Here is a 229,697-nt window from a genome sequence, read left to right as displayed (position 1 = left end):
TTTGTTATTTTATGCACATGTTGAGATACAGCAAGTGAGAAGACTGGTCTTTGACAATTACCAATAGTGTCCAGTGTCTTTAAGCGTTACGTTTTACGAGAAAAAAAAAGTGAAAAGCACAGAGCAATGTTGTAAGGAGAGTTGCGCAAGTACTTGTATTACGTTATGCTAAAATAATTTTCGTCTCCTGAGGGGAAATGATTAATTAAGTATGTACACCGGATTAACGCGACTTCTCTGAATGCATTGCTCTTTAGTGTTCACCCCTTTTCTCCCTGAAACTTAGGCCTAATCACATACATCTTCATTTGAGTAGGGATTCATATGATGGCAAAAAACTCGACCTTCAAAAGGTATCAAAAGAGTGATTACCAGACGTATATCTTCCTTTTAAAGACATGCTGTGTTTGATTTTGTAATAGCTTCTGACACGACACAATGACAAGACGATTTGTGCAAGTAGGAGGTGGCGCTATAAATACACAACCTTGATCCCAAGGATGCACTCCGTGGTTGGACAAGATGCACCCACCTGCCACATCCGGGGCAGGAGCTTCTTATAGCGGGGCTAAATATGGTGCTGCATCTCTCATTTCAATCAAAACTCGGACATTTATTTCTTTAAAGGCAATGAACACTACTAGTAACTACTCAAAATCATTTTTTTTTTGCATAAAAACTTACTTGGTAACGAGCAATGGAGAGCTGCTGATAGTATAAAACATTGTGAGAAACGGCTTCCTCTGAAGTAACCATATATTTTTTGTATAAAGAGGTGTTTTCTCACTCAAATATTGAAAGACTTCAGCTGAAGCCTCTTGTATAATTTGCAAGGGATCTGAAAGCACACAAATTTGGTTGTTTTTCCTTTCATTATTCTCTTGCAACTTCGATGACAATTTGGTAAAAATTTTCACATAGTGGTATGCATAATGTTGGGAAACACCAAGTAAGAATACTGGTCTTTGGCAATTATTAAAGGTGTTCAGTGCCTTTAAACAGCAGACTCTGTACGATCGTGTGTGCGGTTGTATGAACAACCTCCATTTACGCGTGACTTGCGCATAGAGAAACGACCAACATAACACAGTCAGACACAGAAGATGTGAGGACGAACTACGTGTGATATATCATAGAGAATTGAAGGAGATATCATGGTTTCCACAAACAGCAATCTGCTAATGAGCGTGGGTCATGTCTACTTGTAGCCCTTGCTCTTCGTTGTAGGTGAGTGTTATTTGATATTTAATTAATTATTTAGGTGGTGTTTTGGGATGTTACTTTGATTTCATCGTTTGAATCTCTTCTCTCCAAAGTATGGATTTCTGAGAGATGTTGCTCGTTTCACAAAGACCTGTTGTTATGAGTAGGCTACCTCTCATTAAGAAACATCCAGACTTATGTATAATATGGATTATTTTTACGAAGAGTTTTGTAAAATTTTTACTTTTTACTCTATTGCCCTTTATTTTGTTATTGTTTATAGCTTTACATGTACTTATACTTATAGCACTGTTAAGTGAACCTTTCAGCTACTGCTGCTGGTCATTTTGTGTTTAAACATATCAATAAGAAATATAAAAATAAATTATACATATTATTTTATCGGTTTGAAAAAGCAGCTTAAATTACACGACTGGTCTGTATAAACCATTCTACTAAAAGCAAAACTGCTCTATTGTGTTTTATCATGGAGGTAGTTTTATGCGCAGCAGTTTTGTTTTGTTATGCAACAATTTTTTAAAATTCAACCAGATGTTGTGTTAAGGATTCTACAAATTGTATGCATAATTTACTCAAAATATGGCCATGTGAACAAACATTGAGAAGACCGTGCTTGAAAACGCGATCGGTGAAAAATTCAGAGTGAATTAAAAAATAGTTATCGGTGCTAAATCCAGCCGTTAAATTCGTTAAAAAATCGCATGTTTACAGTATTAACAATGTTTTTTTCCCACAATTTTCTACTGACTTACACAACAGAATAAGCCAACATTAAATGTCTGCAAATTTTGCAGACATACTACAGGTTTGTTATTCAATTTGCTGCTTAAAGGCACTGGACACTTTGGTAATTGTCAAAGATAAGAACCCTCAGTTGGTTATCCCAACATATGCATAAATAAACAAACCTGTGAAAATTTGAACTCGATTGGTCATTAAAGTTGCAAAAAACAACCTTGCTGTACAAAATAGTGTGCTTTCAGACAGGATTAAAAGGCTTATGACCAGAAGTCTTTTATTATTTTAGTGAGACGTTACCTCTTTCTCAAAAAACTATACGTTACTTCAGAGGGAGCCGTTTCTCAAAATGTTTCAATCAACAGCTCTCCGTTGCTCATTACCAAGTAAGGTTTTATGCTATTATATATTTGGAGTAATATTATACAAACATGTACAGTGCCTGTAACAATGTCTGGTTGATCACCTAACCAGCCCTGCTCTACCATCTCTGTAAACATAATTTATTTGATATTTTGAATATTACAAGCATATTACAAAAATCAGAGTGGTTTGTTGTTATGACAGAGGAATACTGCCCGCAGACGTAAATTGTTATTATTTTGATTATGAAGATTGATTGGTCGATTGATTGATTGATTGATTCGGCTCAATCTTGCTCTTTTCATTCGATGCTTTTAACTGCTCGTCTTTAGAGATCCTGGATTACATTAGAGCGTACAACCACTATCCATCATGATCAGGATACGACAATGGAGTACGTGCGGGCAGAGACTGCTAGCCAAAGCCAATGGCTTAATTAACGGCTATGGATACAGCTCGGTGTCATTGAGCTCACAATTACCATGGCGTAACACCAACCATCGATCAACGCAACGTGCTTTAGCTGATAGATGTTAAATTTGCACCGGGGATAAAGAATATTAATTTTGGTTTTACCCTTACACCGATGTGTATACTCAGTACTTTCCTGAGTCATGTGAAAACAAAAAACCACACGGATATAACTCGGGTGGGATTCGAACCCACATCTGGGAATCAGCACAAAATGTTTATCGGATGGAGTTTTCTCTAAGTGTGTGCCAGTTCAAGGTAGAGTTTTTTTGTCAACGTAGTGCTGATTTATTTGCAACAAACAAAGTTTCAGCGAGAAAACAACAGGGTTATGCACACGAAGGACATTCATCTGCGCTTTGTGACAGCTGGAGTCGACCGCATCTGTGACCGCCTTTATAAATCTGAGAAAGGTCTCAGATTCAAATGTTTTGGGGTGAAACGTAAACAAAAACACTATTCTTTCGAAAGGATTTATTTCTTCTTCAAAATAGTTTACATTATAACACCCCTTGCAAGTATTCTGCCTGCTCATTAGTTTAGAGCGCGTCACATGACATGTCTTAGTTTTGCTAGACGACGGCCGTGTGATAGTGCGTCGGTTTGCCATGCGCTAGTCCGAAGACTAGCACACGGCGCCGTGCACTAGTCCGACAGACTAGCACACGGCGTGCAGTACCCAGACGTCCGTTGCGTGTACGAGGATGATAAATTAATAGTCTGTAACCATTTCGGATTGCACGACACTACATGCAACACAGTAAGTAAAAGTGTTTGCAATCTGTATTCGCGTCGTCCGTGGATTGTAGCATTCAGGTCTGTAACTTAATAATAAAAGTACAGTATTTAGAAATGTTTGGGGTGTTATAAAACAAATATTGACTGCTTTTACTCGTGCAATGGTTAAAAACTATGACTCCCTCGGTGATCCCCGGAGCGTTCTATTTTCCCTCGGCTTCGCCTCGGGAAAATAGAACGCTCCGGGGATCACCTCGGGATTCATAGTTTTAACCATAGCACTCGAAGCAGTCAATATTTGTATACTATCAACAGCTGCAGTGCTATTACCACTAGTTTTTATGGGCATTCGTTTTTGGAATACTTGCCAATGTAAGAAGCTACTTTTAAAGACCATGTGTGTTTTCTTATAGTACATTCTTCAATATGCACAGAGCCTCGTTCATAACTTGGGGTCCTCAAAAAAGTCTACAAATTACAGATTTTAGGGTAAATATTTTTGTAACTCGTGGTCTAGTGGTCAGACTCAAGGACTTGCAATCACAAGCTTGTGGGTTCGAATCCTACCAAGCTAACTGTGGTCCAGTGGTTAGACTGCAGTGACTTGCAATCACAAGGTTGTGTGTTCGAATCCTAACAAACCACGTGCTGATTGATACAAACAGCCGAATGTTATTTAACCATCCAATTAGTTGCCATCTGTGGAAAGCCAGTATCAATGACGATTTTGCTGACATGACATTTGCAGAGTCTGATAGATTATGAACAATCTAGCCGGATATTGGATTCTGCACTCATGTTGCCCTTGTAAAAAGCGCGGGCTAAATCATTAAGCGAACATCAGATGTAGCCGCAATTTGAGCCGACTCGTGTATAACGTTTCAATAAGCTCAGACACTTTCCCAGATGCTATCGGCTTCGGTGACTTGACTTTCATCTTCTTCTTCGAGTGGTGTCAGTTCAATGGTGACGACAGAATGGTCTCCAGATCTCCCAGTCCCTCTTGCATTTGGATATTTCTCCCGGGCTCGATTTCACAAAGCCTTTATATTTACTGTATATAAGATGAGTTGTCATTAGTATTACCATAGTGATTTGTACATCAGACTTTTAAGCATTGCAGTTCCGATCAATCTGTGGGCTCTTTGTAAAATCAGCCACTGCTGCCACAAGCTTAATATAGTGTCCCTTCTTGTAGTATGTCTAGGTTGGGTGACTTTTCTTTGGTTAATCTTGACTCATCTTTGACTTGGTTTGGTTATGGGCTCGAAGGCCTCTAGGTACCGGGCAACCTTGGTAGTCTAGTTGGTAAGACACATACTCTAGAATTACAAGGGTCGTGGGTTCGAATCCCACCCGAGTAACATGCCTGTGATATTGTTTTCACAAGACTCGGGAAAGTACTGAGTATACAGTGCTAACACACATCGGTTTATGGGTAGAAACCAAAATTAATAAGGCTCGAACGTGTTGGACAATTTCATTTTATCATCTCATAACTCTGACTGTGAAACTATAGGATTCTAAACTTATTATAGATAAGAACCCCACGGAGAGAAGACAAAAAGGAAGTTTCAGTTAGGATGTGGGAGGAAAACCCTACAGAACTATTCCAGGGAAAACCCACGCCTTCAGGTACGTAGGGACTGACAACCCACATAGTGCCCCCACCCTAGCGGGATTCGAACCGGGCCCGAGTGGATGGCAAGGAGAAAGATACCACTTCTTCTATTTCGAGTGGTGTCCTCGGTCAATGATGTTACGGCTGAGGTTTCTCCAGGTCTTCCTGTCCCACATGCATGTGGACACTACCCCAGCTGTCACAAATCCAGTGTCCTTTTTCAGCAGATCGACATAGGTCAGATGGCCTCGACCTCTTTGGGCTTGACCTTGCTTGGGCTCCCAGAGCACAAGCTTGCTGGCTGGAAGCTCAGGGTGGCGTTAGCAGTGCCCTGCAAACCCCACTCTTCTAGCGCAGATTTCCTCCCACTTCTAAATTTCTTCATTGTCTTCTCATCTTGTCTAGAATTATCATAGATGTAGTTGTAGATCACTTAAATCTGATATTTTATATCAGTCGGCAAAACATCCCATATGAGAGGAAATTTAACTTTAACCACGCAACCTTATCGGTTTGTGGGGTACTGCTTGTTATTTCTTAACAATTACCTTTTGGGGTCGATTGCTCCATTATATAAAAGACTCAACAAGGGCACTACAATATGCGCACACAATATTGCTCCCTTGTAGTGGCAACTAGTTCAGCACCCCAGGATTATGAAAAATGGCTAAAAAATATTCATGCGATGGCCTGAATCGCTGTATAATCCTGTTTCTTCGACTCGACCAAATTACACCCCCACAATCAGTGTGTTGGCTCTGCGTCCTAGCCTGGAATCACTTTAGTTTCATTGCGTCTATTGAGCACTAGCATTGAAACACCCTCATTACCCAGGCTAGACAATCACATCCCTTTTTCGAAAGCAAATATTACTTTATCATTGCAATAAATTAGTCAGTTGTGTTTTGCATGTGGCAAAGAGTGTTTGCATAATTGTGTTTGTTGTGATATATCCATCTCTTTTAATTGGTGATCACCTTAGCAACGGGTGCACGCTGTGGATCTTTTCCCCACTTTGGTGGAATAATGAGGCATCTCAGTCTATTATTAGCTCTTTAAGCCCTTCACAACCCCCCTCAAGAGTATTCCCATATTTATAGTCCCATGGAGAATCTAGCTATAAATAAACACAACAAATTTCTGATCGTTTATGCACTCAGTGTTATACTTTGTTTGATCAGGTAGGCTGTCATTGTTTGTTTGTGTTTTTTTGTTGGTTGCTTAAACTTGCTCGTGTTTTGAATAATAACACTCTAATCATTCCCGGGCAGAATTGACTCGGAACTGACCAATTTGTGGGTTAAATTGACCCACAAATTGCTTAACAGAGATTCTGCGTCAATATGGCTTATTTCTGGGTAATTTTGACATTAATTCCAGGTCGTACTGAGTCAGGCCCCACGGGGCACGGGATAAGGAGTCGTGTTGAATTGAAGAACTTTTTCTAAAACATTGTGAAATATTGTTTCCTCAATATTCTGTCCTATCTTGCAGCAGCTTCTTGAAGCAGTTCAAAACCTTTAAGAACTCTTTATAGCTTGATGTAAGAACCATGGGCTATGGATCAAGCAGGACTCGAACCCACACTTTATGCTGATCAGAAACACCAGGACTTGAGTCCGGTTTCGAACAACTCCAGTCAAAACTCTTTCATGTAGTATTTTAGAGGAAAACAACCAAGAACCAGGAACGCTTTCTAACATTTTGTGGTATATTTTCTCCTTTTTCGATAGTCTTTTGCAGCTTCTTGAGGCAGTTCACAACCTTCAAGAACTCTGTCTAGCTTGATGTAAGAGCCATGGGTTGCGGATCCAGCAGAGTCGATAACTCCAGGTTCTGCCAGACGTACGGGGAACCGAGTGAATTCGACACGTGCTCTTCGGTATTGTCGACGGCACGGGACAATAGAGGTGAACCAGACGGCAGGGAAGTCGTCAACTCGCCCGGTCAGTTGTTACTTTCAATTAGTTCGGTCCAGTGGCGTGACCAGTCATTTTAATTTGGGGGAGTGGGCAAAGACATCAAATGGAGAGGGGGTTTTAAATAAAACCAAGTTCATCTTAAAACATTTTTTTCCCAATCTTATTAGTAATTGGGGTGAGGGTATGGGCAAGGGTTGTTGGCGGGGGGGGGGGGGGGGAGGGGGCTCCATACCCCCTCTGGTTATGCCACTGGCTCCTTCAAATGTAACAATTTATTTAACCCATCTCTGCCATCACAGGTACCCATTTACCACTGGATCAAGAGAACCATTTAAAGACAAGTGTATCGCTCAAGAACACAAGTGTCAAGAACAGGATTTGAACCCACACCGACTCAGCCACGTGTCCTAAACCATTCGGCAACAACACGGACTGAAACACGGACTAATAAGTTTGGACTAAAAAATGCCTAAGTAAACTAACAATTTCTTGTGTTGTTTCCTCTACAGTTCCAAAGGAAGTTCTAAACGACTACAGTAATCGCATCTCAAACTTTGCTCCCAAGGATAGGTCGGGTTCCTTCTCAAGTCGTAGATCAGCTCCTCGAACCGCAGGCTCAACGCTTAAAATGTTAAAGCCAAACTCACGAGTCAAATCGGACTTTAACGAACTCACCGAGCCCGTGCAAGATGAAGACGCCGGGTCCAACGTGAGATCACGCGGCCCGGGGAGTCGCACGGGACGCGCTGAATCGCCTGTTGGCGAGACGGGGGATTTTCTGACTGCAAGATAGCTATGTGTGGAACCAAGCGGAAGCGACCTCTCAAGAAAAGCCTGGCTCAACCTTAACCGTATCAGAACTAGAGTTGGCCGTACACAATATTTCCTGCATAAAATTTGAGTTGATCTATCGCCAAACTGTGCCTGTGTAAAGATCCAAGCTATGGGTCCTATCATCGATGCTTGCCCTACCTACAAATCCACTCCCGTTGCTTCAGGACATGTTGAGGTCAATGATGAGACAATCAGTTTGATTAACGAGGATCTTCCTGTTTACACATGTAGATGATGTAGGCGTGCTCCTTAATATTCTTTATACGAACGAACGGGCCGTATTTTTCTCATTTTTAGGGACTAAAAATTGTCCAGTGACGGAAAACTGAGCTACCTGCTTTATGAATAGCAGAGAACAATCTCAGCCGTATTTATAAGAAACAATGTAAATAAACAATATTTCACTTAAAGGAAGCCGCACCACCAATGTTGGAGTATTTAATCGTAAATGTTTATCATTTTTAAGAAAGATCTTACCCTCAAGTTGTCGTCCCGAGATAAATCATCTCAGAATGTCGTCATATTTACTCCTATGACGTCGTCATCATGGAGTAAATTATCTCAGGATCTCAAGTTTTTTTTAAATTTTTTTTTTTAACAAAATTGTTAAATTTGTTAAATTATTTTATTGCCTAGGTTTTATTGCGAGTTGCTTTTGTATTTCACATAAGGTGCAATATAAATGCATGTTATTATTGTTATATTATTAATATTATTTACCAAAGGTTAAACCCACCGATTTGTTGGTACAGGGAAACATTTTTAAACACGAGGAGAAAAACAGTTACATGTATAATACTTGGAAACACAAAATGTCTCCATTGGGGAATTCTACAGACTTGGGTGCCCCACAAGGAACTTTGTATATACAAAGTCTATGGGAAGTTCTTAACTACAGGGACAAAGGGAAGAACTTAAAGCCATTGGACACTTTCGGTAAACAGTATTATCCAAGGCCCACACTTAGTGTAACACAACTTATATATAAAATAACAAACCTGTGAAAGTTTAGGCTCAATCGGTCATCGGAGTCGGGAGAAAATAACGGGGAAACCCACTCTTGTTTCCGCACGTTTCGCCGTGTCATGACATGTGTTTAAAACAAATCCGTAATTCTCGCTATCGAGAATTGATATTGTTTTAATGTTTTCTCAAAAAGTAAAGCATTTCATGGAATAATATTTCAAGAGAAGTCTTTCACCATTACCTTCTGTAAACCCTGTACATTTTTTGTAAATCTGTGAATTTTTTTTTACTGTACCGAAAGTTTTTAATGGCTTTAACGAAATAATGTCTCCATATGCTTTTTTCTTCGTGGCTTTTTTATTTAGAGAAAACTACCAGGCCCTTTTTGTTGTTAAATCGACGAGTGCCTAAAAAAAAACACTTTGGTAGAGTTCCGCCCTTTTTGTGGCAAATGTAAACAAAATAAATAGTATTTTGTTCATGTTGTTTGTTCACGAAAAAAAATGTAACAATTTGTAAACGTGCTATGTCTGTATTAAAGTATATTTTTATTGTTTATCTACCAGTTTGAAATCACATTACTGAGGATATTTTAAATTTAAAAAAATATAATTTTAGTTCTTTGTGAAAGAGTATTTTTTGTTAAAAGGAAATTGATACTATAGAGAATTTGGAATCCAGTGAGTTTGCTTTACACCCAACTAATATTTTTATTTTTTTATTTCGTGGGTCAAAGGTATCATACATTAGGAATGGTAAGGATACAAAACATCATTGTTAATTTGAGTCTGAAAGCTTACTGATAATGAAGTTCATACTAGAACCAATTTTGACTGTGAAATATTTCCCTCGGAATTGAAGTTGCTTTCAAGAACGCTGCAGCTGAACACCTAATACAGATGCAACAACTGATTTCGGTCAGGGTAGAGAAAAAAAGAAAACATATAAGACAAAAACAACTCAGGTATTGCTCTAAAATGTATTGTACAGGATAAGAACCAACTCATATATAAGTGACAATTCCAGCAAAACAGAAGCTAAATTCTTATTCTTATTATTATTTTTTATTTTTTATATATAAAATTTAAAAACAATTGAGTGTTTTAAAGGCAGTGGACACTATTGGTAATTACTAAAAATAATTATCAGCATAAAACCTTTCTTGGTGACGAGGAATGGGGAGAAGTTGATAGTATAAAACATTGTGAGAAACGGCTCCCTCTGAAGTGGCGTAGTTTTCAAGAAGTAATTTTCCACGAATTTGATTTTGAGACCTCAGATTTAGAATTTGAGGTCTCGAAATCAAGCATCTGAAAGCGCACAACTCCGTGTGACAAGGGTGTTTTTTTCTTTCATTACTATCTCGCAACGTCGACGACCAGTTAAGCTCAAATTTTCACAGGTTTGTTATTTTATGCATTTGTTGAGAAAGTGAGAAGACTGGTCTTTGACAATTACCAATAGTGTCCAGTGTCTTTAAGTGAAGCTATACTGACAGGTAGATTTCCTAATGAGTGTTTATCATGCCTTATGACTAGTAACTGCCTCAGGATATTCCCTTGGTAATGGGCCTCAGAAAAAAAGTGGTTGCCATGTGAATAAAGATGCATTTCTTGAATATGACTTCATTTCAGAGGGAAACATTTCACAGAAAAAAATGCTTCTAGTATTAAAGGGAATGTACACGTTTGGTAGTTACTCAAAACAAATATTAACTTAAAAACTGACTTGGTAACAAGCAATGGAGAGCTGTTGGTAGTATAAAACATTGTGTGAAACAACTCCCTCTGAAGCAACATGTTTTTGAGAAAGAGTTAATTTCTCACTAAAATAATAAAAGACTTCTAGCTAGAAGTCTTTTATTCTTATCTGAAACACACGATTTGTCTAACAAGGGTGTTTTTTCTTTCATCATTTTCTCGCATCTTCGATGACCGATTGAGCCCAAATTTTCACAGGCTTGTTATTTTATGCTTATGATGGGATACACCAAGTGAGAAGACTGGTCTTTGACAATTACCAAACGTGTACCTTCCCTTTAACTTCATTACTAGAAAGCTTTTAAGCTAATATTAATAAAACAATGTTTTATATTTTTATCAATCCTGTATAATACCTTCAATCAAAGAAACTTTTATTACACAATGAGTAGACACTCAAGCTTTCATTTAGCATGTCTTTAAAATCTGAAGCTAGTTAATTATAAACGATAGTTTCCTTTATTATCTTTCATCATCACCATGGCAACAGAGTACCCCGCGATGATGGAAATACAATCTGTTCTTCTAATTAAACTCATCCATCGTTGGTTATTTCCAAATTAATTCGTTTTTTTTTACACAATGCAGTTCATGAAACCTGATGGAAACTGATTGTTCGATATCACATCGCAGGCTGGTGTAGTTTATCTATACTTCAAAATTAGTGAACAATATTATTAGTAGTTTTTATTCGGCAGATTAACAGTCAGACAATAGGAGGGTTGGCCGGCCGTTTGTAGATGCATTCACCGCATGCAGGCTGGCACAGTTTAATACTATATTTTAAGAGGACTGGATGATATTGAATGGTCAGACAGTGGGAGGGTTGACTGTGTACTGTATAGATGTATTTACCACATGATATCATATCTACAGGCTGGAACAGTTGATCTATCATTAAAACACAGCGGATTGTATTGGAAGGTCAGACAGTGGTAGGATTGACTGTGTTCTGTGTGGCGCATCTACCACATGACTTACTGCAAGCTGGTGTAGTTAATCAGTGGATATTGTTAAACGGTCAGAGAGTAGGAGGGTTGACTGTGTACTGTGTAGATGCATTCACCATATGATATCATATTGCAGGCTTGCATAGTTTATCTATCATTCAAAACCATAGTGGATAACAGTGAAGTCAGACAGTATGAGGGTAAAGCTTACAGTTCCAGGGAACATTATTCAACTAGATGATGTCATGATGATGTCATCAGTCGTTATCTTCCATCTCAACCTCAATGTCGAGACTTGAGGAGGTGTCATCCTTTGTCATCATCATCTCTTCTTTAGGAGCAGTTGGTGTGACCAGTTCAGACATGTCAATACTGCCTCCTGCAAGAGAAACAAAGCGTCTTGTTTCAAGATGTGATGCATGCATCTTGGATTAGGGAAGGGTGCATTTATTTCAACCCACTAAGGGACCTTGTCAGAACGGTAGGAACAATCTTAGGGACCTTGTCAAAATTAGTCCAGGATGCCCAGCAGGACAAGGTTTTTACCAGCCATAAATTAACCTTGTTTAAAAGTGGGTGTTGGAGAATACATGGCCTACAAACCGCAGAGACTACTGGAAAACAGGAGTCTTCACATGACACTCAAGAAACCACTACACATACTTACCATCACTTGGTGATGTTTCTAAGATGTATTGTTCAATAGCTCTGGCCAGCATTGTTTCTGAGAAGACGTACCGTCTACCGACGCCCAAAGCCTGCACAGAAACAAAGTGATTTAGAAATTCGAAAAGAGGGTCAGAATTTTAAAATGAATAATTTTGCTTTACATATTTTGAAGTATTATTGTTTTTGGTCTCTGAGACATCTGCACTGAGATGGTTTAAAAACAAGAAAACAAATGATTTGTTTGTTTGTTTGTTTGTTTGTTTCAGTGATCTTCCCATCAAGGGAACTCGGCAAACTCCCTCACAGGGATATAAACACCAAGCTGGCAACAGCCAATCTCTCTCACACTAACATTGGTTTAACGTCTATGAATATTAATTGCACAAATCAAGAAATTGTGATTGTTGGTGTTGTAAACACACATGTTTGTGATGTCTCTGCGAAAAAAGCCTTGTGACGTCAAAATTAGCTTCGATTCGCTTTTTCAGCAGAAAGTATAAACTGAGCTTTACTGTTCTTATTTAGGGTTCATTAATCTGTCCTTACCTTGTGGAAGTAATCAATGGCCGTACTAAAGTCTCCCATTAGAGTATGAACATAACCAATAGCAGAGAATGAAGATGGACTGTGTGGACAGAGAACCAAAGCCTGCCGATGGTAATCCAACGATTGATCGTACTTTCTGTCATCACATCAAATCAAATTCAATCAAATATAATCAATAAGAAACTAATAAAATCAAGTGTATTGAAATAAATGATCTACAAAACTAGACTAATCATAACAAAGTAGCTCTAAATATAATTTAATTTAATTTAAATTAATCAAATCCCAGTAAAATTTATAAAAGAAATAATTTTTTTAAATGTAATCCCTCCAAGAATCAGAATTAGGTACTTCAGTTATATTAAATACTTCAGGAAGATCATGAGTTCCCATAGTCTGACAATGCTCAAAGCTTTCATGAAATACTCAAAAGTTTCAAATCCTACTAAACTCAGACAGATTGAACTTACTTGAGTTTCCTGCTGACGTGTCCGAGGTTATTGAGTAAAGGTTCCCACTTCTCAGGAAGATCATGAGTTCCCATAGTCTGAACGATACTCAAAGCTTTCATGAAGTACTTCTCCGCTTCATCCCAACTGCAAATGAAAAACAAAATAATAATCCTTAGGTTAACAGAACTTTCAAATTCCTTTTAAAGGATTTGGGTACACAAAACGCAATGTCCACAGATTTACATTAAACTTTGAAGATAACGATAGAAGAAAGTGTACCTTAAAATATTAGTTGCTGAGGAGCTGTAGCTTTTGAGAAATGAGTAAAACGGTGTCAAGAAAATAAGTTTTTACATGCTAAAATAATTTTCGTCTCATGATAACTGAGACGAAAATTATTTTCATGACATTGTTTTATACATTTCTCAAAAACTACAGCACCTCAGCAAGTAATATTTTCAGGGAAGCTTTCGACTATCATTATCTTCAAACTGTGTAAGTTTAGTGTAAATCTGTGAACATTGTGGTTTTTTTTTTAACCTAGACCCTTTAAATGTTTTCCCACTGCACAAGGCACTCACATACAATGGTCAACCTACACAATAACTCTGGCCCTCTAAACACAGTTCTATTTTCAGAGGAACCAGTCAGAGCAGTGCTAACTCTACACTGAAACCTTTAAATCCTTATCAAATAGACCCAGCATCTCAAACACTCTTCAGTCTCCTGATTCTTGATGATGACTAGAGCAAGCTAGTCGAAACATTTAGAGCAACAAAGAACTCGCTCTGCAGCAGTACAGTGAATAATGAGAAGACCCCTCGATCCAATAAAGCAAAAGTAGTAGTCCCAGCTATCTTCCACTTTAACAGACTTTCCCTAGGAAAACTTGAAAACCTACGTCTTATGAAGATTGTTTCGTTATAATTGATGAACTTACTCTCCGTTGTGGAATTCAACAACCCCCATCTCATGAAGGACAAACGGATCGCTTGGAGCAATCGCCAACGCCTGATCAAAAAACTTCTCCGCCAGTTTGAAGTTTTTGGTCAGTCCGTACTCCAGTCCCACAAACAGGAGCGGAAGATGACATCTGAATTTCATGAACAGGAAAAACAAAATCAATGATAAGAAGCAAACATGAAGTTTTAGAAAGCTTGAATGTAGAAGAAACAACCACAAGACCACAGCACCACAAACCTGTCTAATCCCCAGGGAGCTGAGAAAGATTAAAGAATCGTTATTGGCCCAATGACCAGGATAATTAAAGCGCATTGAAACGTTATTGTGAATGCCGTATATAAGAACCAGCTACTATTATTAAAATTAGGAGATTTATTGCGAAACGAACTTACCCTTTCATGAGCTGTGATGCAGTGAAGTAAGCCGCCATAGCCTGGTCATGTTCTCCCTCTGCAGCAAATGAGTGACCAAAGGCTAGCCAGGCTGGGCCATACAACCTGTCTAGTGTTGTTGCTTTACTACAGAGAAATACACACAGTTAAGTTTAACAAAATGTAGTTGTAAACTTTGAGACGTAAACGTTCCAAGTTATTTCTGAATACACAGGTCTGAAGAACCAGAGGTAGAAAAAGGAAGTAAAAATAAACAAGCTTGGGTCAGGTGAACTAGGCTGCTTGGCCTCGATTCGCCACACCATGAGGAAAAAACAAGTTTAAACAAAATAGTTCATGCCAAGAAAATGACTTCCAAACAATAAAATAACAGTAGAACATAAAATATTTAAAAAATAAACAATATCAATAAAAGGTAACTACATATTAAAGCCATTGGACCCTTTCGGTTCAGAAAAAAAAAAAAAAGTTCACAGATTTACAAATAACTTACAGGGTTTACAGAAGGCAATGGTGAAAGACTTCTCTTGAAATATTATTCCATGAAATGCTTTACTTTTTAAGAAAACAGCAAAACAACATAAATTCTCGTTAACGAGAATTACAGATTTATTTTAAACACATGTCATGACTTGGCGAAGCGCGCGGAAACAAGGGTGGGTTTTTCCGTTGTTTTCTCCCGACTCCGATGACCGATTGAGCCTAAGTTTTTACAGGTTTGTTACTTGATATAGAAGTTGTGGTACACAAAGTGTGGGCCTTGGACAACACTGCTTACCGAAAGGGTCCAATGGCTTTAAAGAATAATAATGGTTACCTGAAGAATCTTCGTGCTGAGTCATTCTTGCCGACTAAGTAATAATAACAGCCGACGGCAAACCATGAGATTGGCTTACTGGGGTATAAATCAACCAACTTGTGGGCCAGATAAAATAAATCTATCAAGAAAAGGGAGACATAAAGGGGGAAAATGTTTACAAAAATCCACAGAGCATATGGTTTACGAACAATCTTACTAGTTGCTTCTTATATAGCGCTTAAATCAGTCACTCAAACACACTCATTGCGCTTTTCCCTCGGCCCCAGCGCCCAGTCTATCCAGGACCGCTGGGATGGGCTAATCAGCTTGCACAGATTCTTGTTCAGGAAGTACGTCATGCGTGCAGTGCATAGAAATATGGTGCAGTGTGAGTGTGATGTATTATGGGACTGCGCATTATTAAACCAATGAGCGTGCATGATGCGTTTGCCCATCCCATTGCTTTGGTTAAAGCAAGGCGCTGGGGGCGAGCAAGGCGCTGGGGGCGAGCGAAATTGCGCTTCAGCATTCAGTTTTATCCGACAAGATATGCCGTCCTATGTTTTGAAGTATGAGACCTAATCCTTTACAAAGTGCTGTTGCACAATTTGCAGCCAATTAAACTAGGAACACTGGGGTGAACCCTTTCTCTTAACAATAAGTGCACTGTTTTTTTTAATGTGCATTAAACAACATACGGGTAAACGGCTTTATCTCCCATTATGAGGAACGCAGCAATAGTAGTTAAGTGTCATGACTGGGACTCGAACCCACACTCTGCTGATCAGAAACCCTACAACTTGAGTCCAGTGCTCTTATCCGCATGGCCACCGATCGGACTGTTCAGTTGGACCGCCCGTATAGGCGTAAGTTCCATTGGAACTTTCAAAGTACTAAATACTTAATGCACGAGCCACCCGTGCTAACTTACCGTTAGATTTCCGGAGCTCTACTAGTGTAGCGATGTGCAGGGGTAGACACGATCCATGATAGGGGTCTTTACTTAAAACTCTGCAAGAAAGAAAACAAACAATATCGTTACGAGAATGCTCCATTTAAGAAAGAAGCTAAAATTACACATCCTTTTCGTCTAACAACTAACACCTGTTATCTTCATGTAATTCCTTTTCCAAACAGTGGACTTAACAGGATCATACACAAACCAGTAGGTTTCCCAAGGCTTGTGAGCTACCGTTATGAACCGATCCGGCCTGTCAATCAAACTGTGCGCGTTCACCCATTTGACCAATAACAGCAATGATTGTGGTTAGACAAACTCGGTCATGCGTTCGCGTATATTTGGCACGCGCGGCAGAATCGTGCAGAATGTCATTGGGAGTGCTCGTACACGTGTCTTGCTCACGTGCGTGGTGGGCGGAGCTTAGTAGAAAGCCGGAACGGTCCATTAAAGACACTGGACACCTTTGGTATTTGTCAAAGACCAGTCTTCTCACTTGGTGCACCTCAACATATGCACAAAATTTGAACCTGTGAAAATTTGAGCTCAATTGGTCCTCGAAATTGCGAGATAATAATGGAAGAAAAAACACCCTTGTCACACAAGTTGTGTGCTTTCAGATGCTTGATTTCGAGACATCAAAATCAAATTCTGAGGTCTCGAAATCAAATTCAAATATATTAGTGGAAAATTACTTCTTTCTTGAAAACTACGTTACTTCAGAGGGAGCCACTTCTCACAATGTTTAATACTATCAACAGCTCTCCATTGATCGTTAACAAGTTAGTTTTTATGCTAACAGTGATTACCAATAGTGTCCAGTGCCTTTAAGTTCACTAATGAGGCATCCGTGGTTCCATTACCAATTATATGTAATAGTTAATAAAAGATAGATAGCTAGCACTCATTGCAGTTAAAGTAGGCACCACTGAAAACCTTTTAAGATAAATAAGCAACATTTTGAAAACTAACTGAACTCTTACTCTGATGTGATCTTGTGTGACGTCCTAAAGTCACAATTGTAGTAATGCCTCTCTGCTAGCGCTGTAACTACCTCCATGTTGTCCTTTAAAGGCTCAAGGCAAACGGGTAACGTGGATTCTGATGGCTTGTCATACTGAGTAGAAAAAAACCAAGTTGACATAGATGAAGAGTAGAAGCTATTATTATTATTATAAATGGTTGATCACACAAAACATGAACTCTGTCTGTGACTATTTTGTCAGCTCTACCTAGCCGTGTAATACATATATAACTCCACAAACCTTTTTTAGGATAGTCTCATATACACTTTTCACCACCTCCATTTCCGCAAGTCGACAATTCTTAGTCAGAGGAAGTGAATCTAACAAAGACCTCTCTGCAATGACAAAAAGAAAAAAATTATTAATTTGCAGCCAATCTTGAACTAAATGATTCCCTTCGATAAAAATACCTGCTAACCTTCGCTCCAAAAGGCCCATTTGCCTACAGATGATCTCAATGAAACAATCTCCTCCTCTTTTATAATAATAATATATAATAATAAGCGATATTTTCAAAGCACTTTATCACAGCCCGAAGATTCCTCAAAAGGCTTCCAACATTACTACCCCTGGTCACTGGGCCTTAATTCATTCCTTAAACTATCTCAGCTCCCTGGGGAGTATACAGCCGGTGCTGCGAGTTACCGCGCTCCAAGCTGATAAATCACACAAACCATCTCTGCCCTCGAAGGTACCCATTTTACCCCTAGGTGGAGAGAAGCAATGGTCAAGTGTCTTTCTCCAAGACATAAATGTCACAACTGGGATTCAAAACCACATCTTGATGAACCACCAAAACTTGAGTCCGATGCTTTATCCGCTCGGCCAAGACACCATGCCTCAAAATAACCCACGGCACCCCAAGCAAATGCAATTGAAATTGTTCGGCCAGGACATGCCCAGTCTCTGAAAGGCCCCTTGAGGCATAGAAAAGATTAGTCTTGGTTTCAAGACACTCCGGTGATGTAGTCATGAAAACCTAACCGCTATCTAAACCACTTGTCACTAGAGGGCGCTATCATGCCTGTAATTGCTATCATGCCTCGAAACGCTAACCCAAGACGTTCCTATGCTGATAGCGGATACAGGAATGATAGCTCCCTGTAGTGGCAAGTGGCTCATTGGGTGATAGTGGTTTAGATAACGGGTAGGTTCTCGAGACGACATCACTGGAGCGTCTTTGAAACAAGAAAAGATATTTGCACTGACCTTCACTAGCCGTCAACATCTGATGTTTGACCAACAACTCAAACGCTTCGAAGCAGTACGGGTCTTTCTGTAACGCCCTACGGTAGTTTTCAGCAGCCAGGACTCTGTTCTCCATGGCTTCGTAAATCTGACCTCGTAGTAAACATATTGAGCTCTCGACCTAGCGTAGGAACACAATGATTGGAGACCAACAAAAAATGTTAACTTCGCAACCAACTTGTCTGGACATAAACAACCGCTGTTGACTGCATTGTTTGATCACCCAAGTTTGAAGCACACATTCTTACACAACAGGAAGTTTTCATTCAAAGGCCAATTTTACCAACTAGCATATCGGGACGCTATGAAAGAATTGCATGCTGATAACGTGTCAATTTCAGCCAATAAAACAAACTTCTTCTTTTTTTCTTTTTTTAGAATTTCACAAAAATCATCGAGAGAAAACCATACTTTGAAGCTGTATTACATTTTGGAGTGGGATTCCTTCCGTGTCGCTGCTATCTGTGAATATGTCCTCATCTTTGTTTTTCCCCGGCGTCTTGACTGAGCTGTCCGACATCTCCAAGATGTTCAAAGCATCTTCCCATTCCTTGACGGCTGCCTACGAAGATAAAAGAAACAACCTCTTGAATCTTTCCCTTTCCTGATGTCTCTGACATAGCAATAAGTGTTTGGGTGTCTTTTTTTTATCAAAAAATATATTCATGCACCACCCAGGCAGCTCAGATCATCTGACACCAAACTTCTTAAGAATACACGAACACACCACTCATGGGGAACCCTGTCCTTCTTACACTCTGGCCATCACTATGGAATGAACTTCCTCCCAATCTCCGACAAGTCACTATATACCAGCTTCAAAACTCTTTTGAAAACATATTTTGGTGCATGAAATTTTCATCTATGTAACTTATTGCACTGTAGGCTCACTCACTATTGCAGGTGCCTGCACCAACAGTGTCCTTTAGACGACACGGTGCATTAAAAATGGACATTATTGTTATTATTGAATCACTAAAAAACTGCAATTTAAACTTACATGACATTTTGCCGTCAGGAACTGACACGCCTTGCTGGCCTGCAAAATATTAAGAACAAAATTGCAAACACTTTGTTATTAAGTCAGCTATAAAGTGAACAATCTCTTAGAAATATTTGCCTGATCAAAGTACCAAAGAGCTCACAAGGAAACCAGGGGCCGATTTCACAAAGATCTAAGATTGGTTCTAACTGCAAATCAATCAGAGTTGCTAAGTTAAACGTGATACATTACAATACAAATCACTATGGTAATTGCCATTGTTGCACCTGGTCATTGCCTTGGTGCCCCTAGAACTATTCCAATAGAAACGTTACAATTTCCTCACAGATGTAAGTTTTACTTAGGAGACAGTGCATTGGTACCCTTTCCCTTTCAAGCCCTAAGCATCAGGCCTGGGCCCAATTTCATAGAGCTGCTTAAGCACAAAATTTTGCTTAAGCAAAAAAATCCTTGCTTAGTAAAATCAGATTACCGGCCAAGACTCCATTCAATTGTTATGCTAAGTAAACAACAGCTAAATACCAGTCACAAGCAATGTAATGGCATGAAATTTTGGCCAGTAATATGTGTAAAACAAGCCAGCTATTTTCGTGCTTAAGCAATTTTTTTGCTTAAGCAGCTCTATGAAATTGGCCCCTGGGGTCTTGGTCTTGGTCTCAACCAGTAAATTTGTATACTAAACGTTTTTTAACCTTTTTCTCTAAATAAAAACAACTTTCCTTAGAAGGGAAGCATTTCTCAAATTGTTTTACACTGTCAACAGCTGCAGTGCCTCTTACACTGTAAGTTTTATAGTCATGAGTTTTTGTAGTGATTACCAAAGGTATACACTCCCTTTAAGTTCAGTATCAAGACCAGGGCCCAATTTCATAGAGCTGCTAAGCACAAAAATTTGCTTAGCATGAAATTTCTTCCTTGACAAAAATAGGATTTCCAACCAAATTTCCATTTGTTGGATATTGCTTGTTACTGGTATTCAGCTGTTGTTTGCTTATCCTGTAAATCATGTGGAAATTTAGTTGGTAATCCTGTTGTTATCAAGGCAAAAATTGCATGCTAAGCAAATTTTTGTGCTTAGCAGCTCTATGAAATTGGGCCCCGAGCTTGAGTCGAGTGCACTTGAACGCTCAGCCATGACACCCCAATGAATTACTTTTCTTCATTACTTGTATTGCCAAAGATTGATTCAGAAGCTGCTTTAATCTCAATTCTTCAAAAATCTACCGAACAAGATTTCACTAACCTTGTCTAGTTTCTTACTCTGAAGTAGATGAGCTGCCCGATGATATTGTCCCGTCAGATAAAGAGTCTGCGCTAACCAATAAACATCAACTACGTCCTCTACGAGTCCATGAGTGGAAATAGAAATTCATACAATTGTATTGGGTTGAAACAAACAAAAAACATGCTATCAACAGCCACTTTTTCACTTAAAGCCATTGGATCCTTTCGGTTCAGAAAGAAAAAAAAAATTCACAGATTTACAAATAACTTACAGGGTTTACAGAAGGCAATGGTGAAAGACTTCTCTTAAAATATTATTCCATGAAATGCTTTACTTTTTGAGAAAACAGCAAAACAATATAAATTCTCGTTAACGAGAATTACGGATTTATTTTAAACACATGTCATGACACTGCGAAACGCGCGGAAACAAGGGTGGGTTTTTCCGTTGTTTTCTCCCGACTCCGATGAACGATTGAGCCTAAATTTTCACAGGTTTATTATTTGATATAGAAGTTGTGGTACACAAAGTGTGGGCCTTGGACAACACTGTTGACCAAAAGGGTCCAATGGCTTTAAATATAAAAAATAAGATAATTATTTGAGTAATTTTTTTTAATATAAAAAACCGAGCCTGTTGTCTAAATTTTAGCAGTTCAAATCCGAAGTAAAAAAAATTGTTATTGTCCTGACGCTTTGAAGTTAGCCATTTTTCCTTGGTACCAAGGCAAGGGCATGGGGCAATGTATGTAGACAATTGTTTCTATTGACTCAGACTTTGTTGGAACATAAAGTCTCTGTCCTTACTCTATGGTTGGAAAAAGAAATTTTTTACTTTTAACTTTTAAATATGAAACAAACACCTACCGTCTGATAATGACACAAGTTTGTCCGCCCAGAAATGTGCACTTTCATATTGATGCTGAAGAAAGGGATTTTAAAAATGACAAATATATTCAGTTTAATTATTTCATTTACTTTATCTTTTTTGGTTGTTTTATTGAATTTCATTTTTTTTTTTTTAAGTAAAAAATAATTATTATTGAAAAAAAATCATAATGGAAATAAATTGAAAAATACACATTGCTCGAAAAACAACTGATCAAATGTTAAATTAGTCAAAAAGATTTTCAGAGTGTCACAACTATTTTTTTTTTTTGTCTTATAAAAATACACCTTGCCCCCCCCCCCCCCCCTTCCAATGTAAAAGAATTGTTGCATTTTGGGGAAAAAATAGACTGGTGCCACCAAGTGGGTTTATTTATTAACTGCACTGCCGTGCACGAAAGTGGGAACCATACTTTACAGAAAACTGCGATCAAAAAAAAAAGTAACTCACGATCGACTTTGGTGTTAGATTATTCAACTATTCAAGCAATTTTATGAACCAATATTCTCCAGATATTATCAGTATATTCTTAATAATAATTTATACTTACTTTATCGATGTAGGATTTCACTAAAGTTCGTAACTTGCAAACATCAAGTCCTTCCGTACCTTTTCTGTCATTCATTTTGATTATTCTTGCCCGCCATTACAATATGAACTATGACCTTTATAACAGCCAATCAGAATACACGTATTATATATGTGGGTAGGGTAGTTTGTTACAAGTATTTTCAGTGGCTATTCATCTAGAGGCCAATATTTTTCTGACATGCGCAAAGTTGTCAACAGCAACCATCAACAATATTCAATGCATGCAGTGCGAGCGAGATGAAATTTTGACGGGTAAGTTTTCTTTGTTAATTTTCTTGATAGAATTAAATCTGAAATATGCTTTATATGGTATCGATGATAAGAGCTCTACTAACTAATGATATAACAATTTAACGAATCATAAATGAGAAAAACAAGGGATTAAAAACACGAGCATGACAAAAGCCTTGTGTCTTGTGAATGTGAGGCCGGACTGTCAGCTGAATGACTGTTGTTGATGTGATGAGCCGTGAGGACGTGGAGGAGGACTCATTGTTGACTCAATGTTCTCATTGTTGAATAACTCAGAATGTACTGTCATTTCGGTCATGCTTTTATTAAATGTCTTTATGTTCAGTGCTTTGCCTTAATTTTTTTAATGTTTAATAAAGTTGAGGATTTAGTCGCTAGCACCTGCATTTACACTAATTTTAGTGCAATTGCAGATGCTAGCGTGCCATGTGTATAAGTACCAAAACCTTATTATAATTATAAATTTTATAAAAACATGCAAAGTCAGCTCTACTCTATACACTACAGTCATGACACTGACACTGACAGTCAGACAGAACAACAAAGTAAAATTACTTTCTCAAAAAATTATGTTTCTTCGGAGGGAGTCGTTCCTCACAATGTTTTGTATTATCAGCTCTCCACCAAGTTTGTAATATGCGAACACAATTATTTTGAGTAATAATATTAATACCAATAGTGTCCAGTGCCTTTAATTAAATGTGAATTCTAATGTTAATTTTGTTTTTGGGGGGTTGACAGTGACCAGAGTCCAGACAGCAGAGGCAACATGTCGGGCGTTGAAGAATTAGAACAACAAGCTCATCATCTTGTTGACCGTGTCATCGACAACTCCATCAAGAGAGTTATATCAGAGCTACACAGCGGGGATGAGTCAGACTTAGGACGTCCAGTGTCTGCTGTTAGAGACTACGATAGTTTATTATTTAGAGAGACAGAGGATCATGATATTCAAGACATTCATTGGATGACGATTGATCAATTCACGATCGAGAAAGGAGAGGCTAAGATTAATGAGTTTGTCAAGGTGAGTTGAATAGAGTTTGTTTGTTATTATTAGAATAAATAATGTGTAATTTTAGAAGATTTGTAATAATTACCATGACTTTTTACCTCCAGCAAAGTAAAACTAAATAGGTTACCAACCAGAATACCATAGTTACCATTGCTACGTCTGGTACCCGGTCATTTCTTGCATAGGCAAGAAAATTGCTAAGCAAAATTGTCTGCTAAACAGCTTTATGAAATTGGCCCTTGTATTAAACCTACACTCCGCTGCTGGTTAACTAGACTGCTGTGCCATGACATGCCACAAGTTTTACTGATATACTATCATCCAGGCCTAAAGCCCCATTCATACTTCCTGCGAATGCGAATGTGAAGCGAATTTGACGTGAATTTGATGTCACAACCCTCCTTTCACAGCGATATTTGCTGAGAATTTGTGACGTCAACATTCGCTTCGCATTCGCAGGAAGTATGAACCGGGCTTTATACTATACGGAGGCAACTTTGTCTCGTTGCCCTTGAAATGCTCGAATAGAAATTTACAATTTCCTCAGGAGAAAATGCTTTGGTGCCCTTGCTCTTTCAAATAGAAGCATAAAGACCTCATCATCTGATAACTTTTTCTTTCTTCCAACAGACGTGGGAATACCAAAACAGCTGGCTTTACTGCATCGATTTCCTAAGAGAAGAAGACGATAAATACAGCAAGAAGTATCGATATCAAGTGCGATGGAGTTTACCAACTAGAAGGAAACCCATCCCTAGAGCTGCTGCCTGTGTCTATTTCACCATTGAGGTCTCCAAGATTAAACCGGGGGTGAGAGAAATCATTTTAATAGCCACGATATTTTTCCTACCTTAGTCTGATTTCTGATTTATCTGGAAAAATTGTGAATATATAGCCTGAAACATAAGGTTGTGTCCGAAACGACGACTTCGGCAACAGCTAGATCAGCATGTCTACCAATGTTAAAACTAAAGCTGAAGTTTCCTGGAGGCAGAGGTCGCCCTCAGCTGTGCTGGATAGACAATGTCACAAAGTGGATTGGTAGGATAGTTGAGAAGAGCAGCAATTGAAAGAGAATAGGGCCCAATTTCATGGCTCTGCTTACCGTAAGCACAGAATTGGCGCTTACGGAAGCAGGGAATTTGTGTTTACGGCAAGCGTTTTTCACGAGTTAGCGCAAATTTTTACTTCTGGGCGTGCGTACTCCATGTTACTAGGCATTCTACGCTTACAAGCCTAGCGCAGAAATTCGGCGCTTGCACGCAATTGGGGAATCGTGATCGTAAGCGCAGAATTTGGCGGTAAGCAGAGCCATGTAATTGGGCCCAGGTGATTGCAGTGACTGCAGGAGTGCGCTCCAATACAATCAGGATGAGGCGGCCACGGATGCGTGTCTTTGCGAATGATGATGGTATCCAGTCCAACTTAACATAATGAAATGTTTTATTTTGTTTACCTTTTAGCACTATCCAATCGAAGTTTACTACGTGTTTGAGACCAATCAGTTGGTCCACAAGCCAGGTCTGTCTCGCTTCAGAGAGCGTTGGCTCAAAGATGTCATCGAGAGCAAGATCATGATGATGGAAACTGTGGACTTCTGAGATGTTTAGAAAATGAGACAGATAGACCCTTTGTATACGCCGCTGATTCTGCAGAAAGTTCCCTAATGATCCAGTCTTTCCAAGTTCTGATAAACAGTTTGAAAAATCTCCATTTGGTCGATTTCACAAAGATAGTCTTAACTTAGGACTAGTCCTAAGACTTATTAAAAACTTAAGGCTTGTCCTAACTCAAGATAAGGCTAGTCTTAAATCTTTGTGAAATCCACCCCTCGATTAGTAATTTGTATCATGACGTCACACTTTGCTTAGCATCTAAGAGCGATTTGCAGTTAAGATCAACCTTAGCTCTTGCAAAATGGAGCCCCAATTATGGAAACTTTATCCCTATTTTGTTGAATGTTTCTTAACTCTAAATGTATGAATCTATACCAACATTCAGAAGCATTTGTCTTTTTAAAGTTATGGTCGGTAATAACTCCAAACATTTATGACCATAAAAACTCCAAGCTATTTTCCTTCATCCCGCCCAGGTAGTACTAAATAAGCAGGCCGCTGCTTTTCAAAACTAAGTAGTCTACCGGATTCTGAAAAATTATTCTGCAGCAGTAGAATAAGTAGAAAGACCTTTTCTCAAAGACCAAATCTACACAGCAAAGAAGGTATATTCATGCAAAGTAGATAGTTTTCAGTGACTTCATGTGTATCAGATACACACGAATCACTAAAAACTAAATACATCGATGTCTCACCATGCAATGCCTCAAATCCCACAATACATATAAAAGTGTACTCTGTTAAAAGGCACAGTCGTTTTCTCAGCAAGTAGACACTGTGCAGCTGAAAATGCATTATGTTGACAACAAATCTTTGAGCCTACATTTAATGCCATTTGTTGAAAATAATGACAAACAGTAACACTACTATTCTCTGTTTGTCTGTTATTAAATTAACCTCTGGCGGCTCCAATAGACTTTAAATTCATTTTTACTAGATTTATGGTAGACTTTTAGACAATAAATCTTTTTGAAGAAATTTTGTATAATTTATTGAATACAAAGTTGTTAGAATTGTACATTTGTAAATATTACAATGCAATATTGGATTTTATCAATAAAAAAGGTTGCAAGAAAAAATGATTTAAATTTGTCCAATAATTGACTTGACTCGGGAGGGTGTTTTTGTGATTAAAATAGAAGAACTGACAATAAAACAGTTTTTGATCAAAGTAATGTTATCACATAATATTATCCCAAAATACAATTTGAACTATATTGAAGATTTAAAGTGAAAGATGTCAATGAGAGACACAATTATTTTAATGATGAAGGGAAGAACTCTGTTTAAAAATTACTAATGCAATTAAAACATTGCATTGATTCGCAACTATTGATTAGTTATATTATTTTATTGAATAAATTGGCAGTGATAGATTAATAAGTACAAAATAGTTATAAAAATTCTTTAAAAACGCTTCTTTGGCATTGTTATCAATCCACTTTAACAAAGAATATGGCCTTTGGTTAAAGTATTGAATTCCCGCTTACACTTTTGTTTCACACGTCAAAAAAATAAACCACAAAGGAAACTGACTGGGTAAATGTTTAAATAGTTTTGGGTTCAACAAAGACAAATTTACCAATGCAGGACTTGAACCTGGTACCTCCGGATTAAGCGCTCTACCAATTGAGCTATTATAGAAGTCTGTTGGCGGTCTTCCTGTTTTGTCAATATCTTTAAAGCCATTGGACACTTTCGGTAAACAGTATTGTTCAAGGCCCACACTTCGTGTATCACAACTTATATATAAAATAACAAACCTGTGAAAATTTTGGCTCAATTGGTCATCGGAGTCAGGAGAAAATAACGGGAAAACCCACCCTTGTTTCCGCATGTTTCGCCGTGTCATGACATGTGTGTAATTCTCGATGACGAGAATTGATATTGTTTTAATGTTTTCTCAAAAAGTAAAGCATTTCATGGAATCATATTTCAAGAGAAGTCTTTCACCATTACCTTCTGTAAACCCAGTAAGTTATTTGTAAATCTGTGAACTTTAAAAAAAATTCTGTTCCGAAAGTGTCCAATGGCTTTAAGGGCCATTGGTGCAGTTTGGCTTTCAGCATAGCCACACGGCCCTTCCATAAAAAACAGCCTGGTTAACTAAAAAAATTACACCTTTAAAAATCAGGTACAGAAATATGCCGTTTTGGTATAATTGGGACGAAAGTGTAAAAAAGAGGCAGAGACAGAACATGTTAAATTAAAAAGCATACATAGTATGCCTTTGAAACTTATAAAGTGCCCTCAACTTATCCTGAAATTATCTAATACAAAAATTGTTCAAGTGCGCTGTTTCTGGCCCATATGAACCAAGTAGTTTGTTAAAACCACACAGACAACTTATTCGCGTATCTCTTTCCATACTTTGCATTAGATTATTTATACAAGTTTTATCTTGAAGTATTCTTTAATATTCATAAGAATTATTTTAAGATGTTCAATGTTAAGATTAATTTCTTTCTTACAAATCCAAGTCATACTCTGGGTAAAATAGTCCAAGTTAGTTTTAAAAAGCATGTTAGACATGGCTATATTTGTAGAATATTAATAAGTTAATAAATATATATTTTCTTGGGTATTCAGTTACAAATATTGCAAAATTACAATATAAAAGTTAGAATTTTCTATACTAAAAAAGGTTAAAATGTCCATGCTAAGGTTTCTGTGAAAATATTTTACAAGTTTTTTTAAAAGTGTCTTAAACACCCCAGTCTCACTTAATTCTGATCAAGACATATTTAAGACTTGTGCACAAGCCGTTAAATTTTTGCCGCAGTAATGACTCCAAAATGACTGCTCTTGTAAGACTGCTGGCTCCCGACTACTCCCCCATTTATATTTACAGGGGTACGTAGTCGCTAGAGCAGAAGTCTTGCTGAAAACAGTAGTCTCACAACAGAATAATCCCACAAGAGATGGTAGGCCATCACCTTGACATACATTTAACGACTTCTCAACACGTCTATTCATATCTAGAAATTAACAGGAATCAAATTCATCAAAATATATTGTTTCCTTATTATTTTTTTTCCAGTTAAAGAACAGTTTAGGTATTGTCAGATAAGTTAGAAATGTTTGAATAACAGTTTTACAATAAAGATATATCTCTGTCCTATACCATGTTTATTTATAAAATGTGGAAGATTCCGTGCATTTTCCAAGCTTCACCCAGAAACATATCGCCAAATTGGTATTTCATGGTTTTTGCATAAACACTGGGTACTCAAAAACAGGTGTGATATTTGGTCCTTAGAAAACAAAATTACTTTTTTCTTTCCCCCTTTTTTTTAAGGGGTGACCTAAATGTTATTCTATACTTTTCCGGCTGTTTAATCACAGTTTTTCAGATTTTTCAAAGGTCCAAAATAAACTAAAAATCAGCCCTAGGTAGGAAGAATATCATGCCTGTGAAAATCTTTTCACAGCACAACCCTATTTAGGTCCAGTTTGTGTTTGTGTCTTGCTTTGCCTCGTCATAGTTTGTTGTAATTTCTTGAGGTTTTCTTTAGCATTGTGAGACTTTGGATCCAGCTCTAAGGCTGCTTGATAATGCTGCTGTGCTTTGCTGTATTTCCCCCATCTATGATACAACACTCCTAGGTTGCCATGGTAATTCGCCAGTCTAGGATTCAGATGAATGGCCTTCAGAAACATGGCCTCCGCTTCCTGAATTTGAAAAAAAAAAAAAAAAAATTTACTTTAAACTTTACACACAGAAACAAAACAACTGCCAAAATTAAAAACTAAAAAAAATGAACCACCATTATAGGGTTCGATAGTAAAGTTGATAAATCTTAATTTTCTTTTTTTGTTCAACCCCAATTTAATGAAAATTTACATCGTCAGTTTCCCTTGTGTTTTAATACTAGATGTTTTCTTTGTTCAACCCAATATCATATGTTCAAATCTTCTTAACCAAAGAAATTCTGACTTTCCCAAATAATTTACATATCCTCGAAAAATAAACCCTTTTGTATTTTATTTAAACTTTAACTATAAAGTAAACATACATTGCAAAATATTTTCTTAAATAAAACTGTCCGTCTTATTCACTGGTTAATTACTTTTTCATTATAGTTTGGACTCCAAATTAGACTTCTAATTATATTTTCTAAAAAAATAATCAACCAAAATAACCTCATAGCGTCCTTCCTTGCCGAGTACATTTCCCAATCCGTAATAGATTGATGGTTCGTCAGGTACATGTTTCATTGCCTCCTTAGCAACCAAGATGGCGGTCTCATGCTGGCCTACATACGACGACATCAAAACAAAACATTTATACACAATGAACCAACTGCAGACACAAATTCACTACAACTTCAAAGGCTATAATTCTATGACATCCAAAACAACCAAAAAACCACCATAATGAAAAGATTGTTAAGTACAGGGTCATAGATTGGTTATAGCCACAATTTGGCAATAAAAATACAGTTTAAAGGCACTGGGGTCACTTTCACAAAGAGTTAGGACTAGTCCTACCTAGGAGATAATAAAAACGTATGGCTAGTCCCAAGTTAGGACAAGTAACTCTTCCTAACGCGAGATAAGACTAGTCTTAACTCTTTGTGAAATCCACCCCAGGACATCTTTGGTAATTGTGAAAGGCCAGTATTCTCACTTGGTGTATCCCAACACTTGCATAAAATATAAAACCTGTGAAAATTACTCGGAGCAATTATTTTGAGTAACTACCAATAGTGTCCAACTTGCCTTTCATATTTCTGGTTTGATTCTTCACGAACAAAACTGAGCTCAAGATTGGTGGGGAGGAAGTGTGATTATTTAACCCAGGAACCTTTTTAAGATGAATGGAATAAAGGGTAGGTAACCATGATTGCTCGTTTGTTAGCGAGTGACTCTGACAGCGGGGATAAAATTTCAATAAATTGGAAAAGTAACTTTTCAAAACTTCAAACTGCAAAACAAAACCACCAGTCACAAAGTGGTTTTAAAAGAAAAATGTGTGGTTAAAAGAGTTGCAACAGTGAGTGCAGAAGGAAATAGCTTTGTGGTGAAAGGGAGCTTTGGAATATGAAACTTTTCACAGGATAATTGCCTTTTTCACCGGAGATTTTTAATATAGTCAGGTTCACAGTGTTAAGATTTAATATTTTGTTTTCAGAATCTGTATAAAATCACAAAATCAATATTTCCATTCTCCCGAGGTTTGCATGGCAGCCACTTTGATTTTTTCAAAATAGCCACCAAAATTTAAATATTTGGAAATATCATTGCATACAGATGACAAAAGGATCCTGATTTCAATCACAAAATCTACATTTTCTGCGGGCAATTAAAAACCTTCTTGTAACAGTAAAAATTACCCAAATAATGGCCATCTTGGATTTTTCCAAAATGTAAATAGACTTCATTGAACCCAGTGGTAAAAGTCACAACTGTCCAAACATACACTATTCAAACAAACTTCACTTCAAAGGAGTTTGGGACTTAAAGCTGATTACTTTTCGTCAGAAACTTGCTCTTTAGTGTTATTGCAGTCAGGACATTTGATAGAGAAAGAAGCACCATGGTAACATTTTATTATAGACCATCATCACAGAGCAGCCATCTTGTCTGACCTCCACCCAGGGCCTATTTTCATTTTAGCAGAAAAATCCTACAAGTGATCTGGCGTCCCTCTCGAAACGAAGGAGTGGGTTTCGCACAGAGCACCCGGGTGCCGGCCACAATAACAAAGTTCTTCACTTGGCAAAAAACTGAGTAAAGCACCAGTCACAGAAACTTATACTTTATGGCATTTTGACTGGAAACAATTGTCTGCTTAGTATGATTTTACTTTGCTTAGCAAGTTTTTGAGCATACAAGCTTTACTATGAAAGTGAGCTCAGGTCAGAGTAGCCAAACCGAGACTCGAGGAAGAATCAGTCGGGCACCTATGGGATATTATAACTGTAATTGCCATCATGGACACAGGGAACCAAACAAAGGTGGCTGCAGTATGATGAAAGGTCTAGGGCTGTGTCTGAATTCAAGGCTTTGGCTGTGGCTAATGGCTGAATCACTAAGGAGGCCTTTGTGCTGCAACAATTGTCAAGTTCGCACAAGGACTGTTGTTGACAATGGTTCGAGTAAGTTTGCCCGAACTCTGTCTAGTCGACTATAGTTGTTCTACGCTAGTCGACTATTTGGAACCAACCTACTGGGCATAGTTGTATTGGTGGTTATCAATAGGCGCTTTCATAGCACAGTGCAGAGTGGACCATCAGAAAATGATAGAGTACATTGAGCCATCAGTCCCATTGACAAGACATGACTAGAGTTTGCACTATAACTTCTGAGCACATGCCCAACATACATCAATAAACAACCACTATAGTTTATAACCATTGGACCTTCCGCAAACTTAGCGATAGCCGCTGCTGCCAACAGCTATATAGCCAGAACCAAAGTCGCTTGTTTATTGAGGCCCTGTCCGAAACGACGACTTTGGCTACAGCTATGGCTAGATCGCGCGCATCTGCCTATTCTTCAACACTGGCAGACGGGCTCTAGCCATTAGCTGTAGCCGAAATTGCCATTTTGGATACACGGCCTTAGGTTAGTTCTTACCAGCGCGGTCATGTAAAGTGGCAATGTTTGCCCAGGAGCTGGTGTGATCTGGCTGCAGTGAAGTGGCGTTATACCAAGCCAAGAGGGCGTCATCGTGGCGACCCAATTCAACATACTGCACAGCAAGCACAAAGTATGCGTTTGTTTGCAAGGTTGTGTGCAATGGTGGCCAAATAAAGTGAATATTGTTAGAGTTATCACACGGTTAATAAACGGTGTTGTTATCAAGGTTAGTTAGGAGAAAAATCACCATTTCAAGAACAAAACAAAACTGTAAATGTACGAGGTACAAGTTAAAGAGATTTTAGTCAATATGCAGGTGTAGTTTTTTAGTAAAACAGTTTAGTAAGAGATGATTTTATAATGGAAGAATGAAAAATGTCTTATAACAGAGTCTACTACATGTAAGTTGTAGTTTGCCTTTTTAGTTTTTGTTGTTAGATGATTTGGGAAGATTTGTAATCAGTACAAAATATATTATGCACAGCACTCCATGAAACACACTCATTTTAGGATCTTTCTTTTTTGACAGGGACAAGTAGAAACTGATGTCATGAAGATATGAAACCATATTGCTATGGAAACTCTGTATGGATGATTTGAACTAAATGAGACAATCTCAAATGTCAAACAGCACCATTGCTGTTCAAAAGGCAGTACACCATGGCTCAAAGTTGTATGATGTCAAAAACTTCTTTTGTTACACGGCTCGAGACAATTCGTAAATGCTTTTACTTTATTAGGTTATAAAGCAAATTAAAATATTCTATGCTATAATTTCATGCACAGTTGCTTTGCTATCTAATCTATTCTGATTTGATTTGATTGGAAGATCTAAAACATAGACATGCCAATTAGTCTACTTATCTAAATAAAAATGGACTCCTTGGGCTTTTTCCAAACCTTAGCTGAGACTTCGTCTCCAGGCTCCGAAAATTAATGATGGATCCCAAGCCAGAGCCAAACAGGCCCAGAAATAGAGATTTTTATATATGACATTTGAGATTTGGTTTTGCATTAACCAGACATTGGGATTCTAATAGAATGTTTGGCTGTGGACAACCAGTTTTCATATTTTTTTAAAATATTTTTTTGGTAACCTTAATTTGAATGTTTCCTATGAAAATGTATATAAAAAATGCTGCAGTGCAGTACTATGAGAAATAACGCAGGTCTTGAATTTCATCTTTGAGAGGGTAAGGTCTATTTTATTTTGCAAAGGGCACTTCCATTAAAAGTTCTTCAAGTGTATGGGTAGCTTTTGAAGGGGCACCAAGGTCATGCCTAGAGCAACAGAGTCTATGACCTCCGTGGCATCTTTGGTCTCTGTGTAATTCTGGGAATGAAAAAAAGCTTAAACAAAAAGCAGAGGGCATGTCATTCATTAATTTAAGTTGTTCTGAATCTCGAGTTGGATTGACTTTCAATCTATGGCATGACCTATTCACAGTTTGACCTTCGATCTTTGACATGACCTATCCCCAATGAGTGTGTTTTTTAACTTTCCAACACACCAAAGTCTCACCCAATGATTCTAAGTGGACCACGGCGTTACTCCAAGCCCTAGCATGGTCACTTTGGAATGATGTTGCATTCAGCCATGCCCTTAAAGCCTCGCTATCACGCTGGAGATCCAAGTACTACGAGGGCGCCATCATGCGTACGGCGAAGAGGAAGGAATATGAGAGAAAAATGAATGCGACAGACAAGGACCAAAACACAGACGATGAAACCTTGGCCACTCTGTTATCAATGATGCTGTACTTATTCCCCCAATTCCTGTGTCGAGTGTCACATAAGGCCCAGTAAAAAAAGAAACATGTTTAGCGTCCAGGTTTCTCAAAAAAAGGAAGGAGGAGGGGCTTTTTATTTTTTATTTCAAGATGGCCGCCATTCTTCTAAAAATGTCAAATATCCATTGTCTTTTCTACTGCTCAAACACACATACATAAATGAAACACTTTGGTCAAGACATTTAGACAAGACATTCAGATTGTTTTAGCTGAGATCGTTTAAAATAACCCTTTTTTCATAAAAAATATTTTAAAATCATTTTAAAAAAAAATCTAAAAAAATGTGCATACAAAAAATAAAATAAAAATAACAAAATGAGGCGGCCTGTAAAAAGGAAGCGGGCAGGGACGCTAAACATGTTTCAGTTTTTACTTGGCCTAATAAAGATCATTCAATTCACTGTGGTTTTGAATGAGAGATGCACTGTGGGGCATGCAAACATGTAGTGATTGCATCTACTCTATACACTGACAACCCTCCTACTGTTTGGCCATTCAATATTATCCACTGTGGTTTTGAATAACGGGTAAACTATGCCAGTCTGCAATAGATCTTAAGAATGCACCTATACACAACAGTACACAATGTTAGTTCTGCACACAGGCTGCACCATACAAAACCCTTGCAGTTGAATGGTTGCGTTGGTAACCTCACTGGAAAGTTAACCAAAAGAGTAGGACAGCTAAACCATAGTCAAACAGAGTTCCCAAATGTCCATGTACACAAAACAAGCAGGCACTCACGCAAACAAAACAAACAAACAAACAAACAACAACAAAATCAGTCAACAAAATGGAACAAACCTAACATCTTATTTCATGCACTTCATTTCAATTGATCTCAAACAAAAGTTTTTTGTTTCATCTGGAATTTCATCTTTGAGAAGGCATGGCCATTTGAAAATCTCAAAAGTGTATGGGAAGCTTTTTGAAGGGGCACCAAGGCAAAGACCAGGGCAACCATCGCCTCTGTGTAATTCTAGAGCTGCCCAAACAAATATCTCATGAAAGAAAAATTGTAATAATCATACTTTAAAGCAGGATTGTCAAATCAATTTTCTTTGGCTTAAAATTTCAAGGAATTGGGCAAAAGACTGTTTTATGTTCTGCCTCCTAAAAGTCTCCCTTAAGCTCAAATTGAATCATAGGATTTTTTCCCCAAATGTGTTTATATCTAAAATTTCGGGGGAAAAAAACATCAACTGAGGGTAAGAAATGAAACCAAGTGCTACAAGTGAAGTATTTGAAGCATGCTAGCAAAACTAAAAACTATCTCATGCAAACTGTATCATGCTACACTATAGTATGGCCATGCTGCTTTATCTTTATACTAAGAGGGAATTTGATTGGATGTGTGTGCATTATGACATCAGTTTTAAAGAATTTCAACCAATAACAAGACTTGTAATGTAATGGTGAAAATGATGAGTGGAACACAGAAGGTGAAGTCTCTTAAAAACAAAATGATGGGAAAAGAAGATTAGAATGAAAACATAAATTATCAATTCAAAATGTGTCAACAAGTGTTAACCAATTCACGTTGGATTTCTGAGAAATTGTTTGTGCCCAAAAACAATTTCATTTTTTTTGGAGCTTCTTTAAAAATTGTTTTCCTTTCAGAATATCATTGCCATAATGAACACTGACTTGACAACAAAGTTCTAAAATTTAGCTCTCAAGTCGTGACAAACCGTCTGCTGTAATTAGTCAGTCCAGAACAATTTAGCTCTTATACACGTCATCCAACATGAAGTGGTTAAGAAACGTTGATATTTACTGGTTCAACATTGAGTTGAAACAAATAGGAAAATTAAGCTTGGTCTGATCGTTTTGTTTTTTCAGTCACTGAAGTGGTTAAGAACCATTGAGATTAACTGGTTCCACATTGAGTTGAAACAAATAGGAAAATTAAACTTAGAATGATAATTTTTCAGTCACTGAAGTGGTTAAAAATCGTTAAGATTTACTTGTTTAACATTGAGTTAAAATTAAACTTGAAAGATGGGTCCAACCATCTTTTCAAAACGGATAGTTTTCCCCGAGAACCGTTTTAATAAAAATAGTAAATCAACTAAAGACAATATTCTGCCAATGCATCTTTCGATGTTCTCAAATACAACTGTGGAGCCTCCCCTTTTCTTTTATACTAGGCCACTCCCACATTAATTGTCCCTCAATCCATGATTTCTCATTAACCCGGAGGTCATTGGTTCAAATCCCGCTCTTGTCAATTTGTCTTTGTTCAACCCTAAATAAATTATATTTCAATCAACTCCTTTCTGCATTTGTCCTGTCGGTTCGTATTTTCACTGTCATCAAATGGACACCACTGAGTTTCCCTCTCTACAATTATTCAAACAGAACTCATATTTGGGCCACTTACCATGTTACCCAGATTAAAGTAACAATCTGCGTATCTATGACGATGGTATAACGCCGTCTGATAACTCTGCTCAGCTTGAGAGAACTTCTTGGTGGCCGCTTGAACGATGCCAAGATTCATCCACGCCGCAGCAAACTGGGGCCTGGTTGAGAAATCAGTAGAAACGCTAAACAACCCTCTTCTGTCTGAACATTGAATATCATCTACTGTGGTTTTGAATGATTGATAAATAAACTGAACTATAAGCCTGCAATATAATAATAACAATAATAATATCGAAGTCTTATATAGCGCACGTATCTACCAAACAAGGTACTCAAGGCGCTGAGTATATACAAACTTTCAGAATGATAGGTGATGAATTTTGAGACCCAATTAATTAGCATCTTATAAGGGTTTACAAGGTGCTACGGCGCATACAGCAGCCACAGCAAGGAACACTGGGACGAACCCCTTCTCTTTTCGAAAAGTGCACTGGGTTCTTTTACATGCGTTACACAACACATGGGACCAACGGCTTTACGTCCCATCCGAAGGACGATATATGATATCAAGTGGTGAATAAGTCTACGCAGTACAGTCAACCCTAACCAAATAATATCATCCTCAGTGGGGAGTTAAAACTAGCATTGAAATAAAATGTGTTTCTGACCTGATTCTCACAGCATGTTGGAGCAATTCCTCCGCCTCCTCGAGATGTCCTTGATCCTTCAGTAAATTGGCAAGATTATTCATGGATTGGTCGTACACTGGATTCAAGCTGGATTCAAAACACAAGTTCGGACAAATTTACTCACAGCTACTGAACTAACGAAGGCCTGGGGTTTCATCTTTGAAAGGACAAGGCCATTTTCACTTTGTAAAGGGCACTTCCATTGGAAAATCTTAAAGAAAATGGGAAACTTTTGAAGGGGCACCAAGGCAAAGACCAGGGCAACGGAGGCTATGGTCTGTGTGTAATTCCAGGCCTGCAAAGGATTGTTGCACAGTTTTGTTTGTTTAATTTTTGGGTTAGTTTTTGTTTACTGTAAGATAACCCCGAACAAGGCTTAAAGACACTCTTGGCACAGGGTTACAAGAAAAAAATTATTGATATGGAAGATGAAAATAACTCAGGGGAGCCTATCATTGAGTGTTGAGTGTTGTTCCTAGCAAGGAGCTGATCGATCATTATATCAAGATATTAAAACCATCCAGATTGTAGGATGGAGGGAAACATGCACCAGGCAAGGAGTTTCAAAGAGATGCAGTACGTGGAATAAAGCTATTGGAATGCCTCCTTGTTCTACATCTCAGCAAACCAAGTGATATAAATTAACACATTCTGATAGAGAAATAAGAAATTCAAAGTTGTTTTGTCCAAAAGGGTTTTCGATTTTGCTAGAAACTAAGAGAGTAGGACCTACCTTAGGGCTTGTCTGTAGTATGTTATTGCCTCGTCTATGCTGCCTCTGTCTGCTGCGTTCTTTCCAATGTTATAATGGACCTGAGAAGAATGACAAATCACACACACATGTTTATTATATTGGACCTACAGTTTGACATATCTTACACACTTGTGTGGAATGTTTGGTTCAAAAGTTAGGACCTTTTGAAATTAGATTTTGTCATAATCTGAAAAATAACCCAAACTGGGGAAACAGCCTGTTTAATAAAAACAGCAACTATTGATGACTAAGGGATGAACAAATAGAACATGTTTTATTCAACTTTACTTAAGAAAATGTGAAAATAAAGACCCTAAAGAAACATAAAACCACATAAACAAAAAATTTATAATCTTTTTTTTTTCACCCTCCCATCACTCAACAGCCCTGTACTGGAAAGTGGGTTGTGCGACAAGCGCCTCATTTTTTGTTGAGCCCGTCACGTATTACAACAGACCTGAACATACTGACCAGTCTATTAATGAGTTTAATTACCAACCTACCTTAGCATTTAGTGGGCAGACGTCTAACCCAGCCTTGTAGAGTCTTTCCTCTGTACTCCAGTCTTTGTTACGGCCGATACACCGACTCACATAGTACACCAGAACACCAACCACGACACACTTCATAACCTTGCAGATGAAGTAAAAACAAAAACAGGGTAACTGGAGAGAAAACTTTCAGGCTGAACAAGACATCATCTTCAGATAACAAAATAATTTAATGCTCACAAAGTTTATGTTTTCGGGTGAAAATGTGTGTCAAACTTCCTAAAAGTGTCCCGCTAAGTACCCCGAAAAATGGCTGCCAACTAGAAGGTTTTTGCGTTTTGACATCATGCATCCAGGTCAGACCCAAGTCAAGCAGGTCACTTGAGTTTGACCCGGGTGAGCCATGGCATCAAAGCTTCTCAAATGCACTAGCGGCAGACCTGAGTCAACCCGCAGAAGCTAATTGAACACATTGTCCGGAGTTGGCGAAATACAGAACTCTAAAAGTCTTCTGCAGGCGACAACAAAAAACATGCAAACATATTTACCGTTCTACCACCAGGCAGATGAGATGATAGTCTGTTGACCATTAGCGTCAGTAACATACAGAAGCCTAGACTAGGTAGGTACAAGACTCGTTCAGCGATGACAAAACCAACTCTAAAGAAGAGATTAGAGGCTGGCAAGAAAGGAATTATCAGCAGAGCCATCGCCATTGTCAAAACCCTGGAGAATGAGAGAGGGAAAAACAGAGGATGTCAAACAAATTTTTTGAAGATTTAGAGGGAACCAGACACAAGCAACTGACCTTACATTGCACCATGTACTAGGATTGGTAGTGCACCTTAAACACAGAACACCGATCATGAAAGAGTTGTTGTTAACCCCAGTGTTTCTGGTTCACATAGCAGTACCCTTGTTATCAGGTTTCCTCCAGGCTCGCGAGCTACAGTGATTAACCTCACTTATGAGGCATCCTTGGTTTCATTACAAGAAGTAATAACAACAGTAAACTAGAGTGTCTGACTAAAAACTAACTTTTTTGCAAAGCAATTGCAAGCAAAATAATGTCAGAAATTGAAAATATTAGTTGTCTTTGCTGTGTGGGATTTTTGGAGGTGCTTGACTGCAAATTGATTTTTTTAAAAATTAAGTATGGTCATGCTCAGAATTATATAAAATTATAATATTGTCTGACAAAGGGCATGATGCCTAAGATTTACTGTTTTAAGGTAATGTGCCACAGAGTCAAATTGTCAGTAAGAAAACATACCTTCTCCTCTGGCTTGGCGGATCCATAAAGCACTTGAAGATCAGACAACCCAAGAATACCCACAATGCAATAGGGACCAATACTCTCACATCATTGGCGGATTCTATCAATGACACACAGCCCATTGACCAATCAAAACAGAGCCAGTGAGGCACCATCAGGAGCCAGACATTGATGGAATAAATGAAGTTGTAGTTCACTATCTGTGATTAAGAATACACAAAATGTAGGAAACTAAATTAAATAAATGACAATAAACACAAGAATGTTTTCAATCAACAATTTTTGGTTACAGATTAGTTCATTCCTTCCAATCATTAAGTTTCCAAGAATCAGTTACTATTAGAAATATTGATAAAATATTTAGAACTAATTTGTGCAAAGAATCAATCTTCTTTATTAAAATCTCTTTTTGTTTGCAATGTAAAAACTTTAAAATGCAAAAAGTAATAGTAAATTGGCAGGTACAACCATGTGTAAAATCTCCTTGTATGTGGGACTGTGGCACTGAAAAGAGCTGGATTGGTTTTAACAATTAAAAGAGTATACAATTAACTCACCCTTGTTATAGCTCCTTCTGCAAACGAAGCCGGGTTGTCAAAATGCTGAAATGGTGGAGGACCACCCCCCATAATAAACAACCTTCCGATAAGAAGCCCAACTCCACAAAACCCCATTATACACAGTCTGGTTGCTAAGGAATGCAGCCATCTTGGATCTAGAGAATCGTCTTCTTTGGTCTGGTTTCTATGACGACTAAGATAATACTGGAAGATTTGAAGGACGTCTAATTTACAGTTGATGATGACATCGTAAATTATACAGACACCCTTTACAAGAAGACAGGAAACATAAAACCCGAAAAGATTATTAGACGTAAATAGACGTACATGTATTAGATGTAAATTAATTATGTGATTTTAATACATCTTAAATATTATTATTTTAAATAAGTATACCATATTGCAGCCTGGTAATTCAAAACCACAGTGGCATGTCATGGCCGAGCATGTCATGGTCTAAAGGATCCAGCAGCAGAGTGTGTTGTCAGCACCAGAGTGTAGGTTCGAATCCCAGTCATGACTTGTGCCCCCCCTCCCTTTAACAAGGCTCTAGTAATTGCTTCGTAAAAAGTTGGGAAGGTAGTGCATTCTGCTCTACCAGCCAGGCTCCTAGTGGAAGATACCCTTGCTTACATCCTGATGAAATAAGAAGGAGGTAACCCTTGTTGGCACTAGCCCCTAATGTAACATTTATTGTATCTTTCTTGATAATTTTGCCTATAAATCAGCAATTTGTTGACAAAAACTATCTTCGACCCTACCTTAATTGGTTAAACAATTTATTAGTAACAGCTAATTCCATTGTTACTTACAATAACAGTTATTCCTTGTTCTTTACAAAGCATTGAGGCCATACAGCACAGTAAACAATAAAACAATCTCAGCAGAGAATGGCCACATCCTCCTGAAATCGAAATCACAAAAGGGACGTCAGCGGATACATTCAGCAATTGTCAAAACATAATATAATAATAACAATAATTTATTGATTTCTATTGCGCCTTTTCCATTCAATTTTCAAGCGCAAAGCAATAAGGATTGCTACAAACATTGGTAAATTAAAAATTAATCTGTGAAAAACTTGGAAGCTAAACAATAAATGATTGCTTTATTCCATGTACTGTATCTCTTTGGAACTCGTTGCCCGGTGCTCGTTTCCCCTCATCTTACAATCTAGACGAAAGAGGAATATCCATTCTCAAGCTCTTATCTTAAGTGTTTTCTTCTAAGACCTTTACCAAGACTGGCTTTTAGCCTCATCTTGGGCTAACTTGCATAACTTTTTTTCATAATTAAAAACGACAAAAACAGTCAGATAACAATAAGAAAACAAATTAATCGGTAAAAGGCATTGTAAAAAGCATCCCTCACAGTTAAACCCGGTTCATAATTTCAGCGAATGTGAATATGAAGCAAATTTTTGACGACACAGGGCTGTTTCACAATGAATGTTTTGCAGAAGAAGCGGACAATTCATTGCGAATTTGTGGCGCCAAAATTTGTATCGCATTCGCAGGAAGTATGAACTGGGCTTCAGATTTCTAAATGGTATATCCAGAGAATACTTTATTGAACTTACCTTTTGTCAAAGCAGAAACGTAAAAATAAAAAGACTGAAAAAAAAATAATGCACATAACAGATCAGCTCTTCCAACAACACCTGCCACCTATTAAGAAATAAATGAAAAACACAATTGTCATTATTGTATCTCTCTTAAAATGAAAACCAGGACCCTTAAAAGCGTCTAGCGCTGTGACCCGTAGGCCTGAAGATACCTGTGGTGAGGATGATGAAAAATCGTTCAGTTTTTCAATGTGGGAGGAAAACCACAACTAGCATGACTAGGAGAAAACCCACGCAGACAGGTAGGGACTGAAAACCCAATCCACCATGTCCTAAAGCAAGGCTTCGGTCCAGTTCACAACCGTAGTCCATAAAGGAAAGGCTGCAATTTTTCTTATCAGTGAAATCAAGTTCATGTTCAACCTTAAATTCCATGGCAGACCTAATACTTCAAGGAGGCAATGAAGGCAATTGATTTCATGCTCCTGTTCATTGCCTTGGTGCCCTTGAAATGATCCAGTGGAAATCCTCCTAGGGTGCCCTTTGCCAAGGAGAAAATGCCTTGGTGCCCTGAAGTGCCCTTTCAAAAACAAAGTATACATATGCCTGTCATGGCCTGCATTTTGTAGGTTCCATTTTGTAAGTTCTTAGACAAATAGTTTTGAATTCCAACTACCTGCTTCAAAATACTTCGTTCTTAGGAAGGCAAATCAGTTAAAACCGGCGCCTTCGAATAAGTATACAAAGAAAGTGCACCTTACAAATGCTGTGTTTTATTATTATTATTAAAGGTCACTTACACTCTCAGTGTGAATAGGATGAGCTGTGAAGAACAAAGCACACAGGAGACTAGCTCTCGGAGAGGAGAACCCAAGCTGCCATCGGACATCATCCTCATCGTCGATGTCATCTTGAGACGGCTGATCGGCAAAGAGGATGGAGAAGATGACTAAGGATAAGACACTGATGACGGAGTGTAGGATGATGTTTGTCAGATGGAAACCCAACGGATGAAAACCACAACTGAGAAAATAGTTCAACCTGCATCAGAGAGAAGGAGTTACTCTTTTATCCTCAATTTTATTTTGGGGGATACTTTTACAAGAGAAATAGCCTATCAAGTAATGAACCACAAGGGAAACCGATTGGGTGAATTTGAACATGGTGTCCAAAAGGCAGATGGAAAGTATTTATGTAGGACAACCAGGGCCCGATTTCATGGCTCTGCTTACTGCAGAATTCTGCGCTTACGATCACCATTCTCTGCTTGCATGGAAAGTGCCAAATTTCTGCGCTAGCTGTGTAAGTCGCATCCCCTTAAGGTGATCCCTTTGCTGCCGCTTCCAAGGTTGTATCGGAAACTTAAGTGTGATCTCTTGCTATACGACAGTCACAGTTTGAATGGCCATGCAGAAAGGATAATCCATAATTGGAATACAAAAAAAATAAACATTTCCAAGAAGGAAATTGTTTTTCAAAATGTTGTACATTATCAATAGCTGTACAGTGCTTCTTAACAAGTAAGTTTTAGGCCATTAATTTTTGGAGTAACTACCATAGGTATTTCCTCCCTTTAAACATCGGAAATCATTTGACAAAGGTTAACAGAATTACCTAAATGTGAGAACAGTGAGCGGTCTGTAAGATTTATGACTATGATTCTTAGTAAGTCTCTCTCCCCAGAAATCATCATAAAACAGTTCCGCTATCGGCGTTTCCGGTTTCACGTCTTTGTTGCTAAGCACCGCTTCCATATCATCAAAGACAAAGTCACCATAGAGACTGTTGCCATAGCAAAGTAGAGACAAGATGGCTACCACACACGCCGCTTGTCTCAGCGATAGTTTAGGAACAGGAATATTCAGGTCCCAGTCATCTAAACTTGCTTCTTGAGACTTCTTCAAGATGTTATTCTGAGAGTCCACTCTTTCCGGAGGGTTGTGCCGGTGGACGCCATTTTTCCGAGATCTCAACCCTTGGGGACTCGGCTTTGACCGGTTGTGGTTCGTGGGTCTTTGATGAGAAGTGGCTGGGTTTGGCATGGCTCCGGGGATGCTCCGTGACTTCAGCCGTGGAGTTTGGTCAGGGTGCCGGCATAAACGCATCATCCTTAATGATTACACCATTGCTGTGTGTCATCCTGTAGGAAAAAAAAACACATTTATGAATCTTGTGAATTTACGGAACTAAACAACATATTTAAAAAAACAAAAGATTCTTAGTCTCTGGTTATGAAACCTGTGATGCCTCATAAGTGACAGGTTTCGTACAATGCAAGTAGCTCCCAGCCTTAGGAAATGTGTAAATAAGGATGCTTTGCTAATGCTATGTGAACCAGAAACACCGGGGTTAACTCCTAATTTTCCATGATGAGTGATCAGGGCCCAATTTCATAGCGCTGCTTAACAGTAAGCAATTTGCGTGCTTACTGTAGCAGAACAAATTTGCTTAAGCCTTAGCTTATTTCACAGGTTAGCAGAAAAATTGGGCGGCCATATTGCGTGTTTACTGTGGATTTGCATTGTGACGTCATTTTTTTGTGTGCGGTAAGCACCGGAAGGTTAGCATGCCTTTTCGTGTGCTTACAGTTAGCAGCGCTATGAAATAGAAATCGCACAGTAAGCAAAAAATCGGCTGCTAAGCAGTGCTTTGAATTGGGCCCAGGACTCAAAGCCAGACTATGCTGATCAAAAACACCAAAGCCTGAGTGCGATGCTCTTAACCGCTCTGCAACGACACACCAACTCAAAACTTCCAACTCTACAAAATCCATTTAGATCTTTCACCAAAATTGTCTTGCAAGGTTTAAAAAGAATTTACAACATTTTAGGAAGTTCTATTTACATACCAAAGTGTCCTTCACCACAAAACAGATTATCATCAGCCAACCACAAATTCTTATCAGATAGTTTTTTTAGACAGTAGCCAAGATCAATCCACAAGCACCTATCTCTGCCAAGTTCTTTGTAATCAACAGTCAACAGCAAAATGATCTCGGACTCTCGATTGGTGCAAGCTTAAGTACCGCTTACCTGCCCACTGCTTCAAGGTTGTACGAACAATAGGACAGCCACCATTTAAAGAACTACTGGTAAAGAAAACAACTTGAAATGCCCGTCTGCTTTGCTTAGGTAAACATAGACAGTGTCAGGGCGAATATTTTCTCCTCCGACAGCTATCACACACAATTCCTTGTCTTTGTGGTTAACCACACATCCAAAACGAGGTCCTCAAAAAAACTAGAAAATGGGTCTAAAGGTGGTGGTAAACAACATCAAAGTGTTTGACACGTAGAAATACTCACGTACAACTGGTTTACATAGGGGGGGGGGTTGTCAATTAGCCTCAGCATAACGGGGGTTCTTTGCTTTAGTGTTGAGCACGATTTTGAAAGACATAATAATAGCTGTTTGTTAGAGTGTACTTTGTGTAGCCTTGGACAGTGTTAAACAGATCTGCTGACTTATACAAAGGGATGAATGCAGCTCACTGCGGGGTCTGGTTATAAACATCTCTCAGTAGACTCTCCTTTCATTCAAGATTAAAGGGGTGGTATTACTCTGACCGAAACCTGAGATTCTATTCTTAGTATGAAGCTTTCAGAAGCTATAGTCAAGATTCCTTCAAAGTTCTACATCTAATCAAACCATGGGGATTAACTCCATGATCCAACTGCTAGTGTCAGAGTAATGGGTTCGTAGGGGAAGGGCCAGTACTCAGAGCACACAATAAAATTGCTCATCATACATGTCACAGGAGGGTCAGGCATATATAAATATTCCAAGTCCAAACAATTTGGTAGTAGTGATTTAGGAGATGATGGAATTGTAGGGTTAAGGCCACACTCGACCCAAACTGTCAAGTTTGTTAGGATTTACATAAAATACCCTGAGAATTAAGTTTCAATTCATTGACTGATATAGACCTAACCATGATTTTAATCGATAGTATAACATTTTTTAAAAACGTTTAAACTGGTATTAAATGTTGTTTTGGGTTTGATTGAACAAAGAAAAGTTTACTAAAGCAGCATTTGAACCAACCACTTCCAAATAAACAGCAATTCAAATTTGTCAACATCCATTTCTTGATTCCATCTTCAGAAGAAATCATTTAAAAGGATGCTTATTACTACCATTACCTTTTCTGTTAACAGATAGACTTTCTGAATTTTTTTACAGAAATTATTTTTGGGGTCATTTCCAAAGTACCTTTAAGGGACTCCTTAAACAACCTGACAGTTTAAGCACATGCTGTGATCAACAAAGACCTTTAACCACAGGAACTCCGCAAATAATAATACACAATACATAATATTTGTGGTGCTTTTTCTGTGGTTGTTATTGTGGCGGCGTTTGTTTATTCTTCGGCACTCTAACATTGGATTTCTAATTGAATGGCTATTGAATAATTTTTTAAGACCAATTGAATGGTTATTTTCCTAACAGCTGCAGGCCCAATTTCATAGCTACTTAAGCACAAAATACAGCTAAGCACAACAAAATTATGCTTACCGGAAAAAGGTTACCAGCCAAAATACCATGTCACTTTACTAAATGTAACTGGTATCCTGCTGACTTATTCTAGCAGTTTTAACGCACATGAAAAAAAAAAGTAGCTTTGTCGGACCCAGTGTTCTAAACAACATCATCGGCCATTTTCTGGAGTAAAACATTCGATTTAAGGCAGTTGACACTATTGGTAAAGACTAGCCTTCACAGTTGGTGTATCTCAACATATGCATAAAATAACAAACCTGTGAAAGTTTGAGCTCAATCGGTCTTCGAAACTTGCGAGATAATAATGAAAGAAAAAACACCATTGTCACACAAAGTTGTGTGCACTTATAGATGGTTGATTTTGAGACCTCAAATTCTAAATCTGAGGTCTCGAAATCAAATTCGTAGAAAAATCTTTCTCGCAACTATGTCACTTCAGAGGGAGTCGTTTCTCACAATGTTTTATACCACCAACCTCTCCCCATTACTCGTCACCAAGTAAGGTTTTATTATAATAATTATTTTGAGTAATTACCAATAGTATCCGCTGCCTTTAATAAAATGAAAACCATGCAATTTCGAGGCATTGAAAGAAACATCTTTCTAACCAATATATGTTTATGAATTTTATAATAAACGGTTTGAATAACTCTCCATATGGTGCCACCAACTTCATCAGTTCATAACCTTGTCACTAATTTTTACAAAAAGGGATATCTCATTGAGGTAAACAGGGGTCGAAATTAAGTGTATTTCCATGGTAGTCAGCAGGGCTAGTGACCAATAATTTTTAGTAGCCCTGATAAGATTTTGGTAGCCCGAAAGACACATTATGTCTCGCGTCACGGCTCAAACTTTACAATACACCAATAACATAGTTCTTTATTGTTTGTGATGATGATTTTTGCATTATTTTTCCACTAACCTGTCGGGCAATCAAACTGGAAAAATCAGTAGCCCGGCTGTAAATGTGGTAGTCCCGGGCTAGCGGGCTAGTGGCAATTTCGACCCCTGGGTAAATAAGATACTATACCCCCCTGTGCCAACCCCTTCCCCTGTCTGTAACCAAAATGGCCCACCATTCTTTGTCTAGCTAGCTTGCACTGGAAACTCAGCTCACTCTGCTGTGCACAATTCTTACCTCATTTTCCACCAAACACTTCAAAAAACACCAAACAAATGTCTCCCTTTCACTTTCAGCATTGGTTTTTTCCGCCAGATATCCACGTCTGAAACGTACCTTGACGAAAGGTTATCAAGTACCAAGGTCGGTGGAGCGATGAACAGATCGAGAAATACCAAAAGCAAGAGATTGTTCAGGCTCACTAATTGCACATGAGCAAACAAAAAGCTGCTTTCAAAATGAATGCTTTTGATGTAGCGCTGCTGCAAAGCACATGGAGCCTTTTCTGTGTGTGTTTGTGTAATACATTGTTTACATTCCGATTGCTGTGCGCACCGCGATATCAGTGTGTATGGTGGCCATGAAATGACATTTAGAAATTCATAATGTCTGCGCTCGAAATACCAATACGGAAGGCACTAAATACTTAGCTCCACAGCCGTTCGGCCCATCGGAGAATACCCGAGCGAGAATGACCTTATGACGTCATTTTGCATATGCTTGCATCTTTTAGACATGAAAATATTAACAACCAGGTCCTAGTGGTTAGTCCACTCTTATGTAACAACTCCCCAAACCTGCTGCTACAAATGTACTTGAATAAAGAGGTCTGAAGCAGTGCTTGCATCTTTTAAACATGAAAATATAAAGAACCAGGTCCCAGTTGTTAGTCCACTCTTATGTAACAACTCCCCAAACCTGCTGCTACAAATGTACTTGAATAAAGAGGTCGAAGCTGTACTTGCATCTTTTAGACATGAAATCATTAACAACCAGGTCCTAGTGGTTAGTACACTCTTATGTAACAACTCCCCAAACCTGCTGCGTGGGGGATCGTCGCGAACCGTGCCGGAATGTTCCGAGAGCACACGAAAAGTTCCGAACCGCTGCAGAGGTTAGTTTTTAGTGCCTTCCTCGAAATACATGGGCCTGCATGGTGCGCATGTACACGGACGGGTAGCCAACTTCGCTGCACTGCTACTCGCTGCAAAAAATAGCACAGCGGGACGGGAAGGGGAGGGGCAGAATGACTTAGCTTATTTAGTGGGGAGGTAAGAAAATTAAAAAAATAAAGAAATAAACAATCAGTGAAGCGGGCAAACATAAACAAGAGTAAAATATTGTGAAATGATCCACCTAATATACCATCAATTCAATTCAATCAACATTTATTTTCATATTTGGGAAAAGAGAGAATAGTCAACAAATGAAGTACAATTATATAAATTAAAAACAGTCAAGAGCTGGTCAAGAAAAAAAAAAAATTAATGGAAATGAAATAAAAATAATAACTATATTTGGATACGGAGAAACCAACAATGGGGGCTTTATGAGAGGCTTGTTCATCAGTGACAACACAAATTAATTTACAGCAAAAACAGAAGCAACAAACAAACAAAACATTTAAAATTTAACTCAAACTATCAATTATACTCACATTTAAAATCAATAAAATTTGAACTTTGGTCAGCGAAGTTGCAATAGAAAAATGAAAGAAAACCACCCTTGTTGCACTTTGTGTGCTTTCAGATGCCTAATAAAAAGGCTTCAGGCCTGAAGTCTTTTATTATTTGAGTGAGAAACGACTTCTCTGTCAAAAACTATACGTTACTTCAAAGGGAGTTGTTTCTCATGAATGTTTGTTTTACTATCCAACAGCCTCCATTGCTCGATAACATGCCAACAATGGGAGACTTTTGAACGCTAGGTGGCAGCAGACTTAACCGGTAAATTTCCAGTGTTAACGCACATGACAGAGAACAATGGATTTTACCCGGTAAGTCTGCTGCCACCAAGCGTCCCAAAAAGTCTCCCATTATTTTAAGTAATTAGTGCCAGTCTAGCTATTATACTACTTACTCTACTCATGGAGGTTCTACCTCTATGCTCCACTACTATACTAGACATCATCCATAAGGTTTCAAAAAAAATTATGACAGTAACACCTCATTGTGTAATATTTTTGTGGAAAATTTTGACAATGAATTATGATATATTTTAAAGAATTATGTTGAGTATCGTAAAGTAACATGACTTAATAATAGATTAGACCTTCCCCGGTGTGCTTGTTCAACTCATTTTTACTGTGGTCTTGTGACGAAGAAACACGTTGCCATGGATCGGTCGAGTTGGTCTTTGAAAAGCGTTTGCAATGGGTAGAAAGACGTTGTAAAATAGAATACAGTGATCCACAAAAACAAAAAAACGCCTCGAAATTGCACGGTTTTCTATTTACCTCTCTTCGACTAACACGGTCGGCCATTTATGGAAGTCAAATTTTTGACTCCCATAAAATGGCCGACCGTGTTAGTTCGCAAAGTAAAAGGAAATCACGCAATTTCGAGGCAAATTTGTGTGGATCATATTGTATTCTACTTTTAAAACATCCCAACAATTGCAAACATTCCAACAATTGCATTTTATAACAAGCGGTTATAAACGCTTTTTATAGACCAACTCATCGGATCCAAGGCAACGTGTTCCTTTAGAGAACTTCAACATAGCCATAGGTATGGTGGCCCTGAAGGGACATCGCACATCGCAAATATCTTTAGGCCAATACATACATTTTGAGCCTAAATGCACTTATATGTGACTGTGTCTATGATATCAAATTTGAACATTGAAAAGGTCTAGCTACGGGCTTTTACTCTACTAGACTAAGATAATTTCTACATCTTCCTCTTGGTTTTAAAGTGACTTGATCTAAGATGCCATATCCCTGTCCAGGTACAAGGTCAAAGGTGAACTTGTGGAGCAGTCTAGCGAGCAGTACACGAGCCTCAATCTATAAAAAGTAATAAATTAAAAAAAAATATAAAAAAACACATTTAATTTTCATTATTATAAGATGTGTAGTTGAACCCATTATGTGTTTTTGAACACAAAGGACACAATAATGTGTGGGTATCCTAGCCTAGCAATTAAGACCAACAGACTAAAACTATGATGTTTCTGTAGAGAGTGGGTCAGAGTCCCAGACGTGACACATGTGTCCTTAAATACACTTAACTATGATGCTGCGTCCTTCGGATAGGACGTAAAGCCGTTGGTCCCGTGTGTTGTTTAACGCACGTAAATGACCCATACATTGCACTTGTTATAAAGAGAAGGGGTTTGCCCGGTGTTCCTGGTTTGATTGACAGCATATTGTGCCCCAGTTGTAAACCACTACATGGTGCTAGAGGTAGGTCTCATAATTGAAACGCAAGTCCCACGTTGCATGAAAATACTTACTATTGTTCCAAGAGCGTCACTGAGTGGCGGATATGAGCGCTTTATTTTGAAGCCACTATTATTAATATTATTACATACTATTGTAAATTATGACCATATAGTTTATAGAATCAGTTTCTCACCAATGCAAACTGTTTACCGATACAGGAACGCGTTCCAGACGAAAAAGGAAAATACGTGTACTCCATTCTGAAAACAAAAAGATAAATTACATCACATATCGGCCTGCTCTTTTAAAATTTTGGCTCAATTAGTCAACAATGTTGCCAGAAGATAATGAAACAAAAAAAACACCCTTGCTGCACAACTTTCCGTACTTTCAGATGCATAATAAATGGCTTTAGGCCCACAGTTAATTAATATTTCCCCTTTCTCAAAAACTACGTTCTTCGGCGGGAGCCGTTATACTCGCAATGTTTTATACTTGATCAACAGCCCGTTGCTTGTTACACAAAGCAAGTTCCCCATTGCTCATTACCAAGTGTCTTTATTTAAAACAGGTAATTTAAACAAAACATACTCCTCTTACATGTTTGCACCAGCCATGAAGCGATCAGGATCAAACTTCATCGGGTCAGGAAAATACTCTTCCATTTTCGCCATATGCGAGGTCACCTTTAAGACCAAAGACAAAAACCAGCAGCTTTAGTAAATCAAATACTGTGCCCTCTTCCAAAAGGTGCCGCCCTCCTCCCAAAGGTGCCTTCTTCCCGAGTTGCCCTGTTCCCGATGTGTCCTATTCCTGATGTGCCCTCATCCTGAGGTGCCCTGTTCCCAGGGCATGCCCTCTTGCCAATGCGCCCTCTTCCCAGGGTATGCCCAATTCCCAAAGGAGCCATCTTTCAAAAGGTGCCCTCTTCCCAAGATGCCCTCTTCCTGAGGTGCCCTGTTCATGAAGTGGCCTATTTCCGATGTGCCCTCTCCCGGAAATGCCCTCTTATGTCCTCTCTTCCTAAAAAGTAACCCTTATCCCGGTCTGAATAGTATTAAATAGACCAAAATAAAATTCAGAAATGGTTTACTTTCGGTCTCTTTAAAGATGCCACCAATTATTAATTACCCCTACTACAGCTCCTTTTGGTATCTTGTAACCTTTGACCTCTATATCATGAGCGAGCTCACGTAAGGTGCCGCTGACTGGAGACCACAACCTCAGAGTTTCTTTCAAAACCTAAAAATATAAACAACAATCTCTATAAATATTTGAACGTCATGATACTTTAAAGGCAGTGAACACTATTGGTAATTGTCAAAGACCAGTCTTCTCACTTGCTGTATCTCAACATATGCCCAAAATTAGCGACCTGTGAAAATTTGAGCACAATCGGTCATCGAAATTGCGAGATAATAACAAAAAAAAAAACATCCTTGTCACACAAAGTTGTGTGCTTTCAGATGCTAGATTTCGAGACCTCAAATTCTAAAAATCTGAGGTCTCGAAATCAAATTCGTGGCAAATTACTTCTTTCTCGAAAACTACGTTAGTTCAGAGGGAGCCGTTTCTCACAATGTTTTATACTACCAACCTCTCTCCATTACTCGTTACCAAGTAAGGTTTTATGCCAATAATTATTTTGGGTAATTACCAATAGTGTCCACTGCCTTTAATCAAAGCCATTGGATGACCCAGAAGAACTGGTAGTTGGGGGCAAATCTTTTTAACAAGAAGTCCCCTCGACCCACTAAAGCTATTAAAGTCCCGGCCGATGTTTTGCCTTCCCTGCCAAGTAATTAAAAGCAGGACTTTTGAGAACATTGAAGTCTCCCGAGGTCCGAAAATCTACTCCACGGTGAATCACAAGATGCCGACAGGAAGACAAGTTCTCAAAAGAACATAATCTACCTGCATCAGATACACATAAATGCATGGTGTTACCGCAAACCAATATCATAAATCCCTTATTACTGTAAAAAAATTCTCAAGTTGAACTAACCTGCATCATGTACCCGAGTTTGCTAACATCAGAAGACTTAAGCTGGTCATTATCTCCCATTATGGCATCTACTTCAGTTCTCACTCTGAGGGATTAAACGTAATCATAAAACCAAGAGACTGTTTCTTTGAGTAAGGAGAAACTGTGGATAAGGCGACTTCAGATCAGGGCAAAATTTCATAGAGCTGCTGAGCACAAAAACTTGCTAACATGAAATTTCTTCCTTGATTTGTGGAAATCACAAAATCATGTCTCGCCCCTCTTTTAATGAAACCCATTCCTGAATAATATTGCTTAATACCTGTGCATAACTTCCGGATGGTTACCAAGTTCAAGCAAGCAGAAGCTAAGGAGATTGGCGGTAGTTTCCTGACCTAAAGCATTAAATACAAAAATATCATATTCCTAAATCATTCAATCTATCCATTAAACAAATCAATAAATCAATCAACAACAAAATCAATTCCAATATTGACCATAACTCATTTAATACATCAATTGGGGACTTTAAGACGCTTGGTGGCAGCATACTTACCAAGTAAAATCCATTGTTCTCGTTAAGGTTTGCATGCTCATAAAACTAGGGCCATTTCGAAACCATTGCTTCGGCTTGCGGCTCCGTCCTCTTGCCTGAAGCTCTGAGCGCGTACGCAAAGCACGCGCATTGTCTGAAGTCCCCCCCCCCATTGATCAACATAACGAAGACTCACCGGCAAAGAACAAAGTGACAAACTCATCCACAAGGTCCTCCATTTCGATTTCTTCTGCTCCATTTTGATAAGTTTCTCTCAAGATGTGAGTGAAGATATCATCATGTAACTCCTCATTGTTTCGTAGTTTCTGTAGTTTACCTTCGATGCACCTCCTCCCCGTCTCCCTGAGGAAGTTGATGGCATCTCGAATCTCTTGATGACTCTTACGAGCAGCTGGTAACATATTGTACTTGGTGAGGTAAACAAAAACAACATAAATGTAAATGCATAACTATACACAAAACAATTCCCAATTTTTATATTTTTTAAGCAAGTCGCCGGACACACACGGCCTGAAGGCCACTCTTGTCTAGGGGCCGTTGTCACCTACCCCGAGGGCTGAAACAGGGTTACCCTTTAACCCCTTTAAAATAATTTGTATAAGTAACATCTACGTTGTTTAGGGATTTGGGAAACGAACCTCTTAATTCATAATTATCAACAATCCAGATGAACTTATAAATGTTTTTTTTCTAGTCAGACTTTATGGAAACTCATATATTGCCCACCTTCTCTAGCGGTGAGTACAAATTTTCGGACACACCGTCCAAACTCCGTCCTACTGCTTTGTTGAACGGTGCATTCTCGTCTAAAGTCGAGTTCAGATCCATCCCAAAAGCCACCTGTTGGCAAATGTTGAAATAAATACTATAATCATGTTAAGTCATAAGCTTTATGAGTTTAGCCTTTAGAGGTACGAGCTCACACCCTTTGTGAAGAAAGTTTAAATATCATATTTACAAAAGCTTACAACAAAATTACGATACAATCGAACAATGCAATGACTCAGATACACAAGTAAATAACATCATGGCCTAATTAAAACATTTTGAGTCTATTTTTGAACAGCTGAAGTGTGTAAGCTTCCTGGATGCTGGAAAGAAAATTCCAGAGCCGAGGATCAGCGGCTTAAAAGGCACGATTTCCGGTACGCGACTTAGTTTGGGGGTGTGTGGACTAGTTGTGTCAAATGATTAGCGGGTGAGAAAGACATGTTGAAAGAAATTAAATCTTGGAGATAATGAAGGGGCCATAGAGTTGATGCAAAGGTAGACACTGACAAGATGTTTGAAATTTACGTTGGCTCCAAATGGTAGCCAATGAAGGCGACGTATCAACGGTGCGCTCGGACGGTCACGAGCAACAAGACAAGTTTGTCTTGCAGGCGAATTAGGTCGCCTCCATTGACACAACAAACACTGCATTTTCAACTATTATAATGTAAAACTAGTTAACAAAGCCTCCTTAAGTTAACACCGTCGTTTTTTACTTAAAAATATATGCGATTCTTATTTTGAGTGTATTACAAAATCTTACTTTGCCAATTACGTCGAGTGTTGTTCGGTCTAGTTCATCCAACATGGCGACCTCTGTCTTCCCATCAGCTTTATGGCTGAGTTTCTCAATAAGAAGATCTGCACTGGCATTAAACTGATCAACCAAAGTCACCAAATATCTGCAATTATTGTAATTTGATTCTCGTTATAGTCTACTGTAAGCTCATTAGATCTTCAAGCTCATTAGATCTTCGTCAAAAATGGTGCCATTCTAGGTGACATCGCCACTTTTGTATGAGGGGCCGTTAATGACTAAATGAGCAAACCCATATATATAAGAGCAAAACTATATGTATAAGAGCAAACCCATATATATATAAGAGCAAAACCATAAATATAGGAGCAAAACTATATATAAAGGAGCAAAACCATATATAAAGGAGCAAAACCATATATAAAGGAGCAAACCAATATATAAAGGAGCAAACCAATATATAAAGGAGCAAACCCTTATATAAAGGAGCAAACCCGTATATATAGGAGCAAACCCATATATATAGGAGCAAACCCATACATATAGGAGCAAACCCATATATATAGGAGCAAACCCATATATAAGAGCAAACCAATATATTTAAGAGCAAAATAATAAATATATAATGATCAAAACAAATATATAGAAGACCACCGAAAATATATAAAGGATCAACGGCAAATATATATAAAGGACCAAAAACCTGGTGACAAGTCTATACTTACTTTTGTTTGAACATTGGTGTGAACAATAGGTCTTCTATTCGGCATATGGGAAGGGACTGGTGGCAAGTCTATACTTACTTTTGTTTGAACATTGGCGTGAACATAGCTCTTCTCTTCCCATGTTTAATTGGATCTCTTTGTGATATTAAACCACCACCAAGAAATCGAGCCCCGAATACTTCCTTGAATGCACTGTAAGTCCTTGAAGGTTTCCTATGTGGGCTGTCGAAAGAGAGAAGCTCCTATGTGAAAACAAAGGAACAAGAAGCCCCTTGCATACGCCTCTCTTAATACTTATGCATGACGTCATAATTCTTACTCACAATGAGGCTATGGGCGCACGTTCCCCATCACTTGCCGTGGTTGCGCCCATCGCCTCGTTTTGAGTTTAGCATTGTGACGTACCTCATGCATAAATATTAAGAGAGGCGTATTGGCCACCATCTTTGATGAAACTTGCACGCGTGAAAGGCTGTCATTGGCTGAGAGTTGTTCGCAGTGCGTTCACGCGTGTAATTTTCCATTGTTTTACATCAAAGATGGTGGTCGATGACGTAAAAAGTAATACCATGTACTCTTGGCAGGAGCGTGTTTAGGCGACCATGACCAGAAACAAGCTTCTGACGTCAAATTCACTGACCGAAACAATTTCAGAGAGCTTCGCGAAAACGGGTCGGTAACCAGAAACAGTTCATGACGTAAGTACATCTCTTGAAAATGTATGTATAGCCGTCATTTTATTATCAAGGAATGGAACTTAGTCTTTGTAATTTTATCAACATTATTTAATTGTTATGCTTTTAAGTATTTCAATTTAAAAGAATTTCAGTACGTTTTCCGTTTAGAGCCCGCCATCTTAAAACCAAGCCTAACCGAGCCAACAAGTCGGTTACGGTTTGGTCGGAACAGCGGTTCAACCGAACACGGGAAAACGCTCGACCAATGACCAAAGCTCAAACATGTCTCTGGTTAGGGTCGCCAAAACGCGCTCCTGGTGTCGTTTATCATTGTCATTGTCATTGTCTTCGTCGTCATCGCTAACGCCGTCGTTGGTACCATGTCGCAACTTGGGCTAGTTCCGATTTACACCCTTTTCAGACAGGCGCTCTCGAGTCGCGCCGAACTAAATTCTGACCTATTAACATGAAAAGATCGACGTCTAAAACAGAAGGAGCTAAGCAGGGCCCAAATTCATAGAGCTGCTAAGCACAAAAATTTGTTTAGCATGAAATGTCTTCCTTGATAAAAACAAGATTACAAACCAAACTTTCACGTGATTTTCAGGATAAGCAAACAACAGCTGAATACCAGTAACAAGAAATATGCAACAAATGGAAATTTTGTTGGTAATCCTGTTTTTATCAAGGAATAAATTTCATGCTAAGCAAATTTTTGTGCTTAGCAGCTCTATGAAATTGGGCCCTGAATCCCAACCTAAGAGTTTGGGTTTCGGTTTACATGTTTTTATTTAGTACTAAGATTTTTTAGGGTTGATGTTTTACCTTGACTCCATCAGGATGAAGTACCGTCACACTATGCAACCAAAAGATGAACATCACGAACACCGGCCCGCATTCATTCGCCCTAAAAATTAAATGATTTCAATTGTTGTTTATTAAAGTCCCATAATATCTCCCACCACTCTTCAGTCTCCTGAAGATCACTAGAGCAAGCTAGTCGAAACGTTGAGACCAATTAAGAGCTCACTCCGCGGTAGGAAAGTTTGTAGCGAGAAGTCACCCTCGATCAAATAAAGCTAAAAGTAGTCCCGGCCGATTTTCTACCTTCCGCCAAGTTTCAGAACTGAGAGGTCTCCCAAATTCCGAAAATCTACTCTGCGGTAGTAGAATATAGCGCAAAACAAGTTCCCTACCTGGCAAGTAGGTATCCACACATGGTGTTAGTGCAACCCAAATTGATACCTTGCCATGCAATGCCTCAAATTCTACAATCCCATAATGATAAACTACAGATATATCAGAGTTGTAAATACAATATTGATTATTATTTTATTATACTCACATGTCAAGAAGCACTTCCACAATGGGTTGATCACGTTTCTTGTATTCTTGGAATCTTACCGCATGTCCAACAAAAAAACTGAACCAAAAGAATCCAGTATTAAAAAAATATTCGTACAAAGTGTACATAAATGTGTACTTGTTTATGCCTCTGAAGAAGCTCCGGTTTGGATCGAAAGCTAAAGGCCATCAATTTACATAAATAGTTGCTATCGGTTGAACAATTATTACTGTGCCGAAACGGTTACATAAGGCACTGGACACTATTGGTTATGGGATGTATTTAAAGGAGCACGTTGACTTGGATCGGTCGAGTTGGTCTTTGGAAAGTGTTTGTAACTGTTCGTTATAAAATGCTGCGGTTAGAAAGTTTATTTAAAAGTAGAATACGAAATTGTGTGGTTTTCCTTTTACTTTGCGAACTAACACGGTTGGCCATTTATGGGAGTCAAAAATTTGACTCTCGTACATGGTTAACTGTGTTAGTCGACGAGGTAAAGGAAAACCACGCAATTTCGAGTGATACTTGTGTGGATCATTGTATTTCATTTTTAAATCATCTTTCTAATCATATGCATTTTCTAACAAACAGTTACAAACACTTTTCAAAGACCAACTCGACCTATCCAAGACAACGTGTTCCTTTAACGGACATTGTGTGTCTCGTGTCAGTCTCAATGCAGATTGCTCTGACTTTTCCGTACCGATGGAAATGCATGTACATAATTATTTATTATTGATAAATATTGAGCTAAAATCAGATGAACATTGATGAACAGATTGTAATGTTTCTGTTACTTACCCGTCCATCTTTGGTGATGGAATATGAGCAAATCTACGATGCTGATAATGAATATACATCACCGCCACAAGAAATAAACATCCAAGAAGTGAGACCAGTAACAGACAACTGTAAACCAGCAAACATGCAACAGGTGTATTGCAAAGCTCGGTCGCCATTTTGCTTTAACAGGGCCCAAGTGGTCGCAACAGCAATGTTTTAGTTCTGCGAACTGTTCTTATATATATGCTCATGAATTGCACACATGATTCAATGCATACAATGATTAGATAATAGTCAGGTCTGCGAACGTCAGCTTCTACATGTATATGTTGGGCGCGATTTGTCAATCTGCGCGATCGGCGACCAATTGATCTTAATTTGATCGTTCAATAGCGCAGCGCGATCGGTTGATCGCGCAGATTGACCGATCGCGCCCAACATATATATTGGCAATAATTGAACACGTGGAGACTCGTTCGTTGCACAAAATGACAAAACTGTTTTCCAGTGTTTACCTGTGACGGGTTGGTCACGGGTTTAACCCGTCATTCTAGTTTATGTTGTCTGGTATTCAAGGCCAACACCGTGAAACCCCAACGTAGTGGTGTAGTGTGTTTTAATGTGCCATGTTCCCCTGCAGAGCCCAGACTATCGCCCTTAGTAACATGAGCTTTATTTGACCATGGAGCAAGCTAGTTTATTGCTCCATGATTTGACCATCCCACATAACTAACGGGGGTGGGAGGTAGTTCCGAGACATGTCTACTGGACATCTTTGGTAACTGTCAAAGATCTAACTTGGTGTATCAAAATATTATGAGTGCATAAAATAACAAATCGGTGAAAGTTTTGACTCAATTGGTAATCGAAGCTGCACGAAAAGAATGAAAGAAAAACACAATATTCAAATGTCTTCAAGGTTTCAGGCCTACGGGTATTTTATTAATCGAGCCAGAAATTACCTCTTTCACAAGAGCTACTTCAGAGTGAGCCTAACTATATATCGGATCAAACTCAACTAGCCTAATATTTTTTAAATTGGTGCTATAAAGCGTTTACTTCGGACAGAAAATGAAACCGAAAATTGAAATTGAAATCGAAAATGAAACTTTTCGTGAGAAGACGCCCTCCATAAAAATACACAAATTAAATCCTCAGAGCTTTGACTTCATTTTTTGTAGGTTGGGCCTTCCGAGAAGCTATAATTAATTTCTGCATGGCCTTTTTGGATCTTTAGACCTTGGTATAAATTCGATTCAGGTATGAGCTTCGTATTATATATTTTATTTTATGCAACAAGCAAAAAACATCATTTCTGACTTCATTTCAAAAGATAATAGAATGAGCGGAAGTTTCAAACTGCTGCCAAACCAACACTATAGACCTCATCGCAAATACCAATGCGCAAGCGCAGACTGTTGAATGAGGTGCATTGTGGGATATATATGAATCAAATTTGTAATCAGCTAGACCACAATGCACCTAATTCCAAGCTTTACGCGCGCGCCCCAGTATTTGCGAAAAGGTCTATGTAGTATGCAACTGTATACTGTAAACATTGTTACTGGCTCAAAGTTTTGACCCTATAGCTACGTGAGAAGAACTTTACTATGGTCTAGTTCCATACTTGGGATAATAAATCAGGCTTTCAGTTCATAAGGATGACAGTTTGTGCCGTCGCCACAACCATGGAGTTCTTCCTCCATACCCTTATATTCAGCGAACCATGAATGCACAATAACCTATTCAAAAGAAAATCTATGCTTTGTGGAAGGTATCAGACAGTTCAAAAATTGAACCAATTTCAGTTTTTTTTTATGTAACAGGCAAACTTTATTCATTTCTGACATCATCTATAAAAAGATGTAAGAAAACTATGTTTTGTGGAAGGTTATTAGAAAGCATAAATGGAACCAAGTTCATTTTTTTGGTAACAGGCAAACTTTATTCATTTCTGACTTCCACTACGAAGACGAAAGAAAACCTTTCTAGAATTAAGGTATCAGACTTCATGGAACCATTTTTATTTTATTTTTTTATTTTTTATGTACTAAGCAAACGAGGCCATTTCTGACTTCATTTAAAAAGATGATAGAAAATCTATGTTTGGAGTGTTGAGACAGCACAACAATGGAAACAAGTTTAGTGCCAATACCACAATTAAACAATTTCACCACACTTGTATTACTGTCTAGACTACGAATTATTTGTATGGAGTGTACTTAGTGTAATGAACCATTGCAAGTATTTATGCCTCACCGCAACATGGCCTTTTTTATTTCCTGAAACAGAATGTTTGTTTATATGATACAATATTTATGGAATAAAAGCTGTCCACGTGTATGTCTTAAAACGAAAACCCCGAAGAGAGTTCATAATCATCGGCACAGCGGCCGATATCACCAAACTCTACCAAACTTGAGATTAATCTTATGACTTCGGGGTGAATTTCAAGTCTGTGCAAGTCTCGCGCGCACCGGAGCGAGAAAACACGACAACTGAAGAACTTTATTTTTTTTATGAATAAAATCTTTGCTTTAATTTATTCTAAATGCCGAATCTAAACAACAAAAATACCCTTTAGAGCTTGTTTAAATTAGTTTTAGCTGCTGAAACAAATACACAATTATCGGCTAAAGTCTATGTATAGACAAAAGTAAAACTCTGGGACAAGGATGTTTGTTTGATCTTAAATTTTTTGAAAGTGCGCACTAACGTTTTGGTTGGCAAAATGAGGGAACATCGCGCTGTTTTGTACACGGCTAATGGGTGCGTGACGCAGACGCGATTGCGCGTCTGCTTAAGTGCACAACTCTATGGCGTTTGCCAACCAACAGGGTCTGTACGCATGCGTGAATGTAATTAGCATATTTCATGGGAAGGGTCCATTGTCAGAGACCTTCCCACAACATAATGCATAATACGAAAGCTGTGAACATTTTTTTCAATTGGTGATCGAAGTTGCAAGAGAATAATAATAATAATAAACACCCTTGTTGCAAATATTGTTGTGCTTTCAGATGCCTAAGTAAAAGGGCTTCAGGCCTGATGTCTTTATTATTTGACTGAGAAATTACCTCTTTCTCAAAATCCACATTCTTTCAGAGGGAGCCGTTTCTCACAATGTTTTGATGCTATCAACAGCTCTCCATTGATCGTTACCAAGTTAGCTTTCATGCTAACAATTATTTTGAGTAATTACCAATGAGTGTTCAGTGACCGTTAAGCAAAAGTGTAAAAGGTAAACAGACAACATCAAATGGTGGAAACTTCTGTTTCTTTAATGAACCAGATTTCGTTTCGTCTCCCAAAAAGAGTGACGGGACTGTCGTATCCACAATAATAACAAAATTTTTCTTTGTATTTGCAGTTTTCTTTCTCCAGAGCAGACCGAAGCTTGGCGATCTCCGCGAGAGCATCTTCTTCGTTAGAAAAACCACCATATTTGCTGGGGGAAAAAGTATCAAAACAGATTTATTTGGTTGTAATTTGTTCAGGGAGAAAGGCAATGTGAATATCATTTTGAGTAAGCGCCTATGAGTTGCCGAAAGTTCGTTAACGTTATTCATACATTTACTGTTTTGTATACGAGCATTTGGGTGGAAATAATGATGCAAGACTCTTAGGTAAGCAAGTATATTCAAACAATAATAATTTTCCCGCCAACAATCTCAAGTTTTGGTTAAGGGCCGACTGAAAACTTGCTAACAAAAATCGTCCAATGATATTGGGTAAAACTAGCGGAATCAACTTCCAAAGTGGTTATTGATTAATAGCAAATAACAATAAACCAATTTCGTTGGCTTTATGACTTACATGAAGTAAACATGGCCAACGACAATCAACCAATCACGTTGGCTTTAGAATGATGACGCATATGACGTAAACATTGCCAACAACAATAAGCCAACCACAAGGGCTTATAAGACTGACGTACCTGACGTAAACACGGCTCTTATGTGTATTCCTCATGGTTATAGTTTCGTCCGTGGGCGTGGGGACTTTTTCTCTGACCTCTTCTGGGATCATGAAACCCATTTTGATATCTTTCTTGAGTGATGTCCAGTTTCCCTCCTCGTCGCCAGGTTCATGAAATACCATCACAGGAGCAGTCATGGCTACTGTTACACCTTTAGGAATAAAATGACAACATCAAAGAGGAGATTTTACTTTACAGTTTCAAAGCCTGTCATCCTTGTGACGTAAGCGAACTGTAGCCTAGCCTTTTTTCACGGCCTTCGTGGCTTGGGGAGCCGGGATCCCCACAACTGGAACGGGAGACCACGCCACTCGATTGAAACTCTAACTCGTGCGCGTGGTCTCCCATTTTACAGTCGCTTGGCTGGCGGGTAACCTGTTTCTGTTGATCAATACTTTTAACAGTGTTTAGCAAAGTTATTGTTCAATACTGGCTTAAGTAAATTGAGCCCTGGAGAGTTGGAGACACGGGTCAAGTCTCCGACTCATAGGCCCTTTACGAAACCACGGTTTGGGTTTGGATTTGACTGCAGGCTCCGTCCTCTCGTCTGACGCCCTGAGCGCGTACGAAAAGCACGCGCAATATTATCAAAACAACTGCGGGGCCAACCTAGCCTGAGCCGAATCCGGAGCCGAGGCCGTAGATTCGAAAAGGGTCATAGGATTTGATACCTTCTTTATTTGCTCCTGTGATGTACTTGAAGAGCTTCCGGAAGCCCACTGAGGTAGCTGCCTTGATTGTTTCCCCAGTAGCCTCAGTCACTGCCCAGAGTGACTCATCATATTCTCGCTCCTCAAACCCCTAATAAAAAAAATTATAAAAAAACAAGCATAAATTGATGTGTTGTAAGTCAGCTGAATTGGACATCGCCATCACAATTTGTTTTTGTTAACCATTATTTGATGCGTAACGCAGTAGTCAGATCATGTGACCGAGTTTCAAAATGTTCAGATGGGGATACCACTATTAGGGCTGATAGCTCAGTTGGTAGAGCGCCGCGCACGTTAATCGTGAGGTTGCTGTAGATAATTATGAAGCCGTTTCTCACACTGTTTTACACTATCAACAGCTCCCCATTGCTCACAAGGAAGTTTTTATGCTAACAATTATTTTGGGTAATAATAACCAATAGTGTACAAGTGCCTTTAAGATGAGTAAGTGCTTTTTGAAGTTGTCACATTTAGTATCAATAGTCAGGTTTTTACACTTACCTCTTTGGTTTCAATAACCGTGTACTTCGGCGCTGGTGGGGTTGTGAATAACAGACTTGCAAATGTTTTAAACATCTTGCCGCTATGTCGTCTGTGGGTATATACGTCTGTTATCTGTTGGTAAACAAATCAAAGGTTTGTATTGCTGTTCGTTCTGGATCTTGTGTAAACTCGTTGTGGAACATGAAGTGAATTGGAACATGAAGGTAGAAATATTGGAACAACAAATTTGAAACCCATCAATATTTGTCGTGTTCCGTGCTGTCAATTTGGTTTGCGGAACACCATGTATGTATCTACATGCCATGTAGATTTTGTTCTTAGGAGAACTGTCTTGCTATATACTACCGCTCGGTCAAGTACTGAAACGATACACACATGGTCATACCGTATATTAATACCTCACCATGCAATGCCTCAAATCCCTTACGATAGTCACTGATACTTGTAAAAAACATAAATCAGATTATTGCTTCCATTCTCAGTTGTGGCACACTAGTTTGCACAGTCCGTTGTTTGCTAATTAACTTATTTTTTTTTTTCAGTAAGTTTTTTTTCACTCTAAATTTGTATAGCTGATGCAGAAAAGAAACGCACACACAATCGTAGCATATCTCACAGTAGACTAATGCACAAAATACATACAGGCCTTACTTGCTAAAATGTTTGTTCATGGCTTCATGCGATAATATTTGGACCCCGATAGTAATGCACTGGTCTTTAAAAACGACCACTTTATAGACGCCATTGTTTCCATGCAATTTGCCTAACTCAAATGAAAGTATGTGAACTTCTACATACCTATTTTATTTAGCTAAATTCGGACCACTGAGCATCCGAACTGTGAATAAAAGGTATTTGTTCGTAAATGCAAAAGTGGAAATTCAACAACCAACGAGTTACTCTTATGCCACACAAAACGTTAAACCGAAAAAAAATGTTTTACCTCAGAAACAATTTGCCCAGCTCACTTTTGGACAAACATCCGTTCTTTGTATTTGTTATTTCTCTGCAAAGCACATTATTTTAGTTCTATATTTAAAAGCAATGGACACCTTTGGTAATATTGTTAAAGACCAGTCTTTTCACGTGGTGTACCTCAGAATAAAAACAACATAACAAATCTGTAAAAATTTGAACTCAATTGGTCATCGACGTTGAGAGAGAACAATGAAAGAAAAAACACCCTTGTCGCACAAGTTGTGTGCTTTCAGATGCCTTGAATTCTCAATTAAAATATTTTTAGTGAGAAATTCTTTCTCGAAAACTACGTTACTTCAGAGGGAATCGTTTCAACCGTTGTTTTACACTATCAACAGCTCTCAATGGATTGTTACCAAGAAAGTTTTTTATGCTAACAATTATTTTGAGTAAGAACCAACAGTGTCCATTGCCTTTTAGTTGTTATGAATTGAAAACCAGATATTGGGTTTTTTATTACTTGTACTAAACAGCCGGAGTTTTTTTTCGTCTCAGCAAAACAAGTGCATAAATCTAATCTAATCTAATCTAATCTTATCTAGACTAATGTATTTCATAAACTCACATCACATTATTGCATGCTTACCTTCTGCTTGTGAGACTCACCACCAGCTCGGACTGCCTGTTAATGATGTAACGCCAAGTTTTGGGTACAGATAACATTTTGCAATTCCAGTTACGCAAATCGCGAACTTCAGACGACTTTTTGTCACGTGACTCGGTCATAATCCATCGAGATAAGCCCCAGTCGTGTATCATCGGATGATAAGAATGGTGACTTTAATCTGTACATTGTTAAAGCAGGGCACAGTTGTGTAGTGCTACAAAAAAGTAGGAGTCTATACAGCAATATTATGTATAGGATTTGAGGCATTGTAAAAGATATTGGTTTGCGGTAACACCGTGTAGATTATGTTCACTTTTGAGAGCTTCTTGCTTGCATAGAACTACAACACACAAAGTAGGACAGCAAATAATTTGGGATTTGAGGATGGAGAGCTTGTTTGCGGAAATTAACACCATCTCGTGTGTATCCAGGCATGTATATGCTTCGTTTTTGAAAGGGCTAGGGCACCAAGGCATGTTCTCCTTTGTAACGGGCATCCTATAAAAACAATTGTCAAGTTGTACTGCTTCAAGGTCATGACCCTGGGTCATGGAGGCAATCGCCTTCGTTGCCTAAGCCTCCGTGAAGTTTCAGGCCTGTATCTCTTGCCCGGTTCTTTTGACTGCGCTTGTATTCTACTACCTCGGAGTAGTTTTCGGCATTCGGGAGACTTCCTCATCAGTTCTGAAAAGCTGCTTATATTACTTACTACCTGAGCGGAAGGTAGACAATCGACGGGACTCAAGCTCGAGACTTCAGTTGAGGCAAATTAAGAACTCCTCCCACAAGCTGATTAATTCAGTTTTGCTATACTAGAACTCAGACCTACCAAGTCTCACGCATTAGGCGTGAGACTCACGCATTTGGGCTCTGACTCACGCTCACACGCACAGCAACCATTTTCTCACGCATTGGGGCCAGACCGGGAAAAAAATAAAAATTATTGTCATGCATTGCCAAATCGCGCTCGTGTGTACAAAAAACGCAATCTACAATGTTTGCACAATCTTCAGATTCCTTGCAGTTTATCAGAGTCATCATTTTTTTTGTACAAACTTTGTACAAACAGAGCACAAATATGCAGATTGCGCACGCTTTTGCTCTTCCAGCAGGTTCAACTAAAATTCGGCAGAGCGCAAAACAGGCTTATTGCGCACAAGTTTTTCCCGATTCGTTCTAGCAAAGTCGTTAAATGCGCTCCACTAGCGAAGACACAACAGGCAGAGGAAGTGAGCGGAGGATTTTGGACATCTTTTTTAGTCAATTTTTTTTTAGTTTGAAAGGAAATAATCGTAAAACAATCGTACCTCCACATTAACCATCAACATATTCTGTGTACCTCATGTTAGTTTTGATTATTCTGAAGAGGTTTTTGATGCATTTTGGAACACTTTTTTGTCCACGATTAAATTTCTGATTTTTTTTTTTTTTTTTTATAAAAAATAAAATAAAAAGTTGGGCGGCGATTTCGAAAAGCCTTCTAAAAGTGGCAAATTTTTTCGGGGAGGGGGAGGGGTTGAGCTCTGAAAAATCTCACGCATAGCTGGCCTCTGGACTTGGCATCTCTGGAATTGAGTATGGTTGTGTAGTTTCCCATTGACTTATGTATGGTTGTATAGTTTCCCATTGACTAGTGTATGGTTGTGTAGTTTCCCATTGACATGTGTATGGTTGTGTAGTTTCCCATCGACTTGTGTATGGTTGTGTAGTTTCCCATTGACTTGTGTATGGTTGTGTAGTTTCCCATAGACTTGTGTATGGTTGTGTAGTTTCCCATTGACTTGTGTATGGTTGTGTAGTTTCCCATTGACTTGTGTATAGTTGTGTAGTTTCCCATTGAGTTGTGTATGGTTGTGTAGTTTCCCATTGACTTGTGTATGGTTGTGTAGTTTACCAATGACTTGTGTATAGTTGTGTAGTTTCCCATTGACTTGTGTATGGTTGTGTAGTTTCCCATTGACTTGTGTATGGTTGTGTAGTTTCCCATTGACTTGTGTATGGTTGTGTAGTTTCCCATTGACTTGTGTATGGTTGTGTAGTTTCCCATTGACTTGTGTATGGTTGTGTAGTTTACCATTGACTTGTGTATGGTTGTATAGTTTCCCATTGACTTGTGTATGGTTGTGTAGTTTACCATTGACATGTGTATGGTTGTGTAGTTTCCCATTGACTTATGTATAGACTTGTGTATGGTTGTGTAATTTCCCATTGACTGGTGTATGGTTGTGTAGTTTCCCATTGACTTGTGTATGGTGTGTAGTTTCCCGTTGACTTGTGTATGGTTGGTAGTTTCCCATTGACTTGTGTATGGGTGTGTAGTTTCCCATTGACTTGTGTATGGTTGTGAAGTTTCCCATTGACATGTGTATGGTTGTGTAGTTTCCAAATGACTTGTGTATGGTTGTGTAGTCATTAACCATCAACATATTCTGTGTAACTCACGTTAGTTTTAATTACTCTGAAGAGTTTTTCGATGCATTTTGGCACACTTATTTGTCCACAATTAAATTTCAGATTTTTTTTTGTTATGAAAAGAAAAAAGGAAAAAAAAGTTGGGCGGCGATTTCGAAAGGCCTTCTAAACCTGGCAATTTTTTCGGGGGGGGGGGGGGGGGGTGAGCTTTGAAAATGTCACGCATAGCTGGCCTCTGGACTTGGCATCTCTGAGAACTGAGGGCCCACCAAAATACATAATGGGCATGTGTCATTATTACCTTTTGCAATTTAGTTTCCTGCTACTTTTGTTAGCAGAATTTAAACGCTACAGACCTTTTTCTCGCTGCCACCATCTTGTCCTGTTCCCCGAGTCCGTTAAGCAATTGTTCTGCACACACTAAAATTATCACTGTCGATTATGCTTTTCAATGGGAATACGTTTTCTTTTTTTCTAAATCGATTCAAAAAGGAGAATCCTTAAAAACAAACATCAGGACATTATTAGAGGATGGAAACTTTGATGTACAGAAAAAAACATATGGATGCTAGTATTCATTGTACAAAATTGAACCAGTCTATTTTTCCTTCCAGCCTCGGTTTGATTACATTTTAGTGCAGTGGGAGAAACTGTACAAGCATCAAACGATTTATTTTCAAGAGAGGGCGCACTGTACATAATGCGACAAGGCTCAGTGGATGAGGGTCATTGACACAAACGGTTATCAATAGAGCGCTCTAGTGATTGACACACGACGTGACCGCTTGACATCAACACTTTACCGACCACTGCTGCTCTGAGAAAATGCAGTTCAGAACATCACACAATTGTCTATACTATGTTTCAGTGTCATAGAGGGAAAATGATAATTTAGTAACTGTCCAGGAAGTAGTGTGTCTGTTGTGTACGTTCGCTTCGAGTCACAATTTGGCCTTCCTTGCCAATGGCGGTATAAACATCGTGGTAGTGGACTTCGTTCAAATGAATGACGCACTAACGGTCAAAAGGGCAAGGTTACATAGAGAATGGCAATGCCATCACATCGTACACGTTTAATGGACATTGGTAACATCTGACCGTAGCTAGCTGTTGTCGTTGGCTCGCCGGTGAAACTGAGAGTTTCGTCGGGTAACTGTTGCTGCTGCTGTTAAATATCAAAGATGAAAAGCGAAAGGTAAGGTTAGGTAGCCAACTGGGAAATTGACTCTCTTTCGACATGTTCGACAATCGACACGTGTTCAATACTGGAAAGAGAGCCATGTTGGCCTAATCTGGGGGGAGGGGCTAAAGGTGGGGTGTAAGACAATGGAGCTTTAATTAGACTAAGTATTGACTTGTGTTTGAGTGTTGTCATATCTCTCTAATTTTAATGAGAATTTCTTTGCATAAGTGTTTCACCGTCCATGCCTGTATCGTAGAATTGAAAACAAAGGTTGTGCTGAGATTATTTAGCCCTAATATTGCCATTTCTCTGAACTCCCGCTGAACTGTACTTAATGACTCGTCCTCAAACACTCGGGCCTTGAATTACTCCAAGGTCATGGCTGCTTCATCCTCTATTGCCCCTGATCTTGGCCTTTCGGGCCCTTTAGTTTCTCATAGATTTTCCAATGGAAGGTGCCCAAAGTCAAAATGAAAATGGCCAATTGCCCCTTTGAAAGATGAGATTCCAAGCCTATTTAGAGTATATTTATTAAGGCTGTTTAAATAAAAGTTGCCTTTTTTTTCTTCTTTCATTTTATAGCGAGGAAAGTCACAGGAAGTTAATGGGGATGGAGTTGGCTCCTCTTCACATTCCGTTCCATCGTCGTCTGGAGACCTTAGCCGTCATACAATGGTGGTTCTGCTTCATCTTAATGGGAGTCTTGGTTGTCTTCTTATCCATCTACTTCCTCTTCTCCAAGTACTACCCCTTAGTCCTCTTGGCATATCTCTGGGTCTACTACGACCGTGAGACACCTAGGAGAGGAGGGCGTCGAGTTCCGTGGATGAGACGCTGGAAGATTTGGACTCACATGAGGAACTTCTTCCCCGTGCATCTCATCAAGACGGCAGACTTGGACCCGGCGAAGAACCATCTTCTTGGGTTTCATCCGCATGGTATAATGAGCATGGGAGCTTTCGTTAATTTCGCGACGGAAGCAACCGGATTCAGTTTGAAGTATCCGGGGATTACTCCATACATCTTGACGCTGGCGGGCTGGTTCAAACTGCCGCTTGCACGAGACTACATTATGATGGGAGGTAACTAAAAACCAAAGATGTACTTTGCCATTAATAAGTTATTGTAACAGGTTCCTTAGTCTGCAAAGCATTTATATTGAAGAAGGTACCTCTATGCTTTGATGTCAGGGCCCAATTGCATGGCTCTGCTTACCACAGAGTTCTACGCTTAAGACATCCTATAATGGTGATTCTACAGCCGTAAGCACAGATTTCAGCGGTAAGCTGAACCATGAAATTGGGCCCAGTTCTGTGAAGTTTTGCATTGCTCTTGTATACTTAAAAAATATATTTTCCAAAATTCCTATTAAAAAGGAAATCCTAATAATGAATCAACATTTTTTTATCACTACTGCCCATCCAAACCACTCCCCCCATTTTTCATACAGGTGCATGTGATGTGAGCAAGGAGAGTGTTGATTGGTTGCTAGGGAAATCCGGTCCTGGCAACGCCGTTGTCATAGTAATCGGCGGGGCAACGGAATCTCTCGAGGCCCAGCCTCATGAGTATGTCGTTTATTTAAGCAAGAGGAAAGGATTTGTGAGAAAAGCTCTGCAGCATGGGTAGGTATTGCCTTTAGCCTAACTATTCAGAAATTTTGGTTTGAGACCATCCCTGCAATAAACTCAAGGTTGTTTCTATTTGGTTATTAACTGCTTTATATTAACAGTGTTTAGAATGTTAACCCAAGTCTAAGCGAGAGCTTTGTACCCTTTTTCTCACATGTATAACCTAAATTACATTTAGATTCTTGTGAGTGTGTGAATGCCACAAACCATTTGAGCTGGTGTTAAAGTGATAAACATGCTTATCATTGACAAGCTCGGCCAAGACACCCACCACAAGGCTTGGTGTCTTGGCTGAGCAGTCTAGCGCGGTTGACTTTATTAAAGGAACACATTGCCTTGGATCGGCCGAGTTGGTCTTTGAAAAGCGTTTGTAACCGTTTTTTATAAAATGCATATGGGTAGAAAGATGTTGTAAAAGTAGAATACAATGATCCACACAAACATGCCTCAAAATTGCACGGTTTTCTTTTTACCTCGTCGACTAAGACGGTCGGCCATTTATGGGAGTCAAAATTTTGACTCCCATAAATGGCCGACCGTGTTAGTTCGCACAGTAACAGGAAAATCACGCAATTTCGAGGCAAACATGTGTGCATCATTATATTCTACTTTTAAAACATCTTTCCAACCATATGCAATTTATAAAAAACGGTTACAAACGCTTTTTATTGACCAACTCGTTCGATCCAAGGCAACGTGTTCCTTTAAAAGCTTTGTAATTTACAGAATGTGGGTTTGAATCCTGGCCTGGTCAGTCGCGACACTTGTGCTCTTGAGCAAGGCACTTTATCATAATTGCTTCTCTTCAACGAGGAGTACAATGACCCAGGGAAAATACTGAATATACAGTGCTAACACACACCCATGTAAGGGTAAACTCAAGCTCTGTAATATACAGAATGTGGGTTCGAATCCTGGCCTGGTGATTCACAATACTTATGTCCATGAGTAAGGCACTTTATCTTAATTGCTTCTCTCCACCGAGGAGTACAATGACACAGTTAACACACACCAATGTAAGGGTAAACCAAACATTAATGTTCAGAAATATCTAACAATAATGTCCATATTTCCTTCTACTCATTTCAGAGCAAGTCTCGTTCCAGTTTACTCCTTTGGTGAGACGGATGTCTATGAGCAAGTTCCGAATCCTGACGGGTCCTCCCTAAGACGTCTTCAGAACTGGCTGACTAAGATGATTGGCTTTGCTCCTCCCGTTTTCCACGGGCGAGGCATCTTTAATTACTCAGTTGGATTGTTACCTTACAGGAAACCAATATACACAGTTGGTGAGTTTGAATAAAAAGTTGCATCCTCTTAAAGGCACTGCACACTGTTGGTAATTACTCAAAATAATTGTGAGCATATAAAACTTACTTGGTAACGAATAATGGAGAGCTGTTGATAGTATAAAACATTGTGAGAAACGGCTCCCTCTGAATTTGAGAAAGAGGTAATTTCTCACTCAAATAAGAAAAGACCTAGGCCTAAAGCCCTTTTTAGGCATCTGAAAGCACACAAGTTTGTGCAACAAGTGGTGCTTTTTCTTTAATTACTCTCTCGTAACTTCGATGACCAATCGTAATTTGTATAAAGTCTCAGGTTTATCACCTTACCACAATGTGTTTATATCCTACGACCTTCCCCTTTGTACTATCTGTCAATAATTTATCAGCTGCACTTGTTAAAATCTGAGACAACACGCACACAAATCTGACTGTTGATCTTTGAATTCTAAAAGCAAGTTCATGGGCCTTAGATCCATGGAACATATAAAGTAAACATATAGAGATACTGCCTGTCTGCGAATGACTGATAAGCCAGAGTTTGTACATACCACAAGTTCAAATTTGTCTACATACAGTGGCTTTTGAACTTGTGTTTGCTTTTGAACGCATTTGTTTTTGGAAATGTCTTTGCTTTTGAACTTGTGTTTGCTTTTGAAATTTTTTTTGCTTTAGGTATACAAGAAAGCTTACTGATTATGAAGTTCATACTTTAACAAAAACATATCTGTGAAATTTGTTTTTAAGGCCGTTTCTCCTACTAGTCTGATCATGGAGTCTGATATATAAGCTACAATATATACAATATTGTATTTGAATTTTACTTTAACTTCTCTTGCCTTGTCTGAAAACTTGTGTTTCTTTCTTCTCATAATTCCAGTTGGGAAACCAATTCCTCTGGACAAGACGACAAATCCGACCCAAGAAGAGATTGACGAAGCCCACAAGACTTACATCGCATCCTTGGTGGCACTGTTCGACGAACACAAAGCAAAGTATGGGATCGAAGACAATGAGACGCTAAAGGTCATATAAAGAGGGAGTGTTGTATAAGGTCGGTTCGGAGTTTCCTACGGCTACAGCTGTTTCTAAGTGTGTTGTTAAGGACGTCCTATACCTCAACGCATGATGATGCAGAAATCTAGCTGTAGCCGTGAATTTAACCGTTATGTGCGGGAGTAACCCACGAAATTACAAAAATGGAGAAGTCACCGACAGGAACCCAGTAAGCCAAGAATTTTGATTGGCAGGCCTAGCACAGTCTGTAAGCAAGACTCATGGAAGCATATGGCTCCACTATACATAAATAGACCTTTATCAAAGTGTAGCTATCTTGATCTGGTTTCGTGTATAGCACAGTACAATTGACCGCACCTTTTTCTGTGATGAGAAGGTACCAGACTATTGCCGTCTCAGCCTCGTTTTGGTTACATTGGGTTGGGTGTTAAGGCCTTGTCACACGAGGCAACTTTTACAGTCAACTTTAGAGGCAACCAACTGCACTGCATGCTATAAGACTTTGGTTCCCAACGAGTAATTTTTTAACAGTGTCGTGCGATCCACAAGAAAAAAATGGGTGAAAATTGAAAGGTTTTTTTCTTGGAGATTGCCTTGAACTAGTTGCTTGTAAATTGCCTCGTGTTACACGAGACAACTTTTGCAGGTAACTTAGTGGCAACCAACTTCTGTTTCATGCTACCGAACCACTATGGCAACACATGGGTAATTTTTCAAACAGCTTTTTTGAAAATCCCCAAGAAAATAGTTGAACAGTGAAAGGTGAACGTATGGCTTTTCTTCTTTGAGATATCCTGGAACCGGAAGCCTATAAAATGACTTGTGTGACATGGCCCTTTAGAATGCCTAGATCGGTATAATTTTATATGAAAAATCATATAGCATACAAAGAAATCAAGCACATTTAAAGAGAAAATCATTCCTGTTGTAGATTTCATAAAATTTGTCATTCAAGACAATATTTTTTTGTAGTAAAATCATCTATTAATCATCGAAATACTTCATTATAGAGAACAATTATTAATATTAGAAACAGAATCATGAAATATATATTTTGTATCTGTAAATTGCAATAAAAAAGTCAATATTCTTTTTGTTATAAATGAAGAAAAGTCTACTGAGAAATTTATGAAGAAACAGATATTATTTGTTAAAGTCCACATTGTATTTAGAACTTGTTTTGCTTTGAACTGACTGTAACTCCAGTGTTTGTAAATAATTGTTTTCTATTATTTTTTAATCAAACATTTATTTTGAAAAAACAGCCTAGCCTGTTGTTCTATGTGAGTATTTTTTTAAAGTGTGGAGTAAAAAAAAAATCTTTCAATGCAAAGTTTTGTTTATATCTTAAATATTGCAAACCACCTGGTTACAGGTAGATATTTTGGGTTGCAAAAGAGAATTTAAAATAATTATAAAATAATTATTAATATTGAGAATAATATACATAATTTGTGATTATGTTAGGTTAGTTTGAAAAGTTTATTTTTGCTAGTATGTTGTGCCTGAGAAATGTGTCTAGTTTCTTTGTTAATTTTCAGAAATTAATGCTAATTTAAATTTTTATATTTTGTAATTAACCAGTGATATTTATGTGAAGTTTAAACAAATAGTACAATCCGTGATCATGTTTTACAAACTAGTCAAATATGTATTTTGTTTGCGGTGCTACTATAGATTAATTTGTAAGATTTAATAAACTTCGTTGTACAAAAGTTTTGCATAATGGGAGCATAATTGCGGTAGCAGCATGTAGAAATCTCTTTTGAGAAGTATTGATTCTGAAAAGAGTGGTTAGACTAAGTGGTTAGACTGCAGGACTTGCAATCACAGTGTTGTGGGTTCGAATCCCCCAGCTATAACCAGTGACTTCACAATAAATAGATTAAATATTTTCGTCTATTTACTGAATCACAATTTTTTGATTTTGTCAGCTTGGTGTACTGGCCCTTGTGGGAGGTTACCGAGTTCCCTTGATGGGGAGATTTACACATCATTCACCGGATGTTCTAAGATACTACTCGTTAAATCCTGTCTCTTCGTGTATGTCTGTCATTTTGTTCGTTCGTCCTTTAAAGGAACACGTTGCCTTGGATCGGACGAGTTGGTCTATAAAAAGCGTTTGAAACCGTTTGTTATGAAATGTATATGATTAGAAAGATGTTTTAAAAGTAGAATATAATGATCCACACAAGTATCTCTCAAAATTGCACGGTTTTCTTTTTACGTCGCGAACTATCACGGTCGGCCATTTATGGGGGTCAAAATTTTGACTCCCATAAATGGCCGACCGTGTTATTGGACGAGGTAAAAAGAAAACCACGCAATTTCGAGGCATATTTGTGTAGATCATTGTATTCTACTTTTACATCATCTTTCTAACCATATGCATTTTATAATAAACGGTCACAAAACGCTTTTCAAAGACCAACTCGACCGATCCAAGGCAACGTGTTCCTTTAAGCTGGGGAACAAAAGCTGTTGCTTCACCCCTGACTAAGATATTGCCAAATGGTTTCAAGTTCGGGTATTAACCGTAGAGATTTTACCAACTCAACAAGAACTTCTTGTACTAAGACTAGTGCGTGACCTAAACTGCTCGGGTCAGTGGTTGACCTTATACTAACAATAGATAAACACGCACGATGAACAACATTATCAGCTGATGTACTGTGGTCTATTACTCTGTTCCTAGTAGTAGACCTGTTCATTCGAGTACATACTGAATGTCCTGCCCGCTATGCAGAGGTAACGGCCAGGGAAGTCGCCCCAGTATTTTCAATTTTCTTTACACAACTGTTGAAAGCCGTCTAAGATTTGTTGTCTGCATCGCCTAGTCGTTCACCGAGCTCACATTCTGAGGGAACAATTTGAGCTTGTCTGCGCCAATCCATGCACTTGCCAGGTATGTTAACAACCTCTCGCTGCACGTACACACACCCACCCGCACACACTCAGTCTATGGTATAGTAGTAAATTATCAAGGCCTGTAAATGCATGTATTATGAAATGATCATCACGCTGTCATACATACTTATGCGCATCACTTACATCATGAAAGTATACATAGACCTGCTGAATTTCATTCAAAATTAAGCAGCTTTAAATGGCAGAGACTCGTTTAAAAAAAATAAACAAACATTATTTGCTGATTTGTTAGGATCCCGTTTCCATGTTTTTATTTCCAATTATATGTAAATTATCATCATCTGCAAATTGGCCATTTGTGTAGGCCTTTTTATTATTGGCTTTCATAAATTCATTGTTTTTGTTGATGTTGTTTCTAATCTCACTGCAAGACCTAATAATCTTAGTATCAGGCTGTCGCTTTCTTTCCCTGTCTTTCACCTCTGTGTACCCCAGTTCGAATCCCACCTCAGACTCCTCAAGCTAAAGGTCTTTGCATGATGATTGGGTTTTCAGTCCAAACCTTAATTGGGTTCCCCCGGTTGGGGTTTTACTCCCACATCTTCAAACCTACTTCTCATTTCCTGTTCATCCTTTTATTGGCACTGATTGTGTTGTTGGATGTGTAATTAAATAAATTACAGGTAAACATTGATGTAGGACGTCGAAAAGCATACCAGAGGCCTTTATTAAGATCATTTTATCGTTTTCAATTCTAGATTATCATAATGCAAATTAAGATTGGCCTTTGCTTTATTCATTATTCTGCTGTGTTTTTATTCACTGTTATCTTGTGGGAAAACGTATACCAGGCCGCCCTATGGGCAATATATAGAACAATGTCATCCAGAGTGACCTCTCCAGACTGGGCAAGGAGGAGGCAGAAGTGGCAGCTCATCGGTATATATCTACCCCCAAAAATATAACAACATTGAAAAAACTCCAGCTGATTTCGGCTGCTACAATACATAAAGGCAACAAAAACCAAGGACATTGTGTGTACAGTGCTTAAAACTGCAAAAATGGAAGGTTTTGAAGATTTTCACTATTTTCTCCTAACAAAAAGTATACAGCAGCCTTTAATTGTGCTTAATTTTTCACAGGTTGGAAATCTCAGTTATGTTGATCACACAAAACAGTATGCGACTGTTATTTCAGCTCTACCAATCCGGTATCGAAAATCTACTTCAAATTGACCTTTTATCAATTTGTAACCATACTGTTTACATTTGCAGTTGACATTGTCATTACCCTAAAAGTGCGGTCGGGGTTAAAACATTTAGTTTGGCTCCTTTTCTGTTTGAAATGCAAATGAGCGCAGTTAGTGTAACATGGGACAGGGATTAAGATATCGACGTGATGTTTACAAGAATAATATTTATCATCACCAGCTAGATAGCGTCATGCATTTCTGCACCAGGTGCTTCATGGATGATTGATTGCCGCAATTTCATAAAGGTGTTACTAAATACTGCTTGACTAAGTGTCTTTTTGTTAAGCAAACTTGGGTGGGGCATCAGTCACAACAATGTAAACTTAGTTTTGGAAGGTAACCTGTTTCTTATACTGATATACGAATAACTGGTCCTAGCTCGAGATAAGACTAGTCTTAATCTTTGTGAAATCCACCCCCATGCCTTGGAATGTTTTGTAAATTTCTGTCTAGCCATAAGTTGTCCACAATGGCTAGAATATCGATCTCGCATTGTATTGACTTCATGACGAATACACGGCAGGTTTTGTACACGCGTACAACAAGTGATCAACACGTGTTGTCAGCGAACAATTCAAACAATGTTTCTTGAAGACGAGCAGAGTATACTGTTCGAAACGTCGAGACCAAACCGGCTCTTCTCAGAGCCAACACTCACCCTAAGAGATGTAATTGACTGGAAAGTCTGTGAAAAGCCGCTGCAAACTTGAACACTTTTCAATTGAATTCTTTAATGTTATCCTTTTAAATTTGTGTGCTGACGAAGAGGAACAGTTGCCATCAACACACATCAATTATTTCTATTTCGCGCGAAATATAACACGTTACAATAAATTGCCGCGCCTATTTTGGTACCATTTTTTGCAACGAAAAAAGCAAGAACTTGAAAACTATTTTGTCACTAAAGTACCTTCGTCTTCTTTAGCCTATCTAGCCATCCACCATGAAGCTAGCACCTCTCCGAGTGCCCCTTCACAGGCGTCTTGAGACCCTTGCCGTCATGCAATGGTGGTTCACCTTTCTCTTCATCGGTCTCTCCTCCACCCTCATCTTCACCTATATCTTCTTCTTCACATCTTACTACTGGATCTCCCTCCTTATGCTCACTTGGATCATCTACGACCGGAAGACACCACGCCGTGGCGGACGGCGCAGCGACTGGCTCCGAAGATGGCGGGTCTGGGTCTACATGAAGAATTTCTTCCCCATCGAGTTGGTCAAGACGGAAGAATTAGACCCCAAGAGAAACTATTTATTTGGGTACCATCCACACGGCATCATGGCGGTCGGGGCTTTCGTTAGTTTCGGGACGGAGGCGACGGGTTTCAGCGAGAAGTTCCCTGGGATGACGTCATACCTCTTGACGCTGAGCGGATGGTTTAACTTTCCTGTGGTTCGAGACTACTTTATGATGGCAGGTACGTTGAATAAATGGAGGCTTTGGAGCGCTAGGTGACAGCAGACTTACCATGTAAATATCAATTGTTTGCAAAGTTCTGGGCGTGTGCACAATTCCGAGAACGATGATTTTACCTGGTCACGTCTGCTGCCACCTAGTGTAAAATGTCACTGTGTTTGATACCTTTCAAAATGCAATTTTCGAAAACAAAAATAATACAAAAACGTTCGATGGCGTCACATTTCACTCGTATTCGGTTCTAGAAAGATACTTACTATTTTAGTTTTCATTCCTGAATGTTGATGATATTCATATTTATTTGCATACATAAAACTCGTCTTGAAAAGTTCGATGATGTACCGCGTTTCAAAGTTTGCTACAAAAACCATCAAATATACCTCGCATTTTACACCATTTTAACGTGAGGTCATAGTAAAAGTGACTTGTAATTTTTTCACCACTTGCCTTGGAGCCCCTCTGTTCTTTATTTCAATTCTGTTAATAAAAGGCAATGGACACTATTGGTAAATACTCAAAATAATTATGAGCATAAAACCTTAATCGGTAACGAGTAATGGAGAGAGGTTGATATTATAAAACAGTGTGAACAACGGCTCCTTCTGAAGTGATGTAGTTTTTGAGAAAGAAGTAATTTTCCACGAATTTAATTTCAAGACCTCAGATTTAGAATTTGAGGTCTCGAAATCAAGCATCTGAAAGCACACAACTTCGTTTGACAAGGGTGTTTTTCCTTTCAATATCTCGCAACTTCGATGACCGATTGAGCTCAAATTTTCACAGGCTTGTTATTTTATGGTTATGATGGGATACACCAAGTGAGAAGACTGGTCTTGTCCACTGTCTTTAATCGAAACAAATTATATAATATAAACATAGCATGATGTTTGCAAATAATGATACCTCAGATTTCGCTGTTTTCAACTCAAAGGAACCCGGTGGTAAAGTTGTGATTTATTCGTTTTATCTTTATCTGTCAGGACTTTGTGACGTCAGTAAGGACAGCGTTGATTGGCTGTTAGGGCAGTCTGGCCCTGGCAACGCCGTGACGATCATTGTGGGCGGGGCCACTGAGTCTCTGGAGGCGCATCCCCACAACTACGCCGTGTTTCTTAAACACCGGAAGGGCTTCATTAAAAAGGCTTTGCAACACGGGTAAGATAGCAAGTGTTTTATTTCTCGCGCATGCCTCTTAAAGACACTGGATACGTTTGGTAAATGTCGAACTTTTTAGTAAAACAAAATCAGGTAGGCCTACTCGAATAATGACTTCATAAAGAGGAAAATATCGGTTAAAGCCTTTTATTACTTGAGTGAGAAATTACCTCTAAATTTCTCAAAAACTACGTTACTTCAGAGGGAGCCGTTTCTCACAATAGGTGCGTTCGTTTTATAGCTTCCCTGGGTCGACCCCGGTCTGCCCCCGGTACCTTCGAATAGTTTTGACGTCATTCCAGGGGCTCACCTGGGTCAGCCCCAGTGCCCTGCTTGTGGAATGGGTCACTTGGGGGCTGGCACCAGGTGCATGACGTCACTTAGAGAGCGGTGAGTGGGGTAGACCCAGGGAAGCTTATCGAACGCACCCAATGCTTTATACAATGCTCGTTTCGTTATACCAAGTAAGTTTTTATGCCAACAATTTGTTTAATTCTCTTGCACTCCTCAGAGCATACTTGGTTCCAGTCTACTCCTTTGGTGAGACAGATATCTTCGAGCAAGTCTCAAATCCTGAAGGTTCTGTCTTAAGAACACTTCAGACCAAACTGACGAAGTGGGTTGGTTTCGCGCCTCCAATGTTCCATGGGCGTGGTATCTTCAACTACAGCGTGGGTTTCTTACCGTATAGGAAACCGATATCAACGGTTGGTAAGTGATATCCACACAACTGCATGGTGAAAACCTATACAATAATGGAACCCTTTGGGGGTTGGGGGTTGATTAATTTGTTGTGTGTTAATGTCTGGACTCACTGTTAAATAGGGGAACTATTGCTCGCACACTCTATACATGAATCCACACTTTCTTAATGCCCATTCTCCTTAACTTAACTAACTTTGAGTTATTGTGCTGGACGCTCTGTTATGGCGACAAACAGCTCTATAGTGTTATTTTTTGCCAAGTTTGCTTTTCTGTTCTGTGGAAAGTGCATTAGTTTGAGAGTTTTCACTTTGAGTTAACATCTATTACACTTTGAAGAAAATCAATTGTAAACATTAATATTTCCGATTGTTTTTGTGTACTTTTTTTGTACAGTTGGGAAGCCCATCCCAGTGGAAAAATCGCCAAATCCAACGCAGGAAGAGATCGACAAAGTTCACCTGACCTACACTGAGTCGTTGGTGGCGCTATTTGAGGACCATAAGACCAAGTATGGCATCAATGAGGATGAGAAGCTTGCAATCATTTGAACAAAATTTGAAAGCTTTTTGGAATATAATTAGAGAAGGATGGTTTAAGGGAAGGTATAATTATAAACGTTCGGTAATGAGTCTGAAAATATGTGGCAATAGCAAGTTATTGGTCAGATGCATAGCAGCTCTGGATAGTAATTGCATTTTGAGAAACTTTTAACTTCGAATTGCTGCGGTTGTATCCATTTTTATTCACCAAAGTTCAAATGCAGTGGATACTTTTGGTAAATACTCAAAATAGTTGTTTGCTTAAAACCTCACTTGGTAACGAGTAATGGAGAGAGGTTGATGGTATAAAACATTGTGAGAAACGGCTCCCTCTGAAGTGACGTAGTTTTCGAGAAAGAAGCTCCATAAATTTGATTTCGAGACCTCAGGTTTAGATTTTGAGGTCTCGAAATCAAGCATCTGAAAGCACACAACTTCATGTGACAAGAGTGTTTTTTCTCTAATTGTTATCTCGCATTTTTGACGGCCCAATTGAGCTCAAATTTGTACAGGTTTGTTATTTCATGCATATGGTGAGATACATCAAGTGAGAAGTCTGGTCTTTGACAATTGCCAATAGTGCTGACAGTAAAGTCTCTCAGATTGTGTATTCCTATTGAAGACTATTCTTCCCGCTTGGCGAAACCGCTACAGATTTATGGCACTATTTCGAAAATACTACCACCAATTTGTAGTGAAATTTTCTTAGGTTTATAGTTATGGTCTCAACTATGTATGATCGAAACAAACAATTTGTTCCAATTACCAAACGATAAAGAAGCTTTTGGTGTGTGTCTTAAATTTTGAAGATGTGTGTGGAATGTGCAAATTAAACAATTTTTTGTTATGAAATATTGCAATATTTCACAATATATTGTGATAAATATGTGTGCTATAGAGCATAATAATAAAGCTGTCATAAATGAAATTATTGGGAAGGTGGACGTGGATATCGATTTTTCTTTTTTAAAGAGTGTTTTGGGATGTGTTTTGTAATTTCCTAAAACTTTTGTTTTTATAAAAAGCAATAGAATATTCAAATTACTTCTGCTGTTTCACTGCCTTTGTTTCAATAGTCTTTCGAGAAAAAAATTGTTAAATAATACCACTGGCGCCTTCGAAAGGAAAAATGTGTCGATTTGTACACGTTTGGTTATTACTCAAAACATTATTAACTTAAAAACTGACTGGTGGTTTTCTTTTATCATTTTCTCGCAACTTCGATGACCAATTGAGCCCAAATTTTCACAGGCTTGTTATTTTATGGTTATGATGGGATACACCAAGTGAGAACACTGGTCTTTGACAATTACCAAACGTGTATGTGTCTTTAAGAAGCTCTATGAAATTGGGTCCAGCTGAATCATTGTTGATTGTTACGATTGCTTTGCTGAGAAATGTGTTTAAAAACATATAATATTTCAAATCATGTGTCACTTTGTGTTAATTGTAATGTCCTTGCTCTTATGATTTACAAATTTTATTATCATATTAAAAGAAAAATATCTGTTATCATTTAAAATGAATAATACCTATCATCTAGAACAACATAATCAGGATGGAACGGGACGCATCAATGATATTTATTATCTATGGATTGTGATTTAATTTTGAGCTATTTAAACGTCAACCTTTTTATCAGATTAAATCCGTGATCTCTTTTGAGAGTTACACAACACCATAGCCTGAAGACCCTTTTGATTTATAGTTTCTGTAGCTATTATCAGAACCCAAAGCTATGTCACAGCTTACTCAAAAATATATTACAAAACAAGATCAGAACGCAAACAGTATTAGCGAGATAATGTGAATGATTTTTCACCAGTTATCGGTGACAATGTTCTGGGGATGTTCGACTGCTGAGATCACGCCTTGTGTAGTCACTTAGACCAGGCGCAATGACGAGTGAAATTTGTCTGTGAGGCTTCGGTGTTTTACCGGTCGGAGTTGCAACAACTTCTGCAATGAATAGGTGAGTAACAATTTTTTGAATCACCTTACGGCTCTTAGTAGCCTAAGATAAATAAAACTTATGTTTTAGAGACTATTCTTTAATCTACTAAGAAGGCACACTGGGTTTGTGACAGCTGGAGATGCATGAGCGACAGGGAGTGATGTGAACAATCTGCTGTAATTGGCCGAGGACACCATTCGAAATATAAGAATGATGCATAATTCTAGCATTGTATTGCAGTTTCTCAGTTTACCATTCCAAATACAAGTTATTGATTTTCGCAAAAGTGTGGACATTCTGGTGTATGCTGCTAAAAACACAAAGCTGTGTGGAGAATTTGGTGTCAAACACAAAGCTGTGTGGAGACTTTGATGTCCTTCACTTAACAATACCACTAGAAACATCAATTATTGGGAGGTACTTTCACCAGATTCACGGCACACCACTCGCACCACAAAATATTGCATCGCAGAGGTGCACCGTGAGCGCGTAAAGACACCGGACAACTTTGGTAATATCAAAGACCACTATTCTCACTTGGTGTATCTCATTATATGCAACAAATAACAAGTCTGTGAACATTTCTGCTCAATTGGTCATCGAAGTTACAAGAGAATAATGAAATAGACAAACACCCGTGTTGCATTACTTTGTGTGCTTTCAAATGCATAATAAAAGGCTTCAGCTGAAGTCTTTCAATATTTGAGTGAGAAATTTCCTCTTTCTCAAAAACAACGTTACTTCAGAGCTGCTTCAGAAGAAGCCGTTTCTCACAATGTGTGTAACTACCAACAGCTCTCCAATGCTCGACACCAAGTAAGTTTTCATTCTATTACAAATAGTGTGCAGTGCCGTTAACATTAAATTCAATTGGAAGGATTGCGCAATGTTTGAATGACTATAGTTTGTTTAAGGTCAAAGGAGAACGGTCTGCGACGCCATCTTGATAATCTGTCTTTTTGTATGAAGATAAAACATGTCTATAGTTTAATTTGGTTAAAGTTTGTTACCCTTATTGCACAAACATTAAAGTACAACGTGGTGCAAAAGTGATACTCGGACAGGCACGCAGGACTACTTAAAGGGAATGTACATGTTTGGTAAATGTCAAAGGCCAGTGTTGTTGTTTTGTTTTGTTTTTTGGGGGGGCGGTTTGGGGGGTTGAGAGGTCGCCTAGCATCACAATGCAAAGGATGGCCACTTAATGTGAGGGCTCCTTTTTGGGCTATCGACCAAAATCAACTGCCACATAGGGGCACCTTGCCACATAAAGGGGCACGTTGCCACCTGGTCCTGGGATTAAAACAGGGGACCCTTTCACCGTAAAGATCAGTTCCTACAGTAAGTCAATTGTTGCCTACTTTCTATTTATTTCTTGTATAGTGAAACAGGTCTACAGTTTAAGGGGCTGGGGCTTCAGTTTGCCCCCCTCAACGTCCCGCTAGAGAGACGTCTTCAGACCCTAGCCGTCATCTACTTCTGGACTTCCTTCATCTTCATGGGTGTGTTCCCATCCATCATGGGCATCTACCTCATCTTCACTGACTACTACTGGGTGACACTCCTTGCAGCGTCTTGGGTATACTACGACCGCAAGACGCCCCATCAGGGTGGGAGGCGTCTATCCTGGCTAGGTGTCCGCTCCATGATACAGTGGAGTTACATCAAGGATTTCTTTCCGATCACTCTTGTGAAGACGGCTGATTTGGACCCGAAGCATAACTACCTCCTCGCTGTACATCCACACGGGATCATGAGCTTCGGAGCGGTGATAAACTTCGGCAGTGAGGCGACGGGGTTCAGCGAGCTTTTCCCGGGCATCACACCGTCGCTCCTAACGCTGAGCGGATGGTTTAATATCCCATTGGTGAGGGAGTACTTGATGATGGGAGGTAGGCAATACTTTAGTGGCCATTTTTGTTTGATTCTTGGTATACTAAATTTTAAAAAGTACTTCTTATTCCTATCATAAAATAGAACCAGACTATCTTGTCCACAAATCTAAACGTTATGGTTGTACTGGCCCCTCACTTTAAAGTGTAAACTCAACAGTTTAGGTTAACGAGTGTAGAAAGTACCCTCTTTGGTGTCTGACGTCACACTTCGAGGCTTATGAGTGAATTACGCCAGAGAGTGGCCTCGGTCCCCGTCCACCTTCCCCTTTCACCTACATTCATAATGCAGACGACCGAAACGTCACCTCAGACAAACCAAGACACATATCCAATGAAATCATTGTGTTCAATTAAATAACTGGGTCTAAAAGCAAGTGCATGTCTTTATCTTTACGGATAAAGACAGGGTACCAGTCTAGCAACACAACTCGACGCCCGGAAAAGTGTTGCAAAACAAATAACTATATGTAATCGTCTTGTAAATATTTAGCCATTTTGACTTTGTAAAAATTCTTTTTAAATTTATCCAGGTCTTTGTGCTGTTAGTAAGGACAGCGTTGATTGGCTGCTAGGTGGTCACGCGGGTCAGGGCAGAGCTGCCGTCATCGTTGTGGGCGGGGCTTCTGAATCATTGGAGGCGCATCCAAATAACCACGTGGTCTATTTACATCGACGTAAGGGATTCGTCAAGAGAGCTATTGAGAGCGGGTATGTAATATGCAAATTTATTCAAATGTAAAATGATCAGTGTATCGTACATGAAAACGTTAGTAAATAGTTTGGGATGAATTAAAGGGGCACATCAAATCGCTCAGTATTTTTTCCTGCAAGGAATGTGGTACTAAATTTGAATTATGAGATCTACTACTTATCCATGAATTTAATGAGTGGATGCGGCGCAATATGCTGCAAATCAAACCAGGAACACCGGGGCAAAACCCTTCTCTTTTCGGTAAAATGCACTTGGGTTTTTTGCGTGCGTAACACAAACACACGGGACCCGCAGCTATATGTCCCTTCCAAAGGACGAAGCATCATGCTTAAGTGACACGTGTCACGACTGGGACTCGAACCTACACTCTGCTGATCATCAGAAACACCAGCTTGAGTTCATTGCCACGCCATGCCACACTGAGCATGTTTGGCAGAGCAAATTTTCATTTTTTCGACAATAAACATTCCATTTACTTTGATATTTCTGTCTTGCCTTAAAGGGCTTATCTCGTCCCATGTTATTCCTTCGGCGAAGCGGAAATCTTTAAGCAGATGCCTAATCCCCAGGGTTCCAGACTGAGGGATCTTCAAGTCCGCTTGACTCGACTGGTGGGATTTGCTCCGCCCATCTTCCATGGTAGAGGAGTCTTTAACTACAACTTTGGTTTGCTTCCCTTCCGAAGGGCCATCTCAACCGTCAGTAAGTTCTTATAAATAACCCCCATGACCAAAATGTTGTTAAAGAATTTTCTGCTAAGCAGAGTATTAAAACGAACCACCAGTCACATTATTGTACATTTGACATGGTGGCTGGGCTGGTAACCTTATTTTGGTAAATGTTGTTTTGTTTTGCTTAGCTATCTCTATGAAATTGGGCGCAGGACCAAATTTCACAGAGTTGCTTTTAAGCAGGAATATCGGTTGACAAGTTTCTGCTAAAAAGGAATTGTAAATATATGTGACATGGTATAGTTTGGCTGGTAGGCATACTCTGGTAGGCATTATTGTATGCGCTTGTATAGCTGTTTTGTGCTAAAGGTCACTGGGCACTTTTGGTCATTACCCAAAATAATTGTTAGCATAAAAACTTGCTTGGTAACGAGCAACGTAGAGCTGAAGATAGTAAATAAAAAAAATTGTGATAAACGGCTGCCTCTGAAGTAACGTATAGTTTTTGAAAAAGAGGTAATTTCTCACTCAAATGTTAAAGACTTTAGGCCTGAAGCCCTTTTAGGCATCTGGAAGCACACATTTTGTGCAAGGGTGTGTTTTCTTTCATCATTAAAAGAAGGGTGTGTTTTCTTTCATCATTAAATGGAGAGAGTTAATTGGACGATAACTGGGAGTGCGTAAGAAGCGTGTTTTGTGCAAGGGATCTTAATTTGAATACAAAATAAAATTAAACAAAATGCAAAAAAAGTTTGCTTCATGTAATTAGTTGAAATTTTTACATTTCATTAAATGACATTTCATTCTTACAAAGATTGTTATTTTACAGTTTTGTATTAATTATTTTCTTTTTAGTTGGAAAGCCAATGTACGTCAAAAAGATCACAAACCCGTCATCGGAGCAAGTGGAAAAGGTTCACCAGGAATACATGGGACACCTGAGGGCGCTCTTTGACGCGAACAAGACCAAGTATGGAGTTGCAGGAGATCAGAATTTGAACTTTATTTAAAGGCTTAAAAGTGCCGATAACTTGTGTAAATAAACCAATTATATGTTTAAAGATTAAACTTTTGTAAATATATATTTTGAGATATTTTTTTCATAGTTGTCATCTGCAAACTTTTACATTTGAAAAGGATTTATTTACTTGAATTGTCTTAATGTTCTCCAAACCAATTTATTATTTGATCATTTTTAAACGAAAAAAAACCCTTGTATTTAATTATCTGGGTAGATGTGTTCTTTTGAGAACTTTTCTTGCCTATATTCTACTACTGCTATTTCGGACATGGGGAGACTTCTCTATTGCTGCGGAACATTTGCCACTTCAGGGTTTTCAGTATCAATTGTGTTTTTAAAATGCATATATTCAAACTATATCAATAAATTATGTGGATAAATAAAGACCTGTAATGTGCCCATTAGCGTTGTGTTTGGGAATAGATCAAGTTGAATAGAATATTATGTTTATAGTTTTTGTTAGCACAAGATCCTCTGGCTATAGCACATAGTCCCTTTTCGGATTCGGCTTTGGATTCGGCTTCAGGCTCCGTCCTCTCGTCTGAAGCCCTGAGCGCGTATGTACGCAAAGCACTCGTATTATTGTCAAAACAACCGCGGGGCAGTCTAGCCTGAACCGAATCCAAAGTCGTGGTTTCGAGAAGAGCCTCTATGTCACTCTGCTACACGAACGAATGTCTCTACGTATAACGTTCCCGATATTGTGACGGAGGATGTCCCCCAAACTCTTTTCTTAGTGTACTAAGTACCTCCCCCCCCCCCCCTAAAATCATCTGAAGAATTCCTTAGATTCTCAGAACACAATGGAGACACAATAGAAGAGGTGTAACCTTGCCTCATCGACCACCAACTGCCTGGAAGATGTATATTATTTGCACATCAGTAAGTTACATTTCTCTTGCTGTCACAACAATTGCATCATCTCATGGAGCTATTTAAAAATGGAGCTCCATGGTCCCTCTGTGTCACGTGACAATGTAGAAGAATACCATTGGCTTATATAGGGAGGGTGTCCCCCAAAAAATCATTTCCTCTTCTTCAGAACCCCCCCCCCCCCCCCCCAACAGTTGCATCATCTCATGGAGCTATTTAAGAATGGAGCTCCAAGGTCACTCCTCTGTGTCACTCCTCTTCAGAAACACCCCCCCCCCCCTAAAATCCTCAAAAGAATTTTTGGGATTCCCAGAACAGAAATAAGACACAATAGGAGCAAGGTCAACTCTAAGCCACATCGATCGGCAAATGCATTTAAATGTCTGGAGGTTATAAAGTGCATGCTATATGTGATCCCAAAGAAACCATTGAGAAAGGGTGGTCCTTGGTCCATTAATGAAAGACCTCTGTGGTTATTTCTTTTGCTACTTAATGCCCAAACAACAATGTTATAAACTCCAGCTTGTACAGAATAACCCAACTGCTGAGACTAAACTTTTGAACTCTGACACAAGAAAATGTGAAAAGTTTGTTTATCACTTGTGTTGTTAACGACCTCTGGACTCGAACTCGCAAACATCCTCCTGACTATTTTGAGCCTGATTTCACAACGACTAGAATAATAATTGTTGTATTCTATTTACTGAATTAAAAGTCCTTGATTTGTGAAATTCATTACATTATTTGTTTGTGTGCGAGAGATTTGCTGTAGCTAACTTTTTGCTTATAATATCACCTTGTGGGAGTTTGCTGTTCCTTTGACAGGAGGATCATAAACTAATACAGAACATGGAGGTAGAAATTTCATGCAACAGCCGTCTGTAACCAAACACTCCAAAACCCCTATGCGTTTGTATACAAATGAGCAACACTTTGCGAGCTGACCTGGAACTTTGCTGTTGACTAACGAAATCCCCGGGCTTTACAATGGAAAACGGCCGTCGGGTTTAATCTTGATCTGAAACTATTGAGCCCACACAATATATTGGTCAATAACATGTTTGCGCAATGGTTGGGTTATCTCTGTTTTTTTGATCGCAGTTCTACAGCTGGTGAAAGAACCAACCTTGTTTTGATTTCACAATCCGGCAGTGGACTTCGGGGTTTAAACGTTGTTTCTTGGTAGCTGGCGGGACCTGTTAGAGCATAGAGCAAGGACCAAGGTTAGGGGTTTCTATTGCTACAAATTTGTGCCAGCAATTTGACGTTCATTTGTAGCTTCTTCCTTTCAGCATTAACCTTCGGGCTCGAAACAAAGACCCTGACGGTGAACACTAAGCTGCCTTTTTGTGGACGAGTCTTCGATTTGGTGAAGGTCAAAACGTCATCGATTCTTTCATTATCGTCTGGATCAGTAGAGAAGACGGAGGTGTAAGTTTTGGTGAGTTTGATTTTTAATTAATTTTAATGACTATGTATTTTTTAAAACAACGAGGCTGACAAGTCGCCTATCAGTTGCACACAGACAGCCTGATTCTATTTAACTGATATTTAAGTTTGCTGACAAGAAAACCTACTATAAAGAGCAGCCTCAATTGTTAAATTCGGTTTTGTGAGGCACTCATTTCAGTGGTGATTGGAAAGTATCTATTGCAAAACGAGTTGTTAAAAAAAACTGAAATTTGACATAGAGCCCCTCTCGTAAACTCTAATTTGTGACTGTCTTAATATGTCTGTGGAATAGCTCTTCTTAATTTTCTTTATTCAGTTATGTTCTCGTTTGTTTGTCATGCCCTCAAAGGCTGTTGTGAGCCAATTTATGTGAATGTGTGATGTTTTACTGCCGGTCATGGAAGTTGTCAATTTTGACTTTTAACTGTTACTTTAGTCCGTTATTGATTGATTGATTGATTTGGTGCAATTGCACAACACTATGCCAATATGCAATTTGTTTCCCTCGTGAAAATACTCAAAAATGCATCATTGTGGAGTATATTGTGTAGTTCTTCCCTTTGTCCCTGTACTGAACAGTTTCCCATATTAAAAAAAGCACCCACGTCTTGAGAATTTCCCCATTGGAGCCCCTTTGTTCTTCCATGTATTGGTTTGTTCTTTGGCCTATACTAACATTCCTTTTCCCAGTGGTTTCACTTTCTCTATGGTTCTTGTTATTTCTCAAAGTATTCTATTCTAGAACGATTTAAGAGCTTAAAGCCACTAGACACTATTGGTAATTGTCAACGACCAGTCTTCTCTCTTGGTGTATCTCAACATATGCATGAAATAACAAACCTGTGAAAATTTGAGCTCAATTGGTCGTCGAAGTTGCGAGATAATAATGAAAGAAAAAACACCCTTGTCACACGAAGTTGTGTGCGTTTAGATGGTTGATTTCAAGACCTCAAGTTCTAAACTTGAGGTCTCGAAATCAAATTCATGGAAAATCACTTCTTTCTCGAAAACTACGTAACTTCAGAGGGAGCCGTTTTTCACAATGTTTTATGCTATCAACCTCTCCCCATTACTCGTTATCAAGTGAGGTTTTATGCTGATAATTATTTTGAGTAATTACCAATAGTGTTCACCTGTGACCGGAGAGTTGTGGACTTCCAACTTGTGGTATTTTGGCTGACATTGATAGGCCCTGAAATAAATGGTCCTTATTGGCGCTAAACACAGTAGCCAAGTGTGGTTTCCGAGTTCCGGAGTTATGGTAGGCCCCTATATTCTGTGAACGGTGAATGGAATTAATTGACCGATTGGTTTACAGTTTATTGAGTCGTTTTCGTTTTATCAGATCAGTAACATAGGCCTATGTTCAGTTGTTCATTTCATTAAATGCAATGGACACTAATGGTAATTGTCAAAGACTAGCCTTCACAGTTGGTGCATCATAACATATGCATAAAATAACAAACCTGTGAACATTTGAGCTCAATCGGTCATCGAAGTTGCGAGATAATAATGAAAGAAAAAAAAAACACCCTTGTCACACGAAGTTGTGTACGTTTAGATCGTTGATTTCGAGACCTCAAGTTCTAAATTTGAGGTCTCGAAATCAAATTCCTGGAAAATTACTTCTTTCTCGAACACTATGGCACTTCATAGGGAGCCGTTGAGTAATTACCAATACTGCCTTTGAGTAATTACCAATTACTGCCTTTAATAAGCATACAGGGTTGGTGTAGATAAAACCATTGTTTAAAGGCAGGTGGACACTATTAATTGGTAATTTCTCAAAATAATTGTAAGCATAAAAACTTACTTGGTAACGAGCAATGGAGAGCTGTTGATAGTATAATACATTGTGAGAAACAGCTCCCTCTGAAGTAACGTCGTTTTGGAGAAAGAAGTATTTTTCCACGAATTTGATTTCGAGACCTCAGAATTAGATTTTGAGGTCCCGTAATCAAGCATCTGGTAATCAAGAATCAAGCACACAGCTTCGTGAGACAATTAAAAGGTCATTTTCTCCATTATTATCTCGCAACTTCGACGACCGACTGAGTTAAACGTTTCACAGGTTAAATATTTTGTGCAAATGTTGAGATACACCGAGTGAGAAGACTAGACTTTAAAAATTACCAATGTCCAGTGTCTTTAAACTTTAAACCATGTTTGTATGAGAGATGCCAGATTGGCGTGTATATCTTCTTGTGAGAGTTTGTCAAGATCATCTAATTAACAAACAAACAATCAAACAAACAAACATACCCTGAACTGTCGGCCTTGCCGAGGTCTAACAAATTCCAAATGAAAATGCGTGTTCGCGCCAAGCACAACTCTCAGCCAATGATAGGTCTTCCCTTGACCTCGGTGAGGGCGCTAATTGCTTGTGTGAAGTCACATGCAAGTGCTCTTCTGTGTGACCTTGCCATTGCAGAAACTATAAGATATGTATTACAATTTGTACCTACAGTATACAAATATTACACGCACAGGGGTTGTTTGTGTCATCTGTGTAAACTAAAGCTATCCATCTTATTTACATTTGGGTTTATTTCATCACCTTTGTCCCGTTGATTTCTTCAGGTGTAGCCCACTCCCTAACAAAGTTAACACGCATCAGCTTAAAAGTAATCCATTCAGAAACTGTAATCAATGTTCACGATATGAGATCAACGTGTCATACGAAATACGCGGCAGTCAATTTCTTAGTGAACTTTTAAGTTTGCTATAGTAAGTTTTGATTGAACACAATTATGAACGATAACTAATCTAAACAGGGGTGGATTTCACAAAGGTAGTCCTAACTTAGGACTAGTCCTAGGCAATGCTAAGAGATAGGACCAGTCCTAAGTTAGGATGAGTTACTGGTCCTAACTTAGGACTGGTCCTATCTCTTAGCGTTGCCTAGGACTAGTCCTAAGTAAGAACTACCTTTGTGAAATCCACCCCTGCACCTTATGAAGCAAATAGGGAAAATGAAACCCACATTTTTGTCACAAGTTGTTGGAAAATGGAGTTTTGGCTCAATATTTGCTCGTAGAAATTGCACACAAAAATGCATTGCACTTGGTTGGATCATTCTTTAGAGTCAGTGTTGTGGCGGAGCGGTTAAGGGCACCGAACTCGAGCTGTGGTGTTTCTGATCAGCAGAGTGTGGGTTCGAGTCCATAACACTGGTTTCCTTAGTTAAAGCAAAACACTTTACTATTACTACTTTGTCCTTCAAGGATTGGTAGTGCTCGAACCCACTACTCTTATAGTAAAAGGGTAGGGGAAACCGTGTTCCTGGTCACCACATAGAGCACACGTTTTAAGGTTTCTTCAGGCTTGCGAGATAAGTGATTAATTTTCACTTTATAATACGAGGCATCCTTGGTTTTATTACCAGCAAATAAACGAACTATGAACTCCTAGCTTTTATTTAATACAAGTAAAGATATAATATTTGTATTCATTATCTCCCCACCGTATATGAACGTTTTGTAATCGTTTTTTTTATATATATTTTTTAGTAAAAAACCTTAGCTTACATTACAAGATGGGTAAGGTTTCTATTCACTTTCTCCCCACCGTATAGGAACGTCTTGAAATCATCTTCTCCAATTAACCATCGTCATGGATGCTGCACTCATGGTCGAGTACTCAAAGGAGATGAAGAAGTTAAAATCTCGTGTGGACACCGCTTCAGTCTCCTTCAGAGTCAACTTCTTAGAGTCCTGGACCCGTCTTCTCGAGGCCCTTTCTTGTCTCCACTACATCACTATCTTTATCTTCCTTGGTCACGTCAGTCTTGGCATCCTCATCCTCCTGCTCTTCACTGACTGGTACTGGGTGACTCTAGTCTACGTTGCTTGGCTAGCCTACGATTGGAACTCACCGTGCCGCGGGGCAAGGGGCAAAGTATGGTTAAAAAGCTTTGAGATATGGAAGAGGGGGCGAGACTACTTCCCGGTAAACCTGGTGAAGACGGCCGAGCTGGACCCGTCTAAGAACTACCTCATGGGGCATCATCCTCACGGTGTCTTGGTGTTTGGAGCTTTCTTTAATTTCGCTACTGACGCGACTGGATTGAGCACCGTGTTTCCTGGGATGAAAGTGTTCCTCATGACGCTACATCAGATGTTTAAGATGCCTGTATTCAGAGAATATTTCATGTTATCTGGTAGGAAAGATTTTCATTATTATTAATCATTTTAATATAAATCCAAGCACTAAATTTAGCAAAAGGGTATCACAACCCTTTACATCCCTCTGCAGTAACGTAGTTCCTGAGAAAGAGGTAATTTCCCTCTACTCTTGGTAAACATTAAAAGACTTCTTAGTTTATTAATAGACTTCTGGTCTGAAGCCTTTTATTGGGCATCTGAAAACCCACAACTTTGTGCAACAAGGGTGTTTTTCTTACACATTTCTTCAACTTCGATGACCAATTGAGTCCAAATTTTCACAGGTTTGTTATTGTATGCATATGTTGGGATACACCAAGTGAGAATACTGGTCTTCAACAATATTAACAAAGGTTTCAAGTGCCTTTAATCAAAAACTGTCGAAAACGAGCTTTAAAACATTTTTCATGGTTTTTCTCCCCAGGTTCCGTAAGCGTACGGAAGGACAGTATAGAGTGGGTCATCAGTCAAAATGGCGTCGGTAATGTCGGTGTAATAGTCGTAGGTGGCGCCCCAGAAGCTCTTGACGCCCATCCGGGAGTTCATCGACTAAGCATCAAGAACCGAAAGGGATTCGTCAAACTAGCCCTGGTTCATGGGTAAACAAAAACAAGTTATTGATATTTGTGCATAAACTACTCTAGATTAAAGAAATTATTACATGTTCTTTTCAAGGCACCAGCCTGTGGTGCTGCATTGACCTCCTTCAAACGCCCCCTATTGTTACACTTTAAAAACTTCCGGGTCAGAATTGACCAGGAATCTTGGTCTCTAAGGAGCCTGACCCATTTCTGGATCAATATGACCCGGAATCTGTAGAAAATACTACACAGAAATAGATCAAACTGACCCGAAATTCTCGTCAAAATCTCTCTCTCTCGTTTCCCCCTTGTTCTTCCTTTTTTCCCACGGGGCCCCGGGGGTAGTCTGACCCAGAAATTGGTCAACGGGCCGCCGAGACTCGGGGAATTCTGGTCAACTCCGACCCGGGCGTGTAAAACAAATTGCTTCAGCAAAAATGAAACAAAAGATTGTATTGATCAAATAAATTTAACTTTCTATCTTTAAAGAAATCAGATATAACAATCCAAAACAATACTTTTACAATAATGAAAACTGTTTTTAAAACCCTTTTCTTTTTTCCATTTTTTTTTTCAACAGAGCTCACTTGGTGCCAGCGTACAGCTTCGGTGAGAACAACGCATATGACCAGATCGACAATGCTCCGGGTACGAGGTTGAGACGTCTCCAGAACGTCATGACCAGAATATGTGGCTTCAGTCCACCTCTTTTCTATGGTCGAGGTTTCTCTATGTTACCGTATAGGACTCCTATCACCACAGTTGGTAAGAATGTTTTCACCTATTTTAACTTAAAGCCATTATACACTCTCGGAACAGAAAAAAAAAAAAAGTTACAAAATTTCCAAATAACTTGCAGGGTTTACAGAAGGTAAAGGTTAAAGACTTCTCTTGAAATATTATTCCATGAAATGCTTTACTTTTTGAGAAAACATTGAAACAATTATCAATTCTCGACAACGAGAATTATACGGATTTATTTTAAACACATGTCATGACACGGCGAAACGTGCAAAAACAAGGGTGGGTTTTCCCGTTATTTTCTCCCGACTCCGATGACCCATTGAGCCTAAATTTCCACAGGTTTGTTATTTAATATATAAGTTGTGGTACACGAAGTGTTGTGGGCCTTTGGACACTACTGTTTACCGAAAGTGTCCAATGGATTAAAGAGCGGGAGTAACCCCATTAATAAGCAATCAATCAATCAGTCAATGTTCATTTATATAGCGCTGTTATCCATGTTCAAACGCGCTTTGATAATAGCAAATGCGCTTTGAGTAAAAGGGTTTTCGGTCTCTTCTTGAAAACTTTCACATTTGGTGAAGTTTGAATGTCCATAGGGAGATCGAAAATTATTGATTTACTCCCAAGTAGGCCTAAAAGTTTGTCAGGCAGGGGGAGGTGTTCTATACTAGGCAAGTATTTTCCAGAACTGCATGTTTCTGTCGCCGGGAAGAAAATGGAAACAATGTGCAAGGCTCCTGGTACTTTAACATATGCCTATATAATTATAGTTTATTCTTCTCCTTCTTTCCAATCAGTGGGCCGACCAATCGAAGTGGAGAAAACTCCAAACCCAACCCGCCAACAGGTTGAGGATATGCACGCCCTCTACGTCAAGGAACTGGTCGAGCTGTTTGAGACGCACAAGAGCAAGTATGGAGTGCCGCCAGAGAAACGCTTAGAAATCGTCTGAGGATGGAGAGCGATATTATTGGTTCCTGTCGTCCAGTTACCCGACCATACAAGGGTGATAATGACATGCTTGTCCTTGGGGAAAGCGCAACTTTATTTAGGCTGGTCCCCTGTCTTAAGATAAAGACAGGCATTGGTCTTACGGGTCCAATGATTTCATTTGATACAATGATTTCATTGGATAACCTTGCTGTGGTGATAGCTTTCCGTAATGTTATGATTGGTCCGAGATGATAGTGTCAGCTGTCGACCGTCTGCATGCAGCGTACATTAAATACGTTTGCAGAATATTGTGTACATCATGTAGTATCGTTTTATTCACTAGTTTAATGTATATGGACGTGTGAATTGACTGCGAATCTTTGTGTGAAATACATGCGAGGTCAAAAGGTACAGTTACAAGTATCCGGACATCCGCTCAGGCTGGTATCTGGCGTAATTCACCAGCCTCGAGGTGTGACGTCAGATGTTCTGGTTGAAATTAATTATGCTGAACTGACTGCAGGACAAATGAATAACCAGCGAAGTATTTTGTGCACGGAGTTTTAAACAGCCATTGCAGCAATGCTCGATGTAAAAGAGACATTCCTGAAGATGTTGTTTGTGAATTTTTGTTTGTCAAACGGTGTGGCACAATTAAGTATTGTTTAAATAAATAGTAAACTTGCGGGTACAACCAATTGTAACCTCTTGTGTGGGAGTGTTGGCTCTGCAGAAAAGAGCCGGTGTGGTCTCGACGTTTCGATCAGTACACTCTGCTCGTCTTTAGAAGAAACTTGTACGGCATATTGGCCTACGTTAGGCTCATGTCAACTTGGTCGTCGGACATGAACGGGTTCTATCCGGTAAAGTGATATTACATTGACTTTCGACTGCTAAACAATTCAGGTCAAATTAAAGGTCTGTATATTTTATGGCTAGCGTATCCTAGAACAACAATACTCGACTCTGTCATTGGGATATAACTTTGCTAAAATAACCTCCATTCTTGATGCCATGAACGAATTCATGTGGAATGGTTACATTCACTTCAGGGAGTAAATTTGTCAGTGGAGAAGTTTTCGTTTAACCAAGCTTAAAAATTGAGAAAATTAGCTGCTGCAGAGTGCTTATAACCCAAATGACGTTGGTTGCCTATAAATGCAAAAATAGGAATGGTCTGATGTTCGATCCTTATAGCACGGTCTTTTTCGGAATTTCGAGTATTCTGGTAAATTAAACACAACACACCATGCCCGAGCATTTAATTTTAAAAACAACTTTTTACCCGCGTTCCAAACTTGCATCTTGTGATGGAAGGAATTTCTGTCCCTTCCCGCAAACAAACTTGTTTATGTACAACAACATTGTCACTGTCGTTATGCTTTTCAATGAGGAACCGTTCTTCTAAATCGATTCAAAATAGGGAATATAAACGTCAGGAATTGTTTTTAGGATGATAATTAGATGAACGGGGGGGGTAAAAATGCCTCCCGCACCCTTTGAAAATTCAGTTTGATAGCGCCCTCTCTTATACGGGAAGGGCGGGCAGAAAACTGGGGTCGCAATCTACTATGACACTGGCCGCTATTTGTATGTTGGAGTGTTATTTGCTTTCTGTTGGTCCGATACTTTCTGTGTTGTTTGAATTTTATTGCTTCTGTGGTGTTTGACTTTGAACTTGTTGATGTCAAACAATTCATTTGTTTACGTATAAGAACACCCGGCGATAGTCCTACCTTGGATTGTTTGCACCTTTACGTTGGTGAAGTTCCTATTTATAGTCTCAGTTATCAATTAATGAAGAAAAAATTTACTAAGTTTTTTTTTATATTGATGCTGAGCTGTGGAATAACAGTAAACAAGATTTTACGTAAAGTACAGAGATCACAAGTTCAAATTTTTAATAGATAAGCTTGTTTTGTTGAAGTGTTTTGGTGAAGTTTTGTTACTGAGTATTATGGGAGACTTGCTGGCATGTTGGGAAATAACAACCGTATTTCTACAGCGCCTAACACCTCCAAAAGAAAGTCTCTCTAAGTCTTAAAGGCAGTGGACACTATTGGTAATTACCCGAAATAGTTTTTAGCATAGAAACCTTACTTGATTATGAGTAATGGGGAGAGGTTGATAGTATAAAACATTGTGAGAAACGGCTCCCTCTGAAGTAATGTAGTTTCTGAGAAAGAATACTTTTTCCACGAATTTGATTTTGAAACCTCAGATTTAGAATTTTAGGTCTCGAAATCAAGCATCTGAAAGCACACAACTTCGTAGGACAAGTGTGTTTTTTCTTTCATTATTATCTCGCAACTTCGACGGCCCAGTTGAGCTCAAATTTTCACAGGTTTGTTATTTTATGCATATGTTGAGATGCACCAAGTGAGACTGGCTGGTCTTCGACAATTACCAATAGTGTCTAGATAATGTTAGGCAAAGTTCGTTGTGAGTGGCCGTAACAACAAAGTTGACCATAGTCTTATAGCAGGGAATCATTAATAATGGGGGAGTTGTTCTAGTAGGCCTTCTAAATCAGGAAAAAACATGTTCATTATTTAAAGTATTTTTTTGTTTTCGACTTTAGTTGCATTCTGTTGTATATTGAAATAAAAAAAGTTTGTCAGTGACAAACACATTTTAAATGGCACTATTGAGTTATTTAGCAATTTTTTTTATTTTATATTTCAATGTGAATGAACTTGAATTTAAAGTGTTGCCCCAAAAAAAGAAACCGAAGTATAAGCACCCTACATAAATATACTGCAACAATACAAATTCTGACGGTTTTTAAATTATTGTATATTATTCCCAAGTCAAGAAATCGGTCCCGAAGACTAGTACATAACCTCCTAGACCTGGTAATTTAAACAAAGCTTTCATGCATAATACAGGTTCTGTTTTCAAATTCCTATAACCATCCCCATGTCAAGAAACGGGTCTCGGAGGTTAGTACATAAATATACTAACCTCTGAGACCTGGGCCAAATTTCATAGAGCTGCTAAGCACAAAAATTTGCTTAGCATGAAATTTCTTCCTTGATAAAAACAGGACTCATTACCAAACAAATTTCCACTTCATTTTAAGGATAAGCAAACAGCAGCCGAATACAAGTAACGGATAACTTTCCGTATGGAGCCACCACTTTTTCACTTATTTTTACAAAAAGGGATATCTCATTGAGGTAAATTAGATACTATATTATTTCATATCGAGTGAAAAAGTGGTGGCGCCATACGGAAACTTTTCCCAACTAACAAGCAATATGCAACAAATGGAAATTTGGTTGGTACTCCTGTTTTTATCAGGGAAGAAATTTCATGCTAAGCAAATTTTTGTGCTTAGCAGCTCTGTGAAATTGGGCCCTGGTACTTAAAAAAAAGCATTCATGTCGTCCAAACTCTTGCCGAGTTTGCTCGTTAGTGCGCCCTCAGTAGTCCGGAGTGACTCAGTTAGAGTCTGGTTCATCTTTCTAGCTGATTATTTCAACAGTTATGTGTTGTTTGGTTGAATCTGTCCCGATGAGCCAGACCTTTAGCATTGGGCAGTACAGAACTACATGTGTGGATGTCAACAAAAGCGCAGGAAGGGGGGAAACAACAATGGTATTTATCTGTATTATGAATTAATTATCGTAAAATTATTCCGTAAAATGTGATGTTTGATTTGATATTGCATGGCAAATCAATCGGATAGTTATCTCTTAAAGGAACACGTTGCCTTGGATCGGACGAGTTGGTCTATTAAAAGCGTTTGAAACCGTTTGTTATGAAATGCATATGGTTAGAAAGATGTTTTAAAAGTAGAATATAATGATCCACACAAGTATCACTCGAAACTGCACGGTTTTCCTTTTACGTCGCGAACTATCACGGTCGGCCATTTATGGGAGTCAAAATTTTGACTTCCATAAATGGCCGACCGTGTTAGTCGACAGGGTAAAAAGAAAACCACGCAATTTCGAGACATATATGTGTAGATCATTGTTTTCTACTTTTACAATATCTTTCTAACCATATAAATTTTACAACAAACGGTTACAGAACGATTTTCAAAGACCAACTCGACCGATCCAAGGCAACGTGTTCCTTTAAACTATATTTGGGGTTGCACAAAGAAAAGTTTATTAACTGGAGTACTTATTATAAATTATATTTTTTATTTATAATGTTATTTTCCTTTTCTTTTAGTCTTTACCAACTGAGCTCTAATTATGGCGGATAAACTGGTGGCGACGTGCGGAGGATTATCCCCAGGGGACAGATTTCCCTACACTGTGGACACTGAGCTACCTACTCCTAGAACTATTTCGGTTTCGACGAAACCGAAATAGTTATAGGAGTACGAGCTACCTATCTTCCCCGGGGTTTCAGTTTTTATCTGACAAAAGAGGGCGCTAGGCCTATCACTCGACCATCAGTATCGAAGGAATTTTGTACATACATGTAGTTCACTGCAAGGGGGGGGTGGGGGGGCACAAGATTTTGTTTGGATATGAGTATTGACAGCAATAATAAAAAGATCCTTTATTTTTACTCAAACAGGAATTATAACTGTATAAATGAAAGGCATAATGGGAAGATGCCACATTTAAAGGAGCTGTATTTCTGTCACCTTGGAAACCAGTTGTTAAAGTGATCACCAGGAAAGTAGCAGAAAGTTTGCTGATTGTGAGCAAAACTAGTCTTTCAACCATGGCTACACCAACTTTATCACATGATGCAAAACATGAAGACGTCATAAACGAACAAGAAATAACACTCAGTGAAGACGAGGTTAGGCCCGTCGAACAAATTCAAACCGACTCTCCGTTGAGGACAATTAGCGACGCAGACAGCACGCAGAATGTCTCTTTAAGTCTTGATTTGGTCAAGGGTGAAGGAGAGGACATCGAAGAAAGAACTTCCAACGACAAGATGAGAATTTTAAATGCTGAGAAACTATCTCCTGAAGTCGATCTCGGACAGCAAAGTCAAGACTTAAATAAAGAAGAGACTCAGCCTGTGATCTCGGGCATTGTGTCAGGTGATGTCGTTATTGATGTTCCATCAACTGACACATCTCAGATTGGGTCTCAAATTGATAGTGTTACCATGGAAACAGTCACTCAGGATAGCAGAACACAAGATGATGAGCCGTCAACTGACACATCTCAGATGGGGCCTCAAGTCGATAGTGTTACCATGGAAACATTCGTTCAGGATAACAGAACACAAGATGATGAGCCGTCAACTGACACATCTCAGATGGGGCCTCAAGTCGATAGTGTTACCATGGAAGCAGTCGTTCAGGATAACAGAACACAAGATGATGAGCCGTCAACTGACACATCTCAGATGGGGCCTCAAGTTGATAGTGTTACCATGGAAACAGTGATTCAAGACGGTGGTCAAGAAGAGATGAATGTTGCTGAAGAACAGTTCGTATTGAAATCTTTATTCTCGTAGATAGTGTATTATTTGGGAATGGGGACTTTTGGGACACTAGGTGGCAGCAGACGTACTAGGTTAAACCACTGTTCTCAAGGGATGTGAGCATGCTCAGTACTTCATAAACAATGGAAGTTTACCTGGTAAGTCTACATGTACTGCCGCCTAGCGATACAAATTCTCCCAATAGGAGTGGAGACATGATGGAGGGATAGGGTGGCTGGTGGGACCTTGACTGATTGACTGAAGTTAAAGGCTGTGTCCGAAACAGAGACTTCGGCTACAGCTACGGCTAGATCAGCCCGTCTGCCAGTGTTGAAGAATAGGTAACAAGCCATCTAGCCGTAGCTGTAGCTGGAGTCGCCTTTTCGGACACGGCCCAAGTCTACTGCAGACCTGCATTAATGCAGACGGCCTGGCCACATATCAAATAATGTGACCGGGCAAACTGACCAGGTAAATTTTTAACAATTTACTCGGTCAGTTTGCCTGGCATATTACTTATTAGGATATTGAATAATCTCCCCAAATCACAAAACTTATGCACACATTCTCACAGAAATCCAGTTGTCTTTTAAATTGTCTTCATGTTTTTTTTCCAACATAAGGACTAGATACGTGTAGCTCAGTTGGTATTGTTTGTGCCGGCGCATTAATCCGGAGGTTGTTGGGTCAATCCCGGTGCAAAGTCAATTTGTTCAAACCCCCAAATAATTTTTTTTTCTTTTTGCACGATACTTGATAGGTATTTAGTAAGTCTGGATTTTAAGCAAGTTCCGTATCAGCTTACAGGTGCTTGGCAGGATTTCCAGCATTCTACTTCAAACTTCCTTAAAGGATGCAAATGGTAAGTACATTCCAGGGCTCAAATTTGGGGGAAACATCCACAAGACTGCCGAACTTGCAGCTCAGAATCTTTGTTACAGTTTCATTTCTATCATCAGGGCCCAATTTTATAGCATGAAATTTCTTCCTTGATAAAAACAGGTTTACCAACCAAATTTCCATGTGATTTTCAGGATAAGCAAACAAAAGCTGAATACCAGTAAAAAGCAATATGTAACAAATAACAATCTGGCTGGTAATCCTGTTTTTATCGGGGAAGAAATTTCATGCTTAGCAAATTTTTGTGCTTAGCAGCTTTATGAAATTGGGCCCTGGTTGGAAGCCAAGTACTCTCAGTTAAGAGGACTGTAATCACTGTATTAGCCAAAGACCAAATGGAGAGAATACATGAAATTCCACTTTAAAAACATCTCTCCAACCATATTCATTTCATAACAAACGCTTTTTATAATGCCCAATTAGGGATCTGATTTATCTGTTTTTAAAGATGCTGTGTCAGATTTTTGCCCTTTAAACATTAAAAAATAATTTCTTTTGAGTGAATGGTATTTCAAAGAGTATCACCCGCTCTAACAATTTTTTTTTGAACTTTTACTTTTAATAGTCAGGAACCATGACAAAAATTTAAAACGTTTCTTATAAAACACATAAGAATTGGTCACGTGATATATTGTCGGGGTCTAGACAAAAACTAATTTTGAGCACTTTATTTCACTGCTACTAACAATTGGCAGACTTTTTAGAGCAATGGCTCAAATGAAAGCTTGTAACTTTCTCGACCCCCATCAAAATACCTATTGAATTTTTAAATCAAAATTTGTTGGTCAAATCGGCCAAAAATCTGACATAGCATCTTTAAGCTTTTATGCTTTGCGCTCACACTTCAGGTTTTTTCAACAGTCTATCACATTTCTGCCTTTTAACCCTTCTAGGTCACCAGATGGCTCCTGCTTAGTAACCAATAGCGACGACAACATCCTCCGCCTCTTCAATCTACCACCAGAAGTTTACTCCTCAACCTGGCAAGATGGTAATATACCCGAGATGACCTCGGTGTTGAATATTCATGAAGGGGAACTCATCTATGATTATGCATGGTTCCCAGGGATGAGGTCTTATGAACCAGAGACATGCAGGTAGGTCATGGTAATTAGCATATCATGTTTATTCATGATGGTCAGGTTGGCGTAGTGGTATCTTTCCTTGCCTACCACCTCTTGGACCCTGGTTCGAATCCCACTGGGGGCACTATGTGGATAAGGTTTTCAGTCCCTACCTGGCTGCATGGGTTTTCCCTGGAATAATTCTCTGGGATTTTTTTTCCACATCTAAAGCTGAAATTTCTTCATTGTCTTTTCTCTTCTCATTTGGCTCTAATTACAGCGTTGAGAATTAACTTCCAAATCCAAATCCAAATGAAGTTTGCTGAGAAGCTATTTGAATAATCATTTCAAAGTGAACAGTTATGAGTGTGCAAATACACAAACTTCCATGTATACAGTTTTCTATCATATATATATTTACAACAAAATAGTTAATGGCTTGACGTTTCGACCCTAGCAGAGCCTTTCTTATAAGCCTTTTTGAAAGATTCTGCTATGGGCAAAATACCCACTACCGCAAGCTTCTCGTTACCCCAAATATACAAAAATAATTAAGCCCCGAGTATGCACAGGAGTAATCAGGAATACTCAGAAACACAATTGAGAGACGGAAATTGAATTTTTTTCTTTTTACTGAAATATTTCAATATTTCTTTTGTTTTAGTTTAGCAAGTTGCTGTCGTGATCACCCAGTTCATCTATGGGATGCATTTACCGGTGAACTACGCTCTACCTACAAGCCACATAACCATCTGGTAAGTATAGCAGTGTAGCCACTAAAGCCCAGTTCATACTTCCTGCAAATGCGAATGCTACGAATTTTGACATCACAAATTCACAACAAAATTTCGCATCAGATAAAATGTGAAAAGTAGAAAACAGGGCTGTGACGTCAACATATATATTGCATTTGCGTTTGCAGGAAGTATGAACCGGGGTTAATAAAATGTTAACTAGAAACCTAAAGATCAAATGCTTGCCTCTGACTTAGGCTGAGGCTTAGGCTTAGGCTTAGGCTTAGGCTTAGGCATAGACTACACTTATAATCCACATAGCCATGAGTGCCTAACTTTGATTGTTTTAATCCTATATACTAACAGTGGCTTCTTATAGCGCGTATATTCTCAAGGTGCTTTAACATACAGTATTTTCCTGCAAGGTATGTTGGACTACATTTGAATTATGAGACCTACTCCTTTTACATAGCACCATGTTGAATAGAGGGTGCTGTGGCACAATATGCTGCCAATCAAACCAGGAACACAGGGGCGAACCACTTCTCTTTTTGATAAGTGCAGTGGGTTCTTTTAAGTGGGTTACACAACACATGGGACCAACGGCTTTACTTCCTTGTTTAAGGACACATGTGTCACGAATGGGACTCGAACCTACACTCTGCTGATCAGAAACACTAGAGTTTGAATCCGGTGCTCTTAACCGCTAGGCCATGACATGTCACCAATGTAGATGTATATAATAAAACTAACATGTGAAATTTTCATTTCAAAGGGTGGTAGCGTTTTTGAGATATCGCCAAAAATTTGTATTGACATTCATTGTAGTAGTGATTACCAAACAGATACAGACCCTTTAACTCTCTTTCACAGTATCGAGCGTCTGTTTCTAGGATGTTTACTTTGAAAATGTCTATGTGATTGCTAGGAGCTTGTACAATGATGTGTTGAGAAACCTCTGTTGGGAGCAAAAGTTACAAATTTATTTGTATTATATTTATTATTTGTCACTTTCAGGATGAGCTGACCACACCTTACTCCTTGGCGTTCTCCTTGGATGGAAGTAAACTCTACTGTGGCTTCAATAAGATGATCAGGATATTCTATACGGACAGACCGGGACAGACATGTGAGGAGAGACCAACGCGAGGTATTTCACTCAAACTATCTTTGAAGTTCATTCTCAAATAACTAAGAGTAATGCTGTAACACCATTTGAATATCTCTTTTATTCTCTTTGGTGTTAGGTCTGAAAAGAACTGGTGGTTAACGACTCTTAACCAGTCGTTAGCAACAGGTTCTTTTCAGAACCAACACTTACTCAAAAGAGATATTCACATGGTGTTACCGCAAACTTCTCTTATAAGAGATGTTAAGTTTGCATTGGGGATAAAGAATATTAATTTTGGGTTTTACCCATACACTGCTCTAGAATTGTAAGGGTCGTGGGTTCGGATCCCACCCGAGTAACATGCCTGTGATATTTTTTTCACAGGACTGAGGAAAGTACTGAGTATATAGTGCTAAACACATCGGTGTATGGGTAAAAACCAAAATTAATAAACCTCTCTTAGTTATACTCAGCCATGCAAAGTTTGAAATCAAGTGACTAAATCGTTTGCAGACTGGGGTGCAGATAGAAGATCTGCCGTCGATCTAACTCTTCCTAACTTAAGATTAATCTTAGGACTTAGGACGAGTCCCAACCCTGCACTGTAGCATGCAGACCTTAAGATTAATCCTAAGTTAGGACGAGTTACTCGTCCTAACTCGAGATAAGACGAGTCCTAACTCTTTGTGAAATCGACCCCTGGACTCGATTACCCAGCTGGCCGGGATCGTTGCTTTGATTCCAGGTTAAATTAAAAAGTTGTTTGTTAAAGCCAGGAAAAGGCACTGAAAACTACTGATGTTGGAGACCTTTGATTTAAAATAGCTGGTTTATCTGAGGCATTACTTTGTTCTTCAGTGTATAGGTTATATTATGAAGCTATTCAAGATTAGAAATCAAAGTTTGGGGTAGGTAAGTGGGTCAAAGCAATGTCAAAAAACAATTTCAAAACTATTTAAAAAAAAAAAAATTAAAATTTGACGATTCCTAAAGGGTCAACTTATCTAATGGCCCAATATTGCTTAACTGTATTCTGCTTAGCAGAAGTTAGCTAGACAGTCACAAATTTGATATGGAAGTCTGACTGGTAACCTTATTGTAGTAGGCAAAACAAATTTTGCTTGTCTAACTCTTAAGCTTCAGTAGCTGTATGAAATCGGGCCCAAGTCATGAAGTGTCTCATATATCAGCGGTTATAGCGATGACTAATGGAAAGTGTCATTTCAAATTTACTTTGTATAGTTTTATTTATTTTTTCAAATTTATGTTGTAGTTAAGCATGCCGGTGGTCAGACTGGGATTATCTCTTGTTTTGCGATGAGCCCTGATGGATGTTACGCTGCTGGCTCCTACTCTAAATCAAGTAAGTTGTTTAATTTTCAAGGCACTGGGGTCGATTTCACAAAGAGTTAGGACTCGTCTTATCTCAAGTTAGGACGAGTAACTCGGAAGAGTTTTGGAAGAGGAAGAGTTAGGAAGAGTTTTGTGAAATCGACGGCTGGACACTACTGGTTATTAATCAAAACAATTGTTAGAATAAAATCTTACTTGATAATGACCAATTGAGAGCTGTTTATAGTATAAACCATTGTGAGAAACGGCTTCCTCTGAAGTAACATAGTTTTTGAGAAAGAGTTAATTTCTCACTCATATATTAAAAGACTTCAGGTCTGAAGCCTTTTGTTATGCATTTGAAAGCACACAAGTTTGTGCAACAAGGGTGTTTTTATTTCGTTTTTCTCTGGCAACTTTGATGACCAATTGAGTCCAAACTTTGACAGGTTTGTTATTTTATGCAATGTTGGGATGCACCAAGTGCAGTGAAGGAAGAACACTGGTCTTTGGAAATAACAAACGACCTGGTTAGAAGTGACACTCTGTTGTATTTTGGTTGCGCCTTGATCGGTTTTCTGAAGATGTGCGCATTATAAGTCCATATTTTGTCATGTGTCATTTGCAGATCGCTCACTCTCCTGTTTTGGACCAAAAGAATTGAACACTCTCCCAAACCACATCAAGGATGCTATAGAACACTGTTCACATTTTCAAGAAACTCCTCAAATGTTTTTTTTTCCAACAAGTGTATCGTAATTCGTTTCATCCAACTGTCTTGAGCGCCTTTGAACAACGTTGGTTGATTTTGGCGCTATATAAATTTCCTCTGATTGATTGATTGATATTGCAATTATTATTTTAATTATAAATAATCATTATCCTTAACCAATCCTAGTCATTACCTATGCTATGATTTTCATTGTAGTTGGTCTTTACGATGAGCGGAACGGTTCCCTGCTCTGTATGGTAGAAGGACAAGTAGGAGGAGTAACACATCTCATATTCTCACCAGATGGCACCAGACTATACAGTGGAGGGAGGAAGGTAGGGCCCTGTCCAAATTAGCGGCTACAGCTACGGCTACGGCTGGATCGCTGCATCATAATGCGTTGAAGTATAGGACGTCCTTAGCAATATCCTTAGCAACAGTCGTAGCCATAGCCCTAGCCACAAACTCTTATCATTATTCGGCATAGACTTGCGTCCGTAAACGCCTCATCCTCAAATTGTAATGGGGATGCATTCCTGGAGTCGCCGCCATCACCTGTTCTCTTTCAGTCACCGCTTTTCTCAGCTCAATCCAAAACTAGATTAGAAACGATAACTATTTTCTTTTCAGAATTACTGTTGTGTCCTTAAGCAAGACACTTAACCATTGCTCGTCCTTCGGATGGGACGTAAAGCCGTTGGTCCCATGTGTTGTGGAACGCATGTAAAAGAACTCAAGGCACTTATAGAAAAGAGAAGGGGTTCGCCCCGGTGTTCCTGGCTGTGGCTGCTGTATGCGCCGTAGCACCTCGTAAACCCTTACAAGGTGCTACATAATTGGGTCTCAGAATTCATCACTTCAATAATCTTTCTGAAAGTTTGTGTGTACTAAGCGCCCCGAGTACCTTGTTGGTAATGCGCTATATAAGACTTCAATATTATTATTAATTTATTATTATTACTATTATTATTATTATTTATTTTTCCCAGGACCATGAGATCCTTTGTTGGGACGTCCGTAATCCTGGTAAAGTTTTATTCACTATAAACCGTGATGTCACAACCAATCAGAGGATGTACTTTGATCTAGACAGGTAAGAGGCGTCTCCGAAACCCAGGGTATTTTTTGGCTGAGCAAATGGTATTTGGGCAGGACAGCAAGACAGTTCTCTAAGAACAACTCTACCTGGCAAGTAGATACACACATGGTGTTACCGCAAACCAAATATACATTGATACCTCACCATGCAATGCCTCAAATCCTATATAAAGTGATTAACTTCATTTATGAGGCATCCTTGGTTTCATTACCAGAAATTAATAGAATAATGATAATAAACACCCACAACTTTGTTGTTTGTTGTTCAGCTCAGGCCAGTACTTAGTATCTGGTAACCAGGATGGAACGGTCACCATATGGGACACATCCCAACCACTGTCCACTGAGGGGTCATCTGAGGACAGTATTCTTGACCCTATACTACGCTTCACTGCCCACAGTGATACCGTTAATGGAGTGAGGTGAGTTACAAGGCCTTTGAGAAAACATGGTTATACCCCCTGATCTGCCACAGGTTCAAACCATCGTGTTGATGCCTCAGAATATAAAATCACTCATCAGCCCCAATACCGAGGCAGTTCTAATTTTGTTGATGTAGTTGGGTGAATTAGTCTTGCAGTCTCTGAGCTAAAAGAAGCACAGAGTTGAAATTTAAAAAATATTAACGCAATTCGCAGAAGTGGGCACCTACCGGCCAAACAATGGCTGTTGGCATAGTAATCATGAGTTTAGTATGGAATTGTGTATGTGATTTGTAATGAACTGTCTTCTAGTCAGTGTTGAATTTAAAATGTTACATTTTTCACTCTTTTCCTTGTAAAGTGTGATGACAAAACTGAATTGAATTTGAATGAAACAACAGGCTATTAACTATATTTAACTGTGTTTATACCATAGGTCCTTTTGGTTGGTTAGCAGTTTGCAACAGCTCATTCTATTTTCTCTTTTAAATATCTATCTGAACCCCAAATCTGTAAAATTTCTTCTCTCTTTGTTAACTTCCGCAGTTTAAATCCAGCTTTACCGATTATGGCCACAGCATCTGGTCAGAGAAAGTTTCCCGTTCCCATGGCAACTAGTGATAGTGATGATGAGGAGAATGAAACAGTCGCTGATGACGAGAAAGAAGACAACTCCTTGAGACTTTGGTATCTTATGTCGTCAAGTTGATCAGTTACTAAGTAAACAACAACAACAGCTGACAATAACCAAAGGTGTACAGTGCCTTTAAGATGGTGCTCATGCATATGGCCTATTCTATTTTAGTCCTGCGATGGGTTCGAATTCCACCTGCATATCCTGTTTCTTTCCCCAAGGAGACTCAGAAATGACTTCGACTGGCACCCCTGAACAAAGATATTTACAACATAGGGAGACCACCAACATTAGGGCAAGATGGCTCAGTATTGAGCACTTAATGTGAAAAATCCCCAAGCTCGGGTGTGGTAATTACTCAAAACAAATATTATTTTTAAAACTTGTTAGCGATCAATGGAGAGATGTTGATAGTATAAAACATTGTGAGAAACGGCTCCCTCTGAAGTAACATAGTTTTTGAGAAAGACGTAATTTTTAACTAAAATAATAAAAGACTTCTAGCTAGAAGTCTTTTATTCCTTTCTGAAAGCACACAAAATCGTCCAACAGGGTGTTTTTTTCTTTCAACAATTTCTCGCAACTTCTATGACCAATTGAGCCCAAATTTTCACAGGCTTGTTATTTTATGCTTATGTTGGGATACACCAAGTGAGAAGACTGGTCTTTGACAACTACCAAACGTGTACAATGTCTGTAAAAAGACAGTTACAGAACATTACTTGCACTGCTTATGTAAATACTTTTTTTTTACCATAAAATGTGAGGACTCTGAAAGTCAAATTCACAAATAAAATACTTGTATTAATGACAAAACAAAACACTTTGTTGTTTATCTAGTTTGTTTGTTTTTTGTTTATTTCATTTTTTTTTTATAATAAATAAGATTGTGACATCAAGCCATATTAGCAAATCAACACATTTGAATTTTTAAAGACAAAGATGTGACCAATTTGGAAACGCTTGCAAATTTGATATATTCATGTTTGTCTGAATATGCAAATATTTGATTTAATATAGTATAACTTAAAAGTTATAAATAAAAGTTGTGAATCTTGTATTTTTAATTTATTTACAGTTCTACGAAAACATAGCAGTACAGAAACTCTTTGGTTAAAGGGTGTTGCTTTTCCAAAAAATTCACACAGATATAACACATAGTGTTATCTTACATCCCCGTGGAGACATATTTTCTCCTTTCCTTTGTCCCTGTACTTAAAATACTCCAATCCTTTGCACACAAAATTCCTTTTAGAGCACACCTTCTTTTGCACACAGTTGTTGGGACTTGATAATATTCTATTATTCCCTGTTTTGAAGAATTTCATTATGGGGGCAAGCTTAAAGGAACACGTTGCCTTGGATCGGACGAGTTGGTCACTCAAAAGCGTTTGAAACCGTTTTGTTATAAAATATATATGGTTAGAAAGATGTTTTAAAAGTAGAATATAATAATCCACACAAGTATCACTCAAAATTGCACGGTTTTCTTTTTACGTCGCGAACTATCACGGTCGGCCATTTATGGGAGTCAAAATTTTGACTCCCATAAATGGCCGACCGTGTTATTGGACGAGGTAAAAAGAAAACCACGCAATTTCGAGGCATATTTGTGTAGATCATTGTATTCTACTTTTACATCATCTTTCTAACCATATGCATTTTATAACAAACGGTCACAAAACGCTTTTCAAAGACCAACTCGACCGATCCAAGGCAACGTGTTCCTTTAACAAATACAAATTTTGTGGGGACCTTTGTTCCACTGTCAAAATCACCACATCTCTTTTTGGAAACCACAGAAGTCTTTAGAATTCAGAAAATGAAAACCTATTCAATAGTATTGTTTTCCCTCACCCCCCCCCCCCCCCCACGGTCTCCATAAAGGTAATACTAAAACATAAGTACCATTTTCTAGTACTGGGTCAAATTATTTTGTGCTTTTTCCGTCCAATTTTTTATCGTTTTGCTGCGTGAATTGTCCCCACTCTTTGCCCGGATTTGGGAGGGGGGCACTTACCCCCCTCCCCGACTTTGAGTAACTATCAATTGTGTCCAGGGCCTTTAAAAAGACAATTACAAAACATTACTTGCACTGCTATTATAATTACGTTTTGTTTATACCAGAATTGGATTCTGTGTCGTATTGCTCCCAACCTCCCCCTGAAAATAAAATAAATGTATATTTCTGAGCAGCTAACAAGCCACTCGCTCATAAACTCAATTTTCATCACCATTATAAGCGATGTGGTATAAGTCCCAAGCCCTTAGCATTGAAGTACGAACACTGACATTTACCACGTGTGTGACGTTTAATATTGTTGTTAATACAAGTTAACGATACACACACCCACTTCACATTAGCTTCATACCCACTTCAGTTTGGGTTCACACCCACTTCACGTTGGGTGCACACCACTCCAGCTTGGGTTCACGCACTTAACTGGGTGCTGCTAGAGTATCTGATGACGTGAATGGAAAAACCTTAGCAGTATTTCAATTTGTTAATAAACTACACAAAATACCCCGTTGTTAAAGTGTATTGAGTTTTACAACAAAAAATACTGAATTTAGGTCAAAATATCTTTCTAGGCTAATGAAGTGAAATTCTGTATTAACGTCATTTAAGACATTCCATAAGATCAACACAGTGATTATGATGGTATCATTTGAGAGATTAATTTATTCATCAGTCCGTGAAGAAAAATGCTCAAATAAGGACACAAATTAGCTGTTTTCTCCATGGTTTATAAAAAAATACTTTGTTAGAGCTAAATTTAAATCAGAAGTGAATTGTCATATTGCGTAGTGGCTCACGCACGCTATTAACGAATACCTGTGCGTAGGTGTGCTAGAAATCAAAGGACTTTTTTTTTTAAATAAAAGAGACAAAAATGAATGAGAGGGGCCGAACTGCAAATAATGACAGCCCGTGAACAGGACTCAGGATGACACCGTAAAAGGTTTACATGAAATTGTTGGTCGGATCATTTTGGTTTTTCGGTAGTTTGTTGGGAGGCAGGGGCGGGGCCGGGGTTTAGTGATGAGGAGGGGTGGTCAATATAATCAGAAGTTGTATCCAAACCAGAGGGTCGTTTTGTGAGTCTAGAATAAAGTCAGGATGGTACCGTAAAAGGTTTATGAAATAGTTGGTCTGATCATTTTTTGTATAATCATTGTTTTTAACACCAGAAGTTGTTTGCAAACCAAAGGGGCTGACACGTGTGTATACATTTGTTGTTTTACCCATATACACCGAATCGGTGTGTTAGTATTGTAATACTCAGTAGGCGTACTTTCCCGAGTACTATGACAAAAATCACCTTCATAACTCAGATGGGATTCGAATCCTAGACCTTTGCAATTCTAGGATCAGTGTCTTTCCAACTAGACGTTGCTTGCAAACCAAAGGGGCTGACATTTGTCTGAGGTGGACCAATGTTTTGCTGTCACCAAGAAAGGCGCCATGTTGACACGGTGGATTCGGTTAAGAAATTGATATCCTCAAATTTAAAAGGAGAAAACATTAGGGTGGTATTTAGGCCTATATTCCGATCTCAAGGAAAACTAAGGAACATTGGCACCCCTCCCATTGGGTGATGTGAATAAATTCCTATATCAAACTCAGGACTCAGCACATTGGGGTCATTTGTAGATAGTAAATTGAGCGTAGGTGGGAGAAGGTGGGGGGGGGGGTACAATTTTAAACCCCCATCACGTGGGCCGTGTCGATAGGCCGATAATAAGTTCTTGTTTTAGAAATAAAACTAGGGAAATCCCTTAGGCCTATTGTTTCCCAGAATGTCTGCATCAATTAGTAATTGAATTATGGCGGGGGAAAAAATATAATTGACATATGACTCCCCCTCAAAAATAGTTCTAGAATGAGAATATCGGCATGGAACTATAACACACTAACCGTCCGTACAAAGATTTCTACACACACCATCCAAAGTTAAATACATTCTTATGATATAGAAGTTGTCAAAAAAATTAAATATTCAGAGAGAGTATGAGAGTTATGAATTCCAGCATTTTAAACCTGAAGTGGACAATTAAAACTTCGCTTTGGGAACTTTAAAGGACACCATGATGTTTTGCTATCTAGTAGTAGATAGCATGGTTCCTACAATTACCTTATGGTTAAACACTCCCTCTATCTACATCATGGAGGAAAGAAGCATACCAATACCCGTCCCAGTATTAAAAACATTATAAAATTGTTATCTTTCTGCCCGTAATAATTCCTAAGTACATTTTGTCGACCTTTTCTGCCCTGCACTGACTGTCATTGGTACTTATTATGTTGCTCAGTCTGCCTGCCCGCCCGCAGCGAAAGAACTACGTTATGCATGATGCATGCGGCGAAAGTCGTCAATTAATTTTATCTGGCGCATGCGCATGGCATTTGGTATGTCTGATATGTACCATCAATATGGCGGCCGTGTAGCGAAGAGCTTAGAACACCCTGCAACTTCACATCATGTTCACGGCGATAAGAACCGTCTTTTCTGGTAGATTTTGCTTGGATATTAATCATCAATAACCGGTGGATGTACTGGGAGAGCCAACAACAGCATTCATGTGGTATTTTGACCATCATATAACGGCTAAATATAGCGAGGCGGTCGCCTAAATAGATATGTTGTGTGAATTCGAGACGTGTGTTGTTTTCTGCAGCGCACATATCGACTACATGGGCACCCCATGTACAGGGGTTCTGGATGTAAGAAAGTCATTATTTGTTGTTACCAAGCTATCTGTATCTTGGGGAGGCGTAGCCGGTAGGGGTACAGACCACCCTCCTATCACCCACTCACCTCTTCTTTTACACCGAAGCTTGCCAATGGTTTCTTCGCCCCTAGCCCTGCAAGAAGAGCGGTGAGAGAAGTACAGCGTGGTTTCGAAGCATTGCCAAGTCCCTCCTGCCTTTATGTCTGAAATATGACTTTGAGGTTTAACAATGGGGGTTTTACGATCGTGGAGAAGCTGTTTCAAGCACTGCGAGAGATTCTACAACACTGGCGACTTTCTCTGGCCTCCCTTCTTTTCTATATACTTTTGTCATTGCTCACAAATGTTTGTAGGGAGAACTTACTGGTGTTAGCGTCGACCAGCAACACGTGTTCGACGCAGTCATCTTATCATACATTGACAGAACAAAACTGTCCGGAAGCATCCCAGTGTCATACATTAGGGAATCTATCACATGCGGAGTCAATTTGTAACCTTTCTGTACGTTGTAGGACGCAAACAAACTTGGAATTTAATCTTGGTGGTGTCTGTTCGTGGAGGAAACGTTCAAATTTAGTGCAATTAGGAAATAGCAGATCGGATTGCCTATCCATGCCGGACGCGGGAGATTGTACGAAATGTTTGGAGGATTTTATAAACGGTTCTAGAGAAGTTGAAGACAATTTTGAAGAATACTCTTCCATATTAAGACGCTATGATTGTGATAGGAACTATTCAATGTGGGGCTGTGATCAGTGTAAGGTATGTGAACTCCAAACAACTCATCAAGTATAAATCTGGTTTGTATGAGGTTAACGACCCTGGAGTTGTGATGAGGTCAAAGGTTATGGGTAAGGGTATAGCCCCGCCCCCTACAGTGGCTGTTGGCTATAATCGCGATTCATTTCTGAGCTAGAGATGCTTGACAAAAAAACTGAACAGTCAGTAGCACACGCAAACATACACACAAAACATACTACAAAATACTTTGTGCACTACACATGTGTTTGAATCATACCTACTTCTATACTCAAATCAGATACACAGTGATGCCTTTCAATACCTTCCAAAAGAAGAGTATACACTCGGGTGTCAAAATGTGTTACTTGGTGCACTCACAAATGCCATCAATTAATTAGTCTCATAAATGTGGACTTTTGAAGTACCAGAGGTCAATATTTTATAGGGTGGACATTTAAAGATTGGGGAAGTCAAATTTACATGCATTGGACAGTTGACATTGACATAGAAATCTTGTGTGGGTTTGAAGGACATGTAAAAACTGTCTCGCACAAATTTCATGAAGTGATGAAGTTCACTGATTCCAACCCAATTCGTGAGTAACATGCACAAAACTCACCAAAAAAGTAGATTTAAAAACACATTACGATCGTTGGTGAATTGGTTTTAAAAGGGGTGTGGTCATCTTAAGTCACAGACAACATTTCTCAGTTTCATCTTCGGTATTTTCAGGGACCTTCAAAACACACTTCAAAAAATAAAAAGTGGGGGAGGTGGGTAACCCCCTCAAAATTGTACACAAGAAATTGTTCTCTCAAATCAAAACGAGATATCTGCCCAAATGCTAATTTCTAAATTGTTCAAAAAGGTTTGTTAAGTTATGAAATGTGGTCACAGTCAGGGGTAAAAATACCCCAAGAAAATGTTGGTTCAAAGGGCCAGTTTTACACTCCAGGGTTGGCTAGCTCATGTTTGTTTTTGATGTATTTCGTTTCAGGTTGCAGTAGAGTTTGACCCTACTATCAGGGTCAGGGGTCACCTTGGGATAGTCCAAGGGTGACCTTGTGGGGTCAACAAGGAAGGAACACCAGAGGTCAACATGCATCGGTCTGTTTTACATCTTATGTCATATAATAACAAAAATACCTTTTGTAGATTTGCAGACACAGGTGTGCTGAGTGATGTTTTGGCATACCACAGTGTTAGCCAGAGGAGTGTCTGTGATGGTCTGTGTCACTGGGTGTCTGGGTTACTGGGTGTCTTTTGGACACCCTGTTTTATATGTCATTTACATTGAAAGTTAACTATTGGGACACCCAGTTTTTAAGTTTCCAGCAAATTCGAACGCCCTTTTACCAAATACTGACTCAAACCTTGTTGCCTCTATATGAACTGGGTCACTGCCTTGGTGCCCCTTGAAATGCTCTGATACAAGTTTACACTTCCTTCAATGAAGGAAACTCATGTAGACTTGTGTAAGAGGTGGCTTTTTTACCTAAACCCTCCAAAATCCTTAGAGCAAAAACTTGTAGAAGTCCAATTAGTTAATCACTGGGCCAGACATGGCAATCTTCAAAGCATACATGCATGAATGCACTGGGCCTATGGAAAAACTGTCATATACAGTAAGTACCATTACAAACAAGAACAAAGTATCGGGCATGAAATTACAGTGGGGCAATGACCTCTGTTAGTTGCCCCTGCTTTTGGCCTTGGTGCCCTCACAGATGTTTCCCATAGACTTTAAGATTTCCAAATGAAAGTGCTACTTTTTCAAAATAAATGAACTGTCGACCTACTGTAATGTGATCAAAAGATGCAGCTAGTGTAGAAGTTGCACATGTACATTTATTAGTGTTAGCCAGAGGGTGTCTTGGTGTTGTTTCGCCACCCTGGTTTAATGTTGGACACCCTATTTTTAGCTGTCATTATGTTATTTATAAATAACATTTGGACACCTTCTTTTAAATGTGGACACCCTGTTTTACCTGTCAATCACATTGAACAATTTGGACACCCAGTTTTTAAATTTCCAGCAAATTTGAACATCCTTTTACAAAATCCTGGCTGAAACCTTGTCGGCACATGTACACAATTAGACAGGCCTGATACTTCACGGAACAGAAGGCGATTGCCTCCATGCATGCCCCCTGGTCATTGCCTTGGTGCCCTTGAAATGTTCCAGTAGATGTTTACCATTTCCTCATAGGGTGCCCTTTACCAAGGAGAAAATGCCTTGGTGCCCGTGTCCTTTCAAAAGCGACGCCTGATAGAAGCATACAGACCTGATCACTCCTGCTGACAAACTAAGCACACAAGAGTGCCAAATCTATCTCAACCGTCTCTATTCAGAGCCAACACTTCTTCTAAGACAAGATTGAACTATAACAGAAATAATTTATGGGAAAGCCTAAAATTCCATGTTATGGAAGTGGAATGTTAATATCTTTCCGCAATGCTCATTAGTCGTTGAATGAAATGTCCAGTGTTCACTGTTCAGATGAACCAATTTACATTTATGATTTGAAATGGTTTATTAAAAATAAGACCATCGCAGCCAAAGGCTGAATTGCAGTAAAATCACAAAGAGATAAAAAGTATACAAATTTCAAAGAGTTAAAAATACAAGAAAACAATCAAATATAATACACCAATATTAAAAAACAAGATTTACAAAGATTATTAAAAAAACTGGCGTGGTCAAAGAAGTTTCAGACCGAAACTGCCTCCAAATTGGGACTTTCAAAGTCTACATATAAGACATTGTAGCAATTGCTAAGAAGAAGAAGAATATTTAATCTCAGGTGTAAAGAAAAAATAATAGACTCATGTTTACATTAAAAAATATATATAAAATAAATCTACATGTTTACCTTCTATTTCAATCACTTTCATCCATTTCATGATAATGATTTACTGACTGGTTTATTGTAAACAAATAAAAAGGCCATAATGTTATTCTTCCAAAGAAATTGTCTTCTCAAAGTATAATTGTGCCTATTTCTAAGATATTGACATTAGCATACTACCGAGCTCCTGGCTTGATGTTATTTTAATGCAAGACTTTGGGGTAAGCCAGAGGCATGTGTAGTGTAGGTTTCCATAACAGACTGCTTAGAATTTGAATGCCCGCTACTTTGCATCTGAGGATTACATTTTAAAAGTAATACCTGGTTTGTTGTTTTTCACTTAAACAGCCAATATTCACTCCCTAGGTCCACCTGCCTGGGCCCAATGTCGTAAAGCAGCTTTTAATAGAAGACAATGCTTACTGCTTGACATCGTTTGCTATTAGTAAAAATAAACAGGATTATCCAGTGGTAAACGGGGTATGGTATTTTGGACGGTATTTTTCTTTCTTTCTGGGTAGCAAAAATATTTTTGTGATAAATATGCTACTTTTTGTGCTTTTAAACAGTTCCTGTAAAATTAAACCCAGATTGTTGAAAGGGCCATCTACATGTATGTATATGAAATTTTTTACAAGAAAATACAAAATACAAATGATACCATGGAATGGATATATTCTTTCAACCGTGGTAATCAAAATTAGAAACCCTTTAAACAAAATAAACATATCGTAAATTCTGTCACATTTTTAGGATATGTACAAATGAAGAACTTATGAGGGTCGTTTCCAACAGCCATACTCTACAACTGTTGGAATGTTTTAATGTGACCTTGATCACGTTAATGTCTGAGCTAAGGTTTCTATACACTGCTTCCCTGATTATGATCTTCTCGTCGTAACTAATCACAATCTAGTTTGGATTAAAACCATTTCCTTTTATCTGATCCACGTACCCTCATCAATGGTGTCCCAGAGACTTCAGAGATAAATTGATTTAACGTCGATGCTCTGCAATTAATTGTCATAGAATACCCCTACAAAATGCTTTTATAAATGCTTGCGTATAATCCACCATGCCATTCATTAATTTAATTTATTGCAAACCTGACGTGAACAGTCTATTGACACTAAAAGCCTTTTGTTGTCGCACGTTGAAATTTATGAATGAAATCCAAACAATAGATAAATCAATATATTTACTGAATGAAAATACTTATTAAACAGTTCTAGGCAGCAAAACCATTGTTAAATATCAAGTGATAAATTGTAATGTAAAAAAAGGAAATCTAAATTCTAAGCTTTTTAAGGGGTGTCGTGTGTTAAGTTATTAAAAGTTGTGGTAATTGTGTAAAAATTGAGAATGATTGCTTTTAAAGATTTGTCAAGCATTGACAAATTTGTGAGATGATCATGATCATGTTTGTTGTTTTCCTAATCAGTGACTCTGAGGTCTTTCCAGAGTCGGGTGTGAACATATTTCAACTGAGTGTCAGGACAAGAAAGAAATGCTCTTATTCCTCACACAAATCTAAGGAACCTCTTTGTGTGTGTGCCCCCCCCCTCTCTCCAACTCGGCCCTCCCCCATTCCAGTATCCCAGTCCATCCAAAGGACTCATGTTTTTTCAAGTCTAACTCAACAAGCTTTGCCTATTTTAAGTCTGAATATCACCCATCCCCATGAGAGCCAGTTTTTCATTTGGAGACAAAAACACCAAACAGGATAGTGCCATTCTAACCCAGCCTGTGAACTAAATCCATTTTTTTGTACGTCAATGACGTCAACTACGTACATCTGATGTGCTTTTATACATGCGTATCGCTGGACTCCTCAATGACATCACTCACTTTATTAGACTAGCTATTTATAGATCTTCGTTGGTCGGGAGGATTTGGCCTTTCTGCTTTACAAGGTTAATTCCCCACACTGTCTGTCCACAGGAAAAATATTCACCTCTCCCTGACACATTAGCAAATAAAATACACAAATAAATCCGGCATTTTTGCGCTAATTTTATTTGGTGGTCTGGAGTGAATGTTGCATGGTAGACTATTGAGTGTTGGTATTCTGAACACAGCGAGACTGTAACATAAGATGTGTGTGTTAGTGCTGTCCTGCATACCACTGCATAATAATGCTCGCCACTGGACTTGTTATTGTGAATTTACTTAAAATTGACCTTTGGGATGATAAATGGAAATTTTAGTGGGGAAAACAACAATTTTTACCTGGAAAAATACAGGGATGTGTTTGTAAATTAGGGATTGGTGGGACTGATTTAAGAAGGGTACCATCTTTGTAAACAGGTTTTGTCTGTGGTTGTATTTGATTTATCAAAACATGTTCTGACTTAGTTATGTGTTGATGTTGGAGACTAGAAGTTTGATTTTTATGAGTGTATGTAACGTATTGGCTTATAAATCATGAAATTTGAAACCGTAGTATTCATTATTTCTTTTCTTTTATTGCCATACTCACTCCCTTGACAATTTATGTTTCGTGTCAATCAATCAATCATAAATATCTTGGATTTCAGTCAAAGCAATCACCCAGGATACCAGCGAAGAATTTAACATTCATTTAATGGAAGTTAAAACATTGATAACCAGCTAAGTTTACTGTTTGCTGGAAGTCAATTTGGCTTTGCTAGCAAGCAAAAAGTAAAATTATTTTTGTTTCCATTTAAAATTATTACAATTTTAAAAAAAATTCCTGAATAAAAAGACTTCTTTTTTTTACCCAACACTGATGATTATTATACTCAGTACTTCCCCGTGTTCTGTGAAAAAAAATCCACTGGTAAATCACTCTGATGGGATTCGAGCTCACAACCTTTTGCTATAGAGCAGTGTCTTACCACTAGACCACTGAGCTACATATAGCCCGGTGGCTAGAGGGAGTTCGAATCCCATAAACATTGTATTCTGAAATTTGTCAAACACATCTTGTGGATAGAATGCATGTAGCTGATGATAGGTTTAGCTAATTTTTTGACAAACTTCAATAATGAAACTTCCACGAAATTCTGTAACAACTATTCCCAGGGTCTTGATTAGTGATGATTCATAATTTGTCATGATATTTAATGTGATATGACGTACATGTACAGCGAAACTGTGTACACTGACTCATTTGCATATTTGGTACACTGACTCATTTACATAATTTGCATATTTGTTATATTCTTAATTGTGGACATTACCCAAGAATTTATCCCTTTTAAGTGAGTTTTCAATGACTACATGTTAGTACCTGTTGTGAGATATAAAAATAATTTTGGTTGTTCAAAGATAAACACTCTCGTTCTGGCCCTTCGTGTAAGTTTTTTTAGCTTGAACGATTACATTATAAGGGCACAATTTCATGACTCTGCTTACTGACGAATTCTGCACTTACATGTACTGCAATTACATTTGGAAAAGTCGTGGCCGAGTGGTTAAGAGCACTGAATTCAAACTCTGGTGTTTCTGATCAGCAGAGTGTGGGTTCGAATCCCCAGCCATGACACTTGTGTCCTTTTAAAAGCAAGACACTTATCCATTGCTTCGTCCTTCGGATGGGACAGAAAGCCGTTGGTCCCATGTGTTGTGTAAAAAGGCATGTAAAAGAACCCAGTGCGCTTATCAAATAGAGAAGGGGTTCGCCCTGATGTCCCTGGCTGTGGCTGCTGTATGCGCCGTAGCACCTTGTAAACCCTTATACGGTGAGCGCGTTGGGTCTCACTTCAATAACATCTTTCTGAAAGTTTGTATATACTCAGCGCCTTGAGTACCTTGTTTGGTAGATACGTGCGCTTTATAAGACTTCAATATTATTATATTATGATTATGTACGATTACCATTCTCCACTTACGTGTTGTGCCAAATTTCTGCGCTACATGTAGCTGTGTAAGCGTAGAATGCCTAGCAGCGTGGAGTATGCACGTGCACAAGACAAATTCCCGCTAACCCATGAAATACGCTTGCTGTAAGCACAGAATTCCCTGCTTCCACAAGCACTGATTCTTTGCTTACGGTAAGCAGAGCCATGAAATTGGGCCCCGATTTATATTTATTAAGCTCGTTTAGAAGTTTCACCTTACAGTTATAATCCATACACTTTAAACAACTACCCCCAATGGTACCTTAAATTAATTAGCGCAGACTCCACGTTTTAAATCCAGGCAGGATTTCTACGAAGCTGTATTTTTGTAGATTGCTTATCATTTGTCATTGCCAATCATTGTCACGCCACCTCAGAGACTAATGGACAATCACATAACTAATTGAGACACTTGCAGACACCCACTGATTTAACAGTCTATTTTATAGTAATCACTGAGAGCAATACGTACGTCTAACACACTGTGTTTTCGTTCCAACCTCGCTCATTAAATTGATTGCCACACGTCAAAAGTGTTTCATTAATTATTTATTTATAGTTATTCTTTTATTTAGTTATCAGGCCTGATACTTCACGGAGGCAATGGAGGCGATTGCCTCCATGCCCCCTGGTCATTGGTGCCTTGGTGTCATTGAAATTACTCAGTAGAAATTTACAATTTCCTCATAGGGTGCCCTTTACTGAAGGAGAAAATGCCTTGGTGCCCATGCCCTTGCAACAATTAAGCATTCAGGCCTGAGTTATTTATGTGGCTTTAAATTGAATTTTTTTTTTTTTTAAAGTGATGCATTCACAATCAAAGAACTCTGATCCCTATGGCTTGACATGCAAGCCGTATATCCAAATTGGTGGCTACATCAGCTATGGCTACACATGTACGGCTGTTGCTAAGAGAGTTGCTAATGGTGTCCTGTACTTTAACACATGATGACCCACGGGTAGGATTTGAAACTTTGCATGGTGGAAATACGATATAGAAAGGTTTGCGGTAACACCATGTAATGACTATCTCTAATGAGTTGGGGTGGTTCTGAAAAGAACCATGGTTTTAACTCAACGTTTCGATCAGTATGCTCTGATCGTCTTCTGGAGAAAGCTCGGAAATCTATTCCTAGCTGTAGCCACCATTTTGGACACTGCCTTAAAGCTGACCTTTTTGGACTAGGCTTTACTACATGGAAGTACATAAATAAAACGAGAGAATAGTCTATGTGTAAAGCATGCAGGAAAGTGATCATCAGTCTGTTTATCATGCAATTTATTGGAGGTAGATCTGCTGCTGTTTTCCGGTTCAAGAGGGCAGATTGTTGTTTTACCGAGATAATGGCAGTGTTCAACAACAACAACAACAACGTGATGTGTGTGCGTTCAGAACTTGTATTTGATAAATTTTAGAAATCATCACAAACAATATCCAACATTGTGTTTTTGTTGTTTTACCGAGATAATGACAACAACAACATTGTGATGACGTACTTGCGTTCAGAACTTGTATTTGATAAATTTCAGAAATCATCCCAAACAATCTAACATACTCCAAATTGCAACAAACGTCTAAAGTTACAAATATTATTAAACTGTTCAAAATAATAAGTTTCAAGATACAAAACTTACATGGAGGTGGGGCAAAATTTTCAAAATTGTTTAATTTCTTTCTGGCTCAGGGCCTACTTGTTAAAAGATAGTTATGGTACTGGTACGTTGTAGTAACCAGGGCCCAATTTCATGGCTCTGCTTACCGCCAAATTCTGTGCTTACGATCTCGATTCGCAGCTTACGTGCAAGCGCCAAATTTCTGCGCTAGCCTTGTAAGCGTATATTGCCTAGTAACTTGGGAGTACGCATGTGCAGTAAGCCAAAATTCGCCGCTAACCTGTGAAATACGCTTGCTGTAAGCACAGAATGCCCTGCTTCCGTAAGCGCAATTCTGTGCTTACAGTAAGGTGAGCCATGAAATTGGGCCCAGATCCTTTGGAACTATTTTGTCTGAAACGCCCCAATGATTATGAAACAATCAAAGCACATGTTGAAAAACTTGATTAAGGCGAGTTTTGGAGATTCAAATTTCCCTGGTGTCCGTTAAGCTTAGTGTTTGTTTTTGAATGATGCAGCCGAAGATGGGTTTGGTACCCGCTGTCACCTTGCTAATTGTGTGGATTCTTGATGTACTGTGACAGTTTTTGCTGTTTTCCCAACTAGGAAGAAAAGCTGTAGGCCATTCAGCTGAAGCTTTCATAGATTACTTTATACTGTATCTTTATTGACAAACTGGCTATTACATTGATACAAAAAAACAAATGTGTGACCCTAACTTTAATATTCCAATGAACTGACCACTTTTTAGCCTTCACATCCCTTAGAGGCAGTGGACACTATTGGTAATTGTCAAAGACTAGCCTTCACAGTTGGTGTATCTCAACATATATGCATAAAATAACAAACCTGAGCACAATCGGTCATCAAAGTTGCGAGATAATAATGAAAGAAGAAAACACCCTAGTCACACAAAGTTGTGTGCGTTTAGATGGTTGATTTCGAGACCTCAAGTTCTAAACTTGAGGTCTCGAAATCAAATTCGTGGAAAATTACTTCTGGTTACTTCTTTCTCTCAAACTACTCCACTTCAGAGGGAGCCGTTTCTCACAATGTTTTATACTACCAACCTCTCCCAATTACTCTGTACCAAGTGAGGTTTAATGCTAATAATTATTTTGAGTAATTACCAATAGTGTCCACTGCCTTTAAGATTGGAATTATATGCTGGCGGAATACAGGCCTGTATACTTTGTTTTTGAAAGGGCAAGGGCATCATGGCACTTTTTCCTTTGTAAAGGGCACCCTAAAATTTCTACTGGAGCATTTTAAGGGCACCAGGGGGCATCAAAACAATCACCTTCGTTGCCTCCATGAAGTATCCTGTGAATAAAACCTGAGGTTCCATCCCTTTAAGTTGAGTGAGTTTGATTGTTGGAGAAAATGATGAAATGCCAAGCATTATCATACATGACATGACAGGAGAACATTGATTTCCTGTTTTAAATCAAACATGGACTGCCAACATTAAAGGGGCACTCTGTCACTCCTGTATTTCACATCTTGACCTGCCACCACACAATATAAAAAAAATTATGCCAAATAGTTTATGGTCTGAGATGTCTGTATGGTTGAAATGTGTGACTTTCAAAATCTTTATATTTTATTGATAAAAATCAATATTTTAGTATTGAATTTTACAGTGGACTGCAGGCCCTGGGCCTTGATGTCCCTTCAAAACTTTCACTTAGACTTTAAGATTATACAATGGAAGTGCCCTTTGCAAACTAAAAATGGCCTTGCTCTCTCAAAGATGAAATTCATGGCCTGTTTGAATCTGTATGATTAGACTTCTTACTCGTCAGTTTACTCAGTGCCTGCAATGGTGACTAAAATTTTAAGAAATAAAAAAGATTAATATTATTCTTACGTTAAATCTTACAAATGTATGTGGTGAACTAAAAGCTAAACTAAGCTTAGACAAATATAAACTTAAAAACTGACTTGGTAACGAGCATTGGAGAGCTGTTGATAAAACATTGTGGGAAACGATTCCCTCTGACGTAACAAAGTTTTTGAGAAAGAGGTAATTTCCCACTTAAATAATAAAAGACTTCTAGCTAGAAGTATTTTATTTCTATCTGAAAGCACACAAATTCGTCCAACAAGGTTTTTTTTCTTTCATCATTTTCTCGCAACTTCGATGACTAATTGAGCCCTAATTTTCACAGGCTTGTTATTTTATGCTTATGATGGGATACACCAAGTGAGGACACTGGTCTTTGACAATTACCAATTGTGTACCTTCCCTTTAAGCACAAAATTTTGCTTTTTATAAGCAAAAAAATCCTTGTTTTGCAACATTAGATTACCAGACCAAGACTACACTCAATTGTTATGCTAAGTAATAAGCAAGCTATTTTCGTGCTTTTAAAAGCATTTCTTTTTGCTTTAAGCAGCTCTATGATATTGGGCCAAGCCCTCAAGCTAGTCCGCTGATAACCTAACCATTGCTATGGGGTCAAAATTATAAAATTACAAGCCTAAAAGTCTGCTGTACTCAGTTCTCCGCAAGGATCGTCACATTATGTGGAGCATTGTGAGAGGAATTCCAACCCCATATTTTCTATCACTAGCACATGCTTGGTTGTAATGTTAACGCATCCAGCAACCAAACCGTGGCCAGATGAGATTTTCATTTTGTTGGTCATTTTCTGTGATCTTGTTTTTAATGTTGGCGCAAACTGTACCATGGCCAGATCCAGATGATAATTTTATTTTGTTGGTAATTTGCAGAGATCATGGTTTTTGGGGGTAGGCACATCATGCAACCAAACCGTGGCCAGATGAGATTTTCATTTTGTTGGTCATTTTCTGTGATCTTGTTTTTAATGTTGGCGCAAACTGTACCATGGCCAGATCCAGATGATAATTTTATTTTGTTGGTCATTTGCAGAGATCATGGTTTTTTGGGGGTACGCACATCGTGCAACGATACCATAGCCAGATGAGATTTTTATTTTGTTTGTCATTTTCTGTGATCTTGTTTTTATGCCAGATGGAAATTTTATTTTGTAGGTCATTTACAGTGATCATATATTTTTGGTGGGCACCATTGGCCAGATGAGACTTTGTATGTCGTCTTTTGTCATTAAATGTTTGTACATGTTAGTCACAAAATATTATCAACTTGCTGGAATTGACTTCAGCCATGCAAGTCCAATCTTTTCAGTCATTCCTGTTTTATCCCCATCCCCTCCTTCTACAATTGATTTAAATTCACTTAAAACACTAAGCATTGTTTTCTTATATAAATATATATAACAATTCTTTTAGTTGATGTGGCCTACATTTAGATAGCAGGAGGCCAATTGATTGAGGAATACATGCACACAGATAATAGAGGGAATATGTTCATGCGTGGAGCTGATGGGTTATTACAATGTCTCTATTTTGTGTCCCTTCCCAGGCTGCACTAGAAATGGAGGTCAATTCCTATAATCAGGGAAATTTGTGTTATTATTTCCGTCAAGTGGATCACCTTAAAGCCATTAGACCCTTTCGGTACAGAAAAAAAAAAAAAAAGTTCACAGATTTACAAATAATTTACAGGGTTTACAGAAGGTAATGGTGAAAGACTTCTCTTGAAATATTAGTCCATGAAATGCTTTACTTTTTGAGAAAACAGTAAAACAATATAAATTCTCGTTAACGAGAATTACGGATTTGTTATAAACACATGTCATGACACGGTGAAACGCAAAAACAGGAGTGGATTTTCCCGTTATTTTCTCCCGACTCCGACGTCCGATTGAGCCTAAATTTCCACAGGATTGTTATTTTATATATAAGTTGTGATACACGAAGTGTGGGACTTGGACAATACTGTTTACCGAAAGTGTATAATGGCTTTAATATTGGTTCAAATGACACATCAGACGGCCATCTTGGATAATAATAAGATTTTACAGTTTTATTCATTTGAATAATGTTAGTGACCATGAATTAATATCAGATTAAATTTCAGATGTGCATGCTGGGTTCTCTCCAGGTTTTCTTCAACACTGGAAAGGGGATATTTTAGACAAAATATTTTGGATGTTTGGCCGAAGCACGCTGAATTGAAACCAGGGTCTCAGAATGTTTTCTACTTGGTGTTTTTCTTGGTGTTAAAAAGCCCTAAACCGTGTAATATGAAGCTTTTTCTTTATGGTGCTTTTGATGTTTTTGTAAAATAAAAATAATTCAAATTAAATAACTATAAAAGTAATAATAAATAAAAAAAAATTTTCTTTTTAATTCTGGCCGAAATTTGCCTGAATGCAAATAGCGCATACCGGCCCGAAACGCTTGCTTGTGCAAGAGGATTATAACCCTGATTACTAGTTCGAGAACAACACTCAGAAAATGTTGTTTATTGAATTATCTGTACTCAGAAAGAATTTATAAAAATTAAAAAATTAAAAAAATCAAAACAATGGAATCGTTCACGTAAACCTTAACAAAAACCACAAGCTTAAACACTGTGCTATAGACAAATTTAAAACTATCAGTCAGATTGTTTCACAATTTCCCAAAGTAGGGAGCAGTTTTTAGGTTGAGTCATACAATGTAGGCTATTTTTTGTCACTGTAAATGCTGAAATACAGTCAGGCCAAATGGGCAACCGCAATATTTTAAGTCACCTGAAGTTTCAGTTAATTTTGTTTTCAACTGATGACCCCCCCCCCCTCCATAAGCAATAGCACCCTCAAGAGTCCTCTTTCCCATTCTCAAAACTGTGTGGCCTTGCCATTTTTCCTTTTTTTTTTTTTCAATTACTAATTTCAGCCTTTCAATCACAAAAATCATTTGGGAAAAGTCATTTGGTTTGTAAATGTAGTCAATGAAATGTGATTCATCATGGAATTGCCCGTAGGCTCTTTCCACTACTTAATAGATCAATGCTACTCAGATAAATTTTAACAAAATCAACATTTTAAATGTGAAATGTAAACAATATAAACTAGTCCCCCTCCTGTAATATGGGAGTTAAACCAGAGATGTCGCCCAGACATTGTTAAAAAGAATCGTCGTACCTAGAGAAACGACAAATACATTTGACATTTTGTAAATGAACTGGAAAAAAAAATCTGCATCTAGCGTAAAATCTGAATGTCAATTGAGCCCCGTGCAGAGTGTGTAACAGTGAGCTCTGAGATCACTCACAGGTTTGCAACCAGGCAAAGATTCCTTTCCCCGTTAATTTTGCTACATCATCGACGAAGAATTTTGCTTGAGTGTGTTCAGTTTAATACCCTTACACAAAAGATTCGATGAAGCTTCGTTAATGTATTTGACAGAGCTGGGACTTGCCTCGGCTCGCGGAGTCGTCATCATCGTGGACAGTCTCTACCCTTGGTGTACGCGTATTTGTAATCTCATTAAAAAATATTGATATATGAATGTTCAGAACGTTAATTTACTTAGTCCAGGAGTAATTTGTTGGACTCGGATTAAACTGCTCAGGTTTATGACGGTTTATGGCATTTGGTTTTCTATGAAGGTATACTTTAACAAGTGGGTACTGAAGATTTTGTATAAAAAGTGAAGGGCTGAGGAGTACCTGCTGCGTATCAAGATTTTGCAAAATGATACATGAGCAGGCCTGATTTACTTTGTAGTTGATGTTTTTATTATCATTTTATATTTCTGGTAATGAAACCAAGGATGGCTCGAATATGAGCTTAATGACTGTAGCTTGCAAGCCTGAGGAAACTTGTAAACAAGAGTGCTTGCCATGTGAACCAGAAACACTGGGGTTAAAGGCAGTGGACACTATTGGTAATTGTCAAAATAATAATTATCATAAAACCTTTCTTGATTACTAGTAAAGGGGAGAGGTTGATACTGTAGTATAAAACATTATGTGCGAAATAGCTCCCTCTGAAGTGACATAGTTTTCAAGAAAGAAGTGAATTTCCACAAATTTGATTTCGAGACCTCAAGTTTAGAATTTGAGGTCTTCTAGCCAGAAGTCTTTTATTCCTTTCTGAAAGCACACACATTATTTTCTTCACAGGTTTGCTATTTTATGCATGGGATGTAAACACCAAGTGAGGATACTGGTCTTTGACAAATACCGAAAGTATACCTTGCCTTTAAGCTAGTGGTAGGTTTCCATATGTTTTACACTCAGAAAATAATAAATTCACAGAATATTCTTGGTCTCTCACACGCAATATTAATTATAGTACATGTAATACACATCTTATGAGAAATAATACCTTGCACCAGGAATATAAGGTGACTTCATGCTTCATAAAGCTTGCTTTTCCATGACACATTCCAAATGATTTTACCATCTGTACCAATAAACAACTACAGTCATCAGTCTTCCTTTTAACAGTGGTGTACTGGCCAATATGCTGCCAGTTAAAATGCCAGAGGACACTGTTGAAAATTAACCCTATTTTTGTTTGAATTATGAACCAGTAAGAAAGGTGATGGACTAGTGAAATGACAACCCAACTGGTCCTGCAGACCAGCCACTAAAAAGCTATTGCTAACCCCAGCAGTACAGTTGTTACATGTGTCATGCAGTGTAGAAACATTACTGGCAGCAGTGCTTGCCAGATTCAAATTTGTGGGATTATAAATGAGGATTTTTTTTTATAAGCGCAGTACTACAAAGTGAAAAAATTCTTTAAAGACACTGGACACTATTGGTAATTGTCAATGAATAGTCTTCACAGTTGGTGTATCTCAACATATGCATAAAATAACACACCTATGAAAATTTGAGCTCAATTGGTCATCGAAGTTGCGAGATATTAATGAAGGAGAAAACACCCTTGTCGCACCATGGTCACACGAAGTTGTGTGCGTTCAGATGCTTAATTTCGAGACCTCAAATTCTAATTCTGAGGTCTCGAAATCAAATTTGTGGAAAATTACTTCTTTCTCAAAAATACGTTACTTCAGAGGGAGCCGTTTCTCACAATGTTTTATACTATCAACCTCTCCCATTACTCGTAATCAAGTAAGGTTTTATGCTAATTTTTGGGGGAGTAATTACCAATATTTAGTGTCCACTGCCTTTAAATGCATTATCCTATATGAAGCTGCGGTACTTTAGAACCATGAATTGTCAGAATCATTACCAAACGTATACCTTTACAAAGCCTTTCAAACCAAATGTAAAATTAATGTTTATAAGCTCAAATTGTTGTACCATAATGTACAAAAGTCACGAGAAACTAAAGCTTAGTATAAAGCGACTCTTGGGTGATCATGTTGATTTATGTTCACCACTTCCCAAAGGTCTGTCAAATTTCCCTTACTGTGTCAACCATCCAACGCTTTAGCTTCAAGATCCCTGTAATGGACCAATGTGGCCTGATTCGTATTGCACACACATTATGCGCCTTCAGTAGTGGACTGGTGGCCTGGAGCAATTTGATCTATTTGAATATAAATGTAGCCAGGGGACTATTTCCCCATGCATTGATTTTTCGCTATATTTTATGAAGACGGTGTCCTTGGTTTATGATTTGACATTAATACACGTTCGTCACACGCATACACAGTGCACGGCAAATGACTGGAGTTATGTACATTTTGTGTAGTCCACATTCTGCTTACAAGGTTGTCATCACCAAAACTATCACAATTCTTCTTCTATTTCTTCTTTCATTTAAGTGTAGCCTTCATGATTGAAGATAAACGCACTAACAGACACACAGGGATGAACCCCATCTCTTTGCGATAAGTGTGTACTGGGGTATTTTATGTGCGTTGCTAGTTTATCTAACAACACACGAGATCTACAGCTGTACCTCCCTTCGAAGGACAAAGCTGTGGTTAAGTGTCTTTCTGAAGGACACAAGTGTCACGACAGGGACTCGAACCCACACTTGGCCAATCAGAAACACCAGAGCTTGAGTTCGGTGCTCTTATCTGCTCCGCCACGTCATGCCAGGCCTTAATATTTGATACAGTATTTCATCATGATGACAGTCCTTTGTATGGTTGAACGCTGAATCTCACAAGTTGGCCCAGATCTTGCTGATGTGACTTAAAAAGCGTAAACATATCGGCTTAGGAAGCCGTGTCCGATCCCATCTCATAGAAGAGGCACACCTTGTGAAAGAAAGCTCAGACACGCAGGGATAATCTGTATTTCCTTAAACTCTTCTGTTTCTTATTTTGTATTTTGTCTATTACAATTGTACTTGCTAAGTTTTTTACTAGTGCCACGTTAAGCCCTAGAGCATGTCAATATGATTAAGGCACTATATAAGTGTTGGTATTATTATTATTACTATTAGACAGAATTTTCACTGGTCATTCCATATTTTAACTGGCATTTGGCACGCAGATCACTAGTAATGTGGAATACTTTTAAGGCTTACAAAATGCATGTAATGATTCTAAATTGTGATTTTGTTTCAAACTGGACACTCTGAGTGTGCGTCATGGATGAGGTAGTCAACTTAAAAAGTACATCAACAAATCATTTATTCAATTTTTTTTTATCAATTTGGGATGTTTATAATATTGAAAATTTATAAATTTGGTAAACTGAACATTTCACAGAATTAGAATGTGGTTATGATGCCTCCATTTATTAGCCATTCATGGAAACACATTTCACAAGATCAAAATGAGACTGAAAATTTAAACAGTCTGGCCACTTTTACATTCTAATGAGAAACATTGCCACACTGCTATTGGAACCTGACTAAAAGATAACAAACCATCTGTGTCTAGCTTATGAGTTATAGACTTTAAAAGTTCAAATTAATTTAGTAGAACCCATTCCGTCTGAGGTCACCATGCGCACAGTTCAGTACATTATTATCACCGATATCCCCACAGTGTATGTGATTAACACTCTGTATTGCATTGCACTACGTGTCTATCCTCTCACACTGCCAGCTTGACTAGCCAGCCCTTAACACAACCCCAAGTTAAAAGTCCAGTGTTTATGCAGAAATGTATTTTTGGCCAGCCGAGCATTCCTGGCATACCCGTATATATTTATGGATAGAAGAAAGAGACATGTCAGATTGTCAGTCAGATGGAATTATGCTTTATCCATCAGGGTTTGTGCAATGTAGACATGCAGAGATCGTCAGTGGGTTGGCTCTACAGACCATCCTGTCCGTTTACCTACTCTAGCATCAGGTGATAAGACACAAATTGATATTTTTCATTTTTAAGATGAGATGAATAACATACAAAAATATGTTGATAATTACAAAATGTTTAAAGACACAAGACACCTTTGGTAATTTTCAAAGACCAGTATTCTAACTTGGTGTATCCTAACAATATGCATCAGATAATAACTGTGAATATTTGGACTCAACTTGTCATCAAAGTTGCAAAAGAAAATATTATGAAATAAAAAACACCCTTTTTGCACAAATTTGTGTGCTTTCAGAAAACTAATAAAATACTTTAGACTTGGAGTCCTTGGTTATTTGAATGAGAAATTACCTCTTTCTCAAAACTACGTTACCTCAGAAGGGAGCCGTTTCTCACATTGTATTATGTCAATAGCTCTCCATCGCTTGTTTACCAAGTAAGTTTTTGTGCTAAACATTATTTTGAGTAATAACCAATAGTGTCCAGTGCCTTTAAAATTGCACATCATCATTGCACATCATCAAGGTTCTCCTTCTCCACAAAAAATGTATTTCTAATTTCACAAAAATCATCAATATGAAAAAGGTTTGCGGTAACACCATGTAATGACTATCTCTAAATGAGTTGGGGTGGTTCTGAAAAGAACCATTGGTTTCAACTCAACGTTTCAATCAGTATGCTAGCATACTGATATGATCGAAACCTTGAATTGTAACCAACAGTTCTTTTCAGAACCACCCCAACTCATTTAAAGATACGTAGTCCTTACATGGTGTTACCGCAAACCTTTCCATATCGTATTTCCACCATGCAAAGTTTCAAATCCTGCTTAAAAATCATCAAGATAAAACCATTATATAATGCTCCAGGATGCACTGTAGGACATTATGCTCCAGGATTAGGCCGAGTAAAAAAAAAACTTGTTTAGCGCCCAATTCCTTTTTTCCCTTTTTTTAATGCACATTTAAAAAAAATAATAATAATAATTGAAAAGAAATTAATGAAAAAAGGGTTATTTTAAACGATCTCAGCTAAAACAATCTGGATGTCTTGTCAGAATGTCTTGCCAAAAATGTTTCATTTATGTATTGTGTGTTTGAGCAGTAGATAAAACAATGGATATTTGACATTAAAAAGAATGGCAGCCATCTTGAAATAAAAAATACAAAAATAAAAAGCCCCTCCTCCCTCCCTTTTTTTGAGAGACCCGGACGCTAAACATGTTTCTTTTTTTACTCGGCCTTACATTAAAAGCAAAGATAAACACCAAGTAAAAACCATTCTGGGGACTTTGTTTCAATTCAGCGGACTTTTGCTAAATTAAAAAAAAAAAGTTATGTTGAATACAATTCTAAAAATCTCCCTGATTGTTGTACATCAAAAATCTCCCTGATTGCAGGATGCAAATATCGTCAACTCTGTTAAAAAAAAAACTCAAACAAAGTCATTGTTCACAGACACAAATAAATGTTTGTTTTTAACTGGAGAATTTTTTTTCTTTCTAAATAAGGATCGGATGTCAGTTTTTAGCCCAAACATAATTAAGTAGGCCTACATGCAATAAGTCCAATATTGTAGCTAATTTGAATCCATCTTCAACAACATGTGAAGTACTCCATCCACTGCAATGGCATTATCAAAATCTAATTGGTACATCGAACTACTTAAAAATACTGACAGCCCCAAGCCTTATAAATGTACATAAAACCTGAAAATAAATCATTTAAGGGCTCATGAATTACAAGTACATATGTCAAGCTTATACCCATGACTTGATCACTGTGTGAGAGAGCGTAAGTGCTACACGATAGGCCCATCTGCTAACAACTGTATACTTTGAATTTGACAGAGTTTGCATGCTTAATGCTCTCAACGCTAGTACTACTCCTAGTGCTAGGGCTTGTCCTTCACAGAGGCAACGGAGGCAAGGCAATTGCCTCCATGTCCCTTGTCATTGCCTTGGTGTCCTGTGAAATCAGTGGTCAGACTGAAGGACTTGCAATCACAGGGTTGTGGGTTTGAATCCTACCAAGCTAACAGTGGTCCAGTGGTCAGACTGCAGTGACTTGAAATCACAAGGTTGTGGGTTGGAATCCTACCAAGCTGACTGTGGTCCAGTGGTCAGACTGCAGGACTTGCAATCACAAGGTTGTGGGTTTGAATCCTACCGAGCTAACCGTGGTCCAGTGATTAGACTGCCTGACTTGCAATCACAGGGTTGTGGGTTCGAATCTTACCAAGCTAACAGTGGTCCAGTGGTCAGACTGCAGTGACTTGCAATCACAGGGTTGTGGGTTGGAATCCTACCAAGCTGACCATGGTCAAGTGGTTAGACTGCATGACTTGCAATCACAAGGTTGTGGGTTCGAATCCTATCAAGCTAACAGTGGTCAAGTGGTTAGATTGCATGACTTGCAATCACAGGGTTGTGGGTTCGAATCTTACCAAGCTAACAGTGGTCCAGTGGTCAGACTGCAGTGACTTGCAATCACAGGGTTGTGGGTTGGAATCCTACCAAGCTGACCATGGTCAAGTGGTTAGACTGCATGACTTGCAATCACAAGGTTGTGAGTTCGAATCTTACCAAGCTAACCGTGGTCCAGTGATTAGACTGCCTGACTTGCAATCACAGGGTTGTGGGTTCGAATCTTACCAAGCTAACAGTGGTCCAGTGGTCAGACTGCAGTGACTTGCAATCACAGGGTTGTGGGTTGGAATCCTACCAAGCTGACCATGGTCAAGTGGTTAGACCGCAGGACTTGCAATCACAGGGTTGTGGGTTCGAATCCTACCAAGCTAACAGTGGTCAAGTGGTTAGATTGCATGACTTGCAATCACAGGGTTGTGGGTTCGAATCCTACCAAGCTAACAGTGGTCAAGTGGTCAGACTGCAGTGACTTGCAATCACAGGGTTGTGGGTTGGAATCCTACCAAGCTGACCATGGCCAAGTGGTTAGACCGCATGACTTGCAATCACAGGGTTGTGGGTTCGAATCCTACCAAGCTAACAGTGGTCAAGTGGTTAGATTGCATGACTTGCAATCACAGGGTTGTGGGTTCGAATCCTACCAAGCTAACAGTGGTCAAGTGGTTAGATTGCATGACTTGCAATCACAGGGTTGTGGGTTTGAATCCTACCAAGCTAACTGTGGTCCAGTGGTTAGACTGCAGGACTTGCAATCACAAGGTTGTGGGTTCCAAACCTACCAAGCTAACTGCTCATTTCACAATTTAAATGTGGAAATGATCACTGTGTTTATCACCATGTTTATTGGTGACTATTAGCAAAGACACTTTGGGTGTTACATAGGTTTAGGGAGTTTTCTTTGGTTTTCGGAGAAAATTGCATTTTGGAACTCACCTATTTTCTTAGACCCCTATGTACATAGGTTCCGACACCCCTAATGTATGTTCCTAATCCCAATCCTAACCCCAACCCTAACCCTAACCCTAACCCTAACCCTAACCCTAACCCTAACCCTAACCCTAACCCTAATGTATGTTCCTAATCCCAATCCTAACCCCAACCCAGACCCAAATCCCATTCTTGACCCTAACCCTAACCCTAACCCTAACCCTAACCCTAACCCTAACCCTAACCCTAACCCTAACCCTAACCCTAACCCTAACCCTTACCCCAACCCCTAACCCTACCTCTACTGACCCTACCCCTACCCCAAACACTTACCCTACCCAACCCTAACCCTAACCCCAACCCTCACTCTAATCCCAACCCCTACCCTGTAAAACATCAGCCCCTACCCTGTAAAACACCAACCCCAGTATCATAATGGGTTATCGGAACATTAGGTTTTTGGAACATAAAGCACTCCCCATCTATTGACCCCTTGCACGCACGTCACACGCGGGGACTGTGCCAGGTTAACGTGTAAACGCTGCGTCGCCTAAAATGCGCACCTCACTGAATAACGCACGTTGACATTGACCACCAAAATGGCGCATCCAAGATTATTCTGATGATGACGTCAGGTGAATAGGGTCAATAGTAATTGATGTCAAGTTGAAATTAGGTTTTAACAATTTGAACTACCCACCCATTATAAACACAACATCTTGCCTGCCAGGAAACGTCCTGGATCGTTCGGGAGTCACCTTTTTTGTGTGTAGTGTAAACACCATGACACCGTCTATACTCTCCCTACAACACTGGCACTCATCACATGTACAAACAGTTAAGTCAAAATATATCCAGTTGGTCGTAACATCGTCTGTTGTTGAGGCAACCTCATCTACGAGTACATAAATGTACCCGATTCCTGCATGTCTGCCCCATCTCCCCCCCCCCCCCCCATTATGAAATATGCACAATCACTCCAGCGTATCTAGTGAATATCGAAATGCCATTGCTCTATACACATTGCTGTACACACGTAGATTACGGGCAAAGATGGATGCACTGGGAAATTTATTTGTGTCTTGGTACGGCCGGCCATTTGTGTGATTGACTGTACATAGTTGAGCTTACTGTTCTTAATATTGTGTGTAGAGTAGACAGGAATCAGTCCTCCTTTAGTTTTGTTGATTAAAGGTATTGGACACATTTGGTAAATTACTCAAAATATAAATATTAGCATGAAAACCTACTGTGTATTAGCAACGGAGAGCTGTTGATAGTATAAAACATTGTGAGAAACGACTCCCTCTGAAGGAAGGTAGTTTTTGAGAAAGAGGTAATTTTTCAATAAAATATTTTAATCTGAGAAAGACTTCAGGCCTGGAGCCTTACTCAGGCATCTGAAAGTACACAATTTGTTCAACAAGGGTGTTTTTTTTTTCTTTTATTATATTCTTTAAACTTCAAGAGCCAAAATTTTCACAGATTTGTTATTTCTTTGCTTACCTGGATACACAAAGTGAGAATACTGTTTTTTGTTGTTGTTATTTTGATTACCTGTTGGAATGGAAATAAATGTCTCGAAAAGAAAACATGAAAATGAATACTGGTCTTTGACAATTACAAAACGGGTCAAGTGCCTTTAAAGACACTGGACACTATTGGTAATTGTCAAAGACTAGTCTTCACAGTTGGTGTATCTCAACATATGCATAAAATAACAAGCCTGTGAAAATTTGGGCTCAATCGGTCATTGAGGTTGAGAGAAAATGATGAAAGAAAAAACACTCTTGTTGGCCGAACTTGTATGCTTTCAGATAGGAATAAAAGACTTCAAGCTAGAAGTCTTTTAATATTTTAGTGAGAAATTACCTCTTTACTAAAAACTATGTCACTTCAGAGGGCGCCGTTTCCCACAATGTTTTATACTATAAACAGCTCTCCAATTCTCGTTACCAAGTCAGTTTTGTTTTAAACTGACTTGGTAACGAGCATTGGAGAACTTGAAAGTTAGTATTTGTTTTGAGTAATTACCAAACTGGTACCTTCCCTTTACAGAGCTGTGAGATACATGTAAATTAAATACAGTGTTTTTTTTTAAATGTTCATTCTAGAGTGAGCTTTTGAATTGATGACCATAATACAGGATACTGTAAATTAGGATAAGTGGCTGTTAAAACCTGTTCCGAAGTGGCTGTTGAAATGGGAATTGTGAACTTTGTATGAGAAAGTGGCTGGTGAAGCGGAAAATGTTATCAGTTATTTTCTGGGCGTTGTTTACATTGTTTTTTAATAAAGACTTCTGAATTTTTTTGTCTTCTTTTTTTGGCGTGAATTAATCAACCTGATTTTTGATGGTTTTGTAAAGATTAGTAGATTTTTTTTTCTGCCAATAATTGGAAGTGATGTTGTTTAATTAATTTCAAATGATTTTACAGCATCCTATAAAAAGAGTTTTCTCTACTCTCAAGCTGTTAGCAAATTGCTTCTCGACCTAGAATAATTTACAAATTACATTTATAGCCTCGTTGAATTCTGACTCACACCAGTGTTTATTGCTAAAACAGAGAAAGAATAAAATACAGATAAACAAAGAAGTAAAAAATTGTTGTATTTGTAGATGGCCTTGGGGTTATATTGACATCTATTGAAAGTTGATAACAATAGTTTGTGACAGTAAGCCTTGATTAAGTAACCCCAGATATGGGATTACAACATATGGCTTTGGTTGCCCACTGGAGCGTGGTCCTGAGTGAGTAACAATGATATGGTCCAGTGATCACAGAATGTGGTGGTGGTAATTAAGCCTTATTAACAAGTAACTGTTACCCACTACATAAACAGGATATCTTAAAAGAAGGGAAATGTTCACTGGAGCAATCTATGAACTTGCTAGACTGTGATTTTTAAAGGTAGGGTTGTAAATTGGTTTTTGTTGTCTATGCAATGCTGATTAATAGACCCCTGGCACAATGTGGAACCATGTGAAACCATAATGCTCGTAATACCATTTCAATCATTTTGGGAGTCGATTCCTTTGAGCACAATCTTGACTCCCAAAATGACAGACACCTCAAATCCTTTTCCCTTTTTTTCATGTATAGCATCAGGCCTGGAATTTCATCTTCGAAAGGGCATGGCAAATTTTAGTTTGCAAAAGGCACTTCCATTGGAAAATCTTAAAGTGTTTGTCAATTAAATAAAAGTAGGCAGCCTCACAGTGTAATATCTTTTTGAAAAAAAATTGTTTTCTATGAATGTGAACATATCTTTAATTTAAAGCCATTATACACTTTCGGAACAGGAAAAAAAATAAAAGTTCACAGATTTACAAATAACTTACAGGGTTTACAGAAAATATGGTAAAAGAATTCTCTTGAAATATTATTCCATGGAATGCTTTACTTTTTGAGAAAACATTAAAACAATTATCAATTCTCGTTGTCGAGAATTACGGATTTATTTTAAACACATGTTATGACACGACGAAACGCGCGGAAACAAGGGTGGGTTGTCCCGTTGCTTTCTCCCGACTTCGATGACCGATTGAGCCTAAATTTTCACAGTTTTGTTATTTTATATATAAGTTGTGATACACGAAGTGTGGGCCTTTGGACAATACTGTTTACCGAAAGTGTCCAATGGCTTTAAATTAAAGTACGCTATATACACATCTGGATCCTCTCGTTGTGATTGTTCAACTTATTTTGATTCATGGTCTTGTAAAATAAATTCTGATCTAGTAAACATTTTGAAAGCTCTGCAAGCCATGCAGTTTTGTGGATTCCCCCCCCCCCAAAAAAAATAAATAAATAAATAAATAAAAAATAATGTGGATTTGTTTTAGGAACAAAACATAAAAAGTGTAAAGTTTTGTAATCTAAAATGTTATCTTGAAGCTATAGGAACTCCAACAGTGAAAATAAGGTTGCGTAGTATCCCAACTGCATATTTGAAAAATGTGTACCTAAATATGTCGGCGTATAATGGTGTTTTTATATCAGTCGCTTTCGGACCAACACTGGGATTGGCATTTGTCCAGTATTCATATGAAAGGGAAAAACATCTTCGGTTTGCTGGAGTTACAAGGTATCAACTTGTTTACATCTGTACAATATTCACCCACACAATTTGTGCTTGTGCCATGTACTTTGTATTTACTGTGTAAGAAATAAAGGTATGGGTTGAGACGTGCACAGTTCCGGTTGTGGGTGATTTTGTTTTGTTTTCTTCTTTCTTTTCTGGGCATCTCTTTCTCCCGAGATCTGTGCCTCGCTTGGCTAGATGGAAATTATTTCATGAAGAAAACAAATTTGTGGTCGGCAGTCATTTTTAGGCAGGGAATCGGTTAGAATGCAGTATAAATCAAATGGCATTTTGCATGGTATCCGTTATCTAGTATACAATGCAAAGGATTTTAGCGATGAGAAAATGTGCTTGTTGTCGCTTAGATTGAGATGATTTGGTTCAAATAGTTCACAGTGTTTTTCAGTGTTTTCTGTGTTTGTGTTGCGCATTGATGCGCCTGTATTATGCACAATAGGTCTTGTATTATAATGATTTTTATTCATTGAGAATTTATAAGCGTCTTTATAAAAAAATATTTTTTCTTAATTTTCCCAAGGATTAAAAAAACATTGTTTGGGGAGATTTCTTGTTACTGCTTGAGGTACATGCACTCTATTTGTCTTGTATTATTATGATTGTGATTTCATGGCAAGTTGTCCTTGCCTTTATGAACAAAACGTTAACAAATATTGTTCTGATTTCCCCTGGATTGTTCTTTTTTTAATTTTTTTTTTTCATCTTTAACATTTTCTTGTTACATCATCACGTCAACAGCCCCCAAACATTTATCTCAATGTGGATTCTGATACAAGACATTTTTTTTAGATAATACTTCTTAAAATCTTTTAAATGTTTCTGATCCTTGTATATTATCCAATTCATGCATATATATACATATGTGGGCTTTTATCAAACACAAGGTTTGGTGATATTTTCTTGTCAAATTGATCACTGATTTGAACTATGTCCTTTAAAAAAATGAAAGTTAAGTAAACACTAAGTCATGAGCCTCTTGAAGGAGTTGTGGGTGTGTGGGTTTGTTGCCGGTATGAAATTAGGATCTTCAGTTTAAAGGACAAGATGAAGAATAATATTCAGGCCTGATATTTCACAGAGGCAACGAAGGCGATTGCCTCCACTCCATGCCTCTGTCATTGCCTTGGTGCCCTTGAAATATTCCAATAGAAATTTCCTCATAGGTTGCCCGTACTAAGGAGAAAATGGCTTGGTGCCCTTGCCCTTTCAAAAACGGAGCATACAAGTCTGAATATTTGACTTCAAGGCAAAGTATACCATTGTTTTTGGAACCGTTTAGTTTTTTAATCCTATATAAATGTAGATATGTACACAATAAAACTAACTTGTTAAAACTTCATTTCAAAAGGTTGTCGTGATTTTGAGATATCGCAGAAAATTCAGAGCGGTTATGTCAAAGCAGGATCCAAGCAGGAAAAATAATTCGTAAATTCAATACCAATTTAAGAGACGTATCTGGCAGTAAGGTTTCTCAATTCAAAATTCAAAATATCTACTTTGAAGTGAAACTATTCTTAGCATGCTTTATACTATCGAAAGCTGGGCCCAATTTCATGGCTCTGCTTACCGCCGAATTCTGCGCTTACGATCACGATTCCCGGCTTATGTGCAAGCGCCGAATTTCTGCACTAGCCTTGAAAGCGCAAAATGCCAAGTAACGTGGAGTACGCATGCGCAGAAGCCAAAATAAGCCACTAACCCGTGAAATACGCTTGACGTAAGCACAGAATCCATGCTTCCTTAAGCGCTAATTCTGTGCTTTCGGTAAGCAGAACCATGAAATTGGACCGTGCTGTACTTCTAAACGAGTAAGTTTTTATTTTAAGAGTGATTGTCAATGTATAGCTTCACCAAAAGCTTACTTGTTATAAAGATGGTAGTGAGCCTCCGGTAAAATTAGTTTTGTCTGAAATGAAAAAAAAAAATGATAGAAATTAAAAAACTTTTTGTAGCTGTGAAACGATTCTTGTATGAATCGTTTCCTCTTTAAAGCCATTGGACACTTTCGGTAAACAGTATTGTCCAAGTCCCACACTTCGTGTATCACAACTTATATATAAAATAACAATCCTGTGGATATTTAGGCTCAATCGGACATCGGAGTCGGGAGAAAATAACGGGAAAACCCACTCCTGTTTTCGCGCGTTTCGCCGTGTTATGACATATGTTTATAACAAATCCGTAATTCTCGCTAACGAGAATTTATATTATTTTACCGTTTTCTCAAAAAGTAAAGCATTTCATGGACTAATATTTCAAGAGAAGTCTTTCACCATTACCTTCTGTAAACCCTGTAAATTATTTGTAAATCTGTGAACTTTTTTTTTTTTTTCTGTACCGAAAGGGTCCAATGGCTTTAAAGCAGAAATTTCTCAAGCAATATTTTCTGCTTTTTAAAGCAGCTCTATTGAATTCGGCACAGGTCATTGCCTTTTGGTGCCCCTGAAGATTGTCCTTGTGGAAATTTATATGTCCCTCATGCAGGTGATATTTTACCAAGAGAAAGCAAAAACCTTGTTCTTACAACAATTGTCCGCTTTGAATACCGTGTTCCAGTCATAGGGAAGTACATATAATTGTCTTGGCTTTGTTGACTCGAGACAACTTTACCCTTATTATGTCCTGATCAATTTACCTTGGTTTAAAAAAAAAAAATTATCAAATTTAATTTCCATACTCAATTAATAATGTGAATGAGATATGGCAGTGTAATGGATCTTGTGGAAGTGAGAGGAGTGTACACTGTATGCAAAGGTAGTGTCATGGTACATGTACACAAACAATTCATTAGGATTCATGAACAGGGATTTTGAGTTGGATTTTAAGTGGAGTAATGATAGCAGTAATGGTAATGGACAGTATGTCGTCACAAAGAGACACTTTAGCCCCTGCAACCAAACTTTCATGTTTGGAGAAAACTTGTTTGTAGGTTAAAGGCAGTCGACACTATTGGTTATTACTCAAAATAATTATTAGCATAAAACCTTTCTTGGTGACGGGTAATGGGGAGAGGTTGATGGTATAAAACATTGTGAGAAACGGCTCCCTCTGAAGTGCCATAGTCTTTGAGAAAGAAGAAATTTTCCACGAATTTGATTTCGAGACCTCAGATTTAGAACTTAGGTCTCGAAATCAAGCATCTAAACGCACACAACTTCGTGTGACAAGGGTGTTTTCTGTTTTAATTATTATCTTGCAACTTTGATGACCGATTGAGCTCAAATTTTCACAGGTACACCAACTGTGAAGGCTAGTCTTTGACAATTACCTATAGTGTCCACTGCCTTTATACTAGTTTTTAAATCATTGTTTCGAACCCTGTTTGTCATTTAAAGACTAGCATATTAATCTAGAGGTCATAGGTTCAAGTCTCACTCATTCAAATTTTCTTTTTTTTTCAACCCAAAAATGTAAAGATTTTATTTTGTACTTTAGCAATAAGAGATCCTGTGTGAACCCTTTGTCACAAATCTGACAAACCAATTTCATAAAGCCTGTCTAGCACAAAAACTTAATCAGCACAAAAAACCGTTTGCTTAACAAAAATGGGTAACCAGCCTGAAAACCATACAGCTGCGACTGGTACCTCAGTCAATTCTTGCTTAGCCAAGAAATTTGCTAGGCAATATTTTCTGCTTTTAAAATAGCTTTATGAAATTGGGCCCAGGAGCGTTATGCTTCGGTTTGTTAGACTTGCGGACGACTTGTACCCAAAGACTATCAGGTGACCTGCCCACAAAGAGGTCAAAGGTTAGGATTTGTCTTGTCGAAGATTGTGACGAGAAGACACCTTTACAGAAGCATTGATTAGGAACGAAGATTTATGTCACACACTTCAAATCAATTATTGCTGCCATAATTCAACCCGATTTCTCAACTAATAAGTTCACCACATGCACAGCAAATACTAAATAAAACTGAAGTCTAAAACTTAGAGAAATGTCAGAAATGGTTTTAAAGGGATAGCCTGTGAGCACAAAAACTTGCTCAGCAAATTTCTTTGCCATGCAAAAAATGGGTGGGTCACCAGTCACGACAATGTAAATTTCATGGACATTTGGCTGGTAACCAGCTTCTGCTAAGCAATATTTTTCTGTGCTTAGCAGGTTTTTTATGTGCTAACAGACTTTAAGAAATTGTTAAAGTTACCCAGGGCCCACTTTTTTAATAAAATTGTCTAGCAGAAATACTGCTACAGATTTCTTTGCTTAGAAAAAAAAGGGTTTGCACCAGTCACAACAATGTAAACTTTATGGACTTTTATCTGGTAACCAGTTTCGGCTAAGCAATGTTTTGTTCTGTGCTTGACAAGTTTTTTTTTAAAGCAACTCCATGAAATTTGGTCCAGGTCTTAAGCTGACTCCTCACAAGGGACAAATGTCACATGGACCCATCAGGTTTCATACCCCGCCCCACTACAAGGTGTCTGTCCTTTTTTAAAGGCCAACCTGTAGATTCCCCTCTATTGTCTAATGGTACTTCGAGGGGCACCAAGGTTTTGACCGACGCCCATCGGTCACACTCTAATTGTCTTTGCGGATCATCTCATTCAGCACGAGGGGTTTTAACCCCTCGGGGATCATGCAGCTAGACCACAGTCATCGTTGTCTTGTGTAAAGTTCACACGTCTGATGAACATGTTCCTTTCGCGTTCCCCTCCCCCCCCCCCCCCCTATAGTCTCATGGTCTGACCTTTTAGCACGCCCCATGGATCTCCCAAGAAACCTTTGTAACATTTGGGAATAAGGAGGTCGAGGGGATAGTATTACAAATGTGCCCTTATATAGTAATAAAAACCTGTCGGATTCTGCGTTGGTTAACCAACCTCTTGCTTAGAATAGAGGATAATCACTTGACATTATTAGTGTAAAATACAAAAATTAAATACAATATAGGAAGTTTTTGTACTGTCAAGGTGGGGGCGGGGTTCGTTTTGGTCTTCAGTGATGAAGATCCGGTCACCTGTGTTAGGTTCCTGATATTCAAAACAACACTTATTGTTAAAATTTTTGTTTCATAAAAAGGTATCTGATTATTTTTTTGCCCACCAGGTCCTGTTTTATTAAATTATAATACCTTGAAGGAGAGAAAGGCAAGATTGTGATTTCCAATTTGTTTTTTTTATACATATTCATATGAAGAAATGGGGTAGGTGTTCGGGCATGTCACACAGGGCAGTGTAACAGGAAACTTGGAAGCAACTGCACAAGGTACGCTTCAGCAGCACAGGAGACAGTCTTCTAGATGTTACTTTCCCCAAGAAAATTTTGAGAAAACTGAAATTAATTTTATAACTGGAGATTACCTGGAACTTGTTGCCTGTAAATTGCCTCGGTGTGACATGACCTTTTGATTTAAGTCTTTTTTTTGCAATACTTGATATTATTTATGAATGAAGTTATAAATTCCAGTAGGAGCTACCAAGCCCGGGGTCGATTTCACAAAGAGTTAGGACTAGTCTTATCTCTAGTTAGGACGAGTACTCGTCCTAACTTAGGACTAGCCTTCTGTTTTTAATATCTCCTAGGACTAGTCCTAAGTTAGGACTAGTCCTAACTCTTTGTGAAATCGCCCTCTGATGCTTTAAATGCATTGGCAGGGGCACCAATACGTATGCTCCCTAGTAAAGGGCACCTCTATGAGGAACTTATGTATTTCTTTTGGAGCATTTCAAGGGGGCATCGAGGCTATGACCAGGGGCAACAGAGGCTTTTTCGAATTTACACAGTGTTGCATATCAAATACCAAATGACAAATAGGCATGACCGAACTGAGTACTTTATACGTATTTATCAAACACAGTCTGTTCCTTTAAGCAGCTCACTCAATTTTGGTTGAGACTTGTGTGTGTGTGCCCCTTTAAACCCCCGTACACATATCTATCAGTGTATGACAACTCATGATAAATCATACGGAGTAGATTTTCATCAAAGAGACACATACTCCTGGCAGACTCTGAATATGAAATAATGGAGTTATGCATGGTAGGCCATGGATGCAATAGGGCATCGTTGCCGGTAGTGGGTTGCAGACTCTGACTTTGGAAATGAGCAATTAATCGACGGAGGTGGGGAGGGGGAGGGTGTGAAGATTCCAAGATGAGAATCTTGGAGGAGCTACTGGGAATCCCTTTTAGTTGGGAACACCTTGTAGTTAATGCCCTTGGTTTCTTCACCAGTTTCGGGAGGGAGATTGAAGACATGTGATGGGTTATGTTAGTCACCAGAAGTCGTTAATGTGGGGAGGGTGTTTTCGCTTTCATTTTTATCTTCTTTTACATTTGGGAGAACGCGACCGCGAGATGGGATGTCGTTAGCATTCCTTGAATTACGGAAGAAATTCACAAGAGCGCAGGACTTTTTGATTTGTATCTCAATATGTTTACTGGACCACAAATATTTTGGGAAAACGAGTAACGTGAGAAGTTTTTTTTAAACTGGGCTTGAATTTGGGGGGAAATTCACAAGAACGCAGGGCTTTTGGATTTGTATCTCAAAATGTTTACTAGACATTTTTCAAGATCACAATCAAAATGAGATACAAAAACTTCCTACCACAATACATGCATTAACTGTGTTTATTTGAACAAGCTTGATGACATGTAAGAGAAGATATGTATCATTTGTCTAAAGTATCTTTCATTACTCAATAGAATTAAAAAAGTATTAGACTTCAAGTCAACATTTGAACTTAATTTTTTTTCTATTCATGATATGATACATTGAGGTATTGTTATTGAAATGAAAAACACAAGACCATCAAACATGGTCATGAATTTACTGGCTCGAAGCTGAAATCACTGGCCTATGGCCTGGGGTCCAGTGTAAAATTCGAGCCCTGCTTATTTTGGAAAACACTTGGGATTTGGAAAGCACGAAACAAACAGTGCTGATCACACTCGGTGGAAGTGAGAATTCAACTTTAGCTCCATGTAATTTATAAATATACTCGAATGTTTAACATTGTAGCGAAGTGTTTGGACTAGTTTCTAAGAAAGTTCATATTTGTGCTGAACATTAAGTGTTTTACATTTAGCTATAATACTATTGTTATGAATGATAACATCAACAAAATAACAGCTGTAATTCATGCAATCTACAGGAATTATAAATGGATACACTGTATTACAATGAAGTAATACATTGTATTACATCAGTTTGGGATGCATTGCATTACAATGTGTTAGATTAGTTATACAATGTAAAACATAATCTTATTGTGTTACATTGTAAGGCTTTGTGGCCAAGGTGTGGTATGTATAATTATAGCATGTGTAAACTTTCATATTAAGGCACTCACACTGGCAACTGATTTTAGCACCTGATATAATTTGACCACCAGTCCTATGTTTAATTTATTACTTGTTACTTTATTACTCTATAGCATATTATTACAAATACAACATCATATCATGTTTTAAATCGTTCGCTATACTTTTCTAGAATTTCTTTTAATAGTTGTCAAAGCTGTGGTGAAAGGTCTTTCCTACTTTTAAGAAGATTCTGGTCAACATTTTGTTGATTTTTACGCCAAATAAGAGTCCTGGTAAAGTAGTGTCATACTTTGGTAATGACTCAGAAAGAAATTGTGTTATTTTTATCCGTAAGATATCTTGTCATAAAGATGTAAATGGTGATAGGCATCCTGTGAATTTTTGTTTTTAGTCTGAAATGCGCTGTTGATTATAATTCAATAAAATCATTTAAATCTGATAAACGATTCACGCATGAATCGCAGGAAGTCAAGGCTCTGTGGTCTTTTGTATACATGTGATGTCACAGGTCACATTGTTTATATATAGACATGAACTTTCTCCGAACAATATACCAGGATTGTCCGTTCTGGTTGCTAGGGAATCTCGGCAGTAACTAAGACACGAGTATCAACCACAAAGAACACAAAAATCTGCATCGGGGCCAAATTTCATAGAGCTACTTAAACATAAAATATCACTCAATTATTTTCTGCTAAGCAGAAATGAGAAAATTTTGTTTGTGACATGGTAGTTTTGGCGCGGTTTCAGCATGGTGATCGTCAGCGCAGAATTCGGCAGTAAGCAGAACCATGATATTGGCCCAGGATTTAAGCAATTCTCTTAATTTAACGAATGTGTACTTCATGTGTGCTAGACTTCTCTGAAAATATTCCACTCTCTGAAGATTAAAACTTTCAACCTCTCATGAAAATGTTGTTACATTCCAGTCTTATTGTACAAGAAGTAAGTTTTGTTAAATAAAATAAATGAGAAAATAGAATTAGCTGTTGCAAACTGCTGACCAGCAAATAAATGGGAAAGAATGTGTAATAGCCTGATGTTTCTATCCTAGCAGAGTCTTTCTCGAAGGCTATTGACAACACAACAAACATGAACAGCTTTAAACCAAGTCTAAACATTAAAGTATAAACCTTAAACAAAACAACACTTTATACAGGTGAAGCTGCTGTTTTTTATTATAAAAAAAACCAAAAAAACAAAAACTTAGAACTTCTCTTGAATTAAAAAATGGCTACATGAGATGATATTATTCTAAGAAATTGAAACCAAGACCTTCCAGAAAACAATGCTACTCCTTCTCTTTAAGAAGTGGATCGGGAAACAAACCTTTATACTCTTAAGACAGTTAACAAGGTTTCATTATTCACTTTGTAAACAATATCTTTCTTCCGGGAATCTTCTCTCGCTATTATTATCCGCCGCCTCATTTTGCTCCCATGAAAATGTCGCCGGGATATACCCATCTTGTCATTTCAGTCCTTTTTAATTGAGTCACCCCTCTGTGTGGAGTGGACCAGTCCGTTTGGGTGACATTTACGGTGGTTTTTCATGAGGCAGCTAGTATCCCTTTGTATTTTCTTCTCTAGCCTAAGGTTTACATGAGGAAAACGCAGAGAACTGAGGCTAGCTGATTACCATGCATCTGAGCGCAAATGGCAATGCTGGGTTACTCTTTATTATTCCGATTTTTTTGAATGGAAAATTTGAGGTTCAGTGAATGTATATACTCTTGGATGGGTGTTACTATGAGGGTGGGCGAAGGGGGGGGATTATGGTCTAAGGGTATATATTTTCGGTGGGTGATTGACTGATTTTGGATGATGGGGAAGATAGTCCTGAGATGGCGAGTGAGTCGTCTTTACGAGTTTCAGTCTGAGGAACTTCTCGATAACGAATGAATTGAAAGGAACGGACGGACTTACAAAGCGATGTCATGGGGGAACAATTGTACTTATAAATAAGTGATCAAGTTTCCAGCGATGGTAATGCGCCGAAGTAAATTACATGTAAACTGCAAATGAATAGATGGAAGAAGCAGAAAGGGGGGAGACAGGAAAAGGAGTTTTAAAAGCCGAGAGACTCGGGAACAAGAGCGGGGCGTCAACAAGCCGTGTAAATAGATACACAGGTGGACGAAAAAAATAAATGGAATGCTGACCGCATTTTGGGGGTTTCACACAATGGAATTTTATCTGTGATACTTTCCTTTCGATATCTTCAATTGGGGCATGTTCAATAATTAAAGCAGCAAAACACAATTAGGAGTTATTTGCCAGTATGGCAAACCTATATTCCCAACATTCTTAACCTTGCATTGGAATGTCTAATTACAATAAAACAGACGGGTGATGCGCAGATATTTTGCAAGTCTTTCAGAATGAACCATACCCTCTAGTAAATCAACCCCCCACTCAGTGCCATATGATTTCCTCAAGAACACGTCACATTTTTGTCTAATCATCCGAACGATATAATATTTAAAGTGATGCTAAAAAGCATCAGTTAACTCCCTGAAAAAAATGTAACGTTGAATAATATATATCAATAAAAATGTTGACATATGACTAGATCTATTTATAACAACTTGTACATTATCAAAGGCTCGTAGGGTATATATTAGCACGGCCCAACGCTGGTTTATTGAGAGTATTGTGGTCTCATGGTTGGACTGAGGAATCCCTCTGATGACATGGCTTTCAACCAAACAAGTATGACGTCAATCAGATGGAGGGGTCTGTGGACAGACTGCTGTGGTGTCATGGTGTGGGGCAATCCGTGTACAGACTAGCAGCGTGATTTTGTTGGTGCATGTGTTTATGTTCTTGAGAGGAAGGATTGTTTGTGAAGTAAAATGAGCCAGTGAAGTGACCAGTAGTGGCTGTATTATAACCAGTGACTGGACATTACTCATTTTCTCCGAGTTGAAAAATGAGAGTTTATTGTTTAATCTCGGCGGTATTGGGATGAATTGTGTTTTTACAATGAGTCATAGCATGAAGCTACTAGTGTCCATTTATTGTTAGAGGGGACTGTGATACAGTGTTCCAAGGCAAACGGTTATCAAGGGGCCATTCAAAATTTGTGTTTTCTTTTTTTATAAATTGTTGTGACCAACCCACCCAGCCTATATTTCGATTTTTAAATATTGAATAGCTTCATAAACAGGCATTGTATTCTTTCTACTTAATTAAAGGCACCGGACACCTTTGGTAATTGTCAAAAACCAGTCTTCTCACTTGGTATCTCAACATATGCATAATTTAACAAACCAGTGAAAATTTGAACACAATTGGTCGTCGAAGTTGCGAGAGAATGATGAAAGAAAAAACACCCTTGCCACCACAAGTGTGCTTTCAGATGCTTGAATTCGAGACCTCAGCTGAGGTCTCGAATTCAATTCAAATATTTGAGTGAGAAATTACTTCTTTCTCAAAACTGAGCTACTTTAGAGGGAGCTGTGGCTCACTGGACTCAAGCTCTGGTGTTTCAATTCTGTTATAGTTTTAAAATTTCATAACAAACACTTTATTTAGCCCAAGTGCCCATTCCAAGGTAATGTCCCTTTAATATCTAAAATGTTAACCATGTAGTTTGCTCACTAAAACCTTACAAGATTATTCCACCCAGATAAACCCAAATGGGATCATTCCACCCACTTTGGTCATGTTATTATTATGATCACCGAACCTAATCAGACTTGATCAAGTGATAAGGGATTACAATGTGTGTTACCCAGTATCCTTCACAGGATTATTCCACCTAATTCACTCTGAATAGGTCATTCCACCTAGTTAAACCCAAACTACGTCATTTCACCTAGTGCATGCAGACTGCATCTGTTCACCTAGTTCACCCAGTTCACCCATATTGTATCATTTCACCCAGAGACTTTTAGTGCACCCAGAAAGTATCGATTCACTTGATTAGTAAACTCAATTGACACTTGAACCTAGTGAACCCAATTAAGTCAAGGAAGAGGATAATTGCACCTAGTTTGCCTAGACAGGATCATTTCACCCAGTTTATGGCAGACAGCCAGCCTCATACTTCCCACTTTGTAGACACTTAGAGTCAATTGCTGTTTGAGTGTACAAACATAGCCTATCCTGATCAGCTACATTGTACCCAAATAGGCAGATCAATTCACACGGGTGCCGATTACACCCAGTTTACCCAGTTGTGAACTATTACACCCAGTGCAGCTTTACACAGGTATAGTTTACCCATTTAGCCCACACACGGATCACGTTACCCCAGTGAGCCTACACAAATTGATCCACCACAGTGCCTAGCGCCCAGTGTACATACTACCCACATGGTGTCTGTGCAGGTTAAAAAAAAACCTGACTTGCAACCTCTGTTAGATAGCACCATTTGTATTGATATGCCATGCTTTTGTACTTAAATTGAGCGTCTGTGTATGACCATGTCTAATTATGTCATGGTTGGACACATATGATATTGCCTGGCCTTCTGTTAGGATGATACGTATTGGGAACAGTAGTGCGTGTCTAATTGATGTGTCCTGTCAGACCTAGCTAATGAACCTCTGTAACATTTTAAATTTCTTTTTTTTGTCTGTAATTAAGTTATTAGGTTTTTGAGCGTCGACCAAACCATGCCTGGAATTACAGGGAGGCCATGCCTCTGTTGCCCATGACCTCTGTTGCCCATGACCTCTGTTGCCCATGGCCTCTGTTGCCCATGACCTCTGTTGCCCATGGCCTCTGTTGCCCATGACCTCTGTTGCCAATGGCCTCTGTTGCCCATGGTCCCCTGGGCCCAATTTCATAGAGCTGCTTAAGCACACAAATTTGCTAAGCACAACAAAATTGTGCTTACCAGAATAAAGTTACCAGCCAAAATACTATGTTTCATGCACAATTTGTGACTGGTAACCGGCTCATTATTGCTAAGCAGGGATTTTTAAGCAGTATTTTCTGCTTAAGCAGCTCTATGAAATTGGGCCCTGGCCTTGCTGCCCCATCCAAAGCTCCCCATTTTCCAATTGAAGTGCCCTTTGCAAATTGAAAATGGCCTTGCCCTTTCAAAGATGAAATTCCAGGCCTGCCAAATACCTTCTTTGTTTTTGTAATAAAAAAAAATGAAGAAAAAAAAATGCAAAGATTACGTGTTTTATTTAGCCTTGTTTTCCTCGTCTGCAGTAACTGTGTACACGTTACATACCTGCATACTCATAGTGCGTCAACGGTGACTTAGTTTTTACGACCGTTCTTATTCATCAATCAAAATAAATTAATAATAACAGAGAGCTTGCAAACATTTTTGCAAAGTGAATTTCACAGACCAAATTCAGTATGACTGCCATCTAAGAAATGCTGTCTTTACGTCTTTGAGAGGGCAAGGCCATTTTCATTTTTTACAAAGGGCACATTGTAAAATCTTACATTCTATAGGAAACTTTTGAAGGGGCACCAAGTCCAACATTAAAGGGTAACACATTGTCCTTAATTTGTGTTTTTAACAATCACAATCATCTGGGTTTTTTTTTTTTTTTTTCCATTCCATATACAGTGGAAAAAACAACGGTTTTATTGTGAACTTCATAATCTGTCAGCTTTCAAACTAAAATTAAACAATGATATTTTTCTTATCTTAGCCAATTCTGTATACTACCTTTAAACAACAACATCGTAATTAGTTTGTGTTTTTATAGACTTTTTGAACAACATAGCTAGAAGGATAGAGTTTTGGCAAATATCCAAACATGAAAAACATTTAGAAGGTTTTGGTACATGCATCAACGAATCTCATCTCTAATTAATGTAACAGGGTGTTATTAAAATTGAAATCTTCTATTAAGTGACATATCCGGGACTTGTTTTCATGACTTTGTATCATTATTTATTCCCATTCTAATCAACCATTCCTTTTATTACCGTTCTTGAACCAGACACAAATAGACCCAGGATTCATGTGAGTACGAGATCCTCAAGAGCTAATAACATTTTTATGAATATAACTATTGTGTGTTCGGTTAAAGTATAATATCTGTGTACATGTATATGCAGTAATTCAAGCATGCTTAGAATGGTAATAAATGTTCTTTAGCTGTTAAAGGCATTAAACAAATTGGTAATTGGTAATTGTCAAAGACCATGAAAATGTCACGTTACAGTGTACCATGGTTTCCTGGGGTTTTTTTTGCTGAGCTGAAAATTACTAAGCACTATTGCCTGTTTAAAGACACTGGACACAGTTGGTGTATCTCAACATATACATAAAATAACAAACCTGTGAAAATTTGAGCTCAATCGGTCGTCGAAGTTGCGAGATATTAATTAAAGAAAAAAACCATCCCTGTTGCACCATGGTCACACAAAGTTGTGGGCTTTCAGATGCTTGATTTCGAGACCTCAAAATTCTAAATATGAGGTCTCGAAGTCAAATTTGTGGGAAAATTACTTCTTTCTCGAAAACTACGTTATTTCAGAGGGAGTCGTTTCTCACAATGTTTTATACTATCAACAGCTCCCCATTACTTGTTACCAAGTAAGGTTTTATGCTAATAATTATTTTGAGTAATTACCAGTTTAGTGTCCACTGCCTTTAAAGCAGCTCAATGAAATTGGGCCCTTCTATATCTGACACTGTGCCTACCATCCTGCTTAGCAGTAATTACCTTTAAGCATGCTAATCATTCTATTAGCGTAAAGGACAAAAAATGCTTAACAGTCCTCGGTAATCTATTGTTTATTTTTAAATCCCCGAACAATCTGTGTGTATTCTCTCACCACTGCACCAAGTAATCAATTTACGAATTTAGAATCAACTGAACCGTCACAAGGAAGCGAATTGTGAATGGCTCTATGTAGAGTAAATCTAATAAATAAGCCCATAATCAGCCACATACAAAGCTCTGTATCATTTAACATTTTTAACCTCCGAAGCAGCCATGTATGCAGACTTCTCTTTTTCTTCTATATTTAGGACCCTTTCTGTCCTTATAGAAATCCATAGGAGTAGTGAGCCATGTAGCCTACAGGGAGTTCATTTTACATACAGAAACCATTCAGGATCCATTGGTTTATGTTGTGTGATTGATAGGAAAGCTCTGGGCTTTCAGGCTATGTGGCATATAGGTCAGAAACGATTCGTGTACTCAGGACTCCTGATGATGCAAGAACAGCGCTCTTATATACATGTAGCCGGCTACAATATTAAAGAGGCACTCCGGTACTACAATATTAAAGAGGCACTCCGGCGTCAAAATAATATAATGAAACAGATATTAACGATATAAAAGAGAATAGAATAAAATAGAATTATAAGAGAGTGAATTTCTAAAAGAGCCATTAAAGGTACTAACAACAGGTTTAAGTTTAATAGCACTGCTTTTAAACGGTAAGCAAATTTTTGCATTAATTATGCTATGCACAGATTTTTATCCTTTTCGTATAAATTATTCGTAATTTTATATTTTTATGTGAAATTGCCAAATAAATAACAATAATAATTATTTCATCATTCGTTAGCCTTCAGTAAGTACTAAAATGTTAGCACATTTCTAGTGCTTACGGTTAGCAGCGCTATGAAATGGAAACTCACACACTTAGCACAAGAATATCTAGCGTTAAAGCCATTGGACACTTTCGGTACAGAAAAAGAAAGAAAAAATTCACAGATTTACAAATAACTTGCAGGGTTTATATAGGTAATGGTGAAAGACTTCTCTTGAAATATTATTCCATAAAATGCTTTACTTTTTGAGAAAACATTAAAACAATATCAATCCTCTATAGCGAGAAATACAAATTTATTTTGAACACATGTCATGACACGAGGAAACGTGCGGAAACAAGGGTGGGTTTTCTCGTTATTTTCTTCCGACTCCGATGACCGATTGAGCCTAAATTTTTTTTTTTTTTCACAGGTTTGTTAATTTATATAGAAGTTGTGATACACAAAACGTGGGCCTTGGACAATACTGTTTACCGAAAGTGTCCAATGGCTTTAAGCAGCTCTATAAAAGTTTATAAATAGTAATTTGGTCAAATAGCAATACTTTTCTGTGCTTAGCAAGGTCTTGTGCTTACAGGCTTGATGAAATTGGGCCCAGGTCGGAAAACTCCCAAAGTGAGATGGATGATGGGTTGTCCTGAAGACTCAATTTCTAGACTTCATATACAGTAATTTTGGCCATCGGCTTTTCCTATTTATAGTATGATGAACTGATAGCAGGTACATGGATGCAGAATATTAATACAAAACCTCAGGCTCATCTTGTTTTTAAAGGAACTGAACACTATTGGTAAATACTAAAAATAATTGTTAGCATAAAAACTTACTCCGTAATGAGCAATGGAGAGCTGTTGATAGTATAAAACATTCTGAGAAACGGCCCTCTCTGAAGTAACGTAGTTGAGAAAGGGGCAATTTTTCAAGGGTGTTTTTTCTTTCATTATTCTCTTGCAACTTCGATGACCAATTGAGTCCAAATTTTCACATATTTTTTATTTTATGCATGTTGGGATATTACACCACAATTACCAAAGGTGTCCAGTGCCTTTAACACAGCGTGTGTCTTGTACGAGAAATGGCGTTAGAACTGGATTGCCTTTCTGGGGTTTTTCACCGATGCAAAAGTTTAATGGCTACATCTGGGTACTTCATCATGATTGTACTTCGCAAATGGTCTCGACCTTATCTTCGCTGATTCATGTTTGACTGGAATTAATGACTCAGGCAAGCACTTTATTTATAACAAAGCTGGGTTTTTTTTTTCACGTTAAGTTAAATTTCATAGTTTGGTAAGTGTTATTTAAAAAATGTTGACGAAGGCTGCGAGGGCAAGGTTTTGGGAAGGTGGAGTACGGGCATGCATGGAATTTCATTTTATGAAGGGCACTTTCATTGGAAAATCTTAAAGTTTTTGGAAGACCAGGGCAACAGAGGCCATAGCCCCTTAGTAATTCCAGGCCTGAATGGGGTCAGGGAGTGGGGGATAGAAAGGCCATTTTCATTTTATAAAGGGCACTTCCATTGGAAACTCTTAAAAAGTCTACGGGAAACTTTTGAAGGGGCACCAAGGCTGAAGACCAGGGCATCAGTGTAATTCCAGGCCTGTAGGGGTCAGGAGTGTGGGGATAGTTGATTTCAGAAATTGTTAAGATTTATCATCCATAATTGATTTGATTCATGGTGAACTATTGTATTGGTAGTACACTGAAATGATTTGTTGGTAAGGGGGAGTGGGGGTCGGGAGTGAGGGTCGGAGATAGGGATATTTGTTTTCAGAAAGTATTCTAAGTTTTATTATCCATAATTGATATGATTAATAGTGCACTTTTGTAGTTTAATGTCTGAGACTGGATGATTTTCTGCTGTAACGGGGAGCAGATACATTGAATTTACACTCAACAAACTTTTTCGACTTTGGGAACCACGTTTAAAAAAGTACATTTTTCCTTTTTGTTAATTTCCTTTTGAGGAGCTTTCCAAAAAGTAACTTCTCATAGAAATTTAAACTCTAAAATTCTGAATTTTATTGTCACAAAACTATTATAACACGTGTCATTGAACAACTTGTAAACGATAAAATTATAAAATTGTAAAATGATCGCATTTCAAAAAGTCAATTCGTTTTGTCAATTTCCTTTTTTGACAAGATTTCAGAAAGGAACTACTCTTAAAAAATTTTAATTCTAAAATTCAGAATTTGTTTTCTTCAAATTTTTTTACACTTTTTTTACACTGTTATAAGATGTAATCGAACAACTTGTAAAATGATAAGCGTTTACTTTGTTCGCCGGTGATCATGAAGGGGTAGTCGTCAGTTATTAGTATGGTAACACGCTTTCCTCACGCTGGTAAAATCTTAAGAATATTTTAGTGGTGCAAGTCCTGATGTTATGCACTCGGCTGGACCGAGTCATCCCCTGAGATGAAGTTACATGTCGGCATTTCTCTCCCATCGTCTTATTCTCATCCGAGATGCTGCGGAAAGTGAGAGAGAGAGATGATGTAGTCCCTGTCTGGAGATCGCTCCACGGTGGCATCTTACCTTGAAGAAGATACGTTGATCTAGTCGTGATCCCAAGGAGCTGGCATTGAATGCCTAGAATAAGCATCCGTAATCAGTTGTAGTTTGGGCCCTGCTTGGCGTTTTGTGTTCATAATTGGTTCCAGGCATGCTGACGCTAATACAACATGACTTGGATTATTTCCACCGTCCAGGTTTTTTTCCTTTCTTCTTTTGACTCGTACCTAAGATTTGTAGTGACTTGGAAAGCATCTCACGACCGTCACTTTTTACTGATGTCATTTTAACAGACTGTAATCTTTTGGTTATGAACTTACATTATGATATTATTATCATTCCTACTTGGGTTATTGTCACCATCTGGGTAAATTTTCCTGAGACACAAATTTGCTTACTAGTCACTCTCACTGTAAAGATAAGACTAGTCTTAATTCTTTGTCTTAATTCTTTGTGTAATCCAACAGTTTATTGAAACTGATATTTCTTGTTTGTGTTTTTTCCGTTTCAGGCTGTTTACAAAAACTGGTTGTGTTGGATAACCTTTGACTTAACCATCTCTACTAGTCTCTTCTCCAGCAGTTTATTTATTTGTACTGTCAGAAACTGATATTTCTTCTTTGTGTTTTGTCCATTTCAGGCTGCTTACAAAAACTGGTTGTGTGGGATAACCTTTGACTTCTATGCCGAGGGTCGACACATCAAGCCATGCTTAGCATTTTGTTATGAAACCTCAAGGAAATGTCCCTTTTTGCTACCAAGCATCCAGTACTGTGGAACACAGGCCTATTTCTGTCCACGTAAGTTTGAATTTTGATATCTTTTTAAATTGCGTGTTTGGTAGAGAAACTTGTACATATATTTGTATATTTGGTTTGTGGTAACACCATGTGTACATCTATACTTGCTGGGTAGATTATGTTTTTTTGAAAACATTTCTGAAGTAACCATTTTTCACGTCAGGTTTGTATGTGCGCGCAGATATCATACGTGAGCATGCCAAAGTGGCGATGTCATCCAGAAACAACACAATTTTTTGACATTCATGTCACGTTTTTGCTAGTGTAATGTGCAGCTAAACCTCGCTATTGTTATGTCTTGAATTATGACTATTTATTGTGATGTGATTGGAATGTTCTTCATTATAAAATGTGTATTTTTTTAATCAATATGTCATCAGTAATACTTGATACTTTTCATGTTATGAAACACTGTTAAGTCTGTGAGGCTGGAACAGAATCTGGGTCAATTGTTTCATAACCCTAACCATAACCATAACCAACCATAACCCTAACCATAACCATAACCAACCATAATCCTAACCCTAACCATAACCCTAACCATAACCATAACCCTATCCATAACAACAGTTTTTTGTGGTATTTCTTCTGAACAGCTTCTTCCTAAACAATTGTTTCATTGAACAACAACAGTTTTTTGTGATATTTCGTATGAATAGCTGATTGCACACTGTCATCTTACATTCTCATTGTTTTAAATGAATAATTATTCAAAGGTTGAAATAATATGGCTTTTAGGCCTAAGATATAGATCGTGTGCTTGTTTTTCTCCATTTCTATTTTACCATCTTTATTTGTTTACATAACCCCTTTTATGTCCTTTTACATCTTAGGCCTTTTGTGTGACCTTTCACACTGTGTGACCTTTGTTACTATGGCCTTTTTATACCTTGTATTAACCTTTAAAAACACCCAACATTTTATAATGTATTACATTTTTCATCTGTATGACCTTTTAAACCTATACCATTTATGACCTTTTACACTTGTATGACATTTTTGTACATAATGTCTTCTGTATGACCTTGATATCATGTATACGACCTTTTGGACACCTGTATGACCTAAAAACATATATCATATATATAACCTTTTACATGTACATCTGTAAGACCTGCATCTATATCATGTATGACCTTTTAAATCAACATGTACATGTATGTATTTTACATATTTTGTATGATCTACTGCACCTACATGTACATCATGTATATGACCTTTGACACCTGTATGACCTTCCTAAATGAGCTTTTCTGTTTATCTTTCCTTGTAGAGCATCGGGACCTGTCTGAGAATTCTTCATATGCCAACGAACCTCCATGTTATAAATGTACTAATACAAATGGCACAGAGTGCACACCAGAACTGACCAATTATACAGACCCTTTATTAAGCTCAGCCAGCTCAACCACAGCTTCTGTAACAAGCCTTCTCATTGGACAATTAGTCTTGCTATTGAGTACAGTAACTCTGTTTGATCTACCAGTCGGATTAGCATAGTGGAGGGCCCCCCTTTTGGAGGCAGAGCTATTCAGATCATTTTTTTGATTGATACGTCCAAGTCCGAGTCTCTCTCTTATTTTTTTCTTCTCTTCAACCGGAAGCCAACCTCGTCAGAATTTTTCATCATGTACAGGTAGCGTTACTATGGCAACATGTCCATCTTTTAGATTGGGACGTCGAATGTTTTTGTGGCGTATTTTGATTTATTATTTTTTCCTTTTGATACGATATCTGTGTATTTATTCTAGTATTATAGTAGCCGATTTATTACAGTAAAGGGAGGAATGTTGGAATGGGAAGTGTAATGGAACAGGAATTCCATTCATTGTTACCTTGTGGTTTTTTTTTTTTTTCTTGTTTTAATTTTCACTCTATTTATGCACACGGGTTAGAAATGACGTTGACTATAAGCAAGATAGACTGGTTATGAATGAAATCACTCGTTGGTGTCAAGTAATGTGGAGAAATATCCATCACCGATCTCCGAAGCATGCAACGGGTTTCTGTGGTAATTGGAATTGTACTGCCCATGAATAAAGTAAATTGCTATAAAATAGAAAGTTACAACATAATCAAGAGGTAGAGTTACTTGTTCATGTGCACTTGAATATTTGGTGCAATGCTTGAGTGCCACCCCCTCCGAAAAAAAAATTGTCATATTTCCGAGTGATGATTCATGATTTCGAGTCTACAATTGATCATGGAAATTTCCTCTATTTGGACTTTCATCTCTGATTGTCACTCTCCCCAGCTAAGGAATGTCGCTCTCAGACCCAAAGGTATCCGAGACACAAACATAATTTCTCCTCATGTCTGTCTATTATTGGTAGCAGCCCAAAATGGGATGCAAGAACCAACGTTGACGACGGCCATACATGCACCCAGGCTAAGCAACCTCACATCTCATTATCCCCACACAGCTTGAATTTATTTGCACACAGTCAACTTGTGAACCCTAGTTCTTGAGCGTTGTGAATTCCTCTATATATCAATAAGCAAGACATTTTAATAAGGATGGAATTGTACGGAGAACTATCTCTCTCTCTTCGTGTACGTATACCTTCTTACTCGGTCTCTCTGTGTAGCATTCATTTATTGAATGGACAGGAGCTCTATAACCGAGTCAACTTGGACATTATGTGCAGAACGGTCGGGCTGTACGATTGACTCTATTCAAAGGGGCTTGCTTGTGCTTCTCCCCAAAAACAACTCTGCACTTTCAAAGGATTTCATGACAACAGGCAGTATCTAAAGATTTGATTCAATTTTGTGTGGCCTATTTTGCGCCAAGTAATGTGCAAAATGTTCAGGCTGTTTTTTGTTCAAGGGCTTGCTCTTGTTTTTCCAAAAACAACTCAGCACCTTCAAAGGATTTTGTGTTTATTTTTGAAGCATGACAACAGTCAGTATCAAAATATTCCTATTTTTTTTTTTTTTTTTTTTTTGGGGGGGGGTGTATGTCCTTGTTTTGCATCCATTTGGACATTATGTGCAAAGTGTTTGGGCTTTTTTTTAACTCAAGGGGTTAATAACAACAGGTAATGTCTTAAGAATTTTTTTGAGTTTTTTATATTTTTGGTTGGCACTTTTTGTGGTTCAATTGTACCTGCTGGTAACTTGAAACTACAACAGCCTGAACACATTAAGAGAGAAATCTGCTGGCATGCAAATATGTCCCAAAAAATTAGGAAAGTGCAATGCTCAGTAATTAGACTTTGTGCTTTTTTTTTTTTTTTTTTTTGCACAGCTGAGGAGTAAAAAATTGTAAAAATTAGCTGACAAATTGTACGCCTGAAAAATTGTAACATCTTTCTTGTTTTTGAGACCAGGTTATCCAATGCAGCTATTTAATTTGAATGGATTTGTCATCTAAGATGCCTGATGACTTGTTCGTAGTTGAAATGTCATGAAACTAAGATTTAGACATGTTGTAGAAATCAAACAAACAAACAAACAAACAAACAAACAAACATACCCCTTGCGTGCTTCAATTTAAGGGCAATTTATTTTGAGGTAATAAATGAGAAATGGGTGATGAATTTCAAGAAGTTGCAATAATTAGAGACAATTATTGGTAAAAGGTTTGAAGTTATAACCAGTTCTTCTTGCTTATATAACAACTGCAATAATCTGACATTAATTGCTGAAGTATTTCAAAACACTGCTTAGTGTGATGTTCTGTGCTTAACACTTACTGGCTTATCACTTTACTGCTAACCTTCTATTGGAGTTGTGTAAGCAGATAATTATTTGTGGGTGTGTCTTGCATACTAAGTCAACATTGATTTGCTAATGTGTGAAATACACTTACATAAGAATAGGGATTACCAGTAAGCAGAATTGTTTTGTGCTTAGCTTTTGCCTAAGCAGCTCTGTGAACTAATTAGTCCAGTTGCTGAATTTGACAAACAATTCATGAAGCTGAAAATTTGCTAAGCAACACTGAGCCAGGTACCAGTCACAAGTACTGTCATGACATTATGGCTGGTAACCTGTTTTTTTTGCTGAGCAAGACTTTTCTGTGTTAAGCATGTTCTGCCCGTTGTTTATGTCACCTGGTTTGAGGACCACAAGGAATATCGATAAACTAAAAGCTCTAGCTATGGTAATATCCTTCTTTTGCTATAAAAAAAAAGAAAGAAACATGGGTGTTTTTTTAGCTCAGTTTTTATCAGTTTGAAATCAAATTTTTGAAATGACAGTATAGAAACATTGGTGAATGAATAATCTGTGAAATCATAACAAGATTAGTCTTTTATTGTATATTTTCAACAGATTATTTAGAAAAAAGAAAGAAAATATATATCAACGATTCCAGAAATTGTGTAAAATGTAAAACAAACCAAAAAGTATTCAGACAATACTTGGGTCAACTCTATAGAAGCCGAAGCTATAATCATCTGTAAGATTAATTTCTCCTAAAATATAATCGTCTATTGTTAAGAAGCAAAAATATCTCTCCAATTACTGTCTATAGTTACCCCTCTCTCTTTAAGGTCAAAGGTTAAGAGAAGCTGAGAAGAAGGAGCTGTGTGTGTGGATGGCAATGTCTCATATACAATACCTTGCTATTTGATGACCTTTTAAGTATCACACGGCCTACAATTCATTCAGCTAGGTTTGGTTCAAAACGTTTTTGGATAATCTCAAACCGATATCTATTGTGTATTCCCATAATTGCATTAATTCATCAACAGAGAGTATTAGTTTTTGAAGTGGGGTATTTTTTTATATTTTTTTGATTTGTACTTATTATTTATTGTTTTCTGGTTTATAGTTATACTGATTGTGTTTTGGTAACTATGGTCGACAGTTGGTAGAACTTGTTTGGTATATTTAAAACGGAAGAGAGAGAGAAGATATTGAGGAAAAAAATTGTGAGTTAACGTCAAACGTATTCAATGTGTTCTTTTTCGGCTATGTTTTCTGTACAACAGAAAAAACACCTTGTACATGATGGCATGTAGCTTTTTGAATGATATTTTGGTTGTCGCATGCACCGTGTTTTAAATATAAAGAAACAGATGTTGTTTAGAAGACTGATATTGGGGCGTTAACAGTTGATTGTACATTAATATATACTACAAATAGTTACATATTCTAGCTCAGGTTAATACATGACATTGCTCTGTAGTGCTACGAGAGTGGATAGTGTACATGTATTGATAGAACTATCACAAGTCCTTAAAGACAGTTTGAAGATTGTCTAAAACTGTTTTGTTTATGCTGGTTTGCAATCCTGATTTAACAACATCAGTTCTTGCATAGATGGATTTCAATATGCTCATCGAATGCCATCTTTGATGTATTAACAAGGGAAAAAGCGCAGCGCGTACACGCGTGTACTTTCAACTTGTTAATACATCAAAGATGGCGGATGATGACGCGTATTGCAATCCATCTATTGACATGGCTGTGTATAAACAGCTATTAAAGGAATGGTACAACATTGGTAATAGTCAAATTAATCAGAACTCAGAACTTGTCTAAAACTTGAAATGTTCAACAGCGTTGCTTTACGCTGTATAGACAAAACTTTCACCAGTCCTTAAAGACAATTTGAAGATTGTCTAAAACTTGTTCAACAGGTTTTTTTTACGCTGTTTTGCAATCATGATTTTACATCATCAGTTCTTGCATTGACATGGCTATTAATAAGAACCTTCAATTCAATTCAACACACAAATATTCTTCATGTTGGCAATGACAATTAAAGGCAGTGGACACTATTGGTAATTGTCAAAGAATAGCCTTCACAGTTGGTGTATCTCAACATATGCATAAAATAACAAACCTGTGAAAATTTGAGCTCAATCGGTCGTCGAACTTGCGAGATAATAATGAAAGAAGAAAACACCCTTGTCACACGAAGTTGTGTGCGGTTAGATGGTTGATTTCGAGACCTCAAATTCTAAACTTGAGGTCTCGAAAACAAATTCGTGGAAAACTACTTCTTTCTCGAAAACTATGGCACTTCAGAGGGAGCTGTTTCTCACAATGTTTTATACCAACAACCTCTCCCCATTATTCGTCACCAAGAAAGGTTTTATGCTAATAATTATTTTAAGTAATTACCAATAGTGTCCACTGCCTTTAAACATACAGTTGAAACAAATAACAATGAGTATAACTATGAAGAGATGGATACCACCTTAGAGCCGACACAAAAAGCTATTACAGGAATGGTACATCATTGGTAACGTTACAATTAGTCAGAACTGAGTATTAAGTTTAGGAGTGACAATGATGTGAGTAAAATGTCTTCGGGAAGTTACTCATCTTGAAGACGATCAGAGCACACTGTTGAGAGTTGAGACTTTTATATAACTCAATTACTCAATCTTATCTTATAATAATACACAGTTCTTATACAGCTCTTTATCACACCAGCGGGCATCTCAAAGCACTCATTCTTTCCCCTACATGATGTGCGGACCTATGTTTGAAATATCGAACCCATTTATTGACATGTAATGGTTTACAAGGTACTGTGGCGCAATCTACAGCCAACCATATCAGAAAAACGCAGGGGTAAAACCCCTTCTCTTAACAATAAGTGTACTGGGTTCTTTTTCATTCATTATACAACACCCGGGACCTACGGCTTTACATCCCATCCGAAGGATGAAGCAGTAATGGTTAAGTGTTTTGCTAAAGGGCAGAAGCGTCAAGACCGAGACTGGAACCCACTCGCTGCTGATCAGAAACACCAGAGTTTGAGTCCAGTGTGCTTGACCGCTCAGCATTACACAACACCCAGGACCTGAAGGATGAAGTAATAATGGTTATGTGACTGGGACTGGAACCCACTCTCTGTTGATCAGAAACACCAGAGTTTGATTCCAGTGTGCTTGACTGCTCAGCATTACACAACACCTAGGACCTATGGTTTACATCCAATCCGAAGGATGAAGATACGACTGGGACTGGAATCCACACTCTGCTGATCAGAAACGACAGGGCTTGAGTCTGCGTTAGTTAGCACTGTATACTCGGTGTATACTCAGTCGTGAGTCCCACACCAATCGATGTGTGTTAGCACTGTATACTCGGTGTATACTCAGTCGTGAGTCCCACACCAATCGATGTGTGTTAGCACTGTATACTCAGTGTATACTCAGTCGTGAGTCCCACACCAATCGATGTGTGTTAGCACTGAATACTCAGTGTATACTCAGTCGTGAGTCCCACACCAATCCATGTGTGTTAGCACTGTATACTCAGTGTATACTCAGTCGTTTATTAAAAAAAGTTATTCAAGTTACCACCAAGCAAAATTACAAAGTGTTTCTGTGAAACCACCGTGTTGCCCTGACCAACTAAACTCGGTTGAGGAACTGCCTTATTCGCAATGAGATCATTAGCTGACTTTACTAAACCATTATCTATCATACCTCAAATCTCACAGAATAAAACATCTTGCCCACTACACAACATAACATCATTGTACAATAGTCACTCACATACAATGACATTTTTGCGAAATATTTTTTCTTGAAAACTTGAGGAATTAAGTGCTTGAGACCGTATCATTGCCAATGATGTACCATTCCCCCCCCCCCCCTCCCCAGCAAATCAAGTCAAATATTCTTGCATTTAACATTGTTGATATTCAAGTTAATTTCAAGATGGAGTTATCAGAAATGGATTCTGGGGTGAAAACAAACAATTTGAAAGCGTTTTCTTAAGTTGGTTCGCATCTTAAAAATGAATTGATTCTGCTTGATGTTTCATCGTCAAATGATTTGAGTGGATTTTTGGCTTGCGCATGATTTTTGAGGAAAGAAAAGCGTTATTTGTCGATTGTTGTTTCATGAGCCAAGAAGAGGAAACCTACAGAGCAATATTACAATATTGATTAAAGGCATCTTCGTAAATCTTTGTAAATCTTCAAAGAAACCTTAGACAACCAGCAACTTGACACAGGCATTTTTTTTTAAAGATCAAACAGTACACACATACTCGCATATATTGAAGTAATATTTGAATCAGCCAATCAGGATGTTTGATACATGTATACCTGTCCACTCTAGCCAATCAGAATCCTTGTTATATAGACCCCTATATATAGGTGTATATTCCCAATCCCTGTACATGATGCTGGACACAAAATGAACAAAACTTTAAATATTTGGTGTTAACGATGAAACTGTTTAAGTGCTGTGCACTCAGACATTTCATCACAGTTAACCCCTATCCTCCTACCCTTAACCCCTTTTTTGTGACAAGAAAATTTGTTGTTTGTATGTAAATATTAAAAAACCCATGTAGATGAATTTGAATAACTGTGAATTTGTATGCAGAAAAAATACTGCACAGAGTATTGGAAGGTGACAACCATGGCTAGATTTTGTTTGGATTACACACTGCTCATTGTAATCGGTAAATAGTTTTGTTTCAGAATCGGCCGTCGAATACTATATTCATAGGGTTTTCTGTTATTTCTTTCTGTGGCATGGCTCTCCGGCAGGGAGAATTAGACAGTTATTCACTGGCTATGATGTGCACAGTGTATTTATTGCATTGACAGTGGCCTACATGCACACTGGTTCAGGTTGTTTTTTTTTCTTCTTTTTTTTCTTTTTCATTTTCTAGAATAAATTATGATTATTTTCTGGTGCCATTGCAACATGGTGATTCTCAAACTGAAGAGGGCGCTATACATAATCCTGACATAAGGATTTCATGTTCTTTATTGAGTGGAGATCCGTTGTTAAACCAGATGAGTTGTTTGTGTGTTTGGAACTGGTCATAGAGCTGCTTTAAGAAGAAAATATTGCTTAACAATTTTCTGCTTAGTAGAAATGAGCAGGATGCCAGTCACAAATTGTACATGTGACATGGTATTTTTGCTGGCAACCCTGTTCTGGTAAGCATCATTTTGTCGTGCTGAGCTACTTTTTGTACTTAAGCAGCTCTATGAAACTGGACCCTGTTGTCAAAGGTACGGTTACCGGGATCAAAGGTCGGTCGTGAATACCTGATTTTGTTTGGGATTTTTTGTTATGCCAGAATTCAGTTCAAATGTTAATTTACAGACAATGTCAACACTTAAGAAAACTTTATAGAATATTTTGTTGAATTCAGGGGAAATTGTTACTCTTCCTGAATGTCCAATGGGGCCAGTATCATAGAACTGCTTAGCAAAACAATACTCTTGCTAAGTAGCATTTATTGGTTACCTGCTCATTTTTTCATACAAAATGTACAGATTTTTTGGCTGGATGTCTGTTTTATATTGCTAGCGAAAGAGCTTTGTGCTTAGCGGGGGAAAAGGCTTTGCTAGACAGCTCTATGGTTAATTGGCCCCCAAGTACGGAAAGAAGCCTATATTGGAATAATGAAAGCATTTGTAATGTAAGTTTTATACAGTGTAAGTTATATTTCTGAATGTAAAAGTTGTTATTTAATTTCTGTTTACTCGTATTTTGTTGCCAATATTTCATGACAGAGCCTCTTTATCTTGCATTGTAAATATTTTAGACACAAATAGAGCTCATTTTAACATGTAAAAAATAACTCCGAAAAAATAGTAGTTGTCATTTTAAAATAAAACTATAAAAGGAAAATAAAAATATAAAAAACGAACAAAAAAAAAGTGAAAAAAAATTTACAAAAAAATTGTCTACTACTAGCTGATTTGGTGGGATACAGTAACCAGAAAACCAATGTTTATTACAAACAGTTTATTTAGAATGTAAGACATTGGTCTAAAATACAGCAAAAAGATCAAAACGTTTTGAAATAAAAGTTATCGTTTCATACAAATAGCTAAACTAATAAATAAACTCCTTGTTGCTAATTGTTTTCAACATTATAAAAAAAAAATAACTATAGGAAACTCCTTCAGAATTACTGTATTTCGTTATTCTATTTGAACCATCCGTAATATTCGTTAATATAAATCATACTTTTATTAGCAATGCTATATGGGTGCATTTGCCAAAAAAACTAAAAATGAAGAAGAAAAAAAAAAACGAGAAAAAAAAAAAAAAAATCTAGAAAAAAAGCTTATACGTAATAAAAAAGAAATTAAATGTTATGGTATATTTATTCATATTATTTATTTATGGGAGCACTAGAGAACTGTGTGTATTATTAACACACCGTATGTTGTAAAGTTTATTTATTCATACTTTATGGATGTAAACATGGTGTCCACCAAGCATCAGTCGGGGGTTACACTGCACTTGGACAGAAAGGGACCCATCTTGTAGTATTTTTTGCAACCTACTCTCTCTTTAGGTATTTGATTGTAGGATGCCAATTTTTTGTACAACTGTGGTAGCACTTTAGATACATCTCAAGACTGGATTATTTTATGTTGTAGATAAATTTGTGGAAAAAAAATTGATTAAAATGGAGAGTGGGCTACAGTGGGGACCTTAAAGACTACAGTCTCTTGACGTACGCTGAATGTGTATCAACACAGACTCCACAACCTGCTCCATGCGCAAATAGCTCCCTCTTGTGACACACGTAAGAAAGTCAACATTGGGGATGATAATGTAAAATGGCTGTTATAACAATCCTGGGGTGGATTTCATAATAAAAAAGTTAAGACTCTTATCTTGAGTTGGAACGAGTTACTTGTCCTAACTTTTATCTTGAGTTGGGACGAGTTACTTGTCCTAACTTTTATCTTGAGTTGGGACGAGTTACTTGTCCAAACTTTTATCTTGAGTTGGGACGAGTTACTTGTCCTAACTTAGGACTAGCCTTAAGTTTTTAATATCTCCTAGGACTAGTCCTAAACTGTTTGTGAAATCGACCCCAGGGTCAGATTTCACAGAGCTACTTAAGCAGAAAACACTGCTTACAAAATTCCTGCTTAGCAATAATGGGCTGGTTACCAGTCACACATTGTACATGTGACATGGTATTTTGGCTGGTGGCCATATTCTGGTTAGCATAATTTTGTTGTGCTTAGCTAATTTTTGTGCTTTATAAGCAGCTCTCTGAAATTGGGCCATTGGATGTAGCTGTACATGAATGCCATAGGAATGTACAATACCCTAAATGGACTGGCAAAACTGAGGAATTGTAACACATATATCTGCACCCTTTGCCAGTAATTGTGTTTCATTCCACTATGACGTTGTGTACGCCCTAACTCCAGTGTTTATCCAATTCAAGAGGTGCCAACTCTCCCTGATTCTGTTGCAAGTTTCTCGGAAAAAGAAGCAAATCTTTCCATGTCCTGATGAACAAATTTGAAAATCTGCCCTGATTCTGGAAACTTTGATTGTATTTCTAAAAATCTCTCAATAGACATTTGTATCTTGCAGTTCGTGCATCATCAAATAATTACAAAGCCTTGCATGGTGAGTGCATAACCCTTATCTTTGGGACAACATTCACTGGCAACTTTTGTTGGAATCGAACCCGAGACCTACCACATTCAAAAGTAGAATGTAAAAACCAAAGATCGGGAATTGGAGCTCTATCTACTGTTTGAACGTGAGCGCCATTTTGGTAAACAATGATGTTTTATATCATTGATAGCAATGGTCATTGGCTGCACTGATCTATTGTTGCATCAAAAGAGTTGCTTCCTAGAATGGCGTCCAGTGCACACTTGATGAAACTCATTGAGAGTGTAAATAGCACATACAATGAATCTCCTATAACTCTCCACATCCTTCCCTGTATCTTTACAGATTCATTATAGAAACGCATGGAGTGGGTTGTATGACTTAGATTTTTGAACCTTTGTGGTTTTTATTTTTGGGACTTGACTGTTATGTTTGTAAAAAATTGAGATTGTGAAAAGTTGACGTATGATACTAAAGCATCTGTAAGCAGGAAGATCATTTTCAAAACCTTGGGCTTTTTCCAACCTCGGCTTCACCTTTGGCTGCGTTTGATACTGGTACACTGTGTTAAATAAACACTGCTCCAAAATTGATGACGGAGCCCAAGCTGTAACCCAAGCCCCTGGAACCTCACCACTCCTCCCAAAAAGACAAAAGTCTGACCTAAGTTGAACTTTTTTTAGTGTATAACTTACTCCATTTCATACACGCAGGACAAATTTCACATCATTTTTCAGCCATTTTTTGCAACCTTTTACAAAATTCCACAAAATCTAAAGAGGGTGTTTACATACCATAGTTGAATAGAGTAACATGGACTGGTTCCAAAGACTCAGGCAATGGTATTCTGATGTGAAACAAATTGAGTAACCAGATTATTTTGTTTTTAATTGCCAAAGAAACGGTTACATTTTTTAAAGTTATTCTCAAACTATAAATTTTTATTTTTTACAACAGCTTTAGTATCAATGTCAACAACCGTTTAACAAATGAACTGTTTCCATAGCAACTGTTTCCAGAGGGAACCTTGCGCCGTCACATTGTGATTTTATTTCAAAAGTTGAATGCTCTTTTTTTGTTTTAAAAGTCCGTTTTTTGTTCATCATGAGTTTTGATGAACCAGTACCGAAACCGCCACTCTCCAAATTATACGACGAATCACAAACAAAAGTTTTTTAAATGTGGACAACACAAAACATATAGGTCATTCACGCAGCGTATTCCACAAAATTGTGCATAGTCTTCATTTCAAAGTTACTGCACGGTCAGTCTATATAGTATTGTGATTATTGTAAACGTATTTATCAAGTAAACAAATGTGAAGATATAACGTGTCACATAATGCGATTGGTTAATTTAATAGTGTATTTTGCATATAGTTGGTATACAGTTGTTGACATAGGACTATATTTACATTTGTTATTTGTTACTTAAAGAAAACTTTTCAAAGACTTGTGTTTTTGTTTAATTTGTTGTTTTCCATGCAACATAATATTATTTTGAGTTGACAAACAACTGACCTTATATGATTTGGTTTTTGACGTCTTCCTTGTTTAATCCCCCAGTTTCTTGGACATGACCACGGGATCGTGTGAAATAAACAAAAAATGTTACTAAATATTCGACAGAATGGAAACGTGTCATTGTGGATTTCTTTATTGGAAGTTGTTGATCTCCTTTGCCTTCACCCTCTCCTTTCTATCCCCCCCCCCACTTCCCTGCCCACTTTTCTCAAGTCTGAATTCAGAAGTTTCTGACCTCTGGGGTTAATTTCACAAAGATACTCCTAACTTAGTACTAGTCCTATGACTCTTTAGGAGTTATTAAAAACTTACGGCTAGTCCCAAGTTCATGTAGTACGAGTAACTCATCCCAACTCGAGACAAGACTAGTTTTAACTCGTTGTGAAATCCACCCCTGATCATTCAAAAGCTCAGCGGATTGTATTGAATGGTCAGATAGTAGGAAGGTTAACTGTGTACTTTCTGACTCATTCACCATACGATATCATATTGATATCACTCGATAACTTTAAAATGACCAACTAAAAGCCAAATAAAATAAAATATCAACAAAATTCAATGCCACAATTTTATTGCTTTATTTTTTTAAACTACAATCAAAAACTCCTTTGGAGTGGGCGCGAATCACTCGATATAAAAAATATATAATTAACGAAATGTATTTTTAATTTTAATACAATGGTTAATAGTATAAAACATTGTGAGAAACAGGTCCCTCTGAAGTAATGTAGTTTTTGAGAAAGAAGTAATTTTCCACGAATTTGATTTCGAGACCTCAGATTTAGAATTTGAGGTCTCGAAATCAAGCATCTGAAAGCACACAACTTCGTGTGACAAGAGTGTTTTTTTCTTTCATTATTATCTAGCAATTCGACAACCGATTGAGCTAAAATTTTCACAGGTTTGTTATTTTATGCATTATGTTGAGATACATCAATAGTGAAGGCTAGTCTTTGCCAATTACCAATAGTGTCCAGTGTCTTTAATAGCCGTAGCCAGCAATTAACATTCACCCATATCCACTAATAGAACCGATAGAACCAAACAAGACATCAAGTGTTTTTTACTCAAAAATAATACATGAAAGGTGAATATTAAAAATCTGGAATTATTTGTGATGCAACTATCATATTGTATCAAATATAAAGGTTGTCCGGTAGGCACAAAAGTCCATCTAACATGAGAATATTTTTGGGGTAAGTTTTTTTTTTTATGCATGATTGGTGAAACTGAAAATTTTCAAATGAGCTCCGTTGTTATTTTACCATAAGATGGAGTATTTTGATGGATTCAATACAGTTCTTGTACAGAACACTTAAAGAGAGTTAGCGTTTTATTACACAAGTACAAAAGCAATAGGTTTAGCTTTCATCTCTTGAGTGTATTCATTCCTACAATCACGGAGGAAGAATAATCATTTCCAGGTCTCCTATTTGGACGAAAAATCATCAAAACTGCACAGGTGGAAGCTCAGCTTTTTTACTGGACATGAATTCTTTTTAAAACACCAGAATCAAAATGAGACAATACTACAATGAACTGCGTTTATTTGAACAAGCGCCAGAGCCAATTTTTTTTTTATGTAATTAAAGAAATTACACAGTAAGGTATTTTTTATTCACTTGAAAAAACAAAAAGACCATTGTCCTTGTTCTGTCGTGAGTTTACTGGCCCGACACTTAAATCACTTGCCCCAGGCCTAGAGTCCAGTGCAAAATTCAAGCCCTGATTTAGTACCAACTGCCGCCACCTGCCATCACAAAGGAAGCTCCAATATTTTTGTTTTAAGATTTAAATAATGCAGTTCTTTAAGCCAATGGGCAGTAAGCTCTGAAGGACAGAAATCCCTCAGATTTTTCAAGTTTGAGAGGAAGGCTGTGATTGGCTGATAAGAAGGTGACCGAGCCCCTTTTCAGAGTCAGGGTTTTACCATTTCCAAAGGAGGGGTGTGACGCCTCAGCTTGGCCACTGATTGTGATGAGGATGCTTGCGCTGTCGTAGGCTGTTACTGCGTATGACTCTACTCCCTCTGAAACCTGCATATTTTGAGATAAACAAAAAAAGACTTAGAGAAAGACGGATAAGAAAGTGCCTTGATGCTCTTGCCCTTTCAAAAACGAAGCATATAGGCCTGTAGTCCTGCTCAAATCCCTAACCCCCCCCCCCCCCCGCCCATGTAGCACTTATTTCTTTTCAGAACTTAGTAGTCTCCCAAATTCTGAAATTTACTCCGTAACAGCAGAATAAATAGCAAGACAAGTTCTCAAAGAACAAACCTGCACAGCAAAGTAGATATATACACACATGGTGTTCCTGCAAACTGAATATATATTAATACCTCACCATGCAATGCGTCAAATCCCATATACAAACATCCTGTCTTACAAAATTTAGCCAGAGTACAAAAGAACTTTGCAAATCAAACAAAAGGTTACCAGCTTTCAAAAAAAATATACATTGTGTAGTGTATGCGACTGGTGCCAGGATTATTTTCCAAAGCACAATTTTGTATTGCAATGTTTTCTGTTTCAACAGTGTGTCATGGCCTAGCATTTAACAGCATCGTATTCAAGCTCTGGTGTTTGATCAGCAGGGTGTGGATTCCAGTCCTGGTCGTGACACTTGTGTCTTTAAGCAATACACTTAACCATGATTGCTTCGTAAAGTTGGGAGGTTAGTGCTTTCTGCTCTACCAGCCAGGCTCCTAGTGGATAAAACTAAAGCCTACATCCGTATGAACTGTTAAGGGGGTAACCCTGTTTCAGCCCAGGAGTAGCTAAGGGTTTTGCTATGGACATTCTATACTTAAACACATGATGACTAAATGTTATACAGAGTGTTCAGCAGAGCTGGGGTTTGAGTCCCGGTCATGACACATGATTGCTTCGTAAAGTTGGGGAGGTAGTGCTTTCTACTCTACCAGCAAGGCTTCTGATGGATGATACCCAAGCCTACATCCGTATGGACTAACCATGTTTCAGCCCCAGGAGTAGGTGGCAACGGCCCCTGGAAAAGTAGTTAGTTGTCGCCCACACCTTAAAGTGGCCTTCAGGCCTTGTGTGTCTGGCGACTTGCATCAAAAAATAAAAAAATAAAGAAAGAAAGCTTTCTCACCTTAATTCTAGCCACAGCAAAATCAGGCACTGGTGGGTCATACACGGTGATGCAGGAATCCCCTGGGTCTGTCACACTGGGGAAGAGTTTGTCTTGGGCTGGGCTCGAGATGTAGGTTAGCATCTTACAAAGGTTCTCCACGTCTTTGAATTTAGGGGTGAGTCCAGCACGGACGACGTTATCTGAACAAGCCATACACTCCATGCAATCTAAAAACAAACAAAGTTCAAGGGTAAAAACAAGTTATATTCTTTACCCCCGATGCAAATCAAATCTATTAAATCGTTGCGGTACCCCCTGCTTACATATAGGTTTTCGAACAGCCACATAGCCAACTGGTTGGCTCGGTGGTTTAGTGGTGAGACATTTGCTCTAGCACGGCAAAGGTCGTGGTTTGAATCCCACACAAAAGATTTGCCTGTGGATTTTTTTTTCCATTCTGTGACAAGCTCTTTTAGGGGTCATTCAGAATTGTCAATGTTTGGAAATTTATGGTAATTGGAAATTTATGGTAATGAAACCAAGGATGCCTCATAAGTGAATCTTGTCACTTTAGCTCGCAAGCCTAAGGTAACCTATAAACAAGGGTGCTTGCCATGTGAACCATATGTGGGTTCTTTTACGTGTACACATCACCTACGACTTATTGTAGCATCTGAAGGACAAAACCTCAGGGATTTTGTGGTCGCTTTGGGTAACTTTCCCATTTCTGCTGAGGACGCTTTGTGTGAATTGAACGGATACTCTGCTTATCTTTCTCCTGAAGACGAGCAGAGTATACTGTTCGAAACGTCAAGACCACACCAGCTCTTCTCAGAGCCAACACTACCACAAAGAGATTTACATATGGTTGTACCCACAAGTTTACTATTTACTTATATAGTTTCTTCAAATTTATTAATTTCATGCAAAGCTTCAAACAATACTTGTTTATTTCCAAACTTACTGCCACTGAGATAAGCATGTGGTTCATTGGGGCCAAGAAACATTGCCTCCCCTGGCTGTAAGATGATATGATTCAGGAAATAACTACAGAAGCATCCAACATCACCGGGGAATTGAGAGTTCAGACGAAGGAGTAACTCTCGATGGCTCGTCTCTGATTCTGAAAACAAACAAAAAGAAATATAAGGCGACTATATTTGTTCAGTCCTCGATGTCACAAAGAGCCAATGCGAATCAATCCTAACTGCTAAGCAAAGTGTGATGTCACAATACAGATCACTATGGTGATACTGACAACTCAACTTGAGATAAATGGTAGTGCTTTGTAGAATCGAGCCCAGTTTATTTAAAGGGGAAGATTGTACGCCTCAAAATTTGAATGAGATGTGTGCTGTCAGTAACATTTCTAAGATTGTATGTGAGGTTTATTTTCCTGCTTGGACAAATTGGCCCCGGATTTTCGGCAACATCTCAAAAAACGTGACCACCTTTTTTCACATGTTAGTTTTATTTTACACACCTACATTTACTATAGGATTCAAACAGTTGAACCGTTCCAAAAACCAAAGGTAAACTTTGCCTAGAGCAAAAATATCACAAACTGGTTTTCCCGTCTAGGCTGTGCAGGAAGTAAGCCAACTTACAGAGCAATACAGTAGAAAAGTTTAAGATACAAACAGTTAAACACCTAGACAAATGTAGCCAATCCACTCTACACTATACCTTCAGCTTCTAGTCTCTTTACAAGGAGGTCAAGCTGTGTTTTGACGACCTCAGCTTCTCTCGTCATCAGTCCAGTAAAGCACTCCTTCAAGACGCTCTTCCCATCATTTCCTCCTGTTTCTAACTCGGCTGTCAACTTCGCTGCGTTATCTTCACCCACAACGGCTCGGAATTCTGGAACAGCTTTGAAAATAAAATAATAAAATTGTTAAGAGAGTAAAGTTTGCGGTGACACCGTGTAAGAAATCTCTTTTGTGAGCAGTGGTGTGGCTCTTAGAAAATGCAGTTTCTGCTTGACGTTTTTGATTAGTGTGCTCGGACCGTCTTCTGAATTTGATACCTTTTTGTCCCAGCTTCATAGACGATGTATTAACTTGTGACATTGTGTTTACAAAAAAGCTACAGAGCCTGCACGCACAACTTGTATACAGCTCAATGGAAGAACAAATTGTGCGTAACACAACACACTGGACCTATGGCTTTACATCCCATCCAAAGGACAAAACAATAAAAAACTCATCTATTTCAGTGAGCTGTCTGAATCGATTGGGACCTTTGACCGCTGTCAGCATTTGCTATCTCAGGTTTAGTCAGAGTCTTAATCTAGAAACTCTTGAGTAGTCAACTTACTCTTCAAGAACTCATCAATTTCAGTGAGCGGTCTGAATCCATTTAGACCTTCGAACGCTGTCAGAGCGATCGCCATCTCAGGTTTATGATTGTCGTCTGGATAATTCTCTGGATGCTCGGCACGAAGTGTCTCAGCTAATTCCTGTGAGAAAAAATTAAAACCAGTTGAGGCACTAAGAAAAACATCTAACCGCTAACAAAAGAAAATTGATGCTGTGACAAGTCTCTCTGCATTCCTTTTCAACATTGGTGTAAGTCTTAATCATAATAATAGTATTAGGTTCTTATGTATCGCTTTAAGCACTCAGTGTTTTTTCCTGCAAGGTATGATGAGCTAGGATTGAGGTATGGGACCTATTCCTTGAAAGCACCGTGTAATGGTTTACAGGGTGCTCTGGCTGGCGCAATGTGCTACAGATCAAATCAGGAACACCAGGGCAAACCCCTTCTCTTTACAATAAGTGCGCTGGGAGCGTATCAAAGCATTCAGTATTTTTCCTGCAAGGTATATGGAGCTAGGTTTTGAAGTATGAGGCCTAATCCTTCATAGCACAATGTAATGGTTTACAAGGTGCTGTTGCACAATGTGCTGCAGATAACACCAGCAACATTGGGGCAAACCCCTTCTCTTATCTATAAGTGCACATGTGGTTCTATTACGTGCATCACACAACACGCAGGACCAACGGTTTTACGTTCCATCTGAAGGACGCAGCAATACTGACAAAGTGCCACACTCTGCTGATCAGACTGGGCACCAGAGCTTGAGTCCAGTGTTCTTAATCGCTCGACCACGGCATGCCAGTCTTACCTTGTGAGGATGGGCCTGAATGGACAACGCTTTGTTCACAGATAGCACCTTGAATAGAAATGGCAGCTGAGCGTTGAACTTTGACCTGACCTTATCACCAAGGCAGTCTGGATTAGCTTGGATCCACTCCTTGAGTGGTTTGGAGTCTTCGCCGACTACGATGGACGGACCCTTGCCGTGAGTTCCCATCCAAAGCTGGAGGGGGACAAATTTACATAATTTTTATTTACAAATTTACATCTTTCGTTGATATTACTGCTTTTTGCAAAAATTAGGAACTGATAAACAGTGTAAATAATGGAGACAACAGAAGAAGTTAGAAGTCAAACCTTAACTTTCCTCACAGGACTTCAATTAGGGATAAAAGTGACTGAGACCGCAGGACTCGTACCTCAAAATGTTGACTGGCCAAGAAGTATTTGTACATTTCATCAAATAAAAGAAAAAATACTGAGTCCTGACAACATACATTTGAACTATAATGATTTGAACGCACTAAGACATCTGTGAAGAAGTTTTTACTTGACTGTCTTTTGAGGTAAATTAGGTATTACTCAACAGAATTAAAAGGCATTTTTGAGACTCAGTGACAACATTTGAACATTTGTTTCAATTTGATTCACAGTGCAGTGAGGAATGTGTGTTATTAAAATTAAATTACAAGACAGCGGAGCCAGACTTGTCCAGTAATCAGTCTAATGGCCCGACACTAAAACCGCCAGCCTCGAGCCTGCAATCCAGACTCCAGTGTAATATTTGATCCCTGCCTCGGACATGTCATACCTCTGCGTAAGGCTCATCTCCTTTGAGTTGGAAGTCGGGGTCACTTGCTTGGGTCAAGGTCGCGACCTCGCTGTCCTCTCCAATACGACCCCAGGCGTACTGTTGTACTGCACACTTTAATGCAACGGCTGAAAGAAATCAAGGAATAAAATATTGAAATGTGAGAATAATCAAAGTAAGACTGATTGAAGGGGAAGATGTGACTGTAGTTAATCAGTGAGGAAGACAATCATAAAATAAAATGATGATAAGAAAATGACAAGTCACGGTGGTCAAGTGGTTAGACTGCAGGACTTTCAATCACAAGGTTGTGGGTTCGAATCCCTCAGCTAACCGCTGATTTCACAATGACTAGAATAAATATTGTCGTCTAGTTACTGAAACACAACTTCTTGATTTGTGTATTCATAATCATAGACAATAAACCGATGTTTGTATGAGAGAGATTGGCTGTTGCCAGCTTGGTGTTTATATCCCTTTGTGGGAGTTTGCCAAGTTCCCTTGTTGATTGGAAGATCATTCAAACAAACAAACAAACAAAAAGACACCATGGGGAATTGTGGCGGTTGTTGAGCGGTTTTATATAAACATTGGACTCAAGCTCTGGTGTTTCTAATCAGCTGAATGTCCGCTTGTGGTGCTTGAGTAAAAACAATTAGACACTCTGAGAGATATATTTTGCTTTGTCTATAATGTTAATCAAGCCGTAGGTAAAGTAAAGTGCAGGGACCGAGATTTGAACCCACATTGTGATAACTTAGCAACCACAACTTGAATTCAGTGCGCTAGACCGATCGGCCATGACACGTCGTTGTAACACACTCACCAATCGGCGTAACTGTTGGTGGCTCTTCTTCATCCGCACTGCCATCTACCGGTGGCGAGGTATCTACGGTTATTTCAGGAATCTTCACTGGAGTTGAAACATTTGAGGCGGGTTTTGAATCCTCTTTCTCCTCAGCTGTCGGAGGTGATGTTGGGGGTGATTCTTTGGGTTTCTCAGCATCAGCCTCAGGAGGCTCCGCCTCTGCCTCTGCCTTTGGAGGTTGGGCCTCCACCTCTTCTGGAGGTTGTGTCTCTGGACTTGCTGGAGGTTGGGTTTCGGCAGCGGGCGTTTCTTGAGGAGGCTGCTGAGCTTCTTCTGTTGGTGGCGTCTGCTTCTTCTTTGAAACCAAACTTCCCATTTTCTTGTCTCCTCTTCTTTTCTTAATGTTTTTTTTTCTGGAACTCTTCTGAGTTCGGATGATAACAAAAACTGATGAGCGAGTTTGGAAGTTAGGTCGTTTTCAAAACAAGAATTGAAGAACTTCAGAAGAAATTGGTAAAATAGAATCGGTCACTTTGGTTTAGTCGTCACCACTTCCAAGTGACCAGTGTTTGTCACAACAACAGCACAGGCGCAGCGAGAGGTAAAACAGCAGCACAACAGCACAACAACAGCAGAGCCGTGCAGTAGATGGATGGGACCTGGCAACTAATTTTTAGAAACGAAAACCTATTTCCTCATTCACCAAGGTCCTTTCATCATCCCTGTTCCGAGTTCCAAACACACCTCTCCACAACGCACGTAAACACATTCACATCCCACGGTGGTGTAGCAGACAACAACGGATGATTTTAATCTCTAAAATTGCACCGAAGATTTAATTGGGTCTATAGGTCAGACCGTACGTGTCCTTTCTGTGTCTGTGTTGATGTGTGTGTACAAGTTGCTTTATCCTAAGTAATCGCTCATTTACTTTGATTGGCTGAAAAGCGAACTAAAAAGAGCAATCACTTTACACATGCCAGTAAAGCGCGTACTTTGTGCTCATTAACCAAATATAGTCTGGTAACTTTACGTTTTGGCAGTAGACGCCATTGATACACCATACGCAAAAAGGGTACTAGGCTACGGCTCGTTTTAAAGGGGCAAACCAGACCTTAAAGGTGAAGTTTTGTATTTTAAAATGTAAATCATCAACAAATGGTACTCAGTGGGACAGTTTTATAAAAATCCACAAGAATAGATGTGCTTTGGAAGAGTGGAACAATTTTCTAGTTTAATGGTAAACTGAAAGTTGTCAGCCACAGTTGTTACAAATCACACTTTTTTAAACCCATGACAACGGTGAATTCACCTTTAACTAAAGTTTGAACCAAGTCATGCATAACTGCAGTACTAAGCTCAGAAATAAATGATAAATCGTATGTTTTTATGAGATAAAAATTGATACGCAAATTTGTGTGTACTTTGTATAATGTTTATCTGGATTTATCTAAAACATGACTTTGGACTATAGACTCATTGAAGTTGAGAATATAATTGCAATATTTGTTTACTGATTGTCTGATCTCTCACAAAACATGACCTTATTACAGTTTGCATGAGCCATTACCAAAAAATATTCCTGTCAAATCAGATATTTAGTTTTGAAAAAAAGGTTATACAGATTTTGAGGAAATATTTTAAAGCTTCAAAGGGAACTTCTCTCAGGCTGCAGTCCAGTTCCTTTTTGTTCCCCTCCAAAAGTTTCCCATAGACTTTAAGATGTTTTAGTGAAAAGTAAAGTAATAATAAATTCAACAAACAGTTTAGTTTCATTTGTTGTGTTTTAATATCCTTGTACATCAGAATGTAACAAATTCTCCAATTTTAAAAATAGTTCAAATAAATTCACTGCTCAGTCAGCATGCCAAGTTAATCTTAAAATAGAAATCCTATTCAACAGGGCAAAATTTCATAAAGCTGTTTAGCACAAAATTCTGCTTAGCAAGAAATGAGTTGGGTACCAGTTGCAGCAATGATTACTGTATGGTATACTGGTTGGTAACCAGTTTTTGCTAAGCAAGCTTTGTTTGTGCTTAGCAAGTTTTTGTGCTTACAGGCTTTATGAAATTTGGAACAGTTAATAATTTTATAATTTGTAATACTCTCAAACATTCCGTGTGTAACAAAAACACTTTGCAATTTTGAAATAGACTTCAAGAAAAATTCATTCACAACATTTAGAAAAAAACAGAAGACTTGAAAACATAGTATTATTACTATTTCAAAGGAAATATATTTTCGACTCCATTTATTGTGCGAATTCAGACTTGAAATGGTATAAGCAAAGGCAATGTAAGAATTTGCTTCATAAATAAAATAATGCTTAGCTAATTCAGAGTAAGCAGATAACACATGTGAACCAACCAAAGCCCACATAGATTGTGTGTACTTATGACTGGTACTTAGCACAAACTTCCAGCTATTATACTTTTCCCTTTGGTACATTTTTGCTGGACGTCCAAAGACCATATTTCCAGTTCCATAACCTACTTTAAATCAAATTTAAAATAAAACTTTTTGTATAAAAGCTCCATGAAATCAGTAGAAATTGTGTAGAAATTTGTATTTAAAGGGCCATTCACACAACGCAATTTATGAGCAACCAGTTCCAGGCAATCTCCATGAAGGAAAGGCATTCACATTTCAATGTTCACATATTTTTCTTGTTGATCGTAAGACAATGTTCGAAAAATGACTCCTGTGCTACCAAAGTGGTCCTGAAGCATGCACTGCAGTTGGTTGCCTCCAAGTTGCCTGCAAAAGTTGCCTCGTGTGACAAGGCCCTAAGATTTACTAATCCGTGGTGTTTTTTTTCCTATTTTATTTTTCCGGATAATTTCTAGAACTAGTCCTGAGGCATTGGTGATGTCAATACTTTTATAAGTCAGTAAACTGGACACAACTTTCATAGAACAAAAACAAACGTTTTTAAATAAACTAAATAATATCAATGGAAACATTTGTTTGTTTTCTTCATATTTACAACAAACAGCCTACTTTCATTGCATCCTGTCAGAAACTTGTGAGTGGATTTTGAACTTTGTTTTTTTATAATGGCAACTGGAAGTCTACATGAACTGAGACGTCTTTAGCAAGAGCAACAATTGTAGACAATCGAACGACCTGCAGAAAATATAAAGACAGATTTTTGTTGAACAAGGGAAATCAAAAATACCTTGGCACTGACACCACCCTACATCATGTTGTCAGAGATTTAGTCCTCTCTCTTGTATTGAGTACGGCAATCTTCCTTTATTTGGTGTCATGTCATACAAATTGGACAGAGTTCAAAGTTTACAAAAATAGTGCAGCTTATCGTTTGGTTCATCTATGTTTCACAACCTTAAGGGTATGTGCTGGGCTGTACGAAAATGAGTCACTTGTCGCACAGCCCACTTTCAAGTACAGTGATGTTAATTGTTGTTGAGTGTTAGGGGTAAGGAGGGTGAAAAAAAAGTTGAAACCACTTTTTGTGATATGCAGTTTCCTGCTTCTTAAGGGTATACATTTTCATATTCCTCAAATAGAAACTTTTTTATCAATAAAGATAAATAAAAACATGGATTTTCCGGACCCTTTTGTGTCAATTGTGTAGTTTGTTTCCTTTACAATGTTAAAATTAAGACATGGGACCAGTCTAACAACCTCAGAAATATTTGTTTGACTCACCATTTTAGCGGCTTCATCCAGATCATCACACGCTAAGATTCTCATCCCGCTGGCTGCAATCAATGCCTTCGCATCTTCAACTTTAGAACCTGAGATAAAATTTATAAAAAGTAGATTAACAAAATCAAACACTTACATTCTCTGGCTGTGCTCCGTGTACATGCCTGCAGCTCAAACACGCTGTAGCCATGTCCTTTGCAATTCAGCTTCACAGCTGGGTTGAGTAAGAATGATAAGCCTCCCTCTAATATCTTGTCGAAGAGAATTTCATTCTAGAGTAGCAAAATATCTTTCGCGTCATGGTTGCACAGGGTTGACTGTGACACTTTGAGGAAATTATACATTTTGGAATTTTGGAACATTTCAAGGGCCACCAAGGCAATAACCAGGGACAGCGAAGGTAAATGCCTCTGTGAAGAATCAGGCTTGCAACCCCAAAACAAGTGAGCTTCACCGGAGTTGCAACTCAACAAAGTCTTATTACTGAATGTGGATGTAGCTGGTTTTTAGATGGTAGGGATTTAGTTAAAAGGGGGCTTGTTACATACCTTGTAATCTAACTACAATAGGAAGATTAAGCTTGAGATCTTGAGCTGCTGCGATGATGCCGTTAGCAATGATGTCACAATGCATAATACCACCAAAGATATTCACTAGGATTGCTCGAACCTGTAATCAATAATAAATAATCAATCAATCAATGACTTGATATCCAATAGATGTTACTGCTCACTGCTAGTACAAAGGATGCAAACTGCCTCTAGCAATCATTGGTCTAGTGGTAAGACATCTGCTCTAGCAATGCAAAGGACGTGGGTTCGAATCCCAACCGTGATTTGGCTATGGATTTTTTTCACAGAACTCTTGAAAGAACTTGAGCGCTACATTAGAGTCGCTCTTATTACTGTGCTACGATTACTGTTCTCGACATCTCCACATTGATCAAACCAAAGATTGTTTGATTTTTTTATGCTGATCAATGTTTGACGTGAGAGTGTTCCAAGAAGTTCACTCACCTTTGTGTCCGAAGTGATTAGTTTGAATGCTTCCTTCACCTGCTCAGCCGTAGCCCCGCCCCCTACATCGAGGAAGTTGGCCGGCGACCCACCATGGAGTTGAATAATATCCATTGTCGACATTGCGAGACCGGCACCATTTACTAGACAGCCGATATCTCCGTCCAGTCCGATGTAGTTGAGATTATGTTCAGCGGCGGCAACTTCTCTCTCATCTTCTTGGCTCCAGTCTTTCAGATCGTGGATTGCTTTCTGTCTGTACGCCGCGTTGTCATCAAAATTGATCTTAGCGTCCATACACAGTACTGTGTAAGTTAAAGGAAAAATATATGGTTGGTAATTACTCTTATAACATATGCCAATAAAGACTAACTTGGTTAGAAACCTCCATGGTTAGAAGTACAGCATCTTTTGATAGTATAAAGCACTTCGAAAGTAATGTGGTAACATAAACACATATCAGTTCTTATGCCCTAAAACTTGAATCTGAGTAGCATTACTGTCAGTAACGTTTTTGGATTGTTAAGGGATAACTCTTCCCGCGTGGATATATTTGCTCTGGTTTTTCGGCGATAACTCAAAAAATGCAAACCCTATTTGAAATGAACTTTTCACAGCATATTTTTTATTGTATACATCTACATTTATAGGGAACTAAAACAATCAAACAATTAAAATAAAACATAGGCATTCTTTGCCTTTAAGGGAAAGGGGAAGTCAAACACAGGTAAAAATAATCAAGGACCAGGTTGGCTCAGTGGTTTTCTTTCCCTGCCTTTCACCTCTGTGGACCCCGGCTTGAATCCCACCTCAGACCAAAGCCTTGCATATAGATTGGATTCACGATAATGCTACAGGCCTACTCATAAAACTGGTGGGCAAATGTGGCTGCCTGGCAGGCACTTTATGATCATTCTTACCATTGCCATGATTGTCTTCAGTCAGAGGGTTGATCTCAAGCATCGTGCAGTCGTTCTTAATAAACAAATTGTACAACTTCTTAAAGGTATCGGCAGCCTGAAGAAACAAAATATTGAAGACATATTGAAAAAAACATCTCAAGAGGTTGCTTGAAATCAAAATTTGTGAAATGTCAATTTGAAAACTAACTGAATGCCAAGTAGATTTTATACTACTGGAGTTTTGTGCAGGACTTGAGCCCTGTGGTCGACTTCACAATATTAAAAATGCATGGCTAGTTCTACTAAGTTAGGACGAGTAACTCGTCCTAACTCGAGATAGAACTAGTCTTAACTCTTTGTGAAATCCACCCCTTAAGTTATAAAGTTCCATCTTACCTGTGGAAGACACTGATCGGAGAAGCCCATTTGTTTAGCCATATCATTCGCTTCTTTATCTTGTATGCCTAGAAAAAATATTAATTTAGAATAAGATTCTTGCATCAGGGTTGGAACGATTGTTAACATTTAACCGGTTAACCATTTCAACAGTAATCTTTCTCTGGTAACCGTTTAACCGGTTAACCGTAAACAAACTTGAACAGGTGGAAAAGAAGCTCATAAACAATCAAAAGAGGTAGCGTTTCTGACCGGCTTTTGCTTGGAAACGACGAGTTAAACCAACGGTTCTTTTCAGAACCACCCCAACTCATTAGAGATAGTTATTACATGGTGTTACCGCAAACCTTTCCATATCTTGTTAACATTGTTTGTGCTTATTGACATTGTTTATGCGATCCAACTCTGTCATGTGTGCAAGTTTTATTGAGAAACTAGGACTAGCTGTTGCAAACTGCTTACCAACCAAAAGGACCTATGGTACAATGCAAAAGTTACTAAGTGGGCTGATGTTTCGACCCTTGTGATGAGCCTTTCCAGAGAAAGCCTCTGCTAGGGTCGCTAATGTCAGACCACTAACTAATTTGTGCAAGTTTTTATTTTCTTACCATTTATGATGTCTACTGGTATTTTGATAATTGCATTGGGATCTTCCGCTGCTACGTCTTCAATGTTTACACCCCCTTGAGAACTGCCGATCAGTACTGGTCCCTGGGGGAGTAACGATACAAAGCAGAATGGCAATAACTGAGTAAGCCTTGTTCGTTACTTCAGTCGTTACATAAAAAAACAAAAATAATTATTTCCTCAACTTTAACTTACAGTTTAAAGAAATTATGTGGTTCTGATTTCAGCTTCCGCCTTTTACCAAGGTTTGAGGTTGAGATTGAAACCCTACAGCTGATTTCACAAGGAGCCAAGATCAATCTTAACTGCCAATCGATCTTAATTATGATGCAATACCAACAACAAATCTTAAGATAAAACTTAGCGCTTTGAGGAATCGAACCCAGTTAAGATACATAAGGGTGAATCAATCATAATTGCTAAGCAAATTGTGATGTCACAATACAAATCACTATGGTAATACTGACAACACATCTTATGATGATTCTTAGCGCTTTGTGGAATCGAACCTTGGACCACTTACTCACCTGGAAGGCTCTCTCCATTGTGATAGCGAAGTAATATTCCCTCCTGGAGTACATCCTCTCACACACTAAAACCTGAACACAAAATTGAAAAACAAATAAACCACAATTTTATCAAATTTTTAAAACTTATTCATCCTGCAGTTTCATTGTCCTGAAATCTCAAAATGTTATGACACCTATCCATATTGACTCTGGCCGATTAATCCAAGCTTAAGGTTGTGTCAATTGTTTGGTTCCAGGAGGGGAGCCATGGTTGTGGACTCGACAAAATGACCCAAAAGGGAACGGCTTGGAGCTGGGTCAGTACACCTGGTTGCTCCCCTGGTTTTAAGACACCAGGTGGGACACCAGGTGGCGTTTTTTTACGGTGGAAGAAAAGATCTCACCCCTTACCTAAGAGAAAACACCTTAGTGCAAAGCTTCAAGCCTACATGATGCTTTTGATAAAACCCAATAATTCATAGCTACTTACAGCACTACACATTCTTCCACCTTCACCGGTCTGTTTTGTGATTAGTTTCCTTCCAAGCATCTGTTTAGCAAGATCTTTCACCTCCTCTGGTCTACAGAAATTATAAATCCATTAAAATTGAAAATGTTATCAAGAAGATTTTTTTTTTTTTATCTCAAAGTCAGGCTTTGAAAAGCAGACATAAATCAAGTGCAAAATTCCTAAATTGCTGACATTGTCAAATGTCAAGTCCCCTTTTTCAAATGACTAAATCATAATACAAATTAGTCCAAAATAACACCACTTACATCATTGTCACCATTATATTTTTGATTCAAGGTTCATTCTGATTAGTATAGCTCATCATGTACTATAAATTAATGCCCAATTACATGGCTCACTGTGAACAAAGAATCAGCACTTACAGAGGCATGGAGTCAAGCGCATTTCACAGTGTAACGCTTTGCTTGAACACAAGCATACTCCAAGCTACTGCGCATTATTCGCTTACACAGCTAAGAAATTCTGTGCTTGCCCTGTAAGGAAAAAATAATTTTTGCAAGAGCAAACTTACGAGTATGCAAGCTTCACTCCTCCTTTCAGGCCGCTGTCAAAAGTTCCTTTTCCTCTTCCCCCTGCCAAGACTTGGGCCTTGATGACGACATCTTCCGCACCTGTATTCAAGAATAACATCCAAGATAAAATGTAAAAGGTCCCATGGATTTTAGTGTTGCCTTAGTTTTCATTGAATGTCAGGACTTGTAAACAACTGTTCAACTTACTCAACTATAAAAAAAAAAAATTAAAAGCCACTCTAGGTAAAGTGCTACTACCATAAAAAAAAGTATACATAATCTCTAAATCTACGATTAATCCCGGCATTCCTAGATCTATTTATGTCTGGTTCAAGGACCATTCTACTGAAGGAAGAGTTGATTAGAACTCAGCTATATGCCCCATTTGAAGGATGCAGCAAAAGTATCTTGCTCAAATGCCACGACTTGGTCTCGACTTACGAATCAAACTTCATCTTAAGGCCGAGTCACACAGCAGCAAAAACAAATGATAACGATCACAACGCAAGGAGAACACTTTCTATTGGTTGAATGAGCGTGTGCCTATTCTGGGTGGAGCAACTCAACCAATAGAATGCGTTCTCTTTGCGTCAAGATCATAATCGTTTTTGTTATTGCTGCAGTGTGACTCAGCCTTTAGACTGGCTAAAGCGATAATAATAGAGGCCACTGTGAATTTGTTTTGCCTTTACATCTGTCACTCATATTGTCATAAAAGAGACCCACCAAGACTCTTTGACTTCTCATATGCCTCTTGAGGTGTCTTGGCTACCTCCGCCTTCGGGAGATTGATTCCTGCCTCTCTGAGAAGATCATAGCTCATGTACTCATGGATGGACAAATTCCTTCTTGGGTCAGAGGAAATTGCTGCATTTACTCCAAGAATATGCTGCAATCAAACAATAGTTATAACAATAAATTAAAGGAATGTTGTTAATGTATTGCACGATGTTTCATCTTTGAGAAGACAAAGTCGATTTAAAGACACTGGACACCTTTGGTAATTGTCAACGACCAGTCTTCTCACTTGGTGTATCTCAACATATGCATAAAATAACAAAACCTGTGAAAATTTGAGCTCAATCGGTCAAAAAACACCCTTCTTGTCACACGAAGTTGTGTGCTTTCAGATGCTCGATTTCGAGACCTAAAATTCTAAATCTGAGGTCTCAAAATCAAACTCATGGAAAATTACACCCTTCTCAAAAACTACATCACTTCAGAGGGAGCCGTTTCTCAGAATGTTTGATACTATCAACAGCTCCCCATTACTCGTTACCAAGTAAGGTTTTATGTTTATAATTATTTTGAGTAATTACCAATAGTGTCCACTGCCTTTAAAGTGTTCTTTTATTGGAAAAATCCTAGTCTTTTGGGAAACCAAGGGCAAGGTCAAGACCAGAGGCAACATAGGCCATGGTCTCTGTGAAATTCCAGGCATGTATTGTTATATGAAAAAGGGGTAATTTTCTCACCAAATAGCATTATTACAAAAAAAGCAGTCTTCTTTTGAACTTATTATCTCATTTACCCAGCCAAGATTATGATTTTGAATAACTTTGAAAAAAGTGAAAAATTCATGAAGTAGCAGCCAATAATGCAATTATTATACACTAAAAAAGCGAGAAAGAAAGCACAGGGAAACGCCCACCATGACCACATCACATAATAAATAAATAAATAAGACTTCTTAACATGCTTAAGCATGTTAAGCAAAAGACTGGTATAAAAAAGTCTGAACAAAAGTCAAGGTCAACATTTTTATTTATTTATAAATGTTTCTTAATAAATAAATGTAAAATGCAAGATCCCAGCTGTGAGATTATTTAGCAGTCTGTTAATATACCCCTCAATGTCAGCAAACATAACAGAAAACAGTAATATGTAAATTAGAGCATTCGACGGCAAACAACTGTCTCTGACAGTCATTACCGGTTGGGTGAACAAAATCGTATAATGAACTTTCTTTGATTTGAAGAAAATAGAATTCTAAAAGTAAAATCCACTCCCACTTTTTTAACGAACATTCTTGAAATAAACCGAGCAAATGGTCAGACAACATAACTACTTGATGTATTCTTTAACCTAGTCAATCAAATGTGCAATTTGTTCATTCAAACAAAACAACAATACCTTGGAAAGATGGCTAAATCTGTTATTTTTTGCAAAGAAATGTCGACCGTACCGACTCAAGGTGGACGCCATTTTGCACCGAATGGGTAAACGAAACAGCGCCCTCTTTCTGGCTGTCAGCGTTTTGTTTTGTAGTAATTTCCATTTCGAACATAACATTTTTGGGAAAAGGGGAAAGACAGTTTGCCCAATAATTTAAAAGAGTAAAAGCCTATTGTTTTTGGACAAAATACTTAAAGTTCGTCACACAAAAAATCTTCAAACAACAAATGTCACAAAAATAAACAATAGAATATTCCCACAATGCAAAGCGGTACACAAACGTCTGCTACTTCCGGTTGCCAAATATGAAACTGTGAACTCCAGAAATCAAACTTATTTCTCACATTTGACAGATGTTGTTGCTTTATATTAACATAATTTTAGCTGGCCAAGGTAAGACAATGAGTGATTACTCGTAAATTTAAAAAAAATCATAGGGAATCTCGAAAAAGGGTAAATATAAATGGTTTTATTGCCTGACTTCTGACTCTGAGACGAGGTTGGAATGTGACCGATGGCCAATGGAATGCAATAGAGAATGATGGTGTGCCCAGATAACGGACAACCTTTTTATTTTGAAGTTTTTTGTGGTAAACATTCACTGCGATTGTTTAAAGTAATTGATATGTTATTCTGACTTTGTTTGAATTCCAAAAAAAAATAGTTTTTCTGCAGGTTCCAGCAAAGAAAATCGAAAAATATCAAAAAAAACTAGACCCTTCTAACTTCTTAGCTTAGTTAGGGCTTATTCCTTACTTAGTTAAACTTTTTGAGTAAAGTTACATTAATTTGCCCAACAAAATCCAACTAAGCAAAAGGCCGGAAAAGTTTCCGTATGGCGCCACCACTTTTTCATTCGATATGAGATATTAATTGTTAATATAGTATTACCTCAATGAGATTTATACCTACCTTCAATTGTAAAAATGAGTGAATTGAAAAAGTTGTGGCGCCATACGAAAAGTTATCCAAAAGGCCAAGCCTAGCCCTATACTAGCGTGCGCCAAAAATGCCATAGTTGCGAAAACGTAACCCTCCTCCTGACGGCGAAGCCTTGGCCGTCTGGAGCTCCCAGGGTTTTTATCACAACAACTAGTTAGGCCTAAACCATTGTGGTCTGTTTTTATGACCCTCTAGTTTCAATATCAGTCTTACTCTTATCACTTTGGAATTACATGGAGGCCTGGTTTTAAAAGAAATGTACATCTCATCTCATGTCACACCATTGTTTTCCTGTCACAGCTGTCAGAGCTGGAGTGTGTTTAGGAGACCCCAACCAAAGCCCAACAAGTCGGAACATCATCATCACCGCGCCTCAACCGAACACGCGAAAACGCTCAACCAATGACCAATGTTTCTGGTTGGGGTTGCCAAAACGCACTCATCATAGCTATGTGTCACTTAAGAAATGTATTTAGTCTGCTCATAACTTCATTTAGGCCTCTACTGGTAGGCTATTGACCCATTTCACCTGACGTCATCATCAGAATAGTCTTGGATGCGCCATTTTGGTCGTCAATGTCAACATGTGTTATTCAGTGAAGTGCGCATTTTTAGGTGAGGCGGCGTTTACACGTAAGCCTATTGACCATCAACATGGTGAGCGTGGCATCAGTCGCCGCGTGCAAGGGGTCAATATATGTTTTTTGGGTTTTTTTAACATTATTTTGTTTGGTTTCAATACTGTCCAAATACTTTGTTTGTTAATGAAATTTACAGTAACAGTGTATAAATGATGTACATTTTCTTCTTTTTCTCTTTCTGTCAGGAGAAGCTTGTGTCTTCAAGATGTAGTAAAAGTAAATACGTTGACACTGTAATGATAAAAGACGAACATTCCCTCTGAGTCTAGTCAGCTTCGCATAAAATGTTCTGCAGAGATTTTGCCTCATTTATTTTGAGAATAAGGTGCACAAACAACAACGTGCATTGTTGATAACTACTGTCTAAATGGTTGGTGAGACCAATCACAAACCAGCAATGTCTGTGCCTTTACGTCCCATCCTGAAGCTGAAAGTCGACGAGCTATTCTTACGATGGCTCAGCGAAGACCACACTCAGGAGAACTTACGGGAAAACCTCCGTCTCGTCTCTCGGGGAGAGAGCGTTAACTCCAATAACAACGCTGGGTTTCAGTACCACTCCCAGAGTGGTAGTCCTGCCTCTCCGTTATTGAGGATCGGTTCGCCGTCTACTCCGCCTTGTTCTCCTCCACCCCCAACGGCCACATCCAGTCCGAGGAGCCCTCGTAGAAAGAGCAGCAGTTTGTCAAGATTGTCAAACTCGCTGTCCAAGAGTCAAGCAGCTAAGGTGAGTGTTTGTTTGTTTGTTTGTTGTTTGTCTGTTGTTTGTTTATTACAAATTATTACATGTTACATCAGAGCTAAATTTTTGGGGGAAATCCAGAAGACTGCAGCTCAGAACAGCAGCAACTTTTAGCTCAGAACAGAATCTTTACTGGACCGGGATTTTATTTATAAGACCAGAATCAAAATGAGAAGAGACTAGAATCAAATTTCAAAGTGAGAACATGGTTTTATCGGCCACATGTAAACTGTTTCATTTGAATAAAACACTAAGAGAAATTGATCTCTTCTGTTTTATGGGGTTTGTGATTGAAAGATATTTGTGAGACTCAAAGTCAAACTCAACATTTGACAATATTTTTTTGAGACAAAAACGCTGAATTGAAAAAAACCCAAGACCATCAAACTTGTCCTGTCTTGAGTTTACTGGCCCGCCACTAAAATCACTAGCCTCAAGCCCTGCATGAACATGTATGTCTGAGATCTGTTGGATTTAAAACTTTGCAAGATGGGAGTTTATAAATCAGGTGAGGTTTGCGGTAGCACCTTTTGTTAAGGGCCAGTCACACTGCAACGATAACGAAAATGATAACGATCGCGACGCAAAGAGAACGCATTCTATTGGTTGAATTGCTCCGCACAGAATACGCACACGCTTATTCAACCAATCGAGGGAGTGATCGTTATCATTTTTGCGTTAACGCTGCAGTGTGACTGGCCCTTAAAGGAACACGTTGCCTTGGATCGGACGAGTTGGTCAAAACAAAAGCGTCTGTAACCGTTTTTTATATAATGCATATGGTTGGAAAGATGTTTTAAAAGTAGAATACAATGATCCACACAAGTTTGCCTCGAAATGGCGTGGTTTTCCTTCTACTGTGCGAACTAACACCGTCGGCCATTTATGGGAGTCAAAATTTTGACCCCCATAAATGGCCGACGTGTTAGTCGACGAGGTAAAAGGAAAACCACGCAATTTCGAGGCATGTTTGTGTGGATCATTGTATTCTACTTTTACAACATCTTTCTACCCATATGCATTTTATAAAAAACGGTTACAAACGCTTTTCAAAGACCAACTCGACCGATCCAAGGCAACGTGTTCCTTTAAATCTCTTTTGAGCAGTGTTGGTTCTGAGAAGAACCGGTGGTTGACAGCTCAATGTTTTGGTCAGTATGCTCTGATCAGCTTCAGGATTTAGATCTTTAGAGCATCAAAACGATGAGTTGCCAACCATCAAGTTCACAATAAGTGTGACGTTGTGGTGATGGTGTGTTTCAGTGTATTTCCTGGCAGGCGAAATTCAATGATGTACCCTGGTCATAAGAAATTTCAAATATCATAATTACTGCTTAAAAGCAAGATTTTAAAAAGAGATTGTGTCCTATTTCTTCAAGTTTACCCCTTTCATCCTGCTATTCAGCACCAACAAAAACAAGAAAACTGTGGAAATTTGCCAACTTATTAGAGTAGAAGGTCTATTGTGAAAGTTCAGCTCTTGAATTACCACTGAAGTGAATTGCTGGCCCAAGTCCAGTACTTTGTTGTCGCAGGGCTGAGTAATCAGTGGCTTGTTCTCTGTGCTGGTTCTTTTCATAACCTTATGAAACCAAAATAAGAAACGATTCTATGCTATAAATATAACGACTTCAAGTTCATGTGTTGGATTGAGATCTTATTTTACATTGTACCAATAAGGAAATCAAAAGTTGCATCGAAATATTCCGGTGGGCGATATGTTAAAAATAAATTGAAAATGTCTTTTAAATGTATACTTGTGTTTCTAAACCTTTTCTAAAGTTATGGTCATACTTACGTAATGACCCTAAATTTTTTGTTTGTAATTCTATCTTTTGTTGTAATGATGTTAATGGTGGTAAGCATCCTGTCAAAGTATTTTGTCTGAAATGCCACCGTTGATTTAGAAATCAGTAAAAACATTTGAATCTGAGAAACAATTCATGCTTTGAGGGTTGATGTCTTTTTGAGAATGCTGCGGCTAGATTTGGGGTTTGTACACTACTGTCTCTTGTTAAATGTTGATGGATAATGTGACAAGTTTTCCCTGTTAATATCAACCAGTAGACATCGTACTCAACTTATACTTCCACGAGTGAATTTTGCTGTGATCTTTCTTGATAATTTTGCATTGACAAAAACTTTGCGTTGACAAAAACCAAACGATGGGAGAAAGATCTGCTTTTATTTTCTGCAAAGCAAAAATAGACAGTCTACCAGTCACAGATACATGTAGATGGTCTTTTTTGCATCATGTAAAATCTAGTTTTGGCTGATTATCTTATAAATCCTCTAGGCTCTGGTAAGCATAATTTTTGTGCTTGAGTAGCAGAGCAGCTTTAAGAAACTATCGACTCAGTTACCATGATCGGTATTTCTTTGCAAAAAACTGCATACTCAATCCCTAAATGTTGTTTGTACCCTCTATGATGTTACTAGAGAGCTGTGGCATTTAAGATTGGTGATTAGCTGACCTCAGAGAGCACAGTGAGACTGCATCTACTTGTTAAAGGTGTCACATATTTTGAATTCTTGGTGAGAGAACTTGATATCAGGGTCAGAGTTCGTTGACCTTGAGGGCTGTGGTGGCTACAATCAAGTTTCATATCTTTGCACTTGAGGTACATTTTAACTGTGTGGTATACTTTGTGCAGTACAGTACTGTACACTATAACACACTACATGTACAGGTGTATCCCTGTACATGAACATGTAGCTCTCTGCTTTAAAAAGGCTGTTTGTAAAGTAGCCCGCCATTTTAGTAAACTGTGCAGCAGGTTACTTGGAAGTGTTAGTGGCCCTGATCAAACCCTGATTTAAAAATGTTCATATCTTTCTGACGTATTAATTGTAGCAATCACAACCAGTTTAATGGTTATTGAAGTTACACACCCTCAAAAATGTATGAAAATACAAATGTTACATTGGCTGTTGCAAACTGACTACATGAACCAACCAAAAGGAATATATGGTATTTACGGTATGCAAACAAAACAATTTGCCTGATGTTTCAACCCTACAAGTCCTGAAGGCCAAAAAAGTGATTACTATACAGCATTTTGTTGCGCAGTTTTAAGTATCCCACAGGGCAAGTTGAGAAGTGGCTTTTTCTAGCCAGTAGCATTTTTTTTTACTAAACAATGTCATGTACTGTACCCAGGGAGCTAGTAAATAGCACAGGTGAGCCCATGTGGCCTCACCAACACTCTGAAATACGTTCAGTTAAGTTAAACATGACATGTTGATCTAAATTTAGAAACAAAATCAAAAAAGTCCTTGACTAAGTATTTGTTCCCATGTTGATATTTGGTAGGCTCTTACATTCATGTATGAATAAATCAAGAAAGCATGAGTTACAACGTCTAACACGTCTGAAAGTGAAATGCAGGCAACATCCCCTCCCACTATGAACACAAACACTAGTTAACACTCTCAGTTTTGTTTTTGTTTTAAATGTTCTTAAAGGGGAATGCACTCTCCAGTAAAATGTTTTGTGATCTTCTGTGATTTTTTTATTGATTTTTTTGTAGAGATTGTCTTACTGTTTTGTGTCATATCTTGGTACTTGGCACTTTTATAATTTAAATAAATGATTTGGTAAATTTACCCCAACATTTGAGTTGATTACCATCCAGACTATGCAAACATCCCCTTTAAGCACAGAAGTGACTCTTAGTCAGATCATAGAGCAAGGAACAGATTAAATTTATTTCCCCGTGACTCCACCCGCTACGCAGTCTGACTTTATACTACTGGATTATTCATATTATTTACATATTTATAGCATGTGTGATTCACTACAAAGCATGTCTGGAATGTGGTCTACCAAGTTCACTGATGTAACCTCTGAGATTCTATTTTGGGAGTCTGTCTTTGAGGGTTACCTCATGATTGATGGGCGTAGGTCGGTCTTGCCTTTGCCGAACCCCCCATACAGTGTCGCCCTTTGTGTGTTGACGACCAACAAATATGATGTATAGGTAGGGAGTCTCTTGTACAGACGATATTAAGGAGTTTTTTTTTTTATCTCGAAGATGATTGTAAGTCTGGCGTTAGATGCGTCAAGCTAGCCCTCACAGTTGGAAACATACCAAGGAGCTTCCCTTATATGGGTTTACTCTCAATGGTGATCCACTTAAGAATCTATATTTATAATGATGAAGCGTCTTGAAGGAGGATGCGTGAGACGTTGTGGTTGTGTCTTGAAGGACAGGTCAACTTGATCATTCATCTTAGGGGTCAGAGCTGAAACTCTTATTATGTTGATGTACATGTCCGATCAGCTGGAGCATCTTTAAGAAGTAGTAACAGGTTCATCGCCTGGGGGCAAAAATACTTTGTGTTTATATCTTGAGTAATCTTACGTGGTTGTTGCTGCTTGACGACAAAGTGCGGCCTTAAGTTGTTTGCCTTGCTATTTCTCACTGGAGGGAGGGTGTACTGATGATTGTATGTGTAGCCTCCATCTCGTTTGATGACAATCTCATTGATGTAGTGTGAAGATGTTTGACTGTGTTTATCTCTTGCATTGTTCCTCTCAACATCACCTTGATCTTAAGGCCAGAACTACGGGAGAGTTATCGGAAGGGAAATTATACCGATGAAGTTTTGCAGGAGAAGGTGACGCTGACAGGGCGGTTTGGACCATGCAGAAATGCTCCAAAGGCCCCTCAACCATCATCGCAGCGTCCTGCCAGGATGTTGCGATCCCCACCGCATCCTTCAGACGTGTCGTGACCGGCATTATAACTTACAGTGCCGTCTATGTTGATCAGAGGCAGACCCGGGCGGTACACAACTGTTCCAATTGCTTGACGCTTTGTAGCGAGGAGGGCGCTGGAGGGAAGGTGTGCCATGCTATCCATTATGGGTTCTGTACGGTGGTGGCATTACCCCCTGGGGTGCTCGATCAAAAGAAGAAACGTAATAACTGCAAGAAAAAGGAGGGATGTTGGAAGGTAATGTGTGACAACATTCATTTGAGAATCTCTGAATCTGTTCGAAAGACGTTAAAAGTACAAACATCATGTAGCCATACCTTAGATGAGAGTTGGGGCTTTATGGGCATGTTGGGGGTGCGAGAAGTTAGGCAGGTTTTTAAGATAGAGGTGTTTTAAAGGAACACGTTGCCTTGGATCGGTCGAGTTGGTCTTTGAAAAGCGTTCTGTAACCGTTTGTTATAAAATGCATGGGTAGAAAGATGTTGTATATAAGTAGAATACAATGATCTACACAAATATGCCTCGAAATTGCGTGGTTTTCTTTTTACCTCGTCAACTAACGCGGTCGGCCATTTATGGGAGTATGGCTGATCGTGTTAGTTCGCGACATAAATGGAAAACCGTGCAATTGTGAGTGATACTTGTGTGGATCATTATATTCTACTTTTAAAACATCTTTCTAACCATATATGCATTTCATAACAAACAGTTTCAAACGCTTTTTATAGACCAACTTGTCCGATCCAAGGCAACATGTTCCTTTAAGTTTCTATCCATCAGGGATAAACTAAGTTTACATGTATTAGAAGAAATTGTTAATTTTTATGTCTGAACCTGAAACTATTAGACTCAAGTATTTCTTCTTCTTTATTCTGAAGGTCTTGTATTTTATTATGATTTTACTTTTTAGAATATTCGGTACTATAGAAAAACATCTTTTCTTGAGAAATGTTCTGAATAGTGTCAGCTAGGTCAAATTTCATGGCTCTGCTTACCATGCAAGCTGTGTGTACTGATTCCTATATAAGCACATTGTTCTATGGGTCCTAATTGCAGAAACATGAAATTGGGCGCTGGTCTCTCTGTCAAGTATCATTTACTTGGTGTCCTCTGGCCAACATCAGATTATAAGTTTCTGCCGCTTCCCAGGTTGCATCCTTCAAGTTACATAGAAGTGATCCCTGGCTTCTGATTGGCACCGGTCCTCTCTAACAAAACTGTTTTAACAACTAAGATAGGGAGACCACCAACATAGGGCTAGACAGCTCAGGGGCCAATTTCATAGAGCTGCTTTAAGCAAATAATTTGCTTAAGCACGAAAATAGCTCGCTTATTTTACACATGTTACTGGCCAAAATTTCATGCCATATACATTGCTTGTGACTGGTATTTAGCTGTTGTTTACATAGCATTACAATTGAGTGGAGTCTTGGCTGGTAGTCTGATTTAACTAAGCAAGGATTTTTTTGCTTTAAAAGCAAAATTTTGTGCTTAAGCAGCTCTATGAAATTGGGCCCAGGTGGTAGAGTGCTGGTATGTTTATTCGGAGGCCGCAGGTCCACGTCCTGCTCTAGTCATCTTTTCTTTGTTCAATCCCAAATTATTCAAAATAACTCTTTAACACTGGCAAGAAAAACAACTCAAATATCTGACTCTTTTTGTTGTGCAGAGTGCACTGTTTGTTTACATACAATGTGCTCACTGTCTGGGAATTTTGTTTACATTTCATACAATTTATGAGCAGCAATTTGATAATTACTTCCGTATCCTTTATCAACTTATTAACTTATCCAACATGATTTTGTTTGTAAACAAAATCATGGAGGATTAGTTATTAAGTTGGTTATGGATGTTTTAAAGAGATTTATTATCATTTTGCCCAGATTAACAAACCAGCACTCAGTGCTGGTGGAAATTGACAACATTTGTTTGTGTATGTGACAAGGTTTCTAATCACAGCTTACATGTACATGTACATGTATGTAGCCATGTTAGCGGTCTCCCTATTTTGTCAATAACCTTTGTTTGGTGGTGCGGCCAGTCAGAAGGTATTTTCAAGATCCATTCTAAACACCCTGGGCAAAAATTATGCTCACCAGAATTAGGCAGACATGCAACTCTTCCTTTTTTTAATTTTTTTTAATTTTACTTTTTAGCCTAATGTATGCCTGGCAACAACAGTGTACAACTACAATCATGTAAAATAAGCCTAGTACATGCTAACAATGCACCTAAGAGCATAATAAACCTCAACATTTTCTAGGGTACCATTGTGGGTATCATGTCCCGTGGCGTTTCGGCTGCATCGCTCCGCACTTGCCTTGTGCCTTTGAAAATGTTCCTCTTTTTTTTTCAACGGGCAGTTGCATGCCTGATTAGGTTACCAGCCAAAATAGCATGTCACCTGTACAATCTGTGACTAATATCTTGCTTTCTTTTGCTAAGCAGAGAATTTGTCAGCACTATTATCTGCTTTGAAGCGACTCTATGAAATTGGACCCTCTAGTCAACCCCAACCCCCATCCGTCCACTGCCCACTTACACCCCATTACTAACCCAGATAGGCCATAAATAAATTCCTTCTCACTACTTCATTCCTGAAACAAAATTAGTCGTCCTTGGTGGAATTATGAGTTCATCCACTCCCCATCATCCAGCACCACCAGATGTGTCATCCTGACTAATTCCACACAAATCATGAAAGGAGAGAATAAAAGAGAAAGATAAAACGATAGACGTGTTTTCGTTTTGAAAACAGCAGCTTGAGGCAATTAGATTGTAGTTTAGAATGACAAGCTTGTATTTTGGTTACAATTTATGTCTGCTTTGCGGGCGCCTTTCTAATTGCATACATTGACGTGATCGTCGGAGAGAATTCCTTTTTTATTGCTCATTGAAGGAATATTTGATGAGCTATAAATCAGTCAATTAAAGTTCCTTCAAACTTGGTTATGAAGTTGAAATTTAGAAATTATTCAAATGCATACAGCAACCTCCTTCAAAACCTTAAAGACAGTGGACACTATTGGTAATTGTCGAAGTTGCGAGATAAAAATGAAAAAAAAATACCTTGTCACATGAAGTTGTGTGCTTTCAGATGCTTGATTTTGAGACCTCAGATTCTAAATCTGAGGTCTGGAAATCAAATTCGTGGATAATTACTTCTTTCTCGAAAACTACGTTACTTCAGAGGGAGCCGTTTCTCACAATGTTTTATAATATCAACAGCTCCCCATTACTCATTACTAAGTAAGGTTTTTTTGATAATAATTATTTTGAGTAATTACCAATAGTGTCCACTGCCTTTAAGTCAAACGCAATATTTAGTATCGTTCCCTTTAAAAACTATGCAGTCCTCAAAAATAACCCATGGCACCCCATCAATTTCCGTTGCTTTGCAAAGTTTCATTACAAATTTTAAAAGGTCACATAGAAGTTCCCCTTATCAGAGTAAAATTGCTGTGACCCTTAAAGAACGAAATTCAAGGCCTAACTATGAAGGGAGTAAAAGAGTGGCCACAAGGTCTTCAACAGCCATTTTAAATTGGCAGGGTCATGACTTTGTGATAAAGAGCCTAGTAAGTACAAGGCCACGACTTTGCATGGTTTTAAAACTACTTGGTGTTTAATTTGGTTTAAAAAGCCCCACAGTGCACTCTGGAGCATTTTATTGCTTTCCTCTTGATGCTTTATAACATTTCCCTACTTTTGTTGTGTGTATTGTCTAGAAATGTGCGCATATTGGCCCAATAATTAGTTTGTGCATTGGGGTATTGAAGTCAGAACCTGTTTTTTTTTTGTCAGAATAATCTTAATTATCTGTGCTGTATACAGAAACCTTTTTAGTATCATCCAATAATAGATTAGAAAATAGAATTAGCTGTTGGAAACTGCTTACCAACTAAAAGGACCTGCTGTATGGTATGCACAACCAAGTAAATGACCTGATGTTTTGACCCTAGCACAGTCTTTCTCGAAGGCAAAATAAAAATTTTAAAAATTTCCTTTTTACGTTTTGATCCTTTAGTTCTTCAGGAATCAACGGCAAGCCAACTCCACCGCTCAGAAGATCCACGTCCCCCAGTTCTACTTCCCCATGGGTCGTCCTGTCCCTAGTGAGGAGGCAGAGCAAGTCATCCAGAGGTTGTCTCAGCTCTTCAACGCCTTACCGGAAGGGAAAGCATACAAACATCAAATGGATAAGGTTGCTATGGTAGGGTGAATTTTCTTGGTTTTATGGCTGGTTTTTGAATAATACATAGAAAAATGGAAACATTCTTCAAATGTTAATTTTTTGTGTTTACCCATACACCGATGTGTGTAAGCACTGTATACTCAGTACTTTCCCGAGTCCTGTGAAAAAAATATCACAGGCATGTTACTCGGGTGGGATATGAACCCACGACCCTTGCAATTCTAGAGCAGTGTCTTACCAACCTTCAAAACGTTAAGACCAATTAAGAACTCGCTCCACGGTGGTGCAGTTAATAATGATCCTATAAGCTAAAGTAGTAGTCCTAGAAGATTTTCTACCTTCTGCTCAGGTAGTGGTTAAAAAGCAGGATAGTTCTTTTCAGAACTGAGAAGTCTCCCAAAAAATACGAGAAATCTACTCCGCGGTAGCAGAACAAAGCAAGACAGTTCTTTAAAGAACATACTCTACCTGGCAAGTAGATACACACATGGTGTTACTGAATGATAATGTAACCTTCAAATGGCATTTCTTTCTGTATAACATATGGAAAAGGTATAGTTTGCGGTAGCACCTTTATATAGGCCTACTTTGTTGTGTAGATTTGTTCTTGAGAACTTGTCTTGCAATTTCTTTTACTTCCGCAGAGTATCAATTATACACAAAGCAATCTTGGATGTTGAAGCTTTGTTTTGTGTCTTCCACACCCTTAACATTTTTTACACAAACACTATCCCTGAATTGAAATGAAATATATGAAAACAATCTCCTGATAAGTGCGTCCATATCATCATAGTTATTTGATTGCCGGCTGTAGAAACAATTCAACCCAGTATGCCTGGTATTCTGGTACTCTGATACCGAGTGGTCAATACTAAATAAGCTGATTGGTGATGCATGGTTAAAAGTACACTGAGAACATTTGGTAGTACAGATGTGCAGATGACAAGTTGGTAATAGAAGAAAGATTTCTGGTCAACTGTTGACATTTCTGCTTATTTAAAGACACAGTGTATCTTGGGTTTTTTTGGAACTGTTTAATTGTTTCAAAGACGCTGGACACTATTGGTAATTGTCAAAGACCAGTCTTCTCACTTGGTGTATCTCAACATATGCACAAAATAACAAACCTGTGAAAATTTGAGCTCAATTGGTCATCGAAGTTGCGAGATAATAATGACAGAAAAAAACACCCTTGTCACATGAAGTTGTGTGCTTTCAGATGCTTGATTTCGCGATCTCAAATTCTAAATCTGAGGTCTCGAAATAAAATTCGTGGAAAATTACTTCTTTCTCGAAAACTACATTACTTCAGAGGGAGCTGTTTCTCACAATGTTTTATAATATCAACCTCTCCCCATTACTAATAATCGAGAAAGGTTTTATGCTAATAACTATTCTGAGTAGTTACCAATAGTGTCCACTGCCTTTAATCCTATATAATTACAATAAAATGAACCTGTGAAAATTTAATTTCAAAAGATGGTAGCATTTTTGAGACATCACCGAAAATCTGGAGTGGTTATGTTCACGCAGGGAGAATAATCTGCAATTGGAATACACAATCTGAGAAACGTTTCTTTCAGTAGACCTTCTCTGATCCAAATTTTGGAGGGTAAAATTTGATACCATTTTCCATAACCATTACTTCATAAGTGAAATGATTCTCAAAATGTTTTATACTACCCAAAGTTTGTTTACTTCTAGCCAATTTTATTTCCATTAATTGTAAGAGTGACTACCAAAGCGTATATCTTCCCTTTAATCTAAGCGGTCAAGCATGGGTAGTTGGAAGATGAAAGTACCATCTGGCACGAATTGAAGAAATCTAATTGAGACTTGATTTACAAAAATTACTGAAGTGTTCCATGGCATTGAAGGATGATCAGCATGGTTTGATTTGTAGGTCTTCTTTAGTCCCTAGCCGTGGCAGATCTGGCGTTTTTTTGTTTTCATCTATACTAGACGTTACGGACGAATTGTCAAGCCTGGTTTCTTATGGCTACTCAAATTTCAAAAGAGTTATGCTACAAAAAGTTGGTTATGTCTAAAGAAGTTCTTATAATTTTCTTATTGTACATTGTACAAAATGTAATGTTTAGGGAGCATCTTTAAAGACCCTGGACACTATTGGTAATTGTCAAAGACCAGTATTCTTTGTGTATCACATCATTATTCGTTTAACAATGCTGTGAAAACTAGTGAATCCAACGGATTGGTTCACAAGTACGTGCTTGAATATTTATCCGATCCAATGGGAGACTTTTGAGACGCTGTCGGCAGCAGACATCACGGTCCTTTTTTGTTGCTTTGATCGCGCGCACACATGCTTAGTATTGTGTGCGCCCCAGTGGCGAGAACTGTGAAAAAGGATTGTCAAAAAATATGCCTTTAAAACTTTTTTATCACTACAACTTTTAAGATGCACCAGTCCATATAATATGAAAACTGTCTGAACTTTTTTTTCCCATTTTTTTTCTTTCTTGACATTTACATATTTATGTTTTTCGAGGTGAGGGAGGTATTTGTTTGTTTATTTGTATGATAGATCCACATAACATTTAGATAATTAACATTTATAATCAAAGTTGTATCTGGCAAGATTTGTGCCCGCGTGAAGTTCACACCACCATTCAGAGTGCACCGCACTATGATTAACCTTTGCTTGTTAATGTTCTTTACAGGCGTGCAAATGCCCAAAGTATTGGAAGATGCCACTATACGCTGCAGCTGAAGGAGACAGTGTTGGCTACGTCACATCACAGATGTTCTTAACCATGTGGAAAAGGTATAATACATTACAGGGACATATTAAAATGTAGCTCCACATATTTTACCTTGCAGGAAAGAAATACTGAGCGCTTTGAAATGCCCCAAGGCGCTTTGAACAAACGCTAACAAGAACCTAGTATTATTAAAGGGACACGTTGCCTTGGATTGGCGAGTTGGTCAATGAAAAGCGATTGAAACCATTTGTTATGAAATGCATATGATTAGTAAGATGTTTTAAAAGTAGAATATAATGATCCACACAAATATACCTCGAAATTGCATGGTTGTCCTTCTACTTTGCGAACTAACACGGTCGGCCATTGACTCCACGATTGGCGTGCCGTGTTAGTTCACGACGTATGTATAAGAAAAAACGTGCAATTTCGAGGCATATTTGTGTGGATCATTTTATTCTACTATTAAAACATCTTTCTAACCAATATTCATTTGATAACAAACAGTTACAAATGCTTTTCATACACCAACTCGCCGATCAAAGGCAACGTGTTCCTTTAATATTACTAGGTTCTTATTTTAACGCTTTATCACACGCCTAGGGGCGTATCAAGTGTGAGACCAATTCCTTTAAAGACACTGGACACTAGTGGTAATTGTCAAAGACTAGCCTTTACAGTTTGTGTATCTCAACATACCATAAAGCAACAAACCTGTGAAAATTTGAGCTCAATCGGTCGTCGAAGTTGCGAGATAATAATGAAAGAAAAAATATCCTTGTCACACTTGTGCTTTCAGATGCTTGATTTCGAGACCTCAAATTCTAAATCTGAGGTCTCAAAATCACATTTGTGGAAAATTACTTCTTTCTCGCAAAACTATATTACTTCAGAGGGAGCCGTTTCTCACAATGTTTTATACTATCAACCTCTCCCCATTACTCGTTACCAAGAAAGGTTTTATGCTAATAATTATTTTGAGTAATTACCAATAGTGTCCACTGCCTTTAATAGCAACATGTTATGGTTTACAAGGTGCTATGGCTCAATATGCTGCAGATCGAACCAGGAATATGATCCTGTCTCGTACGGGTGCTCAGGAAGTTTAAAAATGCTACGGCAGACTTCTACGGAAGCTAAGCCCCGATGGTGAATTGGTTATGTTGGATCTTTTTGCCAGATGGAGGGCCCGGGATCTGAGATTGTGATTTTGTCAGTAAAGCTAAGCTGTTAACACTTGGGGTTATATTTACCTGCTGAAAAAACAGAGACATTTGAAAGAGGTTGCTGTCATGGAAGCAGATGAGTTTCTGATGCTGTGAGGGATGAGGCGATATCAGTTTTTTATTGGGGAGGAGGGACAGTCGTTCTTAGGGACAGATGGGTTGATCTTTAGAAGGATTCTTTTTTTCTGATGTTGCATTATTGTTAACTCACTGCAGAGTGGGCGATAAAATCTGGATTGAATTATCTTCTGCCTTTAGTTTTAAATCTTGGACAAGAAGATAGTGTTCACTTTAAAGAGGGGCTAAAATGTCAAGTTAAATTTGCCAGTAGAAAAAGACCTCTTGAAGCGCCTCCAATTTTTAAACATCAAAAAAGAAAATTTTGTAAATTGATGAACGTTATATTTTGTTTCTTTAGCCTGACAAGAGATTGCCATGATGATGCTGCGAGATTTTTTAGATTGATCGCCAAACGAGGTTGTAATTATATCGAACCGGACGACTTCTACTCATTTATGCAGGTAAGCAAGAAGGTTTTTCTCATCAAAACGTTTTTTTTCTTGTCCGAAATGTTTTCAATATTTTGCCGTTTTCTCCCAGACCACTTCCAGGTCTTTATGACCAGACATTGAGCTTTTATCTTTTTTTGTTTTGTCCATTGTTGGTGTGTCGTGGCTAAGAATCGGACTCGAGCTCTTGTGTTTTTGCTCAGCAGAGTGTGGGTTTGAGTCCCAGTCAAGGAAAAAGTTAACGATTTTAAGGGTTGGGGGTGTCTAAAATTTAAAAAAATCCTTAAAAAAAAAAAAGTTATCTTCATCAGATAATTCATCCAAATTCATATGATATAAGTAATAACAGTATCTGCTGTGTTAAATACAATAACCAATTAAAGGGTATATTTTTAAGTTGTCAATTTCTTGTGTCAGCTTAAAGGAACACGTTGCCTTGGATCGGACGAGTTGGTCTATAAAAAAAGCGTTTTTAACCGTTTGTTATAAAATGCATATGGTTGGAAAGATGTTTTAAAAGTAGAATACAATGATCCACACAAGTTTGCCTCGAAATAGCGTGCTTTTCCTTTTACTGTGCGAACTAACACGGTCGGCCATTTATGGGAGTCAACAATTTTACTCCCATAAATGGCCGACTGTGTTAGTCGACGAGGTAAAAGGAAAACCATACAATTTCGAGGCATGTTTGTGTGGATCATTGTATTCTACTTTAACAGCATCTTTCTACCTATATACATTTTATAACAAACGCTTTTCAAAGACCAACTCGACCGATCCAAGGCAACGTATTCCTTTAATCAGGGAGAATGGATCAATATATTTAATCTCTCATCACCACATAGCTGAGGTCACAATCGTATCAAATCTAATTTTAATCGATTATAGTTGACATATTTTTAGAATGAGGTCTTCTTGAGGAGAATGTAGGTCACCTCTTGCCTAAGGTCAGATGTGAGTTGCTTGGTCTCGCCACTTAGATCCACACTGTGACAAATCAGACTTTGTTAAAGGGGCTAGGTGTCATCCTGATCAAAGCAGGGGTGTACATGGGTGGACAAACTGTCACCCAGTTATTGCACGCTCTCTCTGTAGGATATCTACGGAGAGCGTTTGCGCGTGGAGGCCTGTTTTGACCCCTTGCATGTGCGTCACACGCAGCGACTGATGCCACGCTCACCATGTTGGTGGTCAATAGGGTTACGTGTAACGTCACGTCGCGTCGCCTAAAATGAGCACTTCACTGAATAACACATATTGACATTGACCACCAAAATGGCGCATCCAAGATTATTCTGATGATGACGTCAGGTGAATTGGGTCAATACTTTGTTTTTGAAAGGGCAACTCACCATGGCATTTGCTCCTTGGTAAAGGGCAGCCTATGAAGGAAATGAAAATTTGTACTGGAGCATTTCAAGGGCACGTAAGGCATTGACCAGGGGGCACGGAGGTAATTGCCTTTGTTGCCTCTGTGAAATATCAGGCCTGTACGTGTAAAAAGACATTTGCGAGGTAGTAAGTGGGGAATCGTGATCGTAAGCGCAGAATTCGGCGGTAAGCAGAGCCATGAAATTGGGTCCAGATGAGCAAATTCTGGTACCATTGTGCAACACACAATCAATCAGAATCAGGTATGGTTGTTCACAGTCTCTTGAGTAACTATGCACAAGCTGGCCTGGAATCATGTGACATAGCAACTACATGAGAGTCTGAGAAATTCAAACTTAAGTGGTAACTTGCGATCAGGCACGTCATTGTACCAGACAATATTCAAATCTAACACACCAATGGTTTATTAGGGGAAAGTTCATCATACAGCCAAAGGCTTGCTTCGATCATGACGACACAGCCCCTTTAAGTAGCATCTCGACATTTCTCTTGGTTCCAGAGATGGCTGTATAGTCTCCCATGCTGAGAGAGCCATCTTTAGTGACTGCATCTTAAAGACAGCATGATGTCTTGTAGATGTCTGGGCATCGCGGAGACAGAGGGATGACCCAAAACCATGAGACTATCCAAGTGTTCTGTTAATTACCATCTGAAACATCCGTGGGATATATTGTTAAAGAGGTGTTTCACTGTCAAGTTCAGTTTTTATAATAATATAATAGTGGATAATAATGAAAGAAAAAAACACCCTTGTCACACGAAGTTGTGTGCTTTCAGATGCTTGATTTCGAGACCTCAAATTCTAAATCTGAGGTCTCGAAATCAAAATCTATGAACTTCAGAGGGCGCCGTTTCTCACAATGTTTTATACTATCAACAGCTCCCCATTACTCGTTACAAATTAAGGTTTTATTCTAATAATTATTTTGAGTAATTACCAATAGTGTCCACTGCATCAAACACTGACATTTTATACCGTTTTAACAGGAGGTAAGAGCTTCCATTTTCCCCCATTTTTATAAGGACTCTAGCTGTTGGAAAATAAGTCCATCACAACACTGAATTTGACCTTGGAGCCACTCTTTAATACTAATAGACGTATCAACAAAAAGAAAACTTAAAGTAATAGACAACAAATCACAAATATAATTGAAAGCAAATATATGATTGTTTATTTTTTTCTAGGATGTTGTGGACACCCATCCGGGCCTCACGTTTCTAATAGATGCACCAGAATTCCATTCCAGATATGTACATACGGTAAGTGCAAACATTTTTATTTAAAATCTTAAACCCATATTTTTATCACATTTTAGTAATTTGCCTTTGAATTATGACCCTATCCTTAAGTAGAACTACCATCTTGTCAAACCTAACAGTTAAGCCCGGTTCATACTTTCTGCGAATGCCTCATGAGAAACGAATTTGACGTCACAGTTCTGTTTTTGGTGTGAATGTTTTCGCTGTGAGTTTTAGCCTACAGCTAAACACTTTCAAATTATTCGTTGCAAATTTGTGACGTCAAAATTCGCATTTGCATTCGTATGAACTAAACTTTAGAAAGGCAAAGCTTTTGCTAACTGGTTATAATTGGTACTTGAAAATTCATATTCTGAGAGTAAAATTTACACTAAGACTACATAATTTACAAACATGCTTTAAAAAAAGTTTCAATGTTGCGTTAAGATGATTCATGCTTTTATAAAATTCAAATCTGAAACATTATTCAAGTTATAATTAGCTTACAGTTCAGCAAACCTTTACACAAGCAATTGCCATGATTATTTATATTTAGGCATATAATATAAAATTATTCAATAGGACTTGTATTTAAAGGCACTGGACATGTTTGGTAATTGTCATGGCCAGTCTTCTCACTTGGAGTACCCAAACAGCATCAAATAACAAATGTGTGAAAATTTGGGCTCAATTGAAGTTGCAAGATAATAATGAGAGAAAAAACACCCTAGTGAACACAAATTTGTGTGCTTTCAGATGTCTGAGAAATCAGGCCTGTAGTCTTTCTCAGATTCAAATATTTTAATGAGAAACAGCCTTTTTCTCAAAAACTACACTACTTCAGAGAGAGATTCGATTTTCACAGTGTTTATACCATCAACAGCTCTTCGTTGCTCATAACCAAAGTTTGTATGCTAGTATACATTTTCAGTACCAAATATGTCCAGTGCCTTTAGTTTTCCCATCAGCTGGTACATTATCTTGAGTATACATCTACCCTGGCACTTATTCCTGTCCGTTGACAAAAACACAACGTTTTACTTCTATGTTACCTTCAGACCACTATGTTACTCCCTGACCTCAGTTTAGCTGATGCCTGTGTAGTGTTTGCATTTGTTGTTGGGTTTGGAGTGGTGTTGTTTGCTGGGATGGTTTGGAGGGTATCTGTGGGGTTGATTGCTTGAATGGTTTGGAGGGTATCTGTGGGGTTGTTTGCTTGAATGGTTTGGAGGGTATCTGTGGGGTTGTTTGCTTGAATGGTTGGGAGGGCATCTGTGGGGTTGTTTGCTGGGATGGTTTGGAGGGCATCTGTGGGGTTGTTTGCTGGGATGGTTTGGAGGGTATCTGTGGGGTTGTTTGCTTGAATGGTTTGGAGGGCATCTGTGGGGTTGTTTGCTTGAATGGTTTGGAGGGCATCTGTGGGGTTGTTTGCTGGGATGGTTTGGAGGGCATCTGTGGGGTTGTTTGCGTGAATGGTTTGGAGGGCATCTGTGAGGTTGTTTGCTTGAATGGTTTGGAGGGTATCTGTGGGGTTGTTTGCTTGAATGGTTTGGAGGGCATCTGTGGGGTTGTTTGCTGGGATGGTTTGGAGGGTATCTGTGGGGTTGTTTGCTTGAATGGTTGGGAGGGCATCTGTGGGGTTGTTTGCTTGAATGGTTGGGAGGGTATCTGTGGGGTTGTTTGCTTGAATGGTTGGGAGGGCATCTGTGGGGTTGTTTGCTGGGATGGTTTGGAGGGCATCTGTGGGGTTGTTTGCTGGGATGGTTTGGAGGGCATCTGTGGGGTTGTTTGCTGGGATGGTTTGGAGGGTATCTATTGGGTATGTGGTGTGATTGGTTGTGTGGGGAAGAGTTGTTCGCTCAAAGGTCATAGTTGAATTGGATGGTGGAGTATCTAATAATGGCTGCTGAGTATTTGAAGTTACGATTTCTGGGTTTTGTTGAGTGGGTGCCTGTGTAATGGTCACGTGTGAAGTCTCCATGAGGGATTGAGTTTCAGTTAATAGTTGCTGAGTAGTTTGAGTAACCATTTCTGTGGTTTGTTGAGTGGGAGAATGCGTTGTGTTGAAGGTTACTGTTGATTGAGGTAAATGGGTCTGATCGGATGGTTTTGAGGTTGGCTGAGGGTGAGTTTGGTCGGATGGTTGTGAGGGTTGCGGATGGGTAGTGTGAGGGGGTGGTTGTGAGGGTTGTGGAGGGTTAGTTTGGTCAGATGGTTGTTGTGAGATTGGCTGAGGTTGTGAGGTTGGTGTAGGGTTAGTTTGATGGGATGATTGTGAGGGTTGCGGAGGGGTAGTGTGAGGGGATGGTTGTGAGGTTGGCTGCGGTTGTGAGGTTGGTGTAGGGTTAGTTTGATGGGATGATTGTGAGGGTTGCAGAGGGTGTGTTTGTAGGGATGATTGTGCTTGTGGCTGAGGGTTAGTTTCATGGGATGACTTTGAAGGTTGCGGAGTGGTAGTGTGTTGAGATGATTGTGATGGAGTATTGAGCAAATACCTACATTGCCTCATGATTTCAGTACCCTCATGGTGATTCTGTGTACTATTGCCACTCATTTGAGTTGGGCTTGTTGCTGTTATTGAGGAGAGAGTCTGGGTAACTGATACTGAAGTAGGTGCCTGTGTTACAATGGAAGCTGCCTCTGTGGGTGACTGTGAGACTGTCTGAACACTAATGTGGGTGTCGGTTGGGCTGGGTGTTCGTGAAGAAACACTCGATTGAATGACTGGAAATTGTGACTGTGAGGCTGTTTCTGATTGAGGCTGTGAGGTACCTTGGTGGGACGGTTCGGAGGGCATCTGTTGGGTTGTTTGTTGGGATAGTGTGGAGGGTTCCTCGGGGGTGGGTCGTTGGGGTGAGGGGTGTTGTATAGTTGACTGCAGAAGGGCGCGACATCTTCTTAAGATATCATCCTCTATCTCAGTGTCGGTTTGCGGTGTAGTTAGGGTGTTATCTAAGTTTGGAACCTGTGTGGATTGGCTCAGAGTTTGGTCGACATTATTGGTGTTGTTTGAATTAGTCACTTGGATGGACGTTCGGTCTGGCGTATTAGTTTGAGTCACAGATGGAGTGGTTAGTCGGGTGGTATTGGCGGTTGTGCTGGGTTCTTGGGTTGTAGTTTCACTCTCAGTCCGTTCGTCGGAGGATGGGCGAGACACATTCTGGCTTCTTATTGTCAAGGGAGGAGCTGCTGTTGTCTCGTTTACTTCCGGTTGCCACTGCATAGTCGTTGAGGAATCATTGGTGATGTCGCCCTCTATGTTGATCTCCATTGCGTCTTGTATTACTGTGTCATCACTGTCGCCAGGACGACTGGTTGAGATTGATGATGTCATCACTTGCGTTGTTCCGGCTGGATGAGAGTTTGGTGGTTCTTCTGTGAGATTGCCATGGACGGCTGCTTGTGTGGTATCTGGTGTGTCGCTCTGGGTCATCAGGGTGGCATTGTTTTCTGATGTACTGGATCCTGTAGTTGATGGAGACATTTGCTCTGATGACGAGTCTACAGAAACCACGTCAGTTACCGTATCTGTCGCAACAGTTGCGTTTGCTTCCTGGGTGTACTGGGGGACTGGACCAGTGGGCATGGCTATCAAAATAGATGGTAGAAGTAGCAGAATGATCACTGATGTGCAGCCCATGTTGGAATGCATTGGTGTCAAACCTATGTAAAAAGTCAAAAGAAGTGATAGAAAATTTTAGAAATTTTAATTTTGTTCACTTTTTGTAATCGTGTAAATGCTCTCTCTCCATTTCAAGGCAAAGTAAACATGTTTTTTTTTAGCTGTTGGATTGTTTCAATCTTGTATGAATGTAGATTTATAGAATAAAAGTTATCACATTAGTTATTAATGTAAAATTTTATTCTGGTAATATTAATCCTAAAAGTCCATTATTCAAATGAACGGGGCACTGACATTAAATAAAAGCCACTGGGCCCAATTTCGTAGGGCTGCTTTTAAAAAGCAAAAAATATTCTTAAAACTTTTTTCTACTTTTAAAACTTAGCAAAAAAGAGCAGGATTCAAGTCTTGTATGTAACATGGTAGTTTGGCTGGTAACCTAATTCTAGTAAGCACAATGTTGTCGTGCTTAGCTACTTTTTGTGCTTTAGCAGCTCTATGAAATTGAGCCCATTTTTTTCTCTCTCCATTTTCTGATGATCTACTCAATTTCATAAAAGTATGACTTCACCATAATTTTATATCGAATCCTACTAGACACATCAACCAGATAACGTTGACATTTTAGTTCACAAGTTCACTTTCACTGCCTGTTACAACAAAATGTTTAACAAAATGTTTACATTTTGTCTTTTAACATTTTGTCTTTATATTTGACCCCCTTTGTCAAGCATTTTTTTCGGTTTTGTTTGTGTCAGTGTTTTGTGTTATTGTAATGTCTTTCATATTTCCTCTCAGATGAACAAGCATTTTGAAAGACTTGAGCAGAACTTTGATCTAATTCACTTTTACTACAATCTGTGTTTCCGGCCACATATTAAAAATATTTTGACATTTTGTGTAGGAAGAGGGTCAAACAGTTTTGAGGGTGAAGCAATAAAAAGTCACGTACGTAGTCACATATGAATGTATCAGTTGAATACAGTGTCAACTAACTACCATTAAAGCCATTGGACACTTTCGGAACAGAAAAAAAATTAGAAGTTCACAGATTTACAAATAACTTACAGGGTAATGGTGAAAGTCTTCTCTTGAAATACTATTCCATGAAATGCTTTACTTTTTGAGAAAACATTAAAACAATATAAATTCTTGATGTCGAGAACTACGGATTTATTTTAAACATATGTCATGACACGGCGAAACATATAGAAACAAGGGTCGGTTTTCCCGTTATTTTCTCCCGACTCCGATGACCAATTGAGCCTAAATTTTCATAGGTTTGTTATTGTATAAAAAAATATATAAGTTGTGATACACGAAGTGTGGGCCTTGGACAATACTGTGAACCGAAAGTGTCCAATGGCTTTAAACTTGCAGTGTACAGTATGGTCATCCATGTGTATCTCCCATTTTTCTCACTGCTTGTCTGAGACTATACTGCTCTAAATGTTGAGACAAAACCAGGGCCACATTTCATGGCTCTGCTTACCGCCGATTGCTGTACTTTCGATCATGATCCCCGCTTACGTGCAAGTGCCAAATTTCTGCGCTAGCCTTGTAAGCATAGAATGCCTAGTAACCTGGAGTACGCACGCACAGAAGCATAAATTCGCCGTAAACCCATGAAACGTTCGCTTGCCGTAAGCACAGAATTCCCTGCTTCTGTAAGCGCAGATTCTGTGCTTACGGTAAGCAGAGCCATGAAATTGGATCCTGCTCTTTTCAGCTCCAACAATCCCCCCCAAACGTACAGTTGGTTGTACTCACAAATTTACTAATCATTTACATTTTTATTTCCACACCATGCAAAGCTTCAAACATCACTGACACAAAAGGTCTGTTTGTTGTAAGGAAAATTCCGGAGTATTCATAAGAAATCAAGACAGTTTCTTAAACATCTGGATTTCCTTGCACAAAGTCTTGAGAAGTCTTTAGAAATATAAGTGTGCCAATCTCAATACTGTTTCCAAGTCATACATACAAATGATGTTTTTTGGGGTTTTTTTTTGCCTTGATTGGTTTTTCGGAGATGTGCGCATTATAATCCATATTATGTATTAATTTAAATATAGAAGAAATGGTGAAGTAATTGAAATGGCCTGGTAAAATACTCAGGTTAAAAGCTCATCCATAGTGTGAAGTCAAAGTGAAACTTAGGAGTTTTTACGATGGACGTGTTTACAGAATGTGAACCATTTTAGCGTGGTCTCCTGACTTATTTAACCATAATGCAGACTTTGTTTTGAAGACATCTTGTTCACTGACTATTTTATTATTGTTATCATTATTATTTTAGTTTTTAAAAATTGGTTGTGTGTTATTTTTACTATCCGACCAACAACTGCAAAATGGCAATAACAGGAAAGAATTTTATGCTCACTAAATGAACAGTTTGCGCTTTTAGAAAACTGTCTTGCTTTTATATTCTACCATCGCCAACAGATTTTAGGAATTTGGGAGACTTCTCGGTTCTGAAAAGAACGGTCCTGCTTTAAACTACTACCTGGGCAGAAGGTAGAAAATCGGCAGGGACTACTAACATTATTAGCTTTTAGTGGATTGTTGATAACTTCAGTAACTATAAAGCGTAGGGACTTCTTAATATTGGTCTCAACGTTTTGACTAGCTTGCTTTAGTCATCAACAGGAGTAGAATTTAAAGCCAGACAGTTCTTTAAAGGCAGTGGACACTATTGGTAATTACTCAAAATAATTATTAGCATAAAACCTTTCTTGGTGACGAGTAATGGGGAGAGGTTGATGGTACAAAACATTGTGAGAAACGGCTCCCTCTGAAGTGCCATAGTTTTCGAGAAAGAAGTAATTTTCCACGAATTTGATTTTGAGACCTCATGTTTAGAACTTGAGGTCTCAAAATCAACCATCTAAACGCACAGAACTTCGTGTGACAAGGGTGTTTTTCTCTTTCATTATTATCTCGCAAGTTCGATGATCGATTGAGCTCAAATTTTCACAGGTTTGTTACTTTATGCATATGTTGAGATACACCAACTGTGAAGCCTAGTCTTTGACAATTACCAATAGTGTCCACTGGCTTTAAAGAACAAACTCTACCTGGCAAGTAGATACACACACGATGTTACCGCAAACCAATATTGATCCCTCACCATGCACTGCCTCAAATCCCATACATTACTTCTAGTTGACCATTTGATCATTCAAATTAATGAAATTTCGTAAAGAGTCTGTTTTGAGAATATTTCAATATTTACTCACCAGTTGATGAAGACAAATGTCTTGAAGATGTTGAAGATTAATCAGATTGAGTAGTCTCAGTGTCTTAAGACAACTCCTTAGAGACACACCACTAACTGCTCCAAGAGGCTCTGTGGTTTGGGTCATGGCTTTGTCTCTTACTTTAAATCCTTTCACTTCACGGCTCAACCAGCTCTCCAACCAATCAGAACACAGTATTGGAGACTATATCAAACCATGACTGACCAATCAGATGCTGTATTTTTGTTTAGAGTCCCGCCTCTTTGGTAGACCAACTAGTGACAGCTGTGAAGCCCCGCCTATTCAGAAACTTTTCAGCCAATCACAGGACAGCTGGTGTAATTTCTCCAGGTGTTTCAGGGAGCAGTGGTTTTTAGTGGTGATGTGTCAACAAGTATATCTGCTAAGCTTGCATTGACAGGGAACCATTCAAAAACTTAATATGTCACAATGCGTTTTGGTTGGTAACCCTGTACTGCTTAGCTGGTTGTTTTCATGCTTAGCGGTGTTTGTGAATTTTGCCTGTAGGTCAGGATTAGGGTGTGGCTTAACTTGTCTTGTCTTCAAGCCACAGCTGTACGGAAATTCAACCGAGAATGAGCGATAAGGTTTACTTCACACCTTTGTGGAGATAAAGCGTGGTAGCTTGTTTTGATCAAGGGCAAGGGCTTAACTCTCTTGAACTTTCAAAGAATCATACTTTACCTTGGTAACCGTTTTGGAAGGTAGCAATTTGCCACATAATAGGATAGATGTCTTGCAGTGTTTGTCCCTTAGAATCATTTCAGAAGATTAAAAAATAGCAACATGCTAAATGTTCACGTATGGTAGCGTTAAAGGCACTGGACACCTTTGGTAATTGTTAAATACCAGTATTCTCACTTGTTGTATCTCAACATAATGCATAAAATAACAAATATGTGCAAATTTTTACTCAATTGGTCATGGAAGTGGCAAGAGAATAATGAAAGAAAAACTTTTGTTGCATAAATTTGTGTGCTTTCAGATGCATTATAAAACACTTCAGCTGAAGTCTTTCATACTATTTGAGTGAGAAATTACCTCACTCAAAAACTACGTTACTTCAGAGGGAGCTGTTTCTCACAATGTTTTATACTATCAACAGCTCCCCATTACTCGTTACCAAGTAAGTTTTTATGCTAACAATTATTTTGAGTAATTTCCAATAGTGTCCAGTGCCTTTAATGCTATATGAGCCATGTCGTGGCCTGGCGATTAAGAGCAGCAGAGTGTGGGTTTGAGTCCTGTGTTGTGTGCTTATATCCTTGAGCAAGATACTTTACCATAATTGCTTCATCCTTCAGATGGTTCATTAAGCCTTAGCTCATTTATATACTTTTAAACACAATTTCATTTTTAATGAGTGGCTCTAAGGTCAAGTTCAGGTTTGTGATGTACTCATTTTGCACTCATTTTCCAATTGATAGAGTCTTTGGGGAGAAAATTACAAGTCTCCAAACTTCACTTTAAAATGGTGTAAAATGTTATTTTCTGAGATACTCTTTTGATAGGAATTCTTCATCAAACATTGCTCTTTAAAGGGACAGCTCACAGGAGAATTATTGAACCTAAATGTTTCAAACTGAACTTGACCGTAGAACATGCTATTTGTATCAAGAGCCTTTAAAACATTTTCACAAAACTTAAAAAGGGTCTTAATATCCCCAAATGGCAAACAATCTTGATTTATTTCTTAAGTCACGTTTGCTGCTGACTATCAGATAGATAAATATTGTCACGTTTTGACCTCCGTAACCCAATTTGACAAACACTGTATTTTCCTAAGGGTGCTGACGTGAGTAATAGCTTATCTTAAGCTGATCGGGTCAGACATATGTCACGGGTCATAGTTCATGGGTCAAAGGTCACTGATCAATCCTCAGGGTGCCTTCTTTTATATACTTTTTCAAATCTTTAACAGTACTTTCTTCTTTGATAAAAATACCCAAACATTCAACACTGATGGATGACCATGTTTTTTTTTTCCGGTTGCGTACTAGGAGCATCAAGCTGGCTCAGTGGTTTATTCCCTGCATGCCTTTCCCCTCTGTGGACCCCAGTTCGAATCCCACCTCAGACCAGAGCCCTGTATGTGGATTGGTTTTTCAGTCACTATCTGATTTAAAGGATTTGGGTACTTTTTCAAAATGGCCATAGATTAACAATAAACTTACAGGGTTTGAAGATAATGATAGTAGAAAGCTTCCCTTCAAATATTACTTACTGAGGTGCTTTAGTTTTTGAGAAATGAGTAAAACAATGTCATGAAAATATGTTTGTAGATGATTAAAATATATTTCGTCTCATGAGATGAAAATTATTTTCATGACATTGTTTTACTCATTTCCCAAAAATTACAGCACCTAAGCACGTAATATTTTCAGGGAAGCTTTCTACTATCATTATCTTCAAACTGTGTAAGTTTAGTGTAAATCTGTGGACATTGTGTTTTTTGTCCTACAAAAGTTACATAGACCCTTTAAGGGTTTCCCCACATCTAAAACTCAGCATTTTTTTCTTTGGATGTGTATTTTACAATGTAATGATTTATTATTTTAATGACAGGCATCATATTCCTACTATTATATCTGATTTTCTTGCCCTCGGAAATCAGCAAGACGTTTATTTACATTTAATACATGTAGCCTGAAAAAGTTGATAAAAGCATATTCCATGTTTATGTCAGCCCTTGTGCTCAAGAAGGTTTAAAGGCAGTGGACACTATTGGTAATTACTCAAAATAATTATTGGCATAAAACCTTTCTTGGTGACAAGTAATGGGGAGAGGTTGATAGTTTAACACATTGTGAGAAACAGCTCCCTCTGAAGTGCCATAGTTTTCGAGAAAGAAGTAATTTTCCACGAATTTGATTTCGAGACCTCAGATTTAGAACTTGAGGTCTCGAAATCAACCATCTAAAGGCACACAACTTCGTGTGACAAGGGTTATTTTTCTTGCATTATTATCTCGCAACTTCAAGGCCGATTGAGCTCAAATTTTCACAGGTTTGTTATTTTATGCATATGTTGAGATACACCAACTGTGAAGGCTAGTTCTCGACAACTACCAATAGTGTCCACTGCCTTTAAATACCTTGCCTGTTATGATGACAATGTAAGATTGAGCTGTTGAAATTTTATTTAAATGCTGTAAAAGCAAAACTTGTAAACAATTTCGTAACTAGTTGGATTTTACACCAGTGTGTGGTTATAAACCATGGCACCCTGCTAGTAGTGCCTTTTGCTTTTGCTGTGGTGCCGTTTGCAAAGTTCCAATACAAACAAACATTTCATCATAGATTGCCCCTTACCCCAGGAAAATTGCTGTACCCCTTCAAGTGCGAAGTTCAAGGCCTGGACGTTTTTTTTTATAAGGATTTTATCAGTTGGGAAATGAGTGCATCTAAAAAACTCAACTTGACCTTGGAGTCCCTCTTTAACTTTTTGACTTGAAATTTGTTTTGGGGTTCTGTCTGAGACTCTCTGGACCTGTTTCAGGAACAATATCCTGAGGGAGTGTTCATGATTGATCTGAATGTTAACTCTAAGGTCTGATCTGGCAATCGTCACTTGTTTGTTTAAAGGGGTTATCTTGTTTTGCATATTTTAGTTTTTCGAATGGTTCTCGGAATCAATTGTAATCTTTGACTCACCTGTAGCTTAAAAGAGTTCCAGACAGTTTTCTTTGGGGCTTATTACTTGAGATGCCCTTCTGGAAAAAAAAAGAATTAGCTGTTGCAAACTGTTTTACCAACCAAAAGGCAAACAATAGTAATTGGCCTCAACCCAATGTTTCCACCGTAGCAGAGTGTTTCTCGGAGGCGTAAGTGGCCACTAACTGTATTTTATATCATAAATACAGTAGTGTGTTTTGTACGTAGTTTTCATATTGGATGTAGTGGAGCAAGTGTTTTGCCTTGTTCGTTTGTCACTTTGTTTTACAACAACACTTTAAATAAAACAAATAAGGTTTGAAATCTCTAGGATTTGACTTTTTCACAGTTCAAAGTTCTGTTAGTACCTAGTGGACCAGTGTGGGTTTGAGTCCTGGTCCAACAAGATGCTATGACTGCCTTGACCTTCAGATGGGGCAAGGTCCTGTGTACTCAGATTGGTAGTGCTTGTTAAAGATCCCACTTCAGAAAACTTATTATCGTTGAAGAGTAAGGGTTAACCCCAGTGTTTCTGGTTCACATAGCAAGGGCAGGTTTCCTCAGGCTTGCAAGCTACAGTGATTAAGTTTACATACATGTATGAGGCATCCTTAGTTTCATTACCAGATATATACAACAATAACAAGGGTTGTTCTAAATCATGTGAGATAAACCGACAGAGCCATTTATTTTGTTTCAGTTGTCAAAGACCAGTCTTCTCACTTGGTGTATCTCAACATATACATAAAATAACAGCCTGTGAAAATTTGAGCTCAATCGGTCGTCGAAGTTGCGAGATATTAATGAAAGAAAAAACACCCTTGTCGCACGAGTTGTGTGCTTTTAGATGGTTGATTTCGAGACCACAAATTCTAAACTTGAGGTCTCGAAATCAAATTGTTTTTTTCTCACAAATTATGTCACTTCAGAGGGAGCCGTTTCTCACAATGTTTTTTACCATCAACCTCTCCCCATTACTCATTACCAAGTAAAGTTTTATGCTAATAATTATTTTGAGGAATTACCAATATTGTCCACTGCCTTCAATTTGAATTTTATTTTAAAAACAAATTTATTTTTGTTTGATTGCAGGTGATAGCGAGAATATTTTACTGCGTCAACAGATCTTGGAACAGTAAAATAACGTTACCAGAACTCAGGAAAAGTAACTTATTATCGGTGAGTACTTACAAGTTTGCTAAGCAAAAATTTGCAGAATATCTGTCACAGATTGTACTTTGAGAAAATGGCATTTTTGCTGGTGACCATATTCTGGTAAGCATAATTGTGTTGTGCTTAGCTACTTAGTTCTTGTGAGGTCTGTTGAGGTGAATGTACCTCCTATGATCTGGATCCTACTTTTTTTTCATTTTTTTTTTTTCAGCAGTTCCTCTCACATATCAAGGGAAACTGCCTGGGTAAATTTTGAAATGATTTTTGGGGTTGAACAAAGAATTTACTAGAGTGGGATTCGAACCAACGACCTCCGGATTAACATGCCGGCGCTATACCAACTGAGCTATCTAGCCCTATATTGCGGTGTCCCTATTTTGTCAAAATCTTTGTTCAGGGGTGCTAGTCAGAAGCCATACAACTGTTAACTGCCGTGTAGCCAGGGATCACGACCAAGTTACCCAATATAGGGCTAGATAGCTCAGTTGGTAGAGCGCCGGCACGTTAATCCGGAGGTCGTTGGTTCGAATCCCACTCTAGTCAATTCTTTGTTCAACCCCAAAAATCAGTTACTCTCACGTCTGAACAATGGAAGAACAAAATTTCAGAGATAGTTTTTTTTTTTTTTTCTTCAGTTAAAAAAAACAAACTTCTATTGGGGAAGACATATCAACCACACCCTTTTCCTACTTCTGAAAACGGTAAACAGAAAGATATTTTCTACATGACGAAGCTGTTTTGTTCCACATTATTTACTGTTCAAGTTTTAAAACATTTGATTGTTGCCCAAGCGACTCATCACAACAATGGAGTAGGCAACGTGAAGGACTGCACGTCAGCGCTTGCCATCAGATCTAAAACAGCAGATAAGCAACAAGATTGGAACGAGTAATCTTAAAATCCATCTTAAATATTGTGATCATCTCCTATTTTTGTACTATCAGTGCACTCTCGGTGTACTTTTTTAGACAATCACGTTCTGATAAGGACAACTAGTAATTGTTTTCTTCTTCTACATTTTTTAGATTTCATCTCTTTTTAATATTTTTAATTTTGATTTTTAAGACAGTGTTTTTGATGGTTTGAATCTTCAGTCTTTCTTAGGAATATTTCTTCCTTTAAATAATAATATTAAAAATTGTGTATTTACTAAGCACATTTTTAAGCCAAGTTGACCCGGGGTTCTCCTAGCGTATCAGGCCGACGCTCACAAACTGCATGCCATTTGAAACGTCAGATAGTCAAAACAAAGTTACTACCATTGTTATAGCTTCACAAAAATCATCAAGATAAAATCATTTATGATGCTCCAGAGCGCCCAAAAGAAACACCAAGTAAAAAACATTATGAAGACTTTGTTTCAAGGAAATCCTCACCAACCATCTAAAATATTAAAGGCACTGTCCAGACTATTGGTAATTACTCAAAATATTTGTTAGAATACTGGTCTTTAACAATTATCTAAGGTGTCTATAGTGCCTTTAAGCCATCCCAGCCGCCTATTGTGCACGTAAGCTTGTTTGACGTGTTTTCAGACACTGTTTGTTTTCGGCATGATTAAGCAGAAATAGATCGAGATATACAATAAAGATAACATACTGTTGTGTCTATGACATCATGAGTGGGCGTATTTGTAGCACAGTTGCGGCGATAGAAGATGAATGGAAGTGATAGATTTTTAACAATTGTCAAACATTTGATGTGTTTCTTGCGTTTTATATAATATTTATTTCAACTTTCTTTAATGTTTTTGGTTTCGTAGACCGGTTCATTTTCCCATGAGCTTACTGCAATTAAGGCACAACACATTTTTAAAATAACAAATTATAATCCAATTCTTGTTTCCTAAAGATATCCTCAAAGATCACAAACTAGCTTTATGAACTTCACAAAAGATTAGAAGATTAGAAATATTTATTCAGCCAATGTTAAAAAGTTAAAAACCAAAAACATCGGAAATTGAAGTGTACCTCAAACTCTCTAGATGGGCTTTTTGTAATCATTGGAGTCTATGCCCAATTACATACAAAAATTCTGCTGAGCAAACTTCTTTGCTAAGCACAAAATGTGTGGGTTACCAGTTGCATCAATGGTAACTGTATGGTATTCTTGCTGATAATGTATTTTTGCTAAGCAAGATTTGTTAGTGTTTGGCAAATTGTTGTGCTTCAGGGTTTATGAAATTGGTCCCAGTTTGTGTGAAATGAGCACTGCATACAACAGTGGAATCACATCACAGCGTTAACATTTCCATGGTAACACTAATTTGCTTTTTCTCCGTCTCCTCAGGTCATCGCACTTCTTGAAGAAGAGGACGACATCAATCAGATCCTAGATTATTTCTCCTATGAACATTTCTATGTCATCTACTGTAAATTCTGGGAGCTGGACGGCGATCATGATTTGTACATCGACAGAAAAGACTTGAGTAAACATAACGATCATGGTAAGATCTCTGAAGTTTGGTAGAAAAATTGTGCGATTTGTTTCCTTCTTTTGAAGGGGGAGGAATTGTTTACTTATCCTAGAATATGTACTCATTTGATTGCAAATTAAGAATATTATGACCCGCTCAAATAGATCCTTGTCGTTTCAATGGTAGAACATGCATCACATGTCATCTATTATTTTGCCATGCATTATTGTCTTAATGTTCCACAACTTAATATTGAAGTCCAATATGGATAGTTTGTGGGCGCTTTGCATTCACCCTGCCTTTTTATCCAAATTAGCGATTTTTGTACTTCTAGCTAAGACTTTACAAAGAAAATACAATGAATGTGGTATACAATGCAGTCTATTTCAAAAAAAGACTGCTTGAGTTTTGCTTGAAAATGTACAAGCAGTGAAAGGGAAGTCTTTTCCCTCCCACCACATTGCCTGTTGACCATTGTACAAGATCAGAGCCTGACGGTAATTGCACTAGACTTCAGCCTCGGCACAATCTTTATACTGCTACTCCTAGAATTTTATAACAATAAAACAGACCAAAGTTTTTCTTTCTGATCACATTTCTCTTTCTGGTCAAGAGAGGGCAGTATACATTCATGTTGTTAAATTATTGCCAGTAAAAATGTGGTTTGATTTTTTTTTTTTTTTTTCCCAGCTATATCTTCTAGGATGATTGAGAGAATATTTTCACCTGGTGCAGTGTTGAGGTGAGTGATTTAAACTGTTTTTATTTTATCCTTAGCAACCCTAAATCCCACTCCTAGTTTTGCCAGGATTTAAGGAATTTTATGTGGATCAGGGTTTGCCAATGATGTTAGCACCAGGGCCCAATTTCATAGAGCTGCTAAGCACACAAATTTGCTTAGCATGAAATTTTTTGCCTTGATAAAAACAGGATTACCAACCAAATTTCCACGTGATTTTCAGGATAAGCAAACAACAGCTGAATACCAGTAACAAGCAATATGCAACAAAAGAAAATTTGGTTGGTAATCCTGTTTTTACCACTGGAAGAAATTTCATGCTAAGCAAATTTTTGTGCTAAGTAGCTCTATGAAATTGGGCCCTGGCCAGTAAACTCAAGAGGAACAAGTCTGGTGGTCTTGCGGTTTTCAATAGATAAACCTTGTCTTAGTGTTTGTTCAAATTAAGACATTTTTGCTATTTGGAATCACTCTTGTAGATAAACTTGATTTTTTTGTTCAAACAAGGCTTACTTTGTATCTTGAATTTCATTTTACATCCGATTATCAAATTATACAACACTTCCTGAAATCATAGAGCAGAGCTACTTCAGCACAAAAAAAGTAGTTTTAAAGCACAACAAAATTATGTTTACCAGAATAAGTTTACCAGACAAACTACTGTCTCACATGTACCAGCTTTGACTGTTCAACTGCTCATTTGTGCTAAGCAAAAAAAATGCTAAGCAATATTTTCTGCTCAAGCAGCTCAATGAAATTGTGCCTGTTATTTGTGTGTGTTTTTTTTTTTTTTTAGGGGGCGGAATAGGGTTGTGAGGTTTTGTTTAATACATGTAGGTACTCAAGTTTCTAATATTTTGTTTGTGAAAATTTATAATTATTTTGCAGTCCTGATTCAGTGAGGGAAGGTCGACTGAGCTACACTGAGTTTGTAACTTTTCTCATCTCAGAAGAAGATAAGAAAACCCCCATGAGGTACGTTTTGACATTTCTCTTAACCCTTCAGACACCATGGCTACCACTCAGAGTTGGGGCAAAACCAAATTGGGTGTAAATTCCATTAACCCTTTGGTGTACACCAAACTCGTAAAATTGGACTTTTATAAACAGTCTTAACTTAAAAACTGCAACCCCCATATATACTGCCCTCATTTGGTTGTTTAGAGCGATTGTGGAGCTTTCGTTTGGTGTGATGTTCAACAGGGGGTGCTACTGAACATTTTTGGAGAAAAACACAGTTGAACATGTTTGTTTTTTTAATTAATCTGTGGTCAAAGATATTGACAAAATAGGGAGACCGTCAACTAGATAGCTCTGTTGGTAGAGCACCGCTACGTGAATCCGGAAGTCGATAGTTCAAATCCCGCTCTATACAATTTGTCTTTGTTCAATCTCAAATCACTTCAAGTTTACCCAGTCAGTTTCCCTTGTGGTTTATTATTTTAATGTCAAATTTGTGGATATTATTTTTATTTATTTATTTATTTATTTTTCTTCTTCCAGTATTGAATACTGGTTCCGCTGTATGGACATGGATGGTGATGGCTACCTCTCCATGTATGAACTGGAATATTTCTACGAAGAACAAATCAATAAAATGGAATCTCTTGGGATAGAGACGCTACCTTTCCAAGATTGTCTCTGTCAGGTACGTGAACCCCGAACGACCTCAGAATCCCATGGATGGGAAAACTCAAAATGTTAACTGGGTCGTTTATGTCTGCCTGGTAATACAAAAACAGTTAAATACTACGATTATTATTATTTCCCTATGTTTTCATCGGACACAGATCATCGAATCTTGAAGATAATATGTAAGTGTGAAAGAGTTTCTATAAATCGATCCTCAAATCACGAATTCATTAAAATGGTTTTTGAAAATTTAGAAATTGTGTTCATGTACAATAGATGCAGGCTAGTGAAAAAACTTGCGGGTGACACCTGTCCGGCCAGCGAGTGAGAAAACAAAGTTATTGGATTCTCCTCCCATAAATTTCTAACTTTATCATTTTTTCTCAGAATCTTATCCCTGTTCTTCCTCTTTTAATCTGATTTTCGTTTGTTGTGTACTCGGCAAAAGTGTTGTTAAGTAGGTCAGCTCTTTTACTCAAATAAATGTTCCTACAGTTTTTTTTTCAGAGGGTCAAATACCATGCCTGCCATTAAACAAACAAACAGAATAATGCGTTTACAGTGCATTTATTTCTACGGCTGTAAGCGCAGAATTTCGCCATGAGCAGCACCATAAAATTGGGCCCTGATTGCCTGGGTCTTTCCTACTAATCAGGGTTTTCCTCTCACATCTAAAACTCTTCAGTCCTACGGGTTACGTTGCTAGACGCTTTTTAGGAGGTGCTCTTGTTTTCACAATCAAAACATTTTTTCACTACAAACAAATACGAGTAAAAAGCAGGTATAGAATTTGCAGGATACTAATGATTTATTTTATCTTCTTGCAGTTGTTTGATCTTGTGAAGCCGCAACGGCTTGACCGTATCTCTCTTCATGACCTCAAGGAATGCAAGCTGGCCTACATTTTTTTTGATACGCTCTTCAATCTTGAGAAATACTTGGAGCATGAGCAGAGAGATCCCTTCGCATCTAATAGGGTGAGCACCCCCTTGCAGGACACCTGCCTTCCCAAGGAATATACACCGACTCCCGACCTTCAGCCACCCTTCTTGAAGACACCACACCATCAGGACAATTATACCCTGAACATGAAACCTTTAATACTTCTCCCTCACTACCTTCACCTCCTCCCTCCTCAAGACCCCAACCTCATCCCAAAAGGGTGAACACTGAAATAATTTATTATCCAAACCATAATACTGTGAAGGAAATCATTTATACTATTTAAAACAAAAAAATTCTTATGGTCATTAAATTTTTGGAGTAATTACCAATCTATGACCCTACACTTATATTTATGATCTATGGTGAGACTTCCTCAGCTTGAGAATCATTTCATTTCAAAATTGTCCATCTGTCATTCTAACTTCTCCATCAGGGATGTCCTCCCTTGGTGAGTCTTCTATTTGTCTCCCTGTGTCTCCCTGCCTCAATCTATATCCTTTCTTTTTAAATGTTTTTGTTATGGTAGTTAACTTTTGAGTATTGAGTATTGACCTATCTATGGCCCTACCTTAAAACTTACCTCATACATGTTCATGCCTTGTCTCTTTCCTGACCCCTCTTACTTTCATATAGGATTTAAACTATCAAACAGTTCCAAAAATCAACAGTATCATTTGCTTTTAAACTCACCTCATACATGTCTTGTCTCTTTCCTGACCCCTCTTACTTTCATATAGGATTTAAACTATCAAACAGTTCCAAAACCAACAGTATCATTTGCTTTTAAACTCACCTCATACATGTCTTGTCTCTTTCCTGACCCCTCAAACAGGATCCTGAGAGTGAGGAACCAGACCCCTCTGATTGGGAGAGGTACGCAGCCGAGGAGTATGAACTCTTAGTAGCAGAGGAAGGAGCTCAAGAAGCTCAACAAGACGCCAATCAGCCAGACGATGTGTAAGTTAAGAAATACAGAGAGTAGTTTAAAAGATCTCTTCAGACTCTCTTGAGAGTCGAGAGAGCTCTTCAAATACGGAGAAAGTTTAAAGGAACTCGCTGCCTTGGATCGACTGCCTTGGAAAAGCTTTTGTAACCGTTTGTTATAAAATGCATCGGATTAGAAAGAAATTGCGTGGTTTTCCTTTTACCTCATCGACTAACACGGTCGGCCATTCATGGGAGTGTTAGTTCGCAAAGTAAAAGGAAAACCACTCAATTTTGGGGCAAATTTGTGTGGATCACTGTATTCTACTTTTAAAATATCTTTCTAACCATATGCATTTTATAACAATTAGTTTCAAACGCTTTTCAAAGACACACTCAACCGATCCAAGGCAACAGGATCCTTTAAATGCACTGGATACGTTTGGTTATTGTCAAAGAACAGTACTCTTAACTGTTGTATCCCAACATATGCATAAAAAAAACAAATCTGTGAAAATTTTGACTCAACTGGTCATCGAAGTGGCAAGAGAATAAAAAAGAAAAAACACCCTTGTTGCACAAATGTATGTGCTTTCAGATGCCTGAAAAAGGCGGGCTGAAGTATTTTTTAGATTCAAATAATTTTGTGAGAAATTTCCTCTTTCTAAGAAACTACGTAACTTATAGGGAGTCAGTTCTCACAATGTTGTGTATTCTCAACAGCTCTCCTTTGCTCATCACCAAGTTATTTTTTATGCTAATATATATTTGGAGTAATTACCAAATGTGTCCAGTACCTGTGAAGATTCTTTTGAGAGTTGAGAGAGTTTTGAAAAGAACCAACTGACTCTCCAAGGTCCCCAGTAAAATCTTCTCAATTTTGCTGTTCTTTAGGACAGTATAACATTGTTTTCATTTCACAAGAGGTGCATTGTGTAAAATGGTGTAAAAAATAAGCACGGGACCCTTGTTAAATCACTGTCGTCTGAAAAAAGCGAAACTAATGAATCCCTGACTTCTTTTTCAAAACACAGAGACTACCCAGATGATTTTGAGCCCGAGGATGAGGAAGTCTTATCCTTTGACATCAAGAAGAAACTGGAGTTATCCGAACCTCCTCAACGCAATAAGTGGGTCGGAGACGACCTGAATGATACTGAATTCACCTCAAGTATCGGTCTCTGACCGTCGTCCTTTGTACAGTGTATATAGATTTTATGATCAATGCGATGTATATATAATAAAGCGATGATGTCATCATGGTATTACGAATGGTACCAGAGTCTTAAATTGACCCCTTGCAAGCAAGTCACACACGACGACTGTGCCACACTCATCGTTTTGGCGGTCAATAGGTTTACATGTCGCCTAATATGCGCACTTCACTAAATAACGCACAGTGACATTGCCCACCAATTTGCCGCATCCAAGATTAGTCTGATGATGACGTCAGGTGAAGTGGGTCAATTGCGTAAATGTCAGATTGGTGTAGTGTCAAAACTGGGCCCTGTGTATCAATAAAGTATCAAATACCTGCCTTATATGCAGACCGCTGCTGTAAATTTAATAATTTATTTGTTTTCTTTCGTTGTTGTTTTTTGTGTGCAAGGAATCCTCCAACGAGTTGTGTACAAAAAATAGTGCAATCACCTGCGAATAGCCGGCTGTTGTCGCCCCGGACTGGATTTGAACCCATAACCTTTGCATTGTCGATTTGTGTGCTGAAACCATTCAACCATGGTTCATTTGTGATCTGGGTACACACCTTAACCCCCTTCAACAAACCCTAAATGTGTTTCACCAGTAATCTCCGTTTTCACATCATTTTGGAAGGACCTTTGTTGGTTGGATTTTTGTTATTCTAGATTGGAATGTTATTGTATGGTGCTCAAGTGATTCACAAAAACTAGTTGTGTCTTTAGAATTTCTAGGCTTAAAATAGCTTTCAATTCTGCTTTATAATGGGGTCCAGGTTCATAGAGCTGCTAGCTTCTCGCAATCTACAGTCCCAAATCGGGGAAATCCCTTGGGTTAGATAACAAACTATCCCAATCAGTGTATACCTCTACCCCAATCGGCACCCTTCCTCCAAAATATGTTCCCAAAGCCGGGAAAACCCTTGTGTAAGATAACAAACTATCCTAATTGGTGTATGCCTCTAACAAGATTGCCTCTAGCTACCGGGCAATCTCGGTGATCTAGTTGGTACGACACTGCTCTAGAATTGCAAAGGTCGTTGGTTCGAATCCCACCCAAGTAATATGCCTGTGGTTTTTTTCCACAGAACTCTGTAAAGTACTGAATATACAGTGCTAACATACATCTGGGTGTATGGTTAAATCCAAAATTAATATTCTTTACCCCGATACAAATTTAACATCTATTAGCTCTAAGAAAATTTACCAAGGGATATATACACCCTGATTGAAATACTATTCCATTAATAATGGAACACCTTTTAGTGGCCCTCAGAAACCAACGTTTTACACTTTTTCAGTGCGATAGAAAAAGGTTTTAAAAAAATCATTTTGGGTTCTCATTCAGTTGGCCTCGGGCCAAATAATAAGGAGTGAACTTTTGTTGTGGGTCCCAGCAGATTTGTAAACAAACTTCACAAACAAAGTCAACTTTCCAATGCACCATTAGGCACAAGGTTGGTTGGATCACCACAAAATACGTACAAGTTCTGAAAAGAGTGTATTGTTGTGGATAATTTTAGAGGGTAGGTAGGCTTAGGCCACATAAAAAAAATTGTTGATCGTCCCGCCCGACCGTTCAAAACCCCCGACCCTATTATTTTTTTTATTTTTTTTATATTTTTTTTCATAAAAAACAACCTTTTCAGCTGATATTTTTTTCAAAATGTACAGGTTTGAAAAGATGTTTAAAGAAGGTTTTTATTCATGTTGGCAAAGCAAGAACAATTCTTAAAATATTTACTTAGGCTACACTGTGCTTACTTGTTTGAAAAAGTTTACAGAAAATGTCATCTAGGAGTTAAATTTGTTTGACAAAACTATTGAACACATCAAAAACACACAAAAAAACCTCTCTCCCATCCGCAAAAAAAGGACGATCAACAGTTTTTGTTTAAGTGGCCTTATGGGTTTGTATAAGTTTGGCAATGACTCTGAAAGTTAATGGCAGTAAAAACTTACTTGATATCAAGTGCAGTTTTGGACAGTATAACTAATTTTTAGGAACTTTTCACTTCGAAGTACTGCGGTTACCTTTATCGAACAAAATAAGTTTTTAAAAAAAAAATGTGGAATCTGAAAATCGTTTGTACTGACAGTCACATTTTTTCAGATAGTGTATTCCAGTTCTAAAAATCCAATCGCAGATGCGTGGACCACTCCAGACTTTTGGCAATTTCTCAAAAAAGCTACCACCTTTTGAAATGAAAAATTTCATAGGTTAATGTTGTGGTTTTAGGAATGAAACAAACAGTGGGTTTCAGTTACAAAACGTGTACCATCCCTTTAAATGGTTTGAAACTATGTTAACAGGGGTCTGTCCGAAACACCTTATGGTCTGTATTTCAAAAAAGTGCAGAGACTTCAAGTGATCAGATTACTCAAAATGTAATATAAAAATACATTTTTTAGTTAGTAATTTTGTACGATTGATCTGGGCCTGTAAGCACAAAAATTTGCTTCGCACAAACAACTTTTGCTTAGCAAAAACAGGTTCAAGCCATTACACCATACAATTGTTGCGCCACCCCGGACATTTCTTGTTTAGCCAAGAAATTCGCTAGGCAGAGTTTTCTGCTGATAGGTTTATGAAATTGAGCTCTGATCAGCAATATCTAGCAGATAATATTGTCTCAAATTTGTCGAAAGATGAAGTCTCCAAGCAGCTGGTTTGTGTTTGTTGTTTTATGTGTGCGTTGTGGCGTTTTTCTGTGTGAGTTGTTGCCTTTTTCTTTTCTTTTTTTAGTTCAAAATCATAGTTTTGATTTCGTTTTGAATTTCCCTTCACGAGAAATATGATTTTTGTTTTTTTTAGCTTTCGTTTTATGCATTTATTTACACTAAATTATTTATAACTCACGAATCTAGAATAATCTAGAACTGGTTTTGTATTCCTTATTAGTATTGTTATATTCAATTCTTTAGATTGTGCAATCGCTATGTTTTATCAGTGATTTAAAAACAAATTAAATCAATTATTTAAACATAAAAATGGTGCCTTTCTGCTAAAAAAAGCGCGACCTTAAAAATGAAATTACTGTACAGTACGCTGCTCTATCGAATTATTGATATAACTTCGATCATATTTTTATGTAAATAATAAATTATTTACAATTCAAATGGACTTTGAGTTTGCCTAGTAAAGACTTTCATCAAATAAATAATTCTATGAATTGTGATGATTAGGTTAATAAGTTTATACCATGAACAAAATGTCTCTCTGCTAAGTAATTGACAAACAAATGGAGTTATAGTTTTTGTATAGTTTTTGCTCCGTACGAAAATGAAAAAGACCTTGTCACCTGTAACAGAGCATGGACTTCATGCAGGCACAATTTGTACACAGCTAAATGCACAAAATCTTTAAATAATATATTATTGCACTCTCTGATTTTTATCAACTTTTGAGATTAAAATAAAGGGGGCACATCTCAAAACTTGTTGAGCTTGTATTTTGATAGCTCTTGTATTTATGTGGAAATTATAAATCAACGTACTTAGAATGTCCATTATGACCAGGGGTGGATTTCACAAAGGTAGTCCTAACCTAGGACTAGTCCTAGGCAATGCCAAGAGATAGGACTGGTCCTAAGTTAACTCATCTTAACTTAGGACCAGTCCTATCTTTTAGCATTGCCTAGGACTAGTCCTAAGTTAGGACTACCTTAGTGAAATCCACCCCAGTGTAGTATCGTGCCTGCCTATAAGTCACTGGAATGTACTAGGTCACACTTTTTGTTAACAAAGGTCACATGATCGTCTAAAGAAAAGGTACCAGACTAATATAGGTATGGGTACATTGGTTTGAATGAGAGATAAACCAAGATGGCCGTCCATGAAGGTCTAGGGTCCTTTTCAGTTAATGTTTTATTGTAACTGGATATTGTTAGATTTAAAGGCAGTATGAACTCTTGGTAATATAAAAACTTACTTGGTAAAAAGTACTTGGTAAAAAGCACTGGAGGGCTGTTGACATTATAAAACATTGTTAGAACCGACACCTTTTAAAGTAATGTAGTTATAGAGAAAGGGGTATATATTTATCACCAAA

At 38.3% G+C, this 229,697-nt stretch overlaps 15 protein-coding genes across 23 annotated transcripts; 8 read left to right on the top strand and 7 right to left on the bottom strand.

The window, feature by feature from the left end:
• The first annotated feature begins 1,099 nt into the window (after positions 1–1,099).
• Positions 1,100–10,349, top strand: LOC139945615 (uncharacterized). Its single transcript, XM_071943031.1, has 3 exons — positions 1,100–1,227; positions 6,889–7,101; positions 7,587–10,349. Exons 2-3 carry the CDS (start codon positions 6,954–6,956, stop codon positions 7,868–7,870), a joined length of 432 nt encoding a protein of 143 aa, XP_071799132.1. The 5' UTR covers positions 1,100–1,227; positions 6,889–6,953; the 3' UTR covers positions 7,871–10,349.
• A 132-nt stretch (positions 10,350–10,481) lies between these two features.
• Positions 10,482–22,437, bottom strand: LOC139945613 (cell division cycle protein 16 homolog). Its single transcript, XM_071943028.1, has 16 exons — positions 22,306–22,437; positions 21,734–21,788; positions 20,886–20,983; positions 19,640–19,678; positions 19,067–19,201; positions 18,601–18,760; positions 17,632–17,726; positions 17,350–17,483; positions 16,340–16,419; positions 15,427–15,547; positions 14,610–14,735; positions 14,195–14,347; positions 13,273–13,398; positions 12,803–12,938; positions 12,255–12,345; positions 10,482–11,966 (listed from the first exon to the last, which is right to left on the bottom strand). Exons 1-16 carry the CDS (start codon positions 22,378–22,380, stop codon positions 11,845–11,847), a joined length of 1,746 nt encoding a protein of 581 aa, XP_071799129.1. The 5' UTR covers positions 22,381–22,437; the 3' UTR covers positions 10,482–11,844.
• A 76-nt stretch (positions 22,438–22,513) lies between these two features.
• On the top strand, positions 22,514–25,710 carry LOC139945614 (A-kinase anchor protein 14-like). The gene is made up of 4 exons (XM_071943030.1): positions 22,514–22,598; positions 23,340–23,625; positions 24,244–24,423; positions 25,077–25,710. Exons 2-4 carry the CDS (start codon positions 23,368–23,370, stop codon positions 25,212–25,214), a joined length of 576 nt encoding a protein of 191 aa, XP_071799131.1. The 5' UTR covers positions 22,514–22,598; positions 23,340–23,367; the 3' UTR covers positions 25,215–25,710.
• A 687-nt stretch (positions 25,711–26,397) lies between these two features.
• Positions 26,398–47,195, bottom strand: LOC139945612 (protein O-mannosyl-transferase TMTC4-like). 6 transcript variants are annotated; one of them, XM_071943026.1, is made up of 15 exons: positions 46,946–47,195; positions 42,920–43,445; positions 42,106–42,346; positions 41,321–41,408; positions 40,554–40,645; positions 39,739–40,008; positions 39,179–39,381; positions 38,454–38,631; positions 37,918–38,046; positions 37,394–37,473; positions 36,640–36,747; positions 35,988–36,129; positions 33,337–33,451; positions 29,373–29,485; positions 26,398–28,901 (listed from the first exon to the last, which is right to left on the bottom strand). In XM_071943026.1, exons 2-15 carry the CDS (start codon positions 43,411–43,413, stop codon positions 28,668–28,670), a joined length of 2,487 nt encoding a protein of 828 aa, XP_071799127.1. In that variant the 5' UTR covers positions 43,414–43,445; positions 46,946–47,195; the 3' UTR covers positions 26,398–28,667. The 6 variants fall into 6 exon arrangements, 4 of the variants coding, with proteins under 4 accessions (XP_071799127.1, XP_071799125.1, XP_071799126.1 ...); XM_071943024.1 differs by lacking the exon at positions 33,337–33,451 and adding an exon at positions 31,812–31,926; XM_071943025.1 differs by lacking the exons at positions 33,337–33,451; positions 46,946–47,195 and adding exons at positions 31,812–31,926; positions 44,338–44,518.
• A 2,235-nt stretch (positions 47,196–49,430) lies between these two features.
• LOC139945315 (cholesterol 24-hydroxylase-like) lies at positions 49,431–58,357 on the bottom strand. 2 transcript variants are annotated; one of them, XM_071942670.1, is made up of 13 exons: positions 58,207–58,357; positions 56,909–56,986; positions 56,389–56,470; positions 54,965–55,128; positions 54,168–54,306; positions 53,360–53,473; positions 52,809–53,040; positions 52,400–52,472; positions 52,099–52,183; positions 51,225–51,335; positions 50,694–50,779; positions 50,287–50,353; positions 49,431–49,715 (listed from the first exon to the last, which is right to left on the bottom strand). In XM_071942670.1, coding segments are annotated over exons 2-13 (1,296 nt in total). In that variant the 5' UTR covers positions 56,911–56,986; positions 58,207–58,357; the 3' UTR covers positions 49,431–49,574. The 2 variants fall into 2 exon arrangements, with proteins under 2 accessions (XP_071798771.1, XP_071798770.1); XM_071942669.1 differs by lacking the exon at positions 58,207–58,357 and adding an exon at positions 57,710–58,137.
• Positions 58,358–59,499: 1,142 nt separating this feature from the next.
• Positions 59,500–64,512, bottom strand: LOC139945155 (heme-binding protein 1-like). Its single transcript, XM_071942437.1, has 5 exons — positions 64,449–64,512; positions 62,882–62,995; positions 62,342–62,471; positions 61,629–61,821; positions 59,500–61,139 (listed from the first exon to the last, which is right to left on the bottom strand). The coding sequence occupies exons 2-5, from the start codon at positions 62,954–62,956 to the stop codon at positions 60,947–60,949; spliced, it is 591 nt and encodes a 196-aa protein (XP_071798538.1). The 5' UTR covers positions 62,957–62,995; positions 64,449–64,512; the 3' UTR covers positions 59,500–60,946.
• A 2,283-nt stretch (positions 64,513–66,795) lies between these two features.
• LOC139945467 (2-acylglycerol O-acyltransferase 2-A-like) lies at positions 66,796–73,895 on the top strand. The gene is made up of 5 exons (XM_071942819.1): positions 66,796–68,076; positions 68,647–69,146; positions 69,515–69,689; positions 70,785–70,984; positions 71,862–73,895. The coding sequence occupies exons 1-5, from the start codon at positions 68,063–68,065 to the stop codon at positions 72,014–72,016; spliced, it is 1,044 nt and encodes a 347-aa protein (XP_071798920.1). The 5' UTR covers positions 66,796–68,062; the 3' UTR covers positions 72,017–73,895.
• A 771-nt stretch (positions 73,896–74,666) lies between these two features.
• Positions 74,667–86,603, top strand: LOC139945442 (uncharacterized). Its single transcript, XM_071942794.1, has 9 exons — positions 74,667–74,903; positions 77,044–77,536; positions 78,516–78,690; positions 79,202–79,401; positions 79,789–79,903; positions 83,272–83,780; positions 84,314–84,491; positions 84,998–85,197; positions 86,022–86,603. The coding sequence occupies exons 2-9, from the start codon at positions 77,062–77,064 to the stop codon at positions 86,174–86,176; spliced, it is 2,007 nt and encodes a 668-aa protein (XP_071798895.1). The 5' UTR covers positions 74,667–74,903; positions 77,044–77,061; the 3' UTR covers positions 86,177–86,603.
• Positions 86,604–88,124: 1,521 nt separating this feature from the next.
• LOC139945388 (2-acylglycerol O-acyltransferase 2-like) lies at positions 88,125–97,580 on the top strand. The gene is made up of 5 exons (XM_071942736.1): positions 88,125–88,501; positions 92,087–92,671; positions 93,100–93,274; positions 93,837–94,021; positions 94,801–97,580. Exons 2-5 carry the CDS (start codon positions 92,125–92,127, stop codon positions 94,953–94,955), a joined length of 1,062 nt encoding a protein of 353 aa, XP_071798837.1. The 5' UTR covers positions 88,125–88,501; positions 92,087–92,124; the 3' UTR covers positions 94,956–97,580.
• An 804-nt stretch (positions 97,581–98,384) lies between these two features.
• LOC139945534 (telomerase Cajal body protein 1-like) lies at positions 98,385–109,179 on the top strand. 2 transcript variants are annotated; one of them, XM_071942918.1, is made up of 11 exons: positions 98,385–98,536; positions 99,476–100,350; positions 101,106–101,207; positions 102,139–102,342; positions 102,974–103,064; positions 104,061–104,193; positions 105,428–105,517; positions 106,415–106,533; positions 107,188–107,291; positions 107,566–107,718; positions 108,265–109,179. In XM_071942918.1, exons 2-11 carry the CDS (start codon positions 99,626–99,628, stop codon positions 108,425–108,427), a joined length of 1,884 nt encoding a protein of 627 aa, XP_071799019.1. In that variant the 5' UTR covers positions 98,385–98,536; positions 99,476–99,625; the 3' UTR covers positions 108,428–109,179. The 2 variants fall into 2 exon arrangements, with proteins under 2 accessions (XP_071799019.1, XP_071799020.1); XM_071942919.1 differs by lacking the exon at positions 98,385–98,536 and adding an exon at positions 99,193–99,207.
• Positions 109,180–112,786: 3,607 nt separating this feature from the next.
• On the top strand, positions 112,787–169,783 carry LOC139945621 (uncharacterized). Its single transcript, XM_071943043.1, has 3 exons — positions 112,787–113,848; positions 156,601–156,760; positions 158,034–169,783. Exons 1-3 carry the CDS (start codon positions 113,297–113,299, stop codon positions 158,258–158,260), a joined length of 939 nt encoding a protein of 312 aa, XP_071799144.1. The 5' UTR covers positions 112,787–113,296; the 3' UTR covers positions 158,261–169,783.
• A 372-nt stretch (positions 169,784–170,155) lies between these two features.
• Positions 170,156–178,373, bottom strand: LOC139945618 (mannose-6-phosphate isomerase-like). Its single transcript, XM_071943035.1, has 8 exons — positions 177,434–178,373; positions 176,608–176,735; positions 175,825–176,019; positions 175,014–175,155; positions 174,384–174,566; positions 173,662–173,820; positions 172,716–172,924; positions 170,156–171,637 (listed from the first exon to the last, which is right to left on the bottom strand). Exons 1-8 carry the CDS (start codon positions 177,789–177,791, stop codon positions 171,410–171,412), a joined length of 1,602 nt encoding a protein of 533 aa, XP_071799136.1. The 5' UTR covers positions 177,792–178,373; the 3' UTR covers positions 170,156–171,409.
• An 807-nt stretch (positions 178,374–179,180) lies between these two features.
• LOC139945620 (succinate--CoA ligase [ADP-forming] subunit beta, mitochondrial-like) lies at positions 179,181–187,853 on the bottom strand. The gene is made up of 12 exons (XM_071943042.1): positions 187,715–187,853; positions 186,308–186,470; positions 185,581–185,680; positions 185,028–185,118; positions 184,556–184,627; positions 184,010–184,112; positions 183,402–183,469; positions 183,024–183,120; positions 182,104–182,408; positions 181,636–181,756; positions 181,088–181,176; positions 179,181–180,541 (listed from the first exon to the last, which is right to left on the bottom strand). The coding sequence occupies exons 1-12, from the start codon at positions 187,784–187,786 to the stop codon at positions 180,467–180,469; spliced, it is 1,356 nt and encodes a 451-aa protein (XP_071799143.1). The 5' UTR covers positions 187,787–187,853; the 3' UTR covers positions 179,181–180,466.
• Positions 187,854–188,024: 171 nt separating this feature from the next.
• LOC139945617 (serine/threonine-protein phosphatase 2A regulatory subunit B'' subunit beta-like) lies at positions 188,025–229,217 on the top strand. Of its 2 annotated transcripts, XM_071943033.1 has the most exons (14): positions 188,025–188,149; positions 189,525–190,066; positions 198,830–199,015; positions 201,679–201,782; positions 203,365–203,467; positions 206,033–206,107; positions 217,714–217,800; positions 220,084–220,240; positions 220,901–220,952; positions 221,838–221,924; positions 222,453–222,597; positions 223,409–223,558; positions 224,359–224,483; positions 225,485–229,217. In XM_071943033.1, exons 2-14 carry the CDS (start codon positions 189,707–189,709, stop codon positions 225,633–225,635), a joined length of 1,782 nt encoding a protein of 593 aa, XP_071799134.1. In that variant the 5' UTR covers positions 188,025–188,149; positions 189,525–189,706; the 3' UTR covers positions 225,636–229,217. The 2 variants fall into 2 exon arrangements, with proteins under 2 accessions (XP_071799134.1, XP_071799135.1); XM_071943034.1 differs by lacking the exons at positions 188,025–188,149; positions 189,525–190,066 and adding an exon at positions 193,253–195,039.
• Positions 205,992–213,056, bottom strand: LOC139945616 (uncharacterized). The gene is made up of 2 exons (XM_071943032.1): positions 212,948–213,056; positions 205,992–209,749 (listed from the first exon to the last, which is right to left on the bottom strand). Exon 2 carries the CDS (start codon positions 209,736–209,738, stop codon positions 207,141–207,143), a length of 2,598 nt encoding a protein of 865 aa, XP_071799133.1. The 5' UTR covers positions 209,739–209,749; positions 212,948–213,056; the 3' UTR covers positions 205,992–207,140.
• Positions 229,218–229,697: the final 480 nt, after the last annotated feature.

The sequence above is a fragment of the Asterias amurensis genome, chromosome 12 (assembly GCF_032118995.1).
Source record: "Asterias amurensis chromosome 12, ASM3211899v1".
Lineage (NCBI taxonomy): Eukaryota > Metazoa > Echinodermata > Asteroidea > Forcipulatida > Asteriidae > Asterias > Asterias amurensis.
Note: the sequence above shows the minus strand (reverse complement) of the source record. Positions and strands in the feature narration are given on the sequence as shown.

Bases quoted from the DNA above. Each gene is read 5' to 3' on its own strand.
- LOC139945615 (XM_071943031.1), top strand. From the start codon at position 6,954: ATGGGTTGCGGATCCAGCAGAGTCGATAACTCCAGGTTCTGCCAGACG. The intron at 7,102-7,586 runs GTCAGTTGTTAC...TTTCCTCTACAG, and splicing joins GGAAGTCGTCAACTCGCCCG to TTCCAAAGGAAGTTCTAAAC.
- LOC139945613 (XM_071943028.1), bottom strand. From the start codon at position 22,380: ATGAATGACAGAAAAGGTACGGAAGGACTTGATGTTTGCAAGTTACGA. The intron at 18,761-19,066 runs GTAATACAGCTT...TTCCTACGCTAG, and splicing joins AAGGAATCCCACTCCAAAAT to GTCGAGAGCTCAATATGTTT. The intron at 12,346-12,802 runs GTAAGGACAGAT...GTTTCTGTGCAG, and splicing joins CCATTGATTACTTCCACAAG to GCTTTGGGCGTCGGTAGACG.
- LOC139945614 (XM_071943030.1), top strand. From the start codon at position 23,368: ATGTCGGGCGTTGAAGAATTAGAACAACAAGCTCATCATCTTGTTGAC. The intron at 23,626-24,243 runs GTGAGTTGAATA...TTCTTCCAACAG, and splicing joins AGATTAATGAGTTTGTCAAG to ACGTGGGAATACCAAAACAG. The intron at 24,424-25,076 runs GTGAGAGAAATC...TTTACCTTTTAG, and splicing joins TCTCCAAGATTAAACCGGGG to CACTATCCAATCGAAGTTTA.
- LOC139945612 (XM_071943026.1), bottom strand. From the start codon at position 43,413: ATGATGCGTTTATGCCGGCACCCTGACCAAACTCCACGGCTGAAGTCA. The intron at 40,009-40,553 runs GTAAGTAACAAT...CTTCTTGTAAAG, and splicing joins AACAAGGAATAACTGTTATT to GGTGTCTGTATAATTTACGA. The intron at 39,382-39,738 runs GTGAGTTAATTG...TCTTAATCACAG, and splicing joins CAGAAGGAGCTATAACAAGG to ATAGTGAACTACAACTTCAT.
- LOC139945315 (XM_071942669.1), bottom strand. From the start codon at position 57,867: ATGGCGACCGAGCTTTGCAATACACCTGTTGCATGTTTGCTGGTTTAC. The intron at 55,129-56,388 runs GTAAAACATCAA...GTTTTCACATAG, and splicing joins TTCATCCTGATGGAGTCAAG to GAGCTTCTCTCTTTCGACAG. The intron at 49,716-50,286 runs GTGAGAAACTGA...TACTTTTTATAG, and splicing joins TCGGTAAACAGTTTGCATTG to ATTGAGGCTCGTGTACTGCT.
- LOC139945155 (XM_071942437.1), bottom strand. From the start codon at position 62,956: ATGTTTAAAACATTTGCAAGTCTGTTATTCACAACCCCACCAGCGCCG. The intron at 62,472-62,881 runs GTAAGTGTAAAA...TTTTTTTATTAG, and splicing joins CGGTTATTGAAACCAAAGAG to GGGTTTGAGGAGCGAGAATA. The intron at 61,140-61,628 runs GTACGTCAGTCT...TTTTTCCCCCAG, and splicing joins AAGAGCCGTGTTTACGTCAG to CAAATATGGTGGTTTTTCTA.
- LOC139945467 (XM_071942819.1), top strand. The intron at 69,690-70,784 runs GTAGGTATTGCC...TACTCATTTCAG, and splicing joins AGAAAAGCTCTGCAGCATGG to AGCAAGTCTCGTTCCAGTTT. The intron at 70,985-71,861 runs GTGAGTTTGAAT...TCATAATTCCAG, and splicing joins GAAACCAATATACACAGTTG to TTGGGAAACCAATTCCTCTG.
- LOC139945442 (XM_071942794.1), top strand. From the start codon at position 77,062: ATGAAGCTAGCACCTCTCCGAGTGCCCCTTCACAGGCGTCTTGAGACC. The intron at 77,537-78,515 runs GTACGTTGAATA...TTTATCTGTCAG, and splicing joins AGACTACTTTATGATGGCAG to GACTTTGTGACGTCAGTAAG. The intron at 84,492-84,997 runs GTATGTAATATG...CTTGCCTTAAAG, and splicing joins AAGAGAGCTATTGAGAGCGG to GGCTTATCTCGTCCCATGTT.
- LOC139945388 (XM_071942736.1), top strand. From the start codon at position 92,125: ATGGATGCTGCACTCATGGTCGAGTACTCAAAGGAGATGAAGAAGTTA. The intron at 92,672-93,099 runs GTAGGAAAGATT...TTTTCTCCCCAG, and splicing joins AGAATATTTCATGTTATCTG to GTTCCGTAAGCGTACGGAAG. The intron at 93,275-93,836 runs GTAAACAAAAAC...TTTTTTCAACAG, and splicing joins AAACTAGCCCTGGTTCATGG to AGCTCACTTGGTGCCAGCGT.
- LOC139945534 (XM_071942918.1), top strand. From the start codon at position 99,626: ATGGCTACACCAACTTTATCACATGATGCAAAACATGAAGACGTCATA. The intron at 101,208-102,138 runs GTAAGTACATTC...TAACCCTTCTAG, and splicing joins TTCCTTAAAGGATGCAAATG to GTCACCAGATGGCTCCTGCT. The intron at 106,534-107,187 runs GTAGGGCCCTGT...TATTTTTCCCAG, and splicing joins TATACAGTGGAGGGAGGAAG to GACCATGAGATCCTTTGTTG.
- LOC139945621 (XM_071943043.1), top strand. From the start codon at position 113,297: ATGACTTTGAGGTTTAACAATGGGGGTTTTACGATCGTGGAGAAGCTG. The intron at 113,849-156,600 runs GTATGTGAACTC...TGTCCATTTCAG, and splicing joins GGGGCTGTGATCAGTGTAAG to GCTGCTTACAAAAACTGGTT. The intron at 156,761-158,033 runs GTAAGTTTGAAT...CTTTCCTTGTAG, and splicing joins ACAGGCCTATTTCTGTCCAC to AGCATCGGGACCTGTCTGAG.
- LOC139945618 (XM_071943035.1), bottom strand. From the start codon at position 177,791: ATGGGAAGTTTGGTTTCAAAGAAGAAGCAGACGCCACCAACAGAAGAA. The intron at 176,736-177,433 runs GTGAGTGTGTTA...GATTTCTTTCAG, and splicing joins ACCAACAGTTACGCCGATTG to CCGTTGCATTAAAGTGTGCA. The intron at 174,567-175,013 runs GTAAGTTGACTA...TTATTTTCAAAG, and splicing joins AATTGATGAGTTCTTGAAGA to CTGTTCCAGAATTCCGAGCC.
- LOC139945620 (XM_071943042.1), bottom strand. From the start codon at position 187,786: ATGGCGTCCACCTTGAGTCGGTACGGTCGACATTTCTTTGCAAAAAAT. The intron at 185,681-186,307 runs GTGGGTCTCTTT...TCTTGAATACAG, and splicing joins TGAGAAGTCAAAGAGTCTTG to GTGCGGAAGATGTCGTCATC. The intron at 180,542-181,087 runs GTGAGTCAAACA...TATTTTCTGCAG, and splicing joins TGGATGAAGCCGCTAAAATG to GTCGTTCGATTGTCTACAAT.
- LOC139945617 (XM_071943033.1), top strand. From the start codon at position 189,707: ATGGTTGGTGAGACCAATCACAAACCAGCAATGTCTGTGCCTTTACGT. The intron at 199,016-201,678 runs GTAGGGTGAATT...TGTTCTTTACAG, and splicing joins AAATGGATAAGGTTGCTATG to GCGTGCAAATGCCCAAAGTA. The intron at 206,108-217,713 runs GTAAGTGCAAAC...GTTTGATTGCAG, and splicing joins ATTCCAGATATGTACATACG to GTGATAGCGAGAATATTTTA.
- LOC139945616 (XM_071943032.1), bottom strand. From the start codon at position 209,738: ATGCATTCCAACATGGGCTGCACATCAGTGATCATTCTGCTACTTCTA.